Source organism: Meriones unguiculatus, chromosome 1 (genome assembly GCF_030254825.1).
Source record: "Meriones unguiculatus strain TT.TT164.6M chromosome 1, Bangor_MerUng_6.1, whole genome shotgun sequence".
Classification (NCBI taxonomy): domain Eukaryota; kingdom Metazoa; phylum Chordata; class Mammalia; order Rodentia; family Muridae; genus Meriones; species Meriones unguiculatus.
The window spans coordinates 194,065,217-194,353,574 of record NC_083349.1 but is presented as its reverse complement, the minus strand read 5'-3'; the positions used below and the strand labels follow the sequence as shown (position 1 = coordinate 194,353,574).

The 288,358-nt window shown below is 43.3% G+C and overlaps 2 protein-coding genes across 12 annotated transcripts; one reads left to right on the top strand and one right to left on the bottom strand.

The window, feature by feature from the left end:
* The first annotated feature begins 56,075 nt into the window (after window positions 1–56,075).
* On the top strand, window positions 56,076–235,292 carry Neo1 (neogenin 1). 11 transcript variants are annotated; one of them, XM_060375095.1, is made up of 29 exons: window positions 56,076–56,542; window positions 105,163–105,480; window positions 110,695–110,970; window positions 114,561–114,714; window positions 118,366–118,502; window positions 139,217–139,371; window positions 141,047–141,167; window positions 172,844–173,003; window positions 177,406–177,560; window positions 181,553–181,701; window positions 182,349–182,487; window positions 184,927–184,976; window positions 186,440–186,587; window positions 190,565–190,675; window positions 191,675–191,869; window positions 198,119–198,214; window positions 200,781–201,004; window positions 201,090–201,228; window positions 203,369–203,476; window positions 204,744–204,938; window positions 205,549–205,581; window positions 208,512–208,580; window positions 214,050–214,197; window positions 221,577–221,815; window positions 222,291–222,383; window positions 225,485–225,643; window positions 229,190–229,453; window positions 231,885–232,021; window positions 232,777–235,292. In XM_060375095.1, exons 1-29 carry the CDS (start codon window positions 56,395–56,397, stop codon window positions 232,858–232,860), a joined length of 4,404 nt encoding a protein of 1,467 aa, XP_060231078.1. In that variant the 5' UTR covers window positions 56,076–56,394; the 3' UTR covers window positions 232,861–235,292. The 11 variants fall into 11 exon arrangements, with proteins under 11 accessions (XP_060231078.1, XP_060231072.1, XP_060231061.1 ...); XM_060375089.1 differs by having other exon boundaries at window positions 172,784–173,003; window positions 200,829–201,004; XM_060375078.1 differs by having other exon boundaries at window positions 172,784–173,003.
* Window positions 235,293–246,015: 10,723 nt separating this feature from the next.
* On the bottom strand, window positions 246,016–287,844 carry Hcn4 (hyperpolarization activated cyclic nucleotide gated potassium channel 4). The gene is made up of 8 exons (XM_060375005.1): window positions 285,993–287,844; window positions 266,193–266,616; window positions 256,845–257,006; window positions 254,583–254,801; window positions 251,455–251,601; window positions 251,107–251,347; window positions 250,124–250,288; window positions 246,016–250,015 (listed from the first exon to the last, which is right to left on the bottom strand). Exons 1-8 carry the CDS (start codon window positions 286,775–286,777, stop codon window positions 248,562–248,564), a joined length of 3,597 nt encoding a protein of 1,198 aa, XP_060230988.1. The 5' UTR covers window positions 286,778–287,844; the 3' UTR covers window positions 246,016–248,561.
* Between the last annotated feature and the right edge of the window lie 514 nt (window positions 287,845–288,358).

Here is a 288,358-nt window from a genome sequence, read left to right as displayed (position 1 = left end):
AATGAAACTCTTAGGGGAAAGAAAAGTGAGCGCAGTCACCTAGCTTGAGCATGCATGCGGACAGTACTGTCAGAGTGCTAAGGGGAGCTGCTGGGGGCAGCCTTAGGTACCCTCTTCAGCATCACGTGGGCACGTTGTCTTCTTGTCATTCTCCGTCACTATGTGGCCATTGACAATCCCAAACATCAACAAAGAAAGTAGCACTTTCTCCTTTCTGAGGTTCCAGGACAGAGCTGAGACAAGATAGAGGGTGTGTGGGACCTTTGTTCCTCCCCCATTGACCCATCATAGCATACAAGGCACAAGCACGCAAAGGTGCTGAACAAAATTAGACACTAGGAATTAACTGCAAATCAGAACCACAGTGAAGAGGGCTGGAGATACAGCTCAATGATAAAGCATCTGCCTTGTATGCAAGAGGACCTGGGTTCAAGCCCCAGGACCACATGCATACACACAAGCAGATATAACTTCATACTGGTCGTCAGATTTTAAAAAGCAAAGCAAGTTCTGCAAAGGCTGTGGGACGCTAAGATGCTCGTGTGTTGCTGGCGTGGTTGTAAAATGGTGCAGCTACTGTGGAAATAGCTTTGCAGTCCCTTAAACTGGATGGCTGGGTAGGTACAGGCGCTTGCTGTACGAGCCAGCAATCTGAGTTCAATCCCTGGAACTCGAGGTGGATGGAGATGAGTCCCAAAAGTTACCCTCTGAGCATCATCATCATCTCTCTCTGTCTCTCTCTGTCTCTCTCTCTGTCTCTTTCACACACACACACACACACACACACACACACACAGTGTCTAGACAGTGGAGTATTAATCAGTATTAATTAATGTACTGGCACATACTATAGTATGGATAGACCTTGAAAACATTTTTAAAGAAGCCAGTCACAATAAGTCAATATTCTATGATTGGTACCTATATTAAAGGTCAAGATTAGTAGGGTGTAGGGTTTGTGTAAAAGTGAGAGGAAGAGAATTCCGAATGCTTCCAGAGATTGTGTGGTCTTTTAAGAATGACAGAATGTTCTACAGTGAGGCATTGAAGGCTGTTGTGTAAGTAAGCTCTGAAAACCATGAAATTGTATACTTTACTCTTTTCTGAGACAGTGTCTCCTGTCTGGCTTCCAACTTCCTATGTATCCAAGGATGACCTTGAACTTCTGATCCTCTGTGTACCCTTCCAGAGTTCTGGGATTACAGGCATGCACTACCATGCCTGGGTTAGGGGGTGCTAGGGGTGGAACCCAGGGCTCTGCGCATGCTAGAGCCCTACCAACTGAGTGCTCTACCAGCTGAGCAAGGCCTTGGCCCCCTTGAAATCGTGTATTGATCCTACCATCTGCACCTTCTCATTATGACTCATGGAGATGCTCTTGTAGGCTCTATTCCACAGATCCGCCCTGCATTCGAGGCCTCAGCATGGACAGCTGAGAAGTCACCACACACCTGTGCTGACGAGAGTGCCAGCAAGTACTCCCCATCCCTGTGGTGCTTCACTCAGTCAGGGCTGTTTCTGAGAACTTCCTAGTGCTTGTTCTGAAGTACCCATCGTGGGCCTCGGGAGGATCCTTACACGGGTCTTTAGTGGTCTGAATCTGGTGGCTCATCAGCATCACCTGGGGACACTTGTCTTCGATGGATGCCACCACTACCTGATGTTTCTGAGTCCTCAGCCGGCCCAGGGCCTCCCGGATAAAGAGCCCTGGATGATTGGTGACTTTAATTCGGTTCGTTGGGCATTTGGAAAGCCCCTTTCATAATTCACTAATTCCTTCTGTGATATCCAGGCTGCTCTTTACTGCTCTGGTGAGCATTTTATTTTAGCACTGGTTTGCATCTCTGAGAACGCCTCCTTTTCTCAGACTGCTCCTTTTTTTTTTTTTTTTTTTTTTACTAACAGGCTTTTTTTTTTCTTCCGGTTTTATCTCTGCAGTGTCCTCTGCTATCTTCCCAAAAATAGTAATTATAAACCTGCATTTTCCCCCCTTCGGTTCTCTGCTTTTCTTTCTTTTTTTCTCTGCCTTTAGTAACTTTTTGTGCATACTCAGAGTACTCACATTCCAAGACACTTTTCCTTTCTCCTGGCCTGTGGTTTCATGGCCATGAATGCTTACCCCAAAAAGCAACCAGCAGGGTAAAGGTTCCTGCTCCAGGGAAGGTTCTCCTCTGAGGCTAGACACCCACGACAGCAGCCTCCCTGCACACATCCAACAAGGTGGAAAGCTGTGGCTTTGCCACCTTAGCTCTACATAGGAATCTCCTAGGCAGGTTTCTAAACTCTGTGTGCTCAAGCTACGCCAAGAACAGGGGAATCTGAACGCTGTGGCGCTGGGTCCTGGGAATCAACCCATTGTAAAAGCTTCCAGGAGTTTCCTACGAGTCGTTAAGGCTGCAGACTCTGCCCTGATCTAAGTCAACACATCCCAGAACTCCTATGACGATGGTCACTGGGAAGTCTCGGTGACAAAGCACAGCCCGATTCAGGGTTCAGCGTGGTGTGGCGTTTCTAACAAGCTTCAGTGAACACTAACACTGCTGCTCCGGAAGGCAGACTTTGAATATTAAGGACCCTAAGTTGCAAGCATCAAAATGAAGATGTCGGGGACAGCAGTGGCTGCAGCTGGGACCTTGTTGGAAAGGTCGTCTTCAAAGGGGCCTCAGATCCTGCCTTCTTAATTAGCTACTTAGGGAACTCTGTTACCCTTATTTCCAAGAACTGTCCTGCATTCAAGGCCACAGCATGGACGGCTTGGAAGTCACCACTCCGAGGTGAGGACCAGCAAACCATCTCCTGTCCCCACTGGAGTCCGAAACTCAGGAGCTGGGGCCTGAAGCCAACCTGTTGCAGCCTGTTTATTTTCAAACAAGCAAGTTTGAAGCAAGTGGCCTTCTCTGTGAGTGAGCCTCTGAGCGCTTGAAGCAGAATTGCCTGGCTCTGTACCCTGTGCCTTTCTGGCTCTGGCACCCCCTCCGTGACCAATCGGTGCCTCCAAAGTGAAAGGCACAGCTCTGCGGGGCGAGCAAGTTGCCGGTGATGGCAGCACACACAGACTCCTGACTCTGGGCTTGATTTTGCTAGGCCTGACTTTGCTAGGCCACTGAAGATGGTTCAGGCTCTGTTTCAATGTTCCAATTGAAGCAGTTTGGTAATTTCGATGCCTTGGGCTATTTCTACCAGGTTAATTACCTGTATAGAAGCTTTGCGTGATTAATTCAGGTGGATACCATCTTGGAAGTCCCACAGAACCCTATAATTATGTGTGAAATACACATTTAATTTAAGCACAGGGGTAAAGATTACCCTGCTGATACTCCTGGGCCTCAGGGTGTGCAGAGCAGATTTTGAGCAGGCCATAAGAGCTGCTCCCTTCCAGGCCTCTGCCACAGCCATCTGGTGCAGGGACAACGCGTTAGCTTTCCTGATTCCCAAGTCAGTTTTGACAGCATCCGATGAAGTGTTAACGCTGCTGTTCTGCCTAAGCTCAAAAGACAGCGGGGTCTCGGTTGATGGCGTTTAGCAGAGATCTACTTGGAACTGCAATAACCTGATCACAAATAGGCAAATGTTCAGTAATGCTTCTTCCAAATAACGTTTCGGGGTTCGGAGCTATCAGAATTGTAGTCATCGTCTCCTGTTTTAGGTTGTTCAGAAACTGGATCTTTGATAATATGTTTGCTTTTCAAATAATGCGTTTTAATGTTCACTGCTATATTAAACAAATGAAGAAATTTTAGTTCAGAAATTTTCTTTTTTCCTCTGTTCTAGCCAAGCATTTCAAATGATTTGACTTTGGTTTCAGTCTTCCTTTGGAGAGTAGGTTTTTTTTTTTTTTTTTTTTTTTTTTTTTTTTTTTTTTTTTTTTTTTTTTTTTTGGCCTAGAGTATTAAAAAAAATCCAAAGCACCAAAGAACAGCCTCCATCTTGTTCACCCCACTCCTGGATTAGAAAGGTAAAATCAAAACATCTCAACACGCCAAGCCCTGACCAGCTGAAAATAGTTCTTTTGGGCCAGGCGACCTACCATGGCTGTTCCACTGCTGGTCCCTGGTTAAACTGGAAAGGGGCCAGGCTTCTGCACCTCCTCGCTTTTGATTGCTGTTTATACCCTGAGACATGATTGTCTGTAATTATGTATAATCTCTCCCTTGTTTACTCTTCTCCAGAGAAGCTCGCCTGTGGTGTGTGTGTGTCTCCTGCTCTGCCTGGGCACCGAGAAGAAGCACTTCCTGCTTTTTGTCCCCATCTTTGGGGTTTTTCATTTTCTTTTCTTTCTTTTAGAAATAAAGGCATTAGGTCTCCATTTATCCTTTCCTTCTCAAAACCCGACATTCTGGCAGTTCCCAAACTGATTCATCCAACAGGAGTGAGAGCCAAGCACTGTGGTAAGTGCCTTGGCAGAGTTCAAAGTGAAACCCACAAGAACTCTGCTCCTGCCCCTTTCCCAGAATAAGTCTCTCCATATAAAATGTGAGATAACTTATAGGAAGACAGTGTGATTCTGAGCAGAATGGGACGATACAGTTACTCAACAGATTGGGTTTTTTTTTTTTTCTTTCTTTCTTGGCTGTTTGCTCATTTAATTCCTGGCCCTTGAATTAACCGGAGTTTATTACAAGAAAGGATTCAAAATAATTCCATTTGGTCTTGTGAACTACAGTCCAACCAAACTCCTTTATTTAAAAAAAAAAAAAAAAAAAGTAGAGTTCTCTATGCAAGGCAGATTCATTCAACCAGAACAGACACTCTGGGTCTCTAGGTGTTCAATAACCACACTCGGAGAGACTTTCATTCATCCATCCATCCCCCCACCTCTGCATCCCACCCCCAACTAAATCTCAGGGGAAATGTGGGGCAGCTCCCCACGTGTCCTGTACCTCAACTGTGGAAAGTTACCCATGCTTGCTCAGAGAGAAGTGGACTCTAACCAACATCCAGTCTGCTAAAAAGAGTGTCAATAAGGAGGGAAAAACAACTCCTCCACACTTCTGAAAGAAACATGGTCCTTTGACTTACTCTCACACAAAGGGATTAATTTGCAAAAGGAAGGCTATAGCAGCCAGAGTTTCCTCTGAGCCCAGGTAAACCTTGAAGACCAGGTTTGATGCTCCTCAAGAACGCTTGATAATTTTCATCCTGTTCTGGATTCCACGAATTATGTAGCCTTTCCTGCACATATGCCAAACATGCATTCCCAGGGATTCTCACCCAGCGTTGAGCACTGGGAGCTCCTGTGGGATCTGATGGCACATAGGAGGGGAAACGTTTGTGTGTTCATGTGCTAATGACTTTCGTGGCATTCCTCCAGCCTGGGTTTAGATTTCCTTAACATGCTATTAATCTTGTCAAGTTTCAGTGGCGTTCCTGTGACACAGAGTTGACCCCCAGGAACGTCCTGGCAGGACACTGCTCAGGCTCTGGCCTCCTTTTTCAAGGCCTGCTACTACTTAGGGGTACCTGCTTCCCTCAGCGGGGAAACCGCTGCTTTCTGACTGAACAGCATGTAAATTAACTAACACTTCCAAGTGGGGGGGGGTATTTGGGTTGTAATTATAGGTGCATGGCCCCAAGCTCAGTCCCCAGCATCACAAAACAATGACCCAAAATGCAAACACACAGAAGGTCCACATCCCACTGGAAGGGTAGAGGAGCTTTGCTTGTCAAATCACCAGAGTCAGGCTGAGGACACAGGTTCAGACCCCCAGCACCCACATAAAAAGCCAGGCCAGCCAGTCTAGAGACCCTGCCTCAAAAGGTAATGTGTAAAGCAGCCAAGAAACACAGCTGGCATCGACCTCTGGCCTCCATGCCTAGATACACACCACCCATACTAAGGAAGAAAGGGAAGGGAAGGCTGCCCCTGAGGCTGTGATGCTTCCAGCCCATCTCCCAGAATGGCTCTGGCAGAGAAGGAGCCCCCAGGCTGTCTACACAACCCAGAAGGTGACAGAATAGAGCCTTTTCCTTTGACACACCCTTCTGAGTGCCTTACAACACCCACTTTGTATTTGGTGTGGCAAATACTGGCAAAGGAATTAATTTTTTTTTTTTAAAGAGCAAAATCTTAAAAGACAGAGCTTTTAAAAAGCCTGGAAGAAATTCCATCCAAATGTTCTTGGCTTGACTTTGGATGGAAGGGTGGTGATTGAGAATTCTCCCTCTTCTTGTTACTTCTGGTTCTTCAAAAAAAGTTTTTTTACAGATCTGCTTTGTACTTCTTTTCTTTTTAAGTCTATTTAGCATCTATTTAAAATGAAAGGGTTGGGACTTTAAAGTACAGTGATTTGGGCATTCACTTCAGCACGGCCTGGCCATCTGCTTCAGCTAGGTGAGAGTGCCGTCAGCTTCTGGCTCTAAGCCGCGAAGAAGGGAGGAAGAAGGGAGAAGATCATTGACTCTGGCTTCTCACTCAATGTGTTTAAATCTTAGGAGACATTTGCATGCAAGCAGGAATGTGAGGCCCTAGCTGGCAGAATTCATTTGTACCTGCAGAGCATTCCCACCTGAATCTCCACTCTGTGCCTCATTTTCCAGAGTGGAGGGAATTTAAGAGCCGTAAGAAGCTGGCTGTGGTATCCGGTCTTTGAGAGGCACCAATGTCCTTCCCCGGAAAGAGTCCCCGTTCTCACAGAGTTGAGAGGACTAATGTCATAAATTACCTGGCATGTGTAAGTACCAATGTTGGCAAGAAAGCCTTTCAACCCTTTCCCCCCAAGAAGTGCTATGACTCTTTCAAGTACCAATTATAAGTTTGCAAACCCAGACGTTCGGGTGCCAGGCTGAAACAGGGCCTGCTCCTGCTGAGACTTGTAGTAAGTTGCAACAGTGTAGAAAGTGGGTGGTTTGTTTTCCAGAGTTCAGGCGGGGCCTGCAACGGCCTGTCTCTTCTCTTTCCGAAGCTTCGCTCTCCATGGCCCTCTTAGCAACTCCAAGAGGGGAAGCAGCTTTCAAAGCCTCCCAGAAGGGGCTGGCCGGAGGAGTGACCAGCAGACAGAACTCAGGCCTGTGGGCTCACGGCTCATCAATAAAAAAGCAACTGCTTAACGCGGCTCTCAGCCATGAGAAGAATATGAATGAGTGCTGTGTTCTTCCAACGGCCTCTAATCTCAGGCACAGGGGATGGTGCATATGTGTTAGATTTATCTATAAAGAGCCAGGACTTGTGGCTGTCCCTTTATGGCGAGCTAGTTAAGCTGTGTACGGTATTGGAAGTTTTCTGATTTCAAAGATAGGACCTTGTTGGAGACAAGGTCCCTGGGCTGCCATGAAGACACAGTAGAGGAAAAACATGTCTCATGACTGTGGTATATACTTTTTGGGTAAACACCAGCATGTGAGTGTCATACATATACACACACACATTCACACACACACATTCACACACACACACACACACACACACCTATATGTTTATGCCAAACAAATAGAGGGATAAGACCTGTATTTAAGTGATTAACTATATTTGAGTTTTACTAATTTGGATAGGGTAGCGTATCAAAGGAGGGCTCAGCAGTCAGCAAGGAATAGATCGAAAATAAGAGAAAGATGTACAACCTCTGCAGGGTGGGGGTTGGTTGGTACTGGGCCTGAAAGAAATTAGCCATCAGCCTCCAGCACCAAATATGGCTGCTGGCTTTTCTGAACACAAGCCAAGGGCAGATCCAAAAACACAGCACAGTTTCCTGAGGGGTGGCGTCAAGACCACAGCTCAGAAAATAAAGGAGATGAAGTCAGAAGGACCCTTCTACTCCTAAATAAGGCCTCTCAGAGAGAAGGCCTTGTTTTCTCCCTAACACACTGTAGAGTTTCCTAAAGGCTGAGCAGGAGACTAGTGGCTGTGCGGGGGGCGCTGTTCTCCTAGTGTGCTGGGCGAGAAAGCACACCACAGCTTAAGCGGGGGGAGTTCCGTCCCGGCACCGCACGGAGGCTCGGAACCTTCTGTAACTTCAGTCCGCGAGGGTCTTTGGTGCACAGACACACACGTAGGCAACACACCCGCCCACACAAACGGGCCTTTAACGTGAGAGTTGACTTCACCTAGACGGGAGAGGCAGCCAGGGCGGGGGAAGCCAGTGGTTGGCAAGACTGTCTGCAGCACAGAGGCGGGGCAAGGCTTAGGAGGCGTTGGACTTCGTCACTTGGTAAAAGTGGCAGGTAGGGATACCAGGAGTCCAGGGCTGTTGGGAGAAGACTGGCATCTTCTCTACAGCCTGTGCTGAATGCAAACTTGCAAGCAATACTACAAAAAGGAGGGAGGAACTGGGACAGCAGAGATCATTGCTTAATGACTTCCTGAGTTGGGCTCAGTTAATCTATTTGAGCCTGTTTCCTTGTCTTTAAACTGTAGAATTAAATCCACCTCACAGGGATATTGAAGATCTTACCAAAAGCTGGCCAAGCAGAAACTCAGGAGTTTCTTCTCAATTGGCTTTTCTTATTGAATGCTGACTTGAATGGCTGACTTCTTGTCTGCTTTGACTTCTTGTCTGCTTTGACTTCTTGTCTGCTTTGACTTCTTGTCTGCTTTGATTTTTTTCTTTAATTTCAGTTCCCTTTGTTGCCGTTCAGAGTGCCGGTGCCTAAAAGTGCACATCTGGCTGTCTAGTCTCTGTCCACGACCTCAGTCCTCTTCCCAGCAGCCCCTGCACATGTTAGGCATGCCTGGCGCCCCAAATGCTACCAGTGGACAGCAGGGCCTCATGGTGGCTCTGCCCTGAGCCTCCTCTCCAGAGAGTGTTCTGGAAGCTTTCTTTCTCTCAGGGAAGGCCACTTGTCATTTTACAATGAATTATTTATCCTTTGCCCTAATAATTCTCAAGTTTTCTAAAATCTTTAAGAAATTGTCCCTTTAGCCTCTGCTGACCACACTCTGGGACCAAACACAACTGGCTTTGTTCTAATTCATGTAATCAGTAACCTTGGGATCAGTTCATTGTTTTTTCAGATAGAGCAAAAACTAGGTCAGACATAATTCCAACACAAAAATGAACACAATATATGGTAGGTAATAAAAAGTTATTTGAGACAGGTTGTCTTTATTAGCTAATATGGTATGTGTGGCTCAAAAGTCAAAACACTATAGAAGGTTAAAGGGTGAAGATTTCTCTCCCATCTTTATCTATCTTATTCTTTCTCCCCACCCCTACCCCTTTCCCCGTTAAGGAATGTGGAGCTAGGAATGGCTCAGTAGCTAACGTGCTTGCTGCACAAGCATGAGGTCACAAGTCTGGATCCCGAGCGCTACATGCCTATGTACCCGGTGCTGGGGATGGAGCATTCAGGAGGGCTGCTGGCTGGCCAGCTAGGCAAAACACCAGGCTCCGGGTTCAGCGGGAGACCTTGACTGAAAACCATGGTAGAGGCCGATAGAAGAAAACACTCAATGGCACCTCTGGCCTCTAAGGTTTTTACTGTTTTGTATCCTTCCTGTTGTCTTTACACCAACACAAACACATAATTTTAGTTCGTCCTTTTTTTTACTCAAAAGGTAGCACGGCAGGATCCTGTAAGGTGGCTCAGCAGGTAAAGGTGCCCGCTGCCAAACCCAACAACTTGGCTTTGACCCCCCAACTAGAAGAGGACTGATTCCTGCCGTTGCCCTCTGACCTGCACATGCGTGCTATGACATGCACATGCTCCCTTTGTCAACATGCGTACGTGTGCGCACAAAACAAGTAGCTTAAGTGTAAAGCAGCTCAACAAGCCGCGTACGCATGCCACACGTGTCATTTTGCTTGGCGGGATGCCCTGCTCTGTATTCTAGCAAGTCCGTGTACAAGGAGGTTCCCTTGTTCTCCCCTCATTTTGCAAGTCCAGAATATTCTGTGCTGAGGGCGTGCCCTAGCCTGCCCAGATTTCAGGTGATGGAGACTGAAGCAGCTGCCCACCTGCCAACACAGCACTGCCCCGATGGCTTGGGGACTGGCCATCTTTGCACACGTGTAGGTGACTCTGCAGGCAAGTGAGGAGGAGCAGGCTTGTTGGTTAGCAATCAGCCTTTGCGCTTTAACGTTAGCAACAGGGCGGCGGCAGGAGTGAGTCCCACCAATAGTGTGTGTAGGAAGCGCCGGCTTTCCCACAGGCTCACCAACACTAGACGCTATTAAACGTCCGAATGTTTGCCAATCAGATATGTAAATGTCGCTATCTCCGCGTCATCAGCGCACCGTCTCGTTGCCGTGCTCTCGAGTCTGAGTGAGATCGTATCATGCACTCAAACAACAGCGGCCATGAGCGGGTAAGGGGGTGTGCTGCCAAACCTGGGAACCTGAATTCAGTTCCCAGAATTCACCCTACACAGGAGAAAACTAACTTCCAGAAGTTGCCCTCCGACCCTCACGTGTGTGATGTGGCCGACATAGAACACGCATGCATGCATGTGCACACACACAGACACACACACAAATGTAATTTTTTTTTTTTTTTTTTGAGATAGGGTCTGCGCAGCTTTGCTTTTCCTGGAACTCACTGTGAAAGCCAGGCTGGCTTTGAATCCACAGAGCTCCATTTGCCTTTTAACTTCCAAATGTGTAGATTAAAGATGTGTGCCACTATGACCAAGTAACACCAGCTTCTTCTTTTTAAAAATATAGTAGTATTTAGTCAGGTGTGGTGGCTCATGCCTGTCATCCCAGAGCTGTGGGAGGCATAGGCAGGTGGGTCTCTGTGAGTTCAAAGCCAGCCTGGTCTACAAAAGTGAAATCCTGTCTCGAAAAACAAACAAACAAAACAAAGTATAATTTAATTTTTGTTTGTTTGTTTGTTTGTTTGTTTGTTTGTTTTTGAGGCAGGATCTCTCTATTTAGTCATGGAACTCAATGTATAGACCAGGGTGGCCATGAACTCATAAAGATCCTCCTGCCTCTGCCTCCTGAATACTAGAATTAAAGATATGTACCACCACTCCTGGCCAATTATTTTTTAAATCAGTTCTAGCTTCCCCCACTCTCATATCAGCTTGTATTTCTGTGTAGACAATAGGAGTTAGTGCTTTTATTTGTTTGTTTGTTGTTGGGTTTTTGTTTGTTTGTTTTTATTTTTGTTTTTCGTTATTTTGTTTTTTTGAGACAAGGTTTCTCTGTGTAGCCTTGGCTGTCCTGGACTCACTTTTGTAAATCAGGCTGGCCTTGAACTCACAGAGATCCACCTGCCTCTGCCTCCCAGATTGCTAGGATCACAGGCACTCTGCTCAGGAATTAGTCCTTTTATTGAGTTAATTTCCTTTCATTTTTTTTTATCATTTGTCTTTTGATATTTATATGTAATCGAGTTTCAGTCTTCAATTTTGACATTTTTACTTTGAATCATTTAGAAGTCTTTTTCTACCTCTGTGCTATAAAAGAACACACACACACACAATCTAGTTACTCTATGCATTGTTTCCCTGAGTTCCTCGTCCGCACCAGCAGAGTGCTTTAGTACGTGAGAGATGCCCAGTGATCAAGACAAATATTCTAAACCTTTGTGGAAATAGTTGCTTCTCCCCAGTTCTGTGTACCAATGCCAGGCCCAAGGCCTTGTGGGTTTGGGGGGTATGTGTGTCCCAGATTGCCATCAGGCTCTCCTTTTTCATAAACCCCAGGAAATGCCTTCCATTCTCTTCCATGCTAAACTATCATATAAATCAATTCCTCGCTGCGGCCCTGATCTTCCATTTATCAGGCATTTCTGAGTAGGCACGTAATAACACACCCATTCTTTCTCTCTCTCTCCGTTCTCCCTCACACATAAATAAGTAAATAAATAAGTATCAGAGAGCCATGGCTCTGAGAATGTGAAGGGATATATGTCAAGGGAGTGAGGAAGAGGCCATTGGCAACACTCAGAGCTCTGAGACAAGAGAACAGGGATCTGAGTTAGGACTCCTGTTCACTCATTCAGCCACCTCCTCTTGTTAAAATCTCTTGTGGTGCTGAGCTTTGTGGAAGAGATTCAAAAGAAGAGGTACTGCAGTATTTGGGTACTTAATTTTTTTAATTTGGGAGTAGCACATGGGCTACTGTGTGTGTCTGTGTCTGGGTGTATCTGTGCCGGGGGGGGGGGGGGAAGTCAGATGACAGCTTGACAGTTTACATTCTCTCCTTCTACGCAGGTCCCAGAGACTGAATTCGGGTTATGAGGCTTGGTTGCAAGCTCCTTTACCTGCTGAGCCATCTTTCTAGCCTAATTGGGTATTTTCATTTCAAAGACTTTCTAGTTTTGTATATTAAAAAGACAGACATGAGGCCGAAGAGAAGCTATCCCGTGATCCCTACAAGATACCAGGCCCTGTTTCCTTCAATAGTGGACAAGTAGAGAGACCCTGGTGCAAGTAAGGACCGTTAGTGTTTGGCTGATGATAACAGCAGAGCATTCTCTAAACATCCCCAAATACCAAAGCAGTAAAAAAACAAACAAACAAACAAACAAACAAAAAAAACCAAGTAAATCAACTTCATAGAAAGAAGTACATAGTTGAGGCCTCTTACAAATGACTGACCAGTTTGGGCCACGGCAATGAAAACAGCCTTCATTAGCAGACCAAGCGCATAAAATGCAGGTAAACATTTACTCTTTTGTAATCCCTCAGATGCTGCCACATGACTCTTACCAGTTTCAGCTATTCAGCAACCTCAAGGACACCAGGTGTCCCTGAAACCCCGCAGCCTGAGTGACCCACATCGCCCTAAGGCCAGCAGAAGAATTAGGCGAGGAATCGCTCGTGGTGCATGGGCTTATTGTGCAGCTTGGGTAGAAATCAATAACCTCAGCAGACGGGGCCGGTTGAGCCCTTGTTCTGGGCCAAGCACTGTGCAGATGTGTTTGGTGAGACAGTATTCACTTAACCCTCGCGGTGGCTACTTGAAGCAAGTTCCATTTCACTCTCTTCTCATGAATGAGGAAACCCCGTGTTTCCAAGGTCCCGGAGCTACCAAGCGGCAAGACTGAAACTCAGATCCGCACCAACCTCTACATTAGCAAGCTCAAGACGCTTGGCCTTCAATTACAACAATAAATTGAATCAAGTCTATTAACAAGGCTTGGAGGCACAGGCTATGCTGGAGTAGTCGGACAGGTGGTTTAACCATATCCTGTCCCAGCTCATTGGGTGAAGTCATTGCCGAACATTCTCTTGGACTAAAAATATCCGCGGTCCACACCCTGGAGTCCTGCAGCTGCTCCTGGCAGATGGCTAGAACGAGAAAGTGCTTCAGCAGTCATAAAGGCCTCTTGATCATGGTGATGGTTGTGAGAAAGAGGGAAGAAGGGAATGAAAGCCAAGAAGAGAAGGGCCACAGAACTGTTAAAAACCGGCCCCTGACATTCACAGGCCCTTTCTGAAATAAACATGAGTAAGCAGGAATAGCAAATGTAGATAACCTTTTTTTTTTTTTTTTCAAGACAGGGTTTCTCTGTGTAGCCTTGGCTGTCCTGGACTTGCTTTGTAGACCAGGCTCACCTCAAACTCACATCAGTCCCCCTATTCTTCCTCCCTGAGTTCTGGGATTACAGGTGTGCACCACCACACCCAGATTATACATAATCATTTAATCCATTCAACAACTATCTCTTAACCATCTATTTATATGCCAGGTGATCTAGATTTTGGGGATATAGTGACAAAAATCTGTGCATCTTCAAAAATCCCTGTGTGATAATCAATGAAATTGTATCCTGAGGATGAGGAGCTCAGGAACCATATAAGCAATGATAAACACACGTGGAAGGCTATGTAGAAAGTAGAGCAAGTTAAGTGGGAAGTAGGAGGAGGGATGGGCAAAGAGTGAGGGAATGAACTATATTAGGGAGCCACCCCCAAAGCCCCTTGATGTGATGTCCCTTGTGCAGGAACCTGAAGGAGGGAGGGAGCAAGCCAGCCTTCTCTTCAGGCAAGAGTGCTTCAGTCTGAGAGGCAGGAGCATGCCAGCCTTTCTTCATGAGAGGATGGAGATCAGTGTGTCTGGAATGAGGTTGAGACAAGGGAAAGTGGAAGATACATTGGGTAAAGTTTGAGAGGGACTATGTGAAGGGTCTCACAGGCCACAGTGAGCGCTGTGGTGTTTGTCTTGGGTATATATAAGGCTTCTGAAAAGCTTTGAGCAGAAGTATGGCATAACCTAGAAGAACCATTCTGATTACCCGAGGGAAGGCAAGCCAGGCTAGCTGCAAGGTATTACAGTGTACAGATGAAGCATGTTGACAGCTTGGGCCAGGGGACGGCTGAAGTGACACATGTGATCTGTAGCTGGATCTATAGGCAGCACCTGCAGGATTTGACAAGGATTGACAAGCAGTGTGGAAGAAGGAAAAGACTCCCAAACCCCAAGGTTTTGAGGTTTGAATAATGCAAAGAATGGACCTGCCATTTACTGAGATTGCATCAAAGAACATATTTCAGATTGGGGGCAGTGCTGCATGCTTGGAATACTAGCACTTGAGAGGCTGAGGCAGGAAGATTGTGAGTTCAAGTCAAGCCCGAACTACATGGTAAGACCATGTCTCTAAAAAAGTAAACAAATAGCATCAAGTACAAGTGATGGATTTGCTTTTGAATATTAAATCTTGAGATGTCTATGAAATAAGTAATAGTGGAGGCCTCAAGAAATGGCTCCATTGCTGCTCAAGCATGAGGACCTGAGCCAGGTGTGGTGGCCAGTGTCTGTCACCTCAGCTCTGGAGACATAGACACACACAGCTATAGAGCCTTCTGGCAAGTAAGTCTAGCCAATCAGCAAGTTCCAGATTAGTGAGGAAGCCTGTCTCAAATAAGGTGGAGAGAGTCTAGCATGGAGGTACACAGTTTTTAATTCCAGCCCTCAGGAGGCAAAGGTGGACACATCTCTGTAAGTTTGACACAAGTCTGATCCACCTAGCAAGTTCCAGACTACCCAGGGATACATAGTAAGATCCTATCTCAAACAAACAAACAAACCACCTGCTCAGATGTAGCCCATCGACTCAGTCTCCAAGTGAGTCCCTAGTAAGGGGAGCATGAGCTGTCTCTGGTATCAACTCAGTGGCCAGCTCTTTGATCACTTCCTCCTGGGGGTGCAGCCTTGCCAGATCACAGTGGAAGACAATACAGCCAGACCTGATGAGACCTGATAGGCTAGGGTCAAATAGAAGGGGAGGAGGACCTCCACTATCAGTGGACTTGGGGAGGGGCATAAAGGGAGAAGAGGGAGGGGACCACAGCTGGTATACAAAGTGAATAAATTGTAATAAATAATAATAATTCATTATATATATATAATAAGTAAAATAGATAGCGACTGCACATATTTATAACTGTAATCCACAGAGCAAGAAAGAGAGAGAGAATAGAGCTGTTTAATCAAAAGTTTGACATTCAGTGAAGAAATCGGGGCCACATGAAATTAAGATTACCTGTAGGTTTCAACCTTGGCTTAGGCAAGAGGTTTTGAGAGTCTGACCTGGGACAGATATGAGCTACAGTGTATGGGTAAAATAAAAAGAGCCAGAAGAGATGAATGAAACAGGAAGGGGCACCTACGGTGTGGGAGATATGTATAGGCTTAGGGAAATTCTGTCATGAAGCATTCTGTAAAATAATTATTTCCAGGGACTTCTGTCCCATGGGAACGTGTTGGGCTGGGCTGATACAAAGGACAGAGCTACGTCATAGGAAAAATGCAAATCAACAACCCAGCCACTCATTTCTAAATTAATTTGTATAAAAAAGCAGAGTGAAAAAATTAAAATTATTTTTATGTCTTTTCCAGTCTATAATTGATTTTCTTATTGAGTGTTTAATGTTAAGTGCTTCATGACATGGAGTTTTAAGGATATTGCATAAAAATAAAACGGACTGCACTCAGCTTCATACACATAACCCAAGTGTGGCTCTATCTGTCTAGCCCTAAATTAACTTCAGCTATTACAATTTTTTCTGTCTTTTGCAGCTCTTCATTGATTTTTCTTTCTCCCATCTCCTCTCGGTGACCTTTATTACACACTCCTTCCTAATGCTAGTCCCTCCTACTCCATTTCTTCTTTTCAATTTCTCCCTGATGAGATACCTTATCTTGCTGGTCCTGTTTCAGACAAGACTGAATTGCAAAGATTCCCCGGAGAGCCTGCATCGAACCGTGGGAGTGACTAATATTTCCGCAATAATATGTCTGAGTTTATAGAAATATTCTCTGCCCTGTGACTGGGATCTGGCTCTCAGCTAATTTGTAAATTTAGCAGATAATCCTTGGTTTTCCTCTTCGTCCAGTGAACCACCCTATTCAGTGACAAGTGCATGTCCTACAAGGTCATATAACAATTGTAGCTGTTGACATCTATAATGGAGGCAAAAGATGTATTCCTATTCTAACACCGATGTGTAAAGAGAATGTGTTTAGCCCTGTCATGGCAGCTCTCTAAGAGATCACCCACATGCAGGGCACCCAGAAAAATTCCTACCGTTCAGTTTAATTTTCTTAAATGAATGTGTAAAATAGAGGGTTTTCTTATGACCTCTCATAATTCATATCTTGTATGTTGCTCATATTCACCCTTTCATCACTCTCTTGTCTCTTGTTCCATCCTCCCCCACACTGTTAGCCTACCCCTCTACAGTCTAACTTTTTTGTTTTGAGACAGTCTCACTATGAAAGCCTGCTGGCTCACTAGAACAAACAAACCTACACAATCTATACATAGTGACCTCCACTGTGTAGACCAAGCTACTCTGGAACTCATAGAGATCGTCTTGTCTTTGCCTCCCAAGTGCTGGAATTGAAGGTCTGTGCCACCACCACCCAGCCATGTCGATACATCAATCACTTTTACCCTGGCCAAAAGTAACTTGGGGAGAAGGGGTTTATTTGGCTTACATGTCTTGACCACAGCCCCTCATGAAGGGAAGTCAGAGCAGGAACTCAAGGCAGGAACATGGAGTCAGTATCTGAAGCAGAGGTTGGCTTGCTCCTTGTGGCTTGCTCAGCTTGCTTTCATATGCCACCCTGGACCAACTGCCCAAGAGTGGCAACTATCCACAGAGGGCCAGACCTTCCCACATTAATCACCAATCAAGAAATCATCCACAGACTTGGCTACAGACAAACCTAATGGAGGCATTTTCTCAACTGAGGCTCCTCTTCCTAGATGGGAGATTAGTTTTTGTGAAGTTGACAAACACTCAACTAGGACATCTTGTTAGCATGAAGACTTGAGTTTGGGTCCCCAAAAGCCACGTAAGGCTGGGCATGGTAGCACACCCCTGCAATCCTACTGCTAGGAGGGAAATGGAAACAGGAGAATCCCAGGAGGCTTGCAAGCCAGCTAGCCTGCAGTACACAGCAGAGATGAGACCTAGGGTCAAACAAGATGGAAGGCAAGGAATGATACCCAAGGTTGACCTCTGACCTCCACACTCACACCATCACACACTCACAAGCACACACATACTCATACACATATACATCACACACACAACAAGATTTAAAAATATATCTTAGAGTTGGAACATTAGGGATCATCTAGCTATTTATTTCCCCAAACAGGAGTCCCGATTTGTGTCTCCCCAGCCTCTGACTTAAGAAGCATACCAAACACAAAGGAACAGCGACAGATCAGCAGGCTTAGTCTCTCCTAGCTAAACCACCTCCATTTTGAGAAAATCCCGCTTTACACTGAGTCACGTTTCTCTCCCTAGGGTTTCCAGTCTTATTCTTGGCCCTGCCCCTTGGAGCTGTAGAGACAAACTACAACATCTTTTCTTGTCTGGTGCCACTGTAAAGATTCCAGCTTTAAGACGGGTGGCCTTCTTCTTCCTCTTTTCTTCTCTTATTCATGTGTCCGTTCCTTTCATTTCTGCCACCTGGCTGCTCTTCCCCGGGACACTCCCACCTGGGGCTTGCTTCCATTGTGGTCCTCGGGCTCTTCTGAGACTAGCAAGATCTAGATAACAGATTCCGTGTGTCAGCTTTTATTAACAGAGATTAAGAAATGTTTACTTCCACTCTCTTCTCCCGGGATGATGTGACTCTCTGAAAATCACAGCGTGAGCCTTGGCTGTACCTGCCAAGGAAACATTGGAACTCAACGCTGTCATGAAACCACTTCCTGTACCGCACACAGCCCTGCCTTATTTTACAGCCCTGGAGCTCCAATGCAGACATGCCCAGGCTCGTACAGTCAGAGAGGCAAAGTTATGAAAAACAAATGCTGGAATAACAAGCCATGGAGCTACCCACAAGCTGTGACAAGGAAACAATATTTTTTTTAAGTCTAGAGGAAAAATATTGTCTAAGTATTTTGTTCTCATACCCCATTCCAGCTTTTAAGCATTTTTGCATACCTGAAAGTTCTGTTCAGAACTTCTGTTTTAAAAAAGGCCAGTCTCTGATGACCCACTAGAACAAACAAACCCACACAATCTGTACAATCCTCTGCTTTCTTGCAATGAAGCACTGTTATAAGTAATTAGTATGCATCACTTTGAAGTGGGTGGTTTACCCCTCCTCCAAGCTGTTTAACATGCTAGCAAGTCCTGGGAAGACCTTACAATGGTGTCAAAGACAGGGAAAACCAAACATAATTCTATTGCCATCTCAAACAGACAAGACACCATGCCACTTTTACTGACACTAATGTCCCCGACTGCAGATCTGGTGTCCACTGAAAAGCTTATAGACAAAGAGAGAGCATACAGGTAGGAGGTGCTAAAATGGCCCCAGTATTTTCTGAAGGGAAAATACAGTGTAGAACACAAGTTGAGCAAGGTGAAAGGGTACAGTTGAGACTAGCAGCATTGCTCTTATTATGGTCTGAATATGAAATGTCTCCTATTGGCTCGAGTTTTGAATGCTTGTTGCCCAGCTTGTGGTGTTACTTTGGAGGGCTGTGGAGCCTTTAAGAAGTAGGATGGAAAGACCTGGAGGGGACAGGAGCTCCACAAGGAAAGCAACAGAACCAAAATATCTAGGCACAAGGGTCTTTTCTGAGACTGATACTCCATTCAAGGACCATGCAAGGAGATAACCTAGAACCTTTGCACAGATGTAGCACATGGCAGTTCAGTCTCCAAGTGATTGCCCTAGTAATGGGAACAGGTGCTGTCTCTAACATGAACTCAGTGGCTGGATCTTTGAGACTTGATAGGCTAGGGTCAGAGGGAAAGGGAGGAGGACCTCCCCTATCAGTGGATTGGGGGAGGAGAATGAGAGGAGAAGAGGTAGGAAGGATGGGATTGGGAGGGGCTACAATTAGGATACAAAATGAATAAATTGTAATTAATAAAAAATTAATTAAGAAAGAAGTGGGGTGGAAGTCAGGTATGGTTGTGCACACCTGTAATCCCAACACTCTGGGAGGCAGAGGGAGGCAGATTGTTGTGAGTTCAAGGCCAGCCTGGTTTACAAAGAGAGTCCAGAATAGCCAAGGCCACATAGAGAAACCCTGTCTCAAAGAAGAAGAAGAAGAAGAAGAAGAAGAAGAAGAAGAAGAAGAAGAAGAAGAAGAAGAAAAGAGGTGAGGAGGGATAGAGTTCATTGAAGTGTGTCACTAGAGGCTGGCCTTTGAAGATCACACCTATGCCCAGTTCTGGCCTTCTGTCTTTGCGTCCTGTCTTTTCTTCAGTGTGACTGAGAAGCTCATGGCAGCCACGTGCTGTAAACACCTTCCACCGTGCCTTCCCCACCAGGATGGTTGGATAGAAAGTTCCCTGAAACCATAAGCAGACAAACTCTCCCTTGCTTTATGTTAAGTCATCTTGGTGATACACATTTAAAAGATTTTTTATTTGTATGTATGTACATATGCCTGCATGAGTTTGTGTGTACCACACATATGCAGGTGTTCAAAGAGGCCAGAAGATAGTAGATTCCCTGTAACTGGTTACAGATGGTTGCAAACTGACTGGCGGTGCTGGGAACCCAATTGTGTCCTCTGCAGGAGCAAGCTCTCTTTGCTGCTGTGCCAACTCCATGATGCATCTCAAACAAGAGTCCTCCACAAATGGAGGACTCCACAAAAGTCCTCCTCACTGCTGGCCCTTCTACAAGTCCCACACCTACAACATTGAGAGTTCAATCACAGGTTGCAGCCTGGCCAAGAGAGATGCTAAGAAATGTCCTGATTTCAGAGCCGTTAAAACAGGACCCCAAACACCATGTGTAAAGTCAACAAGCTGGATGAAGAGACGGCTCCACCAGTACAGTGCTTGCTTCACGAACATGAGGACCTGAGCTCAGTCCCCCAGAACACATGTAACACATGCTGGTATGGTAGTGGGGAGGCTGAGAGGCAAGGGTTGCTGGGACTCCCTGGCTAGGCCATTCATAGCAAGGTATTTCAGGATGCCGTGAGTTAAATGGGAAGTACGTTGTTAATGTCAGGAGCAGAAATATCTGACATTTAAGATTCATGACAATACATTCGTAACATCATTATATAGGTATGAACTTCTCCAGTATATTGCTGCCAAGTCTATGACTTCTTTATTTGGATTTTCAGATGAGACCCACCCTAGTGGTAATGTTGGCTCAGTTGCTTTTGAATGAGGCTAATGTGCCCTACAGCAAAGAGACAAATCATGCTTTACAAACTCTGGCATTCTTCGCTGACTGGTATATTTGCAGACCGTGCTGTGAAGCACTCTAAAGAGTTCCTTCTTTGCAGTAGCATCCTATTGCATGGTGAGCTCTAAGGTATTTCACCGATTCGCCACTGATGGACACTTTGCTGGCATCTAGCTTTGTTGTTATTGCTAGAAGGCTGCAATGGGCTTCTTCTTCTTCTTCTTCTTCTTCTTCTTCTTCTTCTTCTTCTTCTTCTTCTTCCTCTTCTTCTTCTTCCCTCTGAAAATACAAGAAATTATTCATTGACATTACTTTTCAAGAATGACATAGGGGTTTAAGAAGGAGACTCCATTTTATACCTTTTGGATTGTATTTATTTTTGCAGTTTATTTACTTAAAACTAAAGCTCATCTGTGTAGGGTTTTCTGGCTTTTGTTTGGCTGTTGTTTTCATGTTGGCTCTGGAATGATCACTGAACCTTGGTTTATTCACCGATCCAGCTCTAACCTCTGATCCCTGGTGCTTGCTTATTTTCCTTATTGGATGTCCTTTCTAGAGGCAACTGGTTTCTGAGAATTCGATCAAATCTTTTCTTCCTGTCCAAAACTGGAAAGATGTACTTTAAAAACCCTCCCCTACCCAAGCAATCCATGTTATCAAGTATGATGTTAGTTTTTTTCAGCATTTCTAGCCAGGACACCAGAGGCCTGAAATACCTCGGAGGGATTCTGTCTTCTGTTTTATAGAGGAATATGTATCCTTCCCTCTCTTTTCCTTTTCGGTTCCCCAAAGCTACCATGTATCTGAAGTGGCAACATAATTCAGAAATAAAGCTAGTGCTTGGACAGCTTGGAGTTTAGTATCTCCTCTAACAATGGGGATGTTACAAAGTGATTAAATCATTTAAACAATTTACTTTTTAAGCTAAAAGTTAAGTTTAAATCCTGTGAGTTTGCAATGCTTTATCTGACCAACATTCTACATTTTCTTTTTTGCATGTGTATGTGTCCGTGGTACATGTACACGTGTGTCTTCAGGAGCACGGAGGGGATATCATCTGCCCTGTTCCCGCAGTCCATCACTCTCTGCCTTATTACTTTTTTAACTTATTTACTTCAATTTATTTCTGCCTGCATGACTGTGCACCACTTGCACACAATGCCTACAGAGACCAGAAGAGGGCATTGGATTCCTTGGAATTGGAGTTATGGACAGTTATGAGCCACCATGTGGGTGCTGGGAACTGAACTCAGGACTTCTGGATGAGTACCAGTGTTCTTAACTCTTGAGCCATCTCTCCAACCCTCACCTTATTCTTTTGAGACAAGGTCTCTCACTGAACTTAGACCTAGGCTGGCAGACAGCCTGACTGTCTCCTGTCTTAACCCTATCCCTGTGGTGCTGAGGTTACTGACATGCATGTGACCACACCTGGCTTTTTATGTGGGTGTGGGAATTCATAATCAGCTCCTCATACTTATACAACAGGTACCCTTACCCACCAAACCATCTCCCCCATGTCTTGTTTTGGTTTCTTAGACAAAGAAACCTTTTGTCTAAACCTGAATGGGGGAGTGTGTAGAACTCTTTGTATCATCTTTGGAACTTTTCTGTAAATTAAAATGATAACCAAAATAAAAAGGATGTTTTTAAAAATTTACACTCGCATTTTCTCTTGATAAGTTTGTGGACTTGTGAAGCTACAACTCTGCCTGATTGCCTTCGAACAAAGTCTGATCCCAGTCTTTCCTGGCTGCGGGTAGCCACATCTGCTGCTTTGTAAGGTGATGATGAAGGAGATCACCGATCTCTGCAGCTGCTTCCTTCCCTTGGCCAGCGTAGCCTGCCGGAAATGGTACTGATAAGCAAGGCCACAGGAGTATCTTCTTGGCTGCATGCTTAGACCCACCCTCCATCTCCCACCCCGTTACAGAGTCTGTTAGGACAATCAAACTAGTTGCCCGAACACTATTAAAATGATAAAGATGTTGTAAGCCACAGAGAATCGATAACTGTTCATGAAGGGTTCCAATCTGCAATGAAAGAAGAGAACACAGATTTTTATCACTGAGCTGACTTCTCTGAGCATCAATTCTCCATCTCTGGCTATGGAGAACTCAGTAGGTTTCTGTATAAATGAGGAGAGTTTGCACCTCTGTCCTCCATTTAAAAAAAAGACAGTGTTTTTATGAATTAAATTGTGTTCCCTCAAACTTATGTATTGGAGATCTGTCTTCCATGCAACGGTACTGGAGACAGGGCTTTTGGGAATATGATTCAAGTAATGTGGGGGGCATAAGAACAGAATCCTGACCCTATAGAACTGACGCTTTTATAAGAGGAGGAAATACTATAAAAGGTGCTCTCTTTTTGCTAGGGACAGATTCAGCAAGCCAGGAAGAGGCCTCTCCAGAAACTAACCCCACTGGACCTTATGTGGGCTCCACAGCCTCCAGAACTGTGAGAAATATTGTCCATGCCACTCAGTCTGGGATGTTTGATTATGGTAGCCTCAACAGGTCTCACGGAACCTTTTCTCCCATCTGCTTTCGCTTTTTATCACAAAAAGAGTAATATTACAAGTAAGACTCAGAGTAAGAATGCTATAAACAAGGAGCCTCCTTGGTCAGTTTTAATCCCCACAGTGGCTGCTGAGGAAGAATAATAGGTTTGAGGGGAGAAAGAGACTGCATTGCTTTGCCTGGGCACCACTCAAGCTCCAGGGGACAAAGGCACAATTTAAGTGGTTCCAACTCTAATTTGTGATGGTAATGATGATGATGATGATGATGATGATGATGATGATGATGATGAAGGCCTGCCTTTGGAATTCTTTTTCCCTTTTATTAATTACATAATCTAGAGTTTCTTCTCATGTCCTTTAAAATAGTAAAACTAACAAATATTTATTAGGTTTTCCCTCAGTGCAGAGATCTCGCAAGATCCTCTTCAGGAATTGCATGAGGTAATGGATGCAAAAGGGTTTTGTAAAATACAAAGCATTCCATGCGTGCAAGCTATTATTGGAAGGAAGCAGAAGGATGAATTGAAATCTCAAGATCCCCTAAAATGTGCAAAAGGTGCCCCTATTTGGATTGTCACTCTCACAGAGCATTTTACAGATCATTTAGCAATTTTTCCAAGTGCTCACACGGGTTCCCTCAGTAACATCCTGCCCTGTGCCAGGGAGGGCAGGGAGAGGCTGACTCTCCCAAGTCTGGCCCCATGGACAGCAGCAGCGCCTGCAGAGGAAGGGGCTTGGTTGCTAGGAGACCAGCCAGAGTGGGCAGCTAGCTCCCAAGCAGGTTAGAATCCGGAGAGGAAGGATTTTAAAAGCCTATTTCCGTCTGCTTCTGCTAGAATTGAAATTCTCTTCAGGGTCCAGCCACCAGTGATACAATCTGCTTACATTACTGGTATTGAGAGCCCTTGAAAGGATCTATTTGACCGTTCCTTGCAACTCCCTCCCACAGTGCCTAGAAAAGACAGACACTTAAAAGAAAAAAAGGGGAAAGGGACAAAAAGAGGAGGTGATGGAGTCCATAGCAGAAGCAGAGAGGTGACAGCAAGAATTAACCCAAACACATCTGATCACAACCCTTAAAACCCAAAGACGTTATAATTGCGCTTAAGAGATGCCAACTGCAGTGTCTCCCGTAGCTTCTCTGTATATCAGGGAAGGCGGCTACATACCACTAAGGGTTGATTTCAAGTGCAGGAGAGGTGTGCCAGCCTGGTCTTTTCCACCGGAGTTTAGTCTCACTTGCAGTCTGACATGCACATCTGGGCTAATTGGAAGTCGGTTGACACCAAGTTGAAGCTTTCCCTTTAAGGATCATGAAAAAAGTATGATTTTCATATAAGAATTGCTTGTTTGTTTTGTTTGTTTGTTTGTTTTTCCCCAAAGCAAGCTCTAATACCCAGGAGATCAAACCCGTGAGCCTTCAGCAAGATCTGCAGACACTTAAACTGCCTAGAACAGAGTACTGAACTGTGGAGAAGTCCGCTGGAAAAGCAGCAAAATAATTGGTGTATTTAAAGTCATTTATGGACCGATGCCTGACAGTCTTTGAGCTTGTTACTCTGGAGTATTGAGAGCAAGGCGGGAGTGCTGATTCCTCAGGCAGACGGAAGCTCATGGGCTGTCGAATATAAACAATCTCTAAGGAGGGTTCAGGGCCCTCGGCAGACATGCTTTACTTGGTTAAAGTCTAACGCCTAATGACAAAATGGAAGGCTGGTTTCTGTATAGACAGGCTGCTCTCTAGCCTGCTTTTGTAGGCAGTCAGGTTGGAAGGGGATTACAAAGAGGGAACAGTACTGGCTGAGGAGCACCTCGGGGAAGTGGAGAACAGGCACAGGACAGTTTCTTGCAGGTGAAGATGAGAGCAGACTGGGAAACCTGAGGACAGTACAAAGGAAAAAGACTGAGTCTGTCATTGGCTGATAGCACGTGTGAGAAACGCATCTCGGGTAGATGCCGGACCTGCAGCACAGTGAGGTGAAGCAGCAGAGACAGGCATGCTGACAAGTCTACACACTGCAAGCATCTAGCTCACTGAACAAGGGAGCAAGCGCTGACAGTCCCCCTGCCCTCCTGTTCCCCCTTTCATGTGTATGTGTATGGTATGTGTGCATGTGTGGCAAGTGTTCACATGGTGTGTGCAGGGGCATATGTACAGGCACGAGAGTACATGCAGAAGCCTGAAGCTGATCACTCTCCACCTCTTCATCCAGTCAGTGTCTCTCAGTTGAAACCAGAACTTGGAGATAGGCTTAGCCTGGCCTAGCTTAATCGGGAGAGGCCCTGTCTCTACTTTCTGAGCACCAGCATCATCCCGGGCAGGCATTTAAGATGTTTCCATGAGTTCTGGGGATCCAAACTTTAGTCCTTAGGCTCATATTTAACCACTGGGCAATCTTTCCAGCCCTGTTTCCGCCTTCCTTCTCTACTATACAAAAATCAGCCCTTTGTGTACAAGGACTATTTTGGTGAGCAGAATGATGCCAACTTTGGGATCACACAGATTGGATTCCAATCCTGGCTCTTTCTTTAGTTGTGTGGATCCCTGGACCAGATTCTTAGTACTCCAGATTCTTAGAGTCTCTGTTTTCTCCTCTGTAACACAAGAATGATGATAATACCTCCGCTAACTTTCCTCCAGTGCGACAGGCCGTGGGGAGAGGAAGTCCAGCTCCACCCACACTTTTGCCCTCATTTCCCGCTGTAGATGCAAGTACCTGGGTGTGCGAGCATGGAAACGGGGAGTGAGGGGGAGAGGCTAGGACACGTAGCCTGTCTTTGAGAGAAGAGATCCTGGCAAAACCCTATCTAAACAAGACAACTTGAAAAGGATTTCTGGACAACTCAAACCGAGGACAAGCATTAAACCACTCCTCCAGAAGTTTGGGGTTAAAATGTGGCGGTGTTGGTGGTGTCAGTGGCGTCGGCAGGTTTGCAATTCACCCGGGCATCTAAAGAACAGACTAAGAGGTCCCCCTGGACAGATGGCAGCAGCAGGCCAGGTAGAGGTTACCATGGCAACAGTCCAGGTTTTTCTGACTCAAGCTTGTCAGTCTAGGTATAGTCTAGCCAGATGACTAGTGGCCAGAGATGCTTCTGGGTAGATCTGTTTGCCTATATCCCCTGTCCCAGCACAGACCTTTCGAATTCCGCCATGCTTAAGGGGGGTGGGCTGCCAAGTTTGTGTGCACATGTGTAGCTTCCCCAAAGGACGGGCCACTCTGCATCCCTGGAAGCTTGTTTTCTGTTTTCTTTTTTAGAAGCAACAGACGTTCTACCATTTCTGTCAGAGAAAACCAAAACCTTCTCCTATGCCAGCTACAGTCACCCCATCTCTGTACCCTAGGAATTTTGTGCAGATCTGGGCTGGTGTTTCAGGCTCAGGGGGCAAAAGGGCAACCAAGAAAGCAGATAGGCAGAGAGGTGCTGAGGCGAGATGAGTATGACCTAGAAAGTAATTCATGGGACTCACGAGTTGACGGGAAGGAATCTGAAAGCAGAAAGAGAAAGGCGAAGCCAAGAGAACTGGTTTACAAAGGAAATACTGTTTTGCTTCCAGGGTGTGTAGAGCCCACAGAGGCCAGAGGCATCAGATCCCCCGGCATGCGTGTGTGCATGTGTCTTTATATGGGTCCTATCAAGTGAGACCTGGAGACCTGGAGAGGGCTCATGAGTTGGGGGGGGGGGAAGGATACAGTCCTACCCTTGTGTCCAGGCTGGAGAGCTGGCAGGTGGTGAGGGGAGGGACACTTGGGATGCTGCCAGCATCTGACAGCCATAGGGATCCTAGGAACATTTGCCACACCAAAGGTTACCTTTTAAGGAAGGTGCCAAACCAGTTCTTTATTGCATATGCCATGCTTATATGAAACCAACTCAGTGCCCTCAGCATGACTGGTGTTTCCAAGGGTTGATGCCAAGTCTAAGGCAGCACCCCATGAGCTGGTCATGGCACCCTCCTTCGGGGAGAAGTCCTGGGAAGACAGCGTCACATCAGGAGGTTGTGCTGTTAACGGGCTGAAGAATATCCCTCCATTTCACCTGTGAACCTGATTAAAATGAGGGTGGTAGGATGCATCCCAACCAATCTGATCAATGAATGGCCTTGTAAAAATGGGAAACTTAAGGCTGGAGAGATGGCTCAGTGGTTTAAAACACTGGCTGCTCTTGCAGAGGACCAAGGTTCAATTCCCAGCACCCACAAGGTGGCGCACAGCCATCTGTAACTCCGAACCAGAGGCTCCAACTCTCCTGGTCTTCCAGGCACTGTACTCACACGGTGCCCCTACATACATACAGGCAAAGCACCCACACAGACACACTAGGAACATATGCACATAGAGGAAATGCCATTTTAGGAGATATCAAGGAAGTATGGTAAGGACAGGGGCTTCAGAGATGGTAAAATAATAAAAATGTTTATTCATATTATGACAAATATAAAAATGGGAATGGTGCTCTAGTGTATGGACTAGAAGGAAGCAACTGTGTCCAGTGGCTGGGGCCCATAGGGAGTGAAGGTGAGAGTCTAGGGATGGGGGCAGGTAGGCTGGGACCTGTGGGAGAGTCCCTGGGCTGGAATTATTCTATTAGATGGAAGTATACCCAGGCAGATCCAGCTAGATCAGACTTGGCCTCGCGGCTTTGTAGAGGGCCAGCTCTTAAGGCTCATTATCACTTACTGGCTGCTGCCTTCTTCCAGGAAAAAAAAAAAAGACAATTAGATTTATTTCTCTATAATCAGCTCACAGAAATGGTTGTGCCAGATTTTTGTGCATAATTGCTTCTATCTCTTTTCAACAACATTGTTTATATGTACATTTTGAAAGTGTTTTGTTTGAAGGAAACATTGATGTTTTGTTATTCTACAAGGGTTAGGTGGCTGCCACTTTGAATTTTTCTAAGTAAATGGGAATCTAGGGGGAAGGGAGATAAATTTGAGTTGCATTTTCCAATGCATTCCAGCAGCAGTGTGAGGAAGCCTAAGAGCATAGTAGAAGAGCTAGCAGAACATAGAAAAGGTTCCTCCTTTCCATCTCCATACACACACGCACTGTGGCTTTGCTTTCTGCTGCTTTCGTTTGTTTGATTCCCTTGCTTAGCTCGACTGAAGGGGGACCAGTGTGTGGAAGACTGCGGAAGATGAGGCAGACCATCCTACTCAGTGGAACTGAGGGACCGTCTCCATTGCTCACTGGGTGCTTTCTCCTCCTCCTCTCTTCACTCATTGCTTGAAGGCTTGGTCAGAGCTTTGAAGATTGTCCCAGTCCGTTTTCTGATGCTCCAACACATTATCCAAGACTGCCAACTTATAAAGAAAACAGCTTTTGTATAATTCTGGAGTCTGGAAAGTCCAAAATTGAGGGTTTGTGCCTGGTGAAGGGTTTCTTTCTGTGTCAAGACATGGCAAGAGCAATCACTTGGCAAGACAGAACAAATATTTGGCTTTTTTTAAAAATTTCTCTTCCTCCTTCACTATCTTTTCATGCCCATCTCTGTCTCTGTCTTCATCTTCTACATCTACTGGTCTCACCATTGGAAGCCTGCTCTCCTAACATTGTTTATTCTAATTACCTTTCAAAGCAACTCCACCATGACAAGAGAACAGTAATAAAGCATGGGTGAAGCTGGTTGGCAAGGGACTGTGGGAGTTCTAGTCCAGCAGGGGCCCAGCAGAAGCATAGAACTCTTGTCAAGAGCTAATGAATTTTTGTTTCCCCCAAACCCCAAGAAAGCCAGGGTCTTTAGAAATCATTTCTAATTCTTCAGTCCAGGGGCACCAGGCAGTGAGTCCACCCTGTGCTGCCTGGATCATGGTTGGTAAGTACCTGACTGAAGGAGAGCTAGAGAAGTGGAGCGGGGTTGCGGCACGGGCGTTCTTGGTACGCTCTAGCATCGTGCCTCTAGAGCAAGAAAGCAGACAGGATCTTTTCATCGATGGGAACTGTCAAGCAGTTATCATTTTAGCGGCAGGAAAATCCAGATATGCAAATAAGCTTCCCATGGTGTGGACTTTGTCCACAGGGGACATCAACTCTCAGTTCTGGTTAGTTTATACATGTATTTTGCTTTAATGGGCAAGTGGGCCGACAAGGTGTCCCCTGGGAATCCTTCCACATCTATGACACCACAACGTCTCTGGGATGGGGAATATTCCAGTTGTGCTACTTGAATTTCTGATAAAAGAACTGAGTGACCAGTGTCCTTCTGTTCTGCGCTCTGCATGAACACAGTCCATGTGCATGCTACAGTACAAATCTGCTTGCCTGCACAACAACAACAAAGACAGGTTTTGAAGACTTGCATGTGCCTCTGTGTAGCTTGGGAGGAGAGATCTCCTTGAAAGCACCATTTCCTTGGACAGTGATTCATTCGAGGGGCTCCCGGCGGACTGCGCCAGCCCTGTGTGTTAAGAGGGTGTGTGAAAGGCTGAAGGTGGGGTCATTTAAATCGGTCTGTTAGAGAAGGCTCGGGGAAGCTGCAGGGCTGCGGGAGCAATAATCAAAATCCAGGAGGCAGCCAGCCTGGGCACCAGAAGCCAGGGGACTCAGAGCCCCTCTGCCTGGAGGCCACCACAGCTGCTCGGGGTCCTATAGGAAAACCAGATTTCACATCTGGAAGTATGGCTGAAAGCACCCTGTCCGTTTGCCTTCTTCTTCCAAACAGCATAGAAAACACAGGCAACTGGCAAGAAGCAACAGGGGACGGCAGTGCAGAGAGCAGACGCAGCAAAGCACAAGGCCTAGCCTGGGTAACGGGAGGCAGGCTTAGCCTTGCCCTTAGTCCATGCAGAAAGGGGAAGGTGTTCAAAAACCAAATGGAAGGAGGGGGAGAGAGGCCCCAGGCAGGATGGTGCAGTGCCCAGAGTTCTGCGGAGAAGGCCTGCCTTCTCTTCACCAGTGGCTGGCTTTGTCCCCTCTCACTTCCGGCTGCTCTGGAAACAGAAGGAAAACAAAAGCAATCAACCTTGAGCTGTCAGGAGCAAGTCCAGTTGCATACGTGACCCCAGTTAACCGCTAGCTCAACCACTTATGGACGGAATTAAGATCCCCACTTTACGGAGGAGGACTTTGAGCCTTCACCCAAACGATAGGGTAATCTGAAGGAAGCGTAAAGAGGTCAGACGACCTGCGCAGGCTAACGCGGCGGCAGAAAGCGGGAATTTGAATCCAGGTTTACTCTGCATTCTAGTTTTTCTCGAATCGTGTAAGGCCCCCTCCTTCCTTTTATCACAGAAACAAGAGCTGTAGGGGCATAGCGTATGTGAGCGAAAGCATTCCTGACAACTGTGAAAGCCAACTAGATGTAAGGAATTCTTCCTGTTGGAGTCAAACCTCTCCCGGCAAGCCCACAGTGAGACAGTGGAAAACTGCGGTTCAGAGAAATGCACGCACTTGCCAACACAATGACACTACCTCCCAGATCACCAACAGTAATAAAGGGAGTTAATGACTGAAGAAAGCTTTTAATGGTGGGTTGGGCTACATGACCTCTAAGGTCCTGCCAAGTCAGTGTTTCTGAGAGTCAGAAATTTTTATCAAAGCAGTAAGAACGTAGCAGCCCTGTGCCGGATCCCACCTCCAAGAAAACTGCCAAGTCAGCGCAATTTTCCTTCTTGTCTCTCATTTCATTTCTCCGTTCTTGCTCCTTACTTTCAAGCCTTGCGCCAGGCATTCATCACTCTCGAGACTGTCCTCGGGTTTTGTGCACACAGAGGGAAGGAATTTGAGAAATGAATTTAGACAGAGAGAAGGGAAGGTCGTTTTGACCCTCGGTTTCAGCGTTGGAGGATATGTGATCTGGAAAGGGCATTGTTTAACCTCTCTGAGCCCTCGTCTCTGGGACGAGAAAACCTACTCCTAGGACTCCTTGCAGGATTTGACCGATCCGACCTGCGACCTGTGAAGGGCTCTGCATGGAGTTTGGGCACCAAGCATCCATTCTCTTCCCTCCCCCAGCTGCAGTCAGTTAACAAGAATATGGAAATGCTTTGTCTTTGAAGGATGACCCCACACGCAGAAGGCAACCCAGGAGGAGCAGGTGCTAACCGCTCCAACAGCGGGGGTCCTTCCTGAGCAGAAGAGATAAGCCGGATGTAGGGAGAAGGGATGTGGGTTAGCTGTGTCTTCTTGCCAGTTCTCTCGTAACCCATGCATCCCAGAGTGTCGTGTTTTCGGGGCCATGTGAGGCTATCTTCTCGCTTATTGCTACTACATTTCAACTGAAAAACAACAACAAACTTTTCTCTTAAGGCAGAGAAGTTTTTACACAGCAGGCTGGAGACTGCTCAGTTGTTAAAGTGTCTGCCATGCAAGCGTGAAGGCCCGAGCTCGGGTCCCCAAGACCTGTCTGGGCAGTGCCGAGTACATCTGAGACCCCAGTACCAGGGAGGTATGGACAGGTGGATCCAGAGGTGGGTTTATGTTTTTGTTTTTCCCCAGCATCTATACCAGGAGACCTACAACCTCCTGCAGCTCCAGCTCCGTGGGATCCTGTGCTCTCTTCTGGTCTCCATGGACACTGTACACATGTGCACATGTACATACATGCATACATTTTTTAAACTATAAAACGGTGGAGAATCTTTGTCCATACCTGGGAACACAAGGACATCCTCAAATGGTTGCCTTGTGCTGACAGTCGGGTAAACCAGACGTATAAGAAAATTATTCCAGGGACTCAAGAGCTCCTTTGTCCAGAAATGGACCAGCTATGGTTACAGACCATGGCTGAGCTTAGCAGCCCTGAGCTAGGCAGAGGAGGAGTGTGGCGACAGATCCCACTTCTGGGGGAATAAGAGCATGGATGTCTTTGGAGTTCAGTGATCATTTATGCACAGTATTTACCTCCAAGTAAGCTGGAACTGCTGTAGAAACCGAGACTTCCTTCTGCTCGCTGTTAAAACACAAGGGCTTTTGTCTATTTTTCGCTGCTATATTTTCAGCTGTCTCTAATGGTGCCAGGTGACATACATTTGTGAAACAAATGAATTGTGAAGGTGATACTTACAGAAAGCTATTTTGCTGGGTGAGCCAGTCGACATAAATGTCTCATTATTTAGGAGGCTGAGGCTGGAGGATTGTCAGTGTCTGAAGCTAGCCTGGGCTATCGGGAGAGATCAATAAGCGTTTTAAAAAATCTATTCTTTGGGGGCTGCAGTAATGGCTCAGTGACTAAGAGCACTGGCTGCTCTTCTAGAGAACTCTGATTCTGTCCTAGCACCCATGGAGAAGCTCACAACCATCTGTAACTCCAAGTCTCTGGAGATCTGATACCCCTTCGGCCACTGTGGGCACCAGGCACACACATGGTGCACAGACATAAATGCAGGAGAAACACTCATACACATAAAAAATTAAAACTGTTAGAAGCTGCTCTTTAGATCTACCAGGGCCATCCATTGCAGCAGGCAGATGGTCACAAACTCTTAAACATAGAATGGACATAGCAATCTTTCTTTCTTTTTTCTTCTTTCTCCCCTCAGGCTTAGGGCACTTAAATGTCACTGCCAAGAATTCACATTGTGACACAGAACCTTCTTTTACTGCCTTTGCCTTTTGCTAATAAACAATAAATAATTCCTTGGAAACATCTGCCCTTTGTGGGTAATTGGAGAAATGTTTACTTTGGTGATGGGATGAGAAAGATGTGACCTTTTAACTTCTTCTCAACTGGTAAGTGATGGGGGAAAGGGAAAAAAATCATAAACCAGAGAAGACAATATTCTGGCATGCTTTCAAAAGTGAAAAATCAGCACTGTTTAATACAGCCCCAAACCTTTGAGCTTCTAGCTCTTTACTTTTTTTTTTTTTCTTTTTTGGCAAAAATGTTTCTTAGTTTAGAACGGGAAATTGTTAAAAGAATTCACGAGTCTCTCTTAGATATCGAGTAGCGCTTTTAAAATGCATTATTAAGTGAAGAGGAATGAAGGGCTAAATGCCCTTTGAAACCCGTCCGGACTTTTAAGATTAGGAGAGAAATTCCAGGGAGACCACATTTTTTAGTCTGTTGGAAATTAAACATTGGAAAATAGTTCTACAATTCTATCTGTGCATCTTTCCAAACTACAGATTTTGTTTTGTTAAGTTATAAAGCTTTTAGAAAAGTGGAAAGGGTATGGTATTCAAGGATAACTTGTTTAATTACTTTTTTACCTTTATCTTTCGATGGTATGGGGAATGGGACCACACACTTCATGAATACTAACTTGGCAAATGTCCTTCTGAGTCAGACCCTCAGTCCTACTGTCCAAAGCCAACTTCTAGGTTTTTCTGCAAAAGTACCAGACCCACGTGGAAACTGAGAAGGAAAGGTTGTGTAAACACTGTTTATTAAAATGATGTGTCTGTATTTTTAAATGTTTCTTATTTTCCATTTGTGTATATATTTATTATAGAAGTTGTTCTTTTGCCTTGTAGTAAATATCCAGAAACGTGTGCATCTTAAAATTAAAATTCCAGATTATTTAACTCAATACCAGACATTTGGCAAACATGTAAATTCATGTTTGCTTCCCCTTTGAAATGTTGAAGATGTTTTTGCTAGCTTAGTGCATGAATGGGAAGGAGATACACACCAAGTATTCCCAGGCTTCTCCCCACAACTGGTTAAGGCAAGGCCACCTAAGCCAGAAGAGTAGCAACAATCCTAACTGCCGAGTCCAGGAGCTGGGCCCTAGTTCTTTCCAAATGACAGAGCCAAGCCTAAACAAACAACTGTCCGCCCAGCAAGTACAACAGTGGAGGTGCAGATCAGGAGGGACGCCAGAGCCAGCTCCCATCCCAGTCAGGTCCCAGCGGAGACTGAACATGTGTTTGTCACTCTTTGCGTGCTGCGTTAATCTCACTTGATTTGGTGCCGCCTGAGCCAATACGTTCAGCAAGAGGGGCCAGACAAGATGGAAGCAGCTGACTCTCTCTTCAAAGGACTAGGGTGAGCCTTGGCAGCTGACAGGAGGGGAAAAATAAGTCAAAGAAACAGAAGATAAAGCTAGGGAGGAACAGACCGATGGAGCAAAGTAGGAAGTAGTGACAGGATCGTGGAGAATAGAACGGAACTGAGACAAAGATACAGGAAAGGTTGCATTGACAACATTGCCCCTTGGGGAAATACTGGCTCTTGTTCAGTGTTCACTGAGGTGGTGCTGAGCTTTGCCCCAGATGGTGGACTTACACAACAATAGCTAACTCGCTTTCTACAGTTATAGATCCAGCAACTGCAGAGAGAAGTCTAAGCAAAATTGGGGGAGGCACTGCCTCAGAGCCTTCCTAGAGAGAGAAAAACACACCACTCACATAGATGACCATGTCTGAGGGTGTTTCCATGAGCTATGAATGCTAACTCTCTCCTCCCTTCCTTTCCCTAGAGAAATCGTCAACAGCTCCATATTAGTTACTGAGGCCTGGGGCCCATGTGTAAAATGGCAGGCCGTAAAAGGGGCTCTAGCTGCACGGAGGTGGCGGACGGTGGAGGGAGACCGCACACACCATTACCCCCAGTGCAGCAGCGAGCCCCTGCTCGCTCATCCCTGCGACGAGGTTTCCAGGGCTTGCCTGGCAGAAGGGTCTCAAAGCCTCCTGATACCAGGTGGAAGGTGAGAGGTCATGATCCTTCATGATCCTTCCTTGCCATCCAGAGAGCCATCTGGGAGATCACTGAAAATTCAGCAACTTTTTCGATGACGGTCCTCAGAGCCTTGACTTAGTTCCCTTGGGGCATCTTTGGAGTATGGGATTCTGTATTGATGGGTTAAATGTAAAGCTTAAAATGAATTGAACATAACCTGTGAGGGACAACTGGTATTTTTTTTAAAAAGCGTGTTAGGAAACTTTCCTTTTTCAGAGAGCTCACAGGTCATGTCTGTAGTGATCACCTGTATTCCTAGCACTTGGGAGGCTGAGGCAGGGGATCATGAGTTCCAGCCAATGCTTTACACATCAAATTCTGTCAGAAATAAGTAAAGAAGAGATTTAGGTGTATAGCTCAATTGATAGGATACTTGCCTACATGAACAAAGCCTGGGTCTGGCGATCGAGTACTAACATTCATGGTGGAGCACACGGGTGATTCCAGTATGTGAAAACTGGAGGCAGGAGGATCAAAAGCTCAAAGCCATTCTTTGGCTTTCTTATAGAGTAGGTTTGAGGCTGGTCTGGAATACATGAAGCCCTATCTAAATGTATAGAAAAGAAAAAGCTCATTGGAGACACCTTCAGTTATCAGCTTGAGCAAACAGAGTGCACTTTTTTTGTTTATTGTAGTGATAATACAAACCTTCTGGGTAAAGACAAAGACGTGATAACAATAACTTTGAGCCTGACATGGGATAAGCAAAGCTCCAGTCTTTATTAAGAAGAAGTAAGTAGGGGGCTGAAGAGATGGTTCAATGGTAAGAGCACTTGCTGCTTTTACAAAGGAGCAGAGTTCAATTCCTAGTATCCACATCAGGTGGCTCACCACCATCTCCAGCTCCAGGGGCTTCAATACCTTTGTACACACGCTCACATTCTCACACACACACACACAAGCCTACACATAATTTAAAATAATAAAAAAATAAATCTTTCTAGGGAAAAAAGTAAATGGGTGCTAAAAGCACACTTTGTGGTAAGGTAGACTATATGCTGAGGATGCCCAGTGCTCTGGGTTCAAGCCTTTCTACATGTCACATGCGCACGCACGCACACATGCCCAAGAGTGAAGAGGCTCTTTCGTATGTGCCAATAAGTTGTATTTAGCAGTTAGGAATAGAGCACATTTATCCCTCTCCCCACCATACACGTGCGCGCGCGCGCACGCACACACACACAGACACACACACACACACACACTCACGCAGCCTTCTCGCAGTCCATGCAAAACAAACTGGAGCGAGACAACACCAGCTGCCCATTTCACACTCTATGAAGAAGCATGTCAATTCCTTCTCAAGGTTACAAGTCCAGACTCAAAAAGACACTCCCGTCATTGTGCCGTCAGAAATGCCACCTGAAAGCAAGACCCTGATACCCAGGGAGAAGAGCCCAGAGTTCCCGGAAGCATCACAGCAGGAGGACCTCACTGATGTGTCCTCCTAGGAGCGTCACACCCTGATTTACTTGGTGGCACAAAGTCCTGTTTCACTAGCTGGTTGCATTTCCCTGATTCCGTGCCTCTGATTTAGATTAGCGGAAAAAGGCACCACAGCTGCCAAGAGTGCTTGCCTCCCTGGGCCGAGAGGGCGAGAATGAATAGATAAGTCAGGCTTAATTTGCAAGCTCTGTTTTGTCCTTATATTTTCCTTCTGTGTAGCAGTACTTTTTTTTTTTATCCCTTACTGGCAAGCACTTAAAAAAAAAAGTCTGAACTCCTAAATTAGACTCTATTGTTCTATCTAGAAATGATAGAATGCTTTGAATTGGAGAGAAAAACTTTTCTTTTGTATTTAGCCAAGCTCTAGGCTCAGAAGTTAAGATAAGGGAAGCTTCTTATGATTCTAGGAATGCCCCAGAGATTAGCAAAAAGGTGGCCCGTTGGCTCTGCCAACAAGGCCTAATCTCCAGTCTTAGCCAGCCACCCACTAAATAATACTATTCCCAAGAAGACCCTTAGTACAAGAAGTGGACAGACATTTCTGAGGTCAGACTCTTAGAACGCAAAATCTGAGAAGAATCAAGTTTCATGTTACCTACAGCACATCTCACTGACAGTTACATTGGTGACATATGTAGATGTCTATGAAGAAGCATTTTTTTTCCTTGGAGAAAAAAAAAAAGTGATTAACATGGAAGGATAGACTGTGGCTTGCCTAGCACTATGTGTGTAACCATTACGTAAAATATTCTCCTTTTTAAAATTCATGAATCTCTTAGACCTGAGCTTTGCTAAGCAGGACCATATTAAACCGAATTCATCCAACCATTCAACCATCTGTTGGTGTGCCCATCTGCCCAACAAACAGTACCCTGATGCCCACAGTGCCAATCCTCAGAATCACCAAGACAAATAAGACACGGTTCCTTCTGTAGTGGCTGGGGGGCTGGGGACAGAGCTGCATTTTACAACACGGTGGTCAGCGAAATTATGGAAATCAAAGTAGACTCCTCTAAGTGAATGTGGGGCTGAAAAAAAAGCTTCCTGGTGGCGCTGAAACCTGAAAGATGGTTAGAATTTATTAGACACGTACACAGAAGGCCCAGCTTGAGCAAAGGCAAGGAGGCATGTAAACACCCAGGGTGGCTAAGGGGCCAGGGCCAGGTGGTGCTCCTGCAGGGCTGTCTGCAACCATGACAGAAGATGAGCCTGCAGAAAGAGGTGCATCCAAGAGGAACAGCATGTATGGCCATATCTGGACTTTCCCCTATGGACCCAGGGATCACGAGGGCGATTTCAGAAGACTCATCTCTGTGATGAGAGTGGAAAATAGGAGGAAAGTGAGACGGGAGACCCAAGGGATACAAGTTGTCACTGTGTTCACACGGTGCTTTTAAACAATTATGTGTGTGTGTGTGTGTGTGATATGTATGAGAGAGCTAGCGTGTCACAGCATGCTCTGTGTCAACTCTGAGAAGTCCGTTCTCTCCTTCCTAGAATTTCTGCCAGGCTACTCCATCCAGGCTAGCTGGCCTCTGAGCTTCAGAGTGAATCTCCTGTTTCTACCTCCTGCATCACTATAGGACAGCTGGAATTACAGTACTGTGCCACCACACCTAGACTTTTTACAGCATTTCAGAAATCAAACTTGGATAGCAAGCACCTTCATCTGCTGAGCCACCTCACTACCCTCCCCCATTTGTTTGTTTGTTTGTTTGAAACTGGGTCTTTCATTGTTTGGTTAGGTTGGCTGCCCAGCAATTCCCAGGAGTCTCCTGTCTCTACCTTTCCCAGACCTGGTGTTTAGGTGGGGAAGGTCCAAACTCAAGCCCTCAAGCTTGTTCAGCCCGCACTTTACTGACAGTCTTCTGTCCAGGCCTCACACCATGCTGTGTGCGTGGGTTTCCATTAGATGATTTATTTATTCACTCACTTTACAGCCTGTTCACAGCCCCCTCCCTCTTCTCCTCCCACTCCCACCCTCACATCTCTCTCTCCCCATTCCTCCCACCCTGGGTACCAACCTACCTTGGCAGGATGGAGCACATCCTCTCTCACTGAGGCCAGGCAAGGCAGCCCAGCTAGGGGAAAGAGAACCAAAGGCAGACAACTGTCAGAGCCAGCCCCTCCACTCCAGTTGCTTAAAACACCCTACTTTTGTGTTTTTAGACTGACAACTGACAACCAATGTTAGACAAGCCAGTGGTTTTTCTTTTGAAGATCATGGATTCCATAGAAACTGGTAATATTTCCCAGCCTACAGGGCGTATTATTGAGTATATTTGTGGTCAAGAGGCCCAGGAAATGCAGCCGCTCCAGGACCCAGGACTCAGTCAATGCAAGGCTTAATGGAATCAGTAGCTCAGCTTTAACTGTAACCCAGGGAGCTATGCTTTGTGCCTCAGTGGCACTCAGAGGCCATCTGCTCTGGCAACAGATGAAGTTGTAATAAACAAGCACAGGAGGGAGGGGCTGGAAGCCAGGCCCTGGTCTCCTGGTTCCAATTAGAGTGTCTTTACCTTCTAATCCAACTGCGCAGCCTGCCGGAGCCGTGCTTTAGAATTTCTCTCTTCGGGCACAGGAAAAATGTGTAAATTGTCTCTGAATTGCCAATCAAAGACGCTGGGGTTAGCTAGGGCTGACCTAGATGATGGTACCGTGCTCTCCTAAAATGTCTCTTGGTAGCAAAGTTGAGGGAAAATGAACTGTGTGGTTTACAAACCTCTGTCTGTGCTGATCGAGTCCACGTTATGTCTCAGATTTGATGATGTTTCTCTGAAATGTGACACCTGTAGGCTCACGGGTTTGGGGATTATCTATGAGAGCAACCTAGTGAGTGAGTGATACAACTAGGGGAAAAAAATTCCATCCAATTCTTCCAGACCATAGCTGAAGTTCCTCTACTTGCCATGGCTATACTTTCACAGTTTTCTATGTTGGTGAAAAAGGATGATGCAATAATGTTATTTTTAATTTGCTATGTGGTCCATGAATAATTCATTTAAAATAAAAATCTCAATATCGTTTGTGCTTATTTTAGGGTCCTAGGCATTGATTAAAATATCTGCCTGTTTAGCATATCAGCATGGTGCATGGCAGTCTTCAGGAAAATGCTTTCCTTCCCTGTGCTGCTCAGGGCTTCTGGTAGATGCCTTTGCATCACATCACAACATATCCAGCACACAATTTCCTTCTCGTGGTAAACTAGAGGGACCTCCCAACTCACCCCCTAATATCTGTTTCATGTGATTGGAAAGACCAGCCGGTAGGTTTTGAGGTGTTTTGTCAAGCTGGTGTGAATAAACAAAGTTATTGTCCTTGCCCCACTTCTGTCTTCAAAGCTCCACATTCAGGACTAAAAAGGGAATGTCTGCTGCTGGTAACCTTACACCCCACGCTGTCCTGTGGAGACAGCCAGCACAGGAGCCAAGCGACTGTAAGAAGCTCTGGAAGGCATCTGTGACATGACACTTGGCCCATTATGACCTGTGCCAAACCCCTCAGTCCATTTCATATAGATCTAAAAGCTGCCGTAGGGAGAGCAAAGTGATCAGCTGTTGCTGACATGGACTAGACTTGTGTTCTACTTACACATTTCCATGTGGTCTTTCTGTTTGTGTCTGAATCAGGACAAAGCTATACTCAGATTGTTAAAATTCATTCTGTACTTGTTTTAATCGATATAAATAAAAAAGCCCCAGAAATGCCTACCTATCAATACATCCAGCTAAGTCAGAAGCAAATGCCATGTCTTCCGAGGGTTGCATTTTCTCTAGGAAGCACCGCTCAGGCATATTTGATACTTCAATTAATCTGATTTAGTGACTTAGTCAGGGAGTGTGAGGCTGCTGGCACTGGGCAATGTGATTTCTAAGCTTCGAGTAAGAGATGAAAAAGAATCCAAACTGGCAAACTGCATGTGTTGAAAGCAGACGAATAGGTCTTGACGTTCTTGGTGGCCTCGCTGTCAGGACGATGTGAGGATCTCTGATCTGCTCTTCACCTGGGGACAGTGCCCCTCAGGTTCACTCTCACAGAGACTCAGACTTCGGCCATCACTTCCCTGACAGTGCTGGAGGTGACAGGACAGATGTTGCTTTTGGAAAGCAGCTCCCAGAAGTGACCCTTTCCTTCGTTAGCTGCCTTTGGCTGGCAAGGGGTACAGATGACAGCCCTGAGGACAGGACAGTGCGCTGCGACTGTGCTGAAGGAAGGCAGCATGCTATTCTCAAAGATAACCACTGTTCTCTTCCCCTGTGTCATCCCAAGGCCATGAGACCAATCTGCCGCTCAGATGGGTGCTTTGATAAAATGTCACGCTGTGACTGGGACTCCTTGGAGCCTCCGGACATCAGGAGAAGCCTGCTTGCAATATACAAGTAAGGGATGAGGAGAGTGGAACAAGGTCCCCTAGAGCAGTATGTTACATTCTTTCCTCTCTCACCTCCCTGCTAACCCTATCTAAGCAGGCCCGTGTAATACTAAAGATAGTTATCACCTCATCAACTTAGAAAGGAGTCTCACTTTCTTTAAACCCAGTCCAGGGCTCACTAGGAAAGGTGCTTGCCACCAAGCCTGATGGCCTGGATTTAGGTTCTGGGACTTACAGGGCTGAAGGAGAGAGTACCACGGCATGAGCATGAGTGACTTTTAAAAGAGAGGAAATCCAGGCTGGTTACAAATGAAAGATGAAAATATTTATTGAGTCAAGACTGAGATATCCCACCAACCCAAAGAACAGTCAGTGACTAGAGAAACAGAGATGCAATTGTACCTCAGGAGCACCAGAAACTGGGACACAGATGCCACTCAAATATGATCTCATCGGGTGCTGCCGAGAGTCTTTTTATGCCCTTTATTTTTACTCTGTTTCATTGGACATTAGGTTTCTTGTTGCAAACATGACCTTGTATGATTCCTGCGGTTTAGATTTTAAACTGTAAACTACTGGTTTGGACTCTCCTAGTACTCCAAGTTAAAGAGTCTCTGATGCGTTCCATTGAGGTCAGGGACCCATACATGGACCAGTGGAAGATACGTACTGAAACTGGCCGAGCTTGGACCAGATGTCCCCAGCAAGCCCAATCAGGAGACACACTGTACTAACCATAGCTCTGGCAAGAACTGGGTCCCTGGAAGCTGGTGAATGACAAGCACTGCCAGAGGTGCCCCTTCCACATAGCTAGAACAGAGAAGAAAGCATTAACAAAAGGAAATATGTAATTAGGGAGCCTCCAAAAAGTCAAATTCAAGGCCAAAGCCATTCATCAGTGAGAGTAATTTTATCTTGGTAGGATGTATATTCCCAAATAAAACTATATGCTATTTAACCTCTAAAATATTAAATAGCATATAGTACAATATATTACAGGTATAAGGGAAAATGAATTGTTTGCCTATAAAACCAAAGATATTACTTAAAAAGATAGTTGAATTGATAGAAAGAGAGTTCAATAAAGTGTTAGGATGAGATAAATATACAAAAATCAATACCTAGCCTGTATAACAGCAATATCATTAAAATATGGTTAAAAAGAGTATCTTACTTCTAATAGCATTAAAATATAATAATGGTGTGGAACAGCCAAGGATGAATATTTGATCAAAGTGGTTTACAGTTTATTAAGAATAAAGTATAAGCCGGGCATGGTGTAATCCTAGCACACAGGAGCCGGAGGCAGGCAGAGCTCTGTGAGTTCAAGGTCAGCCTCATCTACAAAGCAAGTCCAGAACAGCCAAGGCTACACAGAGAAACCCTGTCTCCAACAAAAAGAAAGAATGTTATTTAGCAGAATGTTGGTACAACTGGTGATGGTTGTATAAAGAGAGACATCGCCAAAGCTAAGAGCTGCTTAAAGGACACTGGAGGCAGAGCTCTGTGACAGAGCATTTGCCGAGCAGGTGTGAGGCTTTGAGTTCAACCCTCAGCGGGGGAGGGGGGAGAAGATCAACCAAGAAGCTGGTGGAGTTGTAGCAAATACAGTAACAGTTCATTTCCTTGCTTTTAAAAGCAGACTCAAATCAACGAAGTGCAAATAAGCAAAGCTTGTTAAATATCATAAATACTTAATGACCCTACCTCCAAGGGAGTAACAAGATTGGCACTACCCTTGGGAATACAGCGAACAGTACACAAGTGTATGAAAATGCTCACACTCCTTGACTCAGCAGTGTTTTCCTCTTGCAAACTATCTGTACTCTGGCTGACAAAACGATGTGAAACACTGAAAAGTATCAGAAGCCATTCTGTACCATCTCATTTTTGTTCACAATGTTATGTAAAATAGCAACTCTTTCCTGCTCTGACTTGCTTTTCCTGTTTTCCTTATCATGGCATTTATTGTCCAGACACTTGCTGATTACCAGTTCCTTCCCCCACCCTAAAATGGAAGGCCCTGCGAATTTTTCTGCACTGGTCACTACAATATTTGCGGGTTCCAGAATCATCTCTAGCACACGGTAGGAAGTTGCTGGTTACTGAATGAAAAGATAATTCTAAATATTCAAAAATAAAAAATAATTGGACAGTTATGATCTGTCTATCCAATATTGTGAAACTATAATATGTATTTTCTATAATAATAATAATTATTATTATTATAAATAACAATATGGGAGGTATTTTTGATGACATAGGTTTAAAAATAAATATATCTTACACATATTTTTGTTTGTTTTGTTTTTGAGACAGAGTTTCAAAGAGCCCCACATCACTATGCAGCCAAAGAAGACCCTGAACTCCTTATCCTCTTGCCTCTATTTCCCAAGCACTGGGGTTACAGGCCTGTGTCACCACCCCCAGTTTACCAAGTACTGTGGATCTAACCCAGGGCTTCACGCATGCTAAACAAGAAGCTACAACTGAGCCACATTGCTAGCTCAGAATGACATTTTGATCCATGCTGGATTACACCCAGGACGGTGGTCCCCTAAGATAATAATGGAGCTGAAATTTCCTATTGCCTAGTGACATCCCTGCTGTCAGAACTATGCATTTCTCTTGGTGAGTAACGTTAGGGTAACGAACGCCCTGCACTGCCAATCATATATAAGTGCAGCACGTGCAGTCATGTAGAATGCAGAGCACTTGATGGTGATAAATGGCTGTCATTGGTCTGCATATTTTGCCGCACTGTACTGTTTATTTTAGAATGTGTTCCTTCTACTTATTAGAAAAATTGTCTGCTGCGAAGCATTATGCCATGTTACAGTGATAGCAGTCTCAAATATTTCCCATTTGTCGTGACTCTTGATTACATAATTTTCTCTGGTGCTTGATTAACTCATTATGTTTTATTCATCCTGGTCCTAGGAATAATAGGCTATATCATGTCTATGTATGCATTTGTATACATACCTATACGCATACACACACTTGTGGCTTGATACTCAGTAGGATATACCACCTAAGTTTGTATAACTACACAATGATTAAACGCCCTGAAGAAACATTTGTCAGGCTGTGCCTTGGTGTTAAGGGATATGTCACTGCACGGAATGGTTATGAACTCTGGACTTCGGAGCTGGCTCAGCTGTAGGGTGCTTGTGATGCAAGCACGAGGACTTGAATCCAACGCCCAGAACTCACATTAAAAAAAAAAAAAGCATAATGGTATCTGCCTCTGTTCCCAGTGCTTCGGAGGAGGAGGCAGGAGGATCTGGAGGGCTTTCCGGACACCCAGTCTAGCTGAATCAGTGAGCACCAGATTCAGTGAGAGACTCAAGAAACAAAATGGAGAGTGACTGAGGAAGTCACTCAACATAGAGCTACAGCTTGCATACTGTGTGGACAGAAGTGAAGGCTAATGGAGATTGAGAACGACGTAGAAAGCCGGCATTTGTGATACAGGCCTGCCAACTACTTGGGAGGCTGAGGCAGCAGGATCGAAAGTTCAAAACCCACCCATCAGAAGAAGAAGAAAACAGGAAACAAGTTAGGAACCTGCCACAGAGGGCCTCTGAAAGGCTCTGCTCTGCAGACTATCAAAGCAGACGCTGAGACTTATGGCCAACTGTTGGGCAGAGTGCAGGGAATCTTATGAAAGAAGTGGGAAATAGTAAGATCTGGAGAGGACAGGAGCTCCACAAAGCAACAGAAGCAGAAAATTTGAACACAGGGGTCTTTCCAGAGACTTATTCTCCAACCAAGTACCATGCATGGAGACAACCTAGAACCCCTGCACAGATGTAGCCCATGGCAGTTTAGTGTCCAAGTGGGTTCCATAGTAATGGGAAGAGGGACTGCCTCTGACATGAACTGATTGGTCTGCTCTTTGATCACCTCCCCCTGAGGGGGGAGCAGCCTTACCAGGCCACAGAAGATAATAATGCAGCCACTCCTGATGAAATCTGATAGACTAAGATCAGAAGGAAGGAGAGGAGGACCTCCCCCATCAATGGACTTGGGGAGGGGCATGCTCCCCAAGGGGGAGGAAAGGTGGAATTAGGATGGGGGGAAAAAGGGGTTTATGGGGGATACAAAGTGAATAAAGTGTAATTAATACAAGTTAAAAAACAAACAAACAAAAAAACCCACCTGGGCAACTAGTGAAACCCCTTCTCAAAATAAAAAATGCTAAAAGGAGGGACTGAGAGACGGCTCAGTAGTTAATAACACTGGCTGCTCTTGCAGAGGGTCTTGTTTCGATTATATGTTCAAACCATATGTAACTCCAGGTCCAGAGAGATCCAGTGCCCTTTTTTAGCCTTTGTCAGTACCAGGCATGTACATGGTACACAAACCTACTTTGTGGGCAGAACATTCACACATGTTTGTTTGTGTGTGTGTATACTAAGAAGATCTGGGCCCTTATGACTGAGCATTCATTTGTGAGTGCCTAGGTTCAATTTCCAGTACAGGGGGAAAAAAGTAGTATAGGAAAATGAATTTTCTTCCCCTACCTTTAGACATTTACCAGGTTTCCAATAACATGCATTCATTTAATATTAGAAAATTTGAGCCAAGCATGGTAGTATATATCTTTAATCCCAGCACTCAGGAGGGGTCGGCAGGAGAACTGCAAGGGCAGCCTAGAGGACATAAACAAGACTCCCACTCTACTCAACAAAATAAAATAAAACACAACAAAACAATTCATTAATGCAGCACCAAAGGAGAGAATTTTTTTTAAAACCAATGATAAGAGGCTGTACTTTAAACTAAAATAATGGAAGTGAGAACTTAAAAGTGCTAAAAATAGAGGATTATAAATCCATGTTTTAAAATATCTTTAGGGTAATTATTAATAGGTACATTTGAGGCTGGCAAGATGGCCTAATGGGTAAAGACACAGTTACTGTCAAGCCTGATGACCTGAATTCCATCCCTGGGACTTATGTAAGCATAAGGTTATTTTGTAATTCAAATGCTAATTTCTGTACCTCTCCCCCATATCTGGCTGCGATCTTTGTTCGAGAATCTCCTGTCTCAATGTTGTGTAAACACTGCTCCCCAATTGTCCCCTGATATGCCAATAAAGCGGCTGAAGAGGGGAGAGAACAGGGCTGGAGTTTCTGCCAGCCAGGGGAGGAGGAGTTAGAGGGAGCAGGGGACTGAGCCACAGGAGAGGCTGAAGCGAGACCAGAAGAGCTGGAGGAGGAAAGCGACAAAGTGTAAGTCTTTCTGGGATGTACACCGGGAAGAAATTGGCTTGGATGGTGAGGAACGACTAATAACTGTGCTTGTTCTTGTGCTGTGAAGTTTGTTAAAATGATATAATAAAGTCTCAATTATTTGTGGGAAAGCTGGGTTAAGAGAGAAACTGAGAAACAAAGATAGTACATAACTTTAACATACAGAGTGGAGAAGAAGCCATTCCAGCGTTGTCCTATGGCCTTCACATCTGTGCTCCCACATGTTTCTGTGCTCCTACGCCATCCCCACCCACCAATAAATAAATAAACCTAATAAAGAGTAAAGAAAATATTGTTTAAAGTCTATGTGGGGCTGGAGAGATGGTTCAGCGGTTAAGGGCATTGGCTACTCTTCCAGAGGACCTAAGTTCCATTCCCAGCACCCAAATGGTGGCTCAAAGCCATCTGTAATGAAATCTGATTCCCTCTTCTGGTGTGGATGAGAACAGAGAACTCATATACAGAAAATAAATATTTCCTTTAATGTAAAAAACAAAAAACAAAACCTATGACGTTGATAATCCTTTCAGTTGTATTAGAAACCAGCATATTTACCCAACTATTCTATTACCCTGAGTTTCTGCTACATAGAAATTCTGAAGCTGACAGGTGATATTTCTGGAGCTTGTCTATGAGAATACCTAATTCAAGGGATTGCGATGACACAGTAGTCAGTGTGTTTTAACACAGACCCTGGGTGAGGCTGGACATGGGGTTGCCAGGCCTCAGGGCCAGGGAGTCCTTCTTGGGGGCAGCACTCTGAAACCCCGGGCAGGACTCCCTCCTTATTTGCTCTGGGGTTTTTACTCCCTCATGTGGCTCCAGCTGTAGCATTCCTCACCTGCAGGAGGAAGATCTAGAGCCCTAAGCAAGGAGCCACCAGACTAGCTGCCCTCTTCCCTTCGCGTCTCCATGTTCTGACCCAGACACCAATGGCTCTTCACAGCCCACTGTCCCCACCTTCAGCCCCATGTCAGAACTCTTCATGCTAATGTCACTGTCCTTTCAGCTTGGTTGGTAATGGTTGGTGCTTTGTCCTCACCCATACAAACTCTCAGCATTAATTCTCCCTCTTAACCATTTTCTCTATGGCCTCTGGGGGGTCCATTGAACTATGAACTTTCACGTCCCAGCCCTGCACAGGCACAACCTTCATCACCTGCTATTGGAAACCTGTCCCTGAAGTTGCTTGGGCCAACCTCACTTGTTCAGGATCTCAGGTGAATAGGAAGTGACCTTGCGCCTCCCACCACCCCGTCACTCCCTGGCCACTCATGCCATTTCTCTTACATTCTTGGACTGAAACCAAACCAAACCCAACAGGCCAATACTTCCATTTGATTTCAAGATTCGTGGTCTTAGTCTGTTCAGACGGCTATAACAAAATGGCTATAAACTGGGCAACTTATAACAACAGAAATTTATTTCTCACAGTTCTGGAGGACAGGAAGTTGAAGACACGGTTCTACATATTTGGAGTCTTATAAAGCCCAGATCACTCATGAAAGTAGCCTTCTTGTATGGTCACATGGCTGAAGGGCTGAGACAGCCCTCTGGAGCCTCTAACTGCACGCTCTAACCCCCCTCAAAGCCCTGCCTTACGACTCCTTCCTTTCAGTGATGAGGTTTCATTATCCAGACGAGGATGAGGGCAAAGGTCAAGGACGTATTACATGGCATTAGCTCAGTGCCCATGTTCAGTTTGTTTTGCTTTATTTTGTTCTCTGTCGATGTCTTTTCCCTTTCTGTTATCCCATGGCTGATTTCAGAGTCACTTTCTTAAGTACAAAGTGGCTCTCACTTTTCCTCTGCTACTTCCTGTCTATACACCTGTTTCCCACTGCTATAACAACATTCTCTGAAGCCAGGTGACTAATTTCTAAAGAAAAGAGATTTATTTACTCATCGTTTTGGATGCTTAAAGTCCACACAGCATAATACTGGCTTGGTGAGACCTTCTGGCAGAATCACATCATGGTGGAAAGGGTTAGGGGAAGGAGTGCATGGGAGAGGGAGCAAGAGAACTCTCTAATTGCTTTGTCACAAGAAGGAAGTCACAGAGGCTGGAGGAAAGGACAATGAACTTTTCTTGAGTACTAGACAGTATCTCACAAGAATTATCACCAACACATTCTGAGGGCATTGGCTGGTTCCTTCCCACTGGATCCTATCTCTTCAAGAGTCCACACCACATTTCAATACTGCCGTGAGGAGGACCAAGCTCCCAGAACATGGACTCCTGGGTACACACTTAAACGTATCTAAACTATATAGATAGTCCTTGCCATCTTAGGTGACTTCACTGTTGTGGATGACCAGTCATTTAGCAATTTATCAATGCTGTCTGTCCCTTCTTCTTTCTCTGTCCCTATCACCTTCAGTGCCTGGGGGATAATACACAGACAAAGATTGATATGAAATAGCAGTCTTTTTTTATTTTTATTTTTTCCTAGACAGGGTTTCATGCTTTTCAGGCAGGATGTCACTGAACTGCAGTTCCCACTACCTCCTCCTCCCCAGTGCTGGGATTACAGTTGTATTCTTTCACCACAGTGAAATGGCATCCTTCTTGAATCTCCTCTATAGAAGAAGAGGAGGACCTGGAGATAGACAACTTTTACTTTTTGTTTCCGTGTCAGTAGTAAGATTGGGGGTTTCTGAGCAGTTTCTCCCAGCAAGGCTAAGCAAAGGGACCACACAGAGACTGCCTCTATAAAACAAAAGCTAAACAAACAGATGAGATTCCCGAGGCTTTTATGGTGTCCAGTTCAGCTGTTGGAGAACAGATTAAAGAGGGGGGGCAGGGGAGGGAGAGGGGGAGAGGAGGAGAGGGAGAAAGAGAGAGATGGGGAGCCTTCTCAGTTAGCTGTCTTCTGATAACCTCTTTTGGGCCACTTCAGTTTGCATCAGTAGCTGGGTGCTGATGGTGTGTGCAGGCCACATACAAGCGCAGGGTCGTCACGCTCCTTTCACCATGATGGCTGTATCAATACCAGATGGAGAAAAATCACAAAGATGTTCTGATTCCAACTGGACCTTGTGCAGCTCCCTCTCCACTTCCCTCTGCAACGCTCCAGACACACTCCATTCTCTTTAAACACCTGCCCTTCCTCCTCTTCTTGTGGCTCTTCTCCTCTTCCTAGCTGCTTCACTGGTAACTCCAAGTCCTCTCTCCTGGGCATCCACACAAGGACATCTTGCACATTGGCCCTCTTCTCTTCTCGCTCTTTCTCTGCACAAAAGTCCTTGGTCTGCTATCAAATTTTCTTCCATATCTTCCAAATCTTTATATCAGCCCTAAATATTTATTCTTTAGACAAATATTTATTAAGTACCAGGTTGGTCGATTAAACTAGAGTGAGAGACAGAGCCCAGCTGTTGCAGTGTCCTGTTCACTTTTTGACTGTAGTTCCTATGAACTGTGCTTCCATCCATTGCTGGTTGGTTCACTTTTTGACTGTAGTTCCCATGAACTGCGCTTCCATCCATTGCTGGTTGGTTCACTTTTTGACTGTAGTTCCCATGAACTGTGCTTCCATCCATTGCTGGTTGGTTCACTTTTTGACTGTAGTTCCCATGAACTGTGCTTCCATCCATTGCTGGTTGGTTCACTTTTTGACTGTAGTTCCTATGAACTGTGCTTCCATCCATTGCTGGTTGGTTCACGTTTTGACTGTAGTTCCTATGAACTGTGCTTCCATCCATTGCTGGTTGGTTCACTTTTTGACTGTAGTTCCTATGAACTGTGCTTCCATCCATTGCTGGTTGGTTGTGGTGGAGGCTGCCATGTTACTATGTCCACCCAATGGCCTTTCTGAGTGGCTTCAGGTGGGCAGACAGTGCTCAGTATGAATTTGTTTATTGGGAAGTTTGCACAAGCAACACTTGGAAAAGTGAAGATATTTCTTTAAAGTAATTTTTAAATCCATGTTAAATGTATTTCTTACTGATTCGGAATCAGACTTCAGCAGAGTCACTTGAAAATGGGCAGTAGTCATTATTGGACTCAGACACAGAAAGAGCCATTATGCAAGCATAAAGCATTCTTGTATATGCACTGGCAGGGAGGTGCAATGACAAAGGGTCCCAAAGACTGCATTCTTTGGGCTTCATTAGTGTCCTCAGAGGCTCATCTGGACCACTGTCTAAAGGACCAAGGAGGCATGGTGGCTCTTGCCTTTAATCCTACCACTTGGGAGGCAGAGGTAAGTGGATCTCTGTGAGTTTGAGGCCAGAGTGGTCTACACAGAGAACCCAAGGTCAGCCGGAGCTACACAATGAGATCTTGTGAAAAGTGTACGTGGGGGGGAGGGGAAAGAAAACATGCCAGGGTTCTTTGTCTCAATAATTTCTTTTTCTCTTAAGGTAGAATTTAGGATTTTAGTTACATGTAACCAAAAAAGCAAGTTCTTGCTGACAAGGTGGCCTGCCTTGTTTCATGCCTGCTGTCTATTAGGATGCAACTATGTGTGCTTCGAGAAGAGAAGAAGACAGCAGGCAGCAGGATGTCGCCCCTTATTTTCAAGCTTCATTAAGGTGCCACAAGAGCAAACTATGCTCAAATACAGCTGGACGCTGCCTGACATCCACAGGACCAGGGTGTAACTCTGTGCTGTGAAGGCTTTTTGCCTAGTGGTAGTTGCCTAGACCTCTGAGGTCTGATAGTCATGGGCCTGGCTCAGTTACAGTCACAGGATCATCTACTGCACTGTTTATCTATTCCCTTTAGAATCTTCCACATTTCTTCTCTATTTCCTATCTCCATCAGCATTTAAAACCACCTCTCTCCTAACAAAATGCATTCTAACCTGTGATGTTTTCTTCCTGTTACAGGTAAGCCTCAAGAGGTTGTTACACTCATTAACGAGAGAACACCACCAGGGGCAGCCTTATTCTCTGAGATAGTTCCGCTCGCTCGGTAAGGCTGCCCTTGACCACCTGCCTTATTATTACGACCAACAGGTGGTTTCCAGGTCCTACTTTTCTTGACATTCTCAGAGTCCATGACACTCTGAACCACTCACGCATTCCTGAAACATTTTCTTCCCTCAGCTTCTGTGATAGCAAGTGTCCCGGGGTTTCTTTACACGTTTGCTTATTTCAAAGTTCTTTTTATTTGTTCCTTTCCTTCCACATGTGTGTGCTCCTTTAGATGGGTCCTGGACTACAGCTTTTAGTCATGCTTCAGTTCTAGTCCTCAGGCCTCTTCCTTTCTCCTAACGTCCTCATTGGCAATCTCAAACTACTCTCTTGGCACTGCCACTTACACTCCAACCTAACACAGAACCATACCACCCAACCCTGCTCAGTAATCTCTTGGAAAGGGAATCACTTTAAGTGCCAACCCATTTAGAAGTCCTTCATATTACTGGATGCTCTAAATTACTTTGAGCAAACAAAATCCTTTTTTTTTTTTTTTGAGAGGAAATACAATAGCACAAAATCACTTCATTTGTGATTAAATATAAGCAACCCGATCAGTAAGAAACACAGATACAGGATGTATTTTAGAAATATCATCACACTAAAGGACTTTAAAATTCACCATGGAAAGTAATATAATTGACAGGATGAATGATGTGGCTTGGAATAAAATCTCCCAGCATCCACAGGTAAAACACAAATTTAAGGAGGAAGTAGAAATGATGGGTCTGTTCCGGTTATAAAGCACCATCATCAAAAGCTGTGGCCAGCGGAGTGATGGTCCAGGGGAGGCAAGAAGGAGATCTTGTTCAGCATGACTCAGGAGCTGGTGCTGCTTCACGCTTCTAGAGTCTGGCACGGGGCAGTTTATTTTAGGCTTACATATGGAAGTACAGAACAATCTGGAAAACGTTTCCTGGTGCAGCACAATCCTATGTGCACAATGAGGCATAATCACATCGACCTTCTCCTCAAAGCACGTGTCACTTCTTCTGTGAAGACAGGTTCCGTAGACAGGCTACAGGTGTCGTCTTAAGGGCCTACTGCGGGATCTGGTGTGCTTACACAGACAGCACAGAGCTCACCTGGGCTATAAACCACCCCCGGCCCTGTTTGCAGGAACCTGCCGGAGCCCCTGGCCACATAGACAGTGCAGAGATCACCTAGACTGTTAGCCACCTCTGTTCCCAGCCTGCGGGGCAGAAAACAGGTTATACGTCTCTGCCTCTGAAGAGACAACCCTGCTTGTTTAATCTTCCTGGTTTCCCTAGTGCTTATCTGTGAGTTCAAGGACCTTTGTGCTCCTGGGGAAAAGGGACTTATGGGAAGGTTTATGCTAGCTTACTGCTCTAGAGCGAGAGTCCATGGAGACTGGGAAGGCATAGGGACAGGTGGCCAGGGCAGGAAGCTGGGAGATCACATCTTCAACTACCAACACTAAGCAGAGAGTGGAAGCAGGACGTGGGGTGGGCTACAAGCACTCAGAGCCTACCTCAGGGTTAGACCTCCCTTAAGACCTTACTTACTTATGGAGACTTAAGGCTCCATAACGTCCACAAACAGCACCACTAACTGGGAACCAAGCGTTCGGATACCTGAGCCCATAGTGGATCTTTCTCGTTCAAACCACCATGGACTATACGTTCTGGAAAGCTATCTCTGAGACGACAGAAAGCAGTGGGAGAGGGAGTTTCAGTAAAATTGTTTTGAAAGTTGTATCTTCATAACATTAACACATAACAAATGTTATAGCAGACCCCTGGTTATTTAGTCATAACTCCCTTCATATATGTGCACTGGCCACAGAATCTTGTTGGAACAGATTTTAGCTGGAAAAATGGGACTGCTCTAAAAACTACTGCATTTGCTAATGACTCATCTCCCCAGCCCCACCTCCCTACTAAACTCCAGATCTGTAGAACTACAGTTTACTGACATTTCTATTTGAACAGCCAGTAGGTACTTTAAATCCAGCTTAACTAAAGTTAGACTTAGCAGTCCCCAACCTATTTGCCTCTATATTTATTCAACTGCCCAAGCTAAATCTCACGTCACCAACATCTCTTCTCTCCCCTGACACCTATCGTCTGTCTGTCTGTCTGTTTATCTCTCCTAAACCTCTTCTCTGTTGGAAGTCTCTTAATTCCCCCTCCTTTACTCCAGGCCACCATCGTCTGCTCTCCACAGTATGTAATAAAACCTGAATTGATTTTCTTCTTTTTGTCTCCTTTCCACTTAAACTTCAAGAAGCAGCCTGAGTGATTCTTATAAAAGGTAACCCTGAGACCAATTTCTACAAGCAGAGTGCCAGGCCATCTCCAGGCATCACCTCGCAGACCCCGCTAGTGAAATGAGCTGTTCTTACTGTGTTTTCCCATGCGCCTTATCTTTCCTTACCCAAACAGCCGTCACACTTCTTTGTTATTATTGTTATCTTTTCTGCTAAACTGCAAACTCTTGTCAACCAGGGTCATCCCTGTGTTCACTGAACGCAGGCAGGATCCCATACACCATGGGTGCTTTGTAAAAGTTACATGGATGATAAATAATTTTGTTATCACAGCACTTATCACAATACTTGGCAAAACAGGTTTTTACATTTAGTTATGACTTATTTTCTTATGGGCACAGGCACTTATAGCTGTGTACCTGTGAACTTATAAAGTCAATTTTTCAATGAAAAAATGATCAGGTCTCCAACAGTATTTTTTAAATTAACAGTTCTTGGACTAAAGATATGTGATTGACTAAATTACATATAAGTGCAATTAATACTGTGTTGGTTTGTTCCTAAGGAGTCACAATTAATCAGAAACATCTTCCTTTGAAAAAGAAAAGGCAAGAAAAAAATTCTTACCCAGTGGAATGTAAAGGGCAAATGTAAAAATATCAGTGTCTGTGAGGAAGTTAATTGTGTTCTGAAGACATGGGTAAATCCTAGTTGAAATGTGCACTGTGTTTTCTCCTGGGCTTTGCTAGTTAGGGGCTAGTCCTCTTCTCTTCAGACACTGAGATGTAGCCAGGGAATGAGCTGCAGATTTTCGTTAGCAGCAGTAATTAAAGCATTGAACGCTTGCCTCCCTAGTGCTGAAAAGTAATCCTTTTACTTCAGAGAGTAAGATTACTACCACGTTTTCAACTTACAGGATTTAAATTTTCATTTACTTTTTATATCAAAACATACTTAGAATACATTTCACAAAAATATTTGGTCTAGTTATTTTTGGCCTGCACTTCGGTAACTTATACTAGCACACAATGGCAACTCTGTTTTCTTTGCTCTACAGTTTCTTTGTGCACTATTCCTTGAACATGGGCCTCATTTTCTAACTTTGCTGAAATGAAAAAAGTTAATTTCAGCAACAGCTTAATATCTCTTCATAGAGTTATAGCTCAGACGTTGATAAAAAATATGTTGCTGAGAAGCATAAATGTGGACTTAGGTATCTGTTGAAAATTTTGTCTTTTGTTGTCGTTGTGAAGGACAAACGAGATGCCTGAAGACCCCTTTCTCAGATGTGCCTCACTAAACAAAGGGCAGGATAATGACTCCAAATGATGATTCTCAGAGAGCGCTGTCAATGACATTAACACTGAAATGGAGTAAGGATCTGAACTGAAGTATGAGCCTGGGTTACTTTACAGTCTTACTCTCGAATTGATTTAGAATCTGTACCTTTTTTATCTGGAGATCATCAATTAGTGGTTTATTATAGAGTGGCTTTTATGAAAATTTCGATTTAATCACAAGTCAGAAATATATGATTTAGTCATTCTATTTTACAGAAAGTGCTTTAAACTTTCTAATATAAACTCAATATGCACAGTAGGCTGACAAATTAATGAGATGGTTCACAGAAGTCACATATGAAAATCAGTGTGCTATTTTATTAGCTCTAACTCTTATTTTTTTCAAGATTGGAGATAAATGTAAGTTTCATTTTAGAAGTCACATTATACATAATTTTAATATAATGAAAAAACCCTGTCTTAGATAGCCAAAAATTAACACTTGCAAGGCAATTTATAGTTTCCGAAGAGCTTTTCTCATCAATTATCTCAGAAAACTGAATAACGATGTGATTATTAAAGGTTAATTAAGCAAATACTTGCGAAGTAATTGGGAGGTAATCTATTTCTAATTTAACAGGTCATCAGGGGTATTTAGGAAATATTTTTTCTGGTTAATAACTCTAACCAAAACAAGATATTTAAATGGTTTCCCTAGTGGAAAACAATAAGTGACTGTTTGCTTTTTTAAGCCAATTGTTTCAAAGAACTGGGAGGAGGGAGGGCTCATTTCACTGTTTTAATGGTTTCTGAGCTCTTCATTCCCCATGTCAACCCACGCCTTATATCGTTTATTTTGGAACTTTGATGTAAAATAAAATATGAAGTGACTAGAGTGAGAAGGCATATGTGGTGTACGTGTTGTTAGCAAAGAGAACAGTCTTTCTTGCTGTATTCAGCGCATCTTGGATATACGCAGAAGGGGCAAACCCAAATCCAGCACCCCCCAACAACCCAGCGTGGCTAAGAACCAGCTTAGAACAGCGCGGGCACTGCCGCCCGCAGTCAACTACACGCTCGTTCTCTCCCAACTTCGGGGAGCTTGATCCTCGGTAGTACTAGGTGGCTGAAACACGTCCCCACGTGCTCCGGGGTTCCGCCCGGAGACACTCCGGTTCCCAGGTACAGAAACGCCAAGCGACCGTCCTGGGCCTGGGTGGAGGGCCGCAGTGACTGCGGAGCTCCGGCCCCGGGGGTCCCGGGAGGGAGCGGGCTCGCCGCACCTTTGTCTGAGCGGGGCCGAGGGTCACGGCGGGGCCGCCGGGAGGAGCCGAGGTGGGCGCCGCGCACCGGCCCCTCGCACGGGAAGCGCGCCAGGTCCCCGGCGGGGCCCGGCGGCCCGCTATTGTTTTTGGCGAGCACATAAATCCGTGCGCCGACCCCGTGCGCGCCCCGGTTTCCTCCCGGAGGCCATCCGCGTCCTCCGAGGCCCTATATAGAGGCCCGGCGCCGGGGGGTGCGCAGGCTCGCGGCCCGCGCGTCCAGGCCTCGCGGCTCCGTCGCCCTTTGAAGCCGACCGCCGAGGTGAGGGGAGATCTCTCCCCGGGGCTCGGGGCAGGAGGAGGGCGGGGGGAGGCGGGCCGCTTCTCCGGGGTTTCCCTGACGCCAGCAGCGGCCGCCGCAGCGCCCGGCGCGCGCGCCCCGAGCCCGGCTCTGCGCGGGGGGGAGGGGAGCCGGCCCGCCCCCGCGCCCGCTCGGCCCCGCCGCCGCCGCGGCCCGCGAAGCGCCCGCCGGGATCGGAGTCCGGCAGGCCGCGGGGCGCGGGGAGGGCGGGCGCGCTCGCGGGGTGCGCGTGCGCGGCCCGGCGCGCTCCGGCGCCCGCCCGCCCCCCAGCCCGCGGGCTCCGCCCCCCTCGCTCCACCGTGAGCAGCCCGAGCCGGCGGCGGGTGGCGGCGCCTGGGACCCGGGGAGACCGAGCCACCCCCCTGCTCCGCCGCCCTCGCCCGGAACGCACTGACCGCTCTGCTCTGCTCTCCTCCCCGCCCCGCTGCAGGAGGGAGGCGCCCGGAGTCCGTCCCCGCGGGCGCGCGAGGGGGCCGCGCGGGCCGGGCCGGGCCGGAGCCGAGCCTGCTGTGGCGCGGGGACCGGCCGAGGCGCGCCGAGGGCAGGGCGCGGGCGCTCCGCGGCGCCGCCGCCGCCGCCGCCGCTCGTGGGGCCGAGATGGCGGCGGAGCGCGAAGCCGGGCGACTCGTCCGCACCTCCTTCTCCCGGCGCCGCTGCCCGCCGCCGCCGCTGCTGCTGCTGCCGCTGCTGCTGCTGCTCCCCGGCGTCGCGGCCGCGAGGGGCGGCTCGTCGCCGCAGCCCGCAGGTAAGCGCGGTCGGGCCCGGGACGCCGCGGGGGCCGGGGCGCGGCGCCGACTCCCCGGTCGCGGCGGGGTTTTGTTGTTGTTTAGGATCCGGAGCGGAGCGTGCGGGAACTTCTCGCCCCGGCTCCGGGGGCGGCGGAGGGAAAGGGTCTGGCGTGGCGGAGAGCGGAGCGGGGAGGAGGGCGCCCTGCCGGGGGAGGGGCTCCTCCGCGCCGGGCCCCGAGCTCCGGGGTCCGGGTCCGCGCTTTGTACCGGGAGGCAGGTTCACCCCTCGCCCAGGCTCCTTCCCCTCCCCCAGGCTCATCCCACTTGTAAGAGTGGGACATTCTTGTGCTCGCACAAGCACCAGTAGAGGCCACTACACACCTCATTAAATAAACAATCGTACGGCCAATTCATTAATTTTAGGAAAGGATGGAGGAGGGGGCCTGAATTCTCTTTTCTTTTGGCCTGGCCACGGGTTGCCCAGCTCCTGAGGGGAAGCGCTGTCGGGTGTCGAGGGACGCTCGCTCAGCGCCTGGAGACCGAGTCTGGCAGAGAGGGGGTGACGAGGGTAGACTAGCCCCCTCAAGACGAGAGCTGTTGACTTAGCCGTGCGGACGCCTTGGAGAGCGGCTCCAAGTGATTCTGTGGAGTAGTGCTTCCGTTACGAAACGCCTCTTTACGGGGGCTTTAACTAGCTCCGTGTTAGCCACCCTCACCTACGAAGACTTTCAGGCATCGGATTTTTAGATGTCTGTGTAATTGTCTCTATCGGCAATGTAGACACATACATTTCCAGCTTTTTTTTTTTCTGGTGTGTGTGTTTCATGCAGTACTGGAATTACCTGCATTCTTTTTTAAGGGGGCCAAACCTCTGGTCGTTGAGGAGCAGGGCTCAGTCAACACTTGAAGGGCAAACTGCCCTGTGCTTTGCTCAGCGTGTTTACCTAAGGTGGTGTGCCACACGGCTGGACAAAACTCTCACTTACTTAGATGAGCTTTACATTTTCACACATGAAGATCACCTGATCAGACGCAGTGGCAACTCGTAATTGCAAAACGAACAACTTGTTTTCCTCTGATTATTATGAAATCATTAAAATCACGTTACAATATGATTTGGCTGATAAACTTTGGAATTTTGCTAAACAACAGTGCTAATGTTACATTAAGATCATTGATATTGTGATATGCCCTTGAACATTTATCTTGAACAAAGTTTTGGGCACAGTTTTCCGACCTGAAATGTAAGTAACTGAATAGTTTCTTTTCATGGGAACAGGCAAGAGGAATGTATCCATTTTGGAAAACAAGTTTCTCTTACTTTCTAAATTTCTTGTGTAAATTTTCTTATAGCTCACTATGTATGTATTTGAGGTCATAGCTGTTGTTTATGTTTAAAATTTTGCCAGTACCTTTTAAAAAAGTAAAATAAGGCAAAACAATGCTGGAATTTAGACATTTGCGTTACATTTTATCTACCTACCTAGGTACCTACCTACCTATCTGTTGTATATGGCATGTGTGTGTTGGTCAGAGGACAACTTTGGAGGCGTCTGCTCTCTTCTAGCATGTGTGGGTCCTAGGGAATGAACTCAGTTCCTCAGGCTCGTTGGCTCAGTGTGCTGGTCATTTTATTATGTTAAAAAAAAGTAAGCAGTTTCTTAGGAAGGGATCTTCACATCTATTTTACCATTAACTCAATCAGTGAGGTTATTTTGCAGGGACTGAGGTGCAAGGCATTTGCTCTCTGCCGTTACGGAGTTTGCAGTCTGGTGTGTAGGTAGGGAAGAAAGGAGAGCAGGCTTTGAGAAAGTGTGTGCAGCTGTGATTTACCTAGCCAGGGTCAGGGTTTCTCTGATCTGAGGTGGTAATGGGGGGAGTTAGCAGGCCCACGGCTAGTTAGTGATGCAGAGGAGTCCGGAGCACAGGTCTAGTTCTCCCTCATGGGCTTGCTTATGCTTCTTACAAAATGTTTTCTGTTAACCCTCTGTCTCACTACAAAAGTGAAAAAAAAAGTCACTGCAGTCAGCAGGGTGGTTCTGTTAGGAGCTGTGGGGATGAAGGGATGGAGAACTGAGGACGCTGTCGCTGGGTGAAGCTGTCTGTAAATCAGGTGTCATTTGTGAGTATTTTGTTTACTTGCTTTTGAAGAGTAATACCTGACTCTTTCTTTCGGTAGGAGAGTGGTGATGTTCAGTAGTAGATGGAGAAGAGGATGCGTGGGCACATAGGATAAATGAGTGTTTGCCATCTTAGCATGGCCATTTAGACACGTGGAAGGAGGGAAAAATGCAAGCGGGGGGGTTATGATAGAAAACGGTTAGCAGTGGTGGAGGATTGGAAGTGAAGAAGCACACAGTCAGGGCTTAGGAAGGGAAGACTGGTCACTGCGAAGATCTGTGGTGATCCCTGGGGAAGAGGAATTGTCTGAGTACCCTGTGACTTGCCAATGTGCTCGGTCGACACTCTTCGCAGAGGGACCCCACACGTCCTGACAGGCGTTTACCCGATTTGACACTACCTCACAAGGTGGTCTGTTTCCGTTTTTACCAATGTCTGTTAGGAAATCTTGTTTCATGTTTAGAGTGATGTTCAGCGTTCCACTCTTCCATTTTAGGTCTTTCCTTGCCTTTATCAGCATCAGCCTCTATCATTGATTTAGTTTTTTTCTCATGGTTTCTTCTTTTATTTTTCACACTTTTTAGTCGCTTAAATACTGATTTCTAATGTTTGTCTCATTTCTCCTTTCTTTGATTTTTGTCAGTATACTAATGACCCTCCCCTCACTCACCACTTGGTAGCTTCGCTGATGCAGGTCCAAAGCTAGACTCACCTTTACTCCTCTCTCCTCTTCCTCCATCCCTTTTCCTCAGTGGCAGTGAACCAGTCCCTGGCCAGGACATCATTAGAATGATGGCGTGGATTTGTCTTATATCATCCATTGTAGTCATCATTGTCTATCCACTCTTCTGAATTAAGATCCAGAAAAACCTTATTCTGTGTGATCTTTACCTTCTAGGGGTTTCTTCTGTCTGTATCTTGTCATCTTTATCCACACCTAAACTAGCAATAGTGAAGTGTTGAACTCCCACTTAAAATGTCTTATTAATAAATATCCCATAGTTTCATAGTCTAAACACCTTGGGACAGAGATTGTGAGATCTTGCTCATTCTTTAGCAGTCCCCACCAATCCCTATTTAAATTGTCTCCTCTCACCACTCTTACATGTACCTTTTGTTCTCCCACTCCAGATTAATTGCAGAGCTTTGTGCCTTCAGGCCTCTGCACATGCTGTTCTTTTTTTCCTGTTAAAGCTCCATCCTACTTCTTTAACTCCTTTCTTATCGGAAACTTTTTCTGTGGGCTTCTCTCCCAGAGAGTTAATGGTTGCCATTTTCTGTGTTCCTGTAGTGTTTAAAAACACTTTTCATCTTGTATTACTTATTTTCTTGTCACCTTTGATAGTCTTAACCTGTTGAAGATTGGTGCTTGTCTTATTCATCTTTGTATTCCTGGTATACCTAAGTATCAGTTAGACTAGATGCGCTGGTTAGTTCATTGTTAACTTGACAAGCTAGACTCATCTGAAAAGAGGACACCTCAGTTGAGAAAAGTGCCTCCCTCACATTGGCCTGTACATAAGTCTGTGGGGGCCATTTTGTCGCACAAGAGAGCTGGCTGGGCAAGCCACATGGAGCAAGCCAGTAAGCAGCATGCCTCTGTAGTTTCTCTATATCAGCTTCTGACTTGAGGTTCCTGCCTTGAGTTGATGCCCTGACTTCTCTAAGTGATGGATGTGACCTGGAAGTTGTAAGATGAAATTAATCCTTTTCTCTCAAGGTGCTTTTGGCCATGGTGTTTATCACCGTGCTAGAAGCAAGTGAATGTTTGCTGCGTTGTGTCCACTGTTTCTGAATGCCATATATGATTCCTTTATGTGTGGTGACAGATCACACACATGCGACCACCCTTCAGCCACTCCTCACGTGACAAGTGTGCAGCTCTCTCCCCACCCCTCTTCAGCCACTCTTCATGGATTTCTGACCCCTTAGGAGCTTGATCATCCTCTTACATACACAGCTCTTTTAGTATTTATCAATTTTGTCATTTTTGTAAGGATAATTGACTTTTCGAGTTGTTCATAAAAACACTTGATGTTCAGCTCTGCCTATCTGTTAGGAGGATGTATAAAAAGAGATGGTATGTTTCTGGGGTGAGTGAGCATATTCGGTAAGAAATGCACTGCTTAGCAAATTATTTGAAAATTAATGTCTCATGTGAGATGAAGAAAAGATTTTCATGTGGGGGCAAGGGTGTGGAGGTGTGACTCGGGGTTCTACAGCTGCAGGTAAATCTGTTAGTTGGGGCTGCAGGCAGACAAGAAGAGTACCTTTCCTGCCTAACCCGATTGTCAGGAAAATGAGGCGCAAAGTTGCTTAAAAACTGTTATATTTTAGCTCTAGAAATAAAAGTATGATTTAGTTGTTACTTTTTAAGATTTATTGTGTGTGTGTGTGTCTTATGTATGGTTGTCTGTAGAGGCCAGAAAAATGCACGGGATCCCCTGGAACTAAACTCATAGGCAGTTGTAAGCTGCTCAGTGTAGGTGCTGGGAGTAAAGTTTGGGTCGTACAGAAGAGCAATACATGCTCTTAACTGCTTAACATCTTTCTAGCACTTCTCCCCTTTCGATTTAACTTCGAGTACCATCAAGTGAAATATGATTTTAAAATAGGGGCCAAATTTTGGATTAATTTGCAAGAAAGAGTATTTTCATTAAAAACACGTGTATATTAGATAAGAAAACTTCAGAATCACTAGTATAATATTGTTATATTTCTTTGTAATTGCTGTCTGCTATATGCCTCGTTCTCTTACATCATAATTCTGAGCTATATATAACTTCAGAGGGTTTAATATAATGTTCCTTTTTTTCTTTTTTACATTATCTTAATTTTTTTTTCTTTTTTGGTTTTTTGAGACAGGGTTTCTCTGTGTAGCCTTTGATGTCCTAGACTCACTTTGTAGACCTTGAACTCCCATTGGCCTGCTTCTGCCTCCCTGCTTGCCTCCCTGAGTGCTGGGATTAAAGGCGTTTGCCACCACACCTGGCTCATTTTAAACCTTATTTTAAAAATACATGTTAGTTTGCAGTTAATGCTATAGAATTATAAAGTAAGTGTTATTACTTACTTTTATTACTTAAATCTTTTTAAAATCCATGTTACAATTTTAAATTAATTTCTCCATTTGCACATGCTTATATAGTTTTCTTTTTTACACATAAACAGACCCATACACCTTATATTTTATATATTACAAATATGTTGTTTTTCAGCATGCATTCTTTAGTCTCACTGTTGGAGATCTTTCATATTAGTGCACACAGATTTTCTCATAGCTGTTATTTGTAATGTCTGTGTCTTTCAGGAAAAGAATGTAATACTAATACTGGCTAATAAGAGTGTTACTTATAGAACAGTCTCAGTGTTGGAGGCACTGTATCAGTCTATCTTACTTGCATTTTTGTATTCAACATTTCTCCATTTCACAGGTAAGAAAACCGAGTCTTAAGTTTTAAGTGCGCTGTGAAGGATTACCGAGCTACCGTCTGGAGAAGTTGGCACTTAAATGCACGTGTTTGTGTTTACTGCTCTGTAGACAGTTAAATATTCTTCCATTACTAATTTTGAGGCCTTTCACTGATTTGCTGTGATGGAGTTGTGTGTTAAATACTTTTCTGCGTGTGGTCTTTCTCTTCAATAGCATATGGGATTATTGATAAACAGATTGTTTTTGTGCACGTGTAGGAGCAGGGTTTATGATAGTTAGTGTTAATGTGGATGGTGCCGTTCCTTGGCTGGGATCCTGGTCTCTGTGGGTAGAAAAGGGAGCTGAGCACCACCGTGCGTTCTCTTCTTCCTGATTATGGATGTTGTGCAGTCAGCTGCACCAGAATCCTACCACTTGAATTCTTTGCCCTGCTGCACTGTGCCTTTGAACTGTGAGCCAAAATGAATCCTTTTTCCAATAATTTGTTTTGTCAGGGTATTTTATCATAGACTCAGGAAGAGAAATTAAGTCAAGGTTCTCTTCGCTGCTGGGATGTCACTAAGGTCCTGAGCTAAGCCCCTAAGTGTCACAGTAGCACAGATAGAAACAGCCAAAACCACCGACTAAAACATGTACAACTCTTCCAAGATGGTTTTTCTTTGACTGAATATTTCTTACTAATTTCTAAAATTTTAATTGCAGAGACCGTAGTCTCTGTTGTCTGTTAGCTGAAGGTGGAGCTAGTCTACTGGCAATCTGAAGACCCTCTGCTGAGCACTGCTACCCTTAGCTGCAGTCTAAAGTTGAGCAGTGGCTGCATCTCAGCTAAATGACCTCTGCACAGTTCTTGTATTTGAAAACTGGAGGCTTCTGGGTTGGATGTGAAAATTAACCTTTTGTCATTCTCTAAGGCTTACTTTAATTGTATATCTTTTCCTGGTCTAAAGTAAGGTATGACTGGAATAATCTTTTCATTGCTTGCAAATGATTGTGTGTGATTGCATTTTATATGTATAAAAATAGCTTCTGGGTTGAGTTCATGAAACAGAAATTGAGTGTTAAGTAGTGAAGCATTTTAAGTTATAGTATTACCAGAAATAATAACTGCCTGCTCTCAGGCTTGGAAGGGCCATGGAGTATAAAATAAATTGACAAGGTTATAGAGCTGGCTGGAATGAGCAGGTTTTTCTTTTTTTCTAAAGATGTGGTTGTTTTATATAAATTTATTTTTTGATAGGGGGTCTCTTTATGTAGGCTACACAGGTCTCAAACTTGTAATCCTCTGCCCTAGGTTTCACAGTGCTGGAATTACAGACATGGATGTACCATCATCTCCAGTTTACAGGGTTTGCTGTAGTGAAATCAGTATTTGAATAATTCTTCATCAGGAATTAGCATCTGGGTAGTCTGCAAATAAGATTGCAAGTTTTTACTTTTCTTCTTTGAAACACCATTAGAAATAACCTTTAAAACGGTTTTATGGCTGTCCTGGCACTCTGTAGAGCAGGCTGGCTGGAGCTCAGAGTTCCACTTGCCCCTGCTTCCCAAGTGCTGGGATTAAAGGTGTGTGTCATCAACACCCAGCCCACCAAGACTTTTTAATTTAAGTTTTCAGTCAGACAGTTCTACTGCCAGAGCTAAATGTTTAAATAATTTTGATTGTTTGCAAACACATTGAGGGCTAATCATAAAGCCACAGCACTTTGGAGATAGATTGTTAAGATGAAATGGATGTTTTTTTCTCTCCTCAGGAAGCCCTGGATCTAATGGCTGAGATAAGACAGGTAATAGGAACTTGATTTGGAGCAAACACCATTACTGCTATAGGTGGAGAGCATTCTGGAAGCTCTGTGTCAGTGCTGATCAAGTAACAGTGCTTCTTTCTCTCAGAATTCTGGATGTGGATCTTTTAGAAGGTCCTGCTTAGTTTATGAAGCCAGTAGACAAAAGCTGTCAAGAGTGAGTTGTTTTTCATTTCCTCAGAGTGATTCCTGGAAGATGTGCATATGTGAAGATGCCATTATAAAGTCAACTACTACAGTGTCTTCTAGATTGTGTATTTCTGTATGGGTGTGTGTGTGTGTGTGTGTGTATACATGCACAGGTGTTTCTAGTACTGGGAGTTGAACTTGTGGATTTGCAGACTGGATGTTGGTCAAGTATTCTTACCACTGAGCTACAGCCTGAGCCTTTATTCTGTAAACCTGGAGACAGATTGTTCTGGTTTTTTTTGTTTTGTTTGTTTTCAGGACTGATTAGTTGACAGTAGTTGGTAAAAACTTACTGAGGATTCCTGAGCAGAGTGAATTTTAAAAATGATGCTACATAAAAATTGAACTGAGATTGTTTGTTTTTCTGTTGCAGAATGAATGAACTTTTAAAAATCAGTGTTGTACTTTCGTAGTTAACAAAATATCATTATAGTTAACAACTCAGGAATAGAATAACAAATTGTAAGTTTCATATGTAATTTAAAATTTATAACGTAGCTAAGTGTAGTAACTAAAATTTGATCATCTTGTTGGTTAATTCTTGAAAACTTGAAATTTGAGTGAGGACTATTAGTTTTAGATTTGTATATCGTGTTCAAGGAAGTGTGTGCAGAAACACTTTGATGATGACCTCCTTTATGCATCTTAATGTAACCAAGAAGAAGAATAAGGGGGTTTTTGAAGTCCATGCATCAAGCGAGTTTCTCGGTCCCAGAGGTCTCCCTTTTGAGCATACCCTTATTATAAGCTTTAACAAGCAGGATAATCTAGTTTCTGAATCCATAGCTGAGCAGAAGTGGATAGGATTGTCTTAGAATACTCTTGACCACAGGAGAAATAGTGAGGCCCTATTTTTTGCTCTGTTGGTCCGTAATCTTTTGGCCATGAGGTTTATCTTTATGGACAACATTGCTAAATCTGATTGCTAGTTAGAATTTTAATTTTTTGTGTAAAGTTAATTGTTGATTTGACCTAAATTTTTAATTATAAAAATTTGAATAAATGTATAAAGATGTGAAATCTTGCTCTGGACCTGTCCCCAGAGGTAATCACTTTTGATAATACAGATTTTATGTTGTATATGTGTAACTAAATACTTAAGCAATGCATCTATAACAGATTGCAGGTTGGATTGTGATGCATGTATCATTTATCACCTTGTTGGGCCTCTTTCTGCTTGAGTGCGTGTAGATGTGGTGCAGTTGTTTAATACCATGTGGTGTTCGGTTGATTGGTCGATTTAACCAGTTGTCTTCTGATACCCACAGATTTTTGGTTGCTAACAAATGATACAGTGAGTCTACTTTTTATAAATGTGTATGTTTTTGTGCATCAGATAATTGTGGAACTATAAGATATGGCATTTATATTAATTTGAAAATTATCTTTGATTATTTATATATATGTGTGTGTTTCTATATTAATTTTTGGTAGTTATTTGCAAATCGTCTGCCTAAAAGATGATTCTTAACAACAAATCAGAGTATGTGTGTCTCCATACCCTTGCCAATAAATTATTTTGTCCTGACTTCATAATTTTTACCAACGTGACAGATGAAAACAGAAGTGCCTCTGTGTATTATTTATTTTACATGGTATATGTGAGTGCTGCTGTGGTACTTGTGTGGGTGTCAGAGGACAGCTCAGGTGTTGGTCTTACTCCTCTAGCTCGTCTGGTGCAGGGCCTCTGTTTGCAGTTCCAGGCAGGCAAGCCCGCAGGATTCTTAGGGTTCTGTGTCGTTTTCCACCTTGCCTCAGGAGTGCTGTGTTACAGGCGCTCATTGCTGCACCTCCTGGTTCTGAGGGTTTCAGCTCAAGCCTGTGTCCTTGCACTGCACTATCTCCCAGCCTTTTGGTTACATTTACTAATAGAACTGGCACCTTCTCTTTATTACACACAGTGTTCTTCCTGCTTGTGTGCCTGCAGGCCAGAAGAGGGCACCAGAGCTCATTGTAGATGGTTGTGAGCCACCATGTGATTGCTGGGAATTGAACTCAGGACCTTTAGAAGAACAAAGAGCTCTTAACCTCTGAGCCATCTCTCCAGCCCATTTTTTGGGGGGTTTTAATTGAAGAAATTTATAGTATGTCTGAGAACTGACTGGTTTTTGTTCACCCCCCCCCCTTTTAAATTTCAATGGTAATGCAGTGTGTATGCTTGTTACTAAGGGAATCGGGGTTCCCTCTTTTGGGTTCTTGGTGTTGCTACCCACCACGATGTGATGCAGTAAGGGGTCTTTGCCATAGTCAGCACTAATCTAAACTTTTCTTTTTAAGCCACCCAGCTTCAAGTATTTCATTATCATGAAGGTAAATGAATTAATACAGAGGAGCAGGACATAATTTCCATTTTGGACACTTTGAGTCTGAACTATCAGCAGAATGTGTTTGTGACTGTCTTATAGAATTGGAGATCTGGTGAGAGGTATGGGCTGGACATGTAAGTTCAGGAGTTATTAGACTGTGTAGTTCAGTTCATGAGAATAGCACTTAGAAGGGGGAACAACAACAAAACCCAACCTGGAGTAAATATTTAGGAACATAACCATAGTTGGGTTTGCAAAGAAAGGAAAATGTGCTATGTTTGCAGAGATACTGGTAGGAAAGCTAGGGACCTAGAGTAAGAACTGTGACACGTCGAGTTTTATTTTGCCTGCAGACAGCTTTCTGAGAAACATCTGTATGAATAAATGGAGCAGTGCTAGAATGATGTTGGCTCTTTTTCTAACCTCTGTAGCCACAGCCTTGGCCCCAGAGTGCTAGGCAGGAAGAGAAGATTGTAAGGACTATTCTGGCTAATTTGTTACTTTAAATGGCAATTATAATAACCTGCCACCCACCTTGATTTGCTAAGGTAAACAATGAGTTGATATATATCCATGTTTAGAACAGAACCTGGCTTATCTTACTTGTCCATTAAACATAAACTGTTATTCTTGTTGTTTTGTTGTTCTGTGCTAGATTGAGAGGTTAGCTAAAAAGACATGCAAGTTAGATAATGCTCATGTAACTTTGGTTTAGGTTTTTATCTGATGGCTTTGTATAATTAGGCTATCAGTGAGTGTTTTTGTGGTGAGGAGGATAAGCATTTGTTTAATCTTGGGTGGTCAGCTAGTTTCTCAGAATCTGAGCTGAGAGTAAGAGGCAGAGTAGGGCAAAAGCAACAAGAATATAATTGGTTTTTGATCACACTTCCCCCCCCTTTTTTTTTTTCGAGACAGGGTCTCAGTCTGTCCTGAGAGTCACTCTGTAGCCCAAACTTTGCTTGAACCTGGCATTTCTTCTGCCTCAGTGTTCCCTGTGCTAGGATTACAAGCATGAGACACCACACAGGTAGATCCAACCTCTGACCTTCTTGTGACCAAGGATAACGATAAATGAGGTTCAAAACAAAAATTGTGATCTTTCTTTAGACAGTGAGATTTTTGATGATGTAATTTTTGTTATATTAGTGTTTCTGGAGAGTGAATTTTGTAGATGGCTGCAGAGTCAAAAGTTTACACATGCCTGTGCTAAGTTTTAAAGGTTTATTTTTATTATAAAAGTATATCATGTGTAGTTGGTCTGTGAAATCATAGCAATAATCTTTAAAGATTGACCTGTTGTGTATGTGGGAGAAGAAATTGGAGATAGTGCTGTAGCTGTTTTTAACACTTAAAGTCTAACCTTACATGTGTACGTACTGAATGATAGGGAAAATGGCTTTCGTTCGCTCTTGCAAGTTCTCTCTCTGTTTCATGGTTTAAGTTATCATTTTTTCTTAAAGTGGATATATGATGTGGCTTCTCTGTATTTAGTGTATTTTTCTTTTGCATTTGTGAACCTATTTTACGATAGGAAAAGTTTTCTTTTTTAATTGCTTGTACTTCAATTTCTTTCTAGAATTCCAAAGGTAAAATTTACTTTATTTTTCCTCTGTTCTCTATGGTACATTATTTCTCCTTTTATTGTATCTGTTTTTGTATCAGTTTTCTATATTTAGAGACTGTTAATAGATGCATACAAATTTACAATTGTCTTTCTAGTGAATAAATGCATTGTTAGGAAATTATTAATGCAGCTTTGTCAGCTGGTCTTTCAAAAAATAAGATTTATTTTACTTTGAGTGTGAGAGTGTTTTGTCTGCATGTACATTATACTATGTTTATGCCTAGTGCTTATAGAGACCGGCAGAGGGTGGTGGATTCTAACTCAAGTTACAGGTGGTTATGAATCACCATGTGAGTGCTGGGAACAAATCCTTGTCCTCTGCAAGAGCAGCAAGTACTCTTTACATGCTGAACCATCTTTCCAGCTCCTGTTTTAGTGTTAAATATTTACATTTATTGTCAGACTTTGTATAGCCTTGGTTTTTGATATGTGTGTATATATATATACACACACACAGACACACACACTATGTGGCTAAATGGTTTTTTTTTTAATTTTTTTAAGTCAGCCTGTCTTTTTACTAAATCATAAGTATTTAATGTAAATAGCTGATATGTTTAGCCTTTAATCTTTGGTCTTAGTAATTTCCTCTGCTATTGTATGTTTTTTCTGGATTGTCTCCCTTTTATAATAAATTATTTGTGTGTGTGTGTGTGTGTGTGTGTGTGTGTGTGATGTCTTTGCACATACATGTGATGTGATGCACATGTGGAAGTTACTGGATAGCTTCTGTGGTTCCTTCCTTCCACCTTCATGTGTGTTTTAAGGAGCAAATATAGGTTGCCAGGTTTTCACTGCAAACTCTTTAGTAGGCTAAGCCATTTCTCCAGCCCTTTCCTTCTTTCTTGTGATTATCTTCAGTTAGCCATTTTCCCCCCTTGTAACTGCTAGTTGTTATTTTTTTGCTGTTTATTTCAGTGGTTCCAAAAACATCTTTAACTTGGACTTAGTAATTTCTTGAACAGTACATAATTTTAATAATTTGCCCTTCCCTTTCAATTTTTGTTATTTTGTATATTTTAGGTTTTTTATGTATTTCAGTCCTGTAAGGCATTACTCTTATTAAATAAGTCATCATTTATTTATATTTACTCATATACTTTTCTCATTTCTTTTTCTGCATGTCTGAGCTTATATATTTATTCACTTTATATCCCAATTGTAGCTCCCTCCCTCATCTCCTCCCAGTCCCACCCTCTCTTTCACTTTCCCCCATCTCCCTCCCCTAGTCCACTGAAAGGGGGAGTCCTCCTCCTTACTATCTGATGCCAGCCTATCAGGTCCCATCAGGACTGCCTGGACCCTCTTCTTCTGTGGGCTGGCAAGGTTGTCCTACCAGGGGGAAGTGATCAAAGAGCAGGCAACCCAGTTCATGTCAGAGACATCTTCTGCTCCCCTTACTAGGGAGCCTACATAGAGACTGAGCTGCATATGGGCTACGTTTGAGCAGAGGGTCTAAGTCCTCTGTGCATGGTTCTTGGTTGATGCATCAATCTCTGCTGGACCCCCAGACCCTGGTTTTTTAGCTTTGTCAGTCTCCTTTTGTGGTTCCTGACCCCTCTGGATCTTTCTATCCCCTGCTTCTTCCATAAGACTCCCAGCTCTCTGCCCAAAGTTTGGCTGTGGTTCTCAGCGTCTGCTTCAATTCCCTGCTGGGTCTTTCAGAGAACCCTCTATAGTAGGCTCCCATCCTTTTCCCTCTCTTCCGCCTCTTCCTGTTTGCCTTCTGAATGAGAATTAAGCATCCTCCATAGGGTCCTCCTTGTTGTTTAGCTTCTTTAGGTCTGTAGATTTTAGTATATTTATCCTGCTTATGGCTAATATTCACTTATAAGTGAGTATATCTTTTAAGTGTCTTTCTGGTTCTGGATAACCTTATTCAGGATGACCTTTTCTAGTTTCAGGATGGATTCTCTTAGCTTTTGTCTGTTTCAGGACTATTTTATTGTAATTTAATTCTGTATGTTGTTAAGAGGTTGGATGGTTGTGTTTCTTTTTTTTCTTCAGCCATTAAAGTATGTCATTCTGTTGTTTGTTGGACTTCATCTTACTGTTGAGAAGTCAGGTGTAGTTTTTCTTCTTGAATAATATGCTTACCCTCTCTCTATTAGCCTCCAGTAAGATTTGTCCTTCAGTGTGACTGTCAGAAATTTGGCTCTGAGATTCCTAGTTATGGTTTCTTTGCATATATTTGTTGTTGGGCTTCTAGTAGCGGTAGGATGAACACTTTTATTTTTCCCTTTTTGGTGGTTTTATTTTTCTTTGTTTTTGTTTTTTGTTTTCCCAAGACAGGGTTTCTCTATGTAGCCCTGGCTATCCTGGACTCACTTTGTAGGCCAGGCTGGCCTCAAACTCACAGAGATCTGCCTGCCTCTGCCTTCCGAGTGCTGGATTAAGGGTGTGCTCCACCACACTGGCTAGGATGAACACTTTTATTACTTTTAAGTTTTTGGCTGATTTCTTCTGTGTCATTGGAATTAAAGGTTTTTTGTACCCTCATCTCTGAAAGGTTCAGAACAGCTCTAGTGTTGTGTTGTATTTGCCTTGCCTTGGTTGTTAGGATAAGAGTAACAGTTTGAGACTTTCAGTGTTCTTATAGGGGGCAGCACTTCCACTTGCTGAGTTTCTAAATTAGTTTTTTTCATTCCTAGAATTCCATTATGTCTTACAGTTTCCTTTTTTTTTTTGCTTGTAGTTTTATTACTTTAATCCTTATCTGTGTCTCTGCAGGTAGGTGGTGGGTATACCTTTATAATTTGTGATTTTTTTTGAGATTGTCTTGTCTTTTCATGTTTGTCTGTGATCAGATACCAGGTATTGTAGACAAAAAAATTACAGAGATTATTTGATTGGCGTTGTCGTCTCTAGAAAGGACTATTCTGTTCTTGCTTTGGTAGATGGTTATACTAGAAGAACTAACAATCTCAGATAATTTCAGTCTGTCCAGGCACTGAGATGATTTAAAATTGGGCTTCTGATCCTATGAACTGAAACACCTTAGGTTCACCTTCACTTCTTAGACACATTCCTTTAAGGTCCTAATCATCAGTTCCAGGGGCTTACACTTCTTTCTAGCAGGTCCTCTCCCCACTTTTTTATTCTTGAGTTTTGATCTTGTCAAAATTATCCTCAGGGCTGGAGAGATGGCTCAGAGGGTAATAAGAGCTTGTTGTTCAAACACAAGGACCTGAGCTTGGATTCACTGCACTCACATTAAATAAGAAAAAGTGGGTGCACATAACCTCAGCACTATGGGAAATGGAGGCAGGCAGATCATTGGACCTGCCCCCCGCCTTGCTCTAGGTTTTGTGAGCTCTTGAGATATTCAGGGAATTAGGCAAAGATTGATAGAACAGGACACTTGACATCCTCTGACATCCATACACCTAGGACACCCTCACATATGTGTGCATACAAACCACATACACTCATCAGTTTAGCTCACTTCAATCTCTTTAAGCAGTAGTCTTTAGAATGTGCTAATTATCCTTGTGCATGAGCAGTAACTACTGTTGATTGACTTGAGTCTTGTAGACTAATGGTAGACAATAGCAAATGGAGGGTGCCCCTTACTATAACATTGTTTAATTTACCATGTCAACAGATCTCTCCCTGCAGCCTACTAGGCTTTTTCTTAATTAAGTACCGGATTTACACTGCAGATTTTACTCATTTGAGAATTCAGTCCTTATTTAAACAGATAAAGGTAACCGATCAGATTTGGTTAAGATAAATTGTAAATGGAACCAGAATTTTACTGGGGCAGTTCAGTTTTAGACTGTGTTATTTTCAGAAGGTAAGCACTTTTATAACCAGCTTCTAGTTTTTCATAGGCTGATTATCTAGTTTGTTCATTCTAAGATTATGAAATCTTGTTTCTCACTCCCATTTAGATCTGTTCCCCTGGCCAGATTAGGTTAATCTAAACTCTTCAGTAAGATAAGGAGAAGAAAAGTAGAATATAGAGATAATTTAATGGCTAATGTGAAGTGGTTCTGTTTATTTCTTTTTTCTAATGTTGAGTCTGCGCCTTTGGGGTGGCAAAATGACCATTATCTAATATTTAGTACAGTGAAATGAGTTCTTGATGTTTAAGGATGCCCTCATGTTATTTAGATTATGGGGCCAGTTAACAGTAGATAGAATTTGAGTAGATAGAATTCTGTTCCTCATGTTTGAATTAGTGTAGGCACAAGGTACCCATAGCTCTCCCAACATCCTCACCTTCTTTCTTCTTCTTGTCACTGCCCATATCACTTTGCAAGCATTTGAAATACAGCTGATGTGACTGGGTAAGAGGCCAGAGGGAAAGGGTAGTTACACTTGCCATTTCTAGGTAGCAGCCATAGCTTTTTATCTTTGTTATCCTCAGATTATAGCACGTTGCCTGACGTGTCTTCAGAGACGTTGTTTTCAGTGCTGGAGATTGAACTCAGACTCTTACATGTTTGCTAGGCAAGCCTCTAATATTGAGCTACATTCTTATTCTTAGCCCTCAACATTTTGTTTTGAATGAAAGACTACCTCAAAATTACAGTCTTAGGAAGACGCATTTGACTCATCTTTCTGCCTTGATAGAAAAGTTGGGTTTATGTTCAAGACCACCTATTTGAGATCCTATGAACTGCTCGTTCTAATTATGCTTTACATAATACAAAGAGGTAGGTAAATATAATATACGGTACCCAGCAAGGAGCTTACTGGCAAACACCCATCACTGGGGAGTGGCAGGGAATGTGCGGTGGTGTGTGTTTTGTCTTACTTTTGGTTCCTGCATTTGCTGACTAGTGTGTTGTACTGACCCATGTAAGACAAACATTTTATTCTTATGGAACTTTTGTAAGATAAGAATTATTATCAACACATTGCATGATAAAATGCTAAATAAGTTGTATACTTTCCCAAGCGCCAGCTTTATAAAATTGAAGCAGTTAATGCTCAGGGCCTGTCATTAGGAAGGTGTGCAGTTCTCAGTTCTTCAAGACATGAACAGAGTGAGTTGGGAAACTGTCTAGAGTACACGTTGAAGATTTACTTGACAGGAAAGTGGGCTTCTCAGTGGAGATTATATGAACGCTGAGCCTGTTGATAATTTCTTTTTTATATCAGACTATGGCATGTCATCAGCTAAGAAATTTTCCAAGTCAGTTATGTTTACTAGTCCTGGCCTGCTGTGGAATTATTTAGCAGTGTGTGTGTGTGTGTGTGTGTGTGTGTGTTAGAAATCATTGCTTTTTTTAAAGCTGTTGAAGGACATCTATTTATCCCCTGTCCATCCAAAAATATCTGTTCAGCCACTTTCTTAGAATCTTATAGATTGAAAAGGATAAATATCATCATTGGTTTTTTTGTGTATATTTCTCCCTCTCCTTACCTTAACATGTTTTTGTTACGCTCCAAAGCAGTCCCTTTTCTGATAACTTTTTTCCTCTTACAGAGAAGGCCAATCTCTCACACTTACTTTGCTGTGGCTTTACTAGGTTTTAGAGGGATCATGCTTTGTTTTAGAGGACAACTGTGTTTTATTAGCTCTTTGTTCCCTCTTCAGATCATATTGTAAGATGGGAAGCAGTGTCTGGAAAAGAACTCAGCTATTGGAAGTGCAGAAACGATTTATTTTATTTTTTATTTTATTTTTTGGTAAGGATTAAGAAAGGAAAACTTGGTAGGATAAATGACAGCTGATCTCTTACATCAGCAGAGCAAGTTTAGAGTCCCATTTTCAGGCTGTCGTAACTTCATTTTGAGTGGCTGCGTTAAACACACACACACACACACACACACACACACACACACCAAACTACCAGCTACGTTCTTCGCCCTCCGTAGTATTGGCAGTATAAAGACTCATTCATAGAAAGGAGAACACGAACAAGTAAGTGCAAGGACACTCATGTGACTGGAGCTCTGCCTAGCTGAGCTGATTTAAGATGTAGTTCTTGGCTACTTCAAATAGTTTTTCTCAGAGGGTAAAGTTCAGTCTATTTATATATGTTTAGTAAAAACTATTATGATTCTCCATGGGAAATACTCTCAGATTCATTTCTTCATTGCATAAGCATTTATTAAGTAGCTACTGTGTGCAAGGCACTGTTTTAGGTAGTGAGAGAAATAAGAGTTAATTTAATAGAGGATGTATCATGCGTGGAAATAATCATAATGTTATAGAAAGTCGTGAGTGTTGTTAAAAAGAGTGCAGAGTGCTTTGGGAGTTAAAAGTAGACATTTCTCCTTGATAGGGTAAGTCAGAATAATCTTTCTGGGGTGGTAGAATTTGAGCAAGTCCTGTAGGCCATGATAAGAAGAAGGGGTTGTTAAAAGGTTTTAGGAACAGTAGAGTCCTGTGCAGTGGCATAGCCAATCAGGGTTACGGAAGACATTGCCCTTTTTTTTCTTCTTTTAAGTGTGCATTACATGAAGTAAGTCATTTATTTTGTGGTCATATCCCTAGTAAGTGATTAGCAAGAATTTGAAAATAGGCCAGGATTACAAAATTTGAAATTGTGGTTTTTCTTTCCTAGAAGTCCTTCTATATCCAAAATGCATTAGTCCTTGTCCCATTTGTTTAGCTAAAGCTGCTTCCCTGTTCTAAGGAGAAAGGAAAGCAGCTCTTTTTTACTCTCAGAAGTGCTATGGCAGAGAGCCCTAACAAAGTTTGTTTTAAACTATTACAGCTACTGGTTATTTAGAGTGCCACCCTTTGCTCCCAAAACAGAGGTTTCTCAGTGAAAAGTTAGTATGCTTGTAAGCTGTTAATGCCGTACAGTAGACCTGAGGTTGTTGCCCTATGAGTAAATATAACGTGTTTTTCAAAAAATCATAGAGTTAAAACCTACAAGATGATTTCTATAAATTTTCCTCTGAAGAATAATACCAATATATTTTGTTAATGAGTAAAATTGCCCAAGTTTACTCATGAGTCTTTTAAAACTTTTCAATAAGATATTGAAATGTAGGCATAGTTAAGGTATAGATGCAGATTGTAAATGTACTAGTTAATTAACAAATATATCAGTGATTTTATTAATTTATTTTGCCTTTTACCAGTTAGAGAAAATATTATAGTTTAAAATGTCTCCCTTAAACTTCATGCATATGAATGTAAAATCACAGTGAAGAGTACATAGCATCAAAATAGCAACCCAACTTTTGAAACACTGTTGTAAGGAGATCGTTATTAAGACGGGAACAATGAAAGGTGAGGGTTTATCTTAGTGGCAGAACACTAGCCTAACATGCACAAGGCCCTGGGCTTGAGCTCCAGCACCAAAAAAAATTAAAAAAGAAAAGGGAAGGTACAGAGCAAATATGGCCAACACACAGTAGGTGTTTTGTCCTTAAGTAACACACTATTAGATGTTCTGAAATCTATACAACGAAAACTTAAAAAGATTACTTGGGAAAAGGTAATTTTTAATAGAAAAAAAGTATAATATGGGTATGTTCATTAGGACTAGTTATAAGGCAGGTTATAAAAAAATAAAACATCTCCCCATTCATTCATTCATTCATTCATTCATCTATTTTAGGTTTTTCAAGACAGGCTTTCTCTATGTAGCCTTGGCTGTCCTGGATTCACTTTGTAGACCAGGCTGGCCTCATACTCACAGCAGTTTGCCTGCCTCTGCCCCCCAAATGCTGGGATCAAAGGCTTGTGCCACCACCGCTCAGCAGTGTCTCCCCCTCCCTTTTTTTTTTTAATGTTCTGTACATTTGTTGTAAATTCATGTGGTTTTGATTAAGTGTTGTGGATGGTGTATGTGTCTGTGTGTGTGTGTGTCTGTCTATGCCTGTGTCTGTCCTTGTTTTGTGTCATCTGGGCTGGCCTCCGGAATTCTGTGTAGCAGAGGATGGCCTTGGATGCCTGATCCTTCACCTCATCATCCTAGGATTATAGGTTTGTACCACCACACCTGTTTATATGGTGCTGGGATTGAACCTAGTGCTTTATGCTGCGTTAGGCAAACACCGTACCAACTGAGTGACAGCCCTAGTCTCTCATGTGTATTTTTAATTTGTATCTTTTGTTCATATGTAGTTAAACAACTGTTAATAGAGGTAATCTCTTCTATTAGCTTTGCTATTGTTAAATAGTTTTCTTTCAAAAGTCAACTGTTAGTGTTGGAGCCACAGTGAGTGAATACATTTCCTGAGAGGAAATTATAATAAAATATTCAGGAAGTTGTAAGGAAACAAGAACTTATGTTCTTGTTCATTCAGATAAGCTGCGGAGACCTTTGAGTATATCAAAATAGGTTGTATTAGTGGAAGGAATGAAAGATTTGGCAACTCCTTGGGGACCTTGGACAATAAGGAATTTTTTTATCAGACAAAATCGTGAGAGCTTCCTGAAGTCAGGGTATGTGAATAACCCAGTGGGGAGCTTGTTCGTAAGGAGACCTGCACTGGTTGACTGCCTTTCACACCAGGACTGGAGAACAAGCCAGCAGTGGCTATTTTTTCTTCCCTATGCTTTGCTTTCTGGTCACCTCTTGGTAGTTTTCCTTAGTCTTTAATTTCTACTTTGTTCTAGTATCTTGGGTCACTATAATTAACTAGCCTGTGTTTTCCCATTTGAATGGAATTGTTGCACTTGTTTTGTGACAAGCTGAGTTTAGCTTGCATTTTCTTCTCTGTTCATGTCAGAAGCAGTTTACCCTTAAGTGATAAGCTCTGGATCCCCTCACTTGGATGGGTCTCTTTTAGACCCTAACACTGTATTTCATAGTTAGTTATTGCAACTGTAAATTGTGTAAAATGGAGAGTTTTATCCCCACCCCTGAATTACATATGCTTTAAACCCTGTAAAACGTAAATCAGGTAGGTTTATGGAAAAGGTTGGGTATTGATTTCTAAATATGGCTGAGGAAAGTTTGGTGAAAACTACTAGGAAGGAAGCACTGAGGAAGATGAGCAATTGACTATAGAAAGGCAGTTCTCAATCTGAAGGTCGTGACTTCTTTGAAGGGGCGAACAACCCTTTCATAGAGGCCTCCTAAGAAAGACCATCAGAAACACATGTATTTACTTTATGATTCGTAACAGTAGCAAAATTAGAGTTATGAAGTAGTAATGAAAATAATTTTATGGTTGGGTCAGCACAGCCCGAGGAACTGTGTTAAAGGGTGGCAGCGCTAGGAAGGTTGAGAACCATAGAGTGTGGAGTGGCCAGGGATTCTTTCCCTGGCACCAGGGCCATGTCCGCTTCCGCGGAAACTTGGGCCAGAAGGGGTTGGGGTGGGAGGTTGGCTAGAGGAGGTATGGGGAAGCAGGAAGCCAGGGTAGCAAGTACACTAGGATGTTGTCTTTGGGTTTAAATACACATTTTCAAATAGTGTTTTCAGTATCATGTTGAAGTACCTAAAGAATCCCAAGATGATATATTTCACCAGAAATTTAGATCTATAATTTCAGATTATTTTATTGAAAAATTTGAATCATTGTCTTTATTAGCAGATTGCTGAAGAGTTAAGTGTTTTTAATCAATGAGCGTATTTCACTGAACACAGTAAATGCTCTGTCAGATCTTCCAACCAGAGCATTTTGCTTTGGTTGATGATTTTTCTCTCTGTACTCTCTTTTCTCATCTTCTGGCTTTTTCTATCCCTTCCTTTTCGTCTCTTGTTCTCTTCATTTTTGGATTCAAAGCTCTCTTGTACTTCTGAAGATTTTGAATGACCACTGTGGATAACCACATTTTAAAATTGTGTTTGTTAGGTTCTCTTTAAAGATAATTGGGTGCTCTGTATATCTGGAAGCTTTTGTTTACAGTTAAATGAAAGTGTAATAGTCTCAGAACCAGTTATATCTAGCCTCTGATTGGTTTAACTAGCTTAGTTTCAAAAATTATTAAAATTAGTTAGTTTTTCCTAAAATTCTTTCTGATGGCCTGATAACATTTCTAGGAAGTTGTGTGGATCTGCCACCTGGTGGTGAAATAGTATAGCAAACAGTGACTTTTTAGGGTTGAATATTTAAGCTCTACTTAAGCTTTTTATACATGTAGCATTTTCTCCTCCCCCTTCCTTTTTTAGTTGAGAAAAAGTTACTTTATTGTACTACTGTAGGGAAGTTTTGAGTAATGAATTTGTTTTACAGCATTATAGGAGACTTCTTAGATTATGAAATTTGTAATTTAATTACTTGCGTAAATTCCAGCCACTTGGAGAGCATGCTCCTTTTTAGTTTGGAGGGGTAGGAGCTTTTGAGAGTATTGTTGATTGTAGTACTTCTAAAATGGATAGGCATCGACTCAAGAAAAACTAAAGTTTTTTTTGGGGGATAACAACAGATTTATGGTAAAAAAATTAAGATGAGCTGACAATGTTTAATGATCTCACAGATTTATTTTTTCCACTTTTTAAAAAAATATTTATATTTTTTATAAATTACAGTTTATTCACTTTGTATCCCACTGTAGCCCTCTCCCTTATCCCCTCCCAATGCCACCCTCCCTCTCTCATCTCCCATGCTCCTCCCCAAGTCCACTGATAGGGGAGATCCTCCTCCACTTCCCTCTGACCCTAGCCTATCAAGTCTCATTGGGACTCATTGTTTTCCTCTGTGGCCTTAGGGGGAAGTGATCAAAGAGCCTGCCATTGAGTTCATGTCAGAGATAGTCCATGTTCCCATTAGTAGGGAACCAATTGGAGACTGCACTGCCTTGGGCTGTATCTATGCAGGGCCTCAAGGGGTTCTAGGTTATCTCAATGCATGGTCCTTGGTTCGAGTGTCAGTCTCAGAAAGGACCCCTGTGCCCAGAAATTTTGGTACTGTTGCTCTCCTTGTGGAGCTCCTGTCCTCTCCAGGTCTTCCTCTCTCCCCCTTCTTTCATAAGATTCCCTGTTCGCTGCCCAAAGTTTGGCTGAGTCTCGGCATCTCCCTTGATACACTGCTAGGTAAAGTCTTTCAGGGACCCTCTGTGGTGGGCTCCTGTCCTGTTGTCTGTTTTCGCCCGCTTCCGAGTTCCATCCTGTTTGCCTTTCTGAATGAGGATTAATCATCTTACCCAGGGTCCTCCTTCTTGCTTAGCTTCTTTAGGTGTATAGATTTTAGTATGTTTCTCCTATATTACATGTCTAATATCCATTTATAAGTGAGTATATATCATGTGTATCTTTCTGCTTCTGGGATACCTCACTCAGGATAATTTTTTTTCTAGATTCCACCATTTGCCTGCAAAATTCATGATTTCCTTGTTTTTAATTGCTGAGTAGTATTCCATTGTGTAAATGTACCACAATTTCTGTATCCATTCCTCCGTTGATGGACATCTGGGTTGTTTCCAGGTTCTGGCTATTACAAATAAGTTGCTATGAACATGGTTGAGCAAATGTTCTTGTTATATACTTGAGCATGTTTTGGATATATGTTTAGGAGAGCTATAGCTGGATCTTGAGGAAGCGCTATTCCTAAATGTCTGAGAAAGCACCAGATTGATTTCCAAAGTGGTTGTACAAGTTTACATTCCCACCAGCAGTGGAGAAGGGTTCCCCTTTCTCCACATCCTCTCCAGCATGTGTTGTCACTTGAGTTTTTGATCTTAGCCATTCTGATGGGTGTAAGGTGAAATCTCAGGGTCTTTTTGATTTGCATCTCCCTGATGGCTAAGGACATTGAGCATTTCTTTAAGTGTTTCTCTGCCATTTGACATTCCTCGATTGAGAATTCTCTGTTTAGCTCTGTTCCCCATTTTTTTCATTGTATTAATGATTTGTTGCTGTTTAACTTCTTGAGTTCTTTTTATATTCTGGATATTAGCCCTCTGTCAGATACACGGTTGATGAAGATGAAGATCTTTTCCCAGTCTGTAGGCTGTTGTTTTGTTCTGATGACAGTGTCCTTTGCTTTACAGAAGCTTTTCAGTTTCGTGAGGTTTCATTTATTGATTGTCGATCTTAGAGCCTGGGCTGTTGGTGTTCTGTTCAGGAAGTTGTCTCCTGTGCCGACGAGTTCAAGGCTCTTCCAAACTTTTTCTTCTAAGATGTTTAGTATGTCTGGTTTTATGTTGAATTCTTTGATCTACTTGGACTTTTGTTATGTGCAGGGTGATAAATATGGATCTATTTGCATTTTTCCACATGTAGACATCCAGTTAGACCAGCACCATTTGTTGAAGATACTGTCTTTTTTCCATTGTATGGTTTTGGCTTCCATACCAAAATCAAGTATCCCTAGGGGTATGGGTTTATTTCTGGGTCTTCTATTCGATTCCATTGATCTACCATTCTATTTCTATGCCAGTACAATGCAGTTTTTATTATTGTTGCTCTGTAGTACAGCTTGAGATCAGGGATGGAGATGCTTCCAGATGATCTGTTGTTGTACAGGTTTGTTTTAGCAATTCTGAGTTTTTCCATATGAAATTGAGAATTTTTCTTTCCAGGTCTGTAAAGAATTGTGTTGGTAATTTGATGGGAATTGCATTGAGTCTGTAGATTGCTTTTGGCAGGATGGCCATTTTCACTATGTTAATCCTACTGATCCATGCGCATGGGAGATCTTTCCATCTTCTGATGTCTTCTTCAATTTCTCTCTTCAGGTCTTTGACTTGCTTGGTTAGAGTCACACCAAGGTACTTTATGTTACTAGTCGCTATTGTGAAGGGTGTTGCTTCCCTGATTTCTCTCTCAGCCCTTTTGTCTTTGGTATACAGGAGGGCTACTGATCTTTTAAAGTTAATTTTGTGTCCAGCCAATTTGCTGAAGGTGTTTATCAGCTGACGGAGTTCTCTGGTTGAATTTTTGGGGTCGCTCATGTATACTATCATATCATCTGCAAATAGTGATACTTTGACTTCTTCCTTTCCAATTTGTATCCCCTTGATATCCTTTAATTGTCTTATTGCTCTAGCTAGGACTTCAAGTACTATGTTGAGGAGATACAGAGAGAGTGGGCAGCCTTACCTTGTCTTTGATTTCAGTGGGATTGATTTAGGTTTTTCTCCATTTAGTTTGATGTTGGCTATTGGCTTGCTATCTATTGTCTTACTGTGTTGAAGCCTGTGCCTTGTATCTCTGATCTCTCTAAGACTTTAAACATGAATGGGTGTTGGATTTTGTCAAAGGTTTTTCAGTATCTAAGGAGATAATCATGTGGTCTTTTTCTTTCAGCTTGTTTATATGGTGTATAACATTGATGGATTTCCGTATATTGAACCATCCTTTCATGCTTGGGATGAAGCCTACTTGGTCATGTGGATGACATCTTTTATGTATTCTTGGATTTGGTTTGCAAGGATTTTATTGAGTATTTTTCCATCAATGTTAATAAGAGAGATAGGTCTGAACTTCTCTTTTTTGCTTGGATCTTTTTGTGTGGTTTAGGTATCAAGGTAACTGGCTTCATAGAATGAGTTTGGTAATGTTCCTTCTGTTTCTGTTGTGTGGAATAGTTTGAAGAGACTTGGAGTTAGCTCTTCTTTGAAGGTCTGGTAGAATTCTGTGCTGAAACCATCTGACCCTGGGCTTTTACTCTTCATAGATTTATTAATACAGCTAAATTGTCTTAGGATTAAAGACTGAAATAATGACTAACAGAATCACTTGTTTTCCTGGTATTTATAGTCTAATTAGAGAAGCAGATAATAAATACCCAAAGAAACTATTGATTACAGTGTTACTACAAGAGAAAAGTACCTAAGGGAAATCACCCAGGTGTTACTCTAAGGAAAGGACATTTCAGCTGGGCTCTGACAGGCACAGACTGAGCTTACTGTAGGAAGAGGGGTGGCAGTCAGGAAGAATTGAGTAGGATAGCTGATGTTCTAGTGAGGGGGGTACTGTGGTATGAATTAAAACAATAGATTATAATTTTCACATGAGGATGTCAGAGGATTTGCTCTTTTTCCGCCATGTGGTTCCTGGGGGTTGAACTCGGGTATCAGGCTTGGTGGCAAGTACCTTTAACCACTGAGCCATCTCACCTGCCTAGTGATTAGTCTAAGGAATCTTATGTGTACTGCATATGCATAACATGAACTGTTTTGTGAACTTGTGTTACTGAGGAATACTGCTTATTTTATCTTTAGACCATAAAGTTGTTAAATGTATGACTATAGATAAGTTAATAATTTTTACTTCCCGATCTATAAAACAAGGAAAATAAAATTATAGGTTGTTAGGAGGATTTGTTTTCTTCTGCTCAACATGGTGTTTTAAGGATATGGCCATGTTGCTACAACACATCTAGTTAGTTGGCTCTAATTACTGCTCAGTGCTTCATAGTGCAAACTTTCTTAGGGAGGGTATGAATACCTAGGTTCATTCTAACTCCCACTACCTTACATACACTTGCAGTAGAAATTCTTTGCCATTAGTCCTTTGCAAATCCTGGAATGGTATTTTAAATTATAGGGTATAAATATACTGTAATTTTGCGAAATATGGCCTGGTTATTTTTTAAGAGTATTTGCACTAGTTTGTAATAGTACCAGGGATACATCTGAGTTACCATCTCATTTCTTTGCCAAGAGCTAATAGGGTTTAATGTTCTTAATTCTGCCATGTGACAGTTGGTATAAAGAGTTACTTCAATGTTGGTTGAATTTGCATTTCTGATTGCTAATGAGTCTTGCAGTGATTGCAGTTTTGTATTTCCGTTTTGCTATCCCATACTCATTTTTGTGTTAGGTTTCTAGTCTCATTAATTTGTAGCTCTTTGTTCCTGATACCATTCTTGTTGGTAGACATGGTAAATCATTTTGTCATGTATTTTTTTACTTTGTAGTCTCCTTTGAAGAAAAAGCTTTACCTTTCTTGTTTTAACCCATTGATTTTTCTCATTTAAAAATTTATTTTATTTGATAAAACATTTACATTTATTATATACTTAACATCCTTTCACATATGTATTTATTAGGGAATGTTAAGTTATGCTAACCTACTCATTACTTCACATATTTCTTTGTAGTAGGTGCCTTATTATTATTATTTTTTTTTCCAAACAAAGTTTCTCTGTATATTCTTGGCTCTCCTGGCCTCAGACTCACCTGCCTCTGCCTCACTGAGTGCTGAGATTAAAGGCGTGTGCCACCATGCCTGGCTACTCTGTTAATGCTTTGAGAATGTCATATGTAGTAATTAACAAAGTCATCTTATTGAATAAAAAGGTTTCTTAGACTTACGTTTTCTCTCAGTGAAGTTATGGGACCTTTGACCAATGTCATCTTTAATTGTTGGTAATCTTGTTTTTAACTCTCTGCTTCTATGGACTTGACATTTTAATTTCATTTATAAGTGAGATTATACAGTATTTGTCTTTCTGTCTCTGGCTTCTTTTACATAACGTGTTGTCTCAAATAAAAGGAAAAATGTCATCTCTTCCCCAGCCTCCTGCTCTTCCTTGCTGACCTCAAAACTCAGAATACTTCTGACTCAGCCTTTCAAGTGCTGGATTACATGTATGCTTCACCCATCCTAGTGGAGTTTTTTCTTTTTAAAGATCAGCATGCAGAAGCCCTAGGATCACAAATAAATATTCATATTCTCTTTCTTGTAATATTGCAATGTGTGTCTGAACCATGTTTTTCTTATCCATTCATCTGTTGATAGACACTTAGGATGATTCCATATTGGCTACTGAAAATGATTCTTTACAAGGTGTAAGACACATTGGTTTCATTTTCTTCAGTACATACCTAATGGGATTGCTGGAGTTTTGGTTGGTTGGTTTTGGTTTTTTGAGACAGGGTTTCTTTGTGTAGCTCTGGCTGTCCTGGAATTCACTTTGTAGACTAGGCTGGCTTCGAACTTGGAGATCCTCCTTCCTCTACCTCCCAAGTGCCAGGATCTGGAACTTAAAGTAGTTTGATTGTTTGAGTACTCCCCACAGTTTTCTGTAACAACTTTACTTTGTTTACTAAACTTTACCTTACTTTTTGTGTTCTCTTGTATTTAGTGGCTTTAGATCTTCCTTTAACAGTTTAGATTTCACATTTGCATAATAAATATTGCTGAGTATCTGCTGTATTTGAGGCATGGGATGTGGAACTTGTGAATCAGCACACAACTTCAGCTGACTGGTGGAGCAACATAGCCATTGAATGAATCATGCTGGTTTAGGAAATACAGATGATGAAGAAGCTTGCACTTGTATTTACCCTTATCCATCTTCAAAAAAAAAAAAATCATGACAGAACTAGAACAATTAGCTTTCTATCCTCTTTCCTAAGTCATGTCTGTGATCTGCATTCAGTTCTTCCCATCTCTAATATTTACTCTTTCTTACTCTTTTCTTCTTGAACCCCCTTGTACATTTGTTTTCATATATGTGTGCATATGAGGGAGAGCGTGTTGTTTTGTTTTGTTTTCCATTCTGGGATTGTATGACCTTGCTTACCACACATTTTTAGCCCATCCATTTTCCTGCAAATTTTGTGATTGCATTTTTATTTATATATACCACATTTTCATTATCCATTTATCTGGTGATTCCAATTCCTTCCTATAGTGAATAAAATAACTATGAACGTCAGGTGCAAATATCTCTATGATAGGGTATGTAGTTCTATAAGCATATGCCCAGAAGTGAAGCAGCTGGTTGATACAGTAATTCTGTATCTAGTTTTTTGTTTCTTATTTGCAATTTTTCACAATAAAGTTTATAAAAAAAGATTGGAGTGGTAACTGGATGGAATAAAGATCATTAATGCAGCATAGACCATTTTTGCTAGCATATTATAAAATTAACTGTGCTTTCATAGTTCTTTATGCTTTACTTTGTAGACAGTGGTTTCTTTTAACCCTCACCACAATCAGAAATCGTTTCATTCCTCCCTCAAATTCGCCTTTGCTTGCCAGCCTCTTTTTTGAGACAGGGATTCATTGTGATGTAGGTGTGGCTGGTCTGGAACTTTCTCTGAAGATCAGGGTAGTCTCCAATTTACAGAGATGTATCTGGGTCTGCCTCTGGAGCCTGAGCCTCGCTCCCGATGTTTGCTTCCCCTTTTTAGGCAAACCTGTCCTCCATTAATCCTGGCAACCACTGGTGCTTTTACTGTCCCAGTAGTTTTACATTTGAATGTTATACAAAGGTGAATCAACAGTTTCTAATCTTCTAAAGCTGTCTTCTTTGAATGAGCGTGATGCCTGTGAAGTGTGTTGTGTGTATCAATGAATTGTTTGTTTCATTGTTGAGTAGTGTTGCATCCACTTGGTGAAGGGAAGCTGGTTTGTAGTTAATCTGTGGGACATTTGCGTAGTTTTTGCTGCTGTGAACATGTTTTACCTTTCAGCAGCAAAAGTTTCAAAGTGAGAATACCGAGTTGATGGTAAATGTTTAACTCAAATGGGCTGCGCCTTTTGGAATTTTTTTTTTTTAAAGATTTATTTATTATGTATACAATGTTTTACCTGCAGGCCAGAAGAGGTCAGCAGATCTCATTTAGATGGTTGTGAGCCACCATGTGGTTGCTGGGAATTGAACTCAGGACCTGTAGGAAGAGCTGCCAGTGCTCTTAACCTCTGAGCCATCTCTCCAGCCTCCACCTTTTGGGATTTTAACCTGTAACATTTGGGAGTTCTAGTTGCCTAGTGGCCTCACAGAGACTTGATATTCTCAGTTTTGTTCTAGTCATCGTAATAGGTACATAGTGGGGTCTTACTCTAGTTTTAATTTTCATTTCCCAAACAACTTACGATGCTGAATATCTTTTCTTATTCTAATTGTCCTTTTAAATTTTTCTTTGTGAGTGGGACATTAGTGGCACACCCCTCCTTTAATCCCACACTTGGGAAGCAGAGGCAGGTGGGAATTTGAGGCTAGCCTGGCCTGCAGAGTAAGCTCCAGTACAACTAGGGCAGCCCTAGGACACAGAGAAACCCTATCTCAAAAACCCAAAATATTTCTTTGTTTGTGTGCCAAGTTCATGAATGTGTGTGGCGTGTGCACAAGTATGTGTGTGCAGTTGTGATCACCCATATGATTTTTTTAATTAAAATATAATTAGATCACTTCCTTCCTCCCTCCAGCTCTTCCATGCCCTCCCCTCATTTCCTCTCAAATTCATGGCCTCTTTTTCTTACTGTTACCTCTCTCTCATATGTGTGTGTATATATATATTAAAGAAATGCAGCCTGCTGAAGTGGTTTGATATTGTGTGTATGATTCCAGGACTGACTACTTTGTATTGGATAACTAATTAAGGGGTTCATTCTTAGAGAGACTTCATTCTGCCTCTCTCAGCAATCACCAGTTGTCTGTGGTTTGTTGTCTAGAGGTGTGGCCCTGTGATATTTCTTGTTTTAGCAGGTCTGTTATTGTTCAGGTCTCACCTAAGCAGCCATGGTGGTGGAATTAACATGGATATAGCGTCCCTGTCAGGTCTATAAGACGGTCTCACAGCAGAATTTCCCGTCCTCTGGTTCTTACAGTCTTTCCACTCCTTCTCCTGTGTTGTTCCCTAAGCCTTAGGTGAAGGAACTGTGGTGTCTGCTGGGACTGGGCTCCCCACGATTAGTTGAATATTTACCTATCTAATACATATAATTCTCTTTCCTTTTCTTTCTCTGTGTGTACATGTATTTATGTATACATAGCCGTGTATGTGTGCATTTATGTGCGTCTGTATCTGTGTGTATGAGTGTATCTGTGTATGTATATGTGTTGCGTGTGTATGTGTGTCTTAAATGAAGTTATGCTACTTGGGCTGACAGTGCTCTCTGCCAGAGCCATAAACTCTGTAACAAAACCCTAGTATTAGCAGGAGAACCTGCCTTCAGGTTGTTGGTTAGGGTAGTCCAGGTGAATCTCAAGACAAAACAGGTGATCACTAATTTTTTTGGTTGCCTTTCAAAGGCTGAAGGTAAGTCCCTATTGCTGACATTCCACACACTCTGGACATAGGACTTGGAAGATTTGAGCTGTAACTAACTTGAAAGCTTCTTTTGTGCAGTCTAGTTTCATAGTACCAGAAGGTGCAATGTAAGTTGCCACAGAGGGAGTCCTGTGTGGACACACATCTGGGCGTGATCCACAGCAGTAACCAGCATGGCAAGATATCCCTAAAGATGGAGCAGTAGCGCTCATAGCTGGGTACCAAACAACAGCTATCTAATTGGATTATGGCCCATTTAACATGAAGGAAATCATGCCTGGTACTGAAACCTAGCCAACCAGCTGAGGATAGTGAAGTCATGGAGATTGGAGAACCCAGCGCTACCTCTTTACTAGACCAGCATTATTTTAAACTGCATTCGAAAACTTCTTTATACCCACAGTTAAGTGTAGCTCTTGCTGTGCATAAAAGAAGAAAATGGAAACCATTTCAGAAAGCCACCTTATTTTTTGAGACAGGGTCTCTCACTAAACCCTAAGTTTACATAGCTTTGCCAGCCTTTGCCCTTGCATGCTGGGATTAAAGGCATGCGCCACACTACACCTGGCCAGGTTCTTTATACAGTGTCTGTATACTTCACTTTGACTAATGATTTGCAAGTGTATTCTTTTAGCAAATTCTTGTTTACCTTTTTAAAGTCAATGTACTTTTCAGAACAAAAGTTTTAAGTATCATTGGGTATAGTCCATTAGTTTTTAAAAAGTGGAACTTCAAAAAATCTATCTGTGTAATCTGGGTTTACAAAGAGTTTAGTTTTACATTTGACATTTAGCATAGGATGAATTTTGAGGTAATTTTTATACTTAAATCAGGTGGTTTTGTTTTGTTTTGCTTAGAGATGTCTAGTTTTCCAGCCTTATTCTCAAAAATATTATTTCTTTATTGAATTGTATTCGCATGTATGTCAAAAATCAGCTTACCATAATTGTATGGATTTATTTCTGGATTTTTCTACTTGGCTCTATTGATCAGCGGCTCTTTGTGTTAATTTTACATTATTTTGATACTATGTCAAAGTAAGATTTATAATCGAGTAGTTTGAATATGCAACTTTGTTTTTATTTTAAAACTTGTCTGGCTTTTCTACTTAATGTGTCTTTCCATTAAAATTTTAGTCATCTGTCTTTGTAACAATTCTATTAAAGACTGTAACTGGAGCTGTAGTAAAGCAGTGTGGGAGACCTGTCCAGTTACATGTATGACTTTCATTATATTTCTGTTAGACAGCACTAACCTGGACTGTCTTTTCAGGAATTTACAATTGTTTAGAATGTAATGATTTATGCCAGCAGCATGGTTCATATCTGTAATCTCAGTGCTTTTGACTGGAGGCAGAAGGATCAGTAGTTCAATACCTTTCTCAGCTACATAGCAAGTTTGAGCTCACCTTGGGCTGTATAAAATCCATGTTAAAACACAGGAACAGAACAAACAAAATATGAAGGTTTGGGCATATCCCCTCTGTGTATGTTCTTTCTTATGAATTCTCAGGGCAGCAAGTGTGGGAAATTGGAACTAAAAAATTTATATCATGGCAACACCTCTGCAGCTTTATTAAACCTATTAAAGGTCAGTTTCCATGTAATTACTGTTCTTTGTAATTATAATAGTCTTAACATCTTGTTTGTCAGGAGGGTTATAAACTTGAAGACAAAAATGACATTGTATTTCTTGTAAAAAGTTTATTATGTTGTGAATGTTTATAAGCACTTGGTCTGAGCAGATGTTAAAACACAATCCTCTACAGTAGTCCTTTTTAGTCAGTCAAAGAGAGGAAGAAAATCTTACAGCTGTAATTATCTTTTAGGTTGAATCATATCCATTTGTGGCTTGGTCAGTTTTGCATTTTCAAGCAACCTGGTGCTTGTGACAGCAAAAAGTGAGAAAGAAAAATGGAATTGCAAAGAAGTGTAATTCATAGAAAAGGGATTATGTTTTCGATTTGATTGGAAGTAGGGCCACATTAAGAAAAGGGAATCAGCAAAAAGAGGGAAAAAAGTTTTGGGTGTGTGCTATAAGGAATGTAAGGCCACAGAGCCAAGCAAAGATGAATAAGGCAGCGATCTCAACATAAAGCAATGACCAGGGCTAAAGAAAGGCATGAGCATGGAGAGGATAGGCTTGTTTGAAAGAGTGCTGTAACATTAATTTTGATAAGGTCATTAATTGGTCCAGAGGCTGAACCTCTGGATAAAGTAGAAGGAAATAAAATCCTGAAACCAGGGCAGAGAAGTATTAAAAAAGAAAGTTTTCTGAGAAAATTGGAAAGAATGGGCATGAGAGTGCTAGGTTTCACTCTCTTGAGCTTGGATTGTCATAAAGAAAATGTTTCTGATTTGTGTTTATCATTATGGTCAGTAGTTGAGTCCTAATATTGAGTAAATTCCTTGAAGAAATGTACAGACCAAAGATCATTGTATTTTTGATTGTTATTCAACAGTGTGTGGTGTTTATAATAATACAAAGTTGGATATGACTTGTATACTAGCCATTAGCTTATAGCCCTTTTAAGTAGGGTGCTATATCTGTCATTGAGTTTGCTTCAGGTGGACCAAGTATACATTTGTGTTGTCAGCATGATTACTAAGAGTGTTGTTTTAAAGTAAAAAGTGTCTTGGTGTGCATGATTTTTATATTTAAGATGTGTTTGCTCTAATGGAATGGAATACTGTATAGCTGATAAGAATTAGACAGAACTGTATGTATTGACATAGAAATACATTCAAGATATTATTGCTTGAGGAATAATACAGGTTGGAGAACAATGTTACATTAAAAAAAAAAATAACAGCAAACACAGGGGATCCCTGGGGCAGGATGGCTGGATGGCTACTGTGGTCAAGTTAGAGCTCTGGGCCAGGTGAGAGACCCTGTTTCTATAAATAAGGTGGAGAGCTGGTCTAGGAAGGCATCCAGAATCAACTTTTGATCATCACATGTGCACATATGTACATGTACAGTGTATTCTCCCAAATTGTACTCACATACGTGAACATGCAAACACATACTCACTATATATACATTCAAATAAAAGAAAAAATATAATAAAAAGCTAATAATTTTCAGCAGATGTTCTAAAATTTCATTGAAACCATTAATAAAACATCCTTTAATAAGCTATAACTTCAGTATGAGATTATATGTATTTGGTCCTATATAAATAGCATTATATTAAAATTGTATACTAATAGAAATTAAAATTATAGCTATCATTCTACCATTATAAGTTTATAACATTTAACTTTTACTTTCCTCTTCCCTGTATGTGTCTAATTCTTCCTTAATTAACATCAAAGTACAGAATACAATATCATATTTTAAAATTATATTCTATAGTGTTTTCCTCTATAGTCTAGTATATAGTATTTTTCAACATGTGCTAGTTTATTTCCATGTTTACACCTTTTGGCTATTATGGGTAGTGCTGATATGTATATTCTATATAGTTATTTTTCCAAAGAGCGCTTTTTATTAGAATTGGAATTTGCACGATTTTTTATGTTTTATATTTAAGTTACATTACCTCCAGCTTTATTTTCCTATAATTTATTTGTTGAAGAAACTTTGCCATTTACTGCAGATAATGTCTTTGCAGTTGTTACATTGGTGACAGTATCCCCATATCACCTCTTGCTTTGTTTCTCTGTCCTTTTAATTTATTTTCGTAGTTGGTAGTTGGATGTAGAGGTATGCTCCAAGGTTTTGTTTGGGGGGTACTGCCTGTGATGGTGGCAGGCTCATTCACGGGGTGTACGGTGTCTCCGGGAGACTCTTGTGTTTTCTCAGCCCCCACGCTCAGCAAACCATGCTGCAGACGGCAGTTCTGGTTTGTAAAACTTCCTCATTCCTGTGAGGTGATGTTACTCTTTACAGGTTTGTTTTTTCTCTTTTTTTCCTCCTCTTTTTCTCTTTTCTCTATGTGTGTGCATGCATGTGCACATAGATATGCCGTGGTGCCTTCTGGAAGCAAATGACAAGTTTGAGGAGTCGGCTGTCTCCTCCCACGTGGGCTCCGGGGATGGAGGTCAGGTCGTCAGGCCTGGTGCTGAGTGTCTTCACTCACTGACCCCCAACTGTTATAGTTTGCAAAAAATAAACCGTAAATAAGAGAGAGTGGATGGCAGGGACAGTATGTAGCTTGCACAGTCTAATGCATTCTCTCTCTGGGCCTTATGGGAAACTATAATTTGCTGACTTTAAGCCATTCATCTTTAATTGCTTAGTGCTTCTAATTCATCAAAATTGCGTCGTAGTGATATTTTGATTATCAGTCTCTGACTTGGGAGGAACAGTTGAATACATAGAAGCTCACTTTTCACCATGTTTAGTCACCGTAGGGATTGACAAAGAAAAGATGAGGAATTCATTTCCTCTTGCTTGTCACTGTCAAAAACAATGATCTAGTTCTAGAGCATTCACTACAGATCCTTTAAATTTTGAGGTCATTACAAAGTAATAGAGCTCACCATACTTGTTTCAAGATACTGCGGTATTATCATTATTGAGGTTCAGAGGTTCTGTATTTGATCAGAAAGGGACTATTGAGGTTACTTCGGTGATCATCGTCATCACTGTTAGTTTTTCTTTTAAACAAAGTTAAACACATTTTACTTATTTATATTATGTGTATGGACATTTTGTCTGCATGTATGTCTGTGCAACATGTGTGTTCCTGGTGAGCTCAAGTCACAAGAGGGTGTTACATTTCCTGAAACTGGAGTTATAGGTTGTGAGCTGCTATGTAGGTGCTGTTAATTAAACCCAGGTCTTCTGAAAAAGCATCCACTGAACCATCTCTCTAGCCTCAAGTTTTTATTCTCCGATATGACATCATACTCCAGATTAATCTTGTCTAATCCCAGACTTGGAATTAACTACTTTCTAACAGATCGTTTGAATGAAAAATAGTATTTAGATAACAAAGATTGGGTAGGGAAAATGTTCATTATTAATGGGTTAGTTATTGCCTCTGGGATGTTTCAGTGAGAAGAGCTAGGAAGTGTGTGCATGTGCATTAAGACCAATCCATATTGCTGCTTAATATTGAAGGCTGGAGCTCTGTTTAGTCTTACTGATTTTATTGGTTCCTTCCACAATTTCAGTAAAATTGCTAATTTGCTTTATTTTACAATATACACTCATAACATTTAAAGAATAACAGTACTAATAGTAACTGCAATAAGAATTTACTAAAACATTTATATCTTTTTAGGTTTTGTCTGTGAGATACATACTGTTTGTTTTAAAATTCTCTTGGACTAGTTCTTTTTGATATATTATAATGATATTTGGAGAGCTCTATTTGTTTGAATGCTTTCTGTTTTTAGATCTTTTTAATATTGTTTTGTACTTAGTAAAATGTTTATATGGTTCAGTATCAAACTGAAGATCAAGGTCTATTCAGAAACATTTGTCTTCAATCCCTGTCTTTTTCACATATTTCCTTTTCTTTTTTTATTATTATTATTTTTTATATTTCCTTTTCTTACGTGTGGTGAAAATTACATGTGTATCCTATCCTTTTAGGTATTTAAATATATTTACTTTGACTTGCCTTCTTAAAAAACCTTTTTTAACCAATTATTGAATCTTTATTTTATTTTTTAATATTTTTTTATTTTTAAATAATTTATACATTCACTCGTATCCCACCTGTAGCCCTCTCCCCCTTTCCCTCCCAATCCTCCCCTCCTTCCCTCATCTCCTCCCTGCCCCCTTCCAAGTCCACTGAGGGGGTGTCCTCTCCTTCAATCTGGCCCTAGCTTATCAGGTATCTTCAGGATGGTTGCAGTGTCCTTATCTCTGGCCTAGCAAGGCTGCTCCTCCCTTAGGGAGGAGGGGAAGCTCAATGAGCCAGACATTTTTTAGTTCATGTCAGAAACAATTCCTGTCCCCCTTACTAGGGAACCCACTTGGATACTGAGCTACATGGGCTATGTCTGAGCAGGGGTTGTAGGTTATATCCATGCGTGGTCCTTGGTTGGATAAACAGTCTCATAGAAGACCCCTGTGCCCAGATAAATTTGGATCCCTGTCCCCTCTAGGTTATACTAATTCCTCCTTCCTTCATATGATTCCCTACACGCTGCTGAAGGCTTCATTATGGGGTCTTAGCATCTGCTTTGATATGCTGCTAAGTAGAGTCTTTCAGGTGCCTTCTGTGGTAGGCTACTGTCCTGTTACTTGTTTTCTCCTATTTCCAATGTCCATCCCCTTTGTCTTTCTAGATGAGGATTGATCATCTTACCCCTGGACTTCTTTCTTGTTTATCTTCTTTAGGTGTACATATTTTAGTGTGTTTATCCTATCTTACAGGTCTATATTAGTAAGTATATACCGTGTGTGTCTTTCTGCTTTTGGGATACCTCACTCAGGATAATTTTTTTTTTCTAGATTCCACCATTTGCCTGCAAAATTCATGATTTCCTTGTTTTTAATTGCTGAGTAGTATTCCATTGTGTAAAAGTACCACAGTTTCTGTATCCATTCCTCCATTGATGAACATCTGGGTTGTTTCAAGGTTCTGGCTATTACGAATGAAGCTGCTACAAACATGGTTGAGCAAATGTCCTTGTTGTGTACTTGAACATCTTTTGGATATATGCCTAGGAGTGGTATAGCTGGATCTTGAGGTAGCACTATTCCTAATTGTCTGAGAAAATGCCAGATTGATTTCCATAGTGGTTGTACAAGTTTACATTCCTACCAGCAATGGAGGAGGGTTCCCCTTTCTCCACAGCCTCTCCAGCATCCATTGTCTCTTGAGTTTTTGATCTTAGCCATTCCGATGGGTGTAAGATAAAACCCAGAATTTCCAAAACAATCCTGTACAACAACAGATCCTCTGGAGGTATCTCCATCCCTGATCTCAAGTTGTACTACAGAGCAATAAAAACGGCTTGGTACTGGCATAGAAACAGAAAGGTGGATCAATGGAACCGAATAGAAGACCCAGAAATAAACCCTATACCTGTGAGTACTTGATTTTTGACAAGGAAGCCAAAATCATTCAATGGAAAAAAGATAGCATCTTCAACAAATGGTGCTGGTCCAACTGGGTGTCTACATGCAGAAAAATGAAACTAGATCCATATTTATCACCCTGCACAAAACTAAAGTCCAAGTGGATCAAAGACCTCAACATAAAACCAGATACTCTAAATCGACTAGAAGAAAAAGTGGGGAATACCCTAGAACTCATTGGCACAGGAGACAACTTCCTGAACAGAACACCATCAGCGCAGGCCCTAAGAGAAACAGTCAATAAATGGGACCTCATGAAACTGAAAAGCTTTTGTAAAGCAAAAGACACTGTCTTCAGAACAAAACGACAGCCTACAGATTGGGAAAGGATCTTCACCAACTCAACATCTGACAGAGGGCTGATATCTGGAATATATAAAGAACTAAAGAAGTTAAAAGGCAATAATTCAAGCAATCCAATTAAAAAATGAGGTATGGAGCTAAACAGAGAATACAGAATGGCAGAGAAACACATAAGGAGATGTTCAACATCCCTCAGAGAGATCAAAACAACCCTGAGATTTCACCTTACACCCATCAGAAACTTTTTTTTTTTTTAAAGAGAGATCAGGCTATGGTAGAACATAAAGTTGTTCTGCAGTCTTGTTTACATCTACATAGTACCTGTATTTCAGTGTATCAGTGTGTCCTAGTTTATTCAACATGTCATATCCCTTTGATAGATAGCAGAATGAATCTTCACATTCTTTTTGAATGCATTCACAATGAATACTTTGTATCTATTTACTTTTTAGCCAGTGTAGTTTTGGGATAGCTCCAGAAATACAGAATTGTTGGGTTGGAGGATTAAAGCATATATATTTGTGTCAGATGCAACCAGTGACTATACCATTTTGTATTTCATCAGCCTGCTTTCTTACAGTTTGTCTATCCAGGCTGCCGTTAAATACTTGGAGTTTTGCCAGTAGGATAGGTGAGAAATTGTATTTAAATGTAGTTTTAATTTGCATTTCTCTTACTATGAAATTGAACATACTTTCAAATGGTTATAAGTCATTCACATTTCATTTTAGTAACTAATTTGACATCTGTGAAGCTGACATGCAGCACTATAGAAAAGCTGTTCTTTTCCTAGAGATGCATTAACAACTGCTTGAGGTTAGTACACATGTGAAAATTCTAGGGTTGTGTGTTATCTTTCCAATGTTGTGAACAACTTTTGGGAGATTTAAAGGTCTCTCCCTGTCTTTTCCTTTCTCCTAAGATTTTATTTTATTTTATTTTATTTTTTGGTACATTGGGGACATGATAGAAAGAGGTTAAAACAAAACAAACAAACAAAAACATCACTGAGTGGCCAGGTGATGGTGGTGCCTTCCTTTAATTCTAGCACTCAGGAGGCAGAGGCAGGCAGCTTTCTTGAGTTGGAGTTCAGCTTGGTCTATAGAGTGAGTTCCAAGACAGCCAAGGCTAAGATCAAACACTCAAGTGACAACACAAGCTGGAGAGGATGTGAACCCTTCTCCACTGCTGGTGGGAATGTAAACTTCTACAACCACTTTGGAAATCAATCTGGGGCTTTCTCAGACAATTAGGAATAGTGCTTCCTCAAGAAGCCATTCTTGCTTAGGCCATTAGTGAATGACCTTAGTGTGTAATCTCAGTATGTGTGTAATAAATGAAGTCAAGGCAGTTCATCTGCTCTTTCAAAAAGTTCCTTGGCTTCTGCCGTCCTTGTTCCTTTGCCTTTTGATTTCTGTGGCTTTTTGTTGCTGTTGTTCTTTAGACAGGTTCTTCTATATCCCAGGATGGCCTCAAATTTGCTATGTAGCTGAGGACATCTTGAACTTTTGATTCTTCAACCTCTACCTTCCAAGTGCTGGGTTTGCAAGGTACTCATGAGCATGTTTGTGTATGTGGTGCTGGGGACTAGAGCTCAGACAGTGACTCTGCAAGTGCTCTACGGCTGAGCTGTATTCCCAGCCCCTCTATGTGACTCTTAAATTCTGTTCTGTAAAATTTGGTTCCCTGCTAGTTTAGAGTTCCTATTGCTGTGACAGATACCTAGAAAGGCAGTGTAAAAGTGGAAGGAGTTATTCTGGCTCACATTTTTGGAAGTTTCAGTTCTTGATTCTAAACGTGGGTTGAGGCAGTAGAGCATCATGGTGGGAGGGTGTTGGTAGAACGGAGCTACTTACCTCAGGTCAGCTAGGAAGCGCAAAGGGAGAGGGACGGGGACAAGGGCATACCTCCAATAGCCTGTGCTTTCCTTCTAGACCCCATTCTTGAAGTTCCTAGCGCCTCCCAAAGTAAGGCCCACCAACTCCGGAGCAGGTTTTCATAATAAGCCTTTTATGGAGGGGATCCTACAGTGTATTCTAATGCCAGCTTTCTTCAGATTTTACATGGGGGTCCCCCCCGCCAAGACAGTTTCGACACATAATCCTGTGCTTCTGAGTTCCAGGCTTGTATGACCTCTACCTCCATGTCATTAAGCACGTTAATAACTTCCCTATATTCTAGCCGACATAAACCCAGCTACTCCAAGCTATAAATTTGTTAGTTTTCTTTGGTTTGCTCCATTGCCCTTTCTCCAAATATGCTTATCCTTCACTCCTCTTTCAGGTTCCATCCTAAAAAACGTATTACACAGGTCGTTTGAAGCCTGTTGCAAGTTTTCTAAGCAGAATGTTATCTGGTTTCAGCTGTGATTACTGTATGGCTTTCTAACTGGTTTCACTTCTGGTTTGCACTTTTCAAGTAAGTCTGCCTTTTGTAGCAAAACTGGGGGTTTCAATCAAACGTAAATGCGATCTTTACTTCCAATGTTAAAGCACTTCAGAGCTCTTGTCAGACTTCTTTCAAATGTTATTGTAAAAGCTCTTGCAATCTTGGTATTGCCTAAGTAATTTTGAATTTCTGTAAATACTTGCTCTTCATTGTCACCTTGTTTCTAGGCTTTTGCCCCTGCTGGTCCTCTGACTGGGTATGCTCTGCTTTTTACTGCTTAGCTTCTGCTCGCTTTTAGACAGGTAGTCACTGCACCCTGTATATATACTCTTTTCATGGTGCTTGTCATACTATTCTATAGTTGTGTTTGTGTGTGCCTCTTCTACCATAAACACTATGAGGAGACAGGTTCCAAGAGTGTGGCCTAAACCTGGATGCTTAGTATATAACAACCATTATGTTCCAGGTAGAGCTCCTGCTGACATCTACCTGACAGTGTAGTGTGGATGGAGGAGTGGGTTTGAGTAGAGCAGGAGACAAATAACAAGAGAAATGTTCTGTCTTTCTTTGTTTCTTTGTTCCCTCCCTCCCTCCCTCCCTCCCTCTTTCTTCCTCCCTTCACCCCTCCCTCCCTCCCTCCCTCCCTCTTTCTTCCTCCCTTCACCCCTCCCTCCCTCCTTCCCTCCCTCTTTCTTCTTCCCTTCACCCCTCCCTCCTTCCCTCCCTCTTTCTTCTTCCCTTCACCCCTCCCTCCTTCCCTCCCTCTTCCTCCCTCCCTCCCTCCCTCCCTCCCTCCCTCCCTCCCTCTTTCTTCCTCCCTTCACCCCTCCCTCCCTCCCTCCCTCCCTCCCTCCCTCCCTCTTTCTTCCTCCCTTCACCCCTCCCTCCCTCCCTCCCTCTTTCTTCCTCCCTTCACCCCTCTCTCCCTCCCTCCCTCTTTCTTCCTCCCTCCCTCCCTCCCTTTCTTTCTTTCTTTCTTTCTTTTATACATAGTTGATCCTTATACTTTTGGGAAAATAAATATAAAATCTTTTAAAGATCCTTTCATTGTTACTGATTTAAAGTTGAAATTGCCTTTTAAAAGATGTAATATGTATTTTGTATTGGTGGTCTATGGCAAGAAGATTATTCAGATCTTTTAAATGTATCAGACTATTTTTTCTAATTAATTAATTAGCTTTACTCCCAACCACATTTTCCCCTCTCTCCTTTCCTTCCAGCCCCCCCCCCCATCCACTCCTCCTCCCTTTCTCTTCAGACAGTAGAGGCCTCCCGTGGAGATCAACCAGCCTTGACTTAATGAGTTGCAGTAAGACTAGGCACATCTTCTGTTGAGGCTAAATGAGGCAGTCCAGCTAGGGGGCTGTGCCAGATTCTTAATGTGTTTTATTTATATTCCCCAAATCAGAGCTATGGTAATCAAGAGGTATTAGAAGCATCATTTAGAAGAAGCAGTGAGAAGCAATGGTTAATGTGGATATAGAAAAAAGTTATAGGGCTGAGTTACACAATACTAGAATAAAGTGCATACTTTAAATTTGTTTTATTCATTTTTTTGTGAATTTCACACTGTGCAGCACAATCCGACTTATCTCCCAGTCCCTCCATCCTCTGCCCTTGCAACCTCCCTCCACAAAAGAAAACAAACAAGCAAAACATTTAGTCCTGGAAACTGCCCTGTGTCTGACAATGTATCTCTTTGCCCAAACACCTTTTCTTGGAAATGATCATTGCAGTGAGTCATGGGTCTAGTTCAAGGCCCCTGGCTTCTGCTATGCTGTCAGTACTGGGTAATCACTGGAACTTTTCTAGGATACCCTGTTGTTGCTCCGTGTCATGGAGACACTGCAGCTTTGGTTCTGCAGGACCAGCCCCTTCACACGCGCCAGCAGTTCATAGATGGGGTAGATGCTGGGGTCAACGCAAAGTCTGGGATCTAGGTCTGGGTGGCAGGTGAGTTGGTCAGCCTGACAGCTCTCTCATGCTCATGCTGTCAGGGCCAGCTCCTGCATCCACACCGTCTGGGCTGGCATTGTCCAGGGTTGGGACAGCAAGGGGTGAGGGATATGGGGCCATCTCTCTTTTAACCCCATGCCACAGCACTTGACCATCAGGCAGTTCACGTGCAACACTCCTCCCCTCAACAGTCTTTCCACCTCCCAGCCCACCTGGTTAAGCTCTGCTGTGCTTTCCAGGTGAGGTACTGGCCCACTCTCCCAAGTGCTGCAGTTGGGAAGGTTAGGACCAGCTTTTGAGAGAGCTGTAGCTAGTGAGGGGTGGGCCAGCCCTGTACAGCACTCAGGCATTTCAACATGGCCCCAGGCAGCAGCCGAGAATAAGGATGTCTGCATGGCCTTCGGTGGTAATAGACCCTTGTTGCTGCAGGGCCCTTGGCAGCAGATGCACCAGCACCTCACCAGGGACTCAGGTGGCAGTGCTAGCTACTCACATCAGGCTGTTTCTCACTACCCTCCAGTCTCTTCATTGTGCGCACAATGGATTGCTTCTCTTTTTCTTCAGTCTCTCCAGCATTTACTTGTTCATTGTAGTGGTACACAGGGTCCTGGGTGTCTGGGGTTGTCTCAGGAATGCTATGCCTGCCTGTGTCACATGGCACTGGGTGGGGGTTGTCTTGGGTGTGCTCCAAATTATGTTCTTATAACATAAAAGATACGTTACATTCATTATCACTTGTAAAGGATGTCTTTCGAATCTATGTAAGAAGTGGGAAATAGTAAGATCTGGAGAAGACGGGAACCACACAAGGAGAGCAACAGAACCAGAAAATTTGAACACAGGGGTCTTTCCAGAGACTCATACTCCAACCAAGTACCATCCATGGAGATAACTTAGAACCCTGCACAGATGTAGCCCATGGCAGTTTAGTGTCCAAGTGGATTCCATAGTAATGCGAAGAGGGACTGTCTCTGACATAAACTGATTGGCCTGCTCTTTGATCACCTCCCCCTGAGGGGGGAGCAGCCTTACTGGGCCACAGAAGGTGACAATGCAGCCACTCCTGATGAGATTTGATAGACTAAAATCAGAAGGAGAAGAGGACCTCCCCTATCAGTGGACTTGGGGAGGGGCATTCGTGAAGAAGGGGGAGGAAAAGCAGGATTAGGAGGGGTGGAGGGAGGGGTTTATGAGGGGATACAAAGTGAATAAAGTGTAATTAATAAAAGTTAAAAAAAAAGGACATCTATCCTCATTCAAGATTTCTCTGGTTTATACACACGTCATTAAGATGAATACATTTTCCTCAGGAAAACAGTGTCCACATGGTTAGAAGATACAAAAGATGATGTGCTTAAGGTAAATTTGGTCTTTGGAAGAATTAGCTATCCAGAGAGAGTAAACTGTAGAGCTGAAATTAATAAAATGTTATGTAGTAAAATGGTAGAGAAAAAAATTTCACTTTCTAAATGTCTATATACTTGGTAATATAAATATATTTAGTTGTGCTTTTTAAATGCTGTTATTTTAACTTTCCAAATTTTAGATTTTTAATTAGAAACTGAGAACTTAAGACTGAACTATATGACACTGAACACAAGGATAAGGTAAAGCAAATGGAAAATGGGATGGGATGTGCTTGTACACAGACTGATTCCATTAGTAGGTTCATAAAGAGGCTTGCTCTGCATTTCTTCTGTTAAACTTCGCACTTCTTCCTGTAGAAGAGCAGGGTTTTATTTCTGCATTAAAATACCATGCTCTGGTATCTTGCTATGGGAACTAGAAAATTTACAGCAAATATGAGGCATACAGTTAGATTTGCTGGTATTTTCTGGATGGTGCTTATGACTGAAAGTAGTTCCCAGTGGATGTTGTCCTTCCTTAAGATGGGATTCCATCAAGAGGTGTGAAGTATTCTATCAAAAAGCGAGGAATAGTCTATCAAGAAGTGAGAACTATTCTATTAAGAAGTGAGAAATTTGTAGATTTGAAAATGTAGGAAGCAACAGACAGGATCCATTAAGCTTATTTCAACATATTTCACCAGCTATTCTGGCCTTAGTAAACTAATATTATGCAGATCAAAGTAGATGCCGTATGAGGACTGGTACAAAGTACAGGTCAGTTTTTATATAAAGTCAGCTCAGGAGTATCTCACAGCCCTCTGCAGTCCCAAAGGAAAACTGTTAAAGAAATGATAGATCCTTTAAAGACTGTTTTTCTGCTCTCTGCAAGTGGTTGTTGAACAGTAAGTGATTTTTCTTTTAAATTGTGAAGTCATTTTATATGTATTTACAGATATTTACTCTTATCGTCCCATCTTTTTCCTTCATAGTAACCACTTTCTGAGTACCTTTCTGAGTGTTCATGTACTCACACACTCATGAAGCAGCTAAACTTTACATTCTTTGGCATTACTCATTTTCCACAGAACTCCAGGCCTGTTAGAAAACATAGCTCCACTTTTACTGGATTACACTCTGAGGCAGGTAGGGACTTGTTGAACTATTTGGAGTGGATCCAGTCTATCCTGCCACATATTGTAATGGTTTCATTGGGATACAACCTCACACATTTTTCTATTGAGTACTTTGGACTTTTAATTCTCTCTTGTGTACAAAATCATTTTTCTCTAATTTATTGCTTGCCTGCTTTGTTTCTGTGTTTTGCAAAAGTGTAGTGTGTTTTTTAAATTCAAGAAAGTAAAGCTATTTCCTCCTTAAAATTATCTAAGCTCCAGTGTTATCCGTGTTTTTCCCAATTTCATACTTTTTATATGTCTGAGATGAATTTTTATAGATGTGTTTAGTGACGTCTCAGTATTGGGATTTTAGACTCAGGTTTTGTTCTTACCTGTGTGACCTTTAAAAAGTTACTTAACATTTCTGTGCTGCTTTCTTTATGAAATGGAGATGATACTAGGACCATTTCTCATAAATGAGGGATGCAAATGTGGAAAATGTTTAAACCTGTTGGTTGTATTCTTACGTGTATGGGTAGGCATCTCATTTCCCCCATAAGGCCAGCTGTCTTAGTGATATTTATTGAAAGTTTTCTTAATTTTAAAAATAATGACTTTATTTACTTATATTTTGTGTATGTGAGTGTTTTGCTTGCATTTATATAAGTGAACCACATGTGTGCATGGTGCTTAAGGAGGCCAGAGTTGGGCACTGATCCCCTGAAACTGGAGTTAACAGACAGTTGTGAGCTGCCATGTGGGTGCTGGGAACTGAACCTGTGTCCTCTGCAAGAGCAAGAAATGCTCTTAACTGCTGGGTCATCTCTCCAGTTTAAATTTCATTCTTTTCCCCAAAGTGTCTTTATTTATAGGCTTTAAAGTCTCTTTTGAGCTTTTGTTTTGTTTAAGTCCTTTGCTTCTGAACTGTGATTGCTTAATAGTTCTAAGAACCGACACCTAACGGGTGGAGGCCCTTTTCTTTCTTTTATAAAATTATTTTGGCTTTTCTTGGCCTTCCTTTTTCTTCTATATAATATTTTAGAAACTTAGCGCTTACAAAACATTCTCTTGAAGTCTTAGCGTGGAAAAGAGACATGCAACTAACTAGCCAGTTAGACTGGAGACTGTAATCTTATTAATACTTTAACTAGTGGGCCTAGCTTTAGAAATTATCTGTTATATACTATAGAGATGAAGCCTATACATTGCACTAGGATATTAGGAATATGACTGAATAAAATACTGTAAAAATACAAATCCTTACCTAACAGATCACAGGTTGCCTTGAGGTGTACAGCCCAAGGCACCTCAGAAAATTCTCAGGAGTATTTCAAACTTTTTTTGGAAGGCAGCAATATTTGCTGAAAACTGTGGACTTTGAGTTCAAAGTAGTTTTTTATGCTTGGCTGTGTAACCTTCATGTGATTGCTGTATTATTTGGTGATACTAGCATTCAGGAAGCTAAGGCAAGAGAGTCAGGGAGTTCAGGGCCATCCTCCACAGCAAGTTAAGGATTCAAGGCCTGGACTACTTGAGACTTTATCTAAAACAACAACAACAACAAACTTTGGGCAGAGTGCAGGGAACCTCATGGAAGAAGGGGGAGATAGATGCTGGAGGGGATAGGCACTCCACAAGGAGGAAACCAACAGAGCCAAAAAACCTGGACCCAAGGAGTCCTGCAGACACCCATACTCCAACCAAGGACCATGCATGGAGAGGACCTCAACTCCCTGCTCAGATGTAGCCCATGGCTGCTCAGTTTCCAAGTGGGTTCCCTAGTAAGGAAATCAGGGGCTGTCTCTGACATGAACTCAGTGGCCAGCTTTTTGATCGCCTCTCCCTGTGGGGTACAGCCTTGCCAGGCCACAAAGGAAGAACAGCCAGTCCTGATGAGACCCTATAAGCTAGGGTCAGATAGAAGGGGAGGAGGTCCTCCCCTGTAAGTGGCCTAAGGGAGGGGCATAGGGGGAGAAGAAGGAAGGTGGGTGGGACTGGGAGGAGATGGGGGGGGGCTACAGCCGAGATACAAAATAAATATATTGTAGTAATAAACAAACAAACAAATGCCTCGTAAATTGTTGCAGTCATCTTTTGATTTTGTTTGTGACTCGTACTCTAGGGACTGGCCTCCGTGGAGGACAATCTAAAACTTCTGAACTTTTCTATTTCTCAGGTGCTGAGGTGATGCCTCGTTTATTTTGATTTTTTTTAATGGTAAAAGTTTTATACTAATGGTTTTAATATTGCTTGTGCATTATATATGTAATATATTTTAAATAATTAAACTTGCATATTTTCATTGTCCTGCTAATAAAGTGGTCTCTTTTGAGTTCCTTTGTTAGATTTAGATGATGTAGTGTAGGTGTAATACATAGGAAGACAGAAGAGCACAGCGTAGCTTTCATTTTGTGCAGTTTAACTATCGTTTTGTATCTTTTGTTGTTCCAGAAAGTTAATGGTGTAGACATTTGAATAGGAAGAAGTAAAACGATTTGTTTACTTTTCAGAAATTGCTAAATTCATTTCCAGAGATTTTAAGACTTGATACGTATATTATGTAGCCCTCCTCTTGTGGGAGTGGAGACCTGAGCCTTTTTGTAACACTCTGTGGTGTTTGGGAGAAGAATGAGTGGTTTGGAATTTGTCTAGGTTTCTTAAGTTCTGGGAAACTTTTCAAACAGTTGAAAGGTTTCTATTTATTGTTTTTCCTTTTGCTGTACTGTTTCACATTTATTTAGATCCAATCACCCATTTTATAATATAGGACTAATGTATCTTAAATTCACAGTTTAAATAATTTACAAATAATTTAGAGTTAGGCTTTGCTTTAGAGTTAGTCTGATTACTGACTGAGTGGTTTTGTTTATTTGTTTGTTTATTTTAATAAAAGATAGAGCTTTATCTGGCTAACATACAGACTTTACAGAAAATGTTTTCTTTGTAATTTTTCTTCATATGTTCAAAGTGCCAGCCAAAGACCTAGAAAGGTTAAGCTGAGTCCTCCTGTGCTCTTTACATAAAAATTGATTCTTGATGAAAAATAAATATAGAAAATGAAATTTTAAAAATGTAACATGAATGAATAAGGCTTATGACAATTTGATAGGGCTGGAGATGACTTAGCGTTTAAGTCACGAGCACCAAAGTGGTAGTTCCCAGTGATTTATAACTCTTTCCAGGGGAGATAGTCCCTCTTTTGACCCTGTAGGCAGTACCTGTACATGGCTCAGAGACATGCAACAAAACACTTCTATACATAAAATAAATGTAAAAATATTTTAAAAATTTAATATTCTTAAAACTTTCCCAAGAACAACACTAATTTTGTGTAGTTTAAAACATTGCTTACTTTTAAAGATTATGTGTGTGCTTGTATGTGCGTGTGCATGTGTGTGCGTGCACACATGCACAAACAATGTGCATATCCCTGCATGGGCTTGTGGAGAACAGAGCCAACACTGGACCTTTCTCTCTCACGGTCTGCCTTAGTTTTTCAGACAGGTTTCTCACTGAACCTAGAGCCCCTTGTTTTAGCTAGACTGGCTGACCAGCGAGTTTCTAGGAGCCACCAGCCATGATTTGTGCTGCCTGGCTTTCATGTAGGTGCTGGGGATTTGAACTGAGATCCTTACACTGTGCAGGAAGCAAGAACACTACTTACCGGGCTATCTTCCCAGGCCAAAAAGTATTTCTTTTCTTAAAACAGAATTGTAAAGTTAGATGGAAAGGGGGATATTTTAAAATGTGATCGTTACCACCAGAGGTTGCTTGTAAGCCAAGAGGATGAGTACTAGGGAAATGTGCAGATGTGTATCAAGTAATGAAAATAATGTAATAACAATAACTTCAAAGTATTTTATTTACAGTGAGTCATTTCAGTTTTCTACCTCTGTGTTCTTTGGAAAACTTAATTTTGAATATAGTAACTTTAAAGAGTTATAAACTCCATTGTGGAGTTTTCAATTAAACTTTTATTAGCTACTCATTATCTAATAAGTCTTGTCTCAAGTTTTTTAAACTAAGCTATCCTGAATGAGTCATTTGATTTTTAGCAGTAAATTTTATTCATCTTCTATCCATAGTGTATCATACTCAGCAATCATATGAGAATAATCTTTGAATATGTTGTTTATTCTTTCAGAAATAACAGCCATTTTTATTTATCTTATCCTTTTTGTTGTTTTTTGTAGGAGCCAGTGTTCGAACATTCTCTCCGTTTTATTTTCTGGCGGAGCCAGTGGACACACTCTCAGTTAGAGGTTCTTCTGTTGTATTAAACTGCTCAGCATATTCTGAGCCTTCTCCAAAAATTGAATGGAAAAAAGATGGAACTTTTTTAAACTTAGTATCCGATGATCGCCGACAGCTTCTCCCAGATGGATCTTTATTCATCAGCAGTGTGGTGCATTCCAAACACAATAAGCCTGATGAAGGTTTCTATCAGTGTGTAGCCACTGTTGATAATCTTGGAACTATTGTGAGTAGAACAGCAAAGCTCACAGTAGCAGGTAAGTCCTGTTTAGTGATTTCCTTGGATTTTCTGTTTTTATAAGGTCTAAATCTAAAAGCAGTGTGCAGTAGTTTTCACTTACGTGGTGATGTCATTTATCTTGTGAGTTGTATATGCTCTTGTTTATGAGGCTGTACTCATTTGGTTAGGGTTGTGTAGAATACACTGGCACTCTTTTTGACTGTCTTAAGGTTCAGGGTTGCTGTCAGAACTACTAAGCAGTGTTTTCTTTTACCTTGGAAATGGAAGAGGTAGTTCTGTTGGGAAATTGATGGCTTTAAAGCCTACTCATACTAATTCGTGTGGCTTAGTAACACTTTAGTAAAGCCCGCATCCCGGTTCCTGACAGTAGGGTTTAGTGGACAGCAAGTGAAAAAAAGATACAAGAAAGAAGCTGTAAAAGAGATGGTTAGAGCATAAATGATAAGCAGAAGCCTGGCTTCAGTGATATAGAGGAAGTCAGTACATTAAACTTCAACCAATTAAAAGGAGTGCAGTCACAATTCAATGTGAATGCGTGGAATAATGTAAAAATATTGTGGTAAGTTAAAGAAGCCAGTCATAAACAACTGAGCACTGTTGAAGCTCACATAAAAAGTGCTCAGCATAGGAGAATGTATATATAGAGAAAACAAGTTGACTGGTTTCCTAGGGCTAAGTACCTGCTATGGGAACTGAATCCAGCAATACAGGGAATACAAATGAGTAGTTTCTTTAAGAGATGCTAAAAGGGTTAACGTCTGGATGTTTTTACACAGCTTGTTCATACAGAGTTCTGTACTTCAAGTGGGAAACTTCATGGCTTATGAATCATTTATTTTAAAATTTAAAAAAGATATTGTCAAATTTGCCTTTTTAAAAGACTACACACATTTTTGGTTGCAAACAGAACTAGTTTTAGTCATGGCTAGAAAACAGGGAAGTTCAGAGGTCCTCTGTGGAAGGCTCCTGTCCTGTTCCCTGTCTTCTCACACTTCTGATTTCTATCCTATTTGCCCTTCTGAATGAGGGTTAAGCATCTTCCCTAGGGTTCTCCTTGATTGTTTAGCTTCTTTAGGACTATAGGTTTTCCTATGTTTATCTTATATTATATGGGTAATATCCACTTAGAAATGAGAATATACCATGTGTGTCTTTCTGCTCCTGGGTTACCTCACTCAGGATGATCTTTTAGTTCCAGCCATTTGCCTGCAAATTTTATGATTTCCTTGTTTTTAATTGCTGAGTAGTATTCCATTGTATAAATGTACCACAATTCCTGTATCAGTTCTTCGGTTGAAGGACATCTAGTTTGTATCCAGATTCTGGCTATTATGAGTAAAGCTGCAATGAACATAGTTGAGCAAATGTCCTTTCTGTGTGGTTGAGCATCTTTCAGATATATGCCCAGGCGTGGTAGAGCTGGATCTTGAGGTAGCACTATTCCTAATTTTCTGAGAAAGCACTGGATTGATTTCCAAAGTGAAACAGATGCCGAGACTCACAACCAAACTTTGGGCAGAGTGCAGGGAATCTTATGGAAGAAGGGGTAGATAGAAAGATTTGTAGGGGACAGGAGCTTCACAAGGAGACAACATAGCCAAAAGAGCTGGGCCCTGGAGGACCTGCAGAGACTGATGAATCAATCAAGGACCATGCATGGGGGGACCTAGACCCCTGCTCAGATGTAGCCCATGGGCAGCTATGTCTCCATATGGGTACCCTAGTAAGGGGAATAGTCACTGGCATGAACGTGGTGGCCTGCTCTTTGATCAACTCCCCCTGGCAGGGTGGCCTCAGTAGGCCACAGAGAAAAAGGATCCAGAGTCCTGATGAGACCTGATAGGCGAGGGTTAGAGGACCTCCCCTATCAGTGGACTAGGGAAGAAACAGAGTAGGGGAAGAGGAAGGGAGAGTAGGACCAGGAGAAAACGAGGGAGGGGGCCAGGATACTAAGAAAATAAATTGTAATAAATAATAATAATAATAATAATAAAATAATGTTAAAAACGAAATAGAAAAAAATAAATAAAACAGGGAAGTTTTCAAAGAATACTAAAGAGGTAGTTCACGGAATTAAATATGAGGCTGCTTTTCCCTGGGCTGTCTCTTTTCTGCACAGATGACGTTTGTGTTGTTTTTCCCGGAGTGTAACCTAGCTGTTCGTGTTGTGTGCCCAACGGTTGGGGAATGGCGTGGGCTACATACAGACATTCATGCCAACTCCATATCATTCCCACTCTTTTCTCTGCATTTCTCCAGAGGGAGCACAGGAGCTGAGGCAGTCTTTGCCTTGACATGTCACTGACTAGTTTATCCATCTGCTTTCTCTATTCATAAACTTTTTGAAATTTCTTGTCTGACAAATCCCCGTATGTTGTTATGGGTTTATGCTTTTTAAAATTACTCATTTTCACAAAACCTCTAAAGGGAGTATTTCTTGCTTAAAAAACTAGCAGACATTCTTCCCAAGATTTATTAACTACTTTCCACCTAGCTTTATTAGATTCTGTGTTTAATCTTTGTTAATTTCCTTTCCCTGGCTTTTATTTGTTTGTTTACCAAATAGATATTTAGAAAGTTTTATCTTTCATGCTTTCCTTTGAAAATCTCCTTAATATAAAAACAAAGAAAACACATAGCAGGACGAGAAAGCTTGGGTCTTTTTTATTATTTGGACTAAGTTACCCTCATAAAATTAGAAAGCCTAGAGTAATTGTTAACAGTTTATTTCCTAGTCTTTACAGAGACACTGCTGAGCACAGTAGAGTCACTGTAAGGTGCTGTAAGTGTGCACCAGGCACAGCACATGAATTACTTAGGCTAATCACACTGTGAGTGCTAGGAGTTTCATTAAACTGATAAAGAAACTGAAACTTAGAATCCGTAACTTAACACCTTTGTGTAACAATGAAAGACGGAATTAATTTAAACTCAAGATTGGGACTCCAGTGGCCGACTAATGCTCTTAAGCCAGTATATTCTGTGGCATCTAGACGATAGTTACAAGGATAGAATCAAGAAACCTCATGTAGTCTCACAAATCTTGATATGCCTTCCAGATCTCCCAGTTAACGTTTCAACATCTTCTTTGTAATTCCCTGTCCTAATTAGGTTTCTAGTACTGTGGCAAAACACTGACCAAAAGCATCTTGGGGAGGAAGGGTTATTTCAGCTTACAGCTCATGGGTCACATCCTTTAGGTAGGAAATCAGGATAGGAACTTAACAAGGCAGGAATTTGGAAGCAGGAACTGAAGCAGAGGTCATGAAGAGTGCTGCTTACTGGTTTGCTGTCCCATGGCTTGTTTATCCTGCTTTCCCTCCCTCCCTCCCTCCCTCCCTCCCTCCCTCCCTCCCTCCCTCCCTCCCTTCTTTCCTTCTTTCCTTCCTTCCTTCTTTCTCCTTCCTTCCTTCCTTCCTTCCTTCCTTCCTTCCTTCCTTCCTTCCTTCCTTCCTTCCTTCCTCTTTTCTTTTTCCTTTTCTTTCTGTTTTTTGAGACAGGGTTTCTCTGTGTAACCTTGGCTGTCCTGGACTTGCTTTGTAGACCAGGTTGGCCTCAAACTCACATCAATCCGCCTGCCTCTGCCTCCCAGAGTGCTGGGATTACAGGCCTGCCCCACCACACACAGCTTTGTCCTGCTTTCTTTAAGCACCCATGATCACCTGTCCAAGATCACCTCCTGTGAGATGGGCCCTGCCACATTAGTCATTAATGAAGACAGCACCTCACACCCTTGCCAACAGGGCAGTTTTATGGAAGCATTTTCTCAACTGTGGTTCTGTCTTCTCTGATAACTCCACCTTGTGTTGAGTTGACACAAAACTATCCAGCACGTTACCCAAATGCACATTTTCCCCTGAACCATTGAGAGTAGTAGGTGGCAGACATGTTAAATGTGCCTGAATGTGTAAGCATGCACTTCCCAAACACAAGGACAGCTCCGAAGTAACCGTGGGCTTTCATAAAAATAAAAAATTAATGTAAAGCTGTCATTTCATACAGATTTGAAAGATCATGGGGGAAGGGGATACGGAAACCACCCTTCTTTTTATCTGGTCTAAGATTTTATGTTCCGTTTTATAATTATATATCCTTATGCTCATTTGATACAAAACAGGGCCTCAGGTTTCCTTGTTTAATGTTTTTATTTCCTGCTAGGAAGAGCCTGAGATGCTTGTTTTAGGGAGGGGTACCACAGAATTATGTAGTGTTCTCGGTGTAGCACCGAGGTCTGTGATGCTCTGTGGCTAGTGATGTTTGCTTTGCTACTTATGACCTATACAGTATTTCTTCACCTGAAAATAAGGTCAGTTTTTATAATTATTAATTGGTACTTGGGGAACAAATGTTTTGGCATTTTATAAATACACTATTCCTCATCAGTTTTCACTAATAGTGATACTATCCATTGAAAGATTGTTGCTGAATCAACTGTTAAGATAGTGGCTGGTAAATGGCTGTTGTTACTACTTCTGTCATCTCTATTCAGTAGATCCTTTCTGCTGTTTGTTAATGTTAACATGAGTCAACAGATTCCTGGTTTAATAATGTGCTGGTGCCATTATTCTAGAAACTTTTCAGTCTTGATTTCTCTTAAACTGTTTTTTCCTTTATATATTAAGGTTAAAGTTTGATCTAATGGCATAAATTAAGGAGCCTACTTCACCTTGTTCTTTCCCTGTACCACGCTTAGAATTGGCCTCCACTCCAGGGACATTGGCTCCTTGCAGTGGAGAATGATACTTAGAAATCATGAAGTCACCATTTGTACACACTGTTAAAGAAGTAATGTTGATTCAGGCTAGGGAATATGTAGGTGTATATATGTGTGTTTGAATATTTATACATGTCATTGTCGTTGGTTATATATACAAAATGTCTACCCATGCTTTTATAGCTACATAGTTCTGTATCTGTAGTCAGATAAGCCATAAGTCTATACTGAGTACTTTCATCATGGAATATGCCATAGCATTATTCAATCCTTATCATTTTTCACATTGCACCTTGCTTTTACAGCTAGGAGGGATTTGATGTACCTTATCCTTAATGCATTTATTTATTTATTATTTGCTCTATATCTGTGTATGTAGCCAAATTTTTGACCCATGAACTGACCTTCTTGGCCCTGATTGTACCATATTTTGTGACCACATGAGCTGTGTGGGTACTAGGCTATAAAACTATATTTTAGAGTAATATTTAATGACTTTTTTTTTAAATTATCCAGGTCTTCCAAGATTTACCAGCCAACCAGAACCTTCCTCAGTCTATGTTGGAAACAGTGCAATTCTGAATTGTGAAGTTAATGCAGATTTAGTCCCATTTGTAAGGTGGGAACAGAACAGACAGCCCCTTCTTCTGGATGACAGGGTTGTCAAACTTCCAAGCGGAACACTGGTTGTCAGCAATGTGACTGAAGGAGATGGGGGACTCTACCGCTGTGTAGTTGAAAGTGGTGGGCCACCGAAGTTTAGTGATGAAGCGGAATTGAAAGTTCTTCAAGGTACATTATACCATTGTCAGGATTGATGGTTTTGTGTTTAATGGATAAAACTGTTCTGCTATATTTTTTTTTAATAAACGCCATTAAAGTAGGGAAATACTATTAATAGTATAGTATGTTTCAGTTTTATTTTTTATTTTTTTACGTTTCAGTTTTTTAAAGAGATAAAAAGGAAGAATGCCACAAGGTGTGGTGGTGCACACCTTTAATTCCAGCACTTGGGAGGCAGAGGCAGGTGGGTCCCTATGAGTTCAAGGCCAGCCTGGTCTACAGAGTGAGTTTCATGACAACCAGAGCTTCATAGTGAGACTCTGTCTTGAAAAAAAAAAATGAAAAGAAAAAAAAATTCACTCTTTAGTTATTAAAAAAATTATCAGAGGCTATATGTTGTGGTAATTCTGTGGTTCAGTCCCAGAACTCAGGAGGTAGAGGCAAGCATATCTTTGAGTTTTAGGCCACCTAGGGTTATGCAGAGAGACCCTGCACTTTAACAAAAAAAATTAACCAAAATAAAATAAAAATTAAATTTACAAGCACAGCTGTGCATAGTGGCCTACCTATAATCCTAGCATTGAGAGGCTGCGGAAGGATGATCTCTTCCTGCCAAGAGCTGAGATTGCTGGATGTGTGCCGCCATGCCTAGCTAGCTTTGTAACTCTGTCTTGCTCTATTCTCTACTGTCTCCACTATAGGATATTTTTTTACAGTTAGATTTCTTTTTTTAACCAAATGGAGTCTTGCCCAAGGCAGTTGGTGTAAGAGACAGGTAGAACAGTAACTGTTATTAGGTAACTGGTGACATCTCCTGGATATTTCTGTTCTAATGGAAGCTAAACGCCTCTGTCAGTCTTTTCGTTGTCTTCTCATTCTTTCTAACAGTCAGCTTTTTTTTTTTTTTAAAAATCTTTTTCCAGTTGTATGCTTATACCCTCTCACTGAAAGGTCATTGTAGTCACTGTAGCCAGTTGCTGCTTTATGATCTGCAGAATGCCTAATTCTTTACATATTTCTCTTTTTAAGTTCAAGTTATATACACAATTTGGCCATCCCTAACTTGTTTGGGCAGAGGAATTCTTGTTCAGAGAAATGTATGACTAATTTATAGCATGTGGACTGCCTTGTACTGTGAGACCACTGTTATAAGCCATACTTCTGAGGGTGTTGCTGATGGACCTTGAACTGATTTTTTTAAATGTAGCTTGTCTTTGTTGTTACTATCCTTGCCATATAGTTCCCACCCTAGTGTATTCTCAGTACCACTTACTTTCCAACTAGACAACCTTTGCTCAAAATTCCGTCTTAGCTAGGTTTCTATTACTATGATAAAACCCTATGACCAAAAGAACTTGGGTAAGAAACTTGTCTTAAAATTCTCAGGTCACACTCTATCACGAAGGGAAGTCAGACAGGAACCAAAGCAGAGCCGTGGAGGAACACCACTTGCTAGCACACTCACACATGGCTTGCTCAGCCTGCTTTCTTTTACAACTCAGAACTACCTGTCCAGGGGTGGCATTGCCTACAATGACGTGGGGTCTCCCACATCAGTCATTAATTAAGAAAATGCCCCCCAGGCTTGACCACAGGCTTGACCACAAGCCTGACCACAGGCTTGACCACAGGCCTGACCACAGGCTGACATGGCAGGTACATTTTCTCAGTTGAGGTTCTCTCTTCCCGGAAGACTAGCTTGTGTCAAATTGATGTAAAAACTAGTCAGCCCACTTCTTCAAGGTCATTTACAATTAAAGTTTTGGCCTTTATATAATCTTAACACCTCCTCCCTCTTTTACCTTTCTTTTCCTTCTCCTCTTCATGTCTTTCTCAGTTGTGACTAGTGTATGCTTTTAGAACAGTTCCAGAATGCTTTACTTCGGTATTTTCCCTGCTTAGAATCGTGTGTGTCTCACTCTATTTCTTCAGTGCTCAGATATCACTTTATTAGTAAATGGTCCCTTAGACATTCTGTTTAGACATTTCTGTTTCTACCTCCAATGCTTTTCTTTCTTCCTACATAAAATATATCAACATATGCAATATATATAGTATCTAATTTATTGTCTTTCGTTCACTATTAGTATGTAAGCTCAGTGAGAGCAATGAATTTTGTTTGGCACATAAAAACCAATAAATGTTTGTAATGAATTTGCTGAATTAATTCTGTTAAATATGATTAAATATATTTACATTTATAGATATAAATTTATAAGTATTCCTAAGTAATTGAAAGTGTAATAAAATAAACTTGCTGCATAATAATGTCCTTTAGCTGACTTGCTTGGTCATATTTCCTTTCCACACCCAAGATAGCATTCAAGCAGCTTCTCAGAATCTATTCCAGGAAAACAAGGTTAATGGTTTCAAAGGATAAACTACAACTTAGTACTTGAAATAAGAACAAAGTGCTGGATATTTGCTCATTTAATTGTGAAGAGAGATGTTTTTGCTAGTCAGTTTTTAGCATAGCCAACTCCTGACCTTGTACAGAGTTTCTGAGGTTATGTTGCTTAAAAGAGAGTGGTCTGATTTCCGTCAGAGAAGCCTCTGTCAGTCATGGCTGTACAGATGGGTACAGGTAAGTATCGGCCTGAGACGCTAGCAATTCAGCTGTTTGGTGATTGGCTGACTTTTAAAGGCAGGGCTTGTTATTGGCTTTCAGAAGTATAGTCACTGAAATTGATTGTCACTTGTGTATTACATACTTGTTTCTATGGCTACAAAATTATCATTAATTGGCTAGACACGTTTAAAGGCTGTTCTGGTGGTTGTACCCATGACTACAGGAAACACCTCTCCTGACAGTGGAGACGAGTTACATCTCTACCTGAGAAGGATCTTCTCAAATTTTGTTATTAATAAAACTAAGTGTTCCATTAAGTAGAACACTTACCTTTTATGAATAGGAGTGTGGCCATGCCATATGTCCTCGATAAGACAACTCTAAAAAGTGAACATACTTGATAAACAGGTGCTGTACAGGTAGTTGCTACATTACAAAATCAAAGAATTGATAGAGTAATTTGTGTTTTTGTTTTAAAAGATAGGGTCTCACTGTGTAGCCCTAGCTAACTTGGAACTCCATGTTTAGACCAGGCTAGCCTCAAACTCAGAGATCCTCATACCTCTGCTTTCTGAGATTAAAGGCAGGCACTACCATGGCAGGTTTGATAGAAAGATTTAAAGAGGTGAAAACCAAAAGACTGAGAGAAAATTGACACAAGAAAGGAAAGAGATTCACATTCCCGTCAGTAAGGATGATACATAGTTATTGAGCCTGTTCATCTCTGTTTGTACCCCTCACATGGTGTTGCATGGATTCATGTTATATCTTGCTCATTTGACCAGAAAGTACTCTGTAAGCAGGAACTATCACTTAAATATCTTTACAACCCCTAATACTTCACATATAGAAAGTATGTGGGAATGTTTGCTGTTCAAATGGAATTTTCTTGTGTTAGTTTTGCTTATTTTTTTTTTTCCCACATAAAGCCACACAAACGGAATAGAAACTAGCTGTTCTTCATGGCTAAAGTTGTGAGATACTTTGTCTTTTATTTAATCAATCATTCTTTCTTTTAAATTTTCTTTAGATTCTGAGGAAATGCTAAACTTACTCTTTTTGCTGCGACCGTCTTCCGTGATCAAGGTCATTGGTCAGAGTGTGGTGCTGCCATGTGTTGCCTCAGGACTTCCTGCTCCAGTCATTAGATGGATGAAAAATGAAGAGGTGCTTGACACAGAAAGGTAAATGCTGCCTGCCCAAGACTGCTTTATAGCCTTAGCTGGAGGCTTGGTCTAATGCTAGTTGGAAGTATCAGTACATTAAAAAACAAAACAAAGCAAAAACTACTTTGTTTAAGCACATTATAGTTTTCATGTCATCCTTGAAATGTGTTTTTGTGCTCTAATATGATGTCTAAAGAGAAAGCAGGCTTTTCAAGGCAGTAAGGGGTGGTGGTTGGTGCTGTTGTTAAGCTTCATTATACTTGGCTCTTGGGGGTCTCGTGAGCTGCCAGGCCTGACCACACTGTGGTAGCTTCTCCCTTTGCTCAGTGTAAGGAAATGCCTTTCATCCTCCCAAGTGCTGGCGTTACATGCACTCACCGTGCCTGGCTTTGTTTCACTTTCTGAAGTCCTACCAAGCCATGGACTATGTTCACAAGTTATTTATCTTCTGCAAGAGCCAGTCATCATCTACCCGTCCCTTGTCTCTTCCTTATGAAATGGGTAATTTCTTCAGTTCTATTTTTTCAAGAAAACTGGAGCGGTGGTGATGGTTCAGTAGTTAGTTATGCTTTGTTTCCAAACCATAGCTGTTTTAAGCATTGTATATTTCCTGGCATCACCGGCCTCTACCCTGTAGAAACCCAAAGCACTTTCAAGTTATGATGACCCCAAACAAGTCTAGAGATTGTCAAATGTCCCTTGAGGAACACAATATTCCCTTTTTTTTTAGAGACAGTGCTTTCCAGTAGTACATGCCTCAGATGTAATGAAAGTTCTATGCTAAGCAGTCTGCATGTATGGGTAACGTGTCTGTGTGCAGCACTGTCGCAGGAGTGCTCTGTGTGAGGTCCCCTTTAGAAATGTCGCTCAGCAGACCACATCAAAATGAAGCTATAAGCAAGTGCACAACGATTTTTATTTAATGAATAGAAGTGGGGATTTTTGTGGTTCCTCCTCAGTTGCTCAGAATTCAAAAAAATCATTATTGAATGATAGTTTAGGTACATTCCTAGGTCTTAAGGATGCTTAATTCTTATTCGGAAGGGCAAATAGAATAGACACTGGAAGTGGTTGAAGACAGGAAACAGGATGGGAGCCTACTGTAATGTCCTCCAAAAGACTCCACCAGCAGGGGATCTAAGCAGATGCTGAGACTCACAGCCGAACTCTGGGCAGAGCACAGGGAGTCACAGGGAAGAGTGGGGGACAGAGGACCTGGAGGGGACAGGAGCTCCACAAGGAGACCAACAGAGCCAACAAACCTGGAACCATGGGGTCCTGCAGAGACTGACGCAACAAGGACCTTCCATGAAGAGGACCAAGACCCCTGCTCAAATGTAGCTAATTTGCAGCTCAGTCTCCATGTGGATTTCCTAGTAAGCGGAGCAGGGGGCTCTCTGTGACGTGGACTCTGTTGCCTGCTTTTTGATCACTTCCCTCTGGTGGGGGCCTGTTGCCAGGTTGCAGAGGAAGAGGATATAGACAGGCCTAATGAGACTTGATGGGCTGGGGTCAGACGGTAGGGAAGGACAGCTCCCCTTTTCTGAGAACTAGGGTAGGGAATGGGGGAAGAGGGGAGGAGGGAGGATAGGAAGAGATGAAAAAGGGGACTGCCATCAGGATGTAATAAATTATAAAAAAATAAAGTTAAAAATAAAAAAACAAGTAATAAAGAGAGTTTTTGCTTTTAGAGTGGAAGAATGAGGTAGTAATGGAAATACAAAGTGTCAGTTGTAATAAGTACTCTGAAGAAACTCAAGATCAGTATTCTAGGGATGAGAGAGAGGTAGAATGGAGTTGGTATATAGAGTATTAAGAATGTTTTCGTAGGAAGGTAGTTCTCGGGGTGGAGTCTGAGAGGCCAGTATAAACAAATCATGGTAGAAAATGATATGTCTTCCCAGTTTTATTTGACGATGATTTTGGGGAGCAAGTGGATTTTAACCCAGTGTGCACATACTATGGCTAATCATATTTCTGTGAACTCTATGGGTAAACCAGGAGACTTTGTAGAACAAGCAGATTTTTTTTTCTGCCTTTAGTTCTGTGGGCACCTAAATACTCAGATTACGTAGAGGAAAGTCTGAGAAACACTGCCTTGTTGAGAAGTTGGGAAGTTGCCAGTGTCAGCCCTGTGCAGATCCTTACAAGTACTTGATGCAGATCTGGGGAGGCAGAGCGTTTGGCAGTGGATTTTGGCTGAGTTACCGAGTATAATGTGCGAAAACAGGAGCAGGTAATAGTACACAGAAGGCCTTCAGGTTGGGTTGGATGCAGGTAATTATTCAGTGTTTTTATCCTGCCAGCACCTGAGGAGAAGTGTGGGTGGACTGTGCCTAATATATTATTTAGATTTGAGATTTGGAAGTTAAAAGGGGAAATGTCTAGAAATCTCGATAGTATCTTAAACATTAGGCATCTTTATTACATTTTTGAAAAAACACATACGTTTTTGAAAATAAATGTCCAAGAACCAATAACATTTTTTTATTTTTTTTATATATGTTCAGATAAAAAAAAAAAAGAAATAGAATGAGGGAGGTAGAAATGGTTCTGTTCTGAAGAGGACCCAGAAAATATGAGTACTAATGCTCGAGGTGAGCAGCAAAATAATATAATTTAGTGATCAAATAATACCTTCTTTTAGGGGATGACAGCTCTGAGTCTGGGTGCAAAGGAGCAGGTCATAGTTTTAAAGGGGCTTGATGAACATACTACAGGTGATGGTACTGTGAAAAATGTCTGTCTCATACTTCAAAGGTCATGAAGTATAGCAGTCTCTTCTTCAGAGCTTCACTTTTCAAGAATTTGTTTCTAATCAATATCAGCCTGAAAATAATAATGAAATAAATAAAAACAAAGTGGCTGCTTTAATTATATACTTGTAGACTTATATTTCTTGTTTCTTTGTCAGGTATCTTTGTCTATTGATCTATAATTCTCTAGATTAAGTTAAATTAAAAGTTTAGATAACTGAACCTTTTAACTTAATCTGAGAACATTGATTTATAATTTTACTTTAGTTTTTATGTAAATAGGCTTATATCACTGTAGGTTTATGAAAGTATTCACCATCCTTATTGTAAGTGGAGTGATGGATGATAGCTGATTTTTAGCCGGACCACACCCAGGGAGCTGCTCAATGGCAATTAACCTCCCCTTTTCCTTCCTGTCTTCCAGGCCAATATGGGAAACTTTCAGTTGGTGTCACTACCTCGTGACTTGTCACCTCATGACTTGCTGCTCAAGCTGACATTTTGTTCTTTTTTATTTTCTTCTTATTAGTAATCTCAGCATGGCATAGCTGTATTGAAATTGGTCTTAGATTGGTTGCAGACTTTCGAATATATAATTTCCAACAAACTGACCAGAATAGGAAGATAGGAATAGGATAGAGGAAGTTGAATTCATCATAAAAGTGATAACTTTTTCGGAATAGCTGAAGTGTCAGAGATATTGATGATTTATTTATACACTGTGGCATTTATGCATATAAAATATGAGCAAAACAAACTGAAATTAAATTCTGATGATTTTTGTTATTCTTAATCCACTTGTAGCCATCACTGTAACAATGTTGTTCGATTGTTTTCTCTGTAATTAAGTGAAGAGCCTCTTGGGTGTCATTTTCCTCGTGCTGAAATGTATCATTTTGTTTGTTTAATCCAGCTCTGGAAGGTTGGTCTTGCTAGCAGGAGGTAGTTTGGAGATCAGTGATGTCATTGAGGATGATGCTGGGACTTATTTTTGTATAGCTGATAATGGAAATAAGACAGTTGAAGCTCAGGCGGAGCTTACTGTGCAAGGTATGTAAATATTTAGTGTAATTAAAAATACTGTATAATGTCTAGGTCTGCTGATTATTTAACAGTAATACGGGGAAAGCAATACAGCGTAATACTTAAAATGCAAACTTCTAGACCCACATGGCTTGGGCTTATATTCTGAGCTTGTATTTCCTAAATATGACAATAGAAAATTTTTTCTTTTCATGTATGTGTATATGTAGAGTGTGTGTATGCATGTTCATATGTATTTGGGTATACATGTTGGGGGAGTACCTCTACATGGGTGTGGAGGCCTGAGACTGATAACAAGAATTTTCTTCATCTTATTATTTGAGGCAGATTTTCTTAGTCAAACCCAGAGTTTGCTGATAGGTTATTCTTGCTATCTAGCTTTCTCTGGGGGTTCCCTGTGTCTGCCTTCCAAAGCTAGTATAGGCGAGCTGCTGTGCCCATCTGCGTTTGTGGAGGTATTGGGGTCTAAACTCTCGGCCTCTTATTTCCATAGAAAGTGTTTTAACTGTTGGTGCGTCTTTCCCACCCCAGTTACAGCAAATTTATATAGCCATTCTGAACTCTATTTTCATTATCGGTACAGTGGAGAGAATAAGAGTACTTATTTTGTTGGGATCATCTTGAAGATTGAGAACTAATCCTTAGAGAACTCCCATCCCAGCGTTCCTGTTTTTCAGTAGTAGTATACTGTAATGGTGCTGGTGGAATGTTATTGTCGAGGAGGGGAATGTGATCTGGGGCATCTACAAGGTTCAGAACCCTTTTATTGTCTCAGGGTATTTTCTCCAAAGATGTATGTTCTCCATTCCAGAGCTGTATCTCTGGGCATTTGTGTTCCTTCTTTGGGGCACTTAGATCACACCAGAAGGATTGCATGACACCTTTCCATGTCACTTAGTATGATGCTTTGATACGTATTTCTCCCTTAAGCTGACATTGATCATCTCTGCAAGAGTTGTTTTTCCCTTTTCTCTCTATTCCCATCTCTCCCTTTTAGGTTCTTTGATTTAGAAGTCAGGGAAAATGAATGTGGCATATGCACAAGCCTCTCTCCCTGTCTGGCCTGCCCTTTCTGTTTAGAAAAGTACTTGTAGAGTGCTGATCCACTTTTCTGGTTTGTTTATGCTAACACTTGTTTCTGATAAAACTCTTAATGATCTTCTCTGTTAATTTTAGAAGATCCAGCCCTGCTTGCACGTGCAGAAGTAGAGGATGCCTTGTGTGACTCACTAGCTTGTTCCCTTTGATGATATGCATTGTGTGATCTGTGACTTGGTATTAATTTGTGTGTTCTGTTTTATGTGAAAATTTGTTTTTCTTTGTATATTCAATATGTTTCAGAGCCAGGCATTGGATAGCTATATTTCTACCTCTAGTTGTCATCAGGGAACTCATATGTATTTAAAATAAGCACATCTGGGTAACACAGTGCTTGGGGTTCAGTACTGATGAAAGAAGAGAAAGCTTACATGCTTTTCTGTTGTTTATGGGTAGGCTTATACTTTATGAAAACAAAAACGTTGTTACGAAGGTGGCATAGCTGCTGTGTCGGAGGAGCTTATTAGCCCACGTCTGTGGCTAGGTAGGAGGAGAGGGTGAGGACAGTTTCATATGGTGGTCATTGTCGGTCTTCTGCATGGATAGCGCTGGAAGATAAAATACTCATGAACTCTATTTCTGGTCTCTGTGCTTCCTTTGTGGTTTTTTTTTTTTTTCTTTTTCACCATTAATTAGATATTTGTCTATGAGTCTTCTCTCTTGTCTCCTGTCAGTTTCTTCCACCTGTTTCTGTGGTTATAGAGAACATCAAATGAAATGCATCTGTTACACTTGTTGGCAATACTGCTGGTATTGCCCCACTATTTTTCTACATATGGTTGTTTTCTATTTTATTTTTGTTCATTGTGTGGACTCTGATACTCTGCCCATGAAGTGAATGACCTGAGTTTTGTTTTGTTTTGGTTTCCAGGGTTTTAGGTACTTCAGGCTGACTCTGAACTTGCTTAGTAGCCAAGGATGGCCTTTAACTTCTGAATTTTCTCCAATCTCCCAAGGGCCGGGATTAAAGGCCTGTGCCATTGCATCTAGTTATTAACTAAAAATTTAAAATATAGATAACATATACATCTTAATTTATAACTAGCTTTATTTTAAAATTCATGCCTGGAAAAGGTGCTCTTGAAATGAATTTGTTAGAGAAAACTGTAAAGAGAGGTTTTAAATATTAAAATTTATCATTTTTCAGAGCAGTATGTTATTGGCACAAGAATGGGCAATACAGAAGAACAAAGTCCAGCTGTCCTTGCAGTACTGTTTCCGGAGTTGTCAGGCTCAGAGCCTGGCCCTGGCAGCATCAACAAGCAGAGTTAGCTGCCTGTCCTCAGCAGGCCAGTTAAAGAGGGAAATAACAGGGAAAAGCAGAGAGAGAAGGTTTACGCAGTGTGGCCACATTGCAAAGAAGTCTGGTGACTTCCACCTTTCAGGTCCTTGATTATGCCACAAACCCTGAAGTGGCTGTCGAGAGCAACAAAAGAAATGCGTTTTTTATACTTGTTAGCTACTGGTTTTGTTCCACTGTTTTTCTTCATGAGGACTTTTGCTCATATGGTTATGGACAGAACTTTAGAGTTTGGTGGTGCATAGCCTAGCAGTCCTGGTCAAAGTGTGATCCTGCCCGTCACTGCTGAGCCATCATTATCTGGGCTCCACTCTTTACTTCCAGATAGTCTGACATGTTGTTATAACTGTGCGAAATCTTTTCTTGGGAAGTAACTTCCTCCTCTGGCACCAAGCTTTAGTGTGAACTTCTTGAAGAAATTCTGTGTCTTGGTGACCATTATTTACTAGTTTGATAGAGTATCTTTTTGACATAACACAAATATCTGTCTGTGGAATATTTTTGTCCTACTGGGACAGTTAAAATTATATAATTTTAAAATATAAAAATGGGAATTCGGTTTCAAGGGGGAGAGGATATATAAAGTGTTACAAGAAGAGTAGACTTTCAACTGGAAGAAAGTGAAAATGAAAAACAAAATGTCTAAATGGCTCAGACAGTTAAGAGGAATGGCTAGTCTTCTAGAAGATGCCTACACAACAGAGTTCATTTTTAGTACCAACACTGAGTGTAACATAGCCCTGTTGTTTGGGAGCTAGGGTTTATGTCCCTTGTTCTTTAATTCAGACAGGCTTTGAGTTATTGGGATTAATGAGAGGATGGTAAAAATGATGTTTGACTTCTCAGGTTTATAGCTGAAAGGCTGTGTATATTGCTTTTTCTTGTTGCCAAGAATATACCTTGAGGAGGGTAAATTGTTCTGAAGAACAGAGAGCCTCACTGACAAGACTAAAATTGGACCCTTTTCTTACACCGTATATAAAAGTCTACCTGAAGTGGATTAAAGACTTAAACTGAAGATTGAATCTGAAACACTGCTGAAAGAAGACATGAAGGAAACACTTCTTGATGTTGACTTTAGGAAAAGGTGTTTTTGTTGTTGTCTTTTTTATATATGACTTAGAAAGCACAGGCAACGAAAGCAAAAATAGACAAATAGGATTGCATAGAATTGAAAAATTGTAGAGCAAATGATAAAGGAATCTTGGAGAGACAAGTGCAAAATGAGAGAAAATATTGCCAAGCTGCACCTCTGATGGGAGGTTAGTGTCTAGACTAGATGAAGAATTCAGTTCCATAGCAGGAAAACAGCTGCTTTACAAAATGTTCAAAAGACCTGAGAAGACATTTCCTGAGGACAAAGAAGTGGCCCAGCAAGCATATGGAAACAAAACTGTTTTATGTGACAGATCACTAGAGAAACTAAATTAAATCCTCAATAGGATACTACCTCACATTCAGTATAACTACCATATGATCCAGTAATTCCTTATATGGCTGTCTATCGAGCTGAAATAGACCATTATGTCAGAAAGCTAAGTTTATTCAACCATGCTCATTGCAGCTTATTGCACCTTAGCTAAGACATTGAGTCAATTTAGTATTCATCATGGATAGTGGATAACAAAGTTGTTACAATGGAAACACAGCTTTACAGAAGGAAATCCTGCCATTTGCAACAACATAAATGAACCTGGAAGATACTTTATAAAAAGAAATAAGCACTGAAAGACAAATCCTGCATGATCTGATTAGAATGGAATCTAACATAGTCAATCTAATAGAATCAGATAGCAAAATGGTTACAATCAGATAGCAAAATGGTTACAATGTATTGTCAACTTGAAAAAATGCTGAGAATAGATTTTAAGTGTTCTCCCCATAAAAAAAACTAATAAATGAGGTAATGGAATATCTTAGCGTAACTTTGCCATTCTGTGTTTATATACATCAAAAAACATCTTACATAAATATATACAAGTTTTGTCAATTAACATTTTAATTAAAATTGAAAACAGGGTTTTGTTTTTGTTTTAGATGAAATCTCTGTAGGCTAGGCTGAGTTAATACTTGTGATCCACTTGTTTTAGGCCTCCTAAGTGCTTAATTACAAGTGTGAGGCACTATCCCTGACTTTAAAATATTTTTTAAAAAGCTAACCTGCCAAGAAAACTAAAAAAAATTAAAGATGCATATAATTAATAATATAATATTAAAATATGCAGAACAGAAAGTGATGTGATTTATGAATAGACAGAACTATATTCATAGCAATTACACTTCCGTAAGTAATAGGTTATGCAAACTCACTAAGTGCAAAGTATGTAAAATGGTGCAGTTAACAGTTTGACCCTGTTGACATTTGTATAGCTGGAGTTACATCTCAGTCATAGTGTTTGCCTAGTGTTCATAAAGTCCATGGAAAAATTGTAAAAAATATTACAGACATTAGCAAATGCTGTACAGCAACTAATGGTCCAGTTTCATTGTTTGGGAGTATATTGCTTTATGTGAATCATCTTAAAATAATCCTTGAGTCAGAAAAGAAATTAAGAATTTAAAATTAAAATTTACAAAACAGTATAAACTAAGAGCAAAAGTTGAGGGAAGTTTGTTGTCTCTCTCTCTCTCTGTGTATGTATGTGTGTCAGTCAAAATTCAGCAATTCAGACGTTGACCTCAAAAATGATAAAAGTAGCAAATTTAAGCCAAAGAAAATAGAAAAAAGGGAATGTTAAATAAAAGTTAATGGGGGGGGGTATCAAAACAGACTGTCAGCAAAACCAAAGGGTTTTTGTTTTTTTGTTTTTTGTTTTTTTTTTTCCAAAGAATATTGTTCTTTGAAAAAACTTCAGGCAAGGCTCCTGTGTATTTGGTAAATGTTTCTAGTTACATAAGACCTGCACTGTCTAGTGTTGGGTTGAGGAACACCAGAGACTTTAATGAACTGCTGATAGGCATGTACATTGATGACATTTAAAATACTCTGGAGAACTAGAGATTCCACTTGGGTTGGATTCCCAATATTGCAAAAATAAGAAACCTGTTTGGCAGAATCTATTAAAGTGTATATAAAAATATTCCTATGGTACAGAAATAACAAGATATGAACACTGAAAATCATGCACATTAATATTGCTGCCATACTTATTTATTGGAAATTAAAACTGGTAAAGATTCGAATGCCTATCAAAATCCAATGTGGCGTTTTATCAGCAATGGAAATTGACATGCCACCTCTATATTCAAAAACATTAAAATCTCAGACTAGGCACAGAAGACTATAATTCCCCTTTTATAGTCTTCAGAAACAGGCAAAGTTAATCTACAGTTTTTAAAAGTAAAATTAGCAATGATTGCTCTTGGAGCAGTGCAGAATGAGGGCTGACTATTACAATGCCAGGCTTTTGCTATGTTCATGCCTTATTTCTGAGTCTGGATAGTACAGTTCAAGCTGTGCTTTTCATGGGTATCACATGAGGTTATTTCTCTCTCTTTTTATTGAGTACAGAATGTAATTGTGTATAACAAAAACCCATTTGGAAAATTTTGTTTTGAGCCTTGCCACATAGTTGAAAGCATTTTTTTTTCCTGATGGGGAAAATAGTTGATGAAAAATAGTTGGGGATACACACCCACACCCACACCCACATACATACACCCCCACACCTCTATGAGTATATATGAATGTCGTCACACTTGTCTGGCTTGTTATTTTTCAGGAAGTTATAGCTGTAGGAAATGACATAGTGGCTGTTAAAGCAGAAAAGGTTATAAGTTCATTCTTCATCTGTTAAATATTTCAAACTTACTATCTTATCATTAACACTTCCGATTTCTACTCTTGCTATGACGTGAATTAGCTGGTGGTGTATTTCCTGCCATCTCAGATTGTTGATAACGGTTAATATGGGTCATGAGTTGCTTTGAAAAAAAGGAATTTTCCCTTTTTCTCTTACAGCATTTGTATGATAAACTCCATCTACTCCCAAAAGAAAAATTTCCATTTCTGTTTTCTGGGAACAAATTATAGTCCAATGTTAGTATTATTACGAATCTAAGCTAATATTTCAATCATCATTTTTTGTTTCTTAAGTTTAAAAAATGCATGGTCTGCCTGCCTGGTGCCTACAGAGGCCAGAACAGAGCATCAGAAGCCCTGGGACTGTAGTTGGAGAAAATGCTGGTTCTGAGAAGCCAACCCAGTCCTCAGAAAGACCAGCCCGTGCTTAAAATTTTTTTTAATTATTATTATTTATTACCATTTATTCACTTTGAACCCTGGCTGCAGGCCCCTCCCTCATCTCCTCCAGGTTTCACCTTCCCTCATCTCCTCTTGGTCCCATCTTCTCTCATCTTCAACCCTAGTCCACTGATAGGGGAGGTCCTCTTTCCCTACTATCTGACCCTCGCCTATCGGGTCCCATCAGGACTGTCTGGATCCTTTTTCTCTGTGACCTATTAAGACCACCCTGCCAGGGGGAGGTGATCAACGAGTGGGCCACCGAGATCATGCCAGAGGCAGCCCCTGACCCCCTTCTTAGGAGAACCACATGGAGACTGAGCTTCCTATAGGCTACATCTGAGCAGGGGGTCTAGGTCCTCTCCATGCATGGTCCTTGGTTGATTCATCAGTCTCAACAAGGAGGACCCTAGAGAAGATGCGTAATCCTCATTCATAAGGGCAAACAGGATCAACATCAGAAGTGGGAGAAGAAAGGGAACACAGGAACACACAGGACAGGAGCCTACCACAGTGGGCCTCTGAAAGACTCTACCCAGCAGGGTATCAAAGCAGATGCTGAGACTCATAGCCAAACTTTGGGCCGAGTGCAGGGAGTCTTATGGAAGAAGGGAGAGATAGGCCTGGAGAGGACATGAGCTCCACAAAGAGACCACAGAACAACAACAACAACAAAAAACCTCTGGGCCCAGGGGCAGCCTATGCCTTTAATGACTGGGCCATTTCCCCAGCCCGCACCATCTTTATTGAAGCTCCTTTTAGATTCCTCTTACTCATGTCAGATGTTTGTTCTGTTTTTTGAGTTTTTAACTCTCTAGCTGAATTTAAAAATTGAGCTTCTCTTTTCTTCCAGTCTCCTTCATGTTGATCACCCAACACTCTGCTGTCATTCATTGGTACTCTCAGGTCTTTTGAATACTGAACAAAACACATTTTATAAGGTAGTATAAACAGCACATCCAGAGTCTTAACAGTCAATGCTGAGAATTTACATTTCCACGTCAGCAAAATTTTATGATATGTTGAAATAACTTTACAGCCATCATTAATTAACATTTTATGATAATTATGTGATCAACTGTCCATCATTCTACCCAACATTATCAATTTTTTATAAAATTTTAAAGTTGTAGGTATACCTAGACAATTCAGCATTCGTATGCTTATCTAGGATTTTAATATTTTAAGGGAGTTTTAAAGATTTTTTTATTTTATTTTTTGTGTATGAGTGTTTTACCTGCATGCATATCTGGTGTCTCTGGAGGCCAGAAGAGAGCATCTCATCCCCCAGAACTGGGGTTATGGATGGCTGTGAGCTACCATGTGGTTGTTGGGAATCAAACCTGGGTCCTACAACAGCAAGTACTCTTTCTTTTTTTTAATAATTTTTATTTTTAAACAGTTTTATACATTCATTTGTATCCCAGCTGTAGCCCTCTCCCCCTTTCCCTCCCAATCCTCTTCTCCCTCCCTCATCTTCTCCCTGCCCCCTTCCAAGTCCACTGAGGGGGTGTCCTCCTCTCCTTCCGTCTGGCCCTAGGTTATCAGGTATCATCAGGATGGTTGCAATGTCCTTATCTGTGGCCTAGCAAGGCTGCTCCTCCCTCAGGGGGAGGGGAAGCTCATGAGTTCATGTCAGAAACAATTCCTGTCCCCCTTACTAGGGAACCCACTTGGATACTGAGCTACCATGGGCTATGTCTGAGCAGGGGTTGTAGGTTATATCCATGCGTGGTCCTTGGTTGGATAAACAGTCTCATAGAAGACCCCTGTGCTCAGATATATTTGGACCTTGTGGGGCTCCCTGTCCCCTCTAGGATATACTAATCCCTCCTTCCTTCATATGATTCCCTACACTCTGCCGAAGGCTTCATTATGGGGTCTCAGCATCTGCTTTGATACACTGCTAGGTAGAGTCTTTCAGGTGCCTTCTGTGGTAGGCTACTGTCCTGTTACTTGTTTTCTCCTATTTCCAATGTCCATCCTCTTTGTCTTTCTAGATGAGGATTGATCATCTTACCCCTGGACTTCTTTCTTGTTTATCTTCTTTAGGTGTACATATTTTAGTATGTTTATCCTATCTTACAGGTCTATATTAGTAAGTATATACCGTGTGTGTCTTTCTGCTTTTGGGATACCTCACTCAGGATGATTATTTTTTAGATCCCACCATTTGCCTGCAAAATTCATGATTTCCTTGTTTTTAATTGCTGAGTAGTATTCCATTGTGTAAAAGTACCACAGTTTCTGTATTCATTCCTCCATTGATGGACATCTGGGTTGTTTCCAGGTTCTGGCTATTACGAATAAGGCTGCTACAAACATGGTTGAGCAAATGTCCTTGTTGTGTACTTAAACATCTTTTGGATTATGCCTAGGAGTGGTATAGCTGGATCTTGAGGTAGCATTATTCCTAATTGTCTGAGAAAGCGCCAGATTGATTGCCATTATGGTTGTACCAGTTGACATTCCCACCAGCAGTGGAGGAGGGTTCCCCTTTCTCCACATCCTCTCCAGCATGCATTCTCTCTTGAGTTTTTGATCTTAGCCATTCTGATGGGTGTAAGGTGAAATCTCAGGGTTGTTTTGATTTGCATCTCTCTGACAGCTAGGAATGTTGAACATCTCCTTATGTGTTTCTGTGCCATTCTATATTCCTCTACAGAGAATTTTCTGTTTAGCTCCATACCCCATTTTTTAATTGGGTTGCTTGAATTATTGCCTTTTAACTTCTTTAGTTCTTTATATATTCCAGATATCAGCCCTCTGTCAGATGTTGAGTTGGTGAAGATCCTTTCCCAATCTGTAGGCTGTCGTTTTGTTCTGAAGACAGTGTCTTTTGCCTTACAGAAGCTTTTCAGTTTCATGAGGTCCCATTTATTGACTGTTTCTCTTAGGGCCTGTGCTGATGGTGTTCTGTTCAGGAAGTTGTCTCCTGTGCCAATGAGTTCTAGGGTATTCCCCACTTTTAGATTTAGAGTATCTGGTTTTATGTTGAGGTCTTTGATCCACTTGGACTTTAGTTTTGTGCAGGGTGATAAATATGGATCTAGTTTCATTTTTCTGCATGTAGATATCCAGTTAGACCAGCACCATTGCAACAAGTACTCTTACTTGCTATGCCATGTCACTGATTTTTTTTTTTTTTTTTTTTTTTTTTTGAGACAGGGTTTCTTTGTGTAGTCCTGGCTGTCCTGGAAATGACTCTGTGGACCAGGTTGCTGGAACTCAGGGATCCTCCTGCTTCTGCCTGCCACCTGCTAGGATTAAAGGCATGTGCTACCACCTCCTGGCAAGCCATGTCTTTTAGTCTTGAACATTTAATATTTTGTTTGTAGTTCTCTTCTCTTGAAATAAAATTTATATACACTAAACTTCATAAATATGAAGTTTACTGTTCCTGAGCTCCATCAGTGCCTTCCTGTACAACCAATATAAGAACAGAATATAATAATCATAGTTGAAAATTCCTCCATGCCACTGCTCATCCTCCCCTTACAACTCTCAAAGGATCTACTCTTTTGAGTAATATACATTGGTTTTTGCTTGTTCTAAAGCTCCACATAAAAACATTCATGTCAACTGTTGTATAGGCTTATTTTACAAAGCTTAACATATTTGAGATTCATTTGTGTGGTTGTATTTTTTAACAGCTGAATTTTTAAATTGGTAGTTCTTGTATACCAGACTACTTCTCAGAGTGACTGGACCAACTTACATCCCCGTTAATGTGTATATTCTGGTTGCTGTATGTCCTGGCCAGCAGTTAGTGTTACCAATTTTCATAATTTTAGTCATTGTGTTCGAGTATACAGTTGTACTCTATATGGTTTTAATTTATGTTTCCATGATGATTAGTTCTTTACTGTCTGTTGGCAGTAAAGATAGTCCAATATCTTTTTTTGTGAGGTATTTTCTAAAGTATTGTGTTTGGATATAACTAATATATATAAAAAAGCCATATTAAAGAGAATTCTTACAATCCTGTGTTAGGGAGTTTTCTATTTGTTGATACCCCAAAGCAATGGACAATAGAAAAAAAAGCTAACACTAAATATTGGTAGAATTTCAATATTAATTTAAATATTGGTAGAATTTATGTCTTAAAAGTAGCTGAATTTTAGCTCTTTATTACTCCTTTTTTAAAATTAATTTATTTTTGACATTTCATCCATTCTTTTTTTATTTTTATTAATTACAGTTTATTCACTTTGTATCCCCCTGTACCTCCCTCTCTCCTTCCCTCCCAATCCCACCCTCCCTCTTCCCCGCCCGTGTTTAAATTTATTTTTATTTTATGTGCATTAGTGTTTTCTGTGTCAGATCCCCTGGAAGCAAAGTTGTGAGCTGTTATGTGGGTGCTGCGAATTGAACTCAGGTATTACTTCTTTTTATAGCTTAGGATTTGGAAATTTTCTCCTTGTAACCCATTGAAATTCTCTTAAAGTAATATCAGGGGGTGGGGGTGGGGCTGAAGAAATGGTTCAGTGATTAAGAGCACTCATTGCTCTTCTGAAGGTTCTGAGTTCAATTCCCAGCACCCAAATGACAGCTCAACTATCGGATGCTTTCTTTTGGTACAGATGTGCATGCCGGCATAGTACTCATATACATAAAATACATAAATAAATAAACCTTTCACAAAAGTAATATCTGAACTATCTAATTAATAAATTAAATTCCAGATATTTTTGCCTACATGAAGTTTGTTATAGCTGTATTTATAATAAATTATTAAAAATTTATAGTATGTCAGTGTAGTATATATAATACACTATATACATACACTGCACACTAGATAGTTATATATAGTGAAATACAGAGTTAGTGTAGTGTATTACATATATACTACACTAACTATCTATCTAATATAGTATATTATTAGAGAAACAAACAATAGGAGATACAAGTGGAGGGAGAATAGAGAAAGAGGAAAAAACTTTACTGTAAAATATTGGCTCGTAAAACTAGAGGCTGAGTGAGGAGCTCCACCATCTGCCACGGTTGGAAACTAAAGCTGCAGCAGTGTAACTAAAGACAAATCAATAGTAAATACTAACAGTCTTCAGCAGTTGTGAGCCCGAAAGTCTGAAAACCGGGAATGTTAAGGGGAAGAGGAACTGAGTGTTCTTGCATAGACAGGTAGAGATCAAGTTTATCCTTCCTTTGCCTTTTATTTTTGATGGAGTGGATGATACTCATGTACACTGGAGAGAGCTTTCTTTTCTCCACATATCAGTTCAGAGGTCTCTTTTTTTTTTGGAACATCTTCACAGACACACAGACATAATGTTAAGCCAGGTGCCTGGGTACCCTGTAACCCAGTCAGCTTTACAATCACAGTGGTATTCATCGATGAGTACTTAACTTACAGTCAAATCTCTATTACCAAATCATCCTTGGAGAATTTTACTTCTGGTACTTGTAAATTACTTATGTAGCATTGGCCCTTCCTAAGGTCCAAGTCACAGAGCCCTACAGAGTGCTCAGATACCACACCATTATGTTCAAGTGAGAAAGTAAAATCAAGCAGGCTGTATAGGTTTATGGCATTGTTATCCTCACAACTTCTTAGTGAGACTGCAGTGATCGGTTTCCAGTGGATATATAAGAGAATTGTACTTGATTTGTTCATATGTTTCATTTTTAAAGTTGTAAAGAAGTCTAATAAAGTATATATTTGAATAACTATTTTACAGTTGATATTAAACAAAATATTTTTCTCTATAAAACCTCATAGTTGTCAGTAACATGGTTATTCATCTAATGATTAACCACGCTTCTGAAAGCCACCGAATTATATTTTCTTCTTAATCTCTTTCCTTAAGATGCTGAATATTGCTGCATTTGAAAACATTGGAAGAGTTAGGCTATTGGAACTAAGATCCATTTTGTTTTGCCAAGAAATGTAATTATAGTAGGAGTAACACTAAGCAATTTTATTTTCTTTTCATAGTGTAAGCTATATAAGTTATGGGTTACATATAATTATATGAATATGCCTGAACATTATCTTTCCTATTAACAAGAATATATTTTCACACATGCCTTACATTCCTCTAAGGCAAAGTGATTTTTCTAAGATCACATACCTAAAAACATATTTGAAATCCTAATTTAAAGTCCCAGAATTTTTGATTTCTAATACATTTCTGTTTATAAAAACATACTTAAGTAATCTTGTTTTCTCCCAGTGGTTTTTAAGTTACTCCAACTAGGAATTTTATGCTATAATCTAATATATAGGAAAGCACGTTTGTCTTTACAGAGAAGTGCCTACCCACACCACCAGAGATGTCCTGTTCTCTGCCCCGTACTTCTGAAGTTTATTTTCTGGAGACATCAATAAGTCATCTTGACCAAGGAGTAGCCATTGTCTGCTCTAGTTGGGAGGACTGTCTTACCATTGGCATCGTCCAGGTTTGCTAGCAAATGCTGATAACCGAAGTAGATCAGTTTTAAGAAGGTTTAATTATCACCCTGAGATATTACAGTGTTTGCGCCACAATTGACAGTGCTCATTGAACTGTCTTTATTTGTTGCAATGGGTCAAAAAACATTTTAAATGAACATTGAGCTTTTTTGTATTCAACTATTGACACTTATCTTGAACAGCAAATCCAATGATATATTCAGTTCCTAAAAGCTGTAATGCTCATTTTCAGCTGCTTTGTGGAATTTTCAAAAATATATACCTCAATTTACATATGAAAAACTAAAAAAAAGGTGTTTTTTTTTTTGTTTTTTTGTTTTTTTTGGTATAGTAGACCAACTTGGCGGTATTTTCATTGATGGCAAAGAGTGAAAAATAAATATGCCAGTGGCAGATTGATAGAGAACATGTTAAGAGCACGTTCCACTGTGGAGATGAGGAGTTGAGTAGCTCATTGGACTGTGCCTGGGGACTGACATATGCCCAGTGTTTTCTAATGCAGTTACAAAATGGATTCTCTAGGCTGTAAACCAGTGCTACAAAATAACAGTTACTATTTTTCAGATTAATAACACTGAAAGTACATAGAAAAAAAGCCACCTTTCACCTCACTAACCAGAAATACTGCTTTTGCTTTTATAGTTTACATATTTAAAAATATTTTTAAACAAGTTCATGTTTTTATGAAATGAAATGATACTATTCTCTTTTTTTCTTGCATTTTTTCCCGTTGTCTATTATGCTTTTTCTATGGCAACATACAACATGCTTACATTGCATAGTGACATAAATTTGCATCATCTATGACCTTATAGAAGACTTAACAACTTAAAAAAATAGGGAGTAGGACTGTTGGTCTTAATGGATTTGCTGCAGCTGTTGGAAGTACTCCACCCTGCCATTACTGCAGAAGAACAGCCAGAGAACTCCTTAAACAGTTACATTCGCCTGCTTCCGAACCATGATTTTTATTTCTAAAGATGAACTGCTGATTTGGAGAAAGTCGTAGTCCAGACTGCTCACGTGTTTACGCAGACCTCATAATCAATACTTAACTGTTTCCAGGGTCCCTCACAGTAACACGGTTTTGAGCGTCTTTGTGAATGTCCACCTTTATACCTGCCTGTTACCCTTTCCCCAGCGACTGCTGGACTAGTCAGAGTTCTCTAAAGAAACAACAGTGATTCTGTTAGTTATGAAGTAATATTAGTATAGAAAGGGACTTTGTTAAAGACTCTCACAGGCTGGGGTTTGAGAAGTGCAACAATGGCTGTCTCCTTGAAAGGCCAAGGACCGGTTCGCTTTTCAGTTTGTGAAACGGTATACCTTAAGCAGTACCAAACTAGTGCTGGACTCCCCAAGAAAGTCCTGGAGCCCTTCCATGTTGTGGTCTAGTATTGGAACCCTGAAGAAGCAGGTTCTAGCAGCGCTGAAAGGATGTCTCGGGAACAGATGACCGTGCTAACAGTGGAGGCAAGCAGGCAAAAGCAAAGGCTTCCCTTCTGCATGTCCTTTCACGTGAGCTGCCGCCGGAGCAAGGGTGTCTCCTAAACAGTCTAGTCAGGACAACCCTGTTAGAGGTGTGCCCAGCTGCTTGGGTTTTAGTTAATTTCAGATGTAGTCAAGTTGACACCAGGATTAGCCATCACAGCTCCTGTTGCTAAAGTAAAAGGTATTTATGTCAGATATTGACACATCTTGCTGAATCGCCCTCATATAGATGGGATTACTTCCTTACCCAACAATAGCAAGGCAGTGGTAGTTTTTCCACAACTTCTTTGTATCACTCTCAAGTTTTATATTCTGTGCAAATGAAACAAGAAAAACACATATCTTATTAAGGAGGTTTAATTTCTTTTCTGATTTTATTGGATATTTTTATTGGTCCTTTAATTGTCCATTCTTTGACAGTTTTAAGCTCTTTTATTGAGTGGTAGATTTCTAAAAATGTCTTCTGAATACCAGTTCTTTGGCATAAACATTTTAAATAGTTTAAGTATGTTAAAATATAATCTGTATTTTTCAGCAGCTTTACTGCTATAATTTGCTACCCTACATATGTAAGGTGTAAATGTAATGTTTAATATGTGTATACTCATGAAAATACTACTACATTTGGAATAATTAACAGACTTATCACTCCCAAGTTTTCTAACGCCTCTTGCTAATCCTTCCCATGCGCCTTTCATGCCTCTATATTTAAATTAGCATTGATATACTTTATGTCATTATAAATGGTTTGAATATTCTAGCATTTCATGTTTGTGCCCTCCCCCGCCCCTTTGGCCTAGTTTTTTTTTCTATTCAGTGTACTTTCATATCAGCCATGTGGTTGGATGTATCAGTAGTTCCTTCTCCTTTTATTGAGAAACACATGACATAAATATATCATAGTTGTGTATTTGTCTATTGAAAGACACTTAGGTTATTTCCAAAATTTGGTAACCAGAAATAAAGATACCATAGACATTGGTGTTTTAATTTTGAGGCACACATTGCCTTTTAAAAAACTTTTCTTTCTGGCATATACCCATAATTTGGGTGGTGAATGCAGGAATGCCAAGAGTTCAAGGTCATCATAACAAGTTAAAGGCCCACCTGAGCTAGAAGGGACCTTGTCTCTAAAGAGACAAGCAGAGACAACCAGAAATTATCATCAGCATCATCGTCATTATTCTCTAGCCAGATATGCTACTCTTCTCTTTCTGTAATCAAACTGTGCTCCTTCACATTAATAAAGTTGTTTTCCATATTCTTCTGATACTTTTATACTTTACCTATTGGTCTTTGATGCACCTCGGTTTTATTTTTGTATGTGATAATAGGTAGAAATCTGACTGATTTTTTTTTTTCCCAAATGGATTACCTGTTGCCTCAGAAGTATTATTGTCTCTATTTATTTGAATGTCATGTCTTACTACAAATATCTGCAGTTCTTATTTTCAAATGCTAGTTTAGTAAAAGGAGGCTTTTCTTAGAATTCTGTGTTTCAGCAGATTCCTTCCTGTTGCTCTTTCAAAGCTTTTTGTCTGCATATATTTTTCTTCCACATAACTTGTGGATTCAGTTTGTCAAGTTTTGTTAAAATTCTCTTGCATTATTGAATGACATTTTATTGAATATATAGATTAATTTTAAAATGACAACTTTTTCAGAGCAAGTTTTAACTAGGTGTATGTTTATCTCTCTAGTTTTATTTTTAATTAAAATTAAAAATAATTAAACCTAAAGGCTATGTAGAGAAATATTAGCCTCCATGGACACTGTTGGCTTCTCTTATATCCTTCCAAAAGTAGTCTATATCTACTCAGTTAAACAGGCAGGCAGCAAGTGCATGAAAGATGTAGCAGGCAGTCTTAAGAGATGGTTGTCATCAGGGACAGATTCAACTTTCCTAGGACCTGGATTGAAAGCTATTTGGAAAACCTTGCTTAAGAAAATGAATACCTCTATTGCTCTCCTTTTGGAGCTCCTGTCCCCTCGAGGTTTTTCTATCTCCCCCTTCTTTCATAAAATTCCATTTATTCTGCTTAAAGTTTGGCTGTGAGTCTCAGCCTCTGCTTCCATACCTCATTCAGTAGAGTCTTGCAGAGGCTGTCTGTGGTATGCTCCTGTCCTGTTCCCTGTCTTCTCCTGCTCTCGATGTCTATTGCGTTTGCCCTTCTGAATGAGGATTGAGCATCTTCCCTAGGTCTTTCTTTTTTAGCTTCTTTAGGAGTATAGATTTTAGTATGTTTATGCTATATTACATGTCTAATAACCACTTGTGAGTATCTCCCATGTGTGTCTTTCTGCTTCTGGGTTACCTCACTCAAGATGATTATTCTAGTTCCCACTATTTGCCTGCAAATTACATGATTTCCTTGTTTTTAATAACTGAATAGTATTCCTTTGTGTAAATGTACCACAGTTTCTGTATCCACTCCTCCGCTGAGGAATATCTAGGTTGTTTCCAAATTCTGGCTCTTAAGAATAGAGCTTAGCATGGTTGAGCAAATGTCCTTGTTGTATAGTTGAACATATTTTTCATATGCCCGAGGGTCCCTGCAGAGACCGAGACCCCAACCAACCAAGGACCATGCATGTTCCTTGCATGGAGAGGACCTAAAACCTCTGCTCAGATGTAGCCCATAGACTCAGTCTCCAAATGGGTTCCCTAATAAGGAAACCCACTGACATGAACTCAGAGACAGGCTCTCTGATCACCTCCCCCTGGGGGTGACGGTGCAGCCTTGCCAGGCCACAGAGGAAGACAGTGCAGCCAGTCCTGATGAACCCTGATAGGCTAGGGTCAGATGGAAGGGGAGAGGGAGGTCCTCCTTATCAGTGGACTAGGGGAGGGGCAGAAGGGGAGAAGAGGGAGTAGGGTGGGATACTTAATTTTTCTTGTTTCTGATTTAGTGTCATACTTAGGCCTTTCTTCAGAACCACTTAAATCATTTTCTGATCATGCTGCTGTGGGTTTGTGTCTGTGTAATCATTAAATATTTTATATATATGTAATTTATTTGACATAGGGAATATATTAAGAGAAGGATACAAATTGCAAAAAAAAAAGCATCTACTGTAAAAAAATGTCTATGATATCTGTTAAGTACTTAGGGAAAAACTTATGAGAAACTAGCATAAAACATTGAATCCTTGAGAAACTTACACATTTTTTAAAAAATTCTTTTTTTCATGTTTTTTTATTTTTATTAATTACACTTATTCACTTTGTATCCCCCATAAGCCCCTCCCTCACAAGCCCCTCCTTTCTTCCCTCCCAATCCCACCTTCCACATTGCAGCATAATGGAGCAGCCTTCAAACTTTGTTGCTGGCCAGCACACTATTGTTTTCTGTGTGAATTGGGTGGCAGTTTACAACATTCAGCAGCAGTGGAATTAAGGTTTTCTTTAGCAAAGGAATGTTAGAAGTCTAATGTTTGTTTTAATATTAACATTCTACTTGTGTATTTGGCAATTAAAATTACTGTTGTAACGGCAGATTAGAAGGGATAGAGACCTGTCACAGAGAATTTGAAGCTTAATTATCTCTTTGGTAACAAAATTCATAATCTTCCATTGCTGTACTACTTTCTTATGCTGATTGATTCGTTTGTTCCCGGGTTATCTGCCTAACTTCCTAGCCACAAACATCTGCTCTCACATTATATTTAATTGGTGTGAATACTATAGAGAGAGTAGTTAAAATCCAGAGGAGGGTTTTTGTTTTTGTTTTTGTTTTTTTTTCTTTTTAATAATTCATGAAAGGGAAAATAAATGTGGACACTGTTGATGACTTTCTTCTAGTACCCTTTGAAAGTCTGTTTACTGAAATGCATACTAAAATTATTAATTTGATTTAAAACAACTATTTTGCTGTGTTTTGCAGTCACTCACTATACTTTAGGGGAAGGTTCCCCAGTACTAGCTCAGGGAATATGTCAGTTCCTTGGAATGTACCAGCTTAGTTAAGAGTATGGCTTTGAAAGTAGAAAAAATTTAGTGTGTTATTTATAATTTGAAGAAGAGTGGTAAAGCAAGTTGCTTTTACATTTTTTTTTAAATGGAAGGATACACCATAATATTTTTTAAAATTGTTACTTATGGAGGGGACTATAAGGCTAGATGAGGACAGGATGGAAGCTGGACTTAAGTGGATATATATTGTTTGTGTAGATTTAAATTTTTTCCAAGTGATTTCTGAAGGTGGAAAATAAAATTAAACAAATGACTCAAATTTTGTATCAAGTTGACAGAGTAAAACCATACAGAAAGGTATAGCTTATGGTTGAAAGTTATTTAGATAACTATGAAATAGTAATTGGACTGTATATTCTTAATGGAGTATATTCTGAGGACAAATAGCTGAAATGATTATTGGTAAGAAAAATGTTAGTCTGAAACTAAGGAGCTATAAAATAAGACAGATGCATAATTATGTTAGTGTTAATTGGTAACAGAAATTTTTAGTAGACAAAAGAACTTAGAGAGGTTAGAGTTCAAAAGATTCATTTAAGATGTGTTGACGTGAATTTAATTGGAAACTTTAATAGAAAATGAAGATCCATAAGTGCTGATTTTTGTCACCAAAAGGAGTGTGAAAATAATGATCAGAAAATACTTAAAGACCACCAGGAAAGTCATGATAGAAAGAACCATTGTGCATCCAACAAGCCAAGGCGTCCTCCATTCTAGTTTCATATGATAGAAACAGTAACCTCGGTGAGGTGAAACAAACCAAATACACTGTAAAGCCACAACTCACTGTAGTGCTTTTAAAGGGATCTCAAACTTTTAAGAAATCTCCCCTACCCAAGACTGCTGTTCATTCTTTTTTGGGCAAGAACATAGCTGCTACCTAAAGACAGAGCTGTTAGCCAAAGCTAGCCCAATTGAAATTACCTGCTAGGCCCTAACCGGTAGCTTGCAGGAAGCTACCTGAGATACTATGAGCCTGTCTGATGTTGAACAAATAGATGCCCATTGAAGTATTATGAACTTGAGCTGCATTCTAGATCCTGCTTACTGGGATGCAGTGGGTCAGAGCTGAGTAAACTAGAGAAACTTTTGGAGGGTGATTATCATTACATCTCCTGCAGACCTTCTAGAAACTATGGGGTAGACAAGGAAGAAAGTGCACTCTACCCTGAAAGTTAAACCCTATCCTGTTGTACTTTGCAATGCCCCTCCAGTGCCTTTTCATAAGGAAGCACCATGTGGCAAATGACCACTTCTGTGACTACAAATGGTGCAAAGTGGTGGGTTTGAAATTGAGAAGTCATTTATTCACGACTGATGGTTTATGAAAATATTTGCATAGAGATAAGTAATTGTAAATACAAATGATTGAAAAATGGCCAAGTACCTATACAGATTATGCACAAAAGAGTAAATTTAAGATTTCATGGGTGCTGCATCCCTGGTATGTCTGGATGCACACTAAGCAAGATTCATAGTGACAACACTAGTCCATATGCCAATATAGATGGAAAAATTTCACAAGGCCACTTTTTAATGACGCATTACAGGCAATCAACGGCTGCAGAGAGATGGGGAATTAGTTTTCTTCAAGGACAAGCTTCCTGATAGGTCACCTAATCCCAAGTGGTCAGCCCTAACCACGTTTGTATATAGAGGCAACACTAAATGGGCTCAGTAAGATGACTCTGTGTGTGTGCATATGTGTAACGGTAGTTACAGAAAAGATGAATTAGAGAGAGTGTGTGTTGGTATAAGCAAAGAATGAGCTAGAGTAGAGAGAAAGAGATAGCTAAATACAATACACATATATGAAAATCTCAGGAAAAGGTTAAATTTAGTTTAAAGGTTAAATTGAATAGCTAGTATTTGGAAGGATGGTCACTATTTGTAAATCCTTCTGATTTTATTTTACTGTACAGACTTCGGTTTTCTGGATTTATCTCATGGCAGATGCAGGTCCGTCCAGTTACCTGTGACTTAAAAAAAAAAAATCTTCTTTACAGCTGAATAATCCATCAGGCAATTTGTAAAACTACTGTGCTGCCAACATTTTAAATATATAGTTACATGATTTTAAAGAAATATGCAAATAAGTGACTTCTATGGTTTAAAAATCTGTTGATATGTGAATAGCTACTTATTTTTATTTTTGTTGATATCTTTCCTTTATATTTTAAAGTGCCACCGGAATTTCTGAGACAGCCTGCTAACATATATGCTCACGAGTCCATGGATATTATATTTGAATGTGAAGTCACTGGGAAGCCAACTCCAACTGTGAAGTGGGTCAAGAATGGGGATGTTGTTATCCCAAGTGATTACTTTAAAATTGTAGTAAGTATTTTTTCAAAGAAGTACATGTCTTTCTGAAACCCTCAAGTTTTATAAATGTAATCATCAAAAGATATATATACCAATTTAAATTACTGCAAATGAAGAAATAGAAAAGTTATAGAAAAAATCATAGAACATAATTTATTTTTTGGCTTAGAGAAAGCTAAGCTCGTAAGTATTTTGGTAGTTTATGTGAGATCACAGCAAATCAGTGTCTGTACTAGGCTTAGAGCCTACCAACCATCTTGTCCTCTTAATGTTGCTCTCAGCGTCTCCTGAGAAATAGTGTATGCATGCGTGTTCCTCATCACCTTACAGCTGTATTCAAGGAGCAGATCCCGTTCTATTTCCCTCCCTCCCTCTCTCCCTCCCTCCCTCCCTCCCTCCCTCTTCTACTCCATCCCTCTTCCTCCCTTTCTCCCTCCCTCCCTCTCCCTCCCTTCTTTTCTCCCTTCTTCCTCTCTCACTGTGTAGCTCTGGCTGTCCTGGAACCCACTGTGTAGACCAAGCTGGCCTGGAACTTACAGAAATCCACCAGCCTCTGTTTCCTGAGTCCTGGGGTTAAAGGCATGTGTCACCCTATCCAGTTCTCTCTTGAAGTATGGAAAGATAATAATTTTGGAAAATGTTTCAGTTAGTTATACTATATAAAACTTAACCAAAAAAATTCATAAATTATATACATACCCTTCAAAGTAAGAATGACCCCCATGCCAACACTTTTAACAACAAAGATCCTTTTAGAAAGTGAGTGCATATCACAGCCCCCTTTAATTTGCATGTATTAGTTAAAAGAATTTTCAAATTAGATATAATCAAGACATGGTTGTATTTGCCTGTAATCCAAGCCCTCAGGAGGTAAAGGCAGGTAGATAATGAGCTTGAGTGCAGACTAGGTCTCTCAGTGACACTATCAAAACAGTAACAAAGCTGTAAATGCAAAAAGTGTTCAATGTGGGGCTGGATTGATATCTCAGTCTATAAAGTTCTTGCCATGTAAGCATGAAGGCCTAAGTTTGGTCACCCAGAGAAACCCAAGTAAGGCCTTGAGTTGAAATGCCAGGACTGTAGAGATACAGACAAGTAGAACCCAGAGGCTCACCCACCTAGCCTGGTCTAGTCAGTGAGTCTCCCAGATCCCAGTGTGAGGGGAAATTAAGTGTTAAGTGTATTTAAAAATTCCTCATAATTGCTTTTGACTTTCTATGTGTTAGGTATATAGTACTTATTATTATCTACTAATACTATCATTATCTGATATCCTACTAATAGAATTATTTACGTTTTAGTAATAGGTATTAATGGTATACCTTAAGGTCTTTACACAAAACTTATTTAAAAGCTCAGAAGTAATTGCAAGTATTTTGAAGACAGTGACATTTTATAAATTTGCACGGAAGTAATTAATTTTTTGTGGAAATGTATTTCTTGTTTCTGAAATGTATAATCTCATGTCAACAAAAAGTAGTTTGTGAGTATTTAACATTAAAATCAATCTGTTGTGTTGAAATTAGCATTTTATTTTGTCATTATTTACATGTTTTTAAAATTTTAAAGCAACATACTTATACTGATAACAATATTTCTTCCTTCTCTTTGAGAACATATCCTTGAGGTTTTAAACTCATGTTTATCAATTAGGTCATAAAATTTTATGTATGTTTTTCTTCCTTAGAAGGAACATAATCTTCAAGTTTTGGGTCTGGTGAAATCAGATGAAGGGTTCTATCAATGCATTGCTGAGAATGATGTTGGAAATGCACAGGCTGGAGCCCAGCTGATAATCCTTGAGCATGGTAAGAGGGGAGCAACAGGGAGCTGAAGGAGCACGTATTGAGGGCACTGTTACTCTAGGGTGCCTTGTGATTGCCAGCTGGAACAGCAGTCTAGGTCATTTCTGTCACTTAAAATTACTTAGAGGGGCTTAGCAGTTAAGAGCACTAGCTGCTCTTTCAGAGAACCCAAATTCATTTCCCAGTGACCACATGGTGGCTCACAACCATCCAGTTCTTGGAGAGCTGATGCCCCCCTTTGATCTCCTTGAGTACTCCATGTATTTCATATATATTAAAAAATTCTAAAGAAAAAGTATTTTAAAAAAATTACTTAGAGATACATTCTTAGAGAATGTTAAAAAGAAGTTGATATTAAGAAGAGAAAAAACAAAAAAGTCCTACACAAGTCAAGTGTTTATCAGAACTCATTTGTGTTAATCTCACAACTGTGTTTCTGCCTTTTAAGGAAAACTTCTTAATGTTTACTTTGCACCAAATATTTTTCTTTTAGCAAAATAGAATTAACGTGCCTTTTCTGATTATCATACAAATACCTTTATTATATAAAATAAATTCAGTCAGCATTGAAATATAAAAAGTAAGAGTCAAGGAAAGTAAGAGTCAATGGGAAATCACTGTAATTTGAACAAGGAAAGCCTAATGTAAAGAGTTATTAAATCTAGAGAGTAACAAGAATTCAGTAAGAAAAGACCTCTTATACATAGCATTGTCATATATAACAAGCAGTTATATATATTATATATATATATATATATATATATATATAATATATATATAACATATATAACTCTATCTGTGTGTAGATAGAGAGTCTGCTGAGAAAGACCTTCACCTAAGACTGAAATCTGGGTATTATGAGAGAGTATGACTCTTGTTTACTAGATGACAGAGAAGTTGATGTAATGCTTTGTGGTTGAAACTTCAAATTTACTTTTTAGGGTCTGAGGAGAGTTGATCATAAGTTGGTATTTCCTCAGTGGCATTTTCTGCAGAAGCAACACCCAAGGGCTTGTGTCGGGGGGGAAAGATGTTGGCTCTCAGACCCTGCACATTGCAATCCACTCGTTCTGCATTTGCTGTCTCCAGGGCCTTTGCTGATACGTGTAGTGTATGTGTCAGCTGAGAAAAGAAAAAACTGTATTAAAAGTACCTGGCTTCATTTTTGTTAAGCAGGAAGTAAAACCTGAATTTGGAACTGGGAGGCACTAATTTGACGTGTGTTGTATAGGAGCACAGAGAGATACATATATTGTTACACATATTGTTTCATAATCTGTTTTCCTGCAACATCATCCCTTAGACATCTTTCCATGCTAACAAATAACATTGTTCATTGTTGAATAGACTATATATGTAGTTTTATACAATTTATTCTCTAGTTACATTTATGTTGTCCCTTTTTTTGTTTGGTTTTTTTTTTCTTTTCTTTTTTTGTTACACTGAACCATTTTTATGGTTATATTCTCATACTAAAGTACTGTTTTATAGCAGGTCTGTCTTAAATTGGTGCAGATGATCATTTAGCAACTAAAGCTTTTTCTTTTTCTTTTCATTTTATTTTGAGCATTTCCTGTGAATACATGACACAGGTCACCTTGGAGGTCTGATCCTGAGTCAGATACAGTACTACACACCACTGTAGTTCCAGGGAGTTTCTCTAATGGCTATAGCGTGACCAGTGAAACTACATGGCAGAGCTGGCACCTACACTGACTTCACCAAAATAGTGCATAGGATCTTTAGATGATATTTTTAAAAGTTTACCTGAAAGTAATGTTATAGAAGGTGTATTTGAACAGCTTTTCACCCTGTTTGTCTTCTGTGATTATACCCTTCTCCCATTTATTGGAAATAATTTTAACAGCTTTCAAGTTTGTAAAAAGAAAGTGTGATAAATTGTACACCACCTGAAAGAGTGAGGTAGACAGGCTTGCTTGTTTGAAGTGACGTTGTATAACAGTGGCAGTGACGTTTTAGTAAACATTCGAGGTGTTTATTGTACCCTCATCCGCCTAAGCATTGGGGCCTTGAAATATTTGTGTTTTTGATTCCTACTATAAATCTTACTTACCAGGGTAAATGGATGCCTGTGGTAGGAGCATCCTAATGGAGCTTTATCTGAATGTGTTTGGTAGTATAATAATTTCATTAATAGTAAGTATTCTTCTCTGGTTTGGAGAACGTGTATGAACTTTGGGAATTTTGTTGCCGTAATTGTATTGACAATGCTCAGGCAAGTCATGGGGTATTAGAAGGTTATAATTCCATGTTTGTTAAGTTTTTTTCTCTATTTTTGCTTTTTATTTTTATTTGCCTAAAATTAATTTATCTGTATGTGCATATGCAGACGTGTCTGCATGCGCACCGTGTGCTCTTGGAGGGCTAGACGTCAAGTCCTGGGATTGGAGTTAAACGTTTGAGGTGGGTGCGGAGCACAACAGCTGGCCCTCTGCAAGAGCAGCAAGTTCTTTTAACCACTGAGCTGCACATCTCCAGGTCCTGCTTATTTGTTTTTGAGATGGAGGAGGGTGGCATGTGTCTCACCACGTTGCCCAGATGGCAAATTCCTTGGCTTAAGTGGCTTCAGTCTCTCAAGATTAGAACTATAGAAAACATTTGCCACCATACCTGGCTTTTAATATTTTAATTGTCTAGAATTTATTTTTTAAGTTATGTGTATGTGTCTCTAAGTGGGTATGCATATGCGAGTGCAGATGATCACAGAATCCAGAGGTACCGGATTTATTTAGTTGGAATTAGAAGTAATTGTGAACCAACCAACATGGGTGTTGAGAGCCAAACTCAGGTACTCTGCAAGAGCTGTAAGGGCTTTTTACTTCTGAGCCATCTTTCTAGCCCCAAAATGTTTTAATTTTTAAGACAGAATATTTATGTAGGAAAGCGAAAGGAGGGAATATAACAATTTACAATACCTGATCTCTGTTTTTATAATACAGTAAAGAATGTAAGGTCTACACAATCTCAGTTGAGCTGCTGTCATGTTTTATGGCATAAATAGAGCAGCATAGAAGAGATATTGGCCAAGATTAAAGATCAAAGTAATGCAACAGTGCTAAGACACCCTGATGGACAGCAGAGCGCAAATTGGTTATGACACGGTTGTGAGATAACAGTTACACACACTAAACAAGTAGAAAAAGCCACTCTGACAAAGAGACGCTAGTGATCTGCCTCATTCAGTCATTGTCAGCAGATTGGAGACTAAATATCATTACAGGAAAATTAACGATATTCCCAAGATTTTGTCTGGTGGCTGGAAGGATAATAACAAACTGCAAAAATAGAAGAGGAAGGCATGTTGGAATATAAATATGCAGGTTGGGTGTGGTAGTACATACAGTGGAGAGGCTGAGGCAAAAGAACAGTGAGGTTAAGGTCAGCCTGGGCTGGACAGCAAGAGTCTGTCTCAGCAAGAGGATGGAGTGAAAACAAAGAACCAGCTCCTTTCACTATAAGAAAGCCAGAGGCCTGTCTGAAAGCTTAGCTAATAAAACATCCAAGTAATGTAAATTTCAAGAAGGACAAACTTTGCTGCCACACAGCCTAAGCATTGGGTTATATGAATTATTTTATCCTTAGCTTACCAGAAGAGAAAGAAATGGCTGCCAGAAATATGAGGGCAAGGGGAAGCTTTAAACTTTAACTAATTCTTAAAGGCCAAGTATGAACTAGTTTGGAATGTGTGGAGGATCTAGGCATCAGACACCAAGGAAACTCATTTGCTTACAGATAAATTTTTCTGTGGTTCCACATAGCACTAGTTGAGAAGAAATTCAGAATAGGAGAATCAAAGTTGTCTCTCAGGTCTAGACATGAAGGGCTGTTCTGTCCTCTTGGAGTCTCATATAAGCCCCAAACCCACGGAAAAGAAACAGGAAGCCTATTTATTTCAGATGTTCCTGGTCAAAGTTGAGAAACAAAACTCTTCTTCTGTGAGAAGAAACTCTCAGTCTCTCTCTCTCACACACACACACACACACATGCACACACACATTTTGGGCCTGGACTAGGGTTGGGAAAATATGCGGTATCTTGCACACACTATGAAAGTGCTCTATCACTGAGCTACACCCTCTGCCCTTGGGAAAAACAGAACAAAGGTGGGGGGGATCATTATTGCTGAGGGAAGGATGGAAGGGAAAGCTGTACCTTGAAAGAGGGTCAGAGTATAGTTTCAGATTCAGAAGGCACTGACACCAAGCAGTCTTTTCCTACTCAGGAGGGTGAGAACATGCCTCCCTAAGGTCAGCATAGTACAAAGCAGATGCAGCCTGCCATAGAGAGAACTGCAGAACCACCTAAAGCTGAAGCTGAAGGAGGACAACGAACGATTGCATTTCTTCAGCCATGAACCTACCGCCAAGGCACAAAGCTTTTCCCTCTTGAAAAGTCATGAGCATGCTGGGAAATTCCTTTTATAATAGTGTGAAGGAATGGTGCAAAGCTGAAAGGACAGAGTAGTTTCTATCTCCAGACACATGACAATGGTGATGACAATGGTGATCTGTCTGAAGCACTGTGAAGCCTGTGATGTGCTGTAGGCACAACTAAGTCTGTACCAAACTCAGTTCCCTACTGCCACTCTAATAGTTTGACTGAAGAGTAGGCATGCTTGTGCCTAGGTGTAAATGAGACTTAACTCTCAACATAGCTCTGTGTGCTTTGTTCATCACTAGTGAAAAATTAATAGACCTGCCTCCCCCCAAAAAAAACAGCAAAAGAAAAAAAGCCTATTAACTGTTGAAAGATAGAACAATCAACAGAATCAGATTCAATAACTTATTACTTCTTTATATAAAGTCACTGCAAAGATACTAGAAAGTATACAACTCACTTGCCATTCCTTACAGACTTTTCTTTTAAAAACTACTCAGACATGGTTTTACAGACTACAAGATGACCCACAACAAAGAACCGAACCAAAGGATACCTTTAACATTAGTCAACAGTTATGTTCCCTGGTATTCACCTCAGCTGAAAAATTGCATCAATATAAATGTGCACTCAAGTGATTATAGCACCTTTATTCCCAGGCACACACAACTTGAGAAAATGAGGTAGTCTTCAGTATGTGAATGGATAAACTATGGTGCATCCATAACATGGAGTATTATTGAGTGGGTCAGTTTCAGAGAGGCTAGCATAAGCAAATTTGGGTCTTAAGGACAAAGAAGACAAGAACAGAACAGAACAAATATTTAAATAGGTAATGGCTGTGGTGTGTGTGTGTGTGCGTGCACTGAACTATCTCTGCAGTCCATGACTGATTTTTAAAAACAGAACAAGAGGGTGTAACTCCATAGAAGAAAACCTGCCTAGCATGAGCGGGGCCCAGGTTGAGTAACCAGTACACAATGATCAGGGAGAGGATAAAATTACAGACCCAAAAGGCAGCTCAGATAGTCCCGAGTAAGCTTAACTCAAATGTGGTAATAATAATGGTGATGACAGTGAAAGAAAACACACCTGTATGCACTATGGTTAAACATGGAAACATGGAGAATAAGGTTGTGAAATTAAAAAGCCAGGCAAGCAGACAACCGAAAATACACATTTCCAATGGCTACATCTTCAGAATAGCCCTGCACTTGATGCTCAAGGAGCGCGGTGGAGAAGGAAGTGCGAAGACTGTAAGATCCAGAGGGCCAGGGGGTTGCATGGGCCGTGTCTCCTAATAGCGTTGGGAGTTATGCCCGTGAAGGCTCACCACATGAGCCGAATAGGAACGACACCAGTGAACGGGCCAAACTAGATGGGTCACAACCCTGCATAAGGAACTACAGGCAGCTGAGTGAAGCAGGGGGCAGGAGAGGTGGTCTTCTGAGGGGAAGAGCCCACCATTGTTGTCCAGTGCCAAATGGTCAGCCCTGAAGCCATACATACAAGTAGCATTATATGTGCTCAACAGACTGTATTTAGGATTATATATGTATGTGAAAATACATATATACATGCAATAACAATTAGTGAAGAAAGAGGCCATGAATTTGAAGGAGAGCAGGGGGTTTATGTAAGAGAGTTTGGAGAAAGGAAAGGGAAGGGCGAAATATTGTAATTAAATTATAATCTCAAGAAATAAACAGCAACAAAAGACATTCACCAGCAGGAGAATAAAGATGAGCCTAGAAAGATGGATGGTTCAGTGATTAAGAGCACTGGCTGCTCTTCCAAAGGACCCATGGTCAAGTCCCAACACCTACATGGCTGCTTTTAAAATAGCTAGTTTCAGGGGATCAGACAGCCTCTTCTGGTCCTCCATAAGCAACAGGCACCACATTGTGGTGCACAGACATGCATACAAACAAAACGCCCATACACGTAAAAATAATACATTAAAAAATGGGCAGTTTTTTTTTTTTTCCTTTTGCTAAAATCTAAAGGCCTTTGGGGAAAAAAGGAACCCAAACACCCAGTAAAAATATTCTTCAAAAATAAAAATAAAATCTTTTTCAGAACAGAAAAATTCATTGTCTAAACTCATAGTAGGAAAAGATAAAGTAGTAAGCTCAATGAATGAACTGTTTTCAATTAAAAAGTCCTTCAAAAATGAAAACCATTTCAGTACAGAAACAGAAAATTCATTGCGTACAAATCATAGTAAAAAAGATAAAGTAATGAATTCAATGAATGAATTGTTTTTCTATTTTAACAAATGTTACTTCATGATGGTTGGATAGGATTTGACTAGGTCTTGTATCTTTTAAAGAAATTAAAAATCACTGTATCATTTTGTAAAAGCATTTTGATAGTTCTTATCTTAAAAATTACTAACTTAACCCATTAATATTTTAAGAGTGTTTCCTTAGAAATCAGATTTAGGTACAGACTGTTAATATTAGCATTAGTGATTTAAAATTACTCAGACACTTTATTTGTTTATTCGTTTTTGGCTTTTTGAGACAGGGTTTCTTTGTATAGCTTTGCCTGTCCTTGACTCAATTTGTAGACCAGGCTGGCCTCAAACTCACAGAGATCCACCTGGACTCTACCCTTCCTAAGTGCTGGGATTACAGGTATGGGCCATTGAGCCTGGCACTTGAACAGTTTTTAATGAGATGAGAAAATTTAAGTAGAATTTCAAATAGAAAAGATGCAAATAGATCAAACCTGAATTTTAAAACTATACAGGAACACTTAAGCATTCTCTTTCCCAAAATGTTTACATTAATTGGTTACTTTGATGACTAATAGTTGTTTTTAGTGTTTTTCAGATTGCTCTATGAGCTTTTGTATAATTTGTAAGGTTTTTTCTTTTTCTTTTTTTTTTTTTTAATACTAAACTCAACCTGTCAGTTACTGTTCAAACAGTAAGAAAAGCCACCAGACACATTATACTAATGACCTTCTGCTAATAACATCGTCAGTGGAAGGTCAGCGCTTACAGCTGGTCCCTTAGAGAATGATACTGTGTTGCATGAAGTGGAAAAGCTTCTGGCAGCCCCACTGATACCCTTTGATTTGGCAGGGTATAGGCAGAGGCTTGAAGAGCAATGAAAACCAGCCTGCTTTGAGCCTCTTTACCTTTGCACGCATTGCAATTGTGACTCCCCAGGAAATACTGGGGCATATAGCAAGTCCCAAACCGTTCACCCTGTGTCTGTCTTGTTTGGGTGGGTTTTTTACTTACTTGCTTTTAGCCGACTAATATTTTGAAAAGAAAATTTCAAGAATGGACTAGGTTAAGGTTGGTAACGTGTAACTCATTGGCTGGATCCATCCATTTTTCTTGTATTTTTTGTTGGAACATAGACATGCACATTTGTTCACAGATTATCCATGTCCTGTTTGTGGTCATTTCATATTGAACTGACGAAGTCAGTAGTTTAGAGAGAGACCAAATGGCCTGTAAAACCTAAAGTACTCTTTCCCTTTATAGGAAATGTTTGCCACCCACCAGACTACATCATAAATGATAATAGTTTGTGATTCTAAGTTATTTCTCCTGAGTGAAAGGATATTTCACTTTAAGACTTTTTTAAAAGAAAAAAAAATAGATTTGAAAAAAGGAAAACACAAAAGAGCAATAAAAGGATGAAAACACAAGAATAGGACCAAAAAGGCAGATCTAGGAGATCTAGGAGGAGATGTGCTGTAATTTCCTGAACTGTGAGGGGAGAAGACAAGACTGCAGAAATGTGCTCGTACACGCTTTTGCAGTGCCTGGAGCCGCATAGTAGAGCTAACCAGTGTGGTGGTCGTTATTTAATCGCTTTACAGCCTGGTTCCAGCCCCCTCCCTCCTCTCCTCCTAGTCCCACCCTTACGGCCTCTCCTCCCATACCCCCTTCTCCTTCTCAAAGAAGGGGTGGCCTCCAAGGGTGCCAGCCTACCCTGGCATCTCAAGTCTCAGCAGGACCCTCAGTCCTTCCTCCCACTCTTCCACAAAACTCCAGAGTGCAGCCTGTTGTTTGGCTGTAGGTCTCTGCATATGTTTCCATCAGCTGCTGGATGAAGCCTCTGCAAGCACAGCAGGGTATCATTAATAGTGACAGGCATTGGCTAGCTCCCTTGGGGTGGGTCTCAGTTGAGCTGATCTTTGGTTTGCCGTTCCCTCAATCTCATCTCTATCTTTATCCTTACACTTCTTGTAGGCAAGACAATTTTGGGGTCAAAGGTTTTATAGGTGGGTTGGTTAGTGTTACCTCCCGCACTGCAGTTTCCACCACAGGAGGTGGTGACTTCAGCCTCCTTAATCCCCGCTGATGGTCACTGCTGTGGTCTCCCTCGTCCCAGCAATGCCCTCCCAACGATTTCTGTTCTCTCTCCTGGTCACCTCCCACCCCCTACTCCCACCCAGTTCTCTCCCTCCATCTGCTTCAGTTGTCCATTTTATTTCCTCATCTGAGTGAGATTTCAAGCATCCTTCCTCAGGTCCTTCTTGGCTTCTTTGGGTTGTGGGTTGTAACATGATTCTCCTGTACCTAATGTTTTTTAAAGGTATGTCCTCTCAACAGGTTTGATAGTTGGTAGTATTTTTTCCAGGAGAGAAGAGGGGCTGATGAAAAGGAAGTAAAATGAGCTTGTTTATAGTAAAGGAAATTCACACTTTACCAACATATTACGTGGCTTCTAGGATATCATGGCCGTGGTAGATAAGAATACATACTGAGCATTATGAGTGGTGGTTTGCTTTGGTTTGGTTTTTTCATTTTATTTGACTGAAACATTTTTCAAAAATTCCATATAGTTCTGAGGTTATTGAATGATAGATGTTCTGGAAAAGGTGACTAATAGCTCAGCATGACTAAGAGTTGGATAAGTTGCAAGAAATTATTAGTCATTAGTGGAATATTTTAAATCTAAAACTCCACTTGCAAAAGGTAGTTAATATTGATCAAAGGGTTAATTCTAACTTATCATTTTGCTTTTGTACTAGTAGTTATAACTTTAGGAGAAGTTGTACTCCGGATAACTGGTATAATTTGACTCTTAATTGAGATTACAGTATCTAGGAACTTTCTTGGTTTTATTTTTTAAACTCTGGCTTTATAATCCAGGCAAGCTTGGAACCCTGCATAGCCCGGGCTGGCCTCAGATTCACAGTACTGCGATGGCCTCACATTCCTGAGTGCCAGGATTAGTCAGGGACCATCAAAGATTACAGATGGATCTAATGCCAGTGTTTCCCTGCTCCTGACTTAACTGAGGGGGTCAAGTACTGAAATTCTGTGCCTTTTGTTTTCTGTAAAATAAAGGAATTAAATTAGGTGATTATTTTTTAATCACTTCAAATGTCCCATTAAATGTTGTTATTTTAGGAGTTTATGTTTAATGTCAGATGTGATTTTTAATTGAATTTTATGTATGAGTGAGGTTTTGTTTTTGTTTTTTTTTTTTTCCTTTTAACCACTAAGTTCTCTTCAGCCCCTCAGATGAAAATGAAATTAAAAGACTAACTTTGTGAAACAAACTTTGGAGCTATTCTTTAAGTAGAGTTTTTTTTTTTAAATCTACTTAATAGATTTATGTCATTTAAATTTGCAAAATAAGAAAATAATGTTATGACCATATTGAAAGTCATCTGAAATGTCTCGTTAAAACTAAACTTACACTATTTTTAAAAAGACCTAACACATGTTCATTGTCAAAAATAAGAACACAGAATTGACTGATAAAAAAGGAAATGTACTGTTAACTCCTCCCTGGTCTCACCTTCCAGAGCTCATCCTTGTTAACAAACATAATCTGTTCCAAAGTTATTCAGTAAATATGTGTGACAAAATCCCACATACCTTACAGAAGTTTGGGTTTGTGCTAAGTTGTAAGGTTGAAATAGCCAGGAAGCAGACATGATCTTCCACCCTAATAGAACATTCATCTGTTAGAATAGAGAAAACATCAGGCAACTAAAATATAAACCAAATAATTAAAGCTTCTGTGTCTGCTTAAAAGGAATGGAAAGAATGTGGAATCAGTCTACCACAGGCACATGTGTTTGGATACTCAGTCTTGACCTGGTGTTACGCCTTTGGGAAGTTGTGGGACTTTTGTACATGGAGCAAGGCACAGGGATTTGGCACCCTTGCCAGTTGTAGCCAGCCTCATGTGAGGGAGCGATCCTAGGGACCCCACTGCCTAGGACCAAACTACTATAGGCTGAAACAAATCTTGCCTTCTTTGAGTTATTTTCATTGTGTATTAACATTTTATTTCACTGACAAGAAAAAAAACAATATACTCTGATAAAAAAAAATTATTGGTGTTCTGGGTCTGGAAATTGCTCATTCAGTAAAGTACTTGCCATTTAAGCGTGAGGACCTAAATTTAGATCTTAGCACTCACATAAAAACCTGGGTGTGGTGGAGTGTTTCTGTAATCTCAGTGTTGGAGAAGCCAAAGCAAGGAATTTCTGGAGCTTACTAGTAGCCAATTCACCTGGATCAGCAAGCACCAGGTTTATTGAGAGACCCTGTCTCAAAAACAAACAAAAAACAAAGACATCACTGCCGCCACTCATACACATAAAGTTATAAAAGGAGGTGGGCATGGAGGCTCATGACTTTAATCTTAGCACTTGAGTGCTTGTGACATAAAGATTGCCGTGAATTTGAGGCTAGCCGGAACTATACAGTGAGTTCCAGGACAGCCTGAGCTACTGTATGAGGCTCTGTCCTTAAAAACAGTGGCGGGGGAGGTGGGACGCTTTGGAGAATTGGCTCCCAGTTAAGAGCACTGGCTGTTCTTCCAGAGGACCCAGGGTTTCTCAGTACCCACATGGCAGCTCACAGCCTGTAACTCCAGTCCCAGGGGATCAGACACCTTCTTGTGTCTTCCTTGGGCACTTAGTGTATGTGATGCACAGACACACGTGTAGCAAGACACCTATTCACTTAAAACAAAGGGGAAGCTTTTTGAGGATTGAGTGGGAAGTACTTTAAAGTGCTATTTTAAAGAGACAGCATTGTGAAATTGGTGATACTAAAGATGAAACCGGAAAGATTCGAAGGAGTTTGTGTTCTTTTATTATACATATATTTACATCCACATATAAACATTTTATCTGCAGAAATAGTGTTTTCTATGATTTTTACATTTCCCAGGATTTTATGAACATGTTGGTGCTATTTTTTTTTTTTGCTACAGAATTCATACTATAAGACACTGAGATTTGTTTTTTGAGTTCTTATTAAAACATATTTTTTTTAAAGTGCAGCTGAAGAATAAGTTATTATTTATCTGGATTTGATGGCACCATCTTACAGTTCTTAGCATTTAGGAGACAAAAACAAAGTAGGATTGCATGTTCAAGGCTAGCCTGGATAGACTCTCATCTAAGAAAAAAAGAATTTAGCATACATTTCAGCAAACAGTCTGTTAATAATCGAGGTATTTAAAAGTTCATATTATTTAAACTATTTTAAATCTGAAAACAACCAATAAAACATAGTTTAAAAGAGGACAGAGCGCAGGGAGTCTTATGGAAGAAGGAGGCTATAAAAGGGTCTGAGGGGACAGGAGCCACACAAGGACACCAACAAAGCCAAAAAGAAAGAAAGCAGGGTGCGGGTGTGTGTGTGTGTGCGCGCGCGAGCGTGCGCGCACACAGGGACTAATGCATCAAACAAAGACCATATGTAGAGAGGACCTAGACCCCCTGCTCAGGTGTAGCCCGTAGACAGCTCAGTCTCCATGTGGGTTTCCTGGTAAGAGGAGAAGACACAGTCTCTGACATGAACTCGGTTGCCTACTCCTTGGTGGGGCGACCTAGCCAGCCCACAGCAGAAGAGGATGCAGGCAGTCCTGATGGGACCTGGTAGGCTAGGGTTAGACAGTAGGGGAGAAGGACTTGCCCTATCAACAGTAAGGAACAGGGATAGGGGAGGAAGAGGGAGGAAGGGTAACCTGGAGGAGGTGAGAGACAGTGCTACAAGTGGGATACAAAGTGAATAAATTATAAATAATAAGTAATAATAATAGAATAAGGGGACGTATGTATGGAAAATATCTGTCCTAGTTAGGGTTACTGTCGCTGTGATAAAACACTGTGACCAAAAGCAACTTGGGGTGGAAAGGGTTTACGTCACTGACAGTTTAACTCCATATTTAAGTTCTTATTACAGTTTACCGTCAAAAGCAGTCAGGGTAGGAACTCACACAGGGCAGGAACTTGGAGGCAGGAACTGATGCAGAGGCCATGGAGAGTGCAGCTCACTGGCTTGCTTCTCAGGTTTTGCTCAGTCTGCTTTCTTCTAGAACCCAGGACCACCAGCCTAGGGGTGGCCCTATCCTCAGTGGGCTGTGCCTTCCCACATCAATAACTAATTAAGAGAATGCCATTCAAGCTTGTATATAGTACGATCTTATGGAGGCATTTTCTCAATTAAAGCTCCCTCCTCTGATGACTCTCACTTGTGTCAAGTTGACATAAAACTAGTCAGTACAAAATCCAAGTTACATTCTTAGCAAAACAAACTGAGCTGGATATGGTAGTGCATGCCTGTACTCCAAACACTCAGAAAATAACAAAAGTTGTATTGTAAATTTGGAGGCAACCAAATTAGACTGCTAGAAATTATACATGGAATATTTTAATCTATGTATCATACTTTCTACCACAAGATAATTTTAGAATAAGGAGTGCTATCAGAGAAAAAAATTGTAGGTTGCATATTTGACAACTTGTCTGTAAATATTGGACATTGTGGCTTATTTTTTCCTAAATAATGAATCATATCATACAAATGTTAAGATAATTATAATTTATTAAAATATTAAATGCAAATTTGAACCAGGCATGGTGACTCACACATGTAATCTCAGAATTTGGGAGGCTAATGCAGGGTATTGATGCAAGTTCCTGGCCAGCTTGGCTACATAGTGAGTTGAAGTCCAGCAAAACCCCTTCTCAGAAACAAAGCGAATTTACTGAGTAAATGTGCCATATAAATATAGATTCCTAGCTATCTGGCAAAGACCCTACTATGTGACTGATAAAGGAGGTGATGTTAAAAATAAAATCAGAGTGTAGCTAGAATAGATCTTAGTTATTTAAATGTTTAGTTTTATAGACTTTGGAGATTCATCTAAGTGACTTGTCTTATAAAATAAGCAGTTAGCATGAAAGTCAGAACTGATACCTAGATTTTCAACTTCAAATTTATGCTACAATAGCAAGTTTTAATGTTTCTTTCTTTCTGTCTTTATGTCCTTGTGTGTGTGTGATGTTTTGGTTTTATTATTTTTGTTGTGTTTTGTTTTGTTTTTTGAGACAGGGTTTCTCTGTGTAGACTTGGCTATCCTGGACTCACTTTTGTAGACAGGGCTGGCCTCGAACTCACAAGGATCTGTCTGCCCCTGCCTCTCTGAGTGCTGGTGTTTCAGGTATATGCCAAGGTGCCCAGTAAGTTTTAATGTTTCTAAAACAAGAATTCATGTGGGCTTTTTTTTTCATTTACTTTAATTTCAAAAATCAGACTTTTAAGTCAGTATTGTGGTTATATTCACTGATGAGTTTGATCAGTTATATCATTTTGGAAACATGGCTGAGCACCTAGCGGACATGATCACTGTGCTTTGCTTCTGTTATAATTACCAAACACACCTTCTGTGACTCTTAAGAGTGTCAGAGAATGTACTGTATTAGTGCATAGACACCTAATAACTAAGAATTTATTAAACCTGAAAGCTTCTGACGGTGCCAGAGTAGAGGTTTTATTCTACGAATCTAAATAATGCTGGCGCAAGCTCTGCTCAGTGTCAAAGTGCTGCTCAATTTCTAAACAGGAAGAAATCATTTCTGTCAGTTTTGCAAGGCAAAGAAAGCTTTTTTGAACACTAGCATTTGAACTAAGCCCAGAAGGATAAGTAGGATTCTAGATTGATCAGGTTACATGAAGATGAGGGGAAAAAAAAAAAAAAGAGGCAATTCAAGTATATCAAAGTATAGAAAGATTCAACATGCATTTGGAGAATAGCTGGCAGATCAGCTTTTAGAATTCTGAAAGTGTGACTATAGAAGTCAGTGTCCCAGGAAGGCATATATAGATTGGATTGTTTAATAGATAGGTATAGATAGCATTGGGTTCGTCTAGCAGTTGGAAGATCTCCGCAGATGGTAGGTATATAAGGAGGTAGCAATAAAAGAGTGTATTAGGAAGTATACTGACTGGTTTCAAGGAGAAAGACAAGGTGGCTCTGATTACAGTTTTGTACCAACTACGTGTGGTATTCAAAGCTCTCAACTAAGTAGTAGCCAGAACATTCCTGTGTCCTTTAAAGACTTTTACCTGGTTGGAATTTGTTAGCTGTTGAGTATATGGCCCTCCAAAAGAAGATAGAACCAGATCTATGATTTATTGAGCTAGTGTATTGGAGAAGTGCTATATAAATCTAAGATTATTATTTTTTCATTTTTATTTTTTAGATTAATTACAGTTTATTCACTTTCTATCCCAGCTGTGCCCCCTCCCTCATTTCCTCCCAATCCCACTCTCCATCCCTCATCTTCTCCCAAGCCCCTCTCCAAGTCCACTGGTAGGGGAAGTCCTCCTCCCCTTCCATCTGACCCTAGCTTATCAGGTCTCATCAGGACTGGCTGCATTGTCCTCCTCTGTGGCCTGGCAAGGCTACTCCCCTCTCAGGAGGAGGTGGTCAAAGAGGCAGCCACTGAGTTCATGTCGGAGACAGTCCCTGTTCCCATTACTAGGGAACTTACTTGAGCTGCCATGGGCTCCATCTGTGCAGGGGTTCTAGGTTATCTCCATACATGGACCTTGGTTCAAGTATCAGTCTCAGTATCGAGTATCAGTATCACCCCTGTGCCCAGATATTTTGGTACTGTTGCTCTCCTTGTGGAGCTCCTGTCCTCTCCAGGTCTTACTATCTCCCCCTTCTTTCATAAGATTCCCTGCACTCTGCCCAAAGTTTGGTTGAGTCTGAGCATCTGCTTTGACACACTGCTGGGTAGAGTCTTTCAGAGGCCCTCCGTGGTAGGCTCCTGTCCTGTTTCCTGATTTCTCCGTCTTCCAAAGTCCATCCCATTTGTCTTTCAGAGTGAGGATTAATCATCTTACCCAGGGTCCTCCTTCTTGCTTAGCTTCTTTAGGTGTACAGATTTTTATAAGTTTATCCTATCTTATATGTCTAGTGAGTATATACTGTGTGTCTTTCTGCTTCTGGGATACCTCACTCAAGATGATCTTTTCTAAATCCCACCATTTGCCTGCAAATTTTATGATTTCCTTGTTTCTATTTGCTAAGTAGTATTCCATTGTGTAAATGTACCACAATTTCTGTATCCATTTATCCACTGAGGGGCATCTGGGCTGTTTCCAGCTTCTGGCTATTACAAATAAGGCTGCTACAAACATGGTTGAACACATGTCCTTGTTGTGTACTTGAGCATATTTTGGATATATGCCTAGGAGTGGTATAGCTGGATCTTGAGGGAGCACTATTCCTAATTGTCTGAGAAAATGTAAATCTGAGATTGTAATCCTTAGTCTTTTCAGGTTAGGAAAGTTTGTTGTTATTATGCTTGAGCTATAATATAATACATGCTAATTTTAGGTAACTTTGGTAAGGTTGACATATAATTAAAGTATAAATAGTTTATTTAATGTTGAACATGAATTTCATCTTTGCCAAACTCATAGATTTTATGACTAGAACTTAGGAGACCAAGGTAGCAACTTACAGCATCAATAGTAATTTTTAGTTCTTGGCAGTTAAATTGAAGAGCCCTGCAAATGACCTTTCCGGACTCAAAAATGCACTTAGAAATTTTCAGAGAGCAAACTTAAATTTGAACTTGATGCTATTATTTTGTTATCAAGAAGGAATGTGTTATGCAAAGCTAAGATACCAGAAGGATAGTATGTGTGAATATCATTTAATTGGAAGCTATATTTAAAAGATGCTAAATTATACAGTAATGCCATAATTGGCAGACTATCATTTGTGCTGGAAAGACATCACTGACAATCTGGATGCTTGCAGATTTGATCTCACATGAGCCAATCCTGGATCGTTGTGTTTTTCATTTTAGATTTGAATTTTGGCATTGAGACTATCTCCCAGTTGATACATGCTTATGAGATCACTAGAAATAAGTATAATTTGAAATGCAATTGAGAAAAAATTTTTAATATCATCACATTTGATGCTACAGTTGCCTTGTAAGAACTGTAGTGTTGTCCTAATGCTTTTGATGTGTACCTTGTTTTTAAAGCAAGCTTTTCTGTCACCGAATTACTGTCTGAGTTACTTTATCCAGTGTGTGCTTGAGCATTATACACTTCCAGGTAGTAAAGTACACGTGATGGCTTTTTATCTGGATTCTGGCTCAGTGGTTTTTTTTTTTTTTCTTCTAAGTTTGGTTCCTCTTCAGCTCATACTCATAAATCTTAGCACATTAAAGTGGTTTGTAAAAGATCTTTTGTTTTTCATAAATAGTGTGAAGAGACTTTTTAAAAAACTGCTAGGATTTGGTTTCTGAAGCTTAATCTTAAAAATGTTTATGTTTATTCAGATGCAACATCATGAATATGTTATGACTGGAGTTAATGTAAATCATTAAGCTCATTGAAACAAAATCAAAATTTTCTTTTTGTTGGTCAGATTGGGTAATGAGTAGAAATACCTTTACACGTTTTGTCTTCTCTCTGGGGTATTGAGATCTTATGTGGGAGACACCATTTTGGTTTAGGATGGAAAAAGCTGTCTTTTCTAAGGTTCACTGCTGAGGTTGGTGCGTCATTAACATCAGACACACCTTTTAAAACGCGTCTTTTTAATGTCAGGAAAAAGTCAGCTGACTTCCTTGATACTGAAACACCCTCCTGTACACGGAATGGGAGGAATATTTTATTTTATAACTTCCTTCAATTGTTTATATTTCATTTGTTTAAACTACAGTTCACTGCAAGAGCACACACATAACAGCAGTGATGATAACCAGCGCATGTCCCTAGGTCATAGGCCACTTCTCAACAAGGGAATCCTTCAGAGAAGGAGTCTGTGAGTTGATCCTTACAGTTCTATCCCTGCACTGAGAGCAAGTATGAGAGGCGCAGCTTTGGCTGTGCTGGGGAGTCCCTGCTCACACTGCACTTTCCCCACACAGTCTGCTGACTGGTTGGCAGTTGTACTAAAGAGCATTATGGGTGTTTTGTTAGCCTTGAATTCCTTCCTTTGGAAGTGTGTTATTCTTTTGTAGCCATTGAAACTGGGTACCAAGTCCACAAAGAACAGCTGCTAGACTGCTAGAGAATTCTGTCAGGTTTTACTGATACATTACTTTCATGCTTCTCAAACAGTTTCCTTAACTCAACAGATAGCCTCCCATCTTCCAACCCAACAGAGTTTGAGACTTTTTCATGATCTAATTCAGCCGTCTTTGATGACAGCTCTATGGATGTTATGGATCTAATGGTTTATGAATAGCTATTAAGCCAAACTTGTCAATTATGTTTTCAAGTTCTCTCGAGCTTTACCCAATTTTGTCCACCTGATCTGCCTCAAGAGCTTTGATGAAACATAACACTGATGTGTTCAGTTCCTGAGCTATTGCTTACTGCTTTATATATTCAGAGCTGTGTTGTCAGTGTAGGAGGTGTGATTTATCTCCCTGGTGGATGACTAGTTCATAAAATCTCAGACCCTGGGGAATTCCAAGATGCAGCCTTTCAAATGTTAAAATATGGGAAAGTATATCTCAACCAAGAAAATACAGATTGTTTTTTAACAGCAGGAAACACTTGTTTTTCTCCTAGTCAGTCCTTTTGCTCTCAGTTCACCTTAGACTGATACTGATTGTAATGTTTTCTCTTAGTTACATTGATTGCTGTATATTTCTGTGCTGCTTTTGAATTTGTATTGCCATTTTCTTGGGAGAGTATCAACTTTTAGATAGCTTTTTACTTACTAACATTATTTCTGCTATCTTAATTTGTTTCTTTCTGATTTATCATGCAGCTACCCTTAAAATTTTGGCATATTTAGACAAATTTCTCCCTCTACACACTTAGGGTTAATCTTTCCTCTCAACAGACAGTAAGAAAAATCCATTGTTTTCACTGTCTTCTTGCTCACGTTGTGCCTTTCAGCAAACCACATTGTCTAGGTCACTTTCTTACATTCATTTGAAGTTTTTTCATCTAACTGGCTTGATTATATTTCGTAGTAAATATCTCAGAATGTGCAAGAAGTAGAATTTTAAGGCGTTTCGTATCTGAGGATCCATTATTTGTCTTCAGATGCAGTGGGCATTTTAACATACTACTGGGCATTAGTTCCATTCAGCTCATCATTTTAGGTTGCCTCCTTCCTTCTCTGGAAACCTTTAGAATTTTGACCTGGCCTTCTATTGTGTTTTCATGATGTGCTTTGTACACTTTTCTTTTATCACGTCCAGTTGACATTATCCTGCCATCCAGCATAATTTTTAAATGTAAAGGTTCACATTTTTAGGTCTTAAAATGTTTTATGATGTTACAGTTTCTATCATTCCTCTTGTTGCTTATTCTGTGATCTCTTCTTAGTCTTCTACTGCGTAAATCACCTATTGTCTGTTAATTCCAAATATCTTTTCTAGAATATTATCTTCTAATCTGTTTGTTTTAATTATTTTTATTATTTTAGGATTTTGCTTTATTTTTAATAGAAAATGGATTTTTTCATGTGATATATTCTGATTACTGTTTCCCCTCCAGCAGCTACTCCCATCTTCTCTCCACCTTCTCACCCACTCAAATCTACACCCTTTCTTTCTCTCTCACATTAGAAAAACAGGCATCTATAAAAAACAGTAAAATAAGATAAAAACAAATCAGAATAAAACAAAACAAACATGGGAAAAATACAGATTCACGACTGGACAATGCAGAGAGTGCGAGACCTCGGAACACTCAGTCCTAAGTCAGGGGTCTCCGTCAAATCTCTCCCTGGGGATAAGAAATAGCGTAAGAGCCAATGGGGATGGAAGACACCAAGGAAACCAAGCCTTGTAGGCACAGTAGGACCAATCATTTATGAACTCACAGAGACTGTGGCAGCAAGCACAGAGCCTGCCCAGGTTTAGTCAGAGAGGGTCCCCTGGCTGAGAGGAGAAGTGAACACGGGCCCCTCTCTGAGGGACAGAGGTGTCTCTAGTCAGTAGCTGCGTGCAGAGGAAAAATGAGTCTCATTGCTAGAGTCTCATGGGCATATAAACCGTTCTTAAGGGTAGTCTCCACACTCAGGAGATGGCCAGTACAAAACAAAGCCAGTGTTATTTTAGGAGTTTGTTGTTCTCATGATGCTTTACCTGGGCCTTTTCGGGTTTTATTTTTTACTTTATAGATCTTTTTCTTCTACATTATGGTTTCCAGTTTTCTGTTTTTAATGGGATTTCTCTGTGTATAATTTTGTATGTTTCTGTGTCTATATGTGTTCCTTGTGCTTTTTCTTTGGCTCTTTTTTCCCTGGAAGTCTACTTTTCCTAAAATTAGCATAATTAATCAGTATGTAATAACTCTGTAGCCTTATTTCCTAATCATTTTTTTATAGTGCTGGGGATCAAACCTAGTACATTGAGCATGAATAAATATGCACTGTGGAGCTGACCTCCATCTCTTGTCCAGTGCCAGTTTTGCTTTGATTAATGTTTACATCATACATCATTTATCCATTTTTGTATTGTTTTATTCCTACTAGATCATCCCAATACGTTAATGGTTTAAAGAGGAACTACAGTTTTATGTCAGTTAAGAATAAAGTAATAGAAGGGGAGGAACACCTCACCTATCAGCAGACTGGGGTAGGGGCATAGAGGGAGAAGAGGGAGGAGACAAGGGAGGTTGATACAGCCGGGATACAAAGGGAATAAACTGTAATAAATGATAATAATAAAAATATTTTTAAAGGAATAAAAGTAAGCCAGATGTTAGTGACACATGCCTGTAATCCCAGCACTTGAGAGACTGAGGCAGGAGGATTGTAAAATGGAGGGTGTCTTTGGTTGTATAGTGAGATTTGTCTCAAAAGCCAAAGATGGAGTTAGAGGGAGGGAGGGAGAGGAGAGAGAGACAGAGAGAGAATGAGGAAGGAGGTTTAAAGTTTGGAATGATTTCTAAAACTAATGCAGCTTGTCACTGGCTTAGGTGTCCCAAGGATACTTTTTCGTCTAATTAATTACTCATTTGTTTTCTTGCATCCTTCATGGAATATTTCCAGTGTTCCTCTTTTCTGCTCTTTTGAAAAGTAAAACTCTACCAGATTTGGATATAGGTTTTTCTCTTCTTTTGTTTCCACCAACCAGCCTCCCTCTCCCTCTCCCTGTCCTCCCCGTCTCTCTCTCCCTCCTTTCCCTCTCCCTACATGAATAAACAGTGTATGTAACTACCGTTCCTGAGTGTGTACTCTGAGAACTAAAGCCTAAGCTTGTTAAGTAAACTTGTCCTGCCGTGTCTATCTGTTGAAGCTGGCATGTGACTCCCACCTGTCCGAATCCCAGGAAAACATATGTACTAAAACCATATAATACTGTGGAGATACAGCTTCTGCCCAAACTCAGTTAAGTTCATGTTCTCATTATGACTTAAATTGTTTTGCTATGTTAAAATGCCTCCCTGTTGTCAGGATCAAACCTTGTTTGTCTTTCAAAGCCTGATTCTAAATGCCATTTTAGCTCTTGGCTTTCAGCAGAAAGGAAATACCTAGTGTTATTGAATGTTTATTTAACCTACTTTGTATATTATGCATGCCATGGTCATTTGATGTACGTAGCTCTTTTCTATTAGTCTGCAAAAAAAGGATTTGTGTCCACTGTATCACTTGTATGAAAGAGCTTTCCCAGCATTGTTTACTAGGGACCATTTTAATATCCGTGGTCAGTGAGCACACTATTTAGTATAATTTCTGACTTTTCTTTGTAAAAATACTCTAAGCAGTTCCTCCATCCGATTGTTGACTTGTTATTAATTGTATGGGTTTTATTTAAATCTGGTAAAGGATCTTGAATATATCTGTCTTAATCCTACCTTGGGGATTAACATTTATAAATATTGAAGACATGGCAAATGGTTTTAAAATTAGATAAGCTTTCTTTATTATACTGCTATCAATAAAGTTATTTGAATATACATGACAGTTTCAAGGATATTCAGGATATTTGGGAGTCATTTGCACGTTAGACATTTTGCTATTTCTCTTTCTAGAACTGAAATAATGCTGATTGTAATTGGGAAATGATTCCCAAGCTAAAAGTAGATGTCAAATCTATCATTGCTTCTGTCATACAAACCTTGAAAACATCTTTCAACTCTTGTTATTCATATTAGCTTTTCACAAGACAATTTGATGTATCTTTTAAAAAAATAATATATAACAAAAAGCATGTGCCATTTTAAGCCCTATTCTAAGCATAGTATCCTTGAAAATTATTAGTAAGACTTTTTTCTACCTGAAAATCAGATTTTTAGAATTAATAACATTTTCTTATATGAGCTTTGCTGAAAAAAAAATTTATTCCTGCCCTGACAGGTGTTTGTAAATTAGCTTGTGACAGTGTATGAAGGTGTTTCTCAGTCATCGTCATTACATAGCATTATTTCTTTGCTTTAATTTTTGGCTGGTCATATTTAAAACTTGGGAATAATGATAAATTACATCATAAGAAACATGTCATTCTTGTGCATCTCACTAGCAAGCTGTGACACTTGTTGGATACACCGAGAGACAATTGGAAGCACGGATCACAGCTTGAAGTCGTTAACTGCTGTTTATTTACAGTGGCCTCTTTATGTGACAGATTACTCTCAAGCACGTGTGTGTTCCGGCTCTCATTCCATTACTATTTCTATTTTTAATAAAGGGCTGTAACTAATAGCCTAGCACAGTTGTTTCCCTGACTGAATGTGAATGCTTTTCTCAAGCTTTTTCATCTATTAGAGTAGGTGTTTTATTGGATTCTACTTGGATTCTGTGTTTCTCAAAAGTTTGTTTGTTTTATTAATTGCTTTCTTTCAGCTGTTTGCTATGGGGGAAATGAACTGCTCTATCAGAATTGTAGAATAGGACCCAGCAGAGAAATTCTCAGGATGAGTACTCAACTCTGTGAACTTTCATGTACACATTTTTTGGTAATTTTAGAATGGCATTTCTGGCGATTTGATTGGTTTTCCAATGGCACTTATAAAAACAGCTTATCTCTATCCTGCTGGTAATGTGAAGACATTGTCTGATAGATACAGTCTAAAATGATAGGTTATCTTTTTAAGTTTTTGGTAGAATATGGTACCATATTTATGAACACGACAGCTCTTCTGGCGTTAAAGTGGTGGTGCTCTCTAGCTAAACCATCCTGCACTCATTGCCAAGAACCTGGCTGAGATTAAAAATGTTTCCTGTAACCATAGAAACTGGACTGCACAACAAGACCCTGTCATTGTTTTAACAGTGCATTCATCTCTCTGCTTCCTGACTGCAGCATAATGTGATCAATCTCCTGCTGCCACAGATAAACATTGATCTCTCTTACTGCCACAGTTCCTTGCTATGATGTGCCATGAGCCCAAATAAATCCTTTCTTCCTTAGTTGCTTTTGATAGGTGTTTTCTGTGTCGGGGTACCTGGTGTTTACCAGTATGCTTGTTTGCTCTTGTTAACCTTGATGGTGAGAATTAGATAGTATCTTCCATGCCATCTCCATTCTTATTCTTCCCGTAGTCACCTCTAAGCCCAGATCTCCTCTGGTTACCTGAGTATAAATGTTCTGGAGGCTGTTGACATCTCAGAGCTCCTTTGACAGGCTTCTGTGTGTTCCTCTCATACAAATCATCCCTGCTTCCAGATGAACTGACAGTTCCTCACGGTCAGTTTTGATTTGTGTGCCCCTTTGAAATACGTAGAATTTCCATTAAATTTACTTTCCTCATATCTGCCTTATTTCTTAATATAGTTTAATTTACTTAAAATACTTTCCTGTAATACAAAATCGAATTTATGGAGTCTTATTGGGAACAAGCAAAAGAAACCTAAGTACTACCATTTTGATTTCAGGCTCCATTTAATCATAAGGAGAAACTAAGTTCAAGGTCCCAGGCCCTACGGAAGCTGGGGACTTCCCAATAGCTGAACAGCTCCTATTGTAAGGAAACAATTGCCTTAATCCAGATATTTCAGGAACAACTTATAAGGAGACAGATGTCTGAGTCCAGAAATCAAACTAAGTTCATTTCCCAGGCCCAGGAACCTACTCCTATCTTGATTGATGGACACTCCCTTGTTCAACCCCCTTATGTCCAAAATATGATTAAATAATACTACAGCCTAACCCACTCTCCCTTGCTTTATGGTTTCATCCCTTAAATATTCTGTATAATGTCCCTTCAAGGTTGTAGTTCAGCTCTTTAATCTGTTCTGAAGTCCTGATTGATTAGTAGCAGCTTGATTACAATAAATTTTGTCACCTGCATTGACCTGGTATTTGAGTTATGTGGGATTTAAGTGGACACCATGACAGTTTATTATTTCAGAATAGTTCTTAAGCCAGGCATGGTTGCACATGCTTTTAATCCCAGCTCATGGAAAGCAGAGGTAAACAGATCTCTGAGTTCAAGGCTAGCCTCATCTACAGAGTGAGTTCCAGGACAGCCAGAGCTACACAGAGAAACCCTGTCTTGAAATTAAAAAAAAAAAAAAAAAGTAGCGTTCCCAGATATACACCTGGCTTACATTCTAATATCCAAACCCAAACAGGCTTTCAGAAGACTAACCTCCATTATATTTCATACTTTTAGATACATAAACCCTTGGTTCAGCATTTCCATTTCTAGGAATGAATACCAGAAATATTTATATATGTACATAAAAATACATGTATAAGATTTACAGAAGCATTGCTGGTAATAGCTGTGAATGAGTGAGCAATGAATGAGTTAATGAAAATACCTATGTAAACCTGGTGGTGGTAGCAGTGCATGCCTTTAATCCCAGCGCTAAGGAGACAGAGGCAGGTTGGGTCTCTGTGAGTTCAAGGACAACCTGATCAACAGAGTGGTTCCAGGACAGCCAAGGCTACACAGAGAAATACTGTCTCAAAAAAACAAAACAACAACAAAAAAATCAAACAGAAATCTATGTAAGGAATGATAAAAGTAATTCTGTGCTTGGAAGTACTTCGTAGCAATTGGGAATGTTGAAATTTGATTTTATACAGATATGGGAGCCTCTTCAAGCTATATGTATGCAAGCGTTTGCAAAGCAACATGTTTGGCATTATGTGATTATTTATGTGCGTAAATATAAAGATACCTGTGTTAATCAGCTTTTCATTGCTGTGATAAAATCCCTGGGATTAACTACTTGAAAGGAGAAAAATTTGTCTTTGCTCATTTTGCTCATTCTTAAGGAGTTTTAGTTGGTGGTCTCTGTTGCTTTGGGCTTTGCCCATTCTTGAAGAGTTTTAGTTGGTGGTCATTTATCTCTGTTGCTTTGGGCTTATGGTTGTGAAATATATCATAGGGAGAGTGTAGCAGAGCTTATTCACCTCATGGCTCCTGGGAAGCTGAGGAGGGGGAGGCAGGGAAAGGGCTTAAGGGAAGGAACAAAGGGGATCAAAGAAAATTTGGAAGATAAGAAGATACCATCTGTATTCTACTAGAAATACTTGTATGTAATGGAAAGTGAGAGATCCCTGCAGGTATCAGACAGGGAAGGAAACCACATGAAGAGATGAGAGTGAAAACCAGGTTGACATCATCTACCTGGATCAACTTCTGGGAGTCCATTGCCTGGTGTTCATTGTCAGCACATTTAAAACACAGTACAGTTGGGAAAAGGTTTCCACACAATAGTCAGTCCAATTCCAAGTGCACAACACTGTTTGAGGTGTAACTACATAGGAACTTCTGTACAAAGTACATTTAACCGTAAAGGTGGCTTTTATAGCTAAAAGGCCTAGAATCTAGTGTGGTCTGAACAATAGCATAGAGGTCAGCAGGCCATAAAGTACTTTGTAGCTGACCTTTGCTACTTTGTGGGTTCTTCTTTTCCTACCCTTTATTACTCCCCTACCCACAACTGGGTTCACCCCCAACACTAGGTAGGAGAGAAACAAGGATAGAAGGGAGAGAGGAATTAGGAAAATCTCTGAATCTAATTTCTTTCCTTTTGTTTCTTTGACCATGACTTCTAAGGAACCTAAGCCACCTTCCCTGAATGACCAACAACCCCTCTTTCGCCTCTCTCTGTCCTAGCGTTTATATAGCCTCTGAAAAGTTCCCAGAATGCCAAATGTCATAATCACAGAAATTACCTGCAGCTGGCAAAACCACGCATCTGCTAGAGCATGAGGCAAATCATGGTCAGCTGCTGCAGACAGTGCAAAGCAGCCCACATCCCTACACCTGGATTAACACAAAAGCATATTCTTATAATATTTCTTTTTTAAAGAAACAAAAATTTCAGAATTCTTACTGCATACTTCCCCCCCCCCTTTTGTTTTAAGTTGTTAATTGTGCTGTGTGTTTTGGGAAATTATAAACAGACATTTACAATGAAATGAGCACTTTTTGGGTCAGTAGCCAACTTTTTCAGGAAACCTGTTCAAGTCTATCATTATCCTTTTTGATGCTATCCACAGCTTTTCATTTCCTGTGGAAATAAGCACATCTGCATCCCCAATTCAGAACTTTGTCTAGTTTCCATTTTAATGTTAATACATCCTTATGGATAGGCTGATTGACTTCCAGGTTTGTTTGGCTTTGGTTCTGTTTTTTTTCTGTAGCCCAGTGTTTCTCAGTGGCTCTTGTTCTTTTCTTATTAACGTTTAAAAATGTAAAGTTAGCAGAAAACTATTGATTCTGTATCTGGGTTTTTGTTGTTTGTTTTGTTTTATAAGCTTTTTCTTTAAGGTACAATTAGATCTTTCTACAACTGTTTGTCCTGTAATTGGACAATTGGCACAGCCTGGGGTTGTTTTTGATGACCTATATCAATTCTTTCCCCAGGAGCAGCTACCATTTTACCCCTTGTTTCATTATGGGCTGTCTCTGGAATTGCAGGAATATTAATCTAAGTACCCCACTGTTGTAAAAGATGCCTTCCCCATAAATTTATGAGTATGTCAGCCACATAAGGTCTTATCTATTTGACCTTCTGGTCTTACACATTTAACCCATTGTACATTTTGTTTTACCTGAGATAACTTTCTAATTCTTAGACACTGGGTAAAAACCTTTTGAAGTAGCCACTTTGAATTCCAAGATTTTTTTGTGAAATGGTCTGCTTTTTACATCTGCTCCTGTATCCATCAAACCTTCTATTTCAGTGCCATTTACCTGAAATTTTAATTTTGGCCTCTGATCATTAACAACTGTTTTCCAGAACATGTTTACTAGTACTTTCAAACCCTCCTTTTCTTTCTGCTTGAGCAGCTTTACTTTTGATGGAGGGAAACAGTACCAGCTGAGCAGTCCCATCACCTGTGTTAAATTGCATCTCTCCTTTTACATAGCCATAATTTTAATTTCTCCTTTGAAATGTTCATCTATAATTCCTGTATGCACAATGATTCCTTGGGAAGTCAGTCCACCCCTTCCCAATATCATCCCTACTGTCCCTAAGGGCAAAGGACCATAAACTCCAGTAGTTATTTTATAACATTGAGTTTTGGAGCTAGAGTAAGATGTTTATCTGTGGTCAAGTCTAGAGAATCACTGCAGTAGTGTGCATTAAATCTGCAATACTGCTGGGTTTTGTGGTGCACACCTTTAATCCCAGCACTCAGAAGGCAGAGGCAGGCAGATCTCTATGAGTTTTGAGGCTAGCCTGGTCTACAAAGCAAGTCCAGGACAGCCAGGGCTATTGCACAGAGAAACCCTGACTTGAAAAAAAAAATCTATCTGCAATACTTAGTTGAGGGTTTTCAGCCTGCTTGTTGTTTTCTGGCTGACAACAGGATTGTAAGTTTTGCTGCGGAGTTGGAGTCAGGCCCCTAAGGTCGTTTCCCAATGGTAAGAAATTACCTTGGATATCTCTTTTTGGATCTGCATTTCTGAGCCCAGTGGTGGCCTTTGCAGTATCGCATACACACCTCAGGAAGCCTAGACGTTCTTTCTGTTTGAGATTTAGGGAAACCATTGTCTTTAGAAACAGGTTGTTCACTTTTCCAGTGCAAAGTACCATATTTCTGGCAGTTAACGCATTGGGAATTTTGAGATATGAGGCTTTTAGTTTGATCACCGTCTACGAATGACCCTATTTCATGAAATTGAAGCACCAGGCATTTTGGTATCAGAGACCTCTAGTTATAACTTGACCTATGATACTAGCATGGTACATATGAGAACCAATATCAGTCATTTCCCTTATTCATTCCTACATGGGCACTGCCTGTGCCTTTAATGGTCTAATAACACTTTACCTTCGGTTCTCACATTGCTCAAATGCCAAGGTCTCCATCAACACCTGCTTTGCATCAGGGTCTGATATGGCTTTGTTTACTATTGAGACTGGTCTTTGTTTAAAAAAATTTTTTTGAAGGCTTCTCCAGACCCTTCTGTAATCTTTTTCCCAGGCTTCTGAACTTTGTCCTCCGCTCTTAAAGCCTCTAAACAACGTTGTTCTATAGTCACCTCATTTAATTGGATCTGCTCTTGTATATCAGAGTACCACCTTACAAACTGGTCTTTTGCTATATTCATTCTCCTTGCTCTGTTTCTCTGTTCAATGATTTGGGCTTCTTTGCTCAACCATGTTAACAATTGGAACTTTGGACCTGCCTCTAGTACAGCTGTTACCAACCCCTTCTAGTCTTGGGGAATAATTCTATTTTGAGTAGCCCAGTTATTTAGCACTTGTTTCACATAAAGTGAGTACATTCCATAGGAAATCATGTCCTCTTAAAAACCACCTTAGATCTGTCATTTCTATAGGATGCCATTCTGTCTCATCAAAACCCTGTTCCACACCATTAGCAGCCATGTGCTGTACAACTGTTAGGTAGGAAAGCTGATGGTAATCTCGTAACCCCGGGATGCCCCTCCTCTAATCCTGGTGATCCAAAGCAGTCCCATATCCCCACACCTGGTATTAAAACAGAAACACATTCCTAGAATATTTGTTTTTTCTTTAAAAATTCCAAAATTCTCACTATAATACATGTGACATCTTCCCTAAGGATGAGTAATGGTCTAGGAAGGGAAGAGTCTGGGATAAACATTTTGAGACATTTGGGTGAGGTCTGCCTTCATAGAAAGCAAAAATGTCACCAGTTCATTAACAGCCTCCACTCTTAGCTTTCTGGATGGAATACAGGTATTTGATTTTCTCTCTCATTGAGGAGACACACCTTCGTGATTAATAGTCCTGGTTCCTGTAATACTTTTCTGGACTACAAGGCCCTCGTGCTCTCTACAGGAAAGGAAATGTTGGTTATTCAAGTTATTTTTATAATTGGCTTACTGCGTTTTGTTTCATTTTGTTTTGTTTTGTATTAAAAAAGTATGAAATGGACTACTTATCAGGGTTGAGCAACCAGAGCAGTTTTCAGAGGCTCTTTTCAGTAGGCTCTCTGTAGTACCGGACCTTGGCTAGTGTTTAATCTAGGTACCAGGAACTGACTTCTCTGAGGAAAGAGATTTCATCATTAATACTTAGAAGTGTTACATTAGCAAACAAAATAGGATTTTTCTTCTGTAGAATTGTCAGAGGTGTTTAGCACTAGGGCCATGTTGCCCCATCCCCCTCTCTTCTTTCTTTCTGGTCTACTTACCTGACATCTCACACATAGGACACAGTGTGAACCTGCCTCTGTTGACACGCATGCATCATGTAGAGCTCGCCCAAGCCAAGGTGATGTCACCATGAACACCCCTGGGACTTACCAATATAATCGAGGTCTCTGCTTGAGGAAAGAAAGAACCTTTTCCAAGACACCCTCTTGAAGGAACTTGGAAATCAAAACACAAGACAAAACCCACATGTGCCTACTCACAGCTCACTTCACTCATTTAAATAGGTGTCAGGTTAGAACACGTGGATCTTCTTAACCAAGGCAACGTGCGCAGCACAGAATTTAATGATTTCCACCTTGAGAAACGGCTTCAGGTATGTATAATGTTAGCCAGGTGAAGCTGTCAACCCCAGACTGTCTGGTGTCTGTTGCTCTAGCGGTTGGAACGGAGAAAACAGAGACGCTCAAAGGCTCGTTCTTGTACAGTGAGCTAGAAGAGTCACAACAGCATGAAAGAGAGGTTCCGTCGTACAGCAGTGCCTCCCGGGCTGAGGTGCTAGCTTGGATCAGCCTGTGGCGGACTGTGAGCCAAGGGCTACGGTTTTCAGGCTTACGCTGTCGGAAGTTTTGGTGCAGAATGAGTGGGCAGATCTTTGATTCTCGGGAGTAAATTCTAATGGCAGAAGGGGAACAAAACAGCATAATTTTAAAAAATATTTTAATTGTGTATATATGGCCTCAGGGTCTGCGCTTTTACTTAGTCTTTGGGCTGTGATAGCTGATTAACATTTGTAAAACTTTGGAGTAGTTTTTAGACATTTCAGTTTTGTGGACTTTAGATAAGGTTGATTTCAAGCTTAAGTGTTTTAAGCAACAGAAATGACCTAGAACTCTGTGAGCATTGCTATTTCACATTATGAGTATGTGTCTCGGTGAAGTTTGTACTTAGGGCTGAAGAAAACCTTTAGAATCTTAAATTTTAATAGACTAACTCTTCCATGGAGGTAGACACAAAAAGGAGAGAGCAAGAAAGAAGAAGTAATTTGCCCAAAGTGACACAATTGGCATATCCAGATTGGAAATCAAGTTTTCATTGTCTTGTTGGCTAAATCAGAGGCCTTTTAAAATAAAAGTCAAAGTTAGATTTACTGCTCCACCACTTGCTGTGACCCAGGACACATGATTTTAGGTCCTTTAAGTGACACCATCTTTAAGATTGAGACACTGTGGTAGCACAGACTACAGAATTGTAATGATTTAGTAGTCCACATAATGAGGCAGAGTTCCATGTGAAAAGTGCTCAGATACTTCTAAGAGACTGTTGCCCTGTTGTCCTATGACTTAATTCAAAACTAAGTATGAGGTAAGAGTGCTTCCCTAGCCTACTGGGGAGGCCCTGGGTTCAAGCCCCACCAAATGATGGGTGTGGAAGAAATGCAGTCTGCAAATTACTTCCTTGATACCTGTTTTCTGCGAGCTTCCCCAGGAAGTTTGTAGGAACTTTTTTCTTTTTTTAATGTGAGACCCTTTTAGGGGTGTAGGGATGTATGAGATTAAACTCTTTTTGTCTCTAAAAGGAAAAATCAGGTTGAGTACAAGGAGTAAGATTTCTAGAATCAGAACTACCTAACAGATTAGGCCATGAACAGGTTGTGGCGGCTGCTCAGTGCTGCGCTGCTGCCTCTCACCCCAGTGCATGTCCAGAGTGTTTGCATTTACGTTGTGGTGAACATCCTGGCGGGGGTCCTAAGTTACCTAGATTGCTTTTGTGGTTTTGGAAATTTGGGTTCAGGTTTTTATAGTGTTATAGTTAAACAAATTGGCATGATGACAAATGAAGTATAATTTGTCAAGATGAGGAAAGTTGTCACTTCCCTTGGCATTGCCCATATGGAAAACCAGACCTTAATAGTAGAGTTGAAAGTGCTGCTGAAAAGCAAGCCTACAGACCCCCTCCAGCCCCAGACTTTCCCTGGAGGTTCTTTGTTGGATAGAGTGAGGATTAGCTATACTTTAATCATTATAGATAGTTTTTTTTAATATTTTGGTATAGTGGAAAATGCGTAGGTCCATCAAACTATGAGAGTTATGCAAAGTTTGACAAATGTTGCATGCTGACTTCACTCTTGAGAAAATTACCTGGCCACTGTAAGATGTGTTATTCTTGTAAGATGTGTTTTCTGTCACCTCCCTGTTCTTACCCACAACCCTTATCAAATCAGAAAATCTGCTTGATCTACAGTGATATGTCTTGAATATCTCCATTAGTTTGCAGTAGTTACCCCAGGCCTGCATGTTAGCCTTCAGTTTAATGGCCTTTTTTATGTTCATTCATTTTATTTTATTTCCCATCGTGGTTTTGTTTATTTCTTTTTTTTTCTGTTCTCTTTAAAACCGTCGTGGTTTGCCCTTCATATTCCCCAATGTTTGCACATGACAAGATGTTGCCATCCCAACATTACCTCCCACTTCACTGACCAGTGCCACTACTGACCATCTAGCACCAGCCACAACGGGACCACTGCCTTCAGCTCCTCGGGACGTCGTGGCCTCCCTGGTCTCTACTCGCTTCATCAAATTGACATGGCGCACACCTGCATCAGATCCTCATGGGGACAATCTCACCTATTCTGTGTTCTACACCAAGGAAGGGATTGCTAGGTGAGTGCTGTATATTTGGAGCCAGTGGGCAGCATCTTCTTACTTCCCTGCCTCATCCTGCTTACCCTCATTATTGTGCAGGATTTATGCGAATTTTCAATCCAGAAAATAAAATCATTGGAGTTTGTCTTTTCTGATGTTATTTAGATCATTATATACACTCCAAGCACATTGAAACCCTAGTCTTTTTTTCCTTGCCTTTATGAGATAATTGGTGAAAGCAGATAAAGCTGTTTAGGTTGAAGCATTCAGATGCAGCACAGGGACTGTGCCTAGTATGTTTTGTTTACTGATTGTAGTTTAGGGACTCAAACCAAATCAAACCAATGTGCATGCTAGGAAAACGTTGCCACTGACACTCATAAGATTGATTCAGCACAGAGTGTAGAGATTAAAGTAGGTTTAATTTATTAATCAAATGAATTTAATACTGTATCTTCAGGGTCTTTTTGATGTCACCAGAGGACTCAAGAGTAATTTCCCTAAGACTGCACTGTTGGTAAATTGCCTGTTATGTCCTCCCATCTCAAGAGCTCATACTGTTTATAGGAGGATGTATAGGATCTCCAGACCATTTTATCCCACAGCCTGGCCTTATTTGTCTGTGTACCCTAATTTTCCTTCTCAGTAAACTCATTTTCTAGTGAAGCCAGTCTAAAAACTAATACTGACAATTAGTTATAATGAGATTAACTTAAGGTTGTTCAGTTATTTCACATGGATTTATATTGTTTTCCCCCCAAATTAGGAACTCTGTGAAAGGTCTGTGTCACCTGCTAACTGTTGTATATCTCTCATTGTGCTCAGCTAGGGCCCTAACATGTCAAGTACCAATTATTTTTCTGCTAGTGTTCCTGTAACTGCTATATATGTACAGTATTTATGGCCAGACCATCAAGCTGGCCAGGTGCAGGACCTCATGATTTTACCTTATCACATGTCTCAGTAACATAATTTTATCATGATAGATTGGATTACGAATCAGATGATTACTGAAAACAAGTTGGTTGAGATTTTGCAAAGTCCTGTACATAAAAAGATGGTACAGTGTTTCTAGTCTACTGAACATGAAAGACATTAAATAAAACAACAGAGGAAGTTAAGAGAGTGGTAAGTGCTAAAAACAAAAAAACTGAAAAATAAAACAGCAAAAAAATAAGAAAACAACAAAACCTCCCCAAAACAAAACTCACACCCGCAGAGTGGAAGGGTGCAGTAGCAGCACACGGACCTTAACGAGTTACAGTGTCAGTGGCAAAATAACCTACAGGTCACTCTAATGTCCTAGTTGTAGATGTCATGTAAGTTCAGAGAAGAAGGGATCTAGTCATTCTTATGCATAATTAACACTCTCTACAACAGGACCTTGGCCTTATTAATCCATCTGCCTTAAATATATTTCCCAAACAAATACTTATGTTTGGCTTCTTATCTGTCATGCTCCAATTACACCCCTCAGGCCTCCCCTAAATGCCCACATACAAGTTGCTGTTCACTTTTACTCTGTATTCGAGCCATTTTATCCCAGTGCCATTTGTTAAATTTTTAGATTTTACAAATCTTATGATGGCATCCAGAAGAGGGCTAGGTGAGACCTTTTACAGTAACAATCGCACAACATGATAGTTCACTTTCCATGTCTGATGTGATGATGATGAGACCATAAACCTCACCTCCCTAACCCAGAACTTTTGGTAGAAAGCAGTATGAGACTAAAAATGAAGTGTGCATTTGGAACCAGGTGTTGGAATGCCAGGAACTGTCTGGGCATAATCAAACAAGAATGGGCCATTTTACACTCTCAAGAATTGTGCCCTCTGACTGTATTAACAGTTTGTAGTTAGCAGTATTTTGAGAGTACTTTTCAAGGATGTGGTAGGAGAAAGGGAAAAAGCCAGAGAAATAGCAGGTTTGTTAGTCTGAACACTGCAGTTAATAGCCTGGATAAAAATAAGAGCAGTGACTTACAGTGGGTAGGGAAAATGTGGTAAGTATATTAAAGAAGATTCTTTTAAGCCAGATGTGGTGGCACACACCTTAAATCCCAGCACTGAGGACAGCAGAGGCAGGTGGAGCTCTGTGAGTTATAGGCTAGAGTCAGAGGGAAGGGGAGAAGGACCTCCCCTATCAGTGGACTCAGGGAGGGGCATGGGAGGAGCAGAGGGAGGGAGGGCAGGATTGGGAGGGAATAAGGGAGGGGACCACAGCCTTGATAGAAGGTGAATAAGTTGTAATAAATAATAATAAAATTTTTAAAAAGATAAGATTCTTTAAGAGGCTAAGTGTTGGGTGGGATCGGGAGGAGATGAAGGAGGGGGCTACAATCGGGAGATAAAATGAATAAATTATAAAAAATAAAAATTAAAGAATGGAGGAAAAAAGACGCTAAGTTTTGTTATTTCATTAAGCTTGGTTTCTGAATACAAGCAATGAAGAATAAAAGAAGTCTGAAGTGAAAAAATATGTTGTGATTGTTTTGTCTTATAAACAGTTTATTCAACCTTCTTGAACTTATATTTATTAGCTTAAAAAACAAGGATAATAAATTATTTTACACAGTATAATAATAATACATTGTAAGAATGTAGGCAAATTTCTTCTATTTCTGCATTTAAAAATTCCACCATCAGGTGGCACTGTATGCATTGGTCATAAGTAGTTGTATTCGGTACCTAAGTTGTGTAGTCCAGCGGGTCCTCTGCCTGCCTTTCTTTATACATATGAAATATTTGTACTTTTTACTTTTCAAAAGCCTGTGTTCTAAACATCAGTTATTTTCTGGCGTTGGCTGTTAAATGAGATGGTAGAGTTACTCCCAGTGTTCAGAGTGTTCTCAAGGTGTATGCCACGATGTCGCTGCTAGTCTACATCTAGGGTGCATATTTGAACACCAGGCCAAGTCGGAGCTGCTGTTTCTATGATGCAGGGCCTCAGAATTGTTTCTATGTTTTAAAATAGTGACTTTTTAAGCATTATATAAGCAAAGTGTTTTGCCTCTAAACTTTATTTTTACGAAAAAGTTGTCCACCCTATCTCATTCTTTTATTAAATACCTAAAGAAAGTGGGACCCAAAAAGACCTAGTGACTTGACCAGTGTCTTGGCAGGCTAACAGCTCTATCATAACTGGAATTAAATTACCTCACTTCTTGTCCAACACTGTCATAGTATAAAATATACGTTTTTCTTTCTCATTTGATTCGGCTGTAATATTCAAACCTCAATTCCATCGTAACCTCACGGATAGTCTGAAAATAGTGTTTTCTGATGTTTACTGATTCCTATCTTGAAATTGTTTTTCTTGCTTGTTTGTTTGTTTTTGTTGGTTTTTTTTGTTTTGTTTTTTGTTTTTCTGAAGAGAAACTTAGTTCATATAGACCAGTGTATTGGAGACTTCTCAGATTGTGTTTTCATCTCTGGGAATCATGCTTATTCCTGACTTCCTTTTTATAACAATGATTCTGTAGAAATTTGTTTCAGATTTTAATAATGCCACTGGTTTCTCCTACTTCCCCACCTTTCAGAGAGGAACAAGCAAAAGGTACACACATTTTCAGCAATATAAGATTTACACATCAGAAGGCAAATTTTTATTAACTCTGTGTGTATGAATCTTCTGTGTGAGCATTCTGTCCAGTGCTTGTGCAGTATGTGAACATGAATTACAGTCTTAACTTCAGTTTCCAGTAAAAGACCATCTCCAGTTGTTTTTCTAGGAGATACTTTGTTTAAAACTTTATATAAAGGTGAGTCGTAGCCCGTGCTCTATAGAACTTAGTTTAGAGAAAGCACAGTCTTTTCCATTTAACAGAAGTCATTGGTGATCAAAACAAGATTCAGAAACCTCAAGAAATCAATTGATACCCTTCCTCTAAATCTGGTAACTTAAAAGTTTAGACAAAGACAAAATAGTATTGTTGGATATTTGGGGTATTGCTAAACAATCATTTTTATTACTAAAATATTCTCTCAGGCGGCGTAGCCAATTACAGTGTAGCATCCTCTTTGGCTTCTTTGTTTTACTGATTCATTTTTTTAAAAAATTTCAATGAAAATGTAATTACATTGTTTGCCTTTTTCTTTTCCTCTCTCAAATTCTACCCATTGTTACCCTTCCAATTTATGACCTTGTTTGCTTTGTACACACGCCCTGCTGAGTTGTGTGGGTGTATTTGGTTATAATCAATGATGTCAGTAATGGTGGGGCAAGATTGCCCACAGCTTGCCAAGTATTCACAACTTGCTCTTCTGCCAGTCTCCATGTGCTGTTCTTGGTAAGCCTCAGTTTTACTTTTGAAAGTAAATGTGACTTAATGATTAGATTTTCACATGAGCTGGAAATTAAATCTATCTAGAATTATGCTGTATTGATCAGTTTCTTTCCAAACCCTTCTTTATCCAAGGGAGCGTGTTGAGAATACCAGTCAGCCAGGAGAGATGCAGGTGACCATTCAGAACTTAATGCCAGCAACTGTATATATTTTCAAAGTTATGGCTCAAAATAAGCATGGCTCTGGAGAGAGTTCAGCCCCTCTACGAGTAGAAACGCAGCCTGAGGGTAAGTCTTTCACCTGTCTGTGGGCCTTGCCGAGAAGGGAGACTGTTTGGAGTCCTGTCAGCTTTTTGTCTTGCGTAATAGCTTCAAGCCCTTTCTAAATGGAAAAATCAATTTCTGTTGAACATAGCAAGTAAAAGGATAGTAATTTTCTGCTTTTCTTCTTATTAATATGTACTGATATTTTAAGCTTAGTTCAGAAGTCTTGTAGAGCCTTTTTTCTGATCCTATGTACTACTGTATCTGTATGAACCTGAGATACGTCATCACTTCATTCCTTCTGTTGCTTTTATTAATATATCTTACTTATCTTATGGATAGTTTCTGTAATGTCTAATGTATTACTTTGCACAGGAAGTGGTTATTTATTGTTGTTGCCAGCTGGAGGGCCCTGTGTTAGCATACCTTACTAGTTAGAACCTCTTGGTGCTTTTACTTTGGATCTGTGTGCTTTGGGGCTCAATAGTGTTGCCTCCAATTACATTTCAAGTTTTTTTGTTGTTGTTGTTGTTGTTCTTTTTTTGTAACTAAGAAAAGTGTCAGGTTGGTTTATATTATAAATGTCCTGTATGCCTTGTTATTTGGTTATAAACTACAGGCCTGAATTTACAAGAAATATCATAATGTTTTTCTTCTTTGAAATTTTTGAACTTTTACTTCTCACCATAAGCCATGTTTTCCTCAGAATGTTCTCTAGTTAAATTTTATTGTACCTACACTAACTTTTCTGTGTTCATGAGCCTAAATAAAAAAGACTTTGTTTTAGTACAGAGCATGTGAGATACTTTTATAGAAACTCCCTCTCTGGGAGCTCAGAAGAATGAACTTATCAATTATAAAATGGAAAGAATTCAGGAACTTTACCTGGTGAATGAAATAAAGAGCCCTTAATTTTTTAACGTTATAGAAAATTACTTATCAAATATTTGAATCCCTCTTATGCCAGGTACTATGCAAAATACTAGAGATACAGAGATGGTGAGCAAGTAGGATTTGTCCTGGGGTAAGCGGTAGTAAATGTGGGAAGGAGGCCTTTGGTCACTGTAGTGATAGATACTGAAGATCATGAATCAATGCTAGGCAGGAACACAAGGGCCATGAAGACTGTCCAGAGTTGATTTAAATTGAATGCATTCTTATTGCAGAGGTTAGGGGTGCTAAATTTCATAGTTGACTGTGTTCAGATTAATCTAATTATCCATTAAATTTCAGGCTTCATTATCCTTCATTAGCTTTTAAGTGCAGGCATCATAATTGAGGGATACTAGACTAGAAATCAGAGCAAGAAAGAATTTATATAAAAAATATAGAAAGGATCCTAGGGAAGATAGGGCCTGAGGTTGACTTTAAAAAGCATTTGACATAGCACAAGCATTCTTGGGGAAGAAAGCTGAATGACCCAAATCCCAGAAATAGGATCAAAACAGTTCACATGCAAAGTGAGTCATGATGAAAATGAAGGAAGGACCACTGGATTTGATCTGGTGCAGAAGTCTGTCCTGGGGCTGTGAACCTTCTGAAAGTGAAAATATTTGTGTCTCTATATATATCCACTTTCCCCCTTGGAAAAAGACTATATAAGCTTTCATGAACACTTCAGGGTTTCTGATCAAATTGTTGAAAGCCACTGAACTAGAAGAGTCATTGTCAAATTTGGAAACAAAAGAAAAGACATAAGGAAAGTGGCCTTGTTGTGTACCTACTATGTGCCTTTCACTGTGTGGAGCAGTTCAGAAATACATAAGAATAGTAAGGCTTGAATTCTGTCCACAAGGAATTGACATCCTAGTACCAAAGACAACCAGCTAAGTACACAATAGTGTGAGGTGCTGCCGTCACGTGAAAAGACATGGCACAATAATTTGTTGAAGAGCTTTGGTTAAGAAAGCAGTTAAGTGAGGTTATAAGCAGAAGGAACAACTGGTTCTGATAAAGTTGGAATTTTAACATGTGACAACAGATGCCGGGAGTGAAGAGTGACTGCACCGCCCGCAGTTTGGGGCACATGGAGGGGGATATTGAATTGGCCTTTGGGGAGTATTTGCATATTTAGCTTTGTAAGTCAACTTAAAATTTGTTTGTTATGCCACTGGACAGCTGGTTTAAAAGAATCGCTAGTGTCTTTTTAAAGGATCATAGTTATTAACCAGTGAGTATGTTGAAAATTATGTCAAGAGAATTTGTGAACTATTTCGTTTTCCTCTTTTTTTAAGTTAGAAGAAAGTTTTCCAGAGCAGTGGAAGTCCCACCTGTCAGGCTACACAAACTGTGCTGTAACATTGAACGACTAGCATGATGCGTGACTAAGTAAAGCAAACAACTGTTAAAATAACTACATTTAGATCTTTCCACTTTGGTAGCAAAATAAATCTTACAGCACAGTGCAGTTGTTTGAGAAAGCCAGGTTTTTAAGCATTGTTTTTCCTTCCTTGGCCTTAAATCTAATGATGTCTGTAATAGTGGCATTAGTGCTAGAAAACTTATTTTCAAATACAGAATATAGACCTGAACCGCTAGCTAAGATTTGTACACTCCTGTCAGAAGAGAATATTCTGAAAGGGTTGATATATGAGCCATGTGGAACTTAGATCCAGGGTCCAACAGAGGACCAGCTACCCCATTGAAGATGCTGTCCTAGTCTTCTTACAGATCTCCATAAGTGATGTTTTTGACTCTAAAAAGTAACCAGTTTCTGGTCCACCATTATAAATTTCTTATCACTTGGAAAGGTTCTTGACCTGAAAACTCATGGGGATGGTAGTACTTGGCATCTCATCTGGTTAGTGATGAGACTGGATTAGAAAAGAGGAAAGAAACATGTAGTGTGCTAACTTTATTGAACATTTGACTCGTGAGCATTCAGGAAATGGAAGCTATTACTACAGTTGATGCTATTTCTTTAACTGTTTTTGTTGCTTTGCTGCTTCTCTACCATTCATGTGCCTACAGATCCTTCCTAAATGTGGATCTGACTGTCGTGCTTCTCTGTTCACTGCCTGTGGGAGAAACTCTAAACTGCATAGCAGGACATCAGAGATTCCTCACTGTCTGGCTTTTGTTCAACATTATTTCTCCTACTCCATTCTATGGTACAACCATACAAGTCATATAACATGGTCTTTCCATTTATCACCCTGATTGCCCCAATAACAAATAGTCTTCTCCCAGATGTCTGAGAACCCACTTGTTGTAATACTAAGAAACTTTAGTGGCCCTTCTCTTTCCTTTTCTAATCAGCTCTTCACACAGCAGCCTTCTGTACTCTTTGCTGTTTCATTACAGCCACTATATTAATCTGCCAGGATTTACTAATGTTCCTGGTTTCTGTGCCATGCTGGGAGTTCTTCGTGAATGGGGCTTCTGCCCATCTCTGTGCTCCCAGGACCTGCTCAGTGTCCGACAGAAGAAAGATCTCTTCCAGTGATGGCTGCTTTTATGTGTTTTTCTATCCCTCTGCAAAACGAGATTTGGGGCTGGGGAGGAGGGCTCAGTAATTCAGGTATTCGGTGTGTAAATCTAAAGACCTGGGTTTGGACTGCCAAGCACCCACATAAAGGTGGGCGTACTCCAGCCAAGGGTTTGGGAAAAGGGACAGGTGGATCCCAGGAGTTCTGGTCATCCAGCCTAGCTGAAACAGGTAAGCTTCAGACTCAGTGAGAGACCCAGCCTCAAAAACTGAAGGTAGAACGTGATAGAACATAGCTGACACTATGTTCTATGACACTATGACCTCTGGCTTCCATACAGGTCTGTAGTAGTGAGTGCACACACCCATGTACTTCTCAGAGTTAGAATCCCTTTATTTTTCTAATTTTTAATTAATTGAAGATACTTCATTTGTGGCTTTGTAAAGAAAATACTTCAATCAAATCAATTGTCTTCTTAGTTTTTATTGATTTTAAAATGTGGCCATTGTGACAGTATTGTTTAGAGTGGCTGTTGGGAACTGCAGTAAATCTGATTTATGTCTTGATCACGTGGCATTCTCTTTTCAGTTCAGCTCCCCGGCCCAGCTCCTAATATCCGAGCTTACGCGACATCACCGACTTCTGTCACTATCACGTGGGAAACACCACTGTCCGGCAATGGGGACATTCAGAGTTACAAATTGTACTACATGGAGAAAGGGACTGATAAAGAACAGGTATACAGTGACAGAATTTTCTTTTCCTTTAGAATCACTGGTTTCTAAAAAGTAAGGGATTAGAGATACAGCTCAGTGGTAGAGCAATTGCCTATTATACACAAATATGCTAGTATTGTACCCCAACCCCCCAAATCTTACAAAGGTCTATGGTTAGTTGAAGAAATCAAAGGTGGGGGAGATATATAGGAAATTAAACATTGGTTTCTGTCTTGTACTGAGATTTATTTTGTGTTTTTTAACAGCAAGAGTTACTAAACATCAGATAATAAATTGCTATTGGGGCTAGAGAGATGGCTCAGAGTTTAAGAGCACTGGCTGTTCTTCCAAAAGTCCTGAGTTCAATTCCCAGCTCATGGCCATCTATAATGAGATTTGGTGCCCTCTTCTGGCCTGGAGACATACATGCAGGCAGAATACTGTATAAATAATAAATAAATCTCTAAAAAAATAGAAATAAATTGCTATGTTTTTTAATTAGCTAATTGGCTTTCACTATAAATAATATTCTGTAAGAGGCTTAAAACTGTATTGTACAGAATTTGTTTAGTCATTTTGGCTTGCAGTCTGCATGTATGTGTGTATGCACGTGTGCGTGTGTGTACCCACGTGTATGTGTACACACACAGTATTCTATTTCATTCAAGGATGTTGATGTTTCAAGTCACTCCTACACCATTAACGGACTGAAGAAGTACACAGAGTATAGTTTCCGAGTGGTGGCCTACAATAAACACGGCCCTGGGGTCTCCACACAAGATGTCGCTGTTCGAACGTTATCAGATGGTGAGTTTTTTCCCGTTGCAACAAAATACCATTCTTAGTACCTTATCAGTAGTAAAGTCATGTGCTTTAATATGAAGATTTTGTTCATCTCCCCATTGTATCTTGCTGATCAAGTCACTTAACTTTTTTGAGTATTTTTCTTATATGTAAACGTCAGGTGATACCAACTTCCCCAGCTTTGCTATGAGACTTCACTGGAAAGCACAGAGCATGCAGTATTTAATGCTAAATGGGTTCTCAGTGGTTTTAGTACAGTCTTCTGTGGAGGGAAATTCTGTTGCTTGTTCACAGCACAAACCATTCTATGGCTGAGGAAAATTAGCCTTACTCTATGTGCCAGTCATATTTAAATATTTAAAAGCTATAGTTTGACTCCCGTAAACAGATGATCAAACATTACATCACTAGTGGAGAAGTAGACATGTGTGTGTGTGTGTATATGCCTCGTTTATATTCCATGGAGAAAGGCACGGTTTTGCCTCTGTTTTCCTACCCAAAATATTTAACTTCAGTCTAAATCATGATTCAGCAGGCAGACATGTCAAATTGAGAAAAGTTGTGCAAGTTTTTAAAATTTAAAAGATGGTCTCAATTCTTAAAATTTATTTATAATCATAGAAAAGTCTAAATTAAAGAAGAGTTTTGTTGGAACCTATTTCAGAGCGACCTGTCACTCTGTAGCTTGCAGCTGTCTCTCAGATAATTCAGAAACAGTATGTGGTAGATAAACCTGTGCAATTTCTCATATACTTAAATGGGAAAATAAAGTGAATTTTGCAAAATGTTAAGAGTTAGTGAAACTAAAGGAGAGAATACAATGTTCATTGTACTATTCTTTGCTCTCTTCTTTGGAAGTGGCAATTTTTCAGATAAAAAGGAAACAAATATAATTTACAGTTGGGGTACACAGCTGCATAAACATCATGATCTGGGAAAATTTCTGAGAGAAAAAGGCTCTTACAGCCTTTTAAATCCAGGAGCCAGATTGTAACTGTACGCAGACAGGTTGTCCTGCTCACCGCAGTACTGTGGAAACTGAGTGGAAGGAACTAAGCTTCTTAACGTGGGGGTGTAAGGCAGCACTTAGGGATGAGGCCTATCCCAGGTCTTAGGCTGAAAGGATACCTCGATCAGGTAACCACACGGAAGTGAGTGACTTAAACGTGAACTGGAAGCACTCCCGCGAGAACGCTGTGAGGAGTGAGCACCTGCCACAAATCTCAGCTGTGACGGTGGTGATAACACCGTCACAGGTTGTGCTGAAAGTCTCTCCGGCTAAGTTACTTACTTCTCAACGTGGAGAGCTTTCAAAGCAGGCTGCATCCTACTTCCGGCTGCTACAGCTGAGTCTCTGACTTGAAGCTCGTGTCATTTTCTTAGGCACAAGTTAGAACAGTGAACACAGCACAGTCAGGTCAGTGGGTCCTTTTTTCAGTATGTGGTCACCAGATGATAGAGAAGCAAAAGATGAGAAGATTAGGTTGGAGAGCTGGAATCCGCATTGGTGGGTAAAGGGCAGGTTAGTTAGGTTGAGTTTTCTTCGCTGTCTGTCAGCGTGTGAGGGGAGGTGTAGGAAGGTGTGCGGCCGTCAGCTTTTAGGTGTTCGTGTGTCAGGTTCCACTATACTTTGGTTATACGGCTGTATCAGCAAGAGGCCTACACTCCCCACCTGAGTGCACGCTGTCTGGTACCTTGCTGCACTGTGAGGCCGGATCGTTCACTTGTTGCAGCTTTCCTTGTTGAAGTCTTTTTCTCTTCTGGAGAATTGCCTTCTAAACCACTTGAGGAAGCCTACAAGAAAGCCACACTTCCTCATTTGTGTCTGTCTTGTCGTTTTGGCCCATATTGTCACTACCTAGTATGGTCACATGCCACACTTAGTAGACTTGGCTCTGGAAAATGTGTGGCTCTTCCCCTCTGTGGGCATTCAGAATGTGTCTAAGTTTTAGAATGTTTCTGAAGTCTAGAAAAGTTTAGAGTCTAGGGCAGTGGTTTTCAACCTTCCTAATGCTTCAACCCTTTAACACAGTTCCTCATGTTGTGGTGAGCCCCCAAACATAAAATTATTTCACTTCCACTTCATAACTGTAATTGGGTACTGTCATGAATTGTAATGTAAACATCTGAAATGCAGGATCTAAGGCGTCAAGGCCACTTTATATCCCTAAAGTTAAGTGTCTGATTTTCAAAATTGCAACCTGATTTGAGTAAGGGTACCTGCTCCTAGGAAAGGGTCTCACCTTACAGCGTGAGTCAAGTGTAGCCACACTTCATCCCCCACAGCTATCAACATAAGACATTGTTAGCTGGGTTGAGACCTTCTGGTCACATAGTTATATTGAGATACTCATTTGTGTTCAGTCTCACCCAGAACAATAACATGATGAGTGATGTATGGATGATTGAATTGTGTCTTTTTTTTTTTTTAACCCTGTGTAGTTCCCAGTACTGCTCCTCAGAATCTGTCCTTAGAAGTGAGAAATTCAAAGGTAAGGCTTTGGTTCTATTCACTGTACTGTCACACTGAGCCTCAGAGGGACGTAGAAAGCCAGAAATTCCTTGGGCAAACATCAGTGTTGTAGCAACTCATTTGCTTTTTAAAATGTTAACCTGATAAATTAAAATGTAACTGACAATCAAACAGGAGAATAAGACAGCATAGGTATAATAAAGCTGGGATAAGAACCCCACTTGCTTATTCTGTTTCTTTCCCTTCTCTGATGCTAAGACTTCTTTAGCTTCTCTCTCTCTCTATATATATATATATATATATACATATATATATATATATATATATGTGAACATGACATTTGAGATCTTAGCCATACAAAATCATTCAAAGAAAGTAAATTACTTATGATGACATGATGCCAGTGTAAACCAAAGACAGATAGGTATAGATTTGGATGTCCACAGCATCCTTCCTGGTCCAGTTGATGCATGTCAGCCATGCATGCCTTTCAGATACCCTCCTGAGCAACATAAGTCTTTTCAAAAGGTACTGTGGGATGCTCCTTCATGAAACACCCACCTCTGTTCTACTTCGGAGCTTTTGTTTGTTTTGTTTTGTTGACAGAGTCTTACTATATGTATATAGTTCAGACTGGCCTAGAACTTACTGTATAGCCCAGGCTAGGCTCAGACTTGTAGTCCTGCAGATTATGTCTCCTAAGATTTGGGATTACACACACTCCACCATTCCTGTCCATAGAAGTTATTTAATTACAGCTAATTTGCATTCAAGGTGGGAAATAATTCTTACATCTAATAGTAGTTTATTTCCTAACGTGTATGTTTCTGACCTTATATTTTCCTTCTAAAAACTCTTTTGGGACCTCTGATGTTTTAATTCAGACAAAATAGATTAGTCTGGACTCAAGCAGGAATATCCAACCTGTGGTCATGGGCTACACGTATACCAGGACAGAGATTATACAGCCTACCCGGGAAAGCAGACTTAAAATATGAGGGCGTTTTGGTAGTTTCTCTTGTGACATGGCTCTCAAGCATGAATTTTTGTAGATGACAACATCATATCTACCATGCCTGGTAGAGTAACTACTCTAAAACATAATAATATTCCCTCAGAGAGGTTTGAGGTTTTTTAATTAAAGTTTTGTTTGTTTGTTGTGCTTTTGTTTTGTTTTGAGACAGGGTCTCACCATGTAGCTCTGGCTGGCCCTAAACTCACTGTGTAGTCCAGGCTGGCCTCAAACTCACAGATACCTACCTGCCTCTGTTTCCCACATGCTGAGATTAAAGATGTGCATCACCACACCCAGTAAGTTAGAATTATTTTGACTATTAAATCAGTATCTTGGTGACAACCCAAGTACCACGTGCTCTATATGCTTATTCTCCCCTTTCTCCAGTGAAATTGGGTTTAATAGTGTGTGCAATTAGGACCAGCCTTTTGACGTGTTCTGTCTCGTCCTTGTACTGCTTTTCTCAGAGTATAGTGATTCACTGGCAGCCCCCTTCCCCAGCAACACAGAACGGGCAGATTACAGGCTACAAGATCCGTTACCGAAAGGCCTCCCGAAAAAGTGATGTCACTGAGACCTTGGTAACTGGGACACAGCTGTCTCAGCTGATTGAAGGTAAGCTGCTTTGCATACAGTCCGTGGCTAAAAGGTGGTTCTTTCTTAGACTTTTATTATGCTAGTCCAAAACTGCTCTAAGCAGTTGTTTTATAAAAACAAATTAAAAATGCTTCTCAAAAAATTCTAATAGTCAGTTTTTAACTTGATACAAATTAATGGAAAATACTCCTGCAGATTCTTATATCTCTGAGGGGTTGAATTGTGTTTGATTTTATTTCCTTTTTATTGTCTCCACATTTTCTGAGTATATAACACTTAATTTTATAATCTAAAAATGTAAGACAGACTTTACTCAGCCTAATTACAATGTTACAAAACTTGTAACATTGCCAAAGTCATGTGACCTGCAGAATTTTTGAATAGCTGCAGTATTATAATTACATCTGCTGCTATGGACAGTGTAGAGTTTTAAAAATTCTATCAGAAATGGCTTTTTTATATAGCTTTTTTTTTCTTATATGTATAACAGAAAAAGTTATATCTTATAAAATGGAGCCAAATGCATATCTAATAAAGGCTCGTTCTATAGAGCACTAGGAATTCTCTTTTTTTATGTGACTGTGAGAAATAGAGTTGGCTGAGCAAGGAGAGGACTCCTTTACAGGGGAGTCTGGAGAAGCTACGTCTGTAATGCAGACGTAACTGAGGCTGGAGGCTAAGTATTGCTCACTAAAAGAGACGCAAGTGGGATTGGCTATGCCCAGACCACAGCTGAGTAGCAGCTGAATTAAATATTGTTAGAGACCTCTATAGACTGAAGGATGACTGTTCTCCATAAGCATGTTCCCAGTGTCCACAGAGTGAAAAACTTTAATCTGCATGAGCTAACACTGAATATGCAAAGAAAACAAAAACAGATTCTTGTAGTCTTGAAGTATTAACTTGAAGCTTGCTAATGGAATGTACAGACAGGATGGATTACTAAGAGTTTGTGTCATTTGGAAATCAATCTGGCGCTTTCCTAGAAAATTGGGACTAGCTCTACCTCAACACCTAGCGACACCTTTCATTGGTGTACACCCAAAAGATGCTCCACCATAAAACAAGGACAGTTGCTCAGCTATGTTCATAGCAGCTTTATTCATAGTATCCAGAATCTGGAAACAACCTAGAAGCCCCTCACCTCAGGAATGGATAGAGGGACTGTGGCACATCTACACAATGGAGCACTGCTCAGCCGTTAGAAACAAAGATATCATGAAATGTGCAGGCAAATAGGTGGAACTAGAAAAGATCGCCCTGAGTGAGGTAACCCAGACCCAGAAAGACACACATGGTATGTACTCATTTATAAGTGGATTTTGCCATACAGTACAGAATACGCATACTAAAAGCACAAACCCAAAGAAGACAAGTAACATGGAGGATCCAAGGGAGTATGCATAAACCTCACTGGGAAGGGGAGATAGAATAGACAGAGGTAGTGGCTGAACAGAGAGAACAAGGTAGGAGAGGGATTGGAGAGAGTTAAGAGGGTGGAGATCAGACCTGGAGAGAGGACCGAGGTCTGTGGAGAAAAGAGAAACTGAGGGTGGGGTATCTCCGTGACAGGCTGGAAACCTAAGACAGCGTAGGTTCCTGGGAGGATGTGAGGGGGACTCAAGCAGAGACTCCTAGTAGCAGAGGCCACAGAGACTGAAGAGAACACCCTCTACCTAGACTAGTCTCCCAGCAGAGGGAGGGGAACACCGACCCACCCACAAAAACTTTGACCCCAAATTTACCTTGCCTACAAGATAAGCAGAGATAAAGATAGAGCAGAGAGAGAAGAGATTGAGGGAATGTCCAGCCAATGCCTGGCCCAACCAAAAACCTACCCTATCAGAGAGTGCCAACCCCTGACACTGTGAACAATATTCTGCTAAGCTTGCAGACAGGAGCCTGTCAGAGTTGTTTTCTGAGAGGCACTACCCAGCAGTGCCTCAAAACAGATGCTGAGACTCACAGCCAAACATTGGGCCATGAGTAGGGAGTCTTGTGGAAAAGTGGGAGGAAAGAGAAAAGGACCTGGAGGTGACAGGAGCTCCACAGGCAGAACAGAGCCAACTAACCAGGGCCCAGAGGTCTTGCCGAGACTGAAGGACCAACCAAGGACCACGCCTGAACTGGACCTAGGCGCCCTACAAAGATGTAGCAGATGGGCAGCTCAGGCTTCATGTGGGTCCTCTAGTAAGGGAAGTGGGGACTGCACTGGACATGGACTCACTTGCCAGCTTTTTAATCACTTTCCCGCTGGCGGGACTGCCTTGCCAGGCCACGGGAAAGAGACACTCAGTCCTGATGCAACTTGATGAGCTGGGCTGGATGGGAAAGGGAGTTTCCCTTTTCTGAGGAAAAGGGGGTAGGGGAAGGAGGGAAGAACTGGGAGGTGAGGAGGGAAGGATGTAAAGTGAATTGAAAATTTTTTTAAATACAAATTTAATATTACAGAGCTTTTAAAGTAAATAAATTTGACATTAAATATGTCTACTAAAATTAAAAAGTGTGTCAGACATTGAATTATACAGTTAATCTATAGTTGGAGAAAATGGTTGTTGTAGCACTTACGATGCATTACCATATCTTGATGTCTGCTCTGTGCCTTAGTTTTGCTTTTTAAACTGTCAGTTATTTAGAAGGGAGATGAACTCAGTGTTTTATATTTACTTGTCTTTTGCCTGCTCTTTCTAGAGGGCACGGAACGGTAACTGAATGACTGTATTCTTTATTGAGCCGTTTGTTTTTATTCTAAGGTTTTGTCCATTAGCAATTACAAACCCATGTGAAGTATTTCTGACAAGATAGTAAAGGGCCTGGAGAGATGACTCAGTGATTAAGAGCACTGGCTGTTCCTCTAGAGAACCTGGGTTAGATTCTCAGATCCCACGTGATGCTCTACGGTAGTCTCACTCCAGTCTCAGGGAATCTCACACCCTCTCTTGGCCTCTAAGGGCACCAGGCACACATGTGGTGTTACAGATTCCCAAAGGCAAAACATCCATGCATATAAGATATTAACTAAAAGTAAGTTGTTGGGTTTTTTGTTTTGTTTTGTTTTGTTTTTTTAATGGGGAGGTAAATTGACATGGACTTAGCATTTGCTTCTCTTTTTGTCCTTGCTTTTTGTGGGCAAACATTTAGGATGGCTCATACAGGGCATATGCCAGTTATGCTACATTAGCTGTAGCATAACTTACACCCCAGCCTAGTTCATTACATTCTTAATTTTGGGGGTTTCTGTGCCATGCTGCCGTTTAAAGATCCCAATTATGTGGCTAGAGAGAGAGGTAGGATAATATTCAGTATCTTGTAAATAAGTGCTCTAAAAATGTATGTGTGAATGGGTGCATAGCTGGTCATATTGTCCTGCTCTGTGGGTAGACTCTTATATGTGAATCTTTGTTGCTTTTGCATTGATAAGTCATACACTTTATTAAAGCTAGTAGTAAATAAAGAATTGCATAATAGAAAAATTTGGGTTGTCTTTTACTGACTATAAATACATTTGGACAACTGGTTATTGAAAAATAGATTTCTAGGTCATATTTGATGTCTAAATTATTTCTGCTGTGGTTATAGCAGGTCTCAAAGAACAGAGGTAACCTGATAGGAATTACATCTGTACATTCTTTTCTGGGTTTTGGTGTCTTCTGAAGCCAACTGATTTTGTTCCTTTGTAACAACTTTTTTACTATCTTTGGTCATGGCTTCCTTTTTAACAAAATTGAAGGGATGGCATTAAATAATCCCAAAGGTGCCTTTATGCTCTTAAACAAAAACTCCTAATTTCCTGGGAGAGTTGGTCATTGCTGTTTTCTCCTAGGTGATATGGACACTGAGAGCTACCCTGTATTGTATTTTGCTTGTTATTTATGAACTTATATTTTATTAAGATGTGAACGAAGTTGGTTGGGTGAGATGTTTTCTTTTATGGAAGACTACTAACCTTGTTTTCCAAAGCTCTTGTTTCAGCTTGTTTCTTGTTTGATTCTCAGGTCTTGATCGGGGCACAGAATATAACTTCCGAGTAGCTGCTCTCACAGTCAATGGTACAGGCCCAGCAACTGATTGGCTGTCTGCTGAAACTTTTGAAAGTGACCTAGATGGTGAGATTAAACAGTGTTTAGGAATGGCTCATGATGGATGTTCTGTTGCCGGTTAATCCAATTGGAAAGCTACTGAGTTTTGCCTTATGTCTGTGGGCATTGGTATGTTGTACTGCTGTCCTTCCTGTGAAGCAACAGAGCTCCAAAAGGGGCTGTTTTCCAGACATTGGTAAGAAGTATCAAAGAAGTGGGCTCAGAACAACAAAATGTACAGGCATTTACAGCTGAGTTTTGTTTGTTTGTTTGTTTGTTTGTTTGTTTTTTTCTTACCAGGGCCTGTAAGATAATCCAAAATGTAAGGATTAGCCACATTGATTGTGCCTATATTTGATTTCCAGCTCACTTTTTCCTGAGTCCTGGAGACATTGTACTTTTTCTCACCTGTTTGTTCAATAATTAACTCCAGATGGTTATATGTAGGCTTTTTTAACTGACAATGCTAGATTTGGGGACATCAGAGACCTGTATTTTTATTCTATGTTTCAAGTAAGGTAACAATTTATGTCTTGAGTATACATGAAATATATACATGAATATACATGAAAGATATCTTAAACTGCCACCTTTTAAAACCTGTTAGTTAACAACGCAATCAGTTGTGGCTTCAGTGTCTTGTTTTGGATCGTTGATTATCTAGAGAAATAAATAATTGGTACCATTGCTGTACTAAGATATTTGATCGGCCTGTTGACAGCAGGTTTCTGTGTGTTGTTCTACCTTTGTGATTACGCCTGTAGAATTTAGGAAATGGAATAAGCAAGATTTTGGGTTTCATTTTCTTCTTAGAAAAAAAATAAAACCATGGACCAGATTTTACTGTAGCTATAGCTACACTGTAGCTGTAGGTTCTCTTTGAAGTCTTGGCTCAAAGAGGCGGGGGGGGGGGGGAATTTCTTAAAAGCCTAAATATTTTGACAGGAGCTAAACATCCTTTCCCAAAAGTAAGAAAACATCCTACAGGAAGTACATCTTATTTTCCTTTTCTTCTTTTCTCCTCAGAAACTCGTGTTCCTGAAGTGCCTAGCTCTCTTCATGTCCGTCCACTTGTTACCAGCATCGTGGTAAGCTGGACTCCTCCAGAGAACCAGAACATTGTGGTTCGAGGTTATGCCATCGGTTATGGCATTGGCAGCCCTCATGCCCAGACCATCAAAGTGGACTATAAACAGCGCTATTACACCATCGAAAACTTGGGTATGTGTGCCAAATAGAAGAGATAATCATACATGTGATTTTTTTTAATTATTACATTATAATTTTATTTTACAGAAAAATTGTGGCACTTGTGGAGTACAGAATTTTTCTAGATTTTTCTTAGACTCTTCACCCAGATTACACAGCATTAACATTTTTCCACATTTCCTTTATCCTTTTTCGTTTTCCTTTATATACATTTCTTCTGAAACATACAAAAGTCAGTTGCAGACATAACTCTTACTAATAATTAACTTTAACATGAAATTCTACTAAAAATGTTCTAAATAGCCTACTTACTGAAATAAAGACATTAAAATTAAGGTAGAATTTTCATATTTGGTATATTTCTCACCATTGTTCTTTATGACAAAAGAAAAATGCTGTTTTCTGTTTCAGGATCAGTGTTGAGTATAGTTATCATGTCTCATTAGCCTTTGTCTCATTAGCCAGGTCTGTGTTTTATTTTGTTTTGTTTCCTGACCTTGGTGAATGACATTTAAAAATACATATGCAGGCCATTTATGTCCCTCAAAATAAGTTTGTCTAACATTTCTGTATTACACCTGGGTTTACACACTTTGGGGAGGAATGACGCAGTGTTGGGTTTTTTGGTGTCTCACAGTAGACACACAGGATGATATCCAGCGCTTATTGTCACTTTCTTTTGTAATTAATGTTTCAGATTTTTGCAAATATCTTGTTTTCTATCAAACTCACCTACTAGTTTTAGCGTATATATATAGTAGGTTGTTACCAGTGTGCCTCTTAAGGAAGATTCCACTAGGCTCTTTTATTATACAAATTGGAAAAACTAATTCTAAAATTTATTTTTAAAAGCAAAAAAACCAAAATAGCTATTTTTGAAAAAGAAAAAGTTGGAAAATACATGCTACTTGATGATAACTTACTAAGTTAAAATAATGAAGATTCTGTGTGATAATGATACAAAGCTAGAGGTTGTACATTAATGGGATGAATCAAAGCCCAGAAATAGATCAGCACCTAATATTAATATGGTCAGTTGATTTTTAGCAAAAGTAACGAAGCCATTCAGTATGGAAAGGGTATCTTTCTAACTAAGGACATGGGAATAACCGAATGTCTGTTTGGAAGTGGGAAAAGAAACCTGGTTTCTTATCCTGTACCATACCAAAAACAAGACAACACCTAAATACAAAAGCTGAACTATAAAATCTCTAGAAGAAAACATAGAAAAATTATTTATAACCTTGGGATGGACAAGAACACTCAAAGAACAAGATAGCACAAACCATAACATTGATGAAGTGGGGTCGGTGAAATGGCTGTGAGTAAAGCACTTGCTGACAGACTGAGTTCAGTCCCCCAGGATCCACAGCAGGGGAGAACTAACTCCTGCAATTCACCCTCTGAACTCTGGCCCACACACGCACGCATGTACACACAAATAAACAAATAAATAAGTAAATGTGCTTTAAAGTTTTTAATTGACAAAGCCATTTCATTAAACAAATTAATATAGATTTTTATGTGTATGGGTATTTTGCTTTTATGTATACCTGTTCATTACCTATATGCAGTGTCCATTGATCAGAAAAAGGGCATTGGGATACCCTTTTGGATTCCAAAAGGGGCATTAGAATAGGAGTTAGAGACAGTTGTTAGCTGTCATGCAGGTGCTGAGAATCTAACCTTAGTCCTCTGCAAGAGTGGCCAGTGCCCTTAACTTCTGATCCATCTCTACACTCAATCTTTAATCAAAAATTTAAACTTCTGCTTTTGAGAAGACATCAATAAAAATGAAAAGGCAAGTCACAGATACCAAGAAAATAACAGCTATCCAAATTTTTGACAGAGTTTGAGGCTAGGCTATATAAAAGTTTTTACAACTCAGTAAAAAGAAAACCCAGTCAAATGGGTAAAGGGTTTAGATAGATGCTGTGCGAAAGAAGACGTCTGAGCGGGCAGTAAAGATGGACGGTGATCAATAAAGAAGATAATACAGGTGGGAAACAAGCATGTGAAAAGATGCTCAGCACTATTAGTTGGCAGAGAATTGCAGTGAAATACCACTGTATAGCCTCTAGATTTCTCACATTTGCTGTTTAAAAAGCTGATAGTACAACTACCGTGTGAAATAGAGGGTTCTTATAAAGTTAGCCATATAATTTAGCAATCCCACTCATACTTAACCATGAAAAACGAAAACGCATGCCCACTTAAAGGCTTGAAAAAAATCCTTACAGGAGCCTCAATAGGGAAATAATGTAAATTTCTATCAATTAGCTAATAGTAAATTGCACTATATCTTTGTCATGGAAACTACTCAGTAATTAAAATGAATTGCCTATCAGCACACTTAGCAGCAGAAATGAGTGTAAGAAGTGTGCTGAAAAAAAGCCAAACAGATACAGTGTGTTGTGTTTTTATGGTATTAAAAACAGGCAAAACTTAATACAGTGACAAAAATAATCATCAGTGATTTCATCCTAAGTACTAGGAATTGATGTTAAGAACATAGCTACTTAAATGACCTAATTTCTCTACTTAGGTATTAATTACATGGGGATATAAATTTATCAAAACTTACTATTTCTTTAAGTACATTTATTTTATGCTAACTGTATCTCACAGTTAATTTTAAAAGCAAAAAATCAGAAATACTACTTTCTTATAATAATGAATTATGGACCAGCAAGATGACTGTCTTAGGGTTTCTATTGCTTCAACAAAACAACATTACCAACAGCAAGTTGGGGAGGAAAGGGTTTACTCAGCCTACACTTTCATATTGCTGTTTACCGCTGAAGGAATCAGGACAGGAACTCAAACAGGGCACAGTCCTGGAGGCAAGAGCTGACGCAGAGACGGTGGAGGGGCGCTGCTTACTTGCTTGTTTCCCATGGCTTGTCAGCTTGCCTTCTTAAAGAACTTGGGACCGTCAGCCCAGGGTTGGAACCAATCGTCCTAGGCCGGACCCTCCGCCATCAATAACTAATGCAGAAAATGCCTTACAGCTGGATCTTATGGTGGCGTTTTCTCAAGGAGGGTTTCTTCCTTTCAGATACCTCTAGTGTATGTGTCATAAGACTAGCCACACAACGACTCAGCAGTACAGGTGTTTGCCTCCAAGCCTGACAATCTGAGTTTGATTCCTAGGAACCACATGGTAGGAGAGAGCCGACCTGACACATTGTCTTCTGACAGCATACAAGTGCTGTCGCATGCGCATGACTGCTCACATATGCACGCACACACACAAATAAAAATTACTTTTCAAGTTAATATAATAGTAATAATATAATGAATTGATTTGGGTGGGCATAAGTACCTTTCCAAATTGTATTTTCATTGTTAATATTTCTCTGAAAGACTTACCTCTTCATTGATAATCTCTGCTAATGAATTTTTTTATTCAAACCATTGCTTTGTAAACATCTTTCCTAAGAATAGCTTTAAGTGCCTGACAAATGAGTTACCAGATCTTTTATGGAAGAAAATAAGCAATAGTTTATAAATACAATGTCAAAAACAAAATATACTTTCTGGTTTTCCTTCCAAAGAGAGACAGATCAGCTGAACCCAGGAGGCTTCTTCTCTACATGAGAAATCTTACAAGCAAGTGTTGGATAGCAAAACCAAAGCTTTTCAGTGGATAAAAATTTCCCTGTGATGACCAGCCTCCTACTCTTTCTCTTATGAGACTTCTAAGATAAAAGTCCTTTGCATTTCAGTCATGACTTAGTCCTTGGCCTTCTGGAACTTTCAGTCTAGGGGAGAAGCAAAGCAAATTTCTCCATTTGTTGACCACAGCTTTTCACACAAAAGTGAAAGACACACACACACACACACAAGAAACAATGAAGTCGCTAAAGTGAAGTGTGTTCAGAGAAAGGAAAGCTGAAGAAGGTGCATAGAACAGTCCATAAAGAAGTCCATTTGGGGCTTGAAAAGGTTAACCAGGTTAGTATGATGCAAAGTGATCAGAAGGAACGTAGAGTGTGCAGCAGAGAGCAGTAGACCGTTAGAAAAGAGGTGTGTGTGTTGAGAAACAGGGAAAACAAAATTTGCTTGGCTTGAAGTAAAATGTGTTTATTAGTCTAATTTAATTCAAGATTCATAAAACAGTGGAAGAAGCAAGCCCGAGATGAAGAAGTTGATTTAGGAATTTATTCCTCAACCGTAAGCTCTCTTCTGACCTTCGTATATACAAGCATCTGCCCACTAGACATTTGCATCTGGATGTAGCACATATTCCATCTGACTCAAATTTCAAGCTAGAGTTGATTCTCTTTGACCAGATTTTTTTTTAATCATTTAACAGATGATTAATGAACACCTACAATGTCTCAGACATTGTATAGAGAGAAAGCAAAGAAACATACATTACACAGCTAATAGAAACAATACAATCCAAAAATCTCTGAGAACTGATCATGGTGGCACGCAGGTGTAATCCTAGAGGTCAAGTAGAGGCAGAAAGATCAAGAGTTCAAGGCCAGCCTAGCTACAGAGCACATTCAGAGCTGGCCAGGTCTGCATGATACCCTGTCTCAGTAACCCTAGATGATGATGATGATGATGATGATGATGATGATGATGATGATGATGATGATGATGTTTACAGTGCTAAGGAGGAATGGGGTGATAGAGCTGATGTAACTGGAGGGGTTACCAGTGTAGGATAAATCCTTGTGAATGGACAGGTTGATCTGTGTATGGGCAGAGGATAAAAAGTATCCTCACGATAGAGAGCAGAGGTGGCCAGCAAAGAAGCACTGAGAACAAGGAGGAAATACTGAGAAGGAGAATCAACAAGACTTGATTGTTTGCCAGGAAGAGAGGTCGTAATGCCTCTGAGGCTTCTGTCCTGAGCGTTAAGATTGACAGGGCTGTGGAGGAGTCTGAAGTAGAGAAAAGAGCATGAGGAAAAGGAAAGATTTGAGGCATCTCAGAGCAAGTGCCAAAGAGTCGGAGGTAAAGGCCTGGTTTCCAAAAGGCATGTCTGTATTAAAAGGATGTGTTTGCAGGTAATAGCCTTTTCAAGCTAGTCAAGCCAAGGAGACAAATGAGAGGGAGTACAGAGAGTGCATAATGTGCCTAGAATAAACCTCAGTATTGTGTGTTATGACTGCTCTGGCTCTGTCCCCGTCTCAGTGAATGACACTCGGCTCTGTTGTCCAGTCATTTTTCCTTGCCACTCAAGTAGCAAATTGTGTTGACCCCGTTTCTTATTTCTCTTTGGTATGGGAATACTAGATGCCTTGATATATTACCCTTTTTTATGTGGAGAGTGGATGGAACACCAAGTAAAAATCAATTTCGAGTTTTTGAAGTAATATAAGCTACATAAGCTATGACCACCCTGGAGAAGTTCAACTGCCACAGAATTTAATGGAATAGGAACCCACCTTTTTACTTATGAAACGAACTTTGGAGTTACCCATACTAAACATTGTCTGAATCAGACATGTGATGTCAGTATCTTCCGCTTCCCTCAGTGAAGGTGAATGCTGTTCCACCTGTTCCTTAATCCCCTCTCTCTGACTGTAACACGAATCCTCTGGAGCAGTGCTTCTCAACCTTCTTACTGCTGCGACCCTTTAATAGAGTTCCTCACGTAGTGACCCCCAACAATAAAATTATTTCCACTGCTGCTTCATAACTGTAATTTTGCTGCTGTTGTGAATTGAATCTTCTGATATGCAGCTCTTTGGGGGTCGAAACCCACAGTTTGAGAACTACTTACTGCCCTTAGATTGTTCTCTTAGTCTCCATGCAGAATTGCCATTAGGCTGTCAAATCCTGGGTCATGTCATGTCTAACAAAGACGTTAACTGTGCTAGATTAGAAGGGTCCCTGGAATGTTGAAGACATTTAGCACTCTCAAGTTATCTCCTGTTTCTCTACCTTAGCTGTGTGGTCAGGGATGGAAGGGGTTTGATTTCAAGCTACACTTGAAGGCTCTGGCAACAAAAGCCTTCTATCATACAGTGAACACCTTGAACTTTAGTAGACTCCGGGAGAGGAGGAATAGTCCACATCCACCCTGAAGACCAAACCCAGGAAATTGATAGAACCTTTGTTTTTATTATATGTGCTTCTATCTGTATGTCTCTTCATATCCCAAAATAAGTAATCCTGTTAAAAAAAAAAAAAAGAAACTATAAACCTTTCTTAAATTTTTTCTGCAATTAGATAGACACTTTTATTTTATAAAATCCTATAGAAATCATTTTGAAAACTGTTTTGACTTCTTTCCCTCAGATCCAAGCTCTCATTATGTGATCACTCTGAAAGCATTCAACAACGTTGGCGAAGGCATCCCCCTCTATGAGAGTGCTGTGACCAGGCCTCACACAGGTAGGCTGTCCTGTCTGCACTCTGCCCAGCTGCCTGTGTGCAGCACGACCCGGGTCTCCTTGAAGGGTGTTCATGAAGGAAAAACACATGGCAGCCTGGAGCGCAGGCTTGAAATGAGTGATGGACTGGCTTTCTACGCACAGAATTGCTGGTTCCTGTTTTGCTTTTTTAAACTATTAAGTGTACCGTGTAAGTCATTCTCCGTAGATGTATACTTTTTAAAAATATGTTAGAATCTGAATGCATAGTTTTGAGAGAATTAACAGTAATTTTTTATCTTTTAGATATGTTATAACTACAATGAGTGAAAAGTGAAAGACACACACACACACACACACACATATATCCATAAGATTATTTAGATTGCACATCACAGCAATAAGTGTGTATGTTTGGTGAAGCAAATATTTGTTTATAGTCAGATATCTGAGTTACTTAGGGAAGCATTTTTTTCTGTTCCCTTTGTTAAGTTCATGTTTATATAAAGGGGTAAAGTCAAGGGCACTACCCATTTGATCAGTTATATTTATTATAACAAGTCAGTAATCACTATTGTCTTTATATTTACATATCTCCAAAACAATATAAATGTAAAATTTCTGTACTGCTATAAAACTCCTGACTTAGATCTGAATGAGAAAATTTATTGATGTCAGTATAATAGAGTTGTGAACTTTTTAACAGTCCTAGAACTGGTGAGATGGCTCAGTGGTAAAGAGCGCGTGTTCTTCAGAAGACCTGGATTGCATTCCCAGTACCTTCGTGGTGGCTCAGACACATCCATAGCTCCAGTTTCAGGAATCAACTCTTTCCTCTGTCCTCTCAGAGCACCTAGCTCACACATGGTGCACATACACACATGTGAACAAAATACTCAGACATCATTTTAAAGAGTCCTAAATACAAAGGGATTTCTTTTTATAAAAGCATTTCTCCATTTATTGACCACAGCTTTTGTTGACCACAGCTTTGAGTCAGTATTGTAAGCTGTCTTCAGGATGCTTTAAGTAACTAACTGTACGGATTTGACGGTGTTCTTATTGAAAGATAGTTCTGTCTCAAAGCTTCTGCTTCGTACCAGTGTTGTTGCTCTTGTTTGATAGTTTTGCTCTGTGTACCTATAACTTGCAAGTTCTGTGAAAAATAGTTTCAGTGTTCCAGAAAAAAATATTAAAAAAGTGACCTTTACCTTCTTAAATTGGACTACAATAGAAAAACAATTATTTTTTTCATGTGGTTTAAGAATGCAGAAATATTATGAATATACAAAGAAATGCTTTTAAGCCATTTGACAATAGTTATTTTACTCAAGAGTTGGCACATATAAGATGTTCCTTAAAGACTGATAATTATTTCTGCATCTGAAGGTTCATTATCTGTAACTAATTAGTATGTATTCTGGTGGTCTTAGGACAAAGCCCTGTAGCCTCTTTACTGTCACTATTCATTGTGCAGGAAATACATACAGGAAGACTGGCATGTTAGTCTTTCAGACTTTGTTAATTGACTTTGTCAATTTAGATTTTTAGTTATATATAAAACCAGTTACTATAACTATATGGGGAAACAACATTTAATACCTGAACTTTTAAAATAAATGAGTATGTGTTTTTAGAAAACCTGGCTAGGAGTTGGAAAGACCCAGAGGTCCTGCTGTACTGAACTCTAGCTGTAGTCCTTAGCGACCTTTTTTTTTTTTTTTCACTCACTCTGGCCTCTGTTTTATAATAAAGAGTGTGATGGCTGCATAAAACATAGCTCAAGTACATTCTCTCCTTCATCGAACAAGTACTGTGATCTCTAAAATTCGTCAGTGCTATGCCACTTGGATCTATGATATTCATGGCATTTTCCTTAACTCATGGGGACTTGTTCACTACCTCATTCTGACTCCTAGAGAAAGTACAGACGGTTCAACATGGCATCAGTTTACTTTCTCTTAAGAAACAGGAGTCTTTGGATAGATTCATCTATGAGCCATTTCTCTACTTCCTCTACACTCACGATATCAGCAAATCTAAATTGGCTTACCCACAGACGTTCAGCTTTGAGAGACGAATCTTCACACATTCAATGATGGGTACTAATAACTCATGTCCCAAGATGCAGCCATATTTACTAGAATGTCACATAGACCATGAGCTTTATATTGCTTGTTCAGAAATTATACTCTGGGTTTTAAGAGCAGTTTTTGTTTTCTTATCCTTTTTTGGCAGCAGGTAATATTTTCAGGTAATTAGAAAAAATTCAAGTATTTATATGTTAACATGATCACTCAGTTATTTTATTTTTAGAGTATATTCAGAGTATGGTTGACAGTATAGTTAAGTACTAATTTGCTTAACATTTTCCTGCAATTTTTCCTTAAAACACACACACACACACACACACACACATACATACAGTAGAAGTATTCTTCTGAATAAATGAGGGCTGTCTATTAACTCTGGATTTTCTTTCTTTTTCTCCGTTTCTCATTTTTCATTCCATTATATTCCATTACATTCCCTTTTATTTTTGTTTATGTTAAAATGTCACCTCCCTTTCTTAATTACTTTTTACCCAGACACTTCTGAAGTTGATTTATTTGTTATTAATGCTCCATACACTCCAGTGCCAGATCCCACTCCCATGATGCCTCCAGTGGGAGTTCAGGCTTCCATTCTGAGCCATGACACCGTAAGGATCACATGGGCGGACAACTCCCTGCCCAAACACCAGAAGATTACAGACTCCCGCTACTACACAGTCCGGTGGAAGACCAACATCCCAGCAAACACCAAGTACAAGGTACTGAGCGAGCGTTTGCCTTGAGTGAAGAAAGCTAATCAGTGCTGTTCTCTTGGTTTAAAGTTCTTGATTCCTACTTTTCCAGAATGCAAATGCAACAACTTTAAGCTATTTGGTTACTGGTTTAAAGCCAAATACGCTATATGAATTCTCTGTGATGGTGACCAAAGGGAGAAGGTCAAGCACATGGAGTATGACAGCTCATGGGGCTACCTTTGAATTAGGTATGTATAGTGCAGATCCGTGCTGCATGGCATCTCTTCTCTTTGTACACTGTGAAAGCCTGTGGGTGTTCACCTGTTGTTGTGCCACGCTCTCAGCCTTCTCAGGGACACCTTACCACCTGCTTCTACAAAGCAGAGGTAGTGCACATACTGACATCTCTCTAGGGCCCAGTGGACTGCTGCATTTGAGTTGGGTTTGCTGTTTCAACTATTGTGGATTTTTGGGTCACTTTGCCAAAATATTAGCAAATAGTGTATTAGTATAATGCAAGCCAGACTAGGTTTTAGAAATTACAAGGCTTGAATCTCAGTTTCTTCCATCTTGGGTGGGGTGACTTTTCTACTTTAGAAGGTTATTCTAAGGTAAAATGAGGGACAGATGGAAAAGCATGTGGATAGACACAAGAGATTATTGTCATTAATCCTGCTTCACTGGTAAATTGAAATTGAAAAAACTGGAGTGACCTGCCCTTGACCAAGCAGTTGCCCAGCTGTGCTTGCCCAATCTGAACACCTTACTGGGTAGCCCAGGGCTTTCTTGGAAAGCAGCTCTATAAGATTCTTCACTGAACTAGCCTTTGGTGTTTGTAAGTACAGAGTACACGTGAGGGAGATAGCTAAGTGGGTGAAGACTGCCAGCCCTGAGATAGTTTGCTTTTGCCAGGTTTTAAGTCTGTTCTTTCACTTCCCTTTGGCCTTCCTGGCGTAAGGATATGAGTGACCTTGGGAATTTCAGTGTATTCTGGCCTATTTCTGTGCATGATGAAAAACTAAACTTCCACATTCCCTATGAACTAACATTGCCCTTTTTGCACAGTTGCTTGGGATTTCTACAGGGAAGGGGGTTAGACTGGGGAGCTAGGAATATAGTATATAAAAGAATAAATAGCTATCCATTTGCTTTCTTTTCTGTTTGTTCTGTTTGCTTCCTTGCTTTCTGTTTTGGTTCTGACTTTGTTTTGAGACAGGGTCTTACTGTGTAGCCCTAGCTGGCCTCAAACTCACTCTATAGGTGAAGATGACATCCAACTCCTGCCTGCCTCTGCCTTCAGAGTGATGGAGCTAAGGCAAGTGCCACCACACTCAGCTCTTCTATTTTTTTATTAAAGTTTTTTTAAGATTTATTTATTTAGTTATTATGTATACAGTGTTCTGTCTGCATGTGCACTGGCACCAGATCTCATTATAGATGCTTGTGAGTCACCATGTAGTTGCTGGGAATTGAACTCAGGACCTTTGGAAGAACAGCCAGTGTTCTCAACCTCTGAGCCATCTCTCCAGCCCCCAGCTCTTCTATTTTATAATAATATCTTTTTGCTTTACTTTCAGCCTATTGACTATTAAGAAAAAATATTTATTTTCCCTTAGGATGTTTGTTTTACTAGGTTTTTCCATCTTCTATTGATACTCCAATGTTTTAGGAAGTATCAAGTTTGAGGGAATACTTGAGCATTTTCCTACTTGTACATTACATTAAAAGTTCTTAGGTATAATGTAGAAAAGCCATTTTCTTTTGTAGGCTTTTCTGCTACATGAACAGCTTTTATTTATATCAGTAACAGCAGCATTTGTGGTATGCTTTCACTGTAAGCTTAAAATGAAAAATACCAAGTTGTAAATTTCTTCTTAGAGGGAATTGAGCTTTTAAAAGCCATATTTGACTTGAAGAGCCAGTTCTGTAAGCAAGAGAGAAAACTATTTAACACTTTAAAATGTCCTACCAAATAAGCCAAATCAGGTGAGAAGGAGCAGTCTGGGACCAGTTATGTAACTGCTCTCAGTTTTGGTGCCCTGACCTCACAACCAGGGACAGTAGCACCTGCCCCTCTAGGTTGTCATAGCCTTGAGATGCTGATTGTATAATGTCTTACAGTAGTGTGTGCTTGGAATCAGTGACATTGTTTCTCCTGAGCCCATATACCTGACTCCCAGCCCACGGGCCCATGACCTGTCCTCATGATTTCATTTTTTCTTTGATACTTTGTGTAGTCTTCTTTTTATTACATGTGGTTGGTCACACATAGACTTTTATGATTGAAGCCAGGGGAGTTTGTCTTTCTTCTATATACTTGGTGCCTTATCAGTGAAAGAGATGGAAAATTGAATTATATTGAAATGAATAGTATTTGTTATTTTTTAGTTCCTACTTCTCCACCTAAGGATGTGACGGTCGTGAGTAAAGAAGGAAAACCTAGAACCATCATAGTGAACTGGCAGCCTCCCTCTGAAGCTAATGGCAAGATTACAGGTGAGATGCTTTAGACTGTCACTATTCCAGGCAAGCACTGTGCCGTCAGTAGACGTGGAAGTGTGAGGTGAGCGTGGTCAGTGTGTGGGATTCAGTGACTCATGTTGGTCTTTTAAATTGAAGCAAGGATGTGCGGTCTGCCCAGAGTAGCATGGAATTGGGTGGCCAGTGGTTCTGCTTAACAATATCTGGTAGAGATGGAACATGCCTTTTTTCTACTGCAGCTCGATGGGCATGTTTATTTTCCATAAAGCTATTCACTCCCCAGGTAACTTGCTTTGAACTTGTGTGTCTAATTCTACGGGGAATTACTAGTCCATATAAACTATGCTCTTCTACTTTTAAAGCCCCAATCTATCATGTCTCATCAGGACTGGCTGCATTGTCCTCCTCTGTGGTCTGGTAAGGCTGCTCCCCACTTAGGGGGAAGTGATCAAAGAGCCAGCCACTGAGCTCATGTCAGAGATAGTCCCTGTTCCTCTTACTAGGGAACCCGCTTGAATACTGAGCTGCCATGGACTACATCTGTGCAGGGGTTCTAGGTTATCTCCATGCATGGACCTTGGTTGGAGTCTCAGTCTCAGAAAAGACCCCTGGGCCCAGATTTTTTTGGTTCTTTTGCTCTCCTTGTGGAGCTCCTGTCCACTCCAGGTCTTTCATCTCCCCCTTCTTTCATAAGATTCCCTGAACTCTGCTCAAAGTCTATGGTTTTCAGCATCTGCTTTAATATCCTGCTGGGTAGAATCTTTCAGAAACCCTCTGTGGTAGGCTCCTATCCTATTCCCTGTTTTCTCCCTCTTCCGATGTCCTTCACATTTGCATTTCTGAATGAGGATTGATCATCTTACCCAGGGTTCTCCTTCTTGCATAACTTCTTTAATTTGTCTTTTAAAACCTTAAACAGAACATCACATTTTTGCAGTCTGGATCGGGAAGGCTTACGTTTGTGAGGCTTCGTGATGCGTCTGTGGGAATTGAGTGCCCCCTGGTGGAAAATCTGGTCTTTGTGGCCTCCCCCACTCTTAGAGCTTTGTCAGAGGTTTTCCACTATGTGGTGCATTTATTTATTTTTTTCCTCCTAGGTGACTATGGTTGGAGCTAATTCAGCATGTCATACTATTGCTAAGTCTCAGAACTGCATTATTTTAAATCTCTAGGCCCTCAGGATGCTTTATTCAGATACTATATCATAGGCATTTATTGACTTCGTGATTGCAAAAAGAAAAGCAGTAATGGCATCTCTTTTCCTATTAATTGCTTTGGGCAGGTTACATCATCTATTACAGCACAGATGTGAATGCAGAGATACACGACTGGGTTATTGAACCTGTTGTGGGAAACAGACTGACTCACCAGATTCAAGAGTTAACACTTGATACACCATACTACTTCAAAATCCAGGCCCGGAACTCAAAGGGCATGGGACCTATGTCTGAAGCTGTCCAGTTCAGGACACCTAAAGGTAAAGCTCCGTGACCCAAGGGTTTTAGTGTGTTATCTGAAGAGTGGATCTGCAGCACATAGAGACTGTGGGTAATGTGGAAAACGCTGGTAATGAACTCGCCAGCCTCACCATAAAGACTTCCAAAGGATTCCTTTCCTACTCACTGGCTGCCAAACCGGTAATCTCCCAGTCCACATAGAAGGGAACTTTGGTTCTACCTATCTGGGCAAAAGAATTGCTGTGATCTCTTAGTTTTCATCAGAGAAATCAGATGTGATTCTTTTGGTTTCCATAGAGTTATATTGCACATTGTTGGGACAGATACTCTTTTTCAACACATTCAGGCTCTTAACATAGAAAAGCGTATATGTCAACTTTTGTAGAGAACAAGATTGGAAGGGGCTCAAGAAAATAAATACAAAACAGTAAGCCAGGCAAGCTTAGGCCAATAAAATTAAGTTGGGTACTGAGTCTGTGGAGATGTGGAAACCTAAGTTTCTTTTCTAGTGTCAACTTATTTAGAAGTTTGTGGGAATTTTATTTTTTTCCTTTAAAACTTCTGTCTGTCCATCTTCAAAGCTGGTGATCCTTGCTCTTGTTTCCTCTTCCCCTGTGCTTGGCCTGTCAGCGGACTCCTCTGATAAAATGCCTAATGACCAAGGTAACTGAGTAGATGGCCTCTCTCTCTCTCTCTCTCTCTTTCACTTTCATTTTGTGACCTGTTAGCTTTTTGTTTCATTTTTATCCCCGAAAATCAATATCATGTGTTAAAAACCACACATGTACTTACTGGCCAAAGTAGAGTTGAATCCATATTTATAGCCCTTGGGATATCTAAAAAGCTAAGGGATTTACTTAGAAGATAAATTCTGTGGTGGAAGAAAATTGAGTTGAATAAACTCAGGATTGGCCTTAAGTGAAAAATCAGGTTATCCTTAGATGTTAAGATGCTACAGTCAGAAGCAGTGATAAGCATCCGAGGCATAAAATGACCAGTGTGCCAACCTTTCATATTTATAGCATTTAAGGTTTTATTTCTTTAAGTGAAAAGTTAATATTAAATTCAGCAAATACCATATTTTCCTTCTAGCAGACATGAATCCTGTTAAATACATGCTTATCTGTGACCAAGGGTTTCTTATTTTTCAATATGTTAATTTTCAGCTCTTTTTCTATTTCTTTTTTTAAGTATTAAGTCAATTTTTTAAAAAACTGACCGTTTTTATAGAAGGATAAAAAGTGTGTGGCATGGGCATTCCACAAGCATGAGCCGTGATGTCACTGGTCTTGAAATCGTCGGTCGGCATTTTTTTTCATTGTAATTGCTCTGGTGTCATGGTGGCTGTACTTTGTGATTTTGGTCTCTAAGAAGTCAGCTAAAGATAGATTTCCATACTGAAGAAGAATAACAAAAGTAAATTTGATAATTGCTCTTGTAGTTTAAGAATAGTAAGCAGAAATACAAGGTTTTTGTGTCTTGGTTAATGCAAGAAAGAGTCGAAACTTGAAGTACTGAGTTTCCTGGCTTTGGACATATGTTTGTATTCAGTAAGTCTTTTGTTGTACATCGGAGAAAACTTCAGGCATAGGTGTTTGTGGGCATGGAAGCATGAGATTTCATAATCATTACATTGTATTATATGCAGAGAATGTAAATATGCTTTACTCTTTCCTTCACTTGATAACTGTTACACAACACTTTCTGTCCCATACCTCTGCTGTTCAAAATTCTTCACCTGATGGTATTTTGGGTACCAGACTCATCCTTTGAACTTCTTGTTTATTCTTTAAATGTTAAAAAAAATGTTGGGAAATACAGGAATATAAACAAACTAAAATCTTGGCAAACAAAGCGTGTTCACTGGCAGTTTTTGTTTGTTTGTTTGTTTGTTTATGTGATGAAGTGCTCTGGAAAGTTTAGTTTAAATGTAGGTACATGATGACCATGAACATTTAAATGTGAAGAACCCTAAAACGCTGAGCATCTCTGCCAAGTAGATTTTTGCCTGAGCTACTAGCGTATGAAGAACACCTGGAGTATTGATGTGTGTAGGGTGTCACTTGGGAGAAATGATAGCCTCCGAAGTAAGAGGATAGAGTAACAAACATCAACAACGGGAAAGGGATCAGAGACTAAATTAAACCCTACAACATGCCCTAGAAATTCTGAGACTGTATGATAGGAGCCAAGAACTTCTATTCCTTTCTTATATAGGTTTTTGGCTTCTGAGAACATTTGAAACATATTTAGCTTCTAGATTATTAAATGCACTATTTACCGAAGTTGTATTTGGGCTTCTTTTAAAATATGGTTGTTTATAGGAGGAAAGAGGAATTAATGTTAGCGCTAATGTTTTTCAGAGATAAATTAAGCTTACACATTTCTAGTCGAGTTTTATGCTTGAAAATCTCTCTCATTAGTGTTACTAGAGCTCCACTCTTCCCTCCATAAACAGAAAGAGCATAGTCTTCCCTGAATTTATCATGTTTGTAATGGTTAACATTTTTGATCAGCTACTACACACCAAGCAGTATTTACAATGTTTCATGGTCTTAATTTCCATTTAGTCCCACAGCAGCTTATTAAAGTAGATGCCTTTAGTATCCCTGCTTTAACTTAAGGAAACAGAGGCACAAATGACTTGTTAAATAACTTGCCCAACATCAAAGTGCCACTGTGTGGTGGAGCTGATATTTAAGGGCAGTCTCTTAGGCACTGTGTGCTGGTAACTGTCAGGAGCAGCTTTCAGTTTCATTCTTGCAGGCCTCTTTTCAAGGGCTTGCTGCTGCTTTCCGGCAAATAATTGAGGAATTACTTGAATTGAGGAATATCTTTATGGAGGAATGGCTTCCCCTATGCAGTTTTACAATAACTGTGAAGAAAGAAGCTGAAACAAGAATAAGGATTATAAAACAAAACAAAGCAGGTGTTTCTGTCTCCTGAGGTCTGCTGCTGGGGAGACCCCAGGCCTGATTCAGCAGCCTCACTTATTTGAACCTGTTCTATGAAATAAGATGACAGTGACCTCTGTACACAACTAGAAGGAAGGCTTGTTTTTGTTTTATAATGCTTAGGTAACAGAAAAGAAATTGAGAATCTGGTTTGGACCTCTGCCTACCTTCCTACTCTTGCTTAGGTTAACTTTGTCTTGGAAGGACAACTTCATAATCAATACTGACACTCTGCCCAGGCCAGATGAGCATCACCAAGTCCTTTAGAGAATACAATTTTTGGTACAGGCATCAGCCTCACTTTATTCCAGTGGTTCCTTTTGTTATAAAATAATTTATTCCTAAAACTTGTCCTCTCTGAGTATCACTTCCTAAACTAGAGAAATGGGGGCTAGTCCCCCCACTTCCTGAACAACAAATTGGCAGCGTGGCCATGCCCTTGAAGCAGAGGCATCAGTCTGCAGAAACCTCCTTGCACTGAAACCTTGGCAAACAATCTATATTTGGCCATTATTTGTGTTGTTTCACTTTCATACAGAGTAGACTGAAATACTTTGTTTTTGGAAAGCACTCACTAGCTGTGCCATAGACTGCCACATCTACACGTGGGGCTTACTGACATGATTTCTTCTGCTTCAGCCTTAGGATCTGCAGGAAAAGGAAGCCGACTGCCTGACCTAGGATCTGACTACAAACCTCCAATGAGTGGTAAAGCCCTCTCTACGGCTTTTCAGCTTGCTAGGAATATTATGAAGTTCTGCTTAAACCTTTTAAATATGTTTTATAGCTTCAGTGTTGGCTCACGGCATGTTAATGTAGTTATTTTATTTAGTAGATCTAGCTTTGGCCATTTTGTGGCACATGTTTCTCCACATAGCCAGCTGGAAACAAGATTGATTCCTACTATCTCTAGAAAAGAGACTTTGGAAGGTCAGCCCTCTGGTAAGATTAGCCATCACCTGCCACAAGCCAGAGCACTGCTTCAGAATGCCAACATCTTCCTTACTGCACTGGTTTTGGCTTGGGAATTCTAGCAGAAAAATCTCTCCTTTTTTTTCCATTTTACAAGTAAGTGCCCTCAATTTATTAATACTTCCTTCTGGTGCTGGAGATATGGTTAAGAGCACAGGCTGTCTTGCAAAGGACTCGGGTTCAGTTCCCAGCACTCAAATGGAGGCTTGCAACTGTCTATAACTTTAGTCCCAAGGGACCTGCCATCCTCTTCTGGCCTGCTTTGGGCTCTGCATGAATGTGGTACACAAACACTTTCCTCCTACAGAATGTTACTCAGCATTTCTGAGTTACTTTCACACTTGGGCTCACCTCTTATTCTCCACTGTGGGAAGTAGGGAGGACATGTTGACGTATTCCCAATTAATATAGTAAAAGGATCAGTGGCGAAGTAGCATGTCTAGGGCCACCCACTAATTCTAGCATAAAACCAAAATTCAGACCTCCATTTTCTGATTGTACTTTTTTTCACTGTCATGCAGCCAAAAATGCAGGGGATTCTATGCCAGATGTAAGAGTTCAGGTAGTAAAATGTCCAAAAAGTACTTCACTAAAATTGATTTTTTTTTTCCACTGTCTTCTCACCTCTAGCTAATAGACATATAGGAATAATGTCTTACTTTCTAGCTATCTGTCTAAAGCTTATACTTCAGGGAAATCAGCTGACTTTTAGAAGAACCAGACAAACTTGTTGAGTGCTTCAACAAGTTGTGTGTGTGTGTGTGTGTGTGTGTGTGTGAGACGTTTTCTTTCTTTTTTTTAATATTTTTCTTTTTATTTCTTATGTACATTGGTGTTTTGCCTGCATGTATGCGTGTGGGAGGGGGTCACATCCCTTGAATTGGAGTTACAGACAGTTGTAAACTACCATGTGGGTTCTGGGAATTGAACGTAGGTCCTCTGGAAGAACAGCCAGTGTTCTTAACCGTTGAGCCATCTCTCTAGCCCCTCAAGAAGTTTCATACTATCTTTTTAGAGATTTCTCCTCCATGCATGTGTTATATGTTGGATTATAAAATAGTATAGTATCAAGGTTGAAATTATTTCTTTGTCTTTTTTTTTCATTCATATATCCATTTATACATTGTATTTTGAAGGTTCAGACTCCGTAGCAGACTGTAGGAGAAAGAAAAGTTTAAAAAAGTACCTGACAGAAAAGTAGGAACACTTTATTCCTGTAAAGGGGTATTATCTTTCCCATATCCTAAAAGGCTGCATAGAAAATTGGGAGCTGGAGAGACGGCTTAACATTACGAGCACTTTCTGTTCAAGTAGTAGATTTGAATTCCGTTCCCATCACTCAGTTCACGACCACCTGTAACTACTTACAGGGGATCCATTGCCCAACTCTGGCCTCCACAGGCACTCACACACATGTGCACAGACCTTCACACACATGAACATAAATAAAAATGATCTTTAGAGGGAAAAGACTGCCAAATATCAAAATAGACACCAGACTTTCTGGGAGGCTCTAGCAGCCCATGAAAGGCAAAGCAGCAGCACCTGCTCGCTGTAGGTCTCTCCCGCTGGAGGTGGAGCAGAGAGGTCCAGGTAGGTTCTAACCAGCCTGACAAAAGCCCGCACACTTAGATTGCTAAGAAATCTGGACTTTATAAATCGCATATGTAGACTGCCTGACTACCGATACACTAAGATTTCCATTTATTTAGTATCTGCTATTATTAGTCTGAGAACAGTGAAGAACTGATTGAGAGCTAAGAAGGTATGAAGCCAAGGGGATAAAGATAAAGAAGTTGTTCCGGTAGTCCAGGAGAGAAGTAAAGAAATGCATGTGATATGATCTCAGGCAGGAGTGTTGACAGCTCTTTTGGTGGCCCCTTCTTACTCTAGACAGAAGCTTTTGTCCAGCCTATATATTAGAAGTTAAATCCGGGGGGGGGGGGGGCTGGGATCAGGCTGTAAAGTGGTTAAATAAATAAAGTTAATAAATAAGTTGAATCCAAGTAAATGAAAATGTATTTGTGTTGAATGCAGAAAAATAGCCCAGGATCATCAGCCTTTAGTTTTTCAGGGTGTCCCACCTTGCAAGAATCCAGCCCAGTTGTTCAGCATTTCTGTTGATAGTAAGGTTAGGTTAACAGTTTTAAAGGCTCTAGTACTGTAGTCTTTCCCAAATATAAAAATATTATCTCATTGAAGAGTAGTATGTACAATTTTTATATTGTTACTGTATATTACAAGTTAAATTTGTGTCTGATATTCCATTGAGACCTTACATTATCATTTTAATACTCTTTTGACATACAATTGTATGTATCTGTGAACTCTATATATGTTGGTCTCAGAGTGTACAAGCAAATAATTTTTGGAAAATCATGAGCCCAGTAGGCAAAGAAAAAATAGATATAGGTATTAATCAGCGATGTCTAATGAGAGAGTAGTAGCAGGAAATAACCTATACAGTGAAATATTTAGAAATAAAATTATAAATTGAAAAAGGTAATGTTCTTTCCCAAAATTCTGAAAGTTATAATTAAACAAGAGGAATAAAAATGGAATTTGGTAGGTTGGGATGTGATCAAATATTTAAATCAAAATAGATTAATACAGCTTGCTAAGCAGACAGAGATCTCTCCTTGCCAGGTGTAAAATCTAAGTCTGTACAGTTTTAAGTTGTCTGCTTAGCTTTTTCTCAGAAATGAAGGATAAAAATGATTGAACCAAATGTAAAAGAATAAGCTCTTAAGCCATTCTAAATCAACCTCAGATTTAGCACTGTACTGAGATGTCTTTAAAATCATAGAATCAAACTTGGAAGATCAGATAATCCAGTGTTGTTGGAAGGGATTCCCACACAACGAGAAAAGGTTTGGTTTAGAAACCTAGTGGTCCTCTTACCAGAGTGGCTGGTTGGCTGGCAAGGCCTGGGATCAGACCGTCTCCGCCCCACCAGGACTGAGGTTATACTTGTACTCTATCTGCCATGCCTAGTTTTTATTTGTGTGCCAGGGATTCAGACTCGGTCATGACACTGAGCTGTCTCTCCAGCCCTGTTTCATGCTTTTCTTGATAACAGCACCTTCCACAACAGCCCCCTTCTTAAGTACTTTGTTTCTGGCTGATTGGTTGGATACTTTTGAAACAGGATCTTATTCTGTATCCCAGATGTGAGCCTGAGATTCACTGTGTGACTGAAGTCAATTTACTGCCATTTTCCTGCTTCTGTCTTCAAAATGTCAGTATTGTAGATGCACGCCACCACAAGTCTAACAGAAGTCATATGCCAGGCAAGGAACACCTCTTCAGTAGTGTTTCCTGAGCCTTCAGGCTGCGGGGGCAGGATGTGATTCAGAAGATGTTCCATCTCTGTCTGAGCACTCAGTCACTTCTCAGCACCTGGAACAGTGATGCAGCTCTGTGCTGACTGCTGCACACTGCAGTGAGGTTAGCCCACAAATCTACAGATAAGCCTCAGGGTCCTTCTGCTTCCTGTTCCCTTCTCTAGAGCCGTGGTTGCATATCAGATATCCTGCATATCAGATATTTACATTAGGATTCATAACAGTAGTAAAATGACAGTTATGAAGTAGCAATGACAGTAATTCTATGGCTAGGGGTCACCACAGCATGAGGAACTGCACTAACGGGTCACAGCAATAGGGAGGTTGAGAGCCGCTGCTCTAGAGTGTCTTCCCTTGGGCCTTTGTATGATGGGAGCTTTCTTGTCTAACTATAAGCTCAAAAGCCTCTTCTACGAGAAGTGCTTTTTAATGCATTTAATACAGATAAACAGAAGAAAACAGGTTGAATTTAGAGTCCAATTGAGTGTTCTAGAAGCTGTTTTCTGCATGGCTTGTCGACTCAGTCACTGTCTACAGGGCTGTATAGGCACAGTCTCCAGGCCTTGCTTCTCCAGTATTGTGGGGGAAAGGGACCTTATGCTTAAGACAGAGCCACATTGGATTCAGAAAAGCTTTTTTATTTTTTTATGATTTATTTACTTATGATTTATACAGTTTTCTGCCTGCATGTGTCCCTGCATGCCAGAAGAGGGCACCAGATCTTATTATAGGTGTTGTGAGCCACATATGGTTGATGGGAATTGAACTCAGGACCTTTGGAAGAGCAGACAGTGTTTCTGTCTTCTGAGCCACCTCTCCAGCCCCTCAGAAAAAGCTTTTCAACCACTTAGTCTAAGACAGCCACACAGTCGCTCTGCATTGTAGCTCCCACCCCCAGCATCCACACCTTTGCTAGTCACTGTTGCTTCTCGAATAGCTACAACAACTGGCACATAGTAACCACTTAGTAAAGAGTTGTCAAAAAAATGCATATGTACAGACCTACTTCTTGCTGAAGTTGAAGAAGAAAATGGACTCTATGTATGCACACAAGAAAAGATTATTTCTTGAATAGTGGTTTTTGTAATCTTATTACATGTTAAGGAAAACTTATTGCTTTGTATGAATATGCATTTTATATGATTTTGAAAGAAAAAAATCCCAAAGGATTTAGAAATGTTGGTTGTGAGGTGTGTGTGTGCGTGTGTGTGTGTGTGTGTGCACGTTTGTGTGTGCACGCGCACGCAGAGGCTAAGTTTTGTCCACCTTTAAAGACAGGGTCTCTCACTGGGCTACAGCTACCCAGCAGGCCGGCCTGGCTGACCCCTGAGCTCCAGTGCTCTGCCTGCCAGGGCTCCACCTGTCTTGCTTCCCCAGCACTGGGATTATAAATTTGTATCGCCATGCCCAGGTTTCTAGTGGGTTCTGGGGATGGAACTGGGGTCTTTATGCTTGCAAGACAAACATCTTACCTACTGAGCTATCTCCTCAGCCCAGCATGGGACTTTTTTAATTGAATTGCCCGTCTCGCAAGACACCAGAGATGTAAGACACTTGCTTCTCAGAGTGTATCTAAACCTTTGAGCTTAGAAAGCTCTAGAATGTCAGTTTACTTGAAGGTTTCATTGGATGCTATTCTTTGAGCAAACCTCTGTGTCAATCCTGCATATGGGGCAGACTGTCATGTTCTGAGGAACTTATCATCTAGAAATAGTTTTCTTGGATGACACCTTATGTGGTACCGTGATAACTGATAGGAAGTAAGTTAACAGGAGATACCTTGAAGGCTTGATAGAGCTGATTAAATAGGTGTTTTTAAGTCACCTAACTAATTTACGTCTGTATCCTTTTTCCTGTGCAGGCAGCAACAGCCCTCACGGGAGCCCAACCTCTCCTCTAGATAGCAATATGCTGCTGGTCATCATTGTCTCTGTTGGTGTCATCACCATTGTGGTGGTTGTGATCATCGCTGTCTTTTGTACCCGGCGCACCACTTCTCACCAGAAGAAGTAAGGATTCCTAAAATGTAACTCATAAACTTGTAGCATTACATACAAAAAAAATCAAGCAAAAGCCTATATATATATATAGGCTTTTGCTTGATTTTTTTTTTCTTCTTATGTGTTGCCTCTGTTTTTAAAGTGATGCAAAGAGTTAAAAAACAAAACATAAAGTACGTGAAAAGCCACTTTAAATGCAGTCATGCCCCACCCCTACACACCCATCAATGTCTCAGGGATCTCGAACATTGTGACAAATCCTGTAACATTTTATGGAGCTGAACTATTCCTACTCTCTACCCAGCAAAAAGATTGAACAAGACACAAGAGAAAAAGAAAACATGGAAGGAGGAGGAAAAAGAATCCGCAAGAAATGTGTTTAACAGGCTTTCGTGAGCCTCAACTAGCTCCTTAAAAAGTTTGAAAACTGAGGGGGCTGGGAAGCCAGCTCAGCAGTTAAGAACAGGCACAACTCTTGTAGTGGACTCAAGTTCTGTCCCCAGTACCTGCTTTGGGGGCTCGTAGCCTCCCATAACTCCAGCTCCAGGGGAATCTGACACCATCGTCTGCTCTCCGCAGAAGTGTACACATAGTTAAAAATAAAAAAAGAACTTTGAAAACATCTTTCCCTGGTCCAGGCCAAAAGTTCACATCTCCAAGCAGGAATGTTCATGGTGTTCTGTTTGTAAGTTAAAAAAAAAAAGAAAAGAAAAGAAATCTGTTGAAGAAAGGAAATAAATCAAACAGCCCACCATAGACATTTCTGAGTAAGGAGAGCTGATTTAGAAGCAGGGCAGGTCCTCAGAAGAGATTGTAGAAGGCGCTGTCAGTCCTAGGAGACCACACAGTAACATACGTGCTGTTGCCCCCGAAGACCTTCTTGTAGGGCGAGCCATGAATGTAAAGACAGTGGCAGCAAAGATCGGACTCTGTACAGTCTAGGCTAATATGTATGTTTGTGTCCTAGTGTTTTATAATTTGTAGTGTGTGTGTGTGTAGGTGGGTGAAGGTGCCTACAGAGCCCAGAGTCATCAGACCCCTCTGGAAGAAGAGTTATAGGTGGTTGTGAGCCAACCCACAGCAGTATTGGAAAACACATTCAGGTCCTCCGCAAGAGCTGAGTGGAGAGTCATGCTGTTAACTTCTGAGCCGTCTCTCAAGCCCTGTGTCTCTTAACAGCGATAACAACAAAAATGGTTTAAAAACTAAGGGCCGGGAATATGTTTCAGTGAGTAAAGTACTTATAATGCGAACATGAGGACCAGAATTCAAGTCAGTACCTGCTTTATAAAACAAACTCAGCAATGTGCATCTCTGACTCCAGCAATGTGGAGTAGAAGGGGGTAGACAAATAGATCCCTCAGGCTCATTGGCCGGCCAGCCTTGTCAGTCTGTGAGCTCGGGGGTTAGTGATAGGTCCTGTTTCAAAGAATATGGTGTTATTATTTAAAAAAAAAGAAAAGAAAGGAAGGAAGGAAGGAAAGAAAGAAAGGAAAGAAAAAGGAAAAGAAAGAAAGAAAGAAAGAAAGAAAGAAAGAAAGAAAGAAAGAAAGAAAGAAAGAAAGAACGAACGAACGAACGAACAGAGGCAGAATCCCTGAACAAAGAGTCAGGCGGGGGAGAGTGCTGTGGCTGCAGCAGAGAGCACGGCATACTGAAAATGCTAGGGCTGTGCAGGAAGACAGCGCCAGGTGTGCCGTGGGACCAGATGAGACAGACTGCGGGTGCTGCAGATGTCAGGACTGGGAAGAGAGCCTGCTCAATCACTTCAGTGCTCAGATTATGAGTCCCAGATTTCACCGAGCTTTTTAAAATACTATTGGAATTGTCTCTTGCTTTAATGTAAGGGAATCTTGACTAAGAAAATGTTTACATCAGATTGGTCTGTAGACAAGACTGTGGAACTTTCTTAATGAGTTATTGGGAGATGCTCAGCCCATTGCAGGTAGTGCTACCCCTGCTCAGGCATCCTGGGTTGTGTAAGAAAGCAGGCTGGGGAACAAGACCTCCATGGCCTCTGCTTCTGTTCCTCTTGAATTCCTGTACTTGTTGCATGTAATGGTAGACTCTAACCTGTAAGCCAAACAAACCCTTCTCTCCCCAAATTGCCTTCAGTCATAGTGTTTGTGACAGCAGCAGAAGTCGTACTACCCCTCAAATACACTACCCTCAGATGTTTTAACATTTTAGCAAAGATCTGGTCTGAATAAATTATTTATTATTAGCTTATATTTTTTCATGAAAATTAGAGACTAAAATTAATCTGATGTTTATATACATTCAAAATTAATTATATTTTGTTTTGAGTTTATTTTCTCCATAGTTTAGCACTATACCTGTTTACTTTCCCTCACATAAAATCAAGTAAATACAGTGTTACTGAGACTAAAGTATGTCTTATAGGCATAAATATACCAAAGTAGTTTTCATGTGAAGTCCTGAAAAATTGTTTTTACTGTTGTTTTAGTGGTTATTTAATTATATTACTCTCTACTGAGAAATGTTTAAATCATACTATGACTTTCTGAGACAGTAAAAAAATAAAACACTTCAAGTTGAAAGACATTGAAACAACTAAGCATTATTGAAAAGAATTGAGTCTGTATTTTAGGATACAGTCAGACTGAGAGCTTATCATCATCTATCAGTCCTTCCAAACTGCGCAATGGCAAGGATGTGCCTGCTTACGCATGTATTTACATATTGACTGGCCCTGAAATCTAAAATATACAAGTATGTGCTTATATGCTGAACTATGGTAGCTTTTTCCCCCTTTATCAAAGGGTAGGGTATGGTTTTTTTTAACACTGTCTTTTCAATGGAAGGATCACTCAAGTTCTAGGCTTCAGGGTTATGAGAATCTTACTTTTGTGTTTACAAAAGTATTACAACAGCCCAACTTACCTAAGGAGGAACCTAAGGAGTCTGAAGTACCAACGAGGGGCCATGCAGGGACTGGACCTAGGTCCTATACATAGTAGCCAGTGGGCAACTCGGGCTTCATGTGGGTTCACTAGGAAGGGGAGCAGGGGCTATCTCTGCCAAGGACTCTGTTGCCTGCTTTTTGATCACTTTTCCAGGATGAGGCTGCCTTACCCTGGGAAGAAGATGAACTCAGTCCTCATGCAGTTGACTAGATGAACTGGGGAGGCGGGGGGTCCAGGGAAGCTTCCCTATTCTGAGGACCAAGCGAGGGGGGATACAGGAGGGAGAGTGGGGCTAGGAGGAGAGGTGGGGTGTCTGCGACTGGGATGTAGAGTATAAATAAATTAGACTAAAAAAAATATGGTGTAGAGTAATAGAGGAAGACACCATATGTCAATCTTTGGACTCCATACACACTGGCACACATGACTACACAACCACACACACACAAACACATATGCATGCATGAAAAAAATGAGAAATAAAACATTGAGTTGATTAAAAAAACATTTAATGAGATGAAGAAAAAAATTCTGCTCATGCACTTTTATTTACCATAAAAGTCAGAAAGCACATCTGTATATGTACACAGCAAGCAAAACACCTAGAGTCTTAGAGCAGACCTTTACCACAGGCTATTTCACAGCCTGTGTGCCATCGAAGGTGAGAGAAAACTATTAGCCTAATATAAATATTACAGCGTGTGTGTGTGTGTGTATGTACACATATATAGGCTTTTACTATGTAGTCTTGATTGGCCTAGAACCTGCTACATAGACCAGGTTGGCTTCAAACTACACAGAATTTGTCTCTGCTCCGGTGCTGGGATTAAAGGTGTGTGCCACTGTGTCCATCAAATGTATTTGTTTTCAGTACAGTACATAGGATTGGTGATAAGCTACCTTGTAACTGCTCTGTTTGAGTGACTTTTTGTCAAATAAGTCATGTGATATATTAAACCTCTTTCAAATAACTTTCTACTGTTTACATTGCATCCTTTTTCTAAGAGAAGGGGGCTTCCTTTGAATAGGCCTCTCATTTGGTTTTTATTATGGAAAACTTTTTCTTAAGAGCCTGAAAGACAGCTTTTTTAGAACATTTCTACAGGTTTCTGTGTTTGGTGCTTTTATGTATCTTTAAGAACTTTCTCTTACAGCTAATTTTAGTATTCTTGATATCTTTAATAGTATCTAAAAAGCAAAATGAAAACATACCAAAAAGAAAAAAGAAACAGACTCCCATAGTGTTTTAGAAGGAGTTAAAACTCAAAATAAGTAAAAATGAAAGTGTCTTCAGATTGAAACTAGGAAAATAGGTTCTGTATTCTGTATTTGAATCTGCAAGTCCAACAGATTTGGGTCCCTTTGTTTAAAACAGTTACATCAAATGGTCACAAAGCTGTTCCCACCCTCTCCCCCTAAGCTGCTGCTGGGTATTCTATTAGCCACTAAAAAATATAAATGAGTCCTTCTTACTCCTTTTCTTACTCTCTAATGCTTGAAGTACCTTCTGTTCAGGCTGTGGCTGTTAGAGCAATTTACAGTGTCAACATCAATAGAGAATTTAGAGTTTAGGCCATCATTGTTTCTCAACACATTCTCTTTAGCTCCCTGATGCTTGACAGATGACCCAGGATTCTGCTTCAAGAAGATAGAAGCTCTCAGATGATATATTATTGTGTTTTGTGTTTGTACATAAAAATACCCAAGGGTGAGCACTTTGTAAAGAGGTTTCTTTGTTTTAATATTCTGTTGGCTGAAGGGTCCAAACAGCATGATTCTGATGTGCTGGTAAAGGTCCCTTGCCACAGGAGAGCTGAGAAACAGAAAGGAGAAGAGTCATATGTAAAAGAAGATGGAGGAAATGAATTCCAGGCCTCATTACACAGCCTGTTCTGTGAGAACTGTTTAATCTCCAAGGTGATGCCATTGACTTAATTCTCTCTCACTAGGCTCTATCTCTTAAATATTCAATTACATCTTATTACCACTAATGAGGACCAGGTTTCCAGCACATAATTTTGGGGGGACAAACCACATCCAAATTGTAGCAGATGAGAGTTACTTCATCATATCACCATCTAGCTAAAATTTTCCGAATAACTGTTTGGTATTTTGCAGCAAGGTTTTGCAGCAAGCTTTCCTCAAAGCTGTAGCACTTTTTCCTCAGCCTCCAAACTGCTGGGATTATAGGTTCGTGCCCAGTAATTCTCAGGTCAGGAATGCTCAACTTAAAACGCTACCATGCATGTAGTAGTGGCCCTGCAAGCTCACATCAGCTAGTGGCAGCACAGCCATCTTAGTTATGAAAGCATCTCCACATTAATAACATGCGACTGCCAAGTACTTGCTATACAAATGATTTTTTACACTGTACTGCTTCAAGGATAAAGACAAGGAAAAGTTAACACATTCAGTGAAATTTAAAAACAACATATTTTCAATCTGAAGTTGGTTGAATCTGAAAATATGAGGGTCCACTGTACTTATTTATACTAGTTTGGAGTCTTTTTTTCCTCACTGCGTGTTCATGTTCAAGCTTTAGTCCTTTCTAATGTACTTTTTGTCTCAACTATTTTTCCACAGTTGATTTCATTAGGTTACACACAGTCTTCAGTACCTGAGTCAGAACCTCCTCTCTTCTCCAGTCTCTTTGATGTGATCTGGTGCACTTCTGTGGTTTCATTTACTGTGTGCTTCCCAGAAACTGTTTCTATTTCCAGCTGGGCCTCTTTCTTCTAAGAAGGTTATGAAACCTTTGGGATAGGAATCCTTGTTGGAGGAAGTGTTCCCTGGGAGCTAGCTTTGAGGTTTTATAGCCCAGTCCCAGTGGAACGTATTCTCTCAAACTGTCAGCTAGAATAAACTCTTCCTTCTTAAAATTGCTTCACATAGATAGTTTGTTATAGCAGTGAGAAAAGTAATTAATTCACATGTCCAAGCCAATTCATAGTACTTCCCATAAAACTTCTTTTAGTCCACTCTTCCCAGTGTAAGTAAGCAGCCTGAGTCAGAAGCCTTGGCCATTTACTTTTTTTTTTTTTCTTCATCCCCACCCAGTCTGTGTTCATTCCCTCACTAAGTCCTAGTATTTCTACCTCCTAAATAAATAATGCCTTGGAGATCTGCCTCTTTGACTCCACTGTCACAGGCCAGCATTGATGAGGGACTCCCTCCAGTTCTCTAACTCTCAAATCCATTCTTTACAAGATGGTAGAGATAAAGTCTGAACTCAGATTGTCCTTCTTACTCTCTTGCTTAAAACCATTAAATTATTTCTCATTTCTTATAGAGGGAAATTCAAAATCTTAGTACTGCTAAAAAGCCCTTTATGATCTGGTTCTTGACTGCCTTCCGAGCACTGTTTCCCATCGTTCTCTTCATGGCTCATGCCCTCATCATTCAGGACTTTGCAGAATCCTTCTAGTATACACGGCTGCTGCTGTTCCACTTCAGGGCTTTGACATAAGCTGATTTCACCCCCTGGAGTACGCATGCCGGCCCCGTCATGACTCACCATAAAAGTCACTGCTGTACACTTTTGCTGTCCACCTGAGCTCCAACTATTAAGATTAACAGTTGGCGTTTTGGTAAGCTCAGAGCATTTAAAAATAGTTCAGTGTCGTTTTCCTCACTTGACCAAAAGTGCTGAGAGCACAGCAGTACAGCACAGGATCTGACAGGAACAAGGTGGCTAATACATGGTTATTGAATGGGGAGATGAGTGAGTGAGGGAGGGAAGAAGCGCAGACTGTCACCGCGTTCTTGACTCCACATGTGAGAGTCCTAGTGGGTTCCCTAGAAAAGGCCTCCTTCCCCGTCACATTTTACCTCTTCTTATTGTTGAATTTTTACTTCTTGTCCTTTCTCTGTCTGGTAGAAGCTTGTACAGGAACCATCTGCTTTAGAGCTTTTGTTTTTTAAAGGCAGTCTCATTCTCCTAACATAAAGAAGACAATATTTAAGTCTATTCTGGCACAGTATCCAGATAATGTATGAACAAAGCAAAAATATTTACTATTTCCAGAAATAAACCTCTTATCTCTGATTTTGTTGTTGTTGTTGCTGTTTGTTTGTTTCCATTTCTGCCTTTGTTTGAAGCATCTCTCAGAAGGGCAGCGTTTATATCGTTTTATTTTGGGTTGGAGTAGCTTTGTTTTGATGGGGGATTGCATTTAGGATCTCACACATGCTAGACAAACACTGTGCTGCTCAGCTAATCTCCAGGTCCTTTTCAGCTTTTATTTTGTGAGTAGACCTTGCTAAGCCACATAAGCTACCCTTGAACCAACTCTGTAACCTAGACAGCTCTTGACTGTGTTATCACCCTGCTCCTGTCTCAAGGAATTGGGATTAGAGACCAGTATCATGCCCCGCAGAAGAAAATCAGTTTTAATCACAGTGTTTTAACAAATATATTCAAAAGAAGTGCATTTTAAAAACTACTCTTAATTTTGTGCCTAGGAAACGAGCTGCCTGCAAATCAGTGAATGGCTCCCATAAGTACAAGGGCAATTGCAAAGATGTGAAGCCTCCAGACCTATGGATCCATCATGAAAGACTAGAGTTGAAGCCTATTGACAAGTCTCCAGATCCAAACCCTGTCATGACTGATACTCCAATCCCTCGAAACTCTCAAGATATTACACCAGTTGACAATTCCATGGATAGCAATATCCATCAGAGGCGGAATTCATACAGAGGTACCATTTCCCCTTTGTAAGGTTGCCTGAATTTGATAATTTAGTAAGAGATTAGTTTTAAAGAAATGTGTATGTTGGGATTTTTTTTTTTCAGTATTTGATGAACATAGAAAGGGAGAGATTGTGTATCATTTAGGAGTAGCCTTCTAGATCTTTTTAAGTGTCTCATCAGGCGTCAGTCAAGCATTTGAGCCACCTAATTCATGCATGTGCATTGCACTATGTCCTTTACATTGAACTCAGCTATTACATGGAGTTGAAAACCTTCTGCACACACCTCATTGAAGTACAGGGTGAATCATCATGTCCTCCTCATTGAATCTCAACAGGAATTCCCATGATGCTGTACATGTAAATGCCTTGCCCTGGTGCATTGTTTGTGAAGTCTAAACCCTCTAGTAGAATTTGCTCCTGTTGCGGCTGCTCAGAGGCCTAAGGCATCCCCTTGCTGCTAACCTCCATGCTTTCTATCTAGGGCATGAGTCAGAGGACAGCATGTCTACACTGGCTGGAAGGAGGGGGATGAGACCAAAAATGATGATGCCCTTTGACTCTCAGCCACCTCAGCGTAAGTAAAAGCTTCTCTTTCCCGAAGTACTAACAGTCTTCATGTCACGGTGGGAAATATCTCTGAGCAGTCTTAACTTCTCTTGATTCCAAGAAAAAGGACCAACTGCCAATATTGTGGAGCTTTATAAGAAGAAATACCAAAGCTTTACTGTATTTCATAATAAATGTTAATCTTGAGCTAGAGAAATGGCTCAGTGTTTAAGAATACTGGCTACTCTTCCAGAAGAGACAGGTTCAATTCCTAGCACCATCATGCTTTCTCACAACTATCTGTAACTCCAGTTTCTGGGGAACCTGACACTGCTTCTGGCCTCCACAGACAGCAGCCGTATCCATGTTGCACAGACATACCAGAACATCCATATACAGAAAAATAAAAATTAAATATTTTTGAGAGTAACATTTTTTTTAAGTTATAAATAAATTCAAAAGTCAACTTCCCAGCTAGCAGTATGGCTCTAGAGATGCTTGATTGCAGGCCTAAGAACCTCAGTTGGCCTTTATTCATGAAGTATACTTTTCTCCTTTAAACAACCTCAGCAATACAAATACCAAGAGCACGATCCATGAAAGAAAAAGGTGTGTTGGTTAGACGTCACTAAAACAAAATACTGTCTATGTAAAAGTAGTAAAAGAACAGAAGGCATGCCACAGAGAGAAAACACTTAAAAAACAAACCTGACAAGGGAAGGAGAGGAGAACCTCCCCTATCCGTGGACTTGGAGAGGGGCATGGGAAGAGATGAGGGAGGGAAGGTAGGATTGGCAGTCCGTCAGACCCTGTCTCCATAGGGAGAAAGGCAGTGAGAGAGCCATTGTTTTCAGACTGCTGTGTCCTTTCCCTTGCTTCTGTCTGCAGCTAGGAAGGCCTTTTAGACCAGCTGCTGGCGTGGGTCTGCAGCTGAGAGGGCGCCTCACTGCGGACCTGCAGCAAGCGAGAGATCAAATAGCTTTGGGTGTTCTGCACGAAATTTGTGCCATGGACCCTCTGTTGGGAAAATCTCTCATCCAGCCTCTCTCATCCTCGCTCACATGCGCCTCACAATGTATACTCAAAGAAGACACTTTTTTTTTTTACCTTTTAAGAAGACGATAATCTGAATGTTCTAAGATGTTCCTGCCAGAACTGGCTTATTTCTAAGAAAATTGAACTCTTTCTAAATTTATTAAATATGTCAAGGAAAATAGATACAATTCCAGTTGAAATGATTTTCTCTTTCTTTTTTTGGTTGGGTGGGTGGGTGGTTGGTTGGTCTTGGTTTTGGTGGGAAAGAAATGTCTATGAATATACAGTATTATGAAATTTTTGCCCAAACAGTTGGGTGGTTGATACAGTCTTTCATTCAAGAATCTGAAACCAGGTATCTGTATACATTGAGAGCTTTGAGAAATCCTTTTTGAAACCTACATACCAGCCCTTTTTTTTACAAGTTTGAATTCCTTGAGCTCTGGGTCCTGGAATGAAGTTGGAGCTGTGCACCTGACATCCACACACTTAGGTCTAGGCAGAGCTAGATGGGCTTGCTGGCATCAGGATGAGGTCAGATCCAAACCCTACACAGACCTGTCAAGTTCGGATTTAGGTAACTTCATCCTACACTAAAACATTCACTACTTATTTATTTATTTATCCATCTATTTATTTATTTATTTATTTGTAACCGCTTGAAATAGCTTTTAAAAGAAAACAAAATCCATTTTGTTTTCTCCTGTTGTTTTTTGTTTTTTTGTTTTTTGTTTTTTTCTTCATCATATGCCTCTAGAATGCTTTCAAATTGTACTTCATAGGTCAAGCTCAATTTTACTCCTTCACCCCAGCCTAAATTTTGGAAAATACTAATTTTGAAGCATCTCACTTTGAAAACTGCTTCTCTTGCCCCAAGGGAGATCTTGATCTAAGACTAACTGATCACCCTTCTCGGCCAGCTTTCCTAGTTATAATTTATTCCTGTGGACCTGCTAGAGCTTGGACCCCTGAAAGCATCTGGAGAAGAAAGGCATCTATTTCATGGTCTGGGGGTTCTCTTCCCAGAGTGATGTTGATATCCCCACAAAGATCTGTGGAGATTCTACACAAAAGAAGATATTTTAGTAGGTTCCAAAGAGCCAATTTAGTTTCATTATGAAAGTTTTATGAAAATGTTGCTTTAAACCGGAGTTGTGGGGGTTAATCCCTGTGTTCCTCATCTACCCTACCTGCATGTTTGCCTAGTAGGGCAGTGTACAGGTCGTTACCTTGATCACGGACATTGTTCTTCAAGTGTTCTAAGGAATACTAAGAAAATTGTATTTCCTGACTCTAGGTGTCTTGTTTTTTTCATGTTTATATCTCAGGTTAAAACAGGAAGCTTATTAAAGAGGTTTCATAGGAAGTTACATGTGGAAGCTATCTAGAACTTTGTATTCTTTACTTAAATTGAATCCTTAGTCAGGAAAAAAGAAGCTGGGAAATTTCTATTCATAGCATAAAATGCTAATGGGTGTGGCTGAGCTCCCAGGCAGAACACAGTAATAAATGATGCTGTACTACTATAATTCATACTTTTATTACTAGATTGGAGTGTGAGGGCTAAAAAATGTTTATTTATATTTCTTTCAAGATATCAAAACTGAACAAATAGCTACTTGCTTATTAATACCCATTAATTGAAAATATCTCAAAGTAGTCTAATGTCCCTTGGCAGGGACATACTAATGTCTTTTTAGCAGGATAGAAAAAATAATAGACGCAATATTTGATTATGGATTTGTGACACATTCAAATAGGCATTATAATATTCTTGTGATTAATATTTATAATAGAATTCAGAAATGCAGATAAATCAAAGAAAAATACTCCCTTAATCCTGACTGCTGTTCTCTGAAAAATTACCACTGTTAACAGAGTATATCCCACAGACTTTCTTGTTATGTATAGCGATAGAATATGCTCAGAAGTGTGTTCGTTTGTTAAGCCAGGTATAAAATTGATGGCTGACTGTCCAGCCACTTGCCACCAAAAAGCCAGAGTAAAGGTTGGGTGAGCGGGAGGCGGAAGGGCTGGCTTCCGCATGTCTGTGCACTCGCGTTAAGCATCTCTCTGTCTTGTGTTCGTTCACAGCTGTGATTAGTGCCCATCCCATCCATTCTCTCGATAACCCTCACCATCATTTCCACTCCAGCAGCCTCGCTTCTCCAGCCCGCAGTCATCTCTACCACCCAAGCAGCCCATGGCCCATTGGCACATCCATGTCCCTTTCAGACAGGGCCAATTCCACAGGTGAGAGATGACGCTCAAGGCCAGATGCTGAAAGCATTCCAAGAGTTGGCAAGTGGATGGGGAAGGACTTGCCCTATTTCAAACTTTTCAGTGTTACTTGTTTATCATAACATTTCTATGATGGATTCAAATTTCTTTCTGTAAAATCTACTGCACTTTTCTCTCTGTGTTTAAGAATTTCATGCAAGGTGTCATTTTAGTAAAAAGCAGCAACAACTTGAATTGAATAAGCTTCTTCCAGTAAGCCTCGCACCCTAACTTTGTCACCTTTTCCAACCTCCTTTTTTTTTTTTTTTAATTTTACAGTTTGAAAGGGAAGAATATTCAGAGTGGCTTTTAGAAACCAGTAGTTGCCTCGGTCACTCTAATGTTGGGGATGTGTGTAGGACAGTCATTATGTGAAATTACTGCTCTGTGGACCAAAGTAAGGACAGCATCCAAAAAGCAGCAGGGCCACCTTAGGGACTGGGAGACATCTCTAAAATACAGTAAGGTGGAGTAACGGTCTTCAGTGTGTCTTAAATGATCTGCCAGATGAATGCGCCCTCATTTGGAAATCATAGCTTCACCAGACAGCCTTAAGGAGAGAAGAATGAAGATAAGAGAGCCAAAAGAATAAACTGTTTATGCCCATTGGCTACAAATTAATTTCAGTCTTGTAGATTTAGCTATAAATCCAGGTAACGTCTTACATATACCATCAATGATTTTTCATAATTTGAAAGTTGCCTATTAATAGTTATTACTGGAAAAAAACTAAATGTTGAGGTTCTGAGAAAAAAAGAAAATTCTAGTGAGCTCCATTTTGTTGTTGTTTGTTTGTTTGTTTGTTTGTTTGTTTGTTTTACAAGACAAAGTTTCTCTGTGAGCCTTGGCTGTCCTGGACTTGCTTTGTAGAGTAGGCTGGTCTCAAGTTTTCATCAGTCTTGATCAGTCATTAATATGCTTAGAATACCAAATGAAAGTCAAAGCTTCAAGGGCTGTCTAAAGGTTTGTTTAATAGCTCTTAGTGCTTCACACTGTCAGTGCTGTTACCTGCTTGAACCCATGCCTAAATTTGGCCTTCATACTATCTCCTTCCAAATTTAGGTTTCAGAATTACATTTAGGAATAGATAGATTCCAGCCAGCTGCATGGGAGCCAAAGTTTGTCTCACAGATACAATCTCTTAGAACAGTGAATGTTAGAATGCAACTTTCTAATCCAGTCCTGTTCTCAGGAAGATAGTTTTATGTCTCACCACACTTACCATTTTGAAGGCTACGAGATCCAGCCCACACAATCCTCACATAAGGAACTGTGAGTATATGGCAGGTTCTCCTAGTCTACCCCTCTCCTCCTTTGTCCTGGGCTGAAAACAGCATAGGGAGTTGAGAAGAGACTAGCAGAGTTCCCGCTGAGCTCTCATCCAAGCGGCCTGGTATTGGTAGAATTCTCTTCTTTATCTGCTGGGACAGAAAGGGAGGAAAGGGAGAGGGAACAATACTAATGCCATCCTTGCCTTGATGCCCAGAGAAATAGTGACATACTCATTAGAGATCTATTTGAAAAATAGAGCCAGTAGCTAGACGTTATCCAAATTCTCCTGCTCTGTATTTCCCCAAGCCCTTATGTTGTTTGAGCTTAGCCTGCTGTTTTCATAACCTCAGGTGTGCAGAGCTGGCGCCTGGCCAAGTAGTCTCTGCTCTGAGAGCATTTACCACAGCTTGCCATGGGAAAAGCATTTTCTGTTTGACAATTGTGAACATTGTGTATTTTAAACAACTCTGAAAAGTAAGGCATTAGACCCAGTACCAAAGCAGAAAGTTTAGTGTGAGCCTCGTGTTTTAGTTAGAGCCTAGTGTAGAATGTTGAGGAACATCTCCTTGGAGAATGCAGTGTTCTGGTACCCTCCAGAGTACACAGAGCAACCTTAGTCTGTGGCAGTAGCTAGGGCTTTGACACATGCAGCAACTGAGTGTTCCTTTCTCCCTCTCCTCCTATCCTTTGTAAAAGACAACACCCTTGAACACAGAGCTGGCCTGCCATATAGCTATTGCCTGGTGACACGGTCAGGGCTTACACCCCTTCTCTCACAGCCCCTCATTTCCCTTCCTAGCCAGCTTCTGCCTGGGCCTGGTTCACAGACAGTGACCAGCAGCTCCCAGCCACGGTTGTAGCAGACGTGAGCAAGCTAGAAGTGGCACCCAGCCTGGACTTGAGAGGGCAGGAAGTGTGTGAACCTGGCGAGGTTGCTGTAGCCCACTCGGGGCGGGGTGGGGCAGCAGGTGTGCACTCAGCCTTATCCGTGGGACCCGAGGTCTTGAAACAGATGGTCTGTCCTGTCCCTGACCACCCCAGGGAACAGACTGATTGCTTTTTCACTAAGGCAGAGACGCAGGTGAAATTCTGCAAGCGGCTTCTATGTCGCTCTTAAGGCTGAGAACTCACAAAAGTTAGAGAAGCCTTCAGGCTGCCTGCCATAGCCTGTTGCTCAAGCTGGGCTCCCTGCCTCCTTCCTGGGTGAGATGGGGTCCATCCTGTTGACACTGAGTGAAAATCAGACAAGTGGCACCAGGTGGAAAAGGCAGGAAATATGTAGGGCTTCAGAGCCTGGGCCTGAGAATCAGGGCAGGGATTTAAACTTGGGCCTGTCTATGGGTGGCCTGCTTAGCCTCCCAGATTACTCGGAGAAATAAATAGAATAAAACTCAGTGGTCTACCCAAAGAACCTCTGTTTACAGGCACTGTGTTCAAATGCTCTTTATATACATCTCATTTAATGGATTTTGTGTCTGTTTCCATGTTTTATAGATGAAGAAAGTAACACTCAGATTCGGGGACTTTGCCAGATTCACTCATGTAGTACATGTGGTATTCTTAAAGTAGGGTATAGGACCGGCTGGCCCCACGGCTGGTACTTTTCCTGCCCCACTGTGCTGTCTTCAAGATACCTCTTCCTCTTTGTACTTTCTGTTCTTGTTCTCACACCTCGTGTTTTATGCCTCTGGATAAAAACACCATTCATGTGACAGTCTCCAGCTGTGTGCAGACCCCTAGGCAATTGTGAGACTTTATTGTCATGAGGCCAAAGCCATTCACATTGATGATGGCCATGTAGTACATGAGCACTGGCTTCACCTGCAGGTACCACCAAGCCTTGCTGACAGAGCCAGTTCCTGGTGTGTATTACCCAGCCTTTATTGCTAGACATGGTTGTCTCTGAAAGGTCAGTTTCTGAGACTACCAATCAGTGAGTGAAGTTTGCTAGTCTTAGGAACCTTCATAAGAACTCCATAACAAGTACTTTAAATTTACAAACTTAACAACTACCTAAAGTAAGTGAAAAAAAAAAAAAAAAGTTGAAACAGCTGGTTGAAACAAGATTGTTTTGGGATTCTTAGTCCCTCCATTCTTAGCTTGGCAGTGACCCTGATCCATGTGTCTTTGGACCAGCATTAATCTCCTCAAGTGCTTATTGGACAGGCTTAGGGAACCCCTAGAAGTAGGCAAAACTGCATGTTTTGATAGTAAGAAAATGCTAACATTTAGGCTTTCCTGTTCTAGAATCCGTTCGAAATACCCCCAGCACGGATACCATGCCAGCTTCTTCGTCTCAAACATGCTGCACTGATCATCAAGATCCTGAAGGCGCTACTAGTTCCTCTTACTTGGCTAGCTCCCAAGAGGAAGACTCAGGCCAGAGCCTTCCCACAGCCCATGTCCGCCCTTCCCACCCACTGAAGAGTTTCGCTGTGCCAGCAATCCCGCCCCCGGGACCTCCTGTGTATGACCCTGCACTGCCAAGCACACCTTTACTGTCCCAGCAAGGTGAGTGTGGAGAGCACGGCTGAGGCATGCACTGAGGGATGCGTGGTTCAGGTTTGGGATAGAAGTCTCTCCTCCCGTCCCCACCCCCCTTTTCTGAGACAGAGTTTCTCTCTGTGGTCCTGGCTGGCCTGGAACTTGCTCTGTGGACCAGGCTAGCCTCTGCCTCCCAGGTGCTAGGATCAAAGATGTATGCCACCACTGCTCAGCCCACCATCCCTTTTTTAGGAAGAACAAAGCAAATATCTAATAAGATTTTCCTAGCAGCTTAGAGAAACTGTGTCGTTGTACCCTTTGGGGGCATTCATACAAGCCACCGCATAATGTAATAGTGAGCAGGGACTGAGCTTGTGGACCGTGTGTTCTATGTAGAATCCCTTACCTTAAAATCTGGTGACATAGGTTTGCACAACAAAGCTGGTCTGTCTAGGCCCCTGGAATCACCTCACACTAAAGACACTGCAGGCTAAAGAAGGGCCTGGGAGGCCGGGACTCCCAAGATAGGGCATGCTTGTTGGTTTTACTTCACAGCCCAGCAGCAGCCATTGCTTAGTATGCTTTGTTTCAGAATAAGTCTGTGGTTCTCTAGTTCCTTAGTCTCAAAGCCTCTTCATGCCTTAAAAACTATAGAGATCAGTGCTAGTCCAAAGACACATGGATCAAGACTACTACCAAGACCAAGAATGGAGGGACTAATCTAAGAATTCCAAAGCAATTTTGTTTCTACATATGGAGTATGTCACTATATGTCATATTAAGGATTAAAAAGGAGACATTTCCTAAAATTAATCCATTTAAAAATAAATAACACTTTTTTGATGAACTGTTATCATTTCTCTTATTCCTTATAAGTGTCTGATTTGATGGAAAACAGCTACATTCTCCTATCTGCCCTTGCATTCAGTCTACTGTAATAGATTGTATTGGTTGTTAAAAATCTGCCCTCACAGACACATAATTGGCAAACGGTAGTGTGCCTTTTATGAGCATTCCTTTTTGGAAAAAAGATACTTCTGAGCTCATTGTCTAAGAGGGTTCCCCAATAATAGGAACAGGGACCATCTCTAACATGAACTCATGGGCTGACTCTTTGATCACCTCCCCCTAAGGGGGCTGCAGCCTTACCAGGCCACAGAGGAAGACAAAGAAGCCAGTCCTGATGAGACCTGATAAACTAGGGTCAAATAGAAGGGGAGGAGGACCTCCCCTATCATTGGACTGGGGGAGGGGCTTCAAAGGAGAAGTGGGAGGGGATGGGAGAGGGAGCTACAGCTGGGATACAATGTGAATAAACTACAATTAATAAAAATAAAAAATAAATTAAAAAAAATGTCAAAAAGGGGGGGGGACTTCTCTATTGCTCAGATTGGTCAAGAATTCTTACTCCTGTCTCAGAGTTGAGATTTCAGCCATATGTCACCAAGCCCAGTCAAGTATTCTTTTCTGACACCATGGGAAATCTCAACAAGTTGTAGATTCTTAAGATTTTTTGATGCGAATCTCTACCCATCCATGGCCTCCACACCCGTTCTACGAGGTTGCGTTGCTCTGGCTTGCGCTTTGGATGTGTAATTGGAAACACATTGGACATTTGGAAGATTTTTGGTTTACTAATAAAATCCTCCAAATATTCACACATTCATTGTATATAGGAAGCTTTTCCAGTCAGATGACAGAAACAAGTTTTCAAAATGGTAATTTTCATGGAAAACTTTGATTTTAACATTGGCAGTATCCATCATATTTTCCTTGTGTTCCTTGCTCACTTGTTTTAATTTCTAGAAAATATCTGAATGACCCATTTGTCAGTCATCTTTGAAGTTTTGTTACGTGCTAGAACCTCAACTCTCAGTCTATCGTAGTGCCCTTCTTGAACAGTTGTTCCATATGTGGCATACAGCAGAGACACTTGCATTTGGTTACACACAGCATCTAAAAGGCATGTAATTGAGAATTAAGATTTAATAAAACAAATAATTTTTACTGCTTCATTAAGGGTAATAAGCTGGCTTTTTAAAATATGAGAGCATGCCCTAGATAAGTTCACAGTTTATTGCTCTGCCTTTCTTGCTAAGGCTCTAACAGTTTTGCCATGTTGCTGTATACCCTCAATACAAGTAACACAGCAAAAAGTCAAATGCTACCTTAATTGTCACAGTAAATGAGCTTTGACTTCAGGTGTTCTGTGATGAGTCTGTGGGCCACCATACTTTGAGAACCACATTTTCTAAAGACAGTGGGATGTTTTCTGTGTCTCTTGGATGCTCTGTTGCCTTCCTCCTTCCATCTTTCTCCAGTAACTTTTCAGAGCAGGATTCCTGTCTGGGAATGTATGCATCCCTCACATTGAGACAGCATTCAGTCTGCTGGCAGTCTACTGAGGTCTAGAGGGTACAATCTTAGCCACAACCTAAAACTTCCCTTTGCCCTTCAGCTCTGAACCATCACATCCACTCAGTGAAAACAGCCTCCATCGGGACTTTAGGAAGGAGCCGGCCTCCTATGCCAGTGGTTGTTCCCAGTGCCCCTGAAGTACAGGAGACCACCAGGATGCTGGAAGATTCTGAGAGTGTAAGTTCATGGGGCCCTCAGCTTAGGATGTCCCAAGGGGTCTGCTTGCATGCTATTGGCTGGCTGTACTTTTGTGTGGACTCAGGTCTTTGCCACCCATAGGTGTAAAGCAGAGTGAATTGCTCATTGAGCAGGTGGAGATGCTCCTGAAGCATTTCCATATACTGTGGGAATGTGCTGTGGGTTTGTTTTGATTTCAGACCTACTCTGGTAAATTTTAAAGTGCCTTATCATCCTGTCATAGTTGTCATACACATCCTTCCTCTCATTTCTGTGCCTTCAAGTTGATCCCTTCTTCCTGAGCTCCACTCTGCCTTTTCTGAGGAGGATGCTGGAAGAGGAAGTGCCTAAGATTGTTTTCAAATACTAGTAAACAAGTCTGCCTTTCCAGGTATAGGGCTCTCTAAGAAGAAAGCTTAAACTTAGAGGATGCAGAGCACAGAAACTGTATTGCTCTGACACAGATCTAGATAAGATCTAGAAGCAACAGGACCTCTGCCTTGTAAGGTTATCGTGGGCTGAGGAGTGTGTACGTTGGGCAAAAGGCATTGTGAATTGTCAAGAAATGCTGTCTTTGTTAATGGCCTTGAGTACATCCTGCTGCTTTTGGCTTCGTGGAGCCACCCTAGTTTCAGACCAGCTTCCCAGGGCAGTTTTGGCCAGGCCACTTGGTACTCTGGGCTGTCCTTCCTGGACAGCTCTTCAGATCATCCCCAGTGTTCTCCATCATTCCCATGTTGTTCTCCCTTCTGCAGAGTTATGAACCAGATGAGCTGACCAAAGAGATGGCCCACCTGGAAGGACTAATGAAGGACTTAAATGCCATCACAACAGCTTGATGACCTTCACCTGGACATGACTCCAAGCCTGAGTCTAGAAAGTCTTGGAACTTAACCTTGAAAACAAGGAATTGTACAGAGTACGAGAGGACAGCACTTGAGAGCAGGAGCCAGTAGACCATCCAGTGCCTCCGCATGGAGCTGGCTCCAGGAACAGCCACCTTGCCTTCTGGTCAGCCTGGATGACACTTGTGTTGAGGCAGCTTCCCTTTGCCTGCTGATAGCCTGCAGGACTGGGCACCATGGGCCAAAATTTTGTGTCCAGGGAAGAGGCACGAAGAAGTGCAACCTGCCTTTCACTTTGTGGTCAGTGGCTGTGTCTTTGTGCTGCAACTGCGTCACATTTATGGAGTGTAGACATTGGCATTTATGTACAATTTTGTGTCCTATTTTATTTTACTTTAAAAAAAAAACACACACTATCAGAAGCCAAGGAAGCCCGTGATGTTCTCCACAAGCAGTTGACACCTGGCTGCTGGTTCCGGTTACTTAGAAAGTCACTGACAGTGCGGTTGTTTGACACTGTCGACAGGGGTTGGCTTGTTTTGGGTTTTGTTTTTATTTTTTAATTCTAAGACATTGCATCCTCTGCCAGCTGTTAATCCATCACTTTGAGGGGGGTGGGAAATGTTGCATTGCTGTTTGTAAGCTTTTTTATTATTTTTTTATTATAATTATTAAAGGCCTGACTTTCTCTTCTCATCACTGTGAGATTACAGATCTATTTGAATGAAATGTAACTGAAAAGACTTGTTTGTTGCTTTCTGTGCAGATTCAGTATTTGGGGTGGGGTTGGGGATTGGGAATAGGAAATGGAGGGCTGCTGAGGCCCTGTGAATGTTTCTGTCATTGTACTTTGTTCCAGAAGCCTGCGGAGAATGGAAGCAGCATCTTCAGTGTCCTTACCTGGCATGTCCATCTTCGTGTCACTGCATAGCAACTGGAGTTTTGTTTGGATGTGCTTATGAATTCTCATACGACGGTGGTTTTGATGATTTAGCTGCTCTGGTGTCTTGGTCACGTCCTTTTTGGAGTGTCCACACTGAGGTTCCCAGCAATGTGTTTCTAATTGCTTGAATGATGCCAAGTAGAACCAGAGCCTGCCTCAGCTGCTCGGAGAAGTTAGAACGCACAGGGCAGGGACCCCCTTTGTGCCACTATCATTGGTTCTCTTTGGAAGGTTAAAAGCTAAGGAAGGAGCTTGTTTTCCTATTCCAAACAGGATTTCTGCTTCTCTGGTCCAGGCCTCAGCCAGGCAGCTCTCATTTCCACATTGCAGAGGCTCTCCTCAAAGGCACCAACTAGGATGAGGCAAGATGGTACGGTGCCCAGGAGGCTTTCCCACATGTTTCTGAACAGAATTCTACAAGGAGCAGAGGACAGATAGTGGAGAGAAGGTCAGTGGAAGCAGTTGCCTTCGCCTATACCAGCTTAGCCAAACCCACTTAGAATGAGGTAGCAGTAGATTCCAGGTATGCTGAAGACTCAGCCATACGCTGCAGCCTTTGCCTTTGCAGAGTGGTAGAGGTGAGACGCTGAGGTGTGTATTTGTTTGGATTTTTATGTTAATACATAATGAAAAGTATAAGACTAACCCTCAGGCATCTTCTTCCCCAACAAATCCCTGGGAGACAGTATAGAGAGTAAATCAGGCTTCGGCTCTTCAGCCAATACCAATGGCTACGCCAGCCTACCTGCCCTTGAACATAGGTTTGTTTTACGCTCTTTGGGTCTTACCCTTTTTACTTTTCAACAAGATGGACTCTTGGTATGATTGGGGGCGGGGCAGTGAAAAATGCAGTGCTCTAACCCTGCTGCTCTTCCAGCTGTTCACAGGACGGCACCAGGCAGGGCTCTGGGACAACCAGTGTGCTTTGGCTACAAAAGCTCAGAGCATTCCGCCACCCGGAGGCTAGACTCCTCAGAAACTGCCTAGCCTTTGCTCAGAGCATGCTAAGTATTTAGGGAGTTCCTTCCCATAAACCCCAACACTTCGGTTACCTCAGGGCCTTGGTACCTGGATACTGCCACAGATTTGCAATGGGATAGGGGAGGGATGTATTTTTAAATAAAGTAACTTAAAAGTTGGGGGATTTTTTTAAATTCAGAAAATGCAAAGCTATTGTGTATTACACCATTTCACAATTTAATATGTGTCTTATATTTTCCTGTTGTTCTGGAAACTAAACCATTGTGTGTCTTGTGTCCTAGTTGAGCTGTGGCTCAGCAGCTTCCTTCGGGAGGGTGTGGAACAAATGTGTTTGTTGCCTTGTTGCCTGCTCGGGGGCCGGAGGACTGCTGGAACGGGGTTCTGTACACACTTGTTTGGCCTTTTCTGTAGTTGATGCTGTAAAACTCTATGGCTTTTTAAAAACAATTACATGTTTTTATTTAGTATTGGACGTCCAATACACTTTTTTAATCCAATCAAACTGTGGTCTGGTCAAAAAGTTATTTTCCTTAAAACTTTGGGGGCTCCTGTTTGCATTGTCTAGTGACTGCCCTGTGGTGCTCAGCGCTATAAAGACAGAAGTTAGGATGGCAGGCGTAGCAGGTAATCTAAGAAGTGTCTGACTGCCAGCCCCAAAAATGTTCTTGTTCCTGTCCTCTTTCCGCTGTTGCTGCCATGAGGGGACTGGGAAGCCTGAGGAAAGGCAAATGGCACCTGGCAACAAAGCCACCCTGAGTTATACAGCACCGTGCTGAGCTGGTTTCCCTATACTGAGAAGCCGAGGGCTGTAAGATCACTCAGTATTCCCGGCCTGGAATAGCGCTGACCTCAGCAGCCACAGGCCCCTGCCATCTGTTATCTTGTGACAGAGCTGGGGCCAGATGAAGAGTGTAGTGTCGCTCCACCCCGGTGTCCATCTGCTCTGCTGCCGGCCTATCCTTAGAAACCTAGAGCCCCATCCCCATCACTGGTGCTAGACTGGTCTCAGGGTAAAGTCTGAGACCCCAGGGCTCCACCATACCCCTAGGTCCAGACAGACGAGCCTTACCAAATGCACCGCTGCTCCGCCCTGGGAAAGCTGCTCTTGAGATTGCATCCCCTTCCAGCCAGAGATCACTGGAGCTATCCCCTCTGCACCCCTAGATGGCACTCTTGGCGTATTTTCCAGTGGTGGCTCTGTGAATGTGCAGACATGTGGTCTCGACAGCCTCAACGTGGACAAGAATTTCCCACTGCTCTCTGCCTCAGGCCAGATGCAGTTTCTGACAGCAGCAGGTGCCTCTTTTGGATGAGCGGACAAATATCCCTGAAGATAAGGTTTGGGGCCTGCTGGGAGGCTTCTCCCATAGCCCCTCCCTATCTTGCAGGGACCCCAAATTGGTTCTTAGAGATGTTGTACCTGGGCCTTCACACTTGAGTACCTGTGTCCCTTTGGAGTCCTGGAGTGCGCTTAAAAGAGAGCTGTCTGCCCTATTACAGAGTCCTCAGAACGTATGCTGGTGCCACAACAACCAGCTTGGTGCTGAGAACGAAAATGAAGTTGCCCTCAAGGCTGGCTCCAGACTGAACAACGTGGACAAGGCTCTGAAAGAACAAACAAGCAAACAAAAACAGCCTCTTCTCGTCCCTCCCTGCCAGGGATAGGTTGCACCATCTGGAAAGACTGGAGAGCATCAGGTAAGCCACCGAATGGTTAGCTATGGCCATGCAAATGAGCAAGGAGCCAAGAGGAGCCACTCCTGACCACACAGAAGATCCTAACAAGTGTCATGCTCGTGACCTTGTGTTTCTAGCTATCAGTGAAAAGAAATACCGGGATACTGGGAGAAGTATGAGATGTTAATTGAAGGGAACTGTTGCAGTTCATTCTGCTGCTGCAGTAAAAACTGACCAAAAGCAACTTAGGGGAGGAAACGCTATACTGGGCTTAAATTCTAATCACGGTCCAACCTGGGAGAAATCGAAGCCGTCCTGCTTGCTGTTTCACAGCATTATCTCCAAGCAAGGAGCTCGCGTTCCCTCAAAAGGAGTGAAGCAGCATGAGAGGCGCCTCCTGCAGGCTGCCTCCAGGCCAGCTTATGCTCGGCTGGTTTCTTACACAGTTCAAGAGGGCCTATGCCATAGCCTTCCTACATCAGCTTCTACGGCAGTCTCCCATAGACCTGCCCACTGGCCCGTCTGAGCTAGGCAGTTCCTCCTCCGTGGAAGCTTCCTCTTGGATGACTCTAGGCCATGTCAAGTTGACAGTTAAAATCAACAAGAACATAAATTAATACCTCAGCCCCTTCATGTTCTATAATGTTGGAATAAAATACTATTTAAATCTATCATTATCCTTAAGTGTAGTGGATGGTGTCCTTTACCCAACTTTCATTCATTCATTTGGGAAATGAAAAATCTAGGGCTGAGCAGTTGCCGAATTTCAGAGAAAGAATAATTTGAATTTTCCTTAATTATGGGTAGAGTGGGCCTGGAAACCTGTACCTTTAAGAAAATTTGGAGGAGGTGTTTCCAAGGAGAAATCAGGGAAAAAGGGTTTGATGCATCTGAAAGAACTTCTGAAAGTGAGGGCATCTGCAGCATGCCTGAATGCTCTTTGACCTTGTATGGAGTAAATAGATCCCTTCCCACTCTCAGCTGCTCTGGGCACTGAAATAAGATCCTCTAGACAGTGAGGAGACAAGCTCCAAAGAGCTCGGCGCGGTGTGGGTGACCCACAATGGAATGGGATCCGGAAGCAAGACTTCAGGGTGTGAAGCTAAGAAATTCATAGTATCGCGGCGGGAGGGAGGCCTTATGTTGTCAGCACTGTGGGCCCAGTTGGCAGTGTCCAGGCCCTAAAAGATCCTCGACCATCGCACACGCTCGGGGTTGTGGAGCAGAGCTCCGTTACCTGGTTGCTAGGTGTTTGCCCCCTGTGAGCGCCTTTCGCAGATGGGAGTGTGGAAACAGCGTTAAGGCCTCTGCACCGTAACTGAGCTCGTTGCTCCGCCTGCTTCTGTCAACCCTCCTTCTCAAGTGTGTCCCAGAGTGCTGCTGCTTTGCTGAGCAGTCCAGTCTCCGTGGGAAATCTGGCGAGGACCTCCAGCAGGCCAGTATCTTTGCTAACAAGTTCTGTCTCCCTTGTCAACATGATGCAGTTGCCTGCAGATCGATTCCGCATGGCACCTGGCCTCTCCCCTTCCCTTTCCCTGCTTGGCCTGGCATCAGAGCAGCCCACCTCCACACAGTAAGCCTTGTGTGCAGCTCCTGCAGTTTCTTCTTTCTCTTTTTCTCCTCCACCTCACCACTGCCTCTGTCAGTAGATGTGTGTTCATCTTTAAAGACCCCGCCTAACCCCTGATCGTTTTTTTTTTTAGTGTTTCTTCCAGTACTTAACGTCCTCCTTAAGGAAAGAACTGTAAATGTTTGGGTTCTCCACCCTAGTACCTAATGCACTGTAGGTTTTTACTAAATGGGTTTCCCTTTGAGAAAGATAAGACCTGAAGTCAGAGAGCTAATGCATCATGAGCCCGCGCTGGGGGAATCTGATAAAGCTCAAGCTCTTCTTGCAAGGGAGCATATCGTCAGGAAGGCTCTGCTGAGTCTGAGGTGCCAGGGTGGGGAGGTGGAGGCGCTCAGCTGCCCACGTCACATGGATGCTCCTGGGCATCCCGTGCTCCCACGCTTCTACAAGCAGACGGCTCTACCCCATCACTGGGACAAATGCAGGCCAGTGCAGAGGCTGAGGCAGTCAGCAGCACTCTGACTGGAGAGAGTAAGCTGGTGCTGTCCGCCCACAGAGCATTTTCTGAAACACTCAGGGACACGAGGCAGGACCCAGATGGGCTGCAGGTGGCATATCAGATTGGGGGTCATCCTAGTGAGTTAAGGATAAAGTGGGTACCTTTCATAAACTCAAAAACAGGTCTGGGTGAGGATACGGCTCAGTGAGTAAAGTGCTGACTGTGTAATCGCGGGGATCCAGGTTCAAATCCCCAAAACCCATATAAAACTAGACAGAGTAGCACAGGTTTGTAATTGCAATACTTCTGTGAGACAGAGATAGGTAGACAGAGATGAGAGAAAGAGACAGGAGATTCCCCAAAAATCCGTGATTCAGCTAGCCTGGCATATACAGCAGCAAAGTACAAAGAGACCCTGCCTGACAAGGAGGAAGGTGAGAGCCCCTCAAGTCTCCAGTCTCCATGCTCCTCCTGTACTCACACCAGCACACCCAGACGCACAGAAATCTTGCTGAGACATCTAAGTAGTGTACAGCTTTTCTGAAAGAGGAGAGGAGAGCTGGGATTCTTGAAGACGAAATGATAGAGCAGGCTCCCACGGACGAAGTTGTCTGCGCGGTGGTAGGTAGAAGGAACTGCCTGTGAGCATTGTAGACTAGCAGAAGGAACGCGGCTGGAACTGAAGCCAAGGAGATGTGGAGTGGGCAGGTAATATGAAAAAGGAATATTTTGGGTCTGTAAAAATGGGTTTCCCTCACTCAAAGCTCTAGGAATTACACACTCTTTCCAGACACTCCTGGAGCCTTCGGTGCCTGAGAACGCAACATGAGTTAGACATCTGCTGCTGACTTACCCAGGCCTGCAGGAGGGCGCAGACACAGCACAGCTACCACCACCCAGCATGGGACACACTGAGACCTGAGCCACGGGCTGGCAAAGGGCGGCATTTCCAGCCCGAGAGGGAGCGTGGGGGCCATGAGGCAGGTGGACAGAATGGTGCAGATCCACCCGAGGGACAGTTTCTTTCAGTTTCTTTGGACCACATCTGAAAGAAAACAGTCCCAGGTAACTAGATAAATTACAACACAAATGCTTTGAAATGCTCTTTCTAAAGAGAGTAAGGGATGGTCCTAATGAAGGAAGAGAGGATGAAGCCTAATGTACAATTGTCTGCTGCTGTAAATTTCTCTCTTACCGTTGTTTTTGCTGCATCCCATGTTTGGCAGGGTGTCTGTCTCTGTGGGTGGGTGTGTTTGTGTGTGTGTGTGAGAGAGAGAGAGAGAGAGAGAGAGAGAGAGAGAGAGTCATTCTCTTGTCATCAGAGACTATTCTTTATCTGATTCCATCTCTTCAATCCATACAGACCTGTGGTCTAACTTATGGCCTGTCTTGGAGCACGATCCATATACAATCCTGGGTGCTGTTGGAGGAAGTGTCCAAGCAGCACCTGATAGGTATAGTTGGTTTGAATTGTCCAGATCTACTTACTCTCCTATAGTCCAGGCTGTCCTTAAACTTCTGATCCTCCTGCCCTTCTCTCCCAGGTGCTGGGATACAGTTGTGAGCCACCATGTCTAGCTTTGAGTCTACTTTCAAGCTAATCTTGAGTTTATCTGTTCTGTCCAGCTCTGAAGGGAGAGTACTAGCTTGGCAGTTTTTACCTCTTTCAGGCTTACGTCCTGCATTTGAGGGGTATGTGTTTTTAGAAATGTCACTTTTTTTTTATTGATTAAGTCCTTTTCTCTTCATAAGATGTCCTTTGTCTTTAGCAGTTATTCTGTATTAAGTCTGCTTCAGTATTAGAATAACAGTTTGGTCTTCTTTTGGCCATTGTTTACCTGGTATAACGTTCACATTCTTTTATCTTCAACCTAGTGGCTTGTTTGAAGATAACATATATCTCTTGTAGACAGTGTACAGCTAGATCATGAGTTTTAATCCTTTCTGCAAGTCTTTTGCTTTTGATTTGAGAGTTTAATTTATCTACATGTCATGCATTTACTCAACAGTAGGAGTGACAGCTGGTTATTTCCTGTTTAGTTTCTCTGTGTCTTGCTTTTTAAAAATTATTTCATTACTCAAGAAAATAAAAAGGTAAACCACAAGCTCAGAGAAAATAGTCCCCAAACAACTATTTTATCAAGTATACATGGTGAGTATTTTAGTTATGATCTAATAATAAGGAAATGGAAGGCTTAATAGAAACAACTGTGTAAAAATTTGAGTAGTCATTTTACCACGGAACACATATGGGTGGAAAATAGATAGCCAAAAGCATCTTTAGTCCTTGAGGAAATGCAAATTAAAAGCAGAGCTAACATTACATAGAGTGGTGGTGACACTGCAGCTGGCAACTGCAGTGTAAGGGTATGAAGTGACTAAAAAGCTGGTGTGACTGCTGACAGAGATGCGAGCGGTCCTTCCACTGTGGAAAACAAAATTACAAATATAATAACCAAATGACTCAGGACAGCCATTCCTGGGAGTTTAAAATCAGTGAAAACTTATATTCATCTTGAAATCATTAGAAGAATAAATTTTTAAGCTTCTCACCACAAAAATATGATATATGAAGTAATACATGTTAATTAGCTCAATTTAGCCATTTCACTAAGTACATATTTCAAAGTATCATGTGTATGATAAATATATGTAATTCGTGTTTGTCAATTTAATGTTTTAAAAATCCCCATTCATAGACTTGAACACAAATATTCATAGAAGCTTTATTCTTTATAGCCAAAATTGGAAACAGTTCAGTTGTTCATTGATGGTTGAATGAATAAACAAATCGTGACCAAGCCATACAAGAAAGTCCAGTGCAGAATCCCACAGGCAGAGCTCAAAGGCATCAGGCTAAATGAAGGACACCAGGCAAGTATAGACTAAGTGCTCTGTGAGTCCCTGTCCATGAAATTTCAGAAGCAGCAAAACTTCAGGGATATAATAAGAGCCGCTGGGAATCAAGTAGGAGGAAGAAACTGGAGGGGGATGGGAGAGAATCATGGAAGCATTCTATATTCTAATTGTTGAGGTGGTTGTAAGACCTCACTGAACTAAACACTTAAAATTGGTGAATTTTACTCCATATGTATTATACCTCAATAAGAAACACAGATAAAATTAGCAATAATAATGAAAGCATGAGAAGGTAGGAACAAATCCAATGAAATGTAAAACCTTGATGAAGATGATTATAAAACAATTTTAAAAGAACAGGGCAGGATGTTAATGACTGGTATGCTAGTGAGTTTTAGCTATCAACTTGACACAGGCAACCCAGAGCCACCTGGCAGAGTCTTAATGGAAAATTGCATGGATCAGGTTGTTCTGTGTTCATGTCTGTGGGAGACTGCCTTGATTGTTGATGTAGGAAGATGCAGCCCACCGTGGGTGGCACCATTCCCTAAGCAACGAGTCCTGAGCAGTATAAAAGGAGAAAACAAGCTGACAGTAAGCAGTAAGTCAGTTCCTACCTTGACTCCTTGGAGTAATGAACTATAAACCGGAACTGTGTGGCAAACAAGCCCTTTCTCCCCTAAGCCGAGGTGTTTTATCGCCACCACACAAAGTGATGCCTGGAAAATGTTCTAGGTGTCCCCAGTCTCCATAAACAGCGTCTTTAGTAGTTGGGTGGTAGCCCTGAGACAGTGGGATATAAAGGAAGGTAAATGGACAACATATGCTGGAGTATGCGAGGCTGTTAGGCAAAGAAGGCACCAGGGAAATTTTCAGAATTTGAAATGTCTGCACTGATAAACTTGAACTACATTTTAATACATAAAGCATCTGTGTATCAGAACAGATGAAAGGAAAGGGGGGGAAGAAGGAGGGACAAAGGGAGAGGGAGAGAAGGAGAGAGAGAGAGCACTTACACAAACCAAACCAGGAAGAAGATATTAGTGACACAGTTAATGAAGGACTTATTTTGTTTTCCTAATAAAATGTGTATAAAAGTCCTACAAATCAACAAAAAGACAAATGACAATAGAAAATGGAGCAAAACACATGAATTCATATTTCTCAGACGTAGAAACATAAATGGCAAATTAGTATACGAACAAAGACCCAGTCTTACTGGTAATTAGAGATTTGCTCATTAAAACACAATTAATAGCACTAGGCTGGGGAGAGTAAGAGGCCTGACGACTCCGGCTCTTGGCAAGAATGTGGAGCGAGAATAACTCATACCCTGCAGGTGGGAGTGTAAACTGTTTGAACTACTTAAAACAGGTTGGCATTATCTTATAAAAAGCAGAGTAATTTGCCCGTGAGTCAGCTGTTCCACTGCTGGATATGGCGCCTAGAGATGGCCCACCGGGAGCTGTTGTAGCGCCAGTGTCTGCAAGCGTGGGAACTAGAACTTTCCCATCTCCAGACTGGAGTCCTATGCAGGCGAGATAAAGAGGAGGCTACAGGTTCTGTGCGTCCTCAACGCCCCACAGTGGTAACATCAAATGTAAAATGGATTAGCATGTTCAGCATGGTGTCATTTGTGTAACAGACATTTCAAAACCATAGATCTCTTGAGTGAAATACAAGGATAAAGGAGTGTGACCTTCCCCATTCCAGGAAACAAAAAGACATTTCTTGTTGTGACAGGGGCTTGTTGTCCAGGCTGGCCTGCCGCTGGTTATGTAGCTGTGGCTGGCCTTGACCTCCTGGTCCTCCTGCCTCCACCTCCTGAATACTATGGGTAAAGGCATTTACCCCCACACCTGGTCTTATGTAGTTCTGAGGATTGAATCCAGATTTACCCATGCTAGGCAAGTACTCTGCAAAACTGAGTGACATCTCCAACCCTATAGATCATTACTGTAGAGAAATGTTAAACTGTCACAAAACTAACAAACACACAGGTTTTTATCACGTACAGAAACTCTGAACTATATTAGTAACAAAATCCTTCACCAAGCAGCTACTTCTAATTCTACCCTTCAACCTTGGCATGCAACCAAATGCATTGTACCAAGACCCCATTTCTGTGGTAAAAGGGAGAGAAATCTAGGTCTCAGATAAGTGGTTTTGCCTGGGGAAGCAGGGCCACAGATGCCTTCAAAGGTGAAAGTTGTGTTCTATTTCTTAAACTAGGTGATTGGTAAATGGCTAGTGTTGTTAATATCCTCATATGGAATGTGTCTTCTGCCTGTCTGAAATATTCCACCTTCAAGTGAAAGAGGATTAAAGAAGCAAAGTCAGCAGGGGCGGGGGCCAGCAGGGGCAGGGGCCAGCAGGAACAAGCTCTGAGCTTCACTAGGAGCCATGGACAGCAGAGAATAGAAGAGCCTGCTCCATCAGAAGGGGCTGAAGCCCCAGCCAAGGCTCAGGGAAGTTGCGTGGGCTGCGATGAAGTGTGGGAGGCTTTTGTCTGCAGAAGGAGAAAGGCTGGGGCCTGGGTGGGGGCACCCTAGAAGGCATATGGAGTGACAAGATAGGGAACCAAGACTGGCCCCAGCAGCACCAACCTTTGGAAAGAAGAACTCTTACAGCTGAGTCTAGGTTGAGTAGGGAGAGTGGGAGCCCCAAATCTGGGGAGAACCTGACCAATGGGGTCTGACACTGAGGAAATAGCAAGACCAGCAATGGACATCAGCCCTGGATTCTCCAGTGCCTAGAGGAGTGGGGAGGAGAGGTAGAAGCCACATTGCTCGGGGAAGAGGTGGACTGGCAGGGTAGGAAGTGAGGCCGGAGAGTTGACCGCCCTTAGGAAATTCTGCTGAAGAAAGCAGTGCGTAGCGCCTGGGATGAGACGCACCTTCCATTCCGAGTCCGTTCAAAGTAGGCTGAGGCAAGAGGATCAGCCATTCAAGGCTTGCCTGGCCTACAGACTGAATTCAAGGCTAGCCTGGGTAACTCAGCAAGACCCCGTCTCAGCAAACAACCCAGGGGTACAGCACTTGCCTGGCTTATAAGAGGCCCTCTAGGTTTGGTCCCCAGAAACGTTCTCTCTCTCTCTCTCTCTCTCTCTCTCTCTCTCTCTCTCACCATTCGAATTTTCTAGTCAAGTTCAGTGCCACTGAGGCACTTGGGTCTTCCCACCTTTCTGATAGCCAGCAGAACAGCAGCTGTCCCGTGGGCTGCAGCCTGTGGGGGAGGTGCCATCTCCAGACTGGGGAGGGAGGAGTATTTCATCACTGGCTATCTAGAGTTGTTAGTCAAGGAAAACAAACCAATTGCCGTTTACACTGTGGCTTTTTAATTCTAAACAGACCAGCACTCTATAATATAAGTGCCTGCTCAGGGCCAAGGCCCAAGCTGAGTATACAGCCAGCTGAGTATACAGCCAGCTTCCTTCACTTTGGCTGATGGGCATCCCACCCCTTTCCCGTGGCTCACTGTCATTGAGGCCTTTCTGGCGTTAGAGTTGGTGGGAGAATGAAATGAGACAACAGGAAAGCACCCAGAGCTTAGCATACAGTAGGCACTTACTAATTGCCCCTGTGAAAAGCAGTTTTTTCTAGAGAAAAGCAGTTATCTGGCGAAGCCACCCACTTCAGTTTTCTTAGGACCTGCCGCTAATCCCTCCCCACCCAACTCCACCCACAAAGGCTTCCCCTGGCCCCAGCAGCCACTGTGGGCCACACTAGGCTGCCCCTGGAGTAGCTGAGTTTAGCCCCGCCTATGCCATGCCAATGGAGTCCCTGAGGAAGCACTGCCACCTGGCCACAGGGGGCAGTTGTCATGGGGACGCTGGGCCTGCTGAGCTGTCTGCCTAGCAACAGGCTTCCAGGCCTGTCACCACGGAAACAGCCTAGGCAGGTAGTGATGGGGAACAACCGGCCAGGTCCCCTGGCTCTTTCCAGAGGACTTCACCCTCTTCAGGCAAGCAGGATGGTTCCCCCACCAGCTTGGAACCTGAAGACTGCTCTTCCAACCCCAGACCCCTGCCCCAAATATCAAGGTCCAAGGGCCTGCAGGTACCATCTGTGGCCAAAGCTTAGTAGAAGGGTAGAATGTGAGACAGAAGTTGGTGCCATGCCACCTCCAGCTCCGGGTCTGCCCCTGAACATCAGCCCCACATCTGTACTCTGCCCCCTGGCGCCTGTGATGCTTCCCCACAACTCACCTCCTGCCCCCAGCCACCGCCCACTGCTGAGGCTCTGTTTGCAGCAAGAGGGCACACCCCCGTTCAGCATCTGGCTGGCTGGAGCTCATGTCCTAGCCTCCTTCTTCACAGAGACTGTGGAGCCCGTCAGAGGCAGGAAGATCTCCACGGGACCCCCGCCTTCTCCCTTCCCTAGCAGCTCTGGGAATGCCCGCTCACCCTCAAGGACCCGCACTCGGGCGCACACCTGCCTGTAGTCCGGCCCCGCGCCCCCAGCCATCGTCTGCATATGGCTCAACTCCAGGCCTCTGGGTGGGGGCAGGCAGGGGCATACGTGTGGGCACGGGTGCTCGAGGGCCGAGTGTCACTGCCCCTCCCCCACACCCCCTCTGGAGACTCCAGGTTTCCCTGTGAACCTTACCACCCCATCACTGATCCCAAAACAAGGCGGCATTTGCTGGAATTTTTTTTTATTTAAATAAAATATACAAGACGGTGTATTCAACCGTTTTCTGTTTTAAAAGTGGAAGATTTGAAAATTGCTTGTAGAGGTTGGGGGGTGAAGGTCCTACTGACTGGACCTGGCCTCTCCATAGTCACCAAAGAGTTTGCCAGTTTGTCAGAGCGTTTATAAAATGCATGGATCAGCAGAGAAGAGCGACCAGGCCAGGCCTGATGACAAGGGGACTCTCCCCTCCTTGTACCGCAGGCCTCCATCTCATGTCCTGCGCCTTTAGGATGGGCTGCAGGTTTGGTGGAGTCCTGCTAGCACTGAGCTGCCGTCCTTGGGGCAGGGTATAGAACCCAAGTCTGAGGACTGTCTGGGTCTGGAGATGCTTCTCTGGCTCCCACCGTTTTCCAGGGTCCCGGGGCCTTCGCCTCTTCTCTCCTGAATCATCACATCCCACTCCCTGCAGGCTCCCACAGACGGGCTCCCTGGGGCATCCCAGGGCAGCTCAGGGCCAAACCTGCTCATGCCACCATTCTGGCTGGTCACTAGAGACCATGGACACGGTAGAACCAGCTCTCCTCACTACGTGGGCATCCTGCCTGCTTAGACCGTAGATAGGGAGGGCTCTGGCTGTGCGTCTCCCAGGGCCCTGCTGGAGAAGCTGACCCAGCCTCGGGAGGCATTAGGGATGCTTTCCTATCTCTGGACTCTGCTTCTGGCTGCTCGCTGCCTTCAGAGCCAAACCCACACACCAACCTCGCCTGTCATCCAAGGTCCTCCCTGTCCCTGGCCTGTGCATCTCCCCCGGTAACCCAGTTCCCCAACTCCACATCACTGCAGTAACTCCCCTATCACTCCATCCTCCCTCACTCCTCCACGCACTCTCCCACTCTTCCCCTATCTCAAGGCCTGGCTCGAGCCCACCACGGGCCATGCACTTCCCTTGGGCCGTGACAGGCCCGGCCACCTCCTGAGTCCTGAGATTTTAAGTCTTGGCGCCCTCGACTAAAGTTCCCAGGGCTCCCGCCATAGTTCACTGGCGCAGTGGGCTAAGTTTACGAGAAGGGCGAAGAGACATGGTTTATTGAGCACCTACTATGCCGTGCGCCAGGCACGGGGCTGGGCATGTCACGTCTTTTTCTTATCTGGTCCTCACTGGTCATCGCGAGGCAGTTCCAGTTGTTCTTATTTTACTAACGAGGGCATGGAAAGGTCAAATAGGTTGCCCAAGGCCGCACAGCTAAGAAACAGCAGAGCCGGGATCTGAATAAAAGCCTGACTGCCACCAACCTCCATCGCTTCCTTCTGCGCTCTGCCCAGGGACCACAAGCTGGTGCTCTACAGCACACTGCTTTCTGAGGGGAGCAGCACAGGCCTTCGCCTTGGGGAGGTGCTGGTCTGCAGCTCAGACCAGACCAGCTCTTCCACTCCTGATTATGTGATTCTGGAAAAGCGACCCAGCCCTCAGTTTCCTCGCCTGTGAAATGGGAAAAACCAAAGTCCCCACCTCCCAGTCTGTAGGTATGTGTAACCAGTGCCTGGCACACGACACTCAATGAGGAGAGGTTCCCCCCAACTCCCATTGCACAGCTGGAGAAACTGAGGCCATGGAGGTGTCGGGTGTGCTTGAAGCCCTGGGAGGTGGAAGGCTCAGCCTGGAGTCTTCCCCTCCACGGGACTGGAGGGCGGGCTAGAGCTGGGTTACAGCCCAGAGATGGGGAAGATGGTCTGTTGCAAGGTTCCAGGGGTCTCCTTCCCTGAGGACTGGGAGAGAGTGTCCCCGAGCCTGCAGTGCCCAGCCCGCGGGCCACAGCAGATTCCTGCATGTAAGGTGACCTGGGTGTCCTGGCAACATGGGATTAAACTAGACAGCACACGCATGTGCGCACATGGGAGCTGATATCTACACGGCTCTACAGAGCACTACATAGCTATACATAGACACATCTTACATACATATACATATTCATATACATATCTTGCTACGTTTACAGTAGAAAAAGATGCAAGGCTCTCAAGGCCCGGTGTGTCCCAAGGACTCAGGCGCCTGAGACTCCTGGGAACACACCCCAGGGCAGCCCTCAACAGAGTGGGCTCCAAGTTCACAGCCAAGGAACTGATGGTAGGTAGCTCTTGCTCTAAAGAACAATAGAATGACAGGTCTGTGCTAGGACCCCCGACATGGGTCACCCCACCCCTGCTCTGCCCCCAGTCCCTGTCTGCCTTCCTTTGGCTGTTGCCTTTGGGCCTTGCCTGCTTCTCTCCCTCCCTCCCTTCTTCCCTCCCTCCCTCCCTTCCCCCTCCCCCCTCCCTCCCTCCCTCTAGTGCTGAGTATTAAAATAGTCTATAAAAGCAAGTGACCAAAAATCTATAGCTCTAAGAATACCTGGTTATTTGCTGCCGTCTTTTGTTTTTCTGGGGTATGTTTTTTGTTTAATGGTTATTATTGTTATTGGTATATCTCCTAATCACAGTTAAACCTGAAGGAAGAAAAGAGTGAGAAAAAAAAAGAGGGAGGGAGGGCCCAGCTCATAGATTAGACGGCAGTTTGGAGCGCACTGGCTCAGACCTAGCCCCAGGTTCCCTCTGGGGTGCAGCAGTCAGAGGGGGCCCTCCAGAAGAGGCGGCTCTTGCCCCAAACAAAGAAAGTGGGGGTGGCAAAGAACCTGAGGATGTCTTCCGAGGCAAAGTGACATGCTGGCCTGGGAGGGCACCATACGGCCTCCCAGGAGGCCCAAGGCCCCCACTGCTCCCACTGCCACCCCCAGCCCTGGGGTAGAGTGGGAAGGCGGCCACCGACTCCCCTGAAGAGTGAGGTGAGGCCCTGCGGAGAGTCTGTGCCCCATCCTGGGGGAGGGCTGGCTGAGAGGCTGAGATGAGCTTCAGGTCCTGTGTGAGGCGGCCAGGGGTGAGGGGTGGCGTGCCCCTGCGCTGTGGAACCTGGGGAGGCGGAGGGCTGGATGCAGGAGGCAGGAGCAAGGAACCATGGGAGCCAGAGGCCCGGGGTGGGGCACTCGGGAAAGTTCTTGGGGGGCCGGGGCTGTGGCCTGGAGGGCTAAGGCCCCCTCGGGGGGTAAAGGCTACAGGAGAAGCACCCCCAGAGGCCCCTGCCATGAAGGACGGCTGTTCAGGCCGTGAGGGGGTCTCTGGTGTACTTGGTGGACCAGCTGCCAGGCCTGGAGACAACTCTCCAGGAGGCTGGCCCAGCTGCCCAGGGCTGGATGATGGTGACCTAGAGGAGGGCGGGGGCGGCAAGAAGTGCTCCAGGAGTCCCAGGCTTCCGCGGGCCCCCGGCACTGGGGGTGGAGGCTGGGCAGCCTGTGGGGAGCGAGCGCCTGGTTGCAGTGGGGTGAGCAGCGGGGAGTCGGAGGATGACAGGGAGCCACCTAGCGCTTTGTGAAAGTGGCTGAACCCAGCTGTGGTGGCAACAGCTGCGGAGGTGGACGGCGGCGCTGGTGGGGAACCGCAGGCTCCTGGAGGCGGGGGAGAGCTACAGGAGGGCAAGAGAGGGCTCAGTCCAGGAGGCGCAGAGAATCCAGCCAGCTGCTGGATGTGGAAGGAGGAGGAAGATGGCGTGTCCACCTGTGACGGGCTGCTGGCTGGTGAAGCAGAGCCCAGCGCCGAAGGGATCAACGACTGCAGCCTCCTTGGGTGCCTTGGTGTCTGTCCAGCCCCGAGGTTGCCCAGCCCAGGTCCTGGAGGGGGCCGGAAGATGGCGGCGGGCAGGCGAGGGTGGTGTGTGAGAGCTATGGCCACTGATGTCGTAGCAGCAGCAGCCTGGAGAGGTGCCTGGATCAGCGGGGTCCATATGACAGGCGTGGGGGTTGGGGTGGCCGAGGCAGCAGCCTGGACGCGGTGCGCGCAGTGGGCCATCTCACGGTCATGCCTGACGATCTGCTGGATGATCTCATTCTCCTGGTAGTTGAAGACGCCTGAGTTGAGGTCGTGCTGCACCTTGTGGAGGAGGATGGAGTTCTTCTTGCCTGAGCCATAAAAAAAGAGAGGACACTCAGGCCACACCCAGAAAAGGCTCCGAGGAGTGGCCGCGCACTCACTTCCCTGCCCTCCCGCCCGCTCGTCCTGCCCCTCACCTATCCGGTCCAGGCGGTCCAGCGCAACAGTCTCGAAGGCCCTCCGCATCATGGGATACTCCTCCAGCACCTCATTGAAGTTGTCCACGCTCAGCGAGTAGAGGCGGCAGTAGGTATCTGCCCTCACGCTAGCTGTGCGCCGGCCCCGGGTCAGCAAGCAGATCTCTGTGGGCGCAGCAGGACTCAGGGTCAGTTCAGGCCACCCAGCGCCGCACAATCCTCACCTTGGCCCCCACTGCTTGGTACAATAACCTCACAAGGCTGCCTGCTAGGTTGTAGCAATACTGGGTACCAGCTCCAACCCCACCAAATGGGCGCCAAGCTATTTCTAACTCTGGGGACAACCACCCTCCAATGGACAGAATTCCTTTGCCCACCCCTATTCCTGGGCTGAAATCCCCATCGTGAGGTGATCTGGTACTTACAGGTGGGGCTTTGGAAGGTGATTCATAGAAGAAGCTGGGGGTGGGGGGACAGGCCAGATGGCCCGGCAGTACCTCGCTTTTGGCCAAGCCTGATGGCATGAGTTGGATACCCAGGACCCACATGGCAGGAGAGACTTGACTACCCAAGTTGTCGCCTAACCTCTACACGGGTGCCACAGTGTGTGAGAGTGGGTGGGTGCGGCTGGGTGCATACAGGCACGTGCATGCACACACATGTAGCGGAAGAGGCCACAGAAGCAACACACGAGTTCTCTCTGCCACCTGGCACAGCAAGAAGGCAGTCGTCTTCCCCTGAGAGAGCCCTAACGGAGCCCCCTGCTTGACCTGCTCTGTGAGCCCCGCCTCCAGAGCTGGTGGTTTAGAAGGCTCCAGTCTTACCTGCTTTACCATAGCAGACCTCACCGACGGACACCCCTAACGGGGCTCAGTCACCCACTTCCAGGCTGTGCCCTGAAGGGGCCTCGTGCTTCTGATCTTGAGTATCCCCTAGCTTAGCTCCTGGTCGCTCCCATTCTCCTGGGGGCCCGGCTGTCTCACCTCCAAAATAGGAGCCGTCAGCCAGCTTGGTCTCCTTGTTGCCCTTGGCGAGCACGCTCACCACCCCGTGCTGGATGAAGTACATCTTCCTGCCGACGGTCCCCTCGCGGACGATGTAATCCCCGGGCTGGAAGACCTCGAACCGCAACTTGGTCAGCATGGACGTCACAAAGTTGGGGTCTGCGTTGGCAAACAGTGGCATGGAGGCCACCAGCTTTCGGCAGTTAAAGTTGATTATCTCCTGCTCCGCAGACAGCACGGGGGGGGGGGGGACAGAAAGGAGCAGGTCAGGGGCTGTGTGCCGGCAAGGCCGAGCACCCCCTCCCGCTCAGGCTGCCCGAGGCTCACCTCTCGCAACGGCTCACTCAGCTCCCCCAGGATGCTTTCCTCATCGAACATCTTCCCCTGGTAGCGGTGTTCATAGTAGTCATGGATGCGCTGCCGGGTGTCAGGCGGGAGCTTGTGGAAGGACATGTACTGCTCCACCTGCTTATACTGAGATGGGGAGAGAGACAGAGGTCACCTCCAGGCACCCCAGGCTGGTCACCGAGGCACACGCCACCCCTGGGGCGCCCTCAGCCAACTTCTGCTCAACATAATGTAGGCACACTGAACCCGAGATAACAGCCCTGACTCTGTGATGGAGTGCAGCGGAGGAAGGCTTCACCAGGTGAAGGAGGGCCTCACCATGCTCAGAACTATAAAGATGAGTGACACCAGGGACTGTCCAGGTTCAGGGCTAATGACCAAGGGAGGAACCAAGTTTCCCCCAAACACACTGGAGCTGAGTCACCAACTCTGGAAGAGAAAGTGCCCGCTCCTGCCAGGAGTGACAAGAGACCCAGCAACAGGAGGGCCTGCAGTGAGGCAGAAGCACAGAGGGTAGAAGTGAGGACCCCTGACCCTTTGCAAGCTCTGTAGCTATAGCCTCAGTGGGGGCGTTGAGTCTTTTTTTGATTTGGTTTGGTTTGCTTTACTTTTGCTTTAGTTTTTTCCAGACAGGGTTTCTCTGTGTAGTCCTGGCTGTCCTGGAACTCACTTTGTAAACCAGGCTGGCCTCAAACACATGTCGTTCCACCTGCCTCTGCCTCTCAAGCGCTGCGACTAAACAGCAGCTCCAGTTGAGAGGAGGTGCAGGACCGTCACGGCGGTAGCCTCCTGGCCAGCCGCTGCGACAGAGGGAGCCTGTACATTTGGAGCTGTGTGTAGAGAACTGCCTCTCAACAAACAGATGGAGGAACACCGGGCAGTAGCGAGCCTGCTACTGGAGGAGTCTGGGGAGGGGTGGGGGCGGTGGCAGGGAGTAAGGCAACCGAGCCGATTCTTAGGTAAACCAGGAAGACTCAACCAAGAATAACATCACATCGGGGAAATTCTCGAAGTCACACGCAGCTTTGCTCTAGTCAGGTGTGCACAAAGGCCTGCCGTGCATTCCACAGGCTGAGCCCTAACTCTTCAGACTACGCCTCACGTAGGCCTGGCCTGAGTCCTGTCCTCTAGGACATGGGTCCTAGTCTATCTTCCCCACCCCTGCTTTCTGCTAACCCGGAACATTGCTTCCTCCTACCCTCCCCCACACCACTGCACGTGCGTCCCATGACCACTGGCCTGGAATTCTCTCCCACTCTCCTGCCTTCTCAGAGCAAGCTGCTGTGCCCCCTCCTGGCCTAAAGGCTCTGCTGGGCTTCACCGTCCCAGGACCTGACCCTCCCTGCCTGCAGGCTGCCAGCCCCCCTCCAGGGGACTGCAGCCAAGGCAAACAAGCAGCTAATGAGTCAATGGAGCCTAGGGTCCCCTGGGCGCCAAACACTGGACGACGGAGCTGGGTCCTGCCGGTGAGGACTCCTCGCCTGGACAGGGAAGACAGACCGCCCCTACTTAGCCCCATGAGGTTAGTGACAGGAGGCAACGTGGAGTAGAAGAGAGGGTGCTGTGGAGTCACACGATAGACTGGAGCTCAGGGGTCTCAGAAGGTCACGTTCAAGGTAAGATGTGGAGACAGCAGGGGAAGGGAGGAAAGCATTCTGTTCTTAGAGCCTTCTCTGGACCCAAGGCAGGAGCACCCACAGAAACCAAGAGCATGGGACCAGCATGAACTCAGCTCAACATCAGCCAGATTGTGGCCCTTGAGTGCAGGGTGAAAAGACTTGTCTAGGAGCGCATCTTCACCTTAGGAGCAATGGGAAGCCTTGAAGACTTACATGAGGAGGAATTCTGTCTCTTTCACACAGACATATGAATGAATGTGTACACACATATGAGGAGCTGGCGTATTACTGTGACAAACAGGCTGTCCTGGCCTCATATAGGCTGCCCACCAGCAACCTGTGAGGCTGAGGATAGCCTTGGAACTTCTGATCCTCTTGCTTCCACCTCCCAAGGGCTGGAGTTGCAGGCACGTACCACCAGGCCCAGTTAATATGGTGCAAGGATCAAATCCAGGTCTTCATGCATGCTAGGCAAGAACTCTACCAACTGAGCTACATACCCAGCCCAGTCTGAAATAGCTTCCTGAGTGCTGGAGTTACAGCAGTATGCCACCATACCTAGCAAAGGAGTACAGAGGAGCAGCTCCTTAGTTCATGAATATCGACTAGCTTATTCTGTGTGAATACAGTGCTAAGTGGCTTACATTACTCCTCGCAGACCCCAGGACCCTGTTCTGCACAGAGAGAAGTGACAGGACCACAACTCAGAACTGTCAGAGGAGACACTCGGGGACCCCAGGCTGCCTAAACCCAGGCCATAGTTCTCAGTCACTACAATCAAAATGTGGCTATAGGGACCCAGAGAGAAGGCAGGGAGCAGGGCTTTAACGTGACCACAGACAGTGTTATCAAACTAGCTAGGGTCTGAGCTGCTGGAATCTGTCAGAGTGCAGGTTAGGTGTGGCAGGGGAGGAAGACTGCCCTGACTTTCTACATGAGGAGGGTAGGTGGTCCATGGGCTACCCAGGCAACACTGGAGCTGAGAATGAGCGGGGCTGGTGGTGCCATGGAGCACGTGAGGGCCGTGTAGGGGCAGGACATAATGCCTCGGAAGCCCCAAAGGGATCAGAGCACTTAGGGTCCTATGGTGACACGTGATGAGAGGAGCCGGGTGAGGCCAGCAGGGAGGACTGGCGAGAGACGGTCCTAGAAACGGTGTGAGAAGCCAAGGAGTGGGAGCCCTAGCCGGTGCGGAGAGCCTGGCAAGTGAGGCCTGAAGACCTCACTAGATTCAGCAACAGTGAGGGTACCAGTTCCTCCAAGTAAAGAGACAGCTTCCCCTCCCCCAACTACAGCAGAGAGGAAGGAAGGCTGGGTTCAGAACAGACAGTTTTAAGTCAGGGGCTTGACAAGAGAAGACTGTCCATCACAGTACTGACGGTTGTGGGCCTGGGCACCCATTTGCTGGCCATGTGTGCTTCCTCTTGCACAGATCCAACGAGCAACTCCTCCTGAGGAAGTCCTCGGCGGACACGACGCTCAACCTACCTTCTCCTGGTACTGGCGTCGGGAGGAGTCCAGGGATTGGATGAGGGCGGTGGCATGGCCGATGAACATGGCATAGCAGGTGGCACCCACGATCATGCTGAGCATGGTGAGCCAGACGTCGGACATGCCGAGGGGTGCCTGCCGCCCATACCCGATGCACAGCATGTGGCTCATGGCCTTGAAGAGGGCGTAGGAATACTGCTTCCCCCACGAGTTATTCTGCAGACAGAGCACAGGAGGACAAGCGGATGGGACGGGGAGAGCAGGCCTGGGACAGGAGCAGAGAAGGCCCTTTTTGCTGGCACCTAGAAGGTTCCCTGACAATGTTCAGGCACAGGGCTGCCCAGCATTGCCATTGGCTGAAGGCCTTCCGTGATGAGCAGGGAAGCTGGTCCTGACAACTCATGGTGACACTGACCAAACCTAGACCTTCCTATTACAGTGGGGTGGGGATTGCAAGGAAGGTCCATGGGGGGGGGGAGTGAGCCAGCTGGCCCCAGTATGATCTCAGGGGCAGGGGAGAAGGAGGCTAAATTCTCCTGGCTGGGGAGCATATGGCCCCAGGCTGAGCCACCCTGCTATCTTTCCCCTCACCAAGTAACCCCATCTCCTATCCCCAAACAGCTGCCAAATGAAGCCCGTTTCCCCACTGACCTCAATTATAAATGCTTCCCCTAGGGGGATGGCTCTGCGGGAGAGGACACCGCAGCCCTCTTTTTAGATGAGCAGCAATTGGAGCTTCCTGTGGCTCTCAGAGCCCTGCCCTCGCCTAGCCAGGGCTGAAGGCAGACACTCCTGAGTACACAGTGCATGTGTGGGCTGGGAGGAGGGAAACAGGGAGGGAGGCTCTCGGCTATTTCCATCTCCAAAGCCAGTCAGTGTCTCAAGGAAGGCTCCTTGTCTCAGGGGGCTCAGAAAGGCCATCTCTTGAACTTAGCGCATGTGTGGGCCTGTGACTCCACATGCATAGAAGAAATCTCCCCATAAGGGGGACACAGCTGAGCCTCACCCCTGGCCCCTTCCCCACTGTCTCCACTCACAGCCAAAGTGGGAACAGTGTGAGACCCACAGAGCCTGTGCCTAGAGCCCTAAGCATTTCGGCAGGCATCTGGCTGTTCAGGCATCTGGAGGCTGTCAAACCAAGCCAAATTCAAGCTCACCATCTTGGCTAGAGCTGAGCTCATCTGTGGAGTCTGTGGTTCAGTCCAGACTAGGGTAGTGTGGGTAGGGCTGCTCCCCAGGGGTGAAAAAGGCCTGCATCCTGGCCTTGAGGATTAGGGGCAGCCCCCAGCTCTCTCCTGTCAGAGCTTCTGGCCTCACTGCTGAGCCTCTGGGAACAGGGGAAATTCAACCCATATGGTTGATTCACTTACACTTAGTTCATCAAAAGCCTATTTTGTAAAGGCCTGTTTGATGCTGAAGATGCCTTAGGGTCTCTTTCACCTCTTCCTAAGCCAGTTTTTCATCCCTTGGAGCCCTGGCGATTTGCCTTCAGACCACACCACACCACACTGACTAGTAGGAGAGGCGGGTACACCAGTGCCAGAGAAATCGCCACAGGGAGCTCTTCCTGGGAACCCATCTGTAGCTTGGGGGCTCTATGCCATGAAGTCCGATTCTCTCACCCACTCACAGTGCTGGCGAGGGTCACCCCGAAGCCTGCCCACTCCCCATGCTCATCCTGGCTGCTATGTGGGCCTCTTTAGGGAGTTGGGACACTCAGCTGGGCCTCAGACCAGAAAGTGGCTGTCTATGAACATGGAACCTGCCTGTGCTGCTGACAGTGCCCTTGTGGCCTTTGTTTCTCTCAGCTCAGCTTCCAGGCAGCATTGTTAGGGAGACAGGAGCCGTCAGCCCAGTTGTGTCATACCATCACAACACAGGGTAGCCCAGGTCTCAGTCTCCTTGGGTAAATCCAGACTAACTATCAAAATGTGCGACTGGATGGAAGAGTTACAAAGTCACAGCCAAGAGTTCTGTGAATAGCTTCTTTTGAGGGGGAAGGAGAGGGGTTCAAGATAGGGTTTCTCTGTGTAGCCCTGGCTGTCCTGGACTCACTCTGTAGACCAGGCTGGCCTTGAACTCACAGAGATCCTCCTGCCTCTGCCTCCTGAGCGCTGGGACTAAGGGTGTGCGCCACCACGCCCGGTTTGTGAATGGCTTCTTGTAGCAGAAGGGGAAGCTCAGTCTGAAAGGATAGAGCTGTGGGCCCTTCAGGGCTGGGCCAGCATCTCGGGGTCCCTCACGGGGTCGCGTGCTTACCACCATGCCATTCATGGACACCCAGCAGTCATGGGGGAAGTCCTGCAGCATGGGCACCAGGAACTGCAGGCAGCCATCCCAGTGGCACAGCAGGAGCATCATGCCGATGAGGTTCACGATGCGCACCACAGCGCTGGCCAGGTCGTAGGTCATGTGGAAGATCTGTGGAACCAAGCCATTGCCCAACAAGTGAGCGGTCAGAGTGTGTGCGCAGGCGGGGGCTGGAAATAGTAAGCAAGACCCTGAAGAGACTATCTGAAGGGGACCATGGTGACCCTGCTGGCATCCATGCAGACATTCTTCCGTGAGAGGCGCGGCTATCTAGGACAAGAAGTGAGCAGAGAGGCCACCCCATCAGCTTGCTGAGGGCATGTGGATACCAGGGAGAAGCCACCCAGCCTGAAGCATGTTCTGAAGTCAGGTCCCAGACAGAGGTCCTCCCTAAATCTGTTAGTGGGGTGTCAGGGCCCAGCCCTGGGAATGGCAAAGGGGGCAGCATGGGCCCACAAGCTCCACGTTCAGATAGATTTGAACCCAGGCTGGTTCTGATGAAATTCCCAGCTGTGCTTGCTACGTCGAGGAAATCCCCAGACTTCTCTGATCATATTTCCTCACATGGAAAATGGTGAGAAAAATTTGTGACTGAGTGGTTGTCAAAAGGATTAAATTATACATATGAAGTACTTAGTGCTGAGGAAAGAAGTATTCAATAACTTACAAGCCATCACGAGACAATGTTATTAATAATTGATCTTCATGATGAGTTCATATGCATTAGCAGTACCGATGTTTCTTACCCGTGAATCAGTTCTGGCAGTATTCACGCCCCAGGCCACTGCAACCTGCCCACCTCCATGTGTGGCTCTGTGTGCTAAGCTATGTTATGACGGGGTCTGGCCTCCCCAGTCCCACCTCTTCTTCTAAAGCAGCCTTACACTAATGTATGGCAGAGGCTTGAGCCTGCCAGGGATCCCGAAGATTACAAGGAAGTGAGAGGGTGGAGAGAGGCTGGAAGGAGCCAAGAAGCCTGCAGAAGTTCTGGCCTTGCCTCTAGCCTGGGAGACTTTGGGGGCCCTCCAGCTGTCTGCCCCTAGTTCCGAACCCTCCATACCATCCCCAGGAAAATACATTCCTCCTGGATGGGTGGGGGGGTCCAAATTACAAGCCTGTAGGTGCCCCTTGAAGACCCAAGCCCACTTCAGAAGGGGAAGCTCAAGTCCAGAGACAAACTCTAAGTATTTCAGTTCTCAGTCTGGTATCCCTAAGGCACTGACATCAGAGACAGTGGTCATGGCAGGCAGGACAGCAGCCTCAAGGGTGTAGACTAAGCTGGGTGCCACAGAGGCAGCCCTGCCCCTAATGCAGCACAAGGGCCTTCCACAAACCATAGGTCTTCATAACTGAGCCAGGCTGACACTGTTAAAGAGCACATGCTCTCTGGTCCTACTTAGAACCTACCCTCACAATACCCCAAGGAGCCAACTTAAAGCTAGAAGTGTCAGCAAACCCCCCTAGGGGCTGGAGAGATGGTTTAGTCAGCAAAGTGCTGGCTGTGAAAGCATGGGCTCCCTAATCTGATCCTCAGAACCAACATTAAGAAGTTAGGTGTGGGTGTATGCTCTTGTAATCCTGGCCCTGGGAAGGCAGAGGAGGAGGGTCCCTGGGGCCCATTGGCTAGCCAACCTAGCATACTTGGTGAGGTTCAGGCTAGTGAGAGGCCCTGCCTCAATAACAAGGTAAATGACATCAAGGAACTATATCACACACACACACACACACACACACACACACACACACACACACACACACGGCGAGGGGAGGGGAGGGGAGGGGAGGGAAGGGAAGGGAAGGGAAGGGAAAGGAAAGGAGGGAAAGAAGGAAGGAAGGGAGGAGGGAAGGAAGGAGGGAAGAAAGGAAAGAGACAGAGACAGAGAGAGGAACCGTATCAGAGCATGGGCCAGCTAACGCCTCTTCCCTGACTGGGCATGGCAAAGGACTTCAGCCCCTGGCCAAACTCTATTCATGAAACTCTTTAAAAAACAGCCACATGTGAAGCTGTCAGAGGAATGCAGAGGCCCAGGGAAGTACCTTGAAGCACCGCTCTCACAGGCTCTAGAAGTCAGCTTTGAGCTGTTCAGAGAGGGAACGCTAGCCTCCAATCTCCCCTCTGTGCCCACAGGGTCTCAAAAGAACTGTAATAAGCCTCCCCAGGCTCTTTCCTGCAGGAGATTTCTTTAGAGTGAGGGTTGGTCGGACTCTTCTTCCCTGAGCTGTACCCTCAGAAGCCACCCTGTGTAATCCAGTGCCCAAGAATAGCCTCTTCCACATGGGAGGCAGGGAGGAAGCTTGCCCCTGCCCACCCAAGCTAAGAGCTGGTCACACGCAGAAAGGAGACTCAGAGTGGGCATGGAATCCCAGCAGTAAAGGAGGCTGAGTGGGGCCCAAAAGGGGGCTTGACAGGCCAGACTGGAGCTAGGCTGCCCTGTCTGGGGCCTGAGGGGGACTGCATGGCATGGCACTCACAGAGGCTGTCACCTGCATAGCTTCCACCTCCTCCCATCCCCGGCTTGTCAAGGGCAGCACAGCTCTGAGGAAGATTTCCTGGCCGTGGGTTGTTTGAGAGGGGGACCTCTCTAGCTACTCCCTGAGTGGAGCCTTGCTGTCTAAAGGCCACCCCATGGCGTATCTGTGCTGCCCGCCACAAGAGACCTCCAAAGGACATCCGCACCCAACCTCCGCTTGCTTTTCCTTCCACCCCAGAGATGCCCCAGTTTTCTGTTTGTCACGCCCTGGACACATGAATAGACAAGAGTGACAGATTGGCTTGCCTGTCCAGCTGTTTCCGCGTCTATCCGCACACAGACACATCCAAAACCTCTTTCTTCCCTGGCTGCACAGGCAAGCAACACAAACAGGCCTGTTAGGCTCGTCCTCCTGTGGAGACATCCCCCAACCATGGTATCTACTCACTGCCATCAGGCAGGGACAAGCTGCACACTCGTGAGGGAGCCTCCAACCCTCCAGGCACTCCCCACCGAGGGGCTCAGTTTGGCTCATCAAGATAAGCACATGTTTTTGTTCTTTCCTTTTCTTTTCTCTCTTTGGTTTTTTTGAGACAAGATTCCTCTGCGTAGCCTTGGCTGTCCTAGACTCAATTTGTAGACCAGGCTGGCCTTGAACTTACAAGGATCCGACTGCCTCTGCCTCTCTGACTGCTGGGACTAAAGTTGTGCGCTACCACGCCTGGCTTTGTTGAATTTTTTTCCTGTTTTTGGTTTTGATTTTGGTTTGAGTGAGAGAGCATGAATTTGCGTGAATAGGGAGGTGTGGAGAGGCTAGAGGAGGAAAAAGAGTATGATCAAAATATATTCTATGAAACTGTAAGTTTTAAATAAAAATTTAAAAAAAATAAGCAGTCTGTGTCACCTTTGACTTGAAGCTGTCCCGTGACTGCTCTCAGTATTTCTGGTCACACATCACCTGCTGACCACCCTGAGCCCCAACTCCTCCCCCAGCCCATCTCCTCCACTCTGCCCCCGGCCCCTCACCTCCAGCTACAGTGGCTTCTCTGGATACTTGAATACCCCGGCCATTTCTTGCCGGGCCCCAGGGATTCAGTGTGGCAGCTGCCACCCCACCTGCCCTTCTTCGGGCTCGTCATCTCTTGTTGTATTGCTCCCATAGAAAGGCCTCCCATAACGCTCTGTGAAGGAGCCTGCTACCCTCCCTTTTTGCACTCACAGCACTCTTTTCTGACTGTTTCTTCTGTGGCGTTCTCTCTAGCTAGAATGAGACTTAGTAACTGGCATCCAACAACAACATACACACACACAACAAGAAAACACGTTCCCCCCCTCTGGGTTTATATCTGTGTTCGTCCGAGTAAAGCACAGGTGGACATGCAAAACGTCTGTCGGCTGCCTGTTCGCACGCGTGTGTGGCTTACCATACGGAAGCCACAGGAAGCCTCCGGCCCTAGCTGCAGAGTGTACCGGACTGTCACATCCCACAATCCCTGACCTTTTTTATGAATTACTCTGGGCCATGCAGACAGAAGCATCAGAGCTGACATGCTCATGCAGCCTCTTCTTTCTGCACCCCTGATCTTTTGTTTATTTTAGGAGGCTGCATGTACCACAGTGCACATGTATGGATATCAGGGGACACACTTCCACCTTGAAGACACATGACCTCTTGTTTACTGCTGTTTACACCAGGGTAGCTAGCCTGCAAGCTTCCATGGACTCTTTGCCCCTCAGCTAGCCACAGGAACACTGGGATTACAGGCATGATCTACAGCCACTGGCTTTATGGGAGTTCTGGGATATGAACTCAGGACCCTAGACTTGCACAGCAACTGCTTTTACCCCAGAGTCATATCCCAACCCAGTTCCCCCTTTTATGCAATTAACTTTCTTCTAAGACCTGCCTAGTTCTGCCTTTGTCACAGTCTCGGCAGTTAATATGGCATGGGGTGCTTGGGAAGGACTCGGGAACTGGGAAGAACTCAATGACAGAGGTGATGGTGACAGTGATGGAGCCTGCGGTAAGCAGGTACCAACCAGTATATACATGGCTGTCAAAAGGGCCGTGCAGCCTGGGCAGACACAGCTCACAGGCAGCCTGCTTTGACCTCGGTGGAGAAGAATAACGGTGCTTTTCCTTCCAGGTGGACAGAGAGCCTGGGGTAGCACTGCATCACTGCAAGCGAAGAAGGTGTGGACGCTGAGGTGGCCGGTGTTGTAGGAGTCCTGTTGTACATGACTGTCGAGCCAGGTGTAACAGCACGGCCACCTCAGAGCTGCCTGGTAAGGTGGGTCAGGGTAGAGGATGCCCTGATGAATCGCAAGGACACTCACACCTTAACATTGGACAGCACCCAGGAAACATTAAGGAGAAGGCTGGCCATTGCTGAAAGAACCAAGGTTTGCTCATGTCCCTGCTGTGGGCTGGGACCACACACCACCTGCCAGTGAGCTGCACCAGGCAAATATTTGCCTTGCTCTTTACATTTCATTAAAATCTCCTATTACAATGTTGGCTCTAACTGGGGGGGTTGAGCACCTTTCTTTCTAGGCTGCTGGAGGCTTCACTAGACCAGGTGGCCTGGGCAGTTCACTCTGCCTGCTTGGCATCCTGGGAACCTCCACCCACTCTTGCAGTTTTCAGCTTCACTGGTAAAGGAACATGTCTTCCAAGTCCTAGCATACCCCGCAGGGCCTCAGTTTCCTTATCTGTAGAACAGGTCACTGGTAACTGAGCTTCTACCCCAAAGCTGTCTCCGGAACCAGGGGGAATATGGACAAAGATAACACACAGTAGGTTCTCCACATATATCGGCTCCTTTCCTTCCAGCTCTTGCCCAGCCCTTCAGCAGAGGACTTCCCTGATACAGCTCAGCACTGGGGTCAGGCTGCCCTGGAGTTTCCACTAAGGCTTCTTCTTCTTGGGATCTGGTTAAGTTTTTCCAGAGATTCTTCGCCCCCCATGCCCCCCACCTTGAGAAAATGAACACATCCCTAACCATGTGAAGGGCAAGCCAAGATCCAATAGAGGCCAGTGCATAGGTTCCCTGGATATGGCCCAGAGCTCCAGGCTGAGAGAGCTGTGATGGCACTAGCAGACAGGCAGCCCCAGTGCTCCAGGGCCACTTGCCACAGGCACCAACCATCACAGTCTGAGAGAGATAGAGACCTGGAGCCCCTCAGAGAAGAGGGGCTCATCAGGCTGTGCAGTTCCTGGCCTCCCTCATCCCACCAGTTCAGGTTTCTAGGAGAGAAGAGGCTTCTGGGATGGGTCTCTTGGCGTGCTGAAGCCTGCAGCTGGAACATCAGAAGGGAGGGCAACCAGGGTTTCTAACAATAGCCTGCGTGCCTGTGACAAGCTCACACCTCAGAGGGAGGGGCGAGGCTGGCTGGAAGAGGCTCCGAGGGAGGCTGCTGACCTACATCGCCAGGGACAGAGGAGGCTTGTGCCCAGCCGAAGCCACTCTGCCCATCCTGCTACCAAGTCTGGGGAAAACTCCAGGGCAACTGGGCCAGCCGGGGGCGCCAGAAGAAGCTGGGAGGTCAGGTGCCTTGAGACTCCACATTTTCACCATGAGGGCCTTGAACAAGCTGACTCCTCAGCCCCACACTGGGGCTCCCTGCTTCATGGCCTGTTAGTCACGGTCAGGTCCTCAAGTCAGCTAACACCACCTTCACCAAGAAAGACAGCCAGGGCCTGAGCACCTCGGCCTCAGAAAACACCAAAGCGCTCCTGATGACTGTGGAAACTAAGGCACTCATAGAAGGAAGTCACATAGGGATCTGAAGATGAGATAGGGCTGGTATTTTTTTTTTTTTTCCTACAGCCCCATCCTGCTCTGCTCTCAAGCTTTTATGTAGGTGAGGGGTTGGAAGGATCTTCCCAATGCCACTGCCCGGCAAGCTGAAGCTGGGAGAAGCCTGCATGGTAGAGTAGGCCACACAGGACCTGGAAATGGGGTTTCTTGGGTCAGCTGGGAAACCCCAATCCAATCCCAGGTTTGGGCTGGGCTGCCTAGAGGCAGAAACCAGCGCAAAGCAATTTCCTCTCAGAGATAAGGGCGAAAGCGCAGGGGGGGGGAGGGCTGTCCATCTGGCTGCTGGGGATCTCCCTTCCTGCTCACTCGAGAGAGAGCAGCATTCAGTTCAGGGCCGGGCTTCACCTCCTGGGCCCTCCTTCTCCCCCAGGGCAAGTCTAGGACTAGAGCCTGCCTAACAAAAGCTGGATAACCTAGAGGGTAGCCAGGCTAGAGTGGCAGTGGGGTCAGCAACCCTGGGCTCCCAAAGCCTAGAATGCCAGGACAGTAAGGGGGCTTGGCTCTGCCCTGGGCTCAGCTGGCTCAGCCACATGCAACTCTGTCAGCTCCCTAAGCCAGGAGGAAAACTGACCCCAGGGGTTATGGGTCCAGTGCGAAAGAAAGAAAGGAGCTGCTACTCTGAGTCTATCTGCGGGCTTGTGGCAGGCAGAAAGGTTAGGGTTTGCTCTGGGTCTTAAGGGGTCACCGGGTCCTGATTTTCTACAAGGGTGGGTCAGGTCAGCAGCCGCAGAGGTGCTGTCCTCCACTCCTTAGTCTTGAGCTCAGACTTACACTTTTGTGCAACTGGATGTCCCTTGGGGACTTCAAATGCTACCATCACATACCACGGCCTCCATCCCCCATGAACCATCGCTCTTCTCGGAGTCCCTATTTCAAGTGAGTCCACAGCGCCCTGCCCACAACAAAGCACAGGTAAACACTTAGCAAGGTGCTTGCAGACCAAATGGAACCCAGGCAGCCATCGTGAGTGCAGCCTCCTAACAGGGGGAATGTTACCAGGTCATAGGTCATGGACCAGGAGACAGGGAGCCTGGGCCATAGAGCCTACCTATGGGGCAGGTGGTCTTCCAATCCTCAGGTACTAAAGCCTACCATTTGTCTTGGCTATTTCTAAGAAGACTGGTGAGAAGGGACATTTATTAAATAGCTCTCTGTGGCAGGCCTCATTAAAAAAACAAAACCAAAGACAGATGTTACTTATTACTTATACTCAATTTTACAGGTAAAAAGAATGAGGGCGAGAGATGCAAGGTGCCACCAAAGTCTCAGAGCTAAGCAGTGTGTGCCTGGGCTTGAACTCGGGTCTCCAGGGTGTCTGACAACCACACTGCTGGCAGCCAAGACAGCCAGCTGGATCCAGCCTCACGTCTGCTGTGGGCCTCTCTGTGACCTTGGTGCAGTCATTGTGTCTCTTTGTCAGCAGAAATAATGCAAATTTTTCCAAGCCCAAGAGGATTTCTGCTGCCACTGCTTCTGCCAAGCTGGTGTAGGCGCCTCTTCCACAGCACGCGTGTTCATGACGCCTCTGACCTGAATCTGCCTTGCACCAACCATCAGCCAGGCTGCCGTAGGGGCGGAGGGCAGGGACATTGGAACCTGATCATGGGGCTTTCAGCCCAGTCAAGCAGGGGTTCTAGAAACCAGGAGGCCAACAGGGAGAGGCGCCTTAGCAAGGAGCTCGCTTAACACAGCCTAATCTACACGCCTCATGCAGCATGACTCTCCCAAACCCAAGCCCCAGCCCGCCCACTGGCTACACTAACAAAATGTGGAGCTGTGGTGGGTACTTTTGATCAGCCTGACACAAGCTGGAGTCATCTGAGAGGAGGAACCTCAGATGAGAAAATGTCCCCTGTAGGCAAGCCTCGGGGCGGCGTTTTCTTGACTGATGATTACTGCGCAAGGACTCAGCCCACAGTGGGCTAGGAGGTGGTCCTGGGATGCCTAAGAGATCAAGCTAAGAGCATCGCTTCTCTGTGACCTCTGATTCCTTTTCTGCTCCCAGGTCCCTGCCTTGAGCTCCTGCCCCAACTCCCTTCATGATGGACCGTGGGCTCTAAGCTGAACCAGACCTCTCCTCCCTAAGGTACTTTTGGTCATGGTGTTTGTAACATACAGAAAGCAAACCAGGACAGTAGCAAATTCAGCTCCAAACACCCGGCAAAGTCACCTGCAGCTGTGTGTCTGCTCAGCCCTTCTCTCCTGGGGGCCTGTGCTCCCACTGGGAGTGAGGTGAGGGCCTCCCCGATGTGCGGACCCCCCTGAGGCTTTTTAAAGTTTAGTTTCTGTAGCTAGAGCCCTCGGGCTCGTGGACTTCCTTACAGTTTTATACACAGAGCTCCAGCGCCCCACGAGCTTTTAGCTTCTACAACCAGCACCTGTGTGGAAGCTGGAACTTGTTTTGGCTGTGGGCACAAGACACAGGAATGCCCTGGACCACGTAGACAAGGGAAGGTAACCATTCAAACTCCCTCCCCTGGTTAGGACAAGTTCAAAGGGTGGTGTAGCCTGTGCCCAGAGCTCCCCACGGGGCTTTGCTTGCTGTCTCACCTCACATGTCTTCTCATTTGTCCTGGCCCTCCTGCCCTTTTTTCCTTATCATGTCTCCAGAATCACTTTCATGAAAATCCCCATCTCGGAGAACATTCTAAAAGAATCCAATCTAAAATAGCTGCTAACAAAACCTGTATGCCCCTAACTCCAGATTTCTGTATTTAGTACAGTAACTCTGTAACATTAGCAACCTGGTCCCATCCCTACGAAGCATGTGTCTCGGGGAACCCCTTGGGATTGTTACCGACTTAAATGAGATGCAATCTGTAAAGCGCTCTGTACAGAAACTACACAGGCTACGAAGTCACTAAACTGCTAATGTTTGTCCTCTTGGAGCAGGCATGCCCTCTCCAGCAGCACAACCCATCCCCAGTTCTCTGAGAGTACCCACTGGCTCTGCTTTCTTGGCAGGGCCCTCGCCCTCTGCAGAGAAGCTCTGTCCAAACGCTCACCTCTTCCCACTGATGGATGTAGCGAATGAGACGGGAAAGCCGCAGGAGCCGCAGGAGGCTGAGGATCTTGGTGAACCGGACAATGCGCAGCGCCCTGGCAGTCTTGTAGACCTCTGAGTCGATGCGCGTCTCCACGATAAGGAAGATGTAGTCGACGGGGATGGAGGAGATGAAATCCACCACAAACCAGCTTTTCAGGTACTTCATCTTAATCCGCTGTGGGTCGAGGATGATTTCTGTGTTGTCCTCCACCACAATCCCCGTGCGGAAGTTGAGGACCAAGTCAATGAGGAAGAAAGTGTCCGACACGACGTTGAAGACAATCCAGGGTGTGGTGTTCTCATCCTTGAAGAAGGTGATGCCCACAGGAATGATGATCAGATTCCCCACCATCAGCAACAGCATCGTCAGGTCCCAGTAAAATCTGCCCAGAGAGACACAGGGGTCAGTCACCAGAAACATGAGGGAGAGCTACAGACTGTAGAAGGAGGCTTTGTGGGACAGCACAGAGGGGAGAGACTGGTGATTCTGAGACACTCGGGGAGACAGGCCTGTGAGCGTCAGGGCCAGTTGTGGGGGTTGCAAACACGGTATGACATAGGCAGATGCTCCTCATTCACCCACAACACCCTCCACCTGTCTTCCGGGAGCTCCCCAGGCTCACATCTTCCCCAACCAGAGGCAAGCTGAGACACAACCGAACAATGACCCTTAGGGACAAACAAGAGACTACTTTAGTGACAAAAGAAACTCACATCCTCTTCCCCAGGCTCAGGCCAGACTGCCCCCACATTCCCTAAGGTTTAGCTGTGGCTGAGACAGGCTGTCAACCGCCATGCCACAGAGCGTGACCAGAACAGCGGACGGCATCCAGCCACCCAGCACGCACCTGGGAGGTGGAGGCTCTAGCCCCAGCTTGATCTGCCACTTACAGCCTATGTGGCATCAAGCAGGCCCAAGGCTCCTCATTCTAGGTCTCAGTTTCCTCACTGTGTAGAGTCCTAGAATTGTGACGAACTTCTCTCACACTGGCTCTCCAGTACCCCCTCCCATCAGAAAATGCTTTACCATCTCTGCCCAGTTTGCACATTGATACGGGAGCGTTACCAGCCTTCATACACTTCTGCAAAGAACACAGCACATCCACCAGTGAGTTGTGGGTCCAACGTCTGCTTCTGTGGGGCGTTCCTGATCTGGACTCACTCTGCCCAGGCACACACTACTCACTCAAAGACAGCTATACATACTCACTAGAAGCCACATCCAGGTAGCCCCATTCATACACACAGCATGCAAACACACACACAGAGCCACCATTCCTTTTCATTTAATCTCCTGGGGAAAACAAACAAACAAAAAATACTGTAGCATAGAGGAGCTACTTACTGCCATGTGGCCCTTCGTACATAAATCTAATAATATACCCAGGCTAGAGGAGTTTCTAAAATTAACAGCTTGGGTGCAAAGCGGCTGGGAATGCGGACACCAGCAGGCCTGCCACTCCAGATTTCCACACCCCGCCCTCCCCAGCTCCGGTTCCCTCAATTACAGACTAAATTCAAGACAGTAATTAACAGGAGAATGTTTGCATTTAGTGGTCTTCATAAAACCAAATTGCATGAGGCAAAACCACCCATTTCCTTACATTCTGACTAATTGTTTCAATCTTGAGTTTCCAGATGCTCCAGATATTTCTGGCTGATCTGGGCTGGGGTCGGAATATTGGCACTTCCTTCTCCGGTCCCAGAGCACCCTAGGAGCTATGTGAGGGGCAAATCAGCCTGTTGGAAGGAGTACACCCCCACAACTGGCCCTGACGCTCACAGGCCTGTCTCCCCGAGTATCTCGGAATCGCCAGTCTCTCTCCTCTGTGCTGTCCCAATCTTGCATCTGCCCCAGCTCTACTCACTCTGACTCTCTCCTGCCTCAGTTTTTCTCACCTGCTCAGGGGACTGACTCTCATACCTCACCAGCAAAACTCATCGTAGGAACAAAATAAACTGAGACCAGTAAAATGTTCTGACCCATGCCCTGTATTATTAAATGAGCAAATAAATGACTTCACTCAATCAACTGGCAGGAAAGACATGAGAGGTGAAAGATGCACCCTCCAGGGACTAGCTGGAGCAAACCTCTCCTGGGATTAGGGCCAGGGGGAACCTGTAATAAACAGGAGAGCCATTGACAGAAGCCAGGGACCACAGAACCTGACTAATCAGACTGCAGCACCGTTTGCTTCAGCACACGCCTTGGAGTCTAAGAGCCATGCCCTAGGGCTGGGCATCTGAAGAGGTGGCTCTTAGTGGCCACAGTGAGAGAAACCAGAAAGTGCCGCTGGGAAGGTAAGAGGATTCGGGCTCTGGGAACTGCCCTTGGCCTTGTAGACAGTATCTTTCTGCTCTTTGCCAGATGGTTGCACAAAGCTCTGAACTGCACCCAAAAATTGTGTTCAGCACCATGGACAGTGTCCGTCACGCCTGCCAGCCCCCGTCTGCAGGTCTAGCCAGGGGAGCCTGGCGACAGCCTCTCTGCTGGCATCTTCAGCACCGCTACCCTCTCTACACCCCCAGTCGGGGTGGCCAGAACTATCCCAAATGAGTCTTTCCTGCGACTGGGATTTTTTTTTTTTTTTTTTTTTTTTTGATAGCTCCTTGAAGACAGAAAAGCCTTTATTCGTTAAGAGCTCCTAAATGCTGCACAGGGATTGAGTGCTCAACTTTGTGCTTTCTGTGAATTAGATCATATTTTCTGACACTAGTGTTAACTGCTGTCTGCATTTTACAGACGGTAACACTGAGGCTCAAAGAGAAGTATTTGCCTGGGGCCATGTGGCTAATGAGGAGCAGAAACAAGACTCAGAGAGGCCAATAAAACTTGGCTTGGTGGGTGGGTGGGGGTAGGCAGCTCTGCAGAGTGGCAAGACAATGAACCTTCCTGGTGTCCTGTCACAGTGGAGAGGGTCCTACCTAGGTAGGTGCACCCCTGCCCCAGACACAGGAGAAAGATTGTGGAGAACATCTGAGAGGCCTGAGCCCCCTGACATCTGGACCTCCTGAGGTCTGGCCTGGGTGAGAGAACAGCAGATCTGTCCAGGGTTAAAGCCACATGGTCAGCCGGGAACAGTAGTTGTGCCTATCCTTCAGAAGGGAAAACTAAAGTCTAAGGGAATGGTGGGATTGCTGAAGGTGCCCAAATGTCCCTAGAATAACTCAGAGATGACATCACAACCCCAGACAGCCAGCCATGGTGCAGATAGGCAGACAGTCCTAACCCTGGTGTTGGACTGCTTCCTGGGGTGGTCTGAAGGGAAGGGGCTACCTTCTATGGAGACAAGGCAAGGAAGATGGCAGCTTTTGATCTCGGACCCAGACACTCTGGGACTAGACCCTCTCCTTCCATGTGGGCTGAAGAGAATGGCTTCCTCTAGCCTCCTTGTTTCCTCGGAAGTTCACGCTCGCCTGTGAGCACAAATACACACATGTGTGCACCCCACACTGCGCATGTGCAAACATGCATTCACTTATGTAAATACTTGTATGTGTCTCCATTTTGCCCTCAGACATGCATCCACCTTCAGCAACACCCACTTGTAGACATTTTTTGGCACAAATGGTACCCCCTAGGAATCCTGTCATCCGGAAGAAAGAAAATGCCATTGTCCTGCCATTCAAATTTCTTCCCATCATTCCATATTCATCTGAACAGCTACCTCCCCTGGGCCTCTTTAACCTCTAACCTAAAGTCTTGGCCAGCGTGAGCCCTGGCTTCAGCTCTTAGCAGGCCCCAGGCCTCCGAGGGGCAGGTCTTTGTCTCACCCTGGGTGCCTGGATGTTGCCTGCAGTCCTGCTTCTCCACCCTGCCAAGCAGCACCCTGTCTCTTCCTGCTCCTGGATGCAGATGGTTCCTGCTCCAGCCCCCCCACCTCCTAGCACCCGACCTGTCTTCCCACCTGCCTGCAGAATGGGCCCACCTGGAGGGCCAGCTGTCTCTATACCCAGTGAGTACATAGTGCCAGCCTCAAAGCTGAAAGGTACGGTCTGCATTCTGTCACTGCACTAGGGCTCACAACCTCCCAGCTGCTCCCCACAGACCTCCCTGACCCTGTCTGCCCTCAGAACACCTCAGAAGTTACCAGGCCTTCTCTGGCTTCCTGTGATGCTGTCTCAAAGTGCCCTTTCTGCACCAGATCTGAGTCTGCACCTTTGCCTGCCTCTTACCTGGTCTACACCCTGCATTGTCTGCCTGGGATACACATGCCCCCTGCCTTATCTTTCCAAGTCATGAGCAAGCTACCAGTGGCCTAAACCCTGTGGGAACCTGTGGTATAGACGAAGACCCAAGCTCTTCAATATGGCAACCCAGCCACACCTTCCGTGTTCTTCCCCTCCTCTCTTTCACTGTAGCCAACAGAACCCCTGCCCGCCCTCCCCAGGCCCCCTCTCGTCCACAGCCTTGTTCCTCAGCAGCCATCAGCTTTAAAAGTCCTTCAGCTTCATAAGGTTGGCCTAACGGCGGTCCCTGCCAAGGGCTTGAGTGTCTATGTGAGCAGATGCTGCCTCCCTTCATCTTCAACTTCACCTGCCCTCTTTGCTAGCCCGTCACAGAACCCAGGAGTCTTCAAGTCTTAGAAAGTGGTGAGAGCTGAGACAACAAACTATTTGTGTACGATCTGCCAGTTTTCCTGCTCAGCCAAGAGACTGCCCTTTTGTAACAGACGATGAGACACAGGACAGCAGTGAGCAGTTGTCAGGCACTAATCTGTATGTGGGTTTCCTTTTTCTGTCTTCTTAAAGACCCTGAGAAGCAGACACTGGTTATGCCCATTTTACAGACAAGGAAACTAAGGCCATAGAATTCAAGGGCAAACAGCCTGACTCCAGAGTCCTGCGCTTAACAATTCCAAAGAAACAGAAGTTAAGCTAGTGGCATTTCCCAAACTCTGTTCCCCTTCTTCTCCCTCCCCCAAACTCTTTTCCATGCCCTCTTCCATGATTTCTTTCTCCTCAGCTTCTTCACTATGTGATTCATCCACATTCTCTTTTTAATGAAGCTAGACCATCATCACTCTCCCCAGAGCCCCTCACACCTCAAGGTCAGGGTGAGTCAGCATCCTCCCCTGCCTCCTGCTGTCACTACCTGCCTCTGCCAGAAATGCCTACCAGGTCCTCTGGGCATCCTGTCATCTCTTGGCCACCCTCCAGCGTCCATCTGCCACCCATGGGGACCGTGGCAATCCAGGCCCAGGCACCTTCCATTCCACAGTCCTGCCACCACCCTGAGTGACTTCCGCTCTGTACCATGGGTGCAGACAAGCCCAGGCTCTTGGGAGCTGGAACCCCCAGTGCTACCGATCCTTCCTGCTGTCCCTTGCAGCCACTCACCCAAGACCACGTGAGCGCCCGCAGTTGCCCCAGCTCTGCACTTTCAGTGTGCACCCCCCCTCCTGCTTTCTGCAGCTGCAGTCTGGTTAGCCTCAGGGTCCCAGAGCTGCAGTCTGCTGACTCTTCAAACTACCCCCAAAGAGCTGCCTGTCCCAGACACGATGCTCCATCCCTCCCTCTCTAAGTACATCCCTGCCTCTCATGCCGCCCTTTCCGAAACAGCCTTCCCAAAGCACAGCCCTGGCCTGGATGGACAGAAAGAAATGCCCCAACCCATTAGACTAAACATCCAGGCTCCTGAGAGCCTCCCGTCCACATCTCAGCCGGGCTCTCAGCCCTGCCAATTCCCTCCAGGAGGAATGTCAGATGTCCCTCTGACCCATGGCCCCTCTTTCAGAAACTCTGAAGTCACCTCATGCCCCTCTCACTAGCAGACACCACCACCTTCAACTCCAGAGAAGGGATAAGCCACCAGAATGTCCCTTCCCTTTCTGCCCCCAGACTTCTTTGCCCATTCTCTTCCTTTTGTTCCAGGCACAAAGGAGCCCGAGGCTCTTTCATCTGCTTCTGGAAGCTAACCTGTTCCCCTCTCCAGGGCCCTGAAGAAGGGTCTGTCTCTTGCCCACCTCCTCAGCACCTCCCTCTTCAGGCATCCTCTCCCATTGGTCTCATGTATCCCAGGCTAGGCTCCATCTGGACATATAGCCGAGGATAACCTAGACCCTCCTGCCTCAACCTTCTGAGGGATGGGATTGCAGGCACATGTCACTCACCTGGCTTTATGCTGTCCTGGGGATTGAACCCAGGGCCTCATGCATGCTTGGCAGGCACTCTACCAACTGAGCTACAGCTCCAGTTCAGCCTTTTATCTTAAGCTCTATAAAAGACTACAGCCAAAGCTGCGACTCCAGCCTGCAGGCCACAGGCCACTGTGGCAGAACCCCTGCCACCCTCACCCCGCTATCCAGGCTCCTGGTGGCTGTGCTCCTAGACAGAGCTGCCCCTCCCTTTGTCTCACATCTCAGTCACCTGCTGGCTGCCTGCTGGCGAGGAGACCCTGCTGGCCTCTGCCCTGGGCTTGCATGTCAACCTCACCCCAAGCATAGCTGACCTATTCATCTCCCATCACCCTCTCAGCTCAGGCTTCCAGTGGGGAGCATACTCCCTCCACCACCTCCTTCCCGCCCATCCCCCTCAGGCCCTAGGGTCTCCCCACAAGAGTGGAGAAATGGCTCTTTTCCTCCCACCCCCGCCTGGCCACCAGGGCTCTATTTTTAACCCACCTCAAAATCTCTGACTCAGAATCACAGGGCTCCCAGGTAGCTGCTCCCGGCTGCCTCAGCTGCTGCAGACACAGATTCAAAACCAAGGGTTGCCAGCTGGGCTTGGGCTGTGGATCTGAGCATGCTTTTCTAATGTTTCCACAATGATCGTTCACTTGAGCAACAATGGTTGTGTTCTCATAGTAGTCCCTGAATGACCCTTTAGTCCTTGTCTCTTCTAAGGTCCCTCACTGCTTAGGCTAAGGTCCCAGTCCCTCAGGATAGAGTGAAGGCTGGTGTCAGCCACTCAGTGGGAATACAGCAAGGAGTGGGCTATGACTGAACCGCCCCTTCCAAACGATGATCCTTCAGCTGTGGGATATAGATAACCTGGGAGTCAGCTCAAGGTCTGGGCTCCAGCAGGTGAGGAGAGGGCCTCACATATGTAGCGGTGACAAGCGCCATGTTGAAACTAGTTGAGATAGTCTCATCCCCTCTTTTAGACAGGGTCTCTTTGTAGTGCAGGTTGGAATGACTTTGAACTGCTGACCCTCCGGCCTCCACCTCAGCAGGGCACTGAGATTGCAAGTGTGTGCCACCAGGACAGATGTGTAGTGATAGGTTTGAACCTAGGGTTTTGCATATGCCAGGCAAGCACTCTGTCAATTGAGCTGCATCCTCAGCTCCTGAGATACTATTTCTAACATGTTATATGCTGGCCATTATCACCGCCAGCATCATTCTGTACCAGCAAAATGCGGGGCCTAGCCTGAGAGTTGTGAGGACCCTGTGAAGCCTCCCGGTTTCACCTCAAGCAGCACTAGCTCAGAGAGATAGGCAGACCCACCCCACAAGGGAGCTGTAACCTGGAGGCTGACTCAGTGGCAAAGGCTGCCTAAGCTGGGAGAGAAGATCAGACTCATTTGGTTCTGCATCGCGGAGGCTGTGGCTGCCAGAAGGGAATTCAGCCAAGGCTCAAAGGGAAAACGGGACAGTGTGGCCTGCTGGCTACTACAGCCTCAAAGAGAAGCTTAAGGCGGATAGCTAAGTGTGTCCAGGGATCAGTGCTGTAGCTTGAGGCTGGATACCAGCAGGGACAGGAGCCCAAGGTCTCAGTTCTCTTCCTGTCTCTTTAAGTTGCTGTAGTACTTTGTGTTAGTCCCTGTCTTTCACAGTCCTCCTCAGATTCCCTACCACCAGCACACAGAGAGGACAAGGCCAGACACACTGATGGCACCACAGAGGTCAGAGAGGCTGGGTAGAGGGCTGAGCCAGGAGGATGAGCAGGAAGAAAGAGTGGCTCAGAGGCCTCGACCTGATGCCTGGATGGAGGAAAGACAGGGACGCCCTGAAAGCCAGGCCCCAAAGCCAGGGTTCTTCAGGGAGCTTCGGACACCATGGTGACTGTAGCCTTCCCTGGGCAAGGACTGTCACCATACCTCTTGATGACATATATTCTCCTCCTAGCCTGGCTACTGGGGAAGACCCATTGCTTTTCTCAGGGGCTGAGTTCTCTGTACACAGAGACAAACTAGAATATATGTGCATGCAAATGTATGTGCACACACAGGCACTCACATACACATACCACACACACCACACACACCACACACACCACACCATGCCACACCACACACACCACACACACCACACACATACACACACCACACACACCACACACACCACACCATGCCACACCACACACACCACACACACCACACACCTACACACACCACACACACCACACACACCACACCATGCCACACCATGCCACACCACACCATACAGCAAGGGGTATCTGCTTGCTCTACAGCACTCCAAGTTGTCAGAATGCTGAACTCCCTCAGGCTAGAGGCCCAGAACGCTGAATTCCCACCCAGCAGAGAAGGCAGCCTGAAGAAAAGGGGGAAAGGGCCAACACTTAACAAACCTAGATCCACTCACACAAATCAGTCTCAAGTACCACTCCCCCAGGAACCTTCTGCTCCACCATTCAGGAGAGTGGGACAAAAATAGAGTATTGTTGTAGCGAGACACGTGAGCACCACCCCACCCCCAAGGGAAACTAGGTAGACGGCCTCACCTGCCCTTGCAAAAAGGCCTACCAGGGTGAAGGAGAAAAATGGGCTCGTACCAAAGCCTCCAATGGGCATGGACCACGGTGGCTATGCTAGGGAGGACCCCTAAAGTGAATTTTCACCTTACACCCTGAATTTGCTGAAGTGGGTCAGTTGAGCAGTAGGGATCCCACTGGGGTACATGGGCTCTGAGGGCCCAGGGCTACGTGGGTCTCCAGTTCTCCCCAGGAAAACTGTCTTAACAAGGAAGCTGAGGAAGGGCTGAGCTCCTGGAAGTCGTGTCTCTCCCCCCCCCCCCCCGCCAGCCTGACTTTCACGATTGTGATCTATAACAGCCTGTGTCGGGAAAGGTAGGGAGCAGTTCACTAGAGAAGAGGGCCTGTCTGTCTGGGTTGGGCATGGGGCAGAGAGTGAGAATTTGACTGGGGCCCTGAGGAGCTGACGCAGGACTGAGGCAAGCTGGAGCTACCTCAGTGGATTATTTAGGCCAGAGGGCCCTTAGGGAAGCCCACCACACAGGCTCCCAGAGTAGAAAGTAGCATGAGGCAGTAGAAATGTGTGCTGGCTAGTTTCCTTCCTTCCTTCCTTCCTTCCTTCCTTCCTTCCTTCCTTCCTTCCTTCCTTCCTCCCTCCCTCCCTCCCTCCCTCCTTCCTCCCTCCCTCCCTCCCTTCCTCCCTTCCTCCCTTCCTCCCTCCCTCCCTCCCTCCCTCCCTCCTTCCTTTCGTCAACTTTGCACAAGCCAAGGCCATGTGGGAAGAGAGAACTTCAGCTGAGAAAATGCCCCCATCAGGTGGCTTGTGGGCAAGCCTGTGGGCATTTTCTTGATCAATGATTGATGTGGGGGGCTCAGCACTGTGGGTGGGCCTACCCCTGGACAGGTGGTGGTCCTGGGTTGTACTAGGAGAAAGGCCCAACAAGCCACATGTAGAAAACCCAGTAAGCAGCGCTCCTCTGTGGCCTCTGCAGCAGTTCCTGCTTGTAGGTTCCGGCTTCAGTTCCTGGCCCGACTTCCCTTCACCATGGACTGCGATCAGGATGTGTAAGCCAAATAACCCCTTCCTCCCCATGCCTCTTTTGGCCTTGGTGTTTCTCACAGCAGTAGAAAGTGAAGGAAGACAGAGCGTTTCCTGGAACTGTACCTCCTGGCCTCATTCTGGAGAGGCCAGTCAGTGTGACTGCATAAAAACCTTGGGGACCCTGCAGTGGCCACCCCCGGGCTTTGGGACCTTGCTAAAATGCAGCCCTGATTCTTCTATTCAAATGGAGAAAACAGGCCACAGAAGTAAGGCTTCCACTATGCCCACCAGCTGGACTGGCCTTTGATTCCCACACCCTCCCAGCCCTCTTCTAGAAGCTGCCTTCCAAGAGCCTGGGAGGCTAAAATGGCCACTTGCATGGCTGATGGACCAACTGGCCCATGGGTCCCTCCCACAGCCACCTACTATGACCTGCAGTCTCCATGAGTCCTAACCCCGAGAGCTCCTGAAAGGCATCTCTGGGCTTCCAGGAGTGGGCACCTCTCCCCAGGAGTTGCCCCCAGGAGCTAGGAGGAGGACACAGTCGGGATTGGTCCCTGGGTAGGAACGTAACAAAGAAAGTCCTCTTACCTACCATTCCTTGGGTCTGGGAGCTAATCCTGTCCCCACACTGTCCCCTGCATCCAAGGGCTAGCAAGTCTTCAGCAGAAAGATGGCAGAGGTGGCTCAACTCCTCCAGGGCCAGAGACTATAAAACTGCAGGATCTGGCCCGGCTTGGCTCAGCAGAGTCGAGATTCTTTCTCATCAGCTCTGCTGGTCAGCAGGCCCGCCGGCTCCGCTTGCACTAATGGGGTCAGGGCTGGAGGCTCAATACCTATTTGTGCAATTATCTCTGCTCTCTTCTCAGGCTTAGCCTGAGTCCTGACCCTGGGTGCTGAGAGAAGAGAGAAGCTTGCTGGGTTCCATGGCAAGGCAGGATGAGGATGGGAGGATGGATGCCTGAGGCAGGGAGGGCTCTCACCTAGGCAGACTCAGGGTGGGAAGACAAGGGCTTCAGGTGAGCTAACCTGGGCTCATCTGCAGAAACTTCTCAGCTAGACCATGATTCCCTTAAAAAGGTGTTACGGGGTGATGAGGCATGGGTGCCTATGGGAAGAAACAGGTGTTGTATGTCTAGTGAGAAGCTGAAGACAGGAGAGCCTATGGCTGGCTGGGATTCCGTGGCCAGCGACTTGTATTGATCATTGACAGGGGCTGCTCCAGCCTTCAAGGAGACTGTAGGGTAATTACTTCTGGGCTCCAGGCCACACGCTTTCTGAACCTTGGAGAGAAGGAGAAGGGAATCTTCTCCGAGGTTGCTGCAAGGCTCAGCGTGCAAGCACTGCACCCGCAGCAGCAGAGGCAGACAGGCCGCAGGGCCTAGGGCCTGGGAGGCCAGGGGCCTGGGAGTGAGAAAGCACTGCTTCAGAAGTACAGATTCGAAGAGCCAGGGTCTGATAACCTCCGTTGGTGACAGACAACCCACCCAAGCAGGTGGCTCAAGCTCCCAACCATCTTCTTCCTAGAAACCACGCAGAACTACTCTCTCCCCTTCAGACCCAGTTCAGACTGGAGTCTCTAACCAACCATCTATCCACCCTGGCTTATCATTTTTCTGTCTCCCCCAAACAAGCCCTTAAAAGGAGCCAGATTCCTCCCCATCACTACGTCAGGTACGAGTGATGACCTCTCTTTCCCACAACATACAGAAACAGTCCTAAAACACAGGCTCCTGGGGGGCATGACCCCTTTCTTGCTCCTCCTCATGCCCAGAAAACGATGTATTACCTAGCCCTGTTATGTATTAATTTCTAAAAGCTTCATTCTTGCAGACATACACACCCACCCACGTGGATAAATGCTTAGACAGACATAGAACCACCAGTACAATTATCAGGCCCCCGCAGCTGCTGGGATCAGGCCTGAAAGCCCTGCTGCATGCTCCACTGAGTTCTGGGTACCCTGGACAGAGGAAGTCCTGCTACGGAGCCCAATCTCACTGCATACTCTACAGGTGCCCTGGGCCTTGCCCCCTGGCTAGGAACACCAGACACGGGCCCCAACAATGAGGGTGCAGAGTAGGGCTGGGTGTGGCCATGTGTGGGACTTGTCAGTTCCAGCAGTGGTGTGGCAGTGTCCCTTGTTTGAAATTTGTGCTTTGCCTACCAGAGAGGACCAAAGGCGGCTGGCTCGGAGGCTGAGTCATGGGTGCTTCAGGAAGGAAGTGGAGCACAAGGTGGTAACTGTCCCCAATCCTGCCCCAAGTCAGGAGCCTCCTGGAGAACACTGAATTGGTTCACAGGCCTTGCTCTTGACCCTGAATCAAGCCTTTATCTTATGAGTCCCTGATCCTAATCATGACTCACCTTTGATCCTGGTCATAAACTGAGCCCTGATCCCAATCACAAACTAAATCCTACTGGCCACACTCTGAGTCCAGACCACATTCTCAGACTGACCCTTGATCTTCATCAGAGACTGAACGCTGACCCAATCACAGGATGAGCCCAGGTTCCAGAGACAGACTTCATCTGAGTCCTAATCTCCACACCTACTTCGCTCCCTCATCTTTCTTAAGGACATGGTAAACAGATTGCAGCACTCTGTCTCTCTGGTGGACGGAGTGAAGACACATCTGGCTGTGGAACCTGCGCCATCCTCCCGGAACAGGGACTCAGCTGGTACCCTAGTGTGCTACCAAAACCCCAGTGGTCTACCCAGCAGTTAGGACCTGCCGGGGAATAGACATCTGGACTCCAAAAGTAAAGCCTCAGAGGTGGTATGAGGGCAGGGCTAAGCCCCCACACTCTGCACTGTCAGGTAAAGGAAGGTTCTGTTTTTGTGGTGAGCTTAAAGCACTCTTTTTTGTCAGTAGTGGAGTCCAGCGTGCCGCACTGCACCGCGGCCACAGCGCGGGACTACGTTTCAATGAGGCATGAGGCTGGTGTGAGGACCACTCAGGAACACTTGGCTGTACGTCCTATTCGGAAAGCTGGACGTAAACCAGGGCTTTAAGACCTCTCTGGAGAGACCTCACATAACCCAGTGCCTTCTGGCGTTGTCTTTGATGGGAACTTCCTTTGCCTCTGCCCCTCTGCCTCTGTCTACACAAGGAATGCTCCAGACAAGGGTCTGCTCATGTCTTTCCTTCAGGGTTCTGAGACCTAATGGATTTCCTGTACCTGCTGATTACCCCTTTATCTGAGCCCCTCCACAATGTTTTTGACTCTCAGGAGAATATTCCCTAGAAATACCTGGATAATGAAGTTTTTAAAGCAAAGGAGAAGAGGTGAGGTGAGGAGGCACAGCCACCAGGCCCAGTTCTTCCCAATGATGTGATTTGGAATAAACTGCTCCCTGACTCCCATATCAGCCTTCTCCATAAGATGAGCACCATTAAACCATCTGGGGGCCACTTTGAAAAGCAAATGAGATAAAATATACCCAGCTCCCCACACAACCTGGCATACATCAGCTGCTTCATTTGGGGTGGTAGTGATTGGTCTACAAACCCACCTGACTTCAGGCTCCTGATCTGAGTGAAGGGTTATGACTTCAGGAGCAAAAGGGTTTGGGTAGCTACATGGCAACTGGCAAGCTGGATATGAAATAGCTATCATAGGAACAGCTGGGGTCTGGGGAGTGGGGCAGGTCGGACAGCATAAGCCTAGCTAAAGTCCTGGCTGTCCCGTGAGGATGCAGAGACCAGAACTGCTCTCAGTATTTTTGAGAGAAGTTCCCAACTCTACCCTCTAAGTGTGTGTGTGTATGTATGTGTGTGTGTGTGTACATGTATGCAGGTGTGTGGAAGACAGAGGGTGCCATTAGGCAGTTTCCTTAATTGCTCTCTACCTTATTTTGGGACAGGGTCTCTCACTGAACCTGGGCTCACTAATTTCGTTTGGTTGCATGGTTAGGAAGCCCCAGGGATGCTCCCGTCTCTGCCTCCAACTGGGGTTAAAGGCACAAGACAGTGCACCTAGATTTTCGGAAACTGTTATTACCATGGGTGCTGGGAGCCAAACTCATATCCCTCCATCCTTACAGCAAGCACTTCACTGACTGATCCATGTCCTTAGCCCCTGATATTTCCATGTCCTATCTTGCTGCCGTAGAGCACTGGGTCAGATCTGTCACAATGCACAGTGCCAGCCAAACGCACGTCTCACTGCTGTATCAGTCTACAGGGTGCTGCTCAGCCGTACCCAGTACCTTTCTATGTTATCTCGAGCATCCTCTGTGCCGAGAACTCACCACCTCTCACTTCTGCCTCCTGCCCCCAGCTTTGGGTGGTGGTAACTGTAGAAAGTGTCTCTGAGTGGCTTCCTGGCCCTTGGGACCACAGATTTCCAGGTCCCTGGCAATGCTTTCTCAGCAAGGAAGCCTGTCTGGCAGAGAACATCCTTTCCAAAGCCAAGACAATGCCCCTGCCCTCCCGTGGCCCTCTCTGGCTGGGAAATGAGGATTCTTTAGCATCCCCTGGGCCTAAGCAGGACTGCCTGGCTGGCCTCTGTAGCCTTTCTATTAATTAGCAACTGGCAGTAGCAGTTTTGTAAAAGCTCACAAGTCAGACTGGAGTCATGGCTGCCTCAGTTATTATGACAAGCCCCCAGGGGACTGGGCCAGTACCTTCTGCTCTAAATGATTTTCCCCTTAGTATCCAGTGCTTGGCAGATGCAAGGGCCACTCAGGCTTGTATGACAGTTGTCCACCCTGTTATCTGAATGGAGGCTCAGAGACAGAGAAAAAAGTTGCCAAGCAGGTGTACCCCACAGGAGAGGCTGCTGGCCTGGGACAGGGACAAGGAACATAGGATTGGGACAGATCCCCTGCTCTAGGCACTAAGGCAGCTGCTATTCAGGATGCAGCTGTTCCAAGCTGCCCACCGTCACAGCTACCTGCACCTCTGGACTCTCACTGACAATGTCTATCTACTCTAGAAGTCTCACTGCAGTCCAATAACCCTATGTACCTGTCCCTTTGCTCCCTCCCTCAGGCCTTGGCCTCTGACCCTTAGGACCAGAGAGAAGCTGAGAGAGTGATGACATGGGGTAACAGGAGTCCTCTGGGCACCTAGTCTCCTGCTCATCAGACTCCCCAGATGCACAACCAAACCAAACCTGGAAAGCAGTGCAGGGGCAGGAGGTAAGGCTGTGATTCTTACATCTGGGGTCCGAGCTTGATTGCTGAGGCCCAGGCCCCGCCTACTTTATATGGTCCTGCCCTGATGAGCTGAGACTGGGGCTGGAGGCCAAGGGCTCTATTGCCAAAAGGAAAAGAAACAGTCTCGGGCTTTGCAAGCATGGCCCAAGCATGTTGGCCCAAGCTCAGGACTCCACACCTGGCCCCAGGGCACCAGGAATATCATTACACACCAGAAGCTGCATTTTAACAAGGTCCCAGAGTGAGATGGATAACATTCCAATGAGAAGCCAAATTAAAACAAACAGAGTACTATCCAAAGACCCTAGGTAGCCAGGAAGGATGGCTGAATGGTCTGGAGAAGTATAGGAAGACCTGGAAGGCAAAGCCTTCCAACACCGAGAGGAGGGCAGATGAACAGGCGCACAGAAGAGCGCGGTCGGGTTTCTTTATGTGAGTCTGCAGTTGGCTCCTATGAAAGCCTTGTTTCGTAAAACCAAATGGATAGAGACGAGGCCAGACAAGAAGGCAGCCCCCAGACCCACGATGCAGGCACCACACTTAAGAGCTGGATCCGAGCTACAGGGAGAAGCAGATAGCGGAGGGCCTTAGCTTTCTGGCCCAGTGGGTTTCCAGGAACCTGTACTCATGAAGACTGCATAGCTCTAGCCTGGTGAGATGGGGCACACTGCACGGCTGGAGAGTCCGCTGCCCACTGTGCCAGCTGACAGCACCACCCAGGCAGCTCACCTTGGAATTCCCCTCTGCACCAAGGCGCCCTCCCCTCCCGCTGCCTGAGCCCGCTGTGCCTTTCACCCAGCTCCCACACTGCTAGCAGGAACAGCTGGCCCAAGAAAGGCTCCCTTAGAAAGGGCCTCCAAGCTCCCAGACCAGAACCAGGCTGCTCTTTCCTGAACAGCTCTTCCCATGACTGCAAGGGAAAGCCCATGGGTGTGGACCTGCGGAAAGGGTCAAGGAAGGGGTCCCCAGGCAGAGTCCCCTTTCCTTTCCCAGGCTTCTAACACTGAGCCATGACTGCTGTGCTCTCTGCCGCCTATGGGAGGCCAAGTTCACATCACAGAGGGAGACCCCATCCACACATTCATACTAGGCTCTGAGGAAGGCTAATAACACACACACACACACACACACACACACACACACACACACACACCAGAGCTTAGGCTCTCCCTTAGCATGGCCTGCAGTGGAACCCACAGCCACCAGCCCCCCATGATTCTCAATGTGGGGAATCCTGGGACACAGGAACCTGTGTGCCGCATTCTATGTGTATTTCTCTAGATACGGACTTGGTGGTTTCTAACAGGTTCTCAGTGAAGTCTCTGATGACAAACTAGTTCAGAATCCCTGGCCAGAGTCCAGAACAGAGGTCCATGCAGTCTACCCAGGATCAAGGGGGAGGAAAAAGTAAGGACAGGGAAGGTATTTAACCACTCACTATAAACTCTCACATCATCTGTGTGCCTACAGTTGCACAATTTGTGTCTAATATAGAAATGAGCAAAAGGAGTCTCATTTTCTGGGCAGGAAAACTGAGGCTCACAGAAGGACGAAATCTTGAGCAGGGCCTAATAGTAAACAGGTTGGAGAGGAGATGTGCCCTAAACAATGACACCGATCTGGTGCGGGAACCAGCAACAAACAGTCTTAGGCAACTCCTAGTACCTACCATCAATCATCTCAGCACGCAGAATTTCAAAACCCGAATGCTTCAGCCCAAGAAAAGGATGCTTTTAGATCCTTCAGTCTCTTCCTTTCCTCCTGGATTCAAAAGTATCAAGCCAGGAGAGGGCAAGAAAAGCTCCTTGAGAGAACCTCCCTGAGGAGAACCAAGCTTTTGCCTGCTCTATTGTCAAGGCTGAGCTGCTGTTGGGGTCAAAACAGTAGACCCAGAGCTAATACTCAGATAAGAACTTCCCTGTGTGTCCACCCACACAGCCCAAGACACAGTCTCAGACACACATCTCTGACATACACACGTAGGTCAACTTTCTGAGCCCAGTGTTTGAAAATTCAGCCAGTCAGCCTCTGGGACAAAGGCAGCTTCACCTTCTCTCAGGACCTATTCTCTTTCTCCCCCTTTCCATCCTCTTGGGAAACCACTATCATCTAATGTGCTGTGTTCTTAGGTTCCAACCATCAAACCCAGGCTTCTAGGATAGAGATTCATTGGGAGGAAGGACCTGTTCTGGCACCTTGGCCAATAGCCTGGAGAAAATGTCCTGAGGGTTGCCACATGCTGATCTCTTTCTTTAACAAACCGTAAGTATGAGCTTCAAAAGGCCAATGGGGTGTTGGAGAGGAAGGGAAGTCAGCAGCCCTGGAGACTGCAAAAGCCATGTGCGTAGCTGAGGTGCTGGGGATGGTACAGACAAGAAGCAGAGACAGCTAGGAATAGCTTCATCTCTCTCAGTCCCTGCCCAGGTTACAGTGGGTCTCAAAGCAAACCCATGACTTCCCAGGGAAGGGTACCCTGCCCTCCTCTCCTCAGACAGGAGATGTCAGAAACAGCCCGTCACAACCAGCCCTGAACTTCAAACCACAAACTCCATCTATCATGGTTTGCTGGTGATTCTTTATTAAACCAATTCTGCTGGATCAATGCTTCCTGCCAGTCAAAATGATGAATAAATCCTCAGTGGGTCTGTGAAGTGCTTGCAGAAGCTCTGGTGGGCAATGGTGTCTGTCTCCAGATAGAGGCCCAAGGCCAGTGCCCGAAATTTCGTGGTTCAAGGCTTGGGTTCTCTAGGGGGAGTGGTGGTAGATGGAGTGATGTCTTTTCTAAGCTCAGCAGATTCAGCTAACCCCTGTCTCTCTGACTTCTGAGGCTAAGACGGGCTGTTTTGGCCTCAGAGGCAGAAGGGGCACAGCCACTGCCATCCAGAGACTCCACTCTGCCTTGGGTTTTTCCCATTCTAGAGCCCAGCATCAGACAGCTACAAGGCCGGGCACAGAAGACAAGCACGTCCACGACAGTCTCTGTTGCTGCTTGCAAAAACACGCATCCAAACCCAGCTGGACCCTTGTTCTGTTGTCTGTCACTTCTGTGCCCACCCTCTCCAGCCCCAGGCTCCATGTCCCCAAAGCCTGCATCTAAGGAGGCTCCACAGAACGGGGACTGCAAACCAGCATGTCATGTGTGGCATAGGTAAGGCTAGGAAGCTTCAGGTATGGGGAAGGAGGGAGTGTGGACAGTGTGCTTCAGTCCCGAAGCTCACCATCTAAGGGAAGATGGGTACGAAGGGCAAGACTTTGTGGTCAGAAGGTTCTCTATCAGGACCTGTCAGTGGAGATAAGACATGCCTGGGCTTGGCAATGGGTTTGAAGTTAAGAACTGTGGCTGGAAGTTTTCCCACCACAAACAGGGCTGAAGTTGAGCACTTGATGGGAGTACATCAACATTCTCAAATGACTGATACTGGGAAGAGAGGCCTGGGAGACCCAGGGACGGCAGGGCCAAAGGAGACAAGGCACCCGTGCACTTCCCTCTAGTTTGGCCTGGGAGCATGAGGTCCCAGTCCTAGTCACGGGAGTTCACTAAGGCTCTGAAGGAGGGTCCACCTTTGCTCACACAGCTGCAAGACAACAGCTCTGTCTAGCAAGCCTACTGCCTCGCGGCCCTGAGAATAGGACATATGGATATTAGGGTTAGAAAGAACAATCTCTCAAAAGAAAAAGGAGAAACGAACCAAAAGAGGGTGCCTCTCTTTATCCACCGCCTATTTTAAGCCACCAAAGTGTTGTCTGACTGGTCATTCCCAGCCAAAGAAATCTCTCTCATTGGATGGAAAATAGCTTTGCTCTCATTACAAATCCAGCTCCCTGGAGTTTGTAAAGAGGCTCTGGTCGGCAAACTGTTCCTTTATACAGGCAGGCCAGCAGGTAGGCTGGCAAGGGAGACAAACAGGGCAGAACACAGGGAGAGGATGAAACACCCAGCTAGGTCTTCATCCTAATCTGATGCGCTAGGAAGGCCTTAAGAGACAAGAGGGAGTGGGGAGTCGGAACCTTGGGTGGGGTAAAGGCATTCCTGACACAAACCCGGAGGCAGCTCACAACCTCTCTTGCACACAGCTCAGTCCACAGGCCCGATTGATATCCTCTGATCATTGGCATTAGACTCTAGAGGGGAGTCTACAGGATCCCTCTCCCTGACTGGTCTAGGGATCCACGAGAGACCCTGTAGTTGCCAGAGTTTAGGCCATTGGGATGGGGTTGAGACACTGGACCAGTTGGCGCATGTCAGTCAGGACCGCAGGCACCTTTGCTGACCACTGTGAGCAAGGTCATCCTGCCCTGCCAGTGTGGAAGCCAGCTGTGTAGGGTGTCCGCGCCCGGTGCACCGCTCAACACGAGGGGTGGGTAAAAATGTGCAGAGGGCTTTCATCCTGGGCCCGAGGCCCCAGTGACCTCAGTCCTCCAGGAATCTGGCTGCAGCTTCAAAGGCCCAGCAAAGATATTAGTACCTGCAGGCAGCACCCAAGCTGCTGACCCAGCTGCTAAGATGTCTATCTCCCTCTGTGACCCTTCTCTGCGCTCTGAATGACCTGCAGCTGCTTCCAGGATGGCCACCTTGACTCTGCAGCCTCCAAGGGGGAGGCGCACGGCTTGGACAAGCAGAGCGCTACCCTGGCAGCAGGCAGGGCTAGGCCAAGCTCAGAACACCTTTGAGCTGGCCTCCGATGTGGCCCAGTCTCCGGGAGAGGGCAGGAGCCTGAAGACTGAGGAAGTTCCCAGTGTGCTGCAGGAGGCCGGGGGGGGGGGGGGGGGGGGGAGAGGGGTGTACGGGACGCTCCCGGCGCCGAAGAAGGAAAGTTAACTCGGGCTGGGAGGAGGACTGAGAGGAAAGCATGCCTGCAACTGCACAAGGCGTCCGGCATCCCTACCCGGCTTCTTACCTGAAGTCGCTGTAAGGGTGGATAATCCAAAACCCCGCCGACTTAACCCTCTCCTGCTCGCGCTCCACCGCTTTCTGGCTGCCGAACATCCTCAGGGAGAATTTGTTGACCCCGGGTTGCAGCATGGCACCGAACTGGCGCTGCATGAAGCCGGTCTGGCCCAGGCGCACCTCGGCCTCGGGCAGGATCTGGTCGCCGGCGGCCGCGCCTCCCTCCACTTTGATAGCGGTGTCCGCCGCGGGCTGCTCGCAGGAGGCGGAGGCCGGCTGCGGCGGCTGCTGGGGCGGCGGCGAGGCTGCGGGTTGTGCCGCGGCGCCCGGGCGCTCGGGCTCGGCCGCCAGGCCCGGGGGTGTCCTGTCCTCGCCGGGGGACGCATCGCCCTCGGCGGCGATGAGCCGCCGCTCCTCCGCGGAGTCGTGCAGGTGCCCGTGGCCGCCGCCGCCCCCCGCCCCGCCGCCGCCCCCGCCCCGGCTGCCCAGCGAGGCCAGGCTCCCTCGGAAGCGCCTGCAGTCCCCGTTGGTGCTGGACTTGCCGGCGCTGCGGCCCGGCCCCTCGCCGTCCGCCGCCCCGAGGGCCGCGCCCCGCGAGTCCGCGCAGCCGGCGGCCACCGAGGGCGAGGGCGAGGGCAGCGGCCGCAGCCTGATGCTCCTTCGGCTCGGGTCCTGGCGGCCCCCGGCCCCCTCCTCCTCACCGTCCTCTTCCTCGTCCATGATCCACGCCTTGGCCCCCACCTGCTGCGGGAGGCTGTAGAGCCGCTTGCGCATGGACGGCGGCAGCTTGTCCATGGTGCCGGGGGCTGGGCCGGGGGCAGCAGTGCGGGTGCGGCGCAGGGGACCCGCTCCAGGTGCGCCCGCCGCCGGGGACGCGTCCTCCGCTGCCGGCGCGCGGCCGCCTCACGAGCCCATGATCGCGCTGCCGGTGCGGCCGCCGCTCCCCGGGTCCGCCGCGCTGCGCCGCCTCCCGGGCCCGGCTGGGGCGCGGGGACCCCGCGCTCCCTCCCTCCCTCCCTCCTTCCTCCCGCGAGCAGGGGCGCGGCGCGCGGCCCGGCTCCAGGCGCCCCGCCCCCGCGGGGAACAATGGGCGCGGGCAGCGGCGGCGCTGCGGCCGCGGCGCTCGCGGAGCCGCTCGCGAGCTCGGAGCGCACGACCCGCGCGGCTCCCGGAGCGCGTCCGGCGGGCGGCTGGGGCTGGCGGCGCGGGCGGCCGCCCGGGCTCCGCAGCTGGCCGCCCGCGGTCCTCTTCGCCTCCTCCGGCCGCGCCCGGCCGGCCGGGTCCTGGGGACTCCCGCCGCAGCCGAGCGGAGTCCAGCGGCCCGCCGGGCTTACATCAGCGGCCGCCTCTCCCGGAGCGCCCTCCGGCAGCGCTCGGGCTCCCGCGCCCCGGAATATTCATGAAGCCGCCGCAGCTCGCGGGTTGCCATAGGAGCGGCTCCTGCAGGCCGGCCTGCCTACCTGGGCTTCTTAAAGGGGCAGCGGCGCCCCGGCCCAGACAGACAGGGGGGCGGGGGGCGGGCCCGGCGGGGGGCGCGGGGCGGAACCCCGCCAGACCTTCTGGGCTGGCGTGGAAGGCGTCCTCGGTCCCGTGCGCCCAAGGGCTTCGGCCGACCGAGGGCCGAGAGCGCCCCCGAGGTGAGGGCTGGAGGTGGGGGGCGGGGTTTCCCGGTCTCTCCCGCGAGCCCCGGGCTTTCCCCGCCCGGCCCGCTCTCCCCGCGCTGGGGTCTCCGACCCTCCTCTGGGGAGGCGTGTCGGTCGCGGGGCTGCGGCGCGGCTGCTTTCCCGCAACTCGCCTGGAGAGGGGGTTTCCGGAAAGCGCTTGGACTCGGGCGGCTCCCAGGGTTTTCCTGAGCCACGGGCGGGGGGCGAAGCTCGCGTGGGTCTTCCCCGGCGCGGCGACGAGGGCGCGCGGGAAACTCTCCGGGCGCGCACTGGGCGCGCGGGTGGACCCGGTTCTGCGAGGTAAGACTTCGAAGAAACGCGCGGCAGTAGTAGCCACGGGCGCGGATCCCAGCGCCGGACTCCCACTCCCCAGCGCCTTCCCCCGAGCAATTCGAGGTGGGGTCCGCGACCCGCCGGCTGCAGCCCGGAGGGTATCGGCCGGCTCCTCTGGAGACCCGGCACTCTGGGACCGGCTTCGAATCTCTCGCCCTGAGCTCGCAGCCAGTTGAGACACCCCCTGTGTGCACTAGCGTTAGAGAGTTCCACCTCCACCCAGACACACTCTTTCCCCCGCCCTGCATCTGCACAGCCCAGCCCCCATTTGATCCCTTTCTGAAGGCAGTCCGGGGTGCACCTGGGCGGCTGCTCGCTTCCTAGGTTACATCCAGCAGCTCAGCCCAAGCTATGGCTTGCTAGAGACCAACACTTCGGG

Coding starts and splice junctions, on each gene's coding strand:
- Neo1 (XM_060375078.1), top strand. CDS start 56,395: ATGGCGGCGGAGCGCGAAGCCGGGCGACTCGTCCGCACCTCCTTCTCC. Junction 114,715..118,365: donor GAGGTGCTTGACACAGAAAG/GTAAATGCTGCC, acceptor TGTTTAATCCAG/CTCTGGAAGGTTGGTCTTGC. Junction 214,198..221,576: donor ACCACTTCTCACCAGAAGAA/GTAAGGATTCCT, acceptor TTTTGTGCCTAG/GAAACGAGCTGCCTGCAAAT.
- Hcn4 (XM_060375005.1), bottom strand. CDS start 286,777: ATGGACAAGCTGCCGCCGTCCATGCGCAAGCGGCTCTACAGCCTCCCG. Junction 266,617..285,992: donor CACCCTTACAGCGACTTCAG/GTAAGAAGCCGG, acceptor CTCTCTGGGCAG/ATTTTACTGGGACCTGACGA. Junction 251,348..251,454: donor TGAGTGAGCCGTTGCGAGAG/GTGAGCCTCGGG, acceptor TCTGCGGAGCAG/GAGATAATCAACTTTAACTG.